The following is a 288,358-nucleotide window of genomic DNA, read 5'->3' on the forward strand; positions in this document are numbered from 1 at the left end:
ATCTTTTGTACTGGTGCAATCTTATACCACTACACAGGCTACAACCTGCAGAGGGCTACAACCCTCTCTCGTTTTCCAGACTCTCCTGGATGGGAGCTAGAACCCCCTTAGCTCTTGTACTAGCTGATCCATTTACTAGTACGTAGGTGCCTGCCTACTAAATGCTCCATCTTCACTTGATCTCCAGTTGCTACTGGAAGGGAGCTACTACCCCCTTAGCTCTTGTACTAGCTGATGTAATAGTACATAGGCACTAGCCTACAATCTCTGTTCATCCTCCAGGGACCACATTTCCTACATTTTCAGACTGGATACTCCTGAAGCACAACACTATAATCTAAAGGCCACGTTTCATCCAAATTTCATACTGGACCCATAAATATCATTAAAGCACAAAAACAATCAATACTAGCATCATCAATCTCTGAATCACCCAAGACTGAATCACTGAAGCCCTGTTAAGAAAAAGGAGTCACCAGAACACACAGAGTATAACACTGAACTTTGAAACAATATTCAAAACCAACTGTATCATCAAAATCATGCATGAGAGTGCATACCCTACTTGGAAGTGTAAAACATTCATGTATACGCAACTTCACCAAAGTGAACCAGCGTATATATCATCAATTACTTACTTATAACTTGATGCACTTCCTGACTTCAGACATATCCAGATTATTACATATACAAGGATAATATGTGTGTTAGCAACCAGATCTAGTCCATCAGATCACATAAATATGAGTCATTATGATCCTGATCCATTATTAGATCTCATCCATCAACACTGAGGCTAAACACAATCAATCAAACTGAATATGCAGAATACTGACACCATTAAACAGTCATCAGAACTCATCAACAACCAGAACCACCTGTAACTTCAAACATCATAGCTCAAATGGTATACGCTACTACAATGAACCAAACCCACGTACATACGCACTTTCACCAAAGCCAACCCGCGTACAGATCTATAAATATTCAACCATGAATTATAGCGATTTCAAACTTAAGTTATACCCAGTTCAGATCATTACATGCGTCAGTATATAGATCTAGAATAAACATAATCAATCATATAGAGATAGTTCATTTCAAACCATTTGATCCCGATCTTTCCTTAGATCTTGTTCTCCATCAACCGGTGAGATCCCTCCTTAGCTCAGATCAAGCAATTCTTCCTCAACCCATAACCTGCATAATGGATCTCATACTTCATCAGATATTCAAGACTTTCTCATTACCCTTGCCTAATGATCTTCTTCTCCTTTTATAGTCTTAGGCCTTTCTCAATACCATGGTCCAAAACCATAATAAAACAATACCATGGACCCAATACTTGGGATCAACACTTCTGACGAGATACCATGGCCCAAAACCATAGGTTCAAATACCAAGGACTAAATACCATGGACCAAGCATAAGTTCTCTGACATGTACGCGCTTTTCCTTGCGTGAAAGTGCATGTATATGCATATGCGTCTTTTCAACGACTAACCCGCGTGTATACGCGGCTCGGTCATGATGAATCTGCATATATATATTTTCTCTTCATTCTTGTAGTCTAATAATCAATTCCTTGTTGCTAACCTGCTTCACTATGGTCTGTCATCTGTGTGATTTGCCATCAAGGACAACACTTGTCTCATAATGCCAACAATCTCCCCCTTTGGACTTGATGGCAAAGCTAACTTGTCACACTTAGAACTATCATCTGATTCCTTTGAGTTGTCCTGCATTTGATATCTCTTCTGTAGATTCATCTAGTTATATGTAAGTGAGTTGTTCTTCTATGAGTGGGTTTCCATCAAGTACAACAAATGCATCATAATGCCAACATATATCCCATAGATTAGTATAAATAAAAATAATAATGATAAAAATAAAAAACAACATGTTTAAATAAAAGGTATAGAAATGGAACAACAATCCACAAGCTAAATAAAGGGACTACATGACATATATAACTTCAATGATCCTTACTAAAGAGGTGGTCCTTCCTACTTAGTAGGGAGCTGGAAATATCTATCTATCTACAACTTAACGTAAATCATAGATTGGACCATGAACTCCTTGTGCCTTTCATTAACATTTAGAAAAAAATACAAATGCATAGTTCACAGGAAAATAAGTTCCAACTGACCCCCTTTATGGAGAAAGGAGATCCATTTTAAAGGTTGCCTTGTACATATAATATCGATAACATAACACTCATGAATGACATTGAGAATGTTTCGATTATTAGGCTATTCAATAAACAATAAATGAAAATTTTTGACAACCAACTATAACAAACCAAATACAAGTAAAGTTTGTGCTAGAATAGGTTGCCTTAATGAGAAAAATGAACAAAAGTCTTGGAGTGATCATAACAACCATGACTAGAATAGCCATGTCATTATAGAAAATTCAAGTCCTTGTTGTCACAAGAGATTTTGTTGACCAAAAATTTTGATGAGTTATAGTGGAAGTAATAGTATGCTTTGATACACACCAAGACTATTGAAAGTAGCAACATGATAGGGTAATGACTTCTAAATATACCAAAGTAACAACATCATGGAGTAAAAACATCAAAGTAGCAATGATATGGAGTAAGAACATCATCATAACTATTAGAGTGACAACATCCTAAAAATGAAAAAATAACAACATCTTGGATCGAGAGTATCAAATTCTATATCAACTAATAGCCCTATAAGCATTTTTTAGCACATTATTAATACATACCCAAAAAAACTAGTAATCCCTTAAAATGAAATCAAAACTTGATAGGTTAGAGTGACATGCACACTTATCATAACTGAGGAAACAAGGTAAGCTATTTAATAATAATGGATGATGAGGATGTGAATATTAATGACAAAATGGGAAAAATAGTGGGATAACGGTGATATAATAATTCATTTTCTGTACCCAACATATTAGAGGAAATTGCAGACTAAAAGTGGCCTCCTAAGGAAAAATAATAAACTAATAAAATAAGAGTTATGAATTTTGGAGGGAAAAGAAGAAAACTATTTATTTAATTGTATTTTTTAATTATCTCCTTATATTTTTACTCAAATTTCAAGCGTAGACACTCGCTGGATGTGCAATTAAATTTCGCATTCAAAATGAGTACCCATTATGCATAAATTTGAGAAGACCCACATTGATAAAAATTGCAGATACATTAAACAAATGTTGAACAATTTTTTTTAATGTATCTGCAATTTTTTCCATGTGGTTATTCTCAAAAATATGCCTAATGGGTACTCATTGTATGCATAATTTGATTTTACATCCAACAAGTATCTACACTTGAAATTTGAGTAAGCCTATAACGAGATAAGCCAAAAATACAATTAAAAAAAGCGGTTTTTTTCTTTTCCCTCCAAAATATTTACATGTACCACTTTTTAAATTTAAAGGATTTTGACTGGTTTACATATCATGACACAAAAATTACGTGAAACTTTCATGGGCACTTTTAGGCTGAAATATCCTCTAATGTATTCCCCTAACAAAAGCAACCGCATGTCCTAATGTAGTTGATAATTAATAAATCATAATCCATATTGGAGTAGGAGTGTTGGGAATGAAATTGAATGAATTTATATGTATTCGAAGGTTAATCTAAAATACCCTTGTACCCATTGGAGATGATCAAATCCATCGACCAACTTTACTCATTCTTTGGCCTAAGTTGATAGAAATGTTGATGCTTAATCACAAGAAGCCAAATTAAGGGGAACCTAAATCTTAGACCAATCCAACTAGGTCCAAAATATCTAATACAATTGATATATCTAGGTATTCTTGAGAGGCCATGAATACATTTAAGGTAGTAGTATGGGTCCCTTTTATTTAATTCATTGTCAGAGGTTTCCCATATAAGATTGCTACCTTCCAAAGCATATTGCTTCTATTGGTCAAGATATCTAGTATAATAGTCCAATATTTTACGTCGAATAGCATATATAGTGGCAACTCATTCTGTCGAACCAAGAAAGTTATCATAAGTTATAACTAATACATTAGTAGGGCATGACTCCCCCTAATCTATATCATTCTCCTCTCTTGGTTTTCTTTTATATTATTGTGGGCTAGTTGAAGGTCCTCAAATGAATATCTCCAACATATGATGAAAGATTAGACTTTTTTTCTCCAAACCAAATCAACTTGAACTCATGTAGGTATAATTCACATAAAAAGTGTTGTTATGTAAAGTTTCTCTAGGAAAAGGTTTCAAAAAATGTTGTAGTAGAGACCTAATCTTACAAGCCTTACCCTCCTTGATAGTTACCAACTGAAAGAATATATATTTCTCTTAGAAGAATAGGGGGTAAGAATGGGAAGTTCCATAACGACTTAATAGTTCTTGTGCTAACTCATACATCTATCCCTTCTCTGCCAACAAAATATAAGTATGATCCTTAAGCTTCTTCAAGTGATTCCTCTCTTCCTTGAGCTCATTCTACCTAAGACTTTTAAATGCAATTTGTTTTTACCACCTTTCCCTTAGGTCATGAATGATCCTCTTAATATGCTCTCCAATTGAAATTGCATTTGGCTAGAATGAAAAGGTTGATTGTCTCCAATTATGAAACTCACTAGTTAAAACATCAACATTGGGATTAACAACCCGAACTTCTCACTCCCAATGCTAGACTACCTCAATTGTTGGTTCTTTTGTAATAAAAACATCATTGATAGGGTCCTATATATCAACTTAACCCTTTTCTTCCTCAATCCAGACTACCTTAATTGTTGGTTCTTATGTGTGAGATTAAATCTATTCTTCTTTAGGGTGGAATATCTCAATTGCCGGTTCTTGTTGAAAAACAACATCGTGAAGAGGTTCTTATGTGTTATCCTAAATATTTTCCATTTATTCCTCATTATTATGTTCAATAATATTTTTCTCCTTAGCTTGAATTTCTATGTCAAGCACCACTAGTTCTTATGTATCAATGGTGTCCCCTACCATATCTTGAATATCTATTTGAAATACAAATGTGACAAATTTTGACAAAAATATGTTTTCCTATGCATAGTCTGATTGGGAAAGAGACTCCTTACAAAATAAAAATAATTCCCCCTTAGACTCCTTCGCTTTTGATTTCTTAATTTTATATACAAAAGAGGAAGACAATACTCTAAGAATTTGGGAAGCCTCAACAAGGGCTCCCATTCCTATAGGTTTCTTCTTCCCTTGGAGCTTCTTCCTCAGAGTCTTAAGTTTATTTTTGAGCTTGGAATTTTCTTCTTTCAAATAATCATTTTGTTTATATAAGGATTCAAGATTTCACTTATGTGGTATAAATTGATTGATATTTGATTTGAGCTTCCTCTTCTTAGAAACAACTGATTCATTAGGTTCCTCAACAACGGTAGTTGGGACTTTAGACATTTTGGTTTCTACCACTAATATTAAATACCTATTATTTTTCTTGTCATACTAGCCGTAAGTACTCTCTTTATACCCTTCATTTGTTGAGGTGGTTCTTCCATAATGTGGCAAGGTTCAATTCCTACACTTGGGGACTATTCACTAATTACCACAATAATCATATCAACATGGAGAACTTCTTTCTCTATTCCACTCTCGTTCCCAAATTTTACCACTTTCAGTTTTTCTTCCTTAGCTAGAGAACTTTTTCCTAAGCCATTTCCTTCTCCTATATCCCTTTCTCCTTCTTCACCGGAGTCTTATCTATCACCACAGTGTACCAAACCCATAGTAGGTGTTACGAATTCATACCAAGATATTCCATGCTATTCAAGTGCATTGGAAACCACAAGTTTAATGATCCCATGGTTTGTAACAAAGTTATTAGTGTGCTTAGAATGTTGAACAACATTGGCCACAAGTTTTAAGGATTCTAGCAAAAAGTAAATATAAATAAACAACTTCCCCTGGAAAAGATGGGCTAGCAATATTAGGTGGTAATTAAAAACAACCATGAACCTCATTTACAAGTAACATATTTCTGTAGGAAGTAGGAAACATTCTACCAAGGGGGTGGGAGGAAAGTTACATCTATTCCTCTTCCATTGTCCTTCACCTTCTCTAAACCGCTTAGGAAATTAGCTTTTTTTGGGATTGATTCCTTCCTACTAAAATAATTCTTTCCTGGTCGTGGCAACCCACACCCCATTCATTGTTGAGATAAGTCCTTAGAATTCTAAGCAAATTCGAAAGGAATGACATCATCAAACCCCTATAATCTCTCAAGGTGAAGAAGCGATCCAACATCCTAGAATATTTGATAGAATTAAATATGGATACATAGCAATTTGCATGACTCTGGCTCATGACAAACAATAAATCCTCCCACGGGGTGTTTTCCAAGGTGTTGTTATTGATACAATTAGAGTGGCACGCAATCATAGCTACGAGAAAACTGAGTTTAGAAATTTGGAAGGTTGAAAATTTCAAAGCTTTTTCCATGGGTCGTAATAATGATGGGTGAATGGGGGGATCCATGGTGGATTATAGCAAGATGATGATAATATAGAAGGCGGTGTGATAGGTAAGAATGAAAGGAAAAGGGTGATTAATGTAATATGTTGTGGAATTATAAGGCATAAAGGGTAATAAATATTTGTATAATGGAGTGATGTGGCATAGAGAATCATGTTGTTTCCCCGTCAACTTAGGATAAAGACCATCCTTGGCGAATGTGGCAGGAGAATTAAAGAGCTAGTCCACAAGTCATCTCAAACTAAATTCATATAAGCAAATGAAAAGGACATACATGTTGCATAATTACCATGGGGCGATTCAACAATAGACATGACGTGGAAAGAGCATGATGTGGCCATATTCTAAGAAATTAATGATGATGGTGATCCCAACAAGGGCGGGCATGTTGGAAAAATTCATTGTGAAAGAAAGTTGTGGAAAGGCTCAATAACTTCTTCTAATTGAGAATGACATAGTTTCAACACGTGGTTGTAGAAGTAATAGTGGTAGAAATAAAAACAATGATAGTAACAACATAGAACAATAAATGATGATAGCAACCTGACAATAGTAGCATGGTAGTAGCACAATATTAGTAGCATGAAAGTAGCAGTATTGCAACGATAACAACAGGGGCTGAAGCATCTACGAAAGTTTAAAATTGAATTTGTTATTGTCATAAATTCATTGCAATCATTAGAGAAAAGAAATATATTAAAAAAAGAAAAGATTTTTCAACCACCAACATGCTGATTTTCAACTGACCTATGGTTAACTATGCGCCAAAATGGATTTTCACAGATAAATTATTATTTTTATTATTTATTTATTTTGAAAAAAAATTGGTAAATTATATGGTTGGTGGTATAGGGAGATCCTCCTCTACCTAAAAATTTCAAGATTTGAACATGAAACAATGTGAGAGAATGAATCCTTAAAAAGTGGTTGACGATATAACTAAAGAGATGTCCATTGGCAAACAAAGAAGTGTGCGACCTATCTATGGTTGTAAGTTTAATAGTCCCATTATAAAAAACCACGTCCACTTCATCGGGACCTATAAATATGATACAGAGCTTCCCCTTAAAGAATTTATGTCTGGAATCATACAATAATTCATAAACACATTTCTAAAACACTATCTTTTTGATAAACCTGCCATGCCACTTTCACCCCTTAAAGTATTTAAATACGGAATCATATAATAATTCCCAATCACCTTTATGAAACACCTTATTTTTAATAAATCTATCATTCCACTTGGCGCATTTTTGTTGAAGAATGGTAGTGTTGTATGACAGCCAATCACATTTCATTTAGCTCACTGAGCTGGTCCAAGTAGTGCTTTTGCATTGTCGTTAGATCCAAATTTACTTCTAAAGTAGTCCTTGTGTTTTAATATTGAACTCAATATGAAATATTAGATTCTTACCATACACAAGTTGATATGGGGAGAAACTTGTGGTGTTTTTCCGTGTAATTATATAAGCCTAAATTTCTTCTGGAAAATGCTTGGCTCAATCACGATGGTGATTATCCATAATTTTGGTAAGAACAACACCAAAAATTTTATTAGTGCTCTCTACTTTCCCATTAGATTATCTGTGGGAAGTTGAAGTAATCCTATGGCGAACCTTGTACTTTTGGTAATATTTTTAATCAGTTGAGAGGTAAATTTAGCACTCCATCTATAATTATCTCTCTCGACACTCCAAAAAAAAAAATGTCTTTAAACAAAAAATATTGAACAACTTGTTCAGTGGCTTTGTTGAGTTCTTTGGTTTCGACCCACTTGGTAACATAGTTTTCATAGAACAAAATGTAGGAATTTTAATGAGATGGGGGATTAATAGGCCCCACAAACTTAGCAGACCACTTCTCAAAGGTCTTGATAACTAATTGAGCTTGAAAATAAATTTCATCTGATTTGATGGGTTGGCCCATGCATTGGAAACTATCACACCCTTATACATATTTTTTGCATACTAGAATAATGTAGGCCAAAACTAGCCCATGAGAGGTGCTTTATACTATGTTCTTTTGTCGGAAAAGTGTACACCACAAGGATCATAATGAAAACCATTTATAATATTAGGAAATTCATATTCTCTTACACAATCCCAGGTCTCATGATTTAGTCTGGTATGGAAGAGGTCCTCTCTACCCAAGAATATTAGGAAATTTGCTGATTATTTTCATTTTTCCCCAAGAGAAATGTGGTGTAGAAGATTTCTTATAGAAATATAGTTAGTGATATCTACATACCATTGTGAGTGAGAGGATATTGCAAAAACATGCTTATATGGAAAAGAATTCTCAACATGCAAACTATTATTGTTGTTGGTAAGCCTAGAAAGGAAGTCTGCAATCACATTATCCTTCTAGGTTTATCCACAATAGTGATGTCAAACTCTTGTAATAAAAGAAACCACCTGTTAAATCTACTATTTGTAATAGTATTATTCATTAAAACTTTTATGGTAGATTAATTAGTATGTACAAAAGCCTGGTAGCTTGTAATATAATGCTAGACTTATTGATAACATGCACAACAAAAATGAACTATTTTTTAGTTACCATATAATTTAGCTCAATGGGGCTCAAGTTCTTGTGATGTAATAGATGGAATATTTCTTTCATTCCTAATTTTTTCCCAAAAAGAATCCAATAAAGGTGTGAGAGGTACCTATAGAAATGTGAAATGAAAATGTCCAAGCATGTCCTCATAAGATAGGAGATTTAGACACACACTATTTCAAATATGTAAAAGCAATTTGGAATTTATTAGTCCATATAAATTACTTATCCTTTAAAAGTATAAAAATGAAGGGGATGAAAGTTTAAAGTTTTTTCAATAAAATGAAGGTAATAACTAGCATTCCCTAGAAAAATACATAGCTCTTTTATTTCTTTTTGGAGAAGGAATTCTTAAAATTACCTTTATTTTCACAGGATCAACTTGTCTCCCTTCAGAAGAAAGATAATGACTAAGTTTAACTATTTCATTGGTCATCATATGACATTTCTCGATGCTCAAAGTGAGGTGAGCTTCTTTTCAACGTTTCAACAATTCTCAAAATTAGCCAAAGCTATGTCAAATATATTTCCATATGACATAAGATCATCCATATAAATCTCAACATAATCATAACCAAATATGAAAATATTCCTAGTGCAACGTGTTGGGAGGTAACATGTGTGTTACAAAGCCCAAAAGGAAGGATTTGGTATGCAAATTTACCATAGGGGCAAGTAAAGGTAGTTTTATCCTTGTCTTTATGGGTCATCTGGATTTGGTTGTATCCACTAAATCCATCAAGAAACAAAAATAATTTCTTTCCTAACAAAGTGTCAAGGACTTGGCCAGTAAAAAGAAATGGGAAGTGGCTTTTTTTGTGGCTTTATTTAGCTCTCTATAATTGACACACACTCTCCATTTGAAATTATTTTTGGGTACAATGATCAATGGGATACCCATTAATTATCATATATTGGATAGATGAAATTTACGTTTAGAAATTTTCATAGCTCTTCTTTAAAAACATCCTTCAATCTGGGTTCATTTAACGTTATAGTTGGCGAACAGGATGACAATCATCCTTTATATAAATATGGTGGGTTCATATATTAGGGGGGATAAAATTCATGTCTATGTAGTCCCACACAAAATCCTCTTTTTACTCTCACAACAACTGAACCAATCATTCTATTTTTGAGGGAGATGGATTTGGATAAATATTTAGAGTTTTTGTGGGCTCAATCTTAATTCGAACACTCTTATGGGTTGGAGTAGTTGGTATCAAATTGTCAACAAGATTATCTTGATTAGGTTTGTTCATCATAGCATTTAGCAATTGAAATGTTAGATGAATTACAAATGGGGGATTACTAATGAAACTAATAATGGCTTCGTCCTATATCTCATCCTTGAAATAGGGAGCTTTTCCAACTATGAGGAGTGACTATACACCATAATCTTTTGATTCAAATTCAACCCATAAAGGATTTTTCTACTCTATGCTTGATTTGGCAGGGGGTAGAGGACAAGATTCTTTTTAGTGTTTCCAATAGAATTTTTAAGAAACCTTAATCTACAATTGATAAATTTATCAATGGTGGCTAACTATGGTCTACCCACGATTATACGATACCCTCCTAGGTGATTTTTGGGCTGCAACATAGGGAAGTTAGTCAGGTACTCCCAAGTGTTTAAAAAGATGAAAACATCTTTATAATCCCTTCTAGTTCTATCTTATATCTATTATTTAGTTCTAAGATAGTGGGGTCGCTCTCAAATTAGTAAGTCCAAACAATTTTAAGGTTTCCCTAGTCATATCGTTTATTTATACACCCAAGTCCACCAATCTATTGGAATAGTTGTTTTTCCTATTTGAATAATTACTATTGGGTTCCCCATGTCATCATACTTAGTAAGTGTGGTTTTTCCCATCATTATTTTCGATAGTTTTACCACCACATGAACGACGGGAGGATTCCTAGGTTTCCTGCCAGGATTTTTAAAGCACAATTCCCTTACTATTTTAGTGTAAATTAGGATGCCTTTAATTGTTTGTGCTAGAATAATCTTGAAACATATATTCTTCAATTCCCTCAAATTGAGAGACTCGGGTTGTGAAATAGTTTCAGTTATGGTTAGTCGTGCAAGATAAGGAGAGTTTGTAATAGTTTCACTAGCAACACTAGTATCATCTTGTATCGGAGATTCAACTTGAGTTATAATGTTGTGTGGTTCCTCAAATAACTCTTGAATTGGGGCTGCTTCTTGGGTTGAATTCTCATATTTTTTCTTTCTGATAATAGGGGAAATTATTGAGTTTATTATTCTCCCTTATCTTAAATATTCGTCATTATATTTGACAGGGGAAATAAAATAGGTGGGGAAAATAGACGTTTCAACTCATTGCACCACTTTATTATTGGGATTTCGGTTAGGTTAGTTGGGGTCTAATGGGAAGATTTATTGTTGGCATATTAGAGGGTAGTGGAAAATACTACCATTGTGCAGGTAATTGAGTTTATATAGGGACCAACCCCCCTTGAAAAGGAGTTCCTCTCCATCCTTGGGGCCATGGAAATGTCAGATTTGGATTAGAAGGCCATTGTGTCCATGGTGTATGATACTGAACTGGGGAAGGATTAAAATATTGTAGGCTTCAACCCTATAAAAAAATTACCTACAAAAAAATTCTTAAAAAATAGAAAAATATACAATGGCGACAAAATAAAAATATACACAAATATATTCTCTTGGAACCCAAAACTGGGAAAACCAGATTGATTTTTCATTATGTTCCTTTGAATGTTATAATACATTATATACGTGCTTAAGAGTTCATAAACCCAAATCCATTAACCCTAGATTAGAACATAACCATAATTCCCTTCACCATATCTACAAAATACCGTGGAAAAAACCACCATGCCCAAAACCACGTGCAAAAAAACATGGACAAAACCATGGGTAGGTATGCTTGGTATCCTTGGGTCTACTCCTAATCCTTGGGTATGGAAAACCATTATTGGGTAAAAAAAATTCCCAAGGAGTTGCCTCAAACTCCATGTAGGGGGCTACCACTCCCTACAGGGGGGGCTGTCAACGCCCCTACAACTCCTTGCTATGCTCGACACAACATAAAAACATATGGGACTAATTGTGGAAAGAATGTAACACATACCCAACAAATACTTCCATGGGATTAGGGGGTACTAAATTGGTTATGGGACTTGCAAAAAAATATACATGTTATTCCAAGTATTAAAAGACAAGGATGAATCTTGAGCTATACTTTATGGGTGAGATTTCCAGGGATTTTTTGAGTTAATAAGATATGTTGGTTCAATCTCATAGTTTGATCCTTGAAATATTGTTTTAATATAGGATTCGATGGATATAGGTTCATTGATTGGCCCTGCTCACAAATTCCATATACTTATACACTGTTAAGAGGGAACTCGCTAGGGGTTGCTTCTTTCTATATTTGGAATAGAATACTAATAGTGCTTTCTCAACCTTGGGTTGCTTTTGGTTTTTTAGTAAAGAATTGAACTGTAAGACAAAGAACCAAGGATATCAATCTTAAAGTTTTGAAATAAATTACCAATTTATTCCTTCGTTACTCCACTATTGGTTGATCTATATATCTTGGAAGAGGCACCTCATGCTAGCCTTTTGTTCCTTGATAACCCTGTTGAACTCCTTAAGCATAGAGTGACTATGTTGTCATGAGGTTCCTTTGATATATACCGTTTCCCCATAACATTCAACATATCTACACAATCCGTTCATGCCTTGAATCAAGATTTTCTTTAAGATATCCTTTCCCAAGTCAATATGTTTAGACCTATGCAGGTTATATTGGAGGCCTTCAATACAATCATCTAGACCATCCTCCTTCTTTCGAGACATTATGAAAATGTCCTTCCTTTGGTTCTTGTCTTGCAACAGTATGTATATTTTCCCCAAAAAAAATTCTTCGTACGATTCTAACAGGAGATGAATTCACCACCGAGGCCCACAACCACCTTAGTGTGGCTACCTTCAAAGTAGTAGAGAAAATATTCAACTTATGCGAATTTTAAGTGTAGTCATAGCTTCAACATAGAACATTGAATTCGAAAAGGAAAGTGTCTGAATCTTCACAATTGGCCATGCTATTGAAATTTGGGAGAACTAAAATAAGAATATTCTTCATGGAAGTTTGTCTAGTAATGTTACCAATGGGGAATTTGAAGGTGGTAACTATATCATCTATGTTTTTATTTTCCATTTTTATTCTTCCATAAAATTTTCAATTTCTTCAAATTACCTTAGGAACTTCCTTTACACCAACCAGGTTTCCAAGTTGTGAAGGATATTCCGATGGGTGCTTAGGATGCCTTACAACACTTCTCACATTTGGGATGGAGTTATCAAGAGTTTGGTTGGCCTATAGACTTGGATCTTGATTGTTCGAGGTTTATTTTTATGTATCCCCTTGACCATCTCTCAAGTCTTGATATTCAAGCTCTACTACTAATATAAATGTTTCAACCTGGGTATGAGATTGTAGTATTTCTCTTGAAACAAATGCATCATAATATTATATCCCTAAAATGTTTTCTCCAATGAAAGATGATCCATAAGATCATGTTTTATAAGGATTTAGTCTTGAGGTATATGAATATTCTTTTGCTTTTGAAATCAAATCTTGTATGAATGCTACCCATCCCAAAGTTAGTATTTCTAGAGGCACCACATCTCTCTTCTTCTCCATTCATGCATCCTACGTATCTTGATTCTTTTTCATATTCTAATGTATCTACAAAAACAACGACAATTGTATTATTGTTCCTTTAATAACATCCCATACAGTGGCACCAAAATCTTGGGGAATTTATTTATCTTATTAAAAAAATTAATTATCAACCAGGATATGTCTTTTATTTTAAGTTTATCAAGAAAAATATATGCAATACAATTCTAATTCTAACATTGTCCACCTCCTATTATGTAATCTCAATAAGAACACAACCCTCTATCGAATTTTTTTTATCAAACACTAGCTATAACTTAAATCACACCTTGCTAGAAATGGAAATACCGTCACACATTCTAGAATTAAGATCATAGTACTAAAACCAAACTTTCATGAAAGAAAACAATCTTCTCACACAATGTTGGAATTAAAATCGCACTGCTAAAATGAAACTTGCATGAAAGAAAGCATTATTCTCACACAATGATAGAATTAGAATCATACTACTGAAACCATACTTGCATGAAAGAAGCATTCTTCACAACTAAACTTGCATGAAGGAAATAAATATTCTCAAAGGTGAAACCATTCAAACACCATAACCATTCTGAAATTGTTCATTGGATCTTACCACTAAAATTTCATTAGCAACATCCAATTGGAAATCACTCAAACATCACAACCAACCTAAAATAGTCATCAAATTTCACTGCTAGAAAATGCCTATTAAATATGGAAACCAATAACAAAAGCAACAATACGAACTAATAGAAATATACAATGTTCATGACTTAATAAGAGGAATATGTATTTCAAAGTTATCTCATAGATTAATGTAAGTAGCAACAATAGTGAGAAAAAATAAGTAACATCAAGTTTAAATTAAACATCCAGAAATGAAACAACAATACACAAGCTAAAAAAAAGGACTACACTACCTCTATAGCCTCAATGATCCCTACTAAAGAGGAATTCCCTTCCTCCTTAATAGGGAGATGGGAATAGCTCTTTGTATACAACTTAACACAAATTATATATTGGACCATGAACTTGCTTAGTCTTTCATTAATATTCACGAGAAAAATACAAATGCGTAGTTGAAAGGACAATAAGTGGCAACTTCTGAGAGAAGGGAGATCATTTTTAAAGGCTCCTTTGTACATCTAATCTTAGTAATATCACATTCTTGACCAACCTTGAGAATATTTCGATTATTAGGCTATTGAACAAAGTATAAATGAATATTTTTGGCAACTTGTTACAGAAAAAAGATACAAATAAAGTTTGTTCTAGAATAGGATATCTTAATGAGAAAAATGACTAAAAGTCTTGGAGTGATCATAATAGTCGTGCCTATAAAAACCACAAAATTAAAGAAAATTCTAGTTCTCGCTATCATAAGAGCCCATGTTGACCTACAATTTTTAAGAGTAACAAAATGAGTAACAACAACCTTTTATATGCACTAAGACTATTAGTAGTAGCACCATGAAAAAGTAATGACATTTGAATATACTAGAGTAATAACATAATGGAGTAAGAAAATTAGAGTAACAACAAGATGAAGTAATAATATTATAACTACTAGATTAACAAAATCTAGAAAATGACAAAGTAACACCATCCTAGATGGGGAGTATTAGTTGTTTAATGGTGGTGTCATTAATGCCAACGTCAATCCTTAAACACTCTTAATATTCATCTAGTTTTCATCAATGGAGGCTCCAATAATTAGGATGTTCTAAATCCAAAATTCTTGATCATATTACCTTTCTATTGTTGAATACTTTAAGGATAAAGAACAATTATATTTCTCCCATAACCATTGTCATTTGATTCTCCTCATCGTGTTGATTCCAATGGTATGTGGCATGCCTCGTGATTCATCTTGGTTCGAAAGACATGTTCATTTAAAGTTGAAGCTGCAAAAGTTGGTCAAGGAACCCCAAATTGAATGTTATATGGAAGCTTGATTTTTTGGTTTATTGGTGATATTTTTTGGTTAAAAAATTAAATTAAATTAATATGATCAAGGGAAAATAAATGGATAGGTTGGCTCCCTACTTTGACAAATTAGATGGCCTAAAAGCATCATTAATATAGTATTAATATAGTTGGTTGGGTACTCAGTCGATTAAGCTTGCGATAACATATTGAGATATCTTTGAGGTTTATTTGTGGCTTTGTGGAGTCATGTGAAGCCAAAGAAGGAGGCCGAGTATGAATATTTTTTGGTTTAAATGTTTGCTTGGTTATGGTTTTTTGTTGGGGTTTTTCTGCACCAATTTTCCCCTTTGAGACAGCCCACATCCACACAGTCTATTATCACTCAGATTTAACCCTTGCTATGAAAGGGAAAAACTAAGGTAACCTAAAACCACTTTAGATTCTAAAAGCTATCCTTTCTAAACTTAGAGGGGGATCTCTCATTAACAACTAAAGCAAAATGAAAGCTTGTGTTCTTAGGCTCAATGGTTAGATCAACAGTACATATGGATCTCTTTAGACAATGGAAACCTCAAGAATACTATTGGGAATGGGGTCAAGCTGAAAATGTCAGCTATAAGGATCAATGATTAGTGGACTAACAGTCAGGTAACTAACACAAGGTAACTAATATCTTTCAGTCACAAAATATCGTTGTAGGATGGTGGAAGAAATTAAGTTAACAATCCATAAACATAAACCATCAAACATGGATGAATTTCATGTTTACTTTAGGAGAAAATGTAGGAGCCTTTAGTTATTCTAACACAGAGCACCATGAGATGAATTATGGATTACATTTTCGAATTAGGTGCTGAATAAATTTGTATTGGAAATGATGAAATGAAACAAGAAAGCATAAACACAAGATAAAACAAAACTTCAAGATACTAACACATGAATCTCAGGTACTCGCAATTTTGTACTTCTATATTGATCCACTTCTGAATAGTCAAATTACAAGGACAATAGTTTTTTTTTCTCTAAGTCAAGACATCTTTCCCTATAAGAGAGATCTATTTATAAGAAAAATATACAACATAGATCATAGATACATATTACATTAGTGCTTTTAGGAAAGTACATAGTCAAAACTAATCGTTACAAAATAATGAGATAATACTGGATGTGGTAGGTTCTTCTCATGACAACTAGAAACACTGAGGTGCACTGCTCCTTGTAATCCTATTGAGAAACAAAGACAAAAATTGATTCCTTGAAGGCACTACGAAATCTAACACACATGCATATTTGAGCAAACAAACCCCTAGAATGATGGAGAAACTAATGCTACTAATCTGGGTCAGTGCCACATGTCTTATCCATCTCTAGCTGAGTGTGTACATTATCTTCTAAAAAATGAGAAAAATTTATGAAGACAAAATTGATTTTAGCTCTTTCATATTAGTAGTGTTTCTTCTACCAGTAGGGATAGATTATCTCTTTGACCTAGATTTGGTTTATTTCTTGCTCTGTTTATTACATGAATTCTTGGATGACCCTTGTTTAGAAGTTTTAGATGTACTATAGTTTCTGCTTCATCTGTGATAATTATAGGTTCCAATATTGAGAGATCTTATTGTGCTTTAAACCTCAACCTCAGTTTTTTTATAGACCTTGTATGTATTTTCCTCATTTATAATACCCTTTCCTTAGGTTCCTCATGACCTGCTTTAGATTTTCTCTGTTTCACAGCGCCATATTGGCTCTATTTTATAGCACCAAATTGGCTTTGTTTTGTAGCACTATGGCTAGGAACTTTTTTCGCAGCGCCATGAGCTATAATTTCTTTCATAGTGCCATGAGATACAATATGTTTTGTAGTTCCATGAGCTACCTCAGTGGTTTGAGTGGACACTGCTGGTTTCTTTTGTTGCATTTCTTCCCTCAAATTTGAAAATATTTGAACATAGACTATGGGCTCTTCCCCTTTGCTTTAGGCTCTGAAGGAGTGCAGGAAGAGGCTAGGGTTTCATATTTGCTTGTATCTTTAGCCCCTGATTACTGAACCTACTCTGCAATCATTTGTCTCTTATTCTTTGAGGGGAAAGGATGCTTTTTTCCCCTCATGGAGTGACAAGGAACTTGTGATTGTTTGATTAGGCATAAGAATATACATTTTTTATGAAACCCTAATGGTAGATAGATATGAAAGATAGATCTTTGGCCCTACCTCTTTTAACCATCTTACGAAGACTTTGATGAAAATAGAATGGTAGATTCATACAATTTTCACCAACATTATGAATTAAAAATTTCATGCCGTATAGGTGGACTTTGGAATACCTACCTTCACAAGTGAAGAAGGTTTGTACCACTCTGACTACATTTTTCCATTAATTTGTCAACATGTTCTTGTCCATATCTACACTCCATGCAAGGCCCTAACATTTAGGTTTAGGAAATAAATTTAAATCACATTTGACAACCTTATTCCTAAACCATTTTTCACTGGTGGTCAGAACTTGAATGGCTTCTGAAATCAAATCCTCTATAACAGGAAACCTAAGGTCTTCGATTTCTACATATTCACCATTAAATTTTTGAACGAATTGAAGAGTTTGGTTGACATTGTGTCCAAAAAAAGGTAAATTAATTGCTCCCAACCAACATCACGAAATATTTGTGACACACTAGGGTGGAATTGCATAATATTTTACCCCTTTGGCTCTATCTGTTAGGTCTCTATACTACTAGTGTAACCCCTTATTGTTATTATTACAACCCCCTTATTATATTATTGTGCCCATGTAGTCCCCAAATTGTTATTATTGTGCCCCATAGAAACCCACTATTGTTATTATTGTGCCCTTACATTATTATTGTTATGTTGGCTCTAATTATATTATGACCCTTTAGACTCCTATATATAGAAAGGAGGTCTTGTCATTTGTATCATCGAAGAATTGTTCATTTGTGTAATGTAAAGGAGGTTGCCCCCTCGAAAAGGCTTATTTCTAAGGCGTTGATCTATTTTTTTGTGAGCTAGTTTCATAACATTTCGTATCAAAGCTTTCGATTCTAGGGTTTCATTGGTCCAAACAGGTCATTGTGGAATTTTTGCTATTACTTATTTTCTATGACATTTCAGAAGCTAAACAAAATATCCATTTTAGCATAAATCGTTCTAAACTTTGGGTCCGAATTTCAGAGCTTGTCGCACTAGATTGTCGGAGATATGATCTATGGAAGTTAGGGTTTTTGCAAACTCCCAAATTACATTCGAAATAGGTGACCTAGGGAAAATTGTCATAACTTTCTCTCTGCGCATTCGATTGAAATTTCGTAAGAAGTTACAGAAAGAGGATGGAATGTACCTTATTTGGATGTAATTTCGAGAACCTAAGGTTGAAATAGTGACACGTGGAATGACATACAATTTAACTCTACTAAAGTAATCTATGTTTAGGTCATCGCAGGAGATTGGGAATAACTATTTTTTTGGGAATCCAATTGCGATCAGACTTGTGAAGTTAGAAAGAGGAATAAGAGGGCTATTGCAGGCTGAAATTTTAGAACTTAAAGATAAAAAATTACAGAGTTATAGTTGTTTCAAGTTCAAGCTCCAAAAATCAAGAAAAAGAAATATGAGGAAGTTTGATGGCAAGGATCCGGTAAATTGGATACTACATATGGATAAATATTTTGATCTAAATGGTGTACTACTATTACAAAAGGTAGGTATTGCATCTAATTATTTAGAACTGAATCAATTTTTATGGTATAAAGGGCTTTGTTCTCGTAAACCAGTTGTCATGTGGTCAATTTTCACGGAGGAAATGATAGCACATTAGGAGGATACAAAGAGAAACACCTTCTTTAGCCAATTGATAAATATCAAACAAAAGTGTTCAATGGAAGATCACATTGAGGAATTTTAAAAATTGAATATAAGGGAAAATGATATTCTAGAGAAGCATAGGATTGATGTCTCCATAGGGAATTTAAAGGATAACATTCAACATGAGGTTCATCATTGGGAACCTGATTCATTGGAGAAGGCATTCAGGTTGGTAAGAAAAGTGGAAAGCAAAATTATGGAAACAAGGAATTCTACCCATCACAACTATAAATATGGAAGTGTTTTTTCTCCTAGCCTTCCACGACCTACAAGGTTGACACCACAAAAATTAGAATAAAAAGATAAAAAGGGCTTTGTTGCAATTGTGATAGCAAATGTACTAAAGGTCATAAGTGTGCTGAGAAGAAATTATTTTACATAGATTATGAAGAGGAGGAAGAAAAGGATCAAGAAACATCAAAAGAAGAGGATATACACTAGGAACCAACCCTAGAGAAAGAAGAAATGAATCTGACCATATCTTGTAAAGCATTGGCAAGAATTACCACTCCTCAAACTCTCAAGATAGAAGGACATATCAAGAAGAAAAAGGTTCAAGAAGTGAAAGATCACGTCGAGAAAGAAGAAAACAATCCGACCATATCTTGTAATGCATTGGCTGAATTACAACTCCTCAAACTATTAATATAGAAGGTCATATCATGAAGAAAAATGTTCAAGAAGTGAAAGATCACATCGAGCATCAAGAAATGAATCTGACCATATCTTGTAATGCATTGGAAGAAATTACCACTCCTCAAACTATAAGATAGAAGGACACATCAAGAAGAAAAAGGTAATAGTGTTGAATGATTCGGGTAGTACCCATAATTTTATTCATTGCAAGATAGGAAAGGAATTGAATTGCTTCCTATATCCAGCACTAAAGTGTCAAATGAGGGTTGTAAGTGGAGGAACCATAAATTTCTCTAGAAAGTGCCATAATATCAAGATATCCATGGGATAATATGTATCGAATAGCCCAATGCTTTCCAATGGGTCGTGCTGATGTTGTACTAGGAGTCAAATGGCTACAATCCTTGGGTACAATAGCTTTTAATTTTCAAGAAAGTTTCATGAAATTTTCTTTGTAAGGAAAGGAAGTTGAATTAAGGGGTATCACAGGGAAACTAGGAAAGATAATCAGCTCTAATGGAATGACAAAGCTTATAAATAAAGAACAACGAGGCATAATTGCACAATTATGTTCACTAATGGTTCCCACATCGAAATCATCTATTTTTCTAGATCTCCAAAAAGTCTTAGATAATCATTCCAAGGTATTTGAGACTCCCGAAGGTCTCACACATATTTGTGATCATGATCATGTTATTCATTTGATTCCAGGAAGTGTTCCTCCAAACATCAAGCCTTATAGATACCAATATGCCCAAAGGAGTGAAATTGAACATATGGTTGCAGAAATGGTAGAGGTTGGTATAATTATACAACCAAATTCGATAGACAAAGAAAGGTATAAATGGAAGAATGGCGAAGCAAGGTGGGAACTCATTCAAAAGTTGCCAAAGATCTCAGTTCCAAAAATATTGCCAGAACTTAACAAGGAAGGAAAAATCATATTGGAACTTGAAGCATTCACAGAACTGAGAAGTTGACAACTACGAAATCAATCAATTTCAGAGTATCTTATCAAGTGGAAGAACTTACCCACTGAAGATTCCACATGGAAGGATGATAATTTTATACAGAAGCATCCAAAATTACTCAAGCATTGAGGACAACACTTTTTGAAGGAGAGGGGCATGTTGGGCCCCTATACTACTATTGTAACCCCTTATTGTTATTAATACAACCCCCTTATTATATTGTTGTGCCCGTGTAGTCCCCATATTGTTATTATTATGCCCCATATAAACCCACTATTGTTATTATTGTGCCCTTACATTATTATTGTTATGTTGGCACTGATTATATTATGACCCATTAGACTCCTATATATAGAAAGGTGGTCTTGTCATTTGTATCATCTAAGAATTGTTCATTTGTGTAATGTAAAGGAGGCTGCCCCCTCGAAGAGGCTTATTTCTAAGGTGTTGATCTATATTTTCTATCTTTTTGTGAGTTGGTTTCATAACACTATCCTCTTTGTGTGGCCACTCTTACTCATTTTGAGATATATCAGACACCAACATGAAATTTATCCTTGGAAATAAGGGTTTTCGACTGCCAACAAACTCAACAGACCTTTATCATGCTACCAAATAAGAAAAGAAAAATACATATCCATAGAAACAAGGGTTTTTCTGCCAACAAACTCAATGAACCTTGAGTGCAATACGAAACAAGAAAAACAAGATATGATAAGCCTTAATTTTAAATGATGCCTCCTCAAGTTGTCATAACATATTTTTATGAGAATAATAATTGTTGGAGAGGTGGTTGAACTCATCATTATCAATCATATTGTACTTTGAATGATTTTCATAGCGCACTGTACTTTGAATGACTCTCGTAGCACCAACAAAACATCCACTTAACTCACCTTATCTGGTTCTTTAAGATCTGACATATGACCATCATGTGTTCAAAATGTGAAGTCATGCTCACTTGCAAAGGGTAATACATAACATAAGACTTAAAAATTAGGCATTAGGGTTTATCATTTCGTAGTGCCCTTGTTGGTGTCCAGGTAGGGGTGATTTATCTACCTTATTCCAACATTAATCTTATCAATCCGGGTTCATATCCTTTCAAGGAAATGTGCAAGGTATATGTAAGGGAAAATGCGTGATCTTTCTCAACCAAGGGTTCGTGTTTAATATTCAAAGAATAGATGAAAAATCAACAACTTACAAAACTACAAAAATAATCATGAACAATAAAGAACTGTAACAACACACAAAAACTAATAAACCACACACATATAAAGATGCAACACCTTATCAGAAGAGTGGGCCCAGCTCTCTGATCAGGGCTACATTAGCCACGAAAAGAATTAGAGAAACAAAATGGATGATCTTTTATTAATCGATAACAGAAGTTTACAATGATAATGTGTGAACCCCCATTCACAGGATCAACCTGCATTTTATACACAGCGAGGGAGATGGATAGTTCTCTCGCAAACATAGCAATTGCAGATACAAAAATATGCATTGGTTGGAACGTATCAGCGTCTGATGCTTGGAATAGCAAGAAGGCCCAAGAATAGTTTAGGGCATTTATTCTACAAGCTGTGTGACCTCCTGTTGATCGCTTGTTGCCAGTTTTGTGGAAATACAACAAGTTGAGGGTTGTTGTTCTCAAGCTGTGGTCAAACACCAAGTTTAGTACCGCAAATAGATAGACTCATGCATTTTACTTCATTAATTAGAATATACCAATAGGACAGTAAAGGGGGGAATTTACCTTGTAACTTCAACATAATAGCATGGGTAAATGAGTGCAAATATAGCAAAACGGGTAATGGAAATAGGTGGAAAGATGGCCTGATTTGGTACCCAACATCTCCCCCCAACCAGCCTACTACATGTCCTCATGCAGTCCTCCACTTTCGCAAGTCCGGATTCCGTAGACTGTATGATAGATGAAGCTGGGAAAGATCATATTCTGTGGCCATTTCTGTCCCTGGAACTTTAAATCCGTCTGAGAGGACAACTTCCTTCCACCAATCCGTTGGGATGTCATAGGCTGGAGTATATTCATCAGTAGGCAACTAGAGAATAGGGAATTGGAACTGGAGCCCCATCCACTGGGACCCACATGTCTGGACACATGCCACATACCTGGGCACCCTATTAAGTACTCATGCAAAATTTGGTGCCCCAAAAGGTTCTCTTTCCCGGACAGCTATTGGTGACATCATCCATCTCCTCTAACAACAACTGAGGGCTTCTTTCTGAAACATGGTGAGTTGATTGACACAAAGATCAAGACACCATTTTTGTGTCCTCACCATTCTATCTCTGTTTTCCCCAATCCCTAGAAAAGTCCTGTGCTTATTAAACATAGTGTCTGACCTCTCATGCTCCACTCTTACTATAAATGGCTTGGTAACCTGATTGGATTCAAAGGTGTTACTAGCCTTTTGCCAATGAATCTGGTTAAAAGCATAAGAGGTGAGGGCCCTCAAATGAATGTCCCCCACATACAGGACCGGGTTGAAGTCTCTGTCCAGCCGTAGTAAGTACCCGTGCAAGTACAATTCACACATCAGATGTTGTGTGGGTACATCATGACTCCTCAAAATCTGGAGGAATTGCACACCGTCCTCCATCTCATAGCTGACCTCATTTTTAATACTTTCCATGTAGAATAAAAGAAAATGTTCATGCAGAAATAAGGAATAACAAGAAGCAGGGGGACGACATGCCATAACCTCTTGCACCAGCTCGAACATCTGCTCTTTGTCATCCTTCAGCTCTGCCTCTCTCTTCTCCAGCTGTTCTATCTTGAGTTGCTGTTTTGCCTGTCGCAACCTTAGCACATCCACACGCTCCATGTATCCAAAAAAATTTGTGGAGGCCCTTTCCTCAGTCCTTCTGATTTCATTTTTATATTGGGCCGCAGTAGACTTCCAGGACTGAATTTCAGCCGTCAGGGCATACTCCTGATCTTCAAATAATTGGTCGATCGGGTTTGTCTGAGTGTTGGCAGAGGACATGACTATCTGGTCTGTTTGGATTTCTACATCAACCCAGATAGTCTTGGCCTTTCTGGCTTGCTGTTTGTGCTTCCTTAACTGTTTCTGCATTTTATTCACCTTCTTCCTCAGCTTCCTCACTTCCATTTTAAGCCGCATCGTTTCCTTGAATTGCAGCTGGTACTTTTGTTTCATCGGAAGCCTTCGCTACTCACACAGCTCTATCCACTCTTGTTTAACCAATATCTCCTCAATCGGAGGCAGATCCCTCGAAACATCTTCTATTGTGTCGACTGGGGGGTTTTCCTGCCCTGCTTGCTCTTTGCGCTCAACAACCCCCTCGCCTAGTTGTATCGTTGGCTCAGTCATCGGGACCGTTTCACTTGGTCCCTCCTCTTCACCAACAACAATCTCCTCTTCGTGCACACGAACTGCGGCTAGTGATGTGCTGGCGAGATATTCTCCCAGTGTTGCTTTTTCCGGAATTTATCCTGGTTTTCCAACTTCTAGACTTTCTTTCCTCTGCTCCAGGGCACCCACCACCTGAGTGGCTTCCAATTTGTTAGTTTGTGGCCTCTATAACAAATTCAGAGCCACCAAGATTACAACATATTCCTTTTCTCCCCGATGAGGGGAACAAGTCACCCTTGCTCCTCTTGGAATCGAGGCGGAGAAAGGGGACTGGGGTGCATCTTCTACAAATGGCCCCGAAGCTGACACTGGTTCTTGTGGTACAGTGTCAACCTTGCGCTTTGGCTTCTCTGCTGCTTCCTCGATGAGTCCCATAGCTTCCTCAACTCCGGGCCCTTCTTGTCCTTGTCCTTCCTCCTCTCTGAATTCCATGGCGGCAGGGGATCCCTGTGGGGTTCCTTCATTCACCATCTCAACTGTTCCGCCCACGCTGGCCTACTGTGGGTCTACTGTTGTGACTGTTGTAGCATCCTCTTGCCCTACTAGTTCCACAGGTGAAGCTAGTTCTACATACTTTTTGCTTGGTCTTGGGGGGCTACCTCATCCCCCAATTCCTCTGTCTCCATTTCCATCTCCTTAGGTTCCTCCTGATCAACATAGTCATCTTCGACTGGATCTTCCTCCATGGCTCCAACTTCTTCTGCCCTAGCGGCCATGCCAGCTGATATCTATTCCTCTATGGAGTCCTAAAACACCTCCCACAAGATCAGAATCTGTCCAATGGCGTGCATTATCAGCAGCCGCACCAACTAATGATGCGTAGTGACCACTAGTACCTGTCGAGCTCCCTGAGCCGATTGTGCCATTAGATGAAGGCTCTTTAGCAGGAAGTAGGGAACATTCATGGAGAAAGCCTCTGCCTCTAGAAATCGTAGATGGGCTAATATGCGGAGGTGATATCTGAAAATTATGGAGTATCAACCCTCACATGTCATATATTTGATGACAAATTCTACTACTTCTCCCCATGGATATGGTAGTGAATTCCTGTCGTACCCCCTGCCTTTCTACGCTATCGTCTCTCTGGCTTGAAGGAAGGTCCTAGGGAATTACAGAAGGGGAGTTCTCCTTACAAACCATCATTCCCCAACTTGCGGAAGCCTAGTGACTTCTGCAACGATTTCTTCTGTTACAGGAATCACCACTCCACGAACCCGCGAGCCTTCTTCCCCCAAGTTCTGTGTGAATTCCACTGTCAATTCTTCATCAAATCCCCTTAGCCTGTCAAAATATACATCCCATCCTGCGTTCCGAAATACTTGCCATACCTCCTGATTACTCTGGACTTCCCTTGTGCTCTTTGGTTCATGTTGGATTGATCGGCCACCCATCGTTGCGAAGGCGGAAATAGCACGTCGATTGCAGTTGGTTGGTAGGGGAAAGTGACAGGTTTCCAAACAGTTAGAGGTTGAAATAATGTCATTGCTAATTTGTGAAATATGGGACAAATAGTACTGGTACAGGCGGGAGTAATGGCAGATCCAGTATTGGTACGTATGGGAGTAATGGCAAATCTAGTACTGGTACGTTCGGATATCATGGCGAGTTAGGGTGGTACAGAGGTGTATTTTGAAAATTAAATGTAGTGTGTAGGGAGGATAGCTGATATGACCTGGTGGTATGAATCCGCATCCCAATACTTTAAAAAAATTACAATTACGATGTAACACCATCATCATATTCGGTTAAGCAGGATTATTTGCACTAAATGGTCTTCATGGTACGCTGTCATTTCTTATGATGGTTCCCATCCAACTTTAATGACGGCTATCCTTGGCACGTTTATTTTTCCTTTTTGGAATATTTAATTAAATCCATAAAATGATAGAGACGTACCTACAGACTTACCTGACGGAGTGATAGCGCAGCATGTAACAAAAACTTGAGTGACAGCACAGTGAGCAACAACAACAGTGAGTAATGGTTGCTCTGAAATAGTAGAACATTGAGTAACAACAACAGTGAGTAATGGTAGTTTCGGAGTAACAACAATTACGACAGTTACGGAGTAACAACAGTTACGGTGTAACGACAGTTATGGTGTAATGGCAGATATGGAGTAACAACAACTACAGTGTAATGGTAGTTGCGGAGTAATAGCAGCTACAGTGTAATGACAATTGTGGAGTAACAACAACTATGGTGTAATGGCAGTTGTAGAGTAATGAAAGCTATGGTGTATCGACAGTTGCAGAGTAACAACAGCTATGGTGTAATGGTGGTTGTGGAGTAATGGAAGCTACGTTGTAACAGTAGTTGCGGAGTAACATTGCTACGGTGTAATGGTAGTTGCAGAGTAACAACAGCTATGGTGTAACGACAGTTGCGGAGTAACAGTAGCTACAATGTAACGACAGTTGCAGAATAACAACAGCTATGGTGTAACAATAGTTATGGAGTAACAGTAGCTATGGTGTAACAGTAATTATGGAGTAACAAGAATTAAAATGACAGTGCTGGTGTTACCTTTCTCCTCGCCATAATTCTTCATTGTTCATGCAAAAGATAAACAAGCAATATATATATATATCTATATATATATATATATATATATATATATATATATATATATATATATATATATATTAGAACATAGTGAGGTTGTCTTATTTTCCAATGACCATTAAATCAGATGAAGTAGAAAGATTTTTAACAAAAGCATATTTAGAGGCTGAATGGTGATATAATTTAAGACAGTGTCTATTTACTAGGAATGAAATATGGTTTTCATCTATTTTAATTAGTCTAACCATTCCATTTTCGAACACCACGTCCACTTGATATGGGCCCATCCAGTGAGTGTAGAGCTTGCTTTTGAAATCTTTAAATCTAGAGTCATACAACAACAACCAATCCCCCACCTGGAACACCTTAGTTTTTATGAATTTATCACGCCATTTCATTCTCTACTATTGAACGACAGTAGTTCTCTAGACAACCACTGCTCAGATCTCGTCCAATCATTTAGCTGTTCCAGTCAATGTTTTTGGGATTTTGATAAATCTAGGCCTACTTCCAGAGCTGTTCTAAGTGTACTGATCTCAAATTCCACCGAAACAAGGGGGATTTTCCATAGATTAATTCTTATGGAGAAAACTCTGTTGTATTTTGCCATGTCGTCCTATAGGCCCATAGAGCTTCTGGGAGTTTTTGTGCCCAATCCTGGTGATGTCTTGCTATTGTCTTTGTTAAGATATTTTCCAATACCTTATTTCGGCTTTCTACCTGTCCATTTGCTTGGGGATGATAGGGGGTTGTCATTCTATGTTTGACCCCATATTTTTGCATTAGATTACCTATCATATGGGAAGTAAACTGTGATCCACAGTTTGATACAATCTCTCTTGGAGTCCCAGAGCTGGAAAAAATTTCTTTAAAGGCGAATTTTTCCATCACTTTCTCTGTTGCTTTCCTGACTGCCTTGGCTTCCAACTATTTCGTTACATAATCGGTGTAGACCAAGATGTAAGCCTTCTGATGTGAAGGTGGGTTGAAGGGACCAACGAAATCGATGGCCCATTTCTCGAATGGTTCTAGGACTATCTGTGGCTACAGGGAATTTCATCTGCTTTTCTAAGTTGTCCCATCTGTTGACAGCTATCACACCTCTGCACATAATCCTGAGCATCACAGAAGATGGAGGGCCAGTAATATCCCATTTGCAGCGCTTTATGTCCTGTTCTTTTGTCTGCAAAGTGCCCCCCACAGGTTCCCCTGTGTGCAACTTTTAACATCTCGAAAGTATCATCTCTTGCTACAGACCGCCGAATCTGCTAATCTACTCTTGTATGGAAGAGATATCCTGCCATCCATGAATATCTAGTACTATGGTGAATGATATTCCTTTGCTCTTTATAGGATAGGTGACGAGGCACTTTACTTGTAGCCAAATAGTTAGCAATATCTGCATACCATAGAGTGTTAGTAGAAACTGCAAAAGGATGCTCATCTGGAAAATCATCTTCAATTGGTGTTTCCTTACCATCACATTCTATCCTAGATAAAAGGTCTGCAACCACATTGTATTTACTTGGTTTATCTATTATAGTGATATCAAATTCCCGTAGCAGTAACAACCGCCTTGTAATTCGACCAGGGATAATAGGTTTGTTCATTGAATACCTGATGGCCACATGATCATTATGCAAATTAGGATACCCAGTGACATAGTGACAGAACTTGTTAATGTCATAAACGACAACAAGAAATTCCTTCTCAATCACTATGTAGTTTAATTCAATAGGAGCCAAATTTTTACTAACATAGTAGACTACGTAAGGTACTTTGTTCTCTCGATGTCCCAACATTGCACCAATTGTTGTCTAAGAAGCATCTGTATGAATGTGGAACAATAAAGCCCAATTAGGTCCTCTAAGGAATGGAGCACTGCAAACTACCTCTTTAATTCTTGTAAACATTACATCACAGTCTTTAGTCCACACAAATTTTGAATCTTTCGTTAGTAATTGAAACAATGGGTGTGCTACTTTTGCAAAATTTTCTATGAAACGTCTATAATAACCAGCACAACCAATGAAACTGCGTACCTGTGTGACCGTTTTAGGTGTTGGAAAGTGCAGAATTACCTGTATCTTTGTTGGATCCATTCCGATTCCTTCAGCTGAAAGTAAATTTCCCAAAATGATTCCCTCTTCCATAATCATGTGACATTTCATTGTACTCAGAGAGACACGTGCTTGTATACACCTTGCAAGACCTTTTTCCAGATTTTCCAGTCCTACCATGAACGAGTCCCCATATGGAGTGAAGTTGTCCATATAGATCTCAACACTATCATTTATCAAATCAGAGAAGATTCCCAGAATTGCCCTATGGAATGTTGCAGGAGCATTACACAGGCAAAAAGGAAGGACCCTGTATGCAAATCTCCCCCAGGGGCATGTGGACATGGTCTTGTCCTGGTCCTCAGGAGAAATCTAGATTTTCTTATAGCCACTAAACCAATCTAGAAAAGAGAAATACTTCTTACCAGCCAATGTGTCCAACAATTGATCAATAAATGGCAAGGGGAAGTGGTCTTTCTGCATTGCCTTGTTTAACTCTTGATAATCTACGCAGATCCGCCATTTGCCATTATTTTTGGGGACCATTATCAGTGGTGAGACCCATTGGCTATCTGAAATTGGGTAAATGAAACCTACATCCAGTAACTTTTGAAGTTCTTCTTTTACCACATTCTTCAATGCCCGATTCATTCTCCTTTGTGGTTTCCTTATAGGATGACAATCCTCCTTGATGTATATATGATGGGTGCATAAGTTAGCTAGGATTGCCTTCATATTCGCATAATTCTAGGTGAAGGCCTCCTTATGTTTCCACAGAATGTCTATAAGCTGCTCCTTCTAAGATTCTGACAGGTTTGGATTAATGTTCAAGGTCTTTCCTGGTTCCAATTCCACTTGTACACTTTCATGAGGTGCATCAACAGGTGGTTCCTCTAATCCTTCTGCTGTTTCCATAGTTTCCTGAGTTTCACAGCTCAAGATAGATTCTAGGATCTACTGGTTTGATTCCGAAACAGAACAAGGATCGTCCATGAAAGAAGTGATCACATCATCTTCTGACTCCATTTTCAATTGCAAGGCCTGTCCGATAGTAAGGACGGGTCTCACTTCTTCCTCTTCCATTACATCCTCTACCGCAGACACAACCTTCTTTCTGCTTGCTGGCTTTATAGGTGAATTTGGTTCTGCAGGTGGATATAACACCAAATTCTTAGTGTTATGCCCATTAGAAATGACCATATTCCCTGAGCGGCACCCAATGTAAGCGTCTGTAGTGGCCAACCATGGCCTACCCAAAATTAGGGGATGGTCGCCCACTGAAGATTGTGTATGTAATACCAGGAAGTCTATGGGGTAATGCCATGAATCTACTGAAATTGTCACATCTTCCAGCTTTCCTATAGGTTTGACTGTAGATCTATCTGCTAATTCCAGTACTGTAGGTGTATGCTTTAGATTATGAAGTCCTAGCGCATGCATAGTTTCAGTAGTGATGACATTGATGGCAGCTCCCAGGTCTATCAACACATTTGGAATTTCTACCCCATTAATCTGTACTGTCAAGATCGGGTTCCCCGGATCTCCATATTTCATTGGCATTGATTTTCCCATCATAAAATTCGATAACTTTCCCATAAAATGTATAGTAAGGGGATCTTTAATTTTCTTAGTAGGTTTCTTGGAACAATATTCCCTAAGAGTCTTTGCATAGATTGGCACATCCTTCATAGCTTGTAATAAGGGAATTTTTTTTTTTAGAACAGAGTGAGGCTGTCTTGTTTTCCAATGACCATTAAATCAGATGAAGCAGAATTTTTTTTAACAAAAGCATATTTAGAGGCTGGAAAGTGATATAATTTAAGACAGTGTCCATTTACTAGGAATGAAATATGGTTTTCATCCATTGTACTTAGTCTAACCATTCCATTGTCGAACACCATGTCCACTTGATATGGGCCCATTCAGCGAGTGTAGATCTTGCCTTCGAAATATTTAAATCTGGAGTCATACAACAACGCCCAATGCCCCACCTAAAACACCTTAGTTTTGATGAATTTATCGTGCCATTTCATTCTCTGTGGTTGAATAGCAGTAGTTCTCTAGAAAGCCACTGCTTGGATCTCGTCCAATTCATTCAGCTATTCCAGTTGGTGTTTCTGGGCTTCTGATAAATCTAGGCCTACTTCCAGAGCTGTTCTGAGTGTACTAATCTCAAATTCCACTGGAAACAAGGGGGATTTTCCATAGACTAATTCATATGGAGGAAACCCTATGGTATTCCGCCATGTCGCCTTGTAGGCCCATAGATCTTTTGGGAGTTTCTGTGCCCAATCCCAACGATGGCTTTCTACTATCTTTGTCAAGATATTTTCCAATACCTTATTTGTGCTTTCTACCTGTCCATTCGCTTGGGGATGATAGGGGGTTGTCAATCTATGTTTGACCCCATATTTCTGAATTAGATTTTCTATCACATGGGAAGTAAATTGTGATCCACCGTCTGATACAATATCTCTTGGAGTCTCGTACCTGGAAAAAATTTCTTCAAAGAGGAAGTATGCCACCACTTGCTCTTCTACTCTTGTGACCGCCTTGGCTTCCACCCATTTCATTACATAATCAGTGCAGACCAAGATGTAAGCCTTCTGATGTGAAGGTGGGTTGAAGGGACCAACGAAATCGATGGCCCATTTCTTGAATGGTTCTAGGACTATCTGTGGTTGCAAGGGAATTTCATCTGCTTTCCCAGGTTGTCCTATTTGTTGACAGCTATCACACCTCTACACATAATCCCAAGCGTCACCGAAGATGGAGGGCCAGTAATATCCCATTTGTAGCACTTTATATCCTATTATTTTGTCTGCAAAGTGTCCCCCACAGGGTCCCCCGTGTGCAGCTTTTAATATCTCGAAAATATCATCTCCTGCTACACATCGCCGAATTTGTTGATCTACCCCAATATGGAAGAGATATCGTACCATCCATGAATATCTATTACTATGGTGAATGATCTTCCTTTGATCCTTATAGTATAGGTGATGAGGCACATTACCTGTAGCCAAATAGTTAGCAATATCTGCATACCACAGAGTGTTAGTAGAAACTGCAAAAAGATGCTCATTTGGAAAATCATCTTCAATTGGTGTTTCTTTACCATCACATTCTATCCTAGATAAAAATTTTGTGACCACATTGTCTTTACCTGGTTTATCTATTATAGTGATATCAAATTCCTGTAGCAGTAACAACCACCTTGTAATTCGACCAGGGGTAACAGGTTTATTCATTAAATACTTGATGGTCGCATGATTAGTGTGCATAAAAGTAGGATACCTGGTGATATAGTGTCGGAACTTGTTGATGGCATAAACAACAACAAGAAATTCCTTCTCAGTCACTGTGTAGTTGAATTCAGCAAGAGCCAATTTTTTGCTAACATAGTAGACTGCATAAGGTACTTTGTCCTCTTATTGTCCCAACACTGCACCAATTTCTGTCTGAGAAGCATCCGTATGAATGTGGAATAGTAAAGCCCAGTTAGGTCCTCTAAGGATTGGAGCACTGCAAACTAACTCTTTAATTCTTGTAAACACTACATCACAGTCTTTAGTCCACACAAATTCTGAATCTTTCGTTAGTAATTGAAGCAATGGGTGTGCTACTTTTGAAAACTTTTCTATGAAACATCTATAATAACCAGCACAATCAATGAAACTGCATACCTGTGTGATTGTTTTAGGTGTTGGAAAGTGTAGAATTACCTATATCTTTGCTGGATCCATTTTTATACCTTCAGCTGAAAGTAAATGTCCCAAAATGATTCCCTCTTCCATCATCATGTGACATTTCATTGTACTCAGAGAGACACATGCTTGTATACAACTTGAAAGAACTTTTTCTAGATTTTCTAGTCCTACCATGAACGAGTCCCCATATGGAGTGAATTTGTCCATATAGATCTCAACGCTCTGGTTTATCAAATCAAAGAAGATTCCCAGAGTTTCCCTCTGGAATGTTGCAGGAGCATTACACAGGCCAAAAGGAAGGACCCTGTATGCAAATGTCCCCCATGGGCATGTGAATGTGGTCTTATCCTGGTCCTTAGGAGCAATCTTGATCTAGTTATAGCCACTAAACCCATCCAGAAAAGAGGAATACTTCTTACCAGCCAATGTGTCCAGCACTTTATCAATAAATGGCAAGGGGAAGTGGTCTTTCTACATCGCCTTGTTTAACTCTTGATAATCTACGCAAATCTACCATTTTCCATTCTTTTTGGGGACCATTACCAGTGGTGAGACCCATTGGTTGTCTGAAATTGGGTAAATGAAACCCACATCCAGTAACTTCTGAAGTTCTTCTTTTACTACATTCTTCAATGCTGGGTTCATTCTCCTCTGTGGTTGCCTTATAAGATGACAATCCTCCTTGATGTATATATGATGGGTGCATAGGTTAGTCGGGATTCCCTTCATATCCGCATAATCCCAGGCGAAGGCCTCCTTATGTTTCCGCAGAACGTCTATAAGCTTCTCCTTCTGAGATTCTGACAGGTTCGGATTAATTCTCAAGGTCTTCCCCAGTTCCAATTCCACTTGTACACTTTCATGAGGTGCATCAACAGGTGGTTCCTCTAATCCTTCTCGTGTTTCCATAGTTTCTTGAGTTTCACAACTCAGGACAGATTCTATGATCTTCTCGTTCAATTCTGAAACGGAACAAGGATCGTCCATGAAAGGAGTGATCACATCATCTTCTGACTCCATTTTCAATTGCAAGGCTTGTCTGATAGTAAGGACGAGTTTCACTTCTTCCTCTTCTGTTACATCCTCTACCACAGATATAGCCTTCTTTCCGCCTGCTAGCTTTATAGCTGACTTTGGTTCTATAGGTGGATACAACACTAGATTCTTAGTGTTATTCCCATTAGAAAAGATCATATTCCCTGAGCGGCACCCAATGTAAGAATCTTCACTGGCTAGCCATGGCCTACCTAAAATTAGGGGATGGTCGCCCACTGAGGATTATGTAAGTAATACCAGTAAGTCTATGGGGTAATGCCATGAATCTACTGAAATTGTCACATCTTCCAGCTTTCCTACATGTTTTACTGTAGATCTATCTGCTAATTCCAGTATTGTAGGTGTATGCTTTAGATTACGAAGTCCTAGTGCATGCATAGTTTCAGTAGTGATGACATTGTTGGTAGCTCCCAGGTCTACCAACACATTTGGAATTTTTACCCCATTAATCTGTACTGTCAAGATTAGGTTCCCTAGATCTCCATATTTCAGTGGCATTGATTTTCCCATCATAAAATTTGATAACTTTCCCATAACATGTATAGTAAGGGGATCTTTAATTTTCTTGGCAGGTTTCTTGGAACAATATTCCCTAAGAGTCTTTGCATAGATTGGCACATCCTTCATAGCTTGCAATAAGGGAATTTTAAGAAATAAGTTCTGCAATTCTCCTAATAAATCAAATTTAGATTGAGGACCTGGTTTACTCATGGTTAATATCTCTGGGTAAGGTGGTTTAGATTGAGGCTTCTTGACAGGAGGCATCTGGGTTCTATTAGTTCGCTTTGGCTCTTTACTGATTGGTTTCGTCTTCTTACCTTCATTATCAAGCTGTTCAATGATAACTGGAGGAGGTTGGGCATTGACTGTTCGACCTGATCACAGATTCATTTCGTACAACTCCATAGTGGAGATACTATATGAAGGCAGGTTAAGAACATCAGCTTGATGAGCTCCCTTATTGTTAGGGTTAGGATTAGGCTGCATGGGGAGCTGAGGACAGGTAGGCTGGTTACCATGGCGTACACTGGAAGGCAGTTGGAGTTGCTGCTAGAGAATTTGCTATGGCATCTATTGTGACATCTGCAGAGGAAACTGAATAGGATTGGGTCCTCGCCAGTTTGGTGCCCATGAAGAGCCCGTACCGGTTTGGGGGTTCCACTGTTGCCAAGGTGGGTACTGATATTGCGGCCACATAGGAGGGTAAGGCATGGTCTAGAGATTCATATTACAATTATTAAAATACTGAGATGGATCCAGATACATAGCTTGATTGCCCTTTGGTGGTCGAGGTGGCCATGGCTTCTAAGACCCCATGAGGTACAGCTACACCGTGTCCTCCCCCATTCTCTGAAACAATGCTTTTAAGCGTGGTAAGGAAGGGCATGATCTTGTCGCATGATTGAGCTTGTAGATGGCACATTCCTCTATTGAATTTAGCGGACATTCCCGCTCCAGATGCTTCTTTTTGCACTTCGGGCATAACACTGCCATAGTCCTGTCTAGCTCTAACTACTTTTGTTTTACTTGCAAGGTATCCATCTGTGCTAACAGGGTACTGAGAATGTCTATTCTTAGGTTGTCTAGTAGATTTCCGATTTCTACTTTTGTCACACACTCGCCAGATCCTTTTCCTGAATGGAACCCCTGCTTGTTTCTCGCAAGCCCCCTTGAGAACTGAATACATAATTTGCAGATATCTTCAAACTTCTCCTTCGAGATATCTCCCTTTTTGACAATGTTCAATAGCTCCATCGAGTCTTCTCGAAGGGATCGAAGGAGGAGAATCTTTAATATTTCCTTATCCAGGTCAAAATGTCCTGACCTCTATAAGGTGTAGTTGAACCTCTCCACACAATCTTCCAAGCTTCATCTCCTTTTTGTGTGAATTTGAAGAGTTCCTCCTTAATGTTCCAGGATTTACAGCAATCCTGGTATTGCTCCAAGAAAGCCGTCTGCATATCTTCCCATGTAGAAATGGATTTTCCTCCAAGGCCCATGAACCATCGCAGAGTCGTCCCTTTTAGAGTGGAAGGGAAAAGTTTCAGCTTCTGGGCATATGTTGTGTAGTCATACCCCTGGCATACTATATCAAATGCAAATAGAAATGTGTCAGGGTCTTTAGAGATAAGCCCATGGAAAGTTGGTAAAGCTGCCAATGGAATAGGCTTTGTAGGCGCACCAGTTCCCAGGTCTCCAATTGGGAAATTAATGGTGGAGTTTGTAGGAACCATGAATATTTTCTAATAATCACTAGGGATCTCAACAGGTTCTGCAGAGGGTGGCTAAGGATTCTTTGTTATCGGGATTCGAGCTGCTTCGGTAGCACTTCCTTGGTCCCTTGGTGATGTAAATATTTCCTCAACTCATTCTCCTACGGCTTGATGGCTTGATCCTTCTGCTGCAACTCCCTTCCCTTTACTAGAATGGTCTGATTCTACCGATGCTTTGCTTGCAACTTCCTCCTCTGCTAACACCAGCTCAAGATTCTCTGAATCAAGTCCACTGCTAGATGCTTCTTCCATGGTCAGAGGGACCTGCTGTGTTGAGTCACCATAGAATGCCGTGGTCTATACTGGCTGTTCCATTGATTGTCCTTCTAACTTCACCCTTCTTGCTCCTGGTCTCACAACTATGTGAGAGGATGCTTCAGATTCAGCCTTTGCTATGATTGCTTGTATAGAATTTTTTCTTCCTAGGTCTGGTCTTCTGCCCCTTGGGGCTCCCCATCTGCCCCTTTTATTAGGTTCTTTGTTCATACAAAAGTTGGATTGATGGGGGGTTTCTGTATGAACCTACGATACTTCAACCCTGGAGTAAGGTGTCAAAAGACCGTTCCTTCCCCAAGATGAAAGAACTCACAAAAAGAAAGGCAGCTACAGCAAAACCTAGGGTTTCAAGCCTAGAGTAGGGCATCAAACGACTCCTCCCTCCCCAGGAAAAAGAACCAAAAACAATCAAAAACCACGTAAAACCCTAATTTTCCCAGATCTGAAGCAGGGAAAAAACGGTCCCTCCCTAGGGTAAAAGCTAGGGATTTCCAGAAAGAAAGCACACACAGGTTAAAGAAAAAAAATAGTTCTATCTCTAGGCCTAGAGCAGGGCATCAAAGGAATCCTCCCTCCCTAGGACAAGAGAATGGCCCAAAATAATCAAGAAAACAAAAATAAACAAACAGAAAAATACCTATGCTCAGGACCTGAAGTAGAGTGAGAAAACTCGTTCTCTCCCCAGGACGAGAGATTGACCCTTTGGTTGGTCTGGATCATTGATTGCACCTTGTTAGCCTCCCCGACAATGGCGCCAAAATGTTGGTGTCCAGGTAGGGGTGATTTATCTCCCTTATTCTGACATTAATCTTATCAATCCGGGTGTGTAACCTTTCAAGGCAGCGCGCAAGGTATATGCAGGGGCAAACGCGTGATCTTTCTTAACCAAGGGTTCATGTTTAAGATTCAAAGCATAGATGTAAAATAAACAACTTACAAAACTATAGAAATAATCATGAATAATAAAGAACTGTAACAGCACACAAAAACTAATAAACCACACACATATAAAGATGCAGCACCTAATCAGAAGAGCGGGTTCAGCTCTTTGATCAGGGCTACATTAGCCATGAAAAGAATTAGAGCAACAAAATGGATGATCTTTTATTAGTTGGTAATAGAAGTTTACAATGCTGATGCGTAAACCCCCATTCACAGGATCAACCTGCATTTTATACACAACGAGGGAGATTAACAGTTCTCCCACAAACATAGCAACTGCAGATACAAAAATATGCATTGGTTGGAACGGTATCAGCGTCTGATGCCTGGAATATCTGGCCCAAGAATAGTTCAGGGCATGTTTTCTACGAGCTATGCGACCTCCTGTTGATCGCCCATTGCCAGCTCTATTGCAATATGCCAAGTTGAGGCTTCATGTTCTCATGCCGCGTTCAAACACCAAGTTTAGTATTGCAAATAGATAGAATCATGTGTTTTACTTCATTAATTATAATATACCAATAGGACAGTAAAGGGGGCAATTTACCTTGTAACTTCAGCATAATACCATGGGTAAATGAGTGTAAATATAGCAAAAAGGGTAATGAAATTAGGTGGAAAGATGACCTGATTTGGTACCCAACAACACAAAATTAACCCTAGGAAGTATGAAATTATAACCATAATTAAATTTGAAACTAGAACTTTGCAACTTTTACTCAGACTTTGAAACTTTGAAACTTTGACTCTTAATGTAGGCTATCTAGGACTCATGTAGGAATTTTCAAAGTAATAACTATGTAGTTCGTATGAAAACACCAAGGCTAAAGAAATCAACCATTTTGACTAGAGTGATAATATTGGCTCCAATGGGGATGTTGTCCACCCTGTGAGGCAACAAAAAACTCACTGACCATGTGCCTGATCCATTGGGCTGAATATTTTCTTTTAAAAATTGCTTCAATAAGTTGGAATATGTTTGTTATTTTATTGAAAATATACATATTTTGAAATTAAACCTTTGAACTCAACTAAATGAGACTGAAATATTTCCAACTTTGACAACCACTTATCAGAATATTATGTCCTTCACCTCGGGCTTCAAATCCTTTAAAGTGTTGTAAAAATATGCAAACTCCTTAAAGAAAACAACTATATACAATGAATTGTGAGAACTACTTCCTTTTTAAGTCAAAAAATGTTTTAGGAAATGGCCATTTATTGGAGTTCCACTTATCAACTCCCCATTCAATTCCTCCAAAATAAAAGTATTCTTACCACGGAAAGTTGGAATTATGTAAGGTCCTTTCCACAAGCGATAAAACTTCCTATGTTTCCCCTTATCCTCAATTACGACATTCCATTTTAGTACCAAATCTTGTACCTTGAAATCATCCTCTTTCACTTTCCTATCATAAACCTATTTTAATTTCTCATGGAACAGATGATTCTGGTTGTATGCTTTCTCCCTTGGCTCTTGAACCTCAATGAGTTGATTGACCCTTCTTTGAAAATCATTAGCTTCTTCTTCATGCTCCTACAAAAGTATCATCACCGGTAAACTCAAAGAAACAGAAAAACATACCCTTGTACAATATACCCGCTGAAATGGTGAAGTGCCGATTGATTTTTTGGTGCTAATTTTGTCTGCCCATAAATAAAATTTTGGCTTTATATGCTAGGCCTTTTTATTGTCTTCCAACAACTTTTTAATGATTCTAAGCAAGCTTTATTGGATGATTCAACCAGTCCATTACCTTGAGGGTAATAATTTGTTGAATGGATAAAAGTAACATGATACTCCTAGAAAATTTTTACCATTTTATGAGATTTGAAAGCTTGAGCATTATTAGTAATGAACCTTCTAGGGCAACCAAACCTAGAAAAAATACTTTCTAAAAATTGAATAACCACATTATTAGTCACTTTCCTTGTTGGGATAGCTTCAATCCATTTAGTGAAGTATTTGGTGGCAGTTAGTATTCATCTATGTTGTCCTGAAGAATGTGGATGAATCTCACCCATAAAATCTAATCCCCATTGTTGAAAAGGGGTCTCTACTGAAATGGGCTTCAAGGGAAATTATAGTAGTTTTTTTTCCTTAAAAAATTTGGCATTTAAAAGAAGTTTCTACCTCCTTGTGAACATCAGAGAAAATAATGGGCAAATAGAAACCTACCCTGAGAGTTTTATTTGCGGTCGCCTTCCAATAATGGTGTCCTCCACACACACCTTGATGAAATTCATTTACTACACTCATGGCTTTCCCAGGAAAACAATTCATAAGAACTCCCAAGGGATCCTTCTAATATAAAAAACCATTAAGAAAACAATACTTGACTGCTTTTAATTTCAGTGATCTCACTCTAGTTTTTCTTATTCTTGGTGGAGCCTCCAAATTCTAAAACACATAAATTATGTCAGTATATCAATGGAAAGTTTTCATCTCATTAGATACCTCCAAATTTAACCTTTCATCCGAATCATTTTAGAATATTGATAAGAAATTCAGACCCAAAGGATCACATTTTTTTTAAGTCATCATCTTTTATAAACCCCGACCTTTAATTAAATTTGTAGATTTAATATCTAGGTCATATTCCAAGGGTTTTCTATCCATTTTCCCCTCTTTCCATCACTGTTCAGTTGACTTATAATATCCTTCACTATAGTATTTGGAACAAAAGATATTATATGAGAATGTAAAATGTAAACTTTGAAATCCTTTAGTGTTTTTACTAGTGCAAATGCTCATTTCTCCATGGTGTTATACTTTATATTTTCATCTCTTAATGACCTATTGAAAAAAGAAATGGGCTGCTCTAGATTGTCCTCATTTTTCTGTAGCAATACTCTTGAGATAGTATGATCAGATGAAAATTAAAAAACCATAAATTCCTTTGAGAAATATGGATTAATTAGGATAGGGACATTTTTTAATGCATATTTAATCCCATCAAATGACTATTTAGCCTTTTCTGTCCATTTAAATTCATTATCTTTTCTCGACATATGAGTCACTCTACAATTTCAATAAAGTTAGGGATAAATATTCGTAAGAAATTTACGTTACCCAAAAAAGACTATATTTATTTCTTACTCCTTGGACATTCAATTTTTTGTATGGTGGCAGCCTTGCTAGGATAAATTTGATTACCTTCTTTAGAAACTATGTGACCCAACAATTTTCCCTCTGTCGTAAATAAAATTAGATTTTGTTGGATTCAAAGAAATGCCAAACTTTCTACATTTTTGAATATTATCCTAAGACGTTGCAAATGATTTGGTTCATATTTGGAAAAGATTGTTATGTCATCCAAATATTCTGAAACAAACTTGTTATTTTCATCAATGAACGTTATGTCCATCGTTCTTTGGAATGTAGCTCCAACTTTCATAATTCTAAAAGGCATCTTTAAGTACATGAATGTGACCCACAGAGTAGTAAAGGCGACTTTGTCTTGATCTTTTAGATTTACCATTATTTGGTTATATCTGGAAAACTTGTCAAGCATAGAAATCCTCTCAGCTCCAACTACTTTCTATAATATATGTTCCATCTTCGGCAGTGGATAGTTGTCCTTCAAAGAAACCTTATTCAATTTTTTAAATCTACAAAGTCTGATTTCCTCTCTCTTTTTTCTAATTGGAACAAGATTGGAAATCCAATTAGAAAACCTCATTGGGACAATAATTTTAGCATAAATCAACTTTTTCACCTCTTTCTCAATTAATGGCAGCAACATGGGATTAATCCTCGTACATTTCTATTTGAAAGGATGCTCATCTTCTTTGACTAGAATATTATGTTGAATGATGGCTTTCTCATAAACCTTCAAGTCTTTTTAGCTCCAGGAAAAAACATCTGGAAACTCTCTCAATAATTTTTCATATTGTTGTTTATGTTCTATTTTCAAAGAATTGGAAACCTTAACTACCTTAGCTTATTCCTCTATTCCCAAATTGTAATCTTCCATTTCAACATCAATTAGCAAAATTATAAGTTTTATAGCCACATCATTGTTGTCGAAAAACCTTTCTAAGGGGAACAAACCTCTAGGAATAAAAATATTGCTCAGATGAATAATTTCTTGTGCGGCGATATCATTCAAAAAATCACTTGAATATGCATCCATATTTGGTTCTTCATCTTCATTATTATCAACATGGATGTTTATAAATTCATTCTTCATCTCTAAGAATCTCTTTATCTATTGATCATCCTCAAAAATATGCCAATGCTTGATGTTTTGTGGGATGGAGGGTCTATGCCTCACATTAATTTCATAATTTCTATTTGTATAAATAGGAGTTCTATAAGTACTAACAACGGTAGTTAAGGAGTCTTCTATACCATTTTCTTGTCTAGAAACATTAGAAATTTTATGTTCTGAAAAGAAATTATCAAACATGTCCCATACCTCATTTCGATAAGCCCTCATCCTCGTATGTTTAGTTTGATATGTACACTTGACCTTCTTCACAACCAACTTAGACTCTTTGAAGACATGAATCCTTTTTTATTTTTGTTCTCTCAGCAAATTCAATCCAATAATCAAAGCCTCATACTCTGCAATGTTGTTGGTGCATTCAAAATACAGTTTGAAGGAGTGTAACTGACTGCCACAATCTAGGGGAATGATGCAAACACCTACACTTGAACCATCCTTGGATGTTAAACCATCAAAACACATGTTCCATATCCCATTGTCTTCGACTACCTACACTTTTTCCTCCTAAACTTAATCTTTGATCTATTTTGTTTCTCTTCTTCAAAGTGCGAGTCATTGTAGAAAAATTGAGAACCAAGATCAGTGTCAACTGCATAAATAGGATGATTATCAAGCTAATTTCTACTACTAACCATATACACCATTTGAACTTATATGTACAAACTTCTCTGTTAATCGAAGACTGGAATGGATGCATAAGACATATCCATTTATAGCGGACCCCTCAATTTGGCTTCCCATGAATGTGATAACAACATCCCAAAAAGTGATAGAATATCAACCACTACCACATCAGTCACTGTACTCTTGGTAGGGATTTGGGTGAGTGTCACAACCATGTCCTTTAAAAGTCCCAAACACTTAACCTTTATTGAACCAAAAGAGAACAAATATTTGTAAGGCCTGGTGATATCAAGGCCTAAATTTTCCATGAATTGCTTAGGCATCAAGTTGTGTGATGCTCCATAGTCTAGCATTTCATATGAAGGATCATGTCATGGATATTAAAACTAACATAAAAAGCAGGAACATCATCATTGATTTCAATTACATGAGGACCAAATACAAACTCAGGAGCATCATCATGTATATTTAGAGAATCTTGAGCATTAATAATGGATGACTGACATTGCTCAAATCCCTTCATCATTTTAATGATTTGTTCTTTATATTGTTCATTCTTCAATAATTTAGAAAATGGGATTGGGATATTTATCTTACCGATTCCATTCTCTAATCTAAAAGACAGTTGAACCTTTTCTAATTCCTTTCCATCTCTCTTAATTTCATACACCTTTTTAGGTGGATCTTTCTTTGGATATACTTTTGACTATTCGACTGTAGGCTCCACTATAGGAGCTACTACAACCTTTGCTACAAGATTTTTTGTAGGATTTTCTATAGGAGGCCTAACAATGGAAATTCTCCCCCTAGGATTATATTGTTTTCATAAATTTACCTCATTATTATAACCTTGTTGATACCCTTCTGATTCAACCATTAATTGCAGATTATCCTATTCTTGGGAAGGTTGTATTGATTGGTCATGTTCCTCTTTAATGAAATATACCTCAGACTCGTCTTCATTAAAACCTTTTGTTTGTTCTTTATATTCCTCTACATTTTCTTCATCAACAAAATTCTGCGAGAAAGGCAGCCTCATAGTCTGCTAATCTTTAGGGCCTTTCTAATCTCTTTGATGAAGGTGAGGGCCTTGAGGTCTTCTAAAGTTGGGAATTCAAATTTAAGGTTGAGGATCTGCCCCAAGAGGAGTCAACCTATCAACCATTTTCTCCATTGTTTTTAACATTACATCAAACTTTGCATCCGAGGAAGAGGATGGTTCACATGAATATGCAATAAAAAATGATTAATAAATCCATAAGTTTAAGGAGAAATAAACCCACATGGTGTAGATTTTGGATTTTCTAATATATTTTAGTAGATTTGTTGTGGCGAATTGTCGAGTGAAATATCCACAATAACATACAGATCATATTGGTATAAAATAAGTTTTCTTTAGATATATTGTTTGTAGTTGCAACAAATCCATATTAGTTAAGAAGAAAGTCATAAAAACCTAATCATGGTCAACGTATCTATGAATTACCCTCAAAGGAGATGTTTGGGTAGCTAGAAGCACAAGTTGCATATATAAACTATTACATAAGCCTCCTCATGGTAACCTTGACCAATAAGCTCAAGCTATTAGGAGAAGATGGGGATTTTAATGCAAAGGTTAGATTAAAAGGGAGATCATGAGATCGAGAAGAAATAGAGGAGAATCCAAAGAAAGAACTCAAAAAAAAATTAACCCATTTTGATTGTCTCAAACCATTCACAATATCTATTCGAAATGAAGAGAAGGTTAAATTTAGCCTATATCAAGGTGAGATTGATGCTCTAAAGCTAAATTACTAGTTTTAACAATTAGAAGTTTGTTTTAGTGTCCATCATAAAGAAGACTAACAAAAACTTTTGATAGCTCGACTAAAATTAGAGGGCCATGCCCTGGATTGGTGCGAAATCCATATGGATACCTTGAGGTTAGAGAGATCCTCCAATGACTAAGTGGAAGGAATTAAAAACCACATAAAATCACAATATTACACTATTAGATATGTAAAAGACTAGTGTGAAATTTCCTTGAAATTGTAGCGAGTGGAAAATTATTCTTCTGAATGAAAAATAATGTAGTTTATTTGCTACAAAAAACAATGGATAAATCACACTGCAATTCTTCACAATAAAATTACGCTGTGAAAAATAAATTGGAATTGAGAAAATATATGCACACACAAAATAAAATGGAAACAATATTTTTGGACAAAATTCCTCAGAAAAACCCAACTGGGAAAGCCGACGCAAAAGATGAGGGTTTAGTTTATTATATGCAACAACAAAATCTAAGGACAATATCTAGATACCAATTTGGAAAACCTACAACAAGATAATCTAGCCAAAAATAAAAGTGAGACAATTTGTCTCACCTGACACTAATTCTGACTCAAATCTACCTATGTTTAGCTACTCGAAATGGCTTTACATGAGCCTCTATGCTGCCTCTGTGCAGACTCTACTTGCACTACTTGAGGAACTTCCTGGAAGATGTCATCATTATTTTCTTTTCCTCTGGAGATGATTTTCTTGACCTTCTAGAAATTTTCTTGGTCACTAGGAACTGAATCAACCTCCTCTCCAACTAAATTGATCTCCCTATGAAGTTGTCTACACTTATGTTGGGCACGGGATCCCCCAAGGATAGTTTTGGGGCTAAGAGCCCATATTTTGGTCCAGTTTTATGTAAAGACTCTGCATTTTGTGGGTGCGGAGCATGTAGATGTTAAAGAGTCATAGGATTGTTCACCCTTATTTTGATAATGTAATGTCAGTTGTAAGAAATGTACCCATGGTCTGCGGACAATGGATTGTATAAATAGAGCTAAGCTCTAAGTAGTTTGACGACATCGAAGAACTAATCAAGGATGAAGAATTGAGCCATATATTTGGAGCAGAAGTCTAGGTTGGGTCGTAGCATAGGTAGAGGTTCTGCAGTTGAGTGCATAGAGACCTAGAAGTCCACAGCTGAGTGTGTGGACCCCTGGAGCTGAGTGTGCTGGGAGAGTCAAGTCTGTAATTATCTAGAATAATCAATAATGAAGAGTATTCTATCAATTCTGCGTCTTTATTTCTTGTTTATGCATATGATATATTGGGCATGAATTTCATTTCTAATGCTTATATGATGTGCAAATGTGTATAACTATATTGATTAAGTGAACGCAAGTAAGAACATCTATTTACACGAAGCTAACTAAGATCTGTTAATAAGATAAGTAAGATACTTAGCTTAGTTTGGGAGATATCACAATTCACTTCCCTAGCAGCATGAAAGGACTTCAGCCCTTGGTTAGGGCTATGTGGAAGCCGATTACAATAGCTCGTGAAGGTACTGAGGGGTAGAGAAGACGGATAAGAAGCCTACGTGAACGTAGGAATAGTTGGAATAAACCGACATCACAACCATCTCAAGGGTGTGGAAACTTGGTTCCAGCATCCCCCCATACTGCTTTGGGTGAGACTTCAGTCCGCGCTCTGCGGGCTGATGCCAAAAGGGCCAGTAGTGTAGGGATTTGTTTGGCTAACTAGCATTGAACCTGGGTCAGGCCCCCTCAAGCCAACAAATGGTTTCATTTCCAGGACCGGAATATGCATAGATATGTGTGATGTTGTATCACTGGAATCCAACTAAGAAAGAAATCGAAGGCTGGTTGGACAAAAGAATTCACGAGTTTGTGGCACAAGAGAACAGAAACCTGCGACTATCAAAAGAATAGTGGCTAGACAACTACCTGTATATGGAGATCCACGAAGCCTTTTTCGTGTCCTTCCCTACTGAGCTATACGAGTGGATTGCAAAGCTAGTAGATAGCCAAGGAAGGTGGAAACCTGATAGCCCTATTGTGTGGACCCCAGAGCTAGTGTGAAGGTTGGGAGCCTCGGGGGATAGGATCGCGCGCACCATCAATCATTAGCTCAATCACATTATAGGAGGATTTATTACTGAGTTCATGGTTGACACCTCAGTCAGCTATAGTGAGGTAGAGCGATGCTTTTTGAAAGGATCACGAGGTAAGTACATAAAATCTTTGAATACTTGGATTTGAATGTTGTTATGTGAAAAGCAGGTTATGCATCTACCTTGATGTTCAGGTCTACGCGAAGCAAAAATTTTTACAAAAATGAAGGAAATAAGGGTCCAGAGCATAGCCCCTTGATTTCAACTCCATGAGGGGATGAAGAAGGGATCATGAAGGTCTCTCTGTGAAGTGATATTCATCTGATAAGACAAGTATTTCCATGAATTTCACCTCAACCCACACCACCAATGGCTTCACCTCCATCAGCTCCAACTTCAACCGTACCACCTCTACCACCTCTGTGATTTAGTATGGCGAACACAGTGAAGTTTCCTTTGTTCAAAGGCTAGGGAAATGAGGACCCAGACCAATTCTAGCTCGTTGTGAGGGCTGTATGGGACACTCAAGGTGTTACAAATGATAACATAAAGAAGGAAACACTGGTTAGTTCCCTGTAAGATCATGCGCTAACCTGGTATATTAAGTACTCCACCGATAACCCGAATGCTAGAGTAGCGGACATCTAAGCAACACTGAATAGGGAATTTAGCAGGCATACATATGAAGCACAATCGATCATTGGATTCAAAGCGATCATGATGCTACCAGGAAATATGCCTTGGGAACTAGATCAGAGGCTGAAATGTATGATCCACGAAGCTAACATGAATTTGACAGATGGATAGCATCGCGAGTGGTTTGTGGCTTCGGTACTACCACACCTAAGAAGTGTGTTGTTGCAACAGAAGGTAACAACTCAGGAAGAGGCCTTGAAGATTTCCATGAGACTACATGAGACCCTGACGCAAGATCCTAATTTAGGATTTTAGCATATCCATGTGTAGTTGAAGAATTTGTGCCTTGAGATGCAAATCTTGAAGCATGATAGAACGGTTCAGCCAGAGGTATGTGAAGAGGTATGGTGTGTGAAATGCAAGAATCAGAGTCATGACAAGGACCACTACCAGATCTTTACAAATTACCTTGCAGGAGGAGGACCGATGCCTTTAAGGCTAGAAGCAAAAGAAGGACCTAGCGCAACACCTACTTTGTGGTGTGCTATCTGTCAAATAGTCAGAAAGCATTCCACATATAACTACTACTTATTACAAAAGTATACACAAACTCCACAAAAGTTGTTCTGTAACTTTTGTAGGTCGGTGGGACATGATGAGCATACTCGCAGGAGATATGAATTGACTATGGATAGAACTCCCACCTACAGAGTTCATTCCAAAACACAACCCCTTGACCAGAATACAGAGATGGCGCGAACAAGATTTCAGGGGCATGGATGAGGCCAAGGTGGAGGAGGACTTGGTAGAGGTCACGGACAGTTGGTTTGCTACAATTGCGGAGGACCAAAAACTATGCCTGTGATTGCACTAATCCAACGCATCCGTCCTACACTGATAGCTAGGATACGTGACAAAGGAGCACTACCACCTCCCTTGACTTAGAACCTATAGATGATGAGGTATGAGCCACACGAGGAAGATCCAAATGTAAATATAGTGCTCCGAAGTGGAATCGCGATAGGAGAAGATAAGGGGAAATAGCCAAAAGAAAGTACCTGGGTTCACAAAGCCCTGATGAAAGATGGTGAGTTTGATTTGGAGCGTGCTTGGGAAACCTGCATGGAAGCTAAGAAGAGCCTTGCTGAGGCCTCCACTTCAGGAAGAAAAGATAAACCTGAACCGGAGATGGGCCCCTCCATCCTCACTACTTTCCTCGAAACCTGCATGAAGTTACTGTGCGACGGTAAAGCTGTGAAAGGATTATAGGAACTCATAAAAAAATATGCTGGGACCGCGCCACGAGAACTGCACGTATTCTGAAAGATCAGAAAGAATAAGACAAGGATGGGGCATGAAATGAGAATCACCAAGAAAATCAGAGAATACGAGATGTATCAAGCCATTCTGGATTTGGGATCAAATGTGAATGTTTTACCGAAATAGACATGGGAGTAAATGGGGTGACCTGCACTGCAATGGTATCCGATTCAACTGAGGATGGGGAATCATCAGAAAATCATACCCACGAGGTGACTGTAGGGAGTGTTAGTGTCAGTCTTTCCAGCCTTCCTCCAGTGATCAAATATGCTCTTACAAAGTGGTCTCAGAGTTTCCAAGTCAAATTTTGTCATTTCAAAGAGTTTTCAAGCAAAATTTGGTCACTAGGCATTAGGTCTAGGGTTTGCTTTCACTCCTTCTAAATTTGTCCAAATGTCGGTCCATGTCATCATTCTGTTGAGTCTATCATCATTCATAGGGTTTTCATTATCATGTCAGTGTCTAATGGGTCACTTTACACCTTGTTCATGCTTCAGTTGCGCCCAGGCAAGCTCATTTCCCTCTCCTAGGGTTTTGAAAGCTAATTTCTCTTGGACGGTCAAATCATCGGCAAAACTTGTATCCTGATGTTCATACACCTTCCCCTATCCTTAAAGTACCTTATCAAACACTTCCAATCCCTTAGATCCCACAAATTCCTCATTTTTGCACAAACCCTAGTTTCTAGCTACAACCTGGCAATTTTCTAGGTTTGGCCTGTGTTTTGCCCTTTTGGACCCCTTCCCCTCGCTCAATCTCTGAGATTCCACTTTCCCCTACTTCCTAACATCCCTCCCCACTCCCCAAAAATTCCCCAAGAATTTAGAAGCCCCCTATCCCCTTCATTTCGCTCCATTTCGACAAAATTCCTTGTTTCACACATCGGGACAAGTCGCACTCAAATGATGTTCCAGAGCAATAAAAGATGAATTTTGAAAACCTGAGAGAGATTTTTGTCCATAACATGCCAAAGAAGAAAATCCTCCTTCACTTTTTGCATAGGTGTCATCGTTTTAGAGAAATGTCAAAATTGCAATCGCCAGATCCAAGGAGGTTGGCCAAGGCACTAAAACGATGGAAAAGACCCGATCCACTCCAAATTTTGGCCAAAGACTCTTTGAATGAGCATGGTACTTTATTGGGGACTCCCAGCCCAAATTTCAAGAAATTTGGAGAAAATTTTGTCAATTGTGAATTTTTTGTGCCAAACACAGGTTTTCTTCAGCCGCGCGCGACCCTTTCGTTTGGCAACTCCATTTTGGAAAAACTCAGCATTTCTGGATTTGTCATGGAAATTTACACTTGCTCAGCCATTACCAAGAAATTTCACCAAGTTTTGGGCCTCCAGAAAGTCAAAAAACAAGCAAAAAATGACTTTCTGCCACATTTTTTACACACAGGAAGCAGTCTTGGGAGATTGCAATTTTGGAGGGGCAAATGACCACCAAAGTTAGCAATTCCACTTGGGTTGGAAAGTAGACATCCAGAATTTTCCACCAAGCCCACTTTTGCCTCATTTGGACACCTGGAAGTGCCCCAAAAGTGCCTCTAAAGGTGCGCGACCCATCCAGGAATTGCGCACGACCCATCAGGCAGTTTGCACAGGAATTCATCTACAGCTCAGGAATTCGCCCAGCTTTGACCAGTTTTGACTTGTGATGGGATTTTTCACCCTCTTTGATGTAATTAATGTATTTTCATGTTGACATGACACTTATTTACCTACTCTAGAAGACTCATTCATGAAATAGCAAACATTTAATGAATGAATTGGTTTCCTAGCTTATAGAGGCAAGTTGTTTTGACTGCCTAGATTTTAGTGCTCAGTTTAGAATTGGTTGAAACAGCTCCTAGAAGGATGAGCTCGACCCCTAGAGGCAATTAAAGATGTTATATTGCCTATATTATGTATTTTCTTAGTCATTTTCAGAGGTTGGAGAGGTTGGACTCTTGAGGGAGAAGCTCTTATTGTATTACTCACTGTATCTCTGCAATTTTTGGCAAAGGAAGACCAGGGTTTTGCAGTCCTTTTTGGGATTCTTGTGGTCACATGTATTGATGGTGTGTTTCTCTTTGTGCTTGTAAGTGTGTTATGTGAATCATTTCCTTACTTTTCTTTCTGAAAATTAGGCAAATGAAGTGTTAAAGTAGAATTCATGACTGTCATGCTCTGCTTTTAAGTTTGCTTAATATCAATGTTTTCAACTGTTTAAGGGGAATTCAAGGTTATTGCTTGCTCTCCTTAACTCCTCACCAGTAATTCTCATCCATCCACCTTTATCAAAGGCATCAATACTGTCTCCTACCTCGCCCCAAAGAACGCCCTGCAAAAACTGTGTCCAATCCCCGCACCTGAAATTGTCATTCCCCAATTTTCCACCAAAACATTAAAAATCCCAAATTAAACCTCTTGATCAGTTTACTAGCCTAAAATCAATGTTTCCCTATTGGTTATCTCGCCCATTGAAGATCTTTACCGAGATAAACCGGAGAGAGCCCTCTCCTGCCTCGTAGGGCTAGCTACAAGGCTAAGTGGTTTGATGTTGCCTTGGAGTTTACCTTTTTTAGCCTGAGGTGAAATTCCAAGCGCTAACATATTGGCGACCATACTGGGGAGAACAAACTTGTTTGTGGGTTGATGTGTTTGTCTTATAAGCTACAGAAGGATCCTGAAGTTATGCCAGGTATCCTTCGAGACGCTTTTGCTTTGCATAAGCGGAAGTATATAAACGCTGCTTCAGTCAATCTCCGGTCTAGCTTGTAAACGTGACATCTAACTTGTTAATTACCCCAGTACATGTATCAAGTTCATATCTGATTGTTGATAGTGGACAACGATCAGACACTGGCAAGGCTGAAATCATTCACTGGCGACTCCTTCACTGAAAACTCCAGAGATCAATGCTTCATGGTGACTTCACTGTAGAGAGATCAGTAGCTGTGAGATTTTCAAGATGGACCGAATCACAAGAAGATATGCCCCCTTGAGCCGAGATCACATCCCTGGTTTTCCAAATAAAATTCCAAAGGTAGATTGGTCAAGGAATCTGCCTATATTTAATGATGATGGTAAGAAGGATGTTGCTTTACATCTAGTTAGATTTCATATGCATATTCGCAAGTTGAAGGTGGATTTTCCTGAAGATTTCTTGATGAAGATATTCCTGGCCACTCTGGAAGGTAAAGCCCAATCATGGTATGAAAGTTTGCCGCCTGCTTGTATTTATTGTTTAAAGGATTTTCATTCTATGTTCATTGAAAGATATCAAGCATCTTATCCATCATTAAATTTGGTTCAAGACTGTTGCCAGCATGCATATAGTTTTATTGAAAGCCTTGAGAAGTTTTATGAAGATGATAATTTTATGGATGTTGAGATCATGGAGGCTCTGTATGAGAATCCATTTCAGCAGCACACAGAAAACTTAGAGGATACCCATCAAGATGATCAGAAAATTTTGCAGCAGAATCAAGATCAGCAGCTTGAAGATGGCCATATGGCTGAAAATGATGAAAGAGAGGGTTCTATTTCAGATCTGCCCACAGAAGAAGACAGCGTGTAGGGTAGTCAAGATTCATGTGATGCAATCAAGTCAACTACTTCAGAACTAGATTCAAATTATGATGACCAAGCATATCTTGTGCTGAAGCCCATCAAAGAGAGCTCTGTTGTTGAGATCATAGACAGAATTTTGGATTCAGATGTTCATGAACAGCAAGGTGAGACCTTTGTGCAAGTAAGTGATGAATCTCCTTTCAATAGCTCAGTAATAAATGATAGTTTGAGTGCCCTATCGTATGAAGATAATTACTGTTCAAGCAGAAGAAAACAAAAGGCATTGTCTCCTTTGTCTGAAGAGGAGATAGATCAGCTCTTGAAAGGTCTTGTTACAGCCCAAGCTACAACAGATTTTTAGTGCACACATAGTCAGGAAAGTGTTGGGAAAACTTCTTCCTCTGCTGAAAAAGATGACTGCCTTGTAGATCAACAAATAGATAATGTTTTCCTTCACAAAGATGATAATCTGGCTGTCATATCATTTGAATATGACCCACCATATTGTCAGACTACAGAAGATCATAGCATATAGGATTACCTTTCAGATTCTTCATATGTTTCATGTGTTGAAATGTTTTTCCAAGAAGATATCTGCTCATCCATTTGTTCGGAGTTTTTTGAAGCTTATGAAAATACTTTTACTGAAGCACATGATGAAGGCAGATCAGAATTTGAAACAAAAGATACCTTGTTCTTTTTGCAGGAGGTGGCAATGTCAAGTCTTCATGTTTTCCAGGATCCAATGGCAAATTTGTTGCAGTCAACAGTGAAGGTGATTATTGCAGTATTCGGTGATGAAGGAGAATATGGTCGACTATATTTTTGGATGCCCAGTTACTAGTATTCATTGTTGACCAGAAGATCTGATCAAGAGAACCAATCAAGAAGGCATCTGCTTGATTGGTTACATTGGCATTTTGATATAGTTTGATGTATATTGTATTGTAAGAAACATAGGTGGTTGTCATCATGATTTCAAATCTTGATGTACTGCTGCCCTTCAATAAGCTTTGTAAGTTTTTGTTTTAGTTAAGTCAGTCATGAGTCATTTGTGAGTCAGTTTTCAGTCATGTAGGTTTCATAATTATGTCGACTTGAGTCAGGTTTCAGTCAATAAATGAGTCAAGGTCTTGTATTGTTTGTCAAATAATGACTCCATTTCCCAATGATTGAAAGGCACTGCTCTGCTCTCCCAGAGGTCTACGGCTTTTGGCACCTCCAAGGAGATACCATCCCCATTGGAGCCAATGTTAGTGTCAGTCTTTCCAACCTTCCTCCAGTGATCAAATATGCTCTTACAAAGTGGTCTTAGAGTTTCCAAGTCAAATTTTGTCATTTCAAAGAGTTTTCAAGCAAAATTTGGTCACTAGGCATTAGGTCTAGGGTTTGCTTTCACTCCTTCTAAATTTCTCCAAATGTCGGTCCATGTCATCATTCTGTTGATTCTATCATCATTCATAGGGTTTTCATTATCATGTCAGTGTCTAATGAGTCATTTTACACCTTGTTCATGCTTCAGTTGCGCCTAGGCAAGCTCATTTCCCTCTCCTAGGGTTTTGAAACCTAATTTCTCTTGGACGGTCAAATCATCGGAAAAAATTGTATCCTAATGTTCATACACCTTCTCCTATCCTTAAAGTACCTTATCAAACACTTCCCATCCCTTAGATCCCTCAAATTCCTCATTTTTACACAAACCCTAGTTTCTAGCTACAACCTGGCAATTTTCTAGGTTTGGCCTGTGTTTTGCCCTTTTGGACCCCTTCCCCTCGCTCAATCTCTGAGATTCCACTTTTCCCTGCTTCCTAACATCCCTCCCCACTACCGAAAATTTCCCCAAGAATTTAGAAGCCCCCTATCCCCTTCATTTCGCTCCATTTCGACAAAATTCCTTGTTTCACACATCGGGACAAGTCGCACTCAAATGATGTTCCAGAGCAATAAAAGATGAATTTTACAAAACTGAGAGATTTTTTTGTCCATAACATGCCAAAGAAGAAAAACCTCCTTCACTTTTTGCACAGGTGTCATGGTTTTAGAGAAATGTCAAAATTGCAATCGCTAGATCCAAGGAGGTTGGCCAAGGCACTAAAACGACGGAAAAGGCCCGATCCACTCCAAATTTTGGCCAAAGCCTCTTTTAATGAGCATGGTACTTTATTGGGGACTCCCAGCCCAAATTTCAAGAAATTTGGAGAAAAGTTTATCAATTGTGAATTTTTTGTGCCAAACACAGGTTTTCTTCACCAATAGCGCGCGACCCTTTCGTTTGGCAACTCCATTTTGGAAAAACTCAACATTTCTGGATTTTTCATGGAAAGTTACACTTTCTCAGCCATTACCAAGAAATTTCACCAAGTTTTGGGCCTCCAGAAAGTCAGAAAACAAGCAAAAAATGACTTTCTGCCACATTTTTGACACACAGGAAGTAGTCTTGGGAGATTGCAATTTTGGAGGGGAAAATGACCACCAAATTCCGACATTCCACTTGGGTTGGAAATTAGACATCCAGAACTTTCCAACAAGCCCACTTTTGCCTCATTTGGACACTTGTAAGTGCCTCAAAAGTGCCTCCAAAGGCGTCGAACCATCCAGGAATTGCGCGCGACCCATCAGTCAGTTTGCACAGGAATTCATCTACAGCTCAGGAATTCGCCCAGCTTTGACCAGTTTTGACTTGTGATGAGATTTTTCACCCTCTTTGATGTAATTAATGTATTTCATGTTTACATGACACTTATTTACCTACTCTAGAAGATTCATTCATGAAATAGCAAACATTTAATGAATGAATTGGTTTCCTAGCTTATAGAGGCAAGTTGTTGTGACTGCCTAGATTTTAGTGCTCAGTTTAGAATTGGTTGAAACAGCTCCTAGAAGGATGAGCTCGACCCATAGAGGCAAGGAAAGATGTTAGATTTCCTATATTATGTATTTTCTTAGTCATTTTCATAGGTTGGAGAGGTTGGACTCTTGAGGGAGAAGCTCTTATTGTATTACTCGCTGTATCTCTGCAATTTTTGGAAAAGGAAGACCAGGGTTTTGCAGTCCTTTTTGGGATTCTTGTGGTCACATGTATTGATGGTGTGTTTCTCTTTGTGCTTGTAAGTGTGTTATGTGAATCATTTCCTTACTTTTCTTTCTGCAAATTAGGCAAATGAAGTGTTAAAGTAGAATTCATGACTGTCATGCTCTGCTTTTAAGTTTGCTTAATATCAATGTTTTCAACTATTTAAGGGGAATTCAATGTTATTGCTTGCTCTCCTTAACTCCTCACCGGTCATTCTCATCCATCCACCTTTATCAAAGGCATCAATACTGTCTCCTATCTCGCCCCAAAGAACCCCCTGCAAAAACTGTGTCCAATCCCCGCACCTGAAATTGTCATTCCCCAATTTTCCACCAAAACATTAAAAATCCCAAATTAAACCTCTTGATCAATTTACTAGCCTAAAATCAGTGTTTCCCTATTGGTTATCTTGCCCATTGAAGATCTTTACCGAGATAAACCGGAGAGAGTCCTCTCCTGCCCCGTAGGGCTAGCTACGAGGCTAAGTGGTTTGATGTTGCCTTGGAGTTTACCTTTTTCAGCCTGAGGTGAAATTCCAAGCGCTAACAGAGAGTAACCATGGATATTGAGGGAGTGAGAGCGCTGGAAAATTTTGAAGTAATAGAGATTATTGATGACATCAATCCCTACCTGATGCTCCTAGGAATTGACTGGGACACTGATGTGAATGGGGTAATCAATCTGAAGAAGAGAAGGATGATATTTGAGAAGAAATCACTGTGCATAATAATACCCCTGGATCCTGCTGAAGGCTCGCGCTATAGAGAACCATTACACAACTATGAGAGTGATGATGATGTGGAATGCATCTACAAGATAACAACATGAGACCAAGACTGGGTGAATCCCACCGCGAATGGGCGGATTACATGGGAGAGCGAAAGTTCTTGCACTTCAGATTCCAACAAAGAAATAGAACACTGGCAGTATCAGTTACATGAAGTAACTACCTTGAATTGAAATATGATGACCCGGTCGGTGTGTTGCGTGTTGACAAAAGTAAGAAATCTGCCTACTTATGATGGTATAAATTACGTAGATACCTTCTTGGATGCATTTGAAAGGGAGGTAATGGAAATGCAATGCTTGCAGGCCTTGGACTGGGTACTACGTGCTGTGCCTGCAAGATGGTGGGGTACGCACAAAGGAAGCATTGATGATTGGTGCGAATGTAGGAGAATGCTACGAGCGGGATTTGGGAAGTCTAAAATGTGACTAACATATAAGTATGCTAGGCAAGATGGTCCACGTGCGCATCTGGCCAAGTGGACATAAGCCTATGGAGAAAAGCCACAACCTGAGTGGGCGCACCTGTTCTGTCATACCCTGGATATTATCCCAATGAATTGGTATATAGAAATAGAGCTCCACCATGTGACAGGTGAATGGGATATCCTGTGTGAAGGGTTGATGATGACCTTCAGTTTTGAGGATGGGTTTGACAGTATTGATGAAGTGCTACAAGAGGTGAAAGCAGCGATCTTTAGGATACCACAAGATCATTTAGACCTGATTCAGCATGAATGGGATACTTAGCTCAGTCACACGCTGGAATGTTATAATGTAACTACTGAAGAGGAGGACGAGGATCTGTGGGATATTAACATTCCAAAAATAGAGGGCCACCACAAGGTTCAAGGACCATAGATTGAGAACCCTAATATGACCGCGCTGGTGAAAACTAAATAGGTGAAAATTGGTATAGAGGCAAAACCCAAATTCGTGAAGATTAGAGACTACTGGGATGATGTGATGGTGGATAAAGTCGCTGAATTTCTCTGCAAATACCAGGACTTATTCCCTACCAATTTTATGGATTTGAAAGGAATAATCGGAGATCTAGGAGTGATGAAGATCATGTTAAAACTCGACGTGAAGCCAGTTAAGCAGAGGCCTTATCACCTAAACCCGAAATACAAGGAGAAGGTTCGCTTAGATTTAGACAAAATGCTAGCGGCATGCATCATTGAGCCTGTGGAAGAGTTTGATTGGGTAAGCCTAATGGTGGTGCAAGAGAAGAAGTAGAAGGATGAGATAAGGATATGCGTGGATCTCAAAAAACTGAATGATGCTTGTGTGCATGATCCTTTCCCAACTCTGTTCACGGATGAAGTGTTGGACAATGTAGGTGGTCAGGAAGCATATTCTTTCACTGATAGGTTCTCGGGGTACCACCAAATCAAAATCATGCTGAAGGTAGGAGCAAGACAACCTTTGTGACTAAGTGGGGTTCCTTTTAATATATTGTCATGCCATTTGGATTAAATAATGTGCCTACTATCTTTTCACACGTGATTGTTGCGGCATTCAAGGAATATATTCATAAGTTCTTGGAGGTATATTTTGATGGCTGGACCGTATTTGGATTGGTTAAGTGCCATGTAGTGAGCATGCGCTTGATGTTGGATACCTACCATAGATAAAAGATCGGGCTCAACCTCAAGAAGTGTCTATTTTGCGTTCCTTTTGGGAACCTATTGGGGCATTGGGTTTGCAGACAAGGGTTGATATTAGACCCCATGAAGATCATGGTGATTATGAACTTGGAAGTGCCACGGAGTGTGAAACAGCTGCACGCTACTTGGGGACATATGGGATATTAAAAAAAGTTTATCAAAGGCTATGCCCAAATCACCATGCTGATTGAAAAATTGTTGAAGAAGGATGTCTCATTTTGCTGGAACAATGACTGCAAGAAGAGCTTGGATATATTAAAATAAGATGTGGTTACTGCATCGATTCTTTTCTTCCCGAACTGGAAGAAAGAGTTTCATGTACATGTAAATGCGTTGTGTATAGTGCTGGGAGAAGTACTAACACAAGATGGCAGAGACGAATTGGACCACCCTATCGCGTTCGCAAGTCGCCGATTATCCAAAGTAGAGAAGAACTATTCCAAAACTGAACACGAGGGATTGGCTATGGTGTATGCACTCTAGAAGTATCAGCACTACTTGCTAGGAGGCCACTTTAAGATGTATACGGATCAATCCGAACACAAGTACTTGGTCAATAAGCCTGTGTTGGGGGGGTGAATTTGCATATGGCTTTTATTGTTCCAGGAGTATGATTTTGAAGTTGTTGTAAAGCCTGGATGATTGAACGTGGGACTTGACCACCAGTCACGCATCTAGACAGGGGAGGAACCTACTAATTTGGATGAAGGATTACCTGACATGCAAATTTTTGTTGTGCGCATCACAGATGGACATTTCGAGGACATAATACACTTTCTAACAACTAGAACTATGCCAGAAGGATACTCTGTCCAGCATAAGAAGGAACTAGTGGTGCACATGGCAGATTTCTCTATCATTGTTGGGCATCTATACAAGATGGGGAATGATGAAATAGTGCAAAGGTATGTCCTTGAGTTTGAACGAAGCAACGTCCTTGTGGATGCTCATGGGGGCACCGCGGTAGGAAATTATGCAGGAAGAGCAACCGCACAAAAGATTCTACGCATTGGGTTGTGGTGGCCAACCCTTCATCAATATTCAAAAGCATATTGCAAGGCATGTGATGTATGTCAAAGAACAACCAGGCCATCGTGAAGGGATGAAATGCCTTTGAATCCACAAATGATGTTGCAACCTTTCGAAAAGTGGGCAATAGATTTTGTAGGACCCATTAAACCTCAAGGAAAGACAGGCGCAAGGTATATTATCACTGTGACAGAGTATTTGACTCGTTGGGTAGAAGTGCAGTTAGTGAAGGATTGCATGGGCATGACTACTGTGAAGTTTCTATTTGAACATGTACTAATGCAATTTGGCTATCTAAAGATCTTGATGAGCGATTGTGGTACGCACTTCCTGAATGAGATGATCAACGCACTAGTGAAGGAATTTCAGGTGTATCACTAGAAGAGCACACCTGATCACCCACAGACTAATGGGATAGTAGAAGCATTTAACAAAGTACTGGAGACCGCGCTGACCAAGGTATGCAATGCTTAGTGAAGTGATTGGGACCTACACCATACCTGCAGTGTTATGGACTTGTGAGATGACATGCAAGAAACTGATTGGACAGACACCTTTTAGGCTTGTCTATGGAGTGGAAGCCATAATGTCTATGGAATACATCGTGCCTAGTTTGCACATAGCAGCGCTCACATGTATGATAGATCACGGAGCTCTGGAAGAGAGGCTCACACAGTTGGATGAGCTGGAAGAAGAGATTTTTTGGCTGGATTTCACCAGTAGGTCCAAAAGCAGCGTGAAAAGATATGGCACGATCAGCACATCAAGCTACGCACATTCAAGGCAAACAATCTGGTTTTGTTGTACGATAGTAGGTTTTAATAAATTCCCAAAAAATTTCAAGATGCACTGGTTAGGGCTGTATATTATTAAGTAGATTATCGATGGAGGTGTGGTATAGCCGGTCAAGTTAAATGGAGAACCCTTCCCAAGAAAGGTGAATGGCAATCACTTGAAGCCATACACCGGTGTTGTTGGGAAAAGTATCCAATACGGAATGACCCTATCCCACTCTAAGGGTGATAGTACCTCAGCAACAACTGAATGCAAAGCTATTCAAGATTACTTCTTTATGAGATGAGAGAGAGAAGAGAAGGATGATCTACTAACCGTTATCTTGCGCTAAATAGTCGATCCAGTCTTCACTCCTTGCTGCTCGCTCCTAGCTCCTTGCTCTTTCACTGGCCCAGCTACACAAAGATCCTGTAAAAGCACAAGAAAAGGAAACTACAAGAAGCATACATCCATAATCGATTCAGGGATTAGCATAAATCAAATATACAAGCATCTATTCACCATAAAGACACATGCATATAGAAGAACCTCAAATACTTTATTAATGGAAGAAGTAAAGTTCTGAGAGGGTTACAACCATAAGAGGCCCAATCCAGCAACACCTCCCAGCAGAAAGAAATCTCCTCTTCACCTCCTTCAAGAAATCACCCAATAGTTCTATACACAAACCAACAACACTTCCTTACTTGTACAAAATTCAAGCCCCCTTAGACCTCATGAGAGAGCTCTATATATAGGAGATTTGGAGAAAGGATGAGTCAGCTTGAGGCTGGCATGAAGCTGACTAGTGTCCTCTCCCACTTTAGTTAATCTTCAGTTCTTGAGTCCACTTGGAGATTCTTGCTTCCACTTGGAGATCAAGACCCTCTTACTCATCACAAGGCGAATTCCTTGACCCAAGTGTTAGTTTGGAAGCTTCCTGGGCAGTTGACACCTTGCAGAATGACTGTGCCACTTGGCCAATCTCGCCCAGCGCAGGTAGCCTTCATTAGTTTTGACATTCAGCGCAGGTACAAAGTGGAGCAGTTGACATTCAGCGCAGATGCTCAGTGGAGCAACTGACATGATCCAGAAACTGCTTGTTTTTGAGTGTTTTCAGGTGGAGAACTGATTTTCAGTGCTGTGGTTTGCTGACCTTGTTCCTCTAGGGGTAAGAACAACATGTTTAGGGACTTTGGATCCCTCAGATTATTGACATTTCATGCTTCATGCTGTTAGGCACAAAAATGTCTATAACAGTTGCCCCCTAAAGTATGAGGTCGTTTATCGGGTGAAATGCTTTATCAGGAGGATCTGAAGTTCATTCGATCGCTGAGAGGTGCCCTGTAATAAGATACAATACAATACATTATTTTTCATTCTGCTTTCATGATCTAGTTGAGGCGGGCATTCCCATGCTCAGCTTTATAAATTCATTTTGGTACATAGAACAGACGATCGTCTGATGGTAGACTGATAATTCTCTGCTGAAATTATCATCCTTTGAGTAGGATGATCATCTGCTGCAATGATGTACATATCAAATGTCTTTATATCCTGAATATATATCGCAGCCCGGATGGATGAAACTAGATCCGGGGTCTTCAAAACTCGTTCGATCTTCACTCTAAGTACAAGTCGATCCATGTGAGAATTGCGCTGAAGTCGAACATGGAAAGACATCGCTTGATTACCAGTCAATAATGTAAACCGTTAACAAGCGCGAGAGGGATCACCAATAATGACAATGACCCTCAAGGTACTGCAGTACAATTCACGTGGTGTGAATAAAAGACTTGGCGTTGAACACCACGCAAAATCTTCTGGTCGAAGGTCATTGATGTATACCTGTCGCCGGAAGTGAGAAACTTGCCATTGAGGCATGCAAGCTTCAAAGTACTGGGGGTTTTGTTCCTAGATCAACTTCTTGGATAATGAGCTGAAGTCGACAAGAAGCGATCCATCAAAGGAGGGCCTTAATGAATCCCACATCAATGACACGGAACGGAGCTAATGATTTTAGTGGAGGTGAAAACAATCTGTGAAATATGATTCAGGGTGGCGATCATGGGTGGATGAAGGATAATGTATGGCAGTGGATGGGACACGGTTGATTCTTTCTGAACACATCTCTTGAACATATAACGACACTGATGTGATGGATCGGTAGCATTACCCCAGATGTGGATGGTTTGGCGAGGACCATGGTGATGAGACTGGTGAATGAAACAACCCAACCCGATGTGATACGGAGGACAAAGTGTCATGTTCAAGAGCGACTTGCTACCATTAAAGCTTCGAGGTTCTCCAAATTTTTCCCCAGTCATTTCTGACCAGTACCTCTTTATTTTTGTCAAGCTTGAGGAGGATAACATATGCTTGTTCTATAACCTGCCCTTCGGGCAAGCCCATCGCTATGTTTTAACGAGCCTAGCGATAGGGAAACTCGTTCTCGTCTAAAGACAAGTTTGTCGCTATTTAATCATTTTAACGAGTCTAACGACAAGGAAAACTCGGTCCTTTTCATTTTTAGAGAGTCTAAAAAGGTACAGAAAGTTAACTCCAAAATTCCTTTTTCGTCATCTAATCCCTTAAGTCCGAAAAAGTATAAAACAATACAGAAGGGATGAGTTTTCGATAATTTTAACGAGCCGAATAAAACAAGCGCTCGACCTTTTTGTGTAATAATCCCTCAGGTCCAAAAAGATTAAAATCTAGAGGAGGGATAGCTCTTCCGGTCACTTTAACGAGCTGGAAGGCCAAAACTCGGCAAACTTTTCATATTTTACGAGTCAGGAGAAAAGAGCTCAAAGAAGACTCGTCTTTTGAGGAACGAGTGATAAACAGGGATAGCAGCAGATTCCAGGTACAGGTTGGAATTTTCCAATCACGGCAGTGTCACAAGGATGGCTAAGTGAAATCACTCTTCGCAGCTGTTCCTCAAAATGGGTAAACAATCATATGGAAGTGAACGGTAGGCCAAATAGAATGGAGGTGGGTGCAAACACGACCAAGGCTTTTATGGCTAATAAATTTACGATCACAATGGTTATTTACCGGTACTGGGTTCATTTTTTAAAGAGCTTGAATGCGCCAAAACACTGCTCAAAAGCTTATGTTTATTTTTTAACGAGCATGAACTATGACGCTAAAACTGCTCGGATCTCGCTTTTCTATTTTTTAACGAGCATAAATTCCGCGGTAAAACTGCTCGATATACCAGTCATAAGATAAGAAATGTCTCTTGTGAGATAGCTATTTTTTATGGAGCTTTATCTCACGAAGCTATGTTCCTAATTTGGCAAATTTTGACCTTTGCCCCACATCCTTTCTTTATGTAAGTTAGGAAACGATCAATCCAAAAACCGGATAAATGACCGCTCTTTGTTTACACTCTAAAAGGTTTGCATGCCCCCAGGTATAAGGTACAATTTCAACGCTGCCCCTACTTATCCTTCAAAACATTTGTTTTGATGGGTGAGGCTTGCCTCTTTCAGGTTATCCAAAAAATGGTTTTATTCGCTACCGCAAATGAAACTCTTTCTTCGGCGATGTCTATCATTAGGTTACTCAAAGATGGTTACAATTTGTTGCAGCAAAGGAATCTCTTTCTTTGGAGGCTGCCCCTACTTATCCTTCAAAACATTAGTTTTAATGGGTGAGGCTTGCCTTTTACCCAAAGATGGTTACAATTTGCTGCCGCAAAGGAATCTCTTTGGTATTGCCTACCTGTTTAGACAACGGTGAATGACTAGAAATCATCAAACACATAACTTTGACAAAAGAATCCTGTTCCAGAACAACCCCTCTTCCTTCTTTCGGACGGGGTATGGACTAGTCATATTCTTTCGCGGAAATTCTACCTTACACCCAGGGTTTCCTCCGCCCAAAGCAGACCAGGATGCATGCCCCCTGGGTTCCAGTCCCATCTTTCCGAATCACTCGCACTCATCGGGAAGGAGGACTGGTGGTGGAGACATTTCTTGGGTGAATAGACCATTGAGGGTTGGTATTTGACTATTTGCGATGCGTGATCTCGGAAATGAAAGTTGGTCTACGAGCTTGACCATTCTTCCTTCGTGTGGAAAACACATTACTCTAAAGAGTGAGGAGACTATAGCTCCTATGCAATATATATAGTCTCGTCCAAGGAGTAGGTTATAATCCAAGGGTCCTTGAACGACCATCACGTTCATTTGAACGGTCTTCCCTTTCAATGTAACAGGCACATTGGGGAGGATCCCTAACGGTCGACTGGTTCCTTTATCAAAACCCGAGAGATTCCTCATCTCAGGCAAAAGCGCCGGGGAACCCAGTGCTTTCCAAGCAATAGAGGAAAGGATACTCACAGATGCCCATTCATCAATGATAGTTCCAGCCATTACCATTTTGTAAATTTGGACGATGATTCTGAATGGTATATTGGCTGGTAACCGGGGTTTGCCTAGTTGGTTCCAATCAAAGGACACAACCAGGTTGCTTGGTGGTGGGACCGAATACACGGCCGGATACGATCCTGACGATGTTCCTTCCTGCGATAAAGGAATGGGCACATTGCCCTGATGCTCATCAGAATCTGTGTTGATGAAAAGAATCTGGATGGTGTCATCCTTTTTCTCTTCAGTGAGGGTGTCACTTGAAGATGAATCTTCAGTGACGGTGTCATTTGAGGATGAAACCTCTGAAGGAAGAACCGGGTCAACTGCCGTATCGACCTTTAGACTTTCGTCTGGTCTGGATTCAGTAGGTTCATTTTCAATGACTGACGCTTCAGCTGACCACTTGAGCGGGCCAGCTATATTTTCAACCAACGAAGGACTTGGCACGAATTTTTTGTATCCAGGAGGAAGTATTACCGGTGAAACCGGGCGATCTTCCAAAACTCTCTTTGCTTCGTCTAAGAAGGGACAACGGTGGATGGCGTGACCGCCTTCACACAGTCTGCAGGGGGATCTTGCTCCCCCTCTTCGTCTTGAACCTTCACTTTCGCTGGTTGACGGTAAGCAATCAACATGGCTATCAGAGATTGATGCTCCCGAATTGTGCAAATGAGGTGACCAGTCCCTTAGTATCCGGGGAATACAGGGACAATCTCTATGGAAGTGGTCTCCTCTACATATGACACATGGCAATTTAGGCCCGGTCTGTGCTGTGTGTGGGTTTTTGTCAGATGTCTTTTGCTTGCCCCCAGTCGCCTTAGGCTCCTTCTTCTTCTTTTCTTTCTTCTTCTTTTCCTTCTTCTCCATGGGAGCTTGGCTTTTGCCAGCCCCACCTTGCGAAGATGGAGGATTAGAGGAAGAGTTATAAGAAGTGGAAGGTTGGTGGGCAGCTCTAGACTGATCTAACAGTTGACTCGAATGTTCAGGAACCATGGTGGTCTGAACTACATTAGTTGAGAATAGCCAAATAGGCAGGCCAATTGTCAGTCCTGGAAGCGACAATGTGGCCATGTGGGGTGCACCAACTTCTCCCCAAGAGGAGAATGGACTAGGATTTCCATCACGTGGAGTTCCTTGGTTGGGGCGTTCCATGTTCTCAACTTAAGATCAACGCGGGAATAGGAGGTGATTATGTTCCGTTTAAAATAAATTTTATAACGACGCTTAAACACAACTTGCTTTTTCACTTTTTAAGAGTCGAGAAAAAGCTAAAGATGATTCTAGTCTCCTTCGATGTTTTAACGAGCCCGAAGTGACAAATGCTCGGATGGACTTTTTCAGTTATAGAGTTTGAAAAAGGCCAAAAGAAACTGCTCTGGAGTTCTAGGCAGAGGGTGTGCCAAACTTTTCGCAAAACCACAGAATACGTTTTACGGTACGGGTGGTCGATCTTCGTGAATGCTGTGTTCACTGCATTGCGATCAGTAGGGCGGCCGACACGGTTTCCTATTGGATAAAGGCTTTGTTCCTATAGGGGTCTCCCAATATATACGCGATGGTACGTGGGAGCACAAGTCCGTATTGATACTTATCGCTTCACCGTGGAGGAATCACCCAACCACTCAACGCTAAGATATCACGTTTAACGACGCCGGAACATGTCTCTAGCTTAGACCTCTATGTGTTTGCATTATGTTTCAATGCGTTGTTATGTAAATTCAATTTATTTTAAGGTTGATCTTGTTTAGCAGTTTTCCTTTATGGATCACCACGAGATGTATAGTAACACTCCTAAATGCAGTCTAAGATGATAAGCAAGCTTTTCAATCTTTCAACTTTGAAAACCTTAACTACTGAGGGAAAAGAAAGATAACACCTTTTCACACAGATCATAGAGCACACACTAATGCACTTCTTTCCTAAATCGACATGCAAACTGTCATAATGCACATGCACAATGCAAGTATTTCTTTTCTCTTTCTTAATGTTGGTGAAATGCAAAAAGAAAGCTGTTGTATAATTTTGAATTCAATTTCAAGTGAAAGCAAACAAGCTTGTCCAAAATCAAAAGACACCTTAAGATTTACTTGTTTCGACACTAGAAATATATGAATTCAAACCATATGACGAAAGTAAAAGCTCAATCAGCTATGAACAACAAACAAACTAACTCTTAAGATCAAAACGACACTTTATCACAGGTCTAGATCTAAGAGGCCACAGCAAGACTAGTTCACTTTCGTTATGGGAAACTGTAAATGTACAAGAAATACACAAAGAACAAACACAGTTTCTTTATACAACCGAGGCGGAATAGTGACAAGGAAAGTTGGTTTCAGATAGGCCTACTGACTGGTAACAGACAACAAAAATAAGAGTGAAAACAAGGCAAGAAACAACAGGAAACTCCAGTAGCACAAGGCAGGACTGGTCCAGCGCAGGTGGAACACTGCCTGTTTGACCTTCAGCGCAGGTAGCCCCTTCGGGAACTGCGCTGAAATGCAAACAGCCTTTGTACAGCCTGCACTGAAGAACGAAACTTTCGTTTCTGGTGGTTTCCGGGTCACAGATTGCTCAAAAATTCACAGTTTTTGCTCAAATCAGAAGCTATCAGTCAAGGACACACTAAGGAATGATAAGGAGGATGAAAAGCTATCACTAAGAGCTTATTAGAGTCCTTGTGGATCAGCTCTTCAAATTATAAACTTGCCTAGAAACTGAGCTAGAGTAGCTGCCCTCTACTTTGTATTTGAAAGATTCAAATACAGTTCGATTCGGTACTCCCTTTGTTTATAAAATGAATAGCAAAAAATACAAGTAACCAACAAGATACGGTCCCCAGTGGAGTCGCCAATTTGTTGTTGGGAAAAGTATCCAATACGGAATGACCCTATCCCACTCTAAGGGTGATAGTACCTCAGCAACAACTGAATGCAAAGCTATTCAAGATTACTTCTTTATGAGATGAGAGAGAGAAGAGAAGGATGATCTACTAACCGTTATCTTGTGCTTAATAGTCGATCCAGTCTTCACTCCTTGCTGCTCGCTCCTAGCTCCTTGCTCTTTCACTGGCCCAGCTACACAAAGATCCTGTAAAAGCACAAGAAAAGGAAACTACAAGAAGCATACATCCATAATCGATTCAGGGATTAGCATAAATCAAATATACAAGCATCTATTCACCATAAAGACACATGCATATAGAAGAACCTCAAATACTTTATTAATGGAAGAAGTAAAGTTCTGAGAGGGTTACAACCATAAGAGGCCCAATCCAGCAACACCTCCCAGCAGAAAGAAATCTCCTCTTCACCTCCTTCAAGCAATCACCCAATAGTTCTATACACAAACCAACAGCACTTCCTTACTTGTACAAAATTCCAGCCCCCTTAGACCTCATGAGAGAGCTCTATATATAGGAGATTTGGAGAAAGGATGAGTCATCTTGAGGCTGGCATGAAGCTGACTAGTGTCCTCTCCCACTTTAGTTAATCTTCAGTTCTTGAGTCCACTTGGAGATTCTTGCTTCCACTTGGAGATCAAGACCCTCTTACTCATCACAAGGTGAATTCCTTGACCCAAGTGTCAGTTTGGAAGCTTCCTGGGTAGTTGACACCTTGCAGAATGACTGTGCCACTTGGCCAATCTCGCCCAGCGCAGGTAGCCTTCATTAGTTTTGACATTCAGTGCAGGTACAGAGTGGAGCAGTTGACATTCAACGCAGATGCTCAGTGGAGCAGCTGACATGATCCAGAAACTGCTTGTTTTTGAGTGTTTTCAGGTGGAGAACTGATTTTCAGTGTTGTGGTTTGCTGACCTTGTTCCTCTAGGGGTAAGAACAACATGTTTAGGGACTTTGGATCCCTCAGATTATTGACATTTCATGCTTCATGCTGTTAGGCACAAAAATGTCTATAACAACCGGCGATCCGAAGATGTGACTATATGAAAGTGGCACAGTATTAGCACCTCAGGTATCTGAAAGGAGGTGCAAGACTATAAACTACACTACCTGGTGTTAGGGCCTAAATCTACCTCAGGCTGAGAAAGGCAGGATGTAGGGTAACATCAAACCATGCTTAACCTGGTAACTAGCCCTACCAGGTCAGGAGAGGGCTCTCTCCTTGTCAATCTCAGAAATGATGGCCAATGAAGCTTGAGATGACTAATGTAATCACTGATTTTAGGCTAGTTATGTGTACAAAGGTGTTTGATTGAATTTAATATGGATTTGCTGGCTCATTTGTGAAAAGCAAATTTGGGTCCGGGGAATGGACAGAGTCTTGCAGAGATCTTTATGGGGAGTGGTAGGAAAATGGTTTAACACTTCAAATTGAGTGATATGGAGAGATTTTAGACTGGTGAGGAGTTAGAGAGGGCATGAAAGTCTCAAGGATCCTCTTCAAATAGCTGAAAAAATAGATAATTAAACAAACCCTAGGTAGAGCACTGCAATTTCAATGTATTCTACCTCTATCCTTGTTTGATTTAGTTAAGATGAAGCAAAGAGAGATAATGGCATACAAAAATCACATGTAAAACTTGCAATTATAGAAGAAAACAAAATACCAAATCAATATGCCACAAGAATCCCATAAAGTGCTACAAACCCTGGTCAATTCCTTTACCAAACTGCTGAAAATGAATGTACAATAATGCTCAAAGCATTCACAAGAGTCCAACCTTACCGATGATTGAAAAACTACTAGATATAGGAAAAAAGCAACTCATGCTAGGCTTTAGGGGTCGAGTTCATGAGTTTAGGATCTATTTCAACAAGATCTAAACTAAGAATTGAAAAGTAGGCAGTGGAACAACATGCCTCTAAAACCTAGGAAACTGATTCATTCAGTTGGAAACCACTTTTGCAAACTACTTTTTCATGAGTGAAAATTTAGCATAATTAAAAAAAATCCATCAAGTTACATTAAATTACATCATGAGTTTGACTATTAGAAAGAGAAAAGTCAAACTGTGAAGAAACTAGGCGAAAAACAGAGTTTTTTGGCCAAAATGAGCAAATTTCATCCTATGCGCCGCACTGATTTCCCTATGCATAAAACCTTTTTGGAGCTGATTTTAGAGGCCTTCCTGTGCACCAAACTTGCTCCAAGTGGGCTTGTTGGAAAGGTGTGTATATATACTTTCCTGAACTAGTCGAATTTTTGAATTTGGCCTCCATTTCCCCCTCCAAAATAGAGTTCTCCCAACACTGCTTCCTGTGTGTCCAAAAAAGGGCAAAAAGGTCATTTTTGAGGTATTTTTGACCTTTTTGGAAGCTCAAAACCTATCAAAATTTCTTGGCCATGTGAGGGAATTCATATTTTTCCATGAAAAATCCAAAAATGCTGAGTTTTCCTCAAAATCAGGCCTCTAGCAAAATCACGCGTCAAGTGGCGCGACTTATCAGGCAGAAAAACCTATTTCTTAGGCCAAAAATTTCAAAATTGCAAAATTTTTCCCAAATTTCTTGAAATTTGGGCTGAGTGTTCCTCATCAAGTGCTATTTTGGGCTAAGGAAGCCTCAGCCAAGATCTGGAGTCTACCTTGCTCTTTTCTCTTCCTCATGGCTTTCTTCAACATGGCCTTCAAATTCTTGATTCTTGCTTTGCACACCTTGTTTCTTGCCAAGTAGTGGTATGTCATGTTTCTCAACATGTTTCTCTCATTGTTGACCTTATCTAGCATCCTCTCCAAGTGAAAGTTTGTCCTCTCAAGCCAAGATTCACGATCAGCTTGAATTTCTTGCTCAAGTGTGGTCAATTTGATTTTCCCTCTTGGCAGCTTGCCGGTTTGCCCTTATGTTTTGGAGCTCGATGGATGAGTGGGACTAATGAGGGGAGGATTTGATGATAACTGTAGGGTTTTGGGGAATGAAAGCTTTTAGGGAATAACATTTATGGATTAGGGATATTTGATTAGGGTTTGGGATAGTGGGATTAGGGATTTAGGGTTGGTAGTTTAGGGATATGGGCAGTATGGAAAGGGTAAGTATAAATGAAAAGGGAAGGAAAAAATGAAGTGAGGGAGTGAGGGAATGAGTGAGAGAGAATGATGGGAGTGGGATTTAGTAGCAAAAAATGCAATTTATAAACCCTATGCAATGTTTTTTCATCAAACTTCAAGGGACTAGGATTTCAATATTTCCCTATTGAATCACCAAGAGGACTGAGACAAACTCATGCATTGCGCATATTGGAGTGTGAACTTACTTGGGAAAGGAGGAATTTACAATCTTGGGAGCTTCAAAGGAATATTTTGAATGATTTTAGGCCTTGAAGTCTTGTGCACCGCGCTGCCTCAATGCATCGTGCCCATTATAAAAATACATTGTAAATCATTGCCGAATGCGCCGCACTGGCTCAATGCGTTATGCCTTTTACAAGATACTTTTGGAGGTCTTCCCTATGTCAAAATTGGATGCAAGATAGATTGCTGGAAATATTATTGAGTCTACTTTCCAACACATCTTGAATTTTTCAATTTGGAGTTTATTTTCCCTATCAAAGGTCAAATCTCCCAAGACTGGTCAAAATGTGCAAAATGAGGCTGCCTTAAGGCAGAGTGCTGTTGCAGTCAACCTTTGAAGGTTTTTCTCAACCCCAAATTGAGCTCATGAGAGCTCATTGGAAATGTCTTTGTGTCTAATTATAGTTTGAGACATCAAGAAAGTCATTTGGCCAACCAAGCTAGGAGAAATATTGATTTTCCCAAGGTCATTTCAGAGGTGCATCAATTCTCCTGAGGCAACTGTATTTTTGAAATTTCTCTAAAACCATGACACCTGTGTAAAAAGTGAAGGAATTTTTTCTTCCTTGGCCTATTTTGGACAAATACCTCTCTCAGTCTTCCCAAATTCATCGTTTCTTGCTCAGAAACATCACTGGAGTAAAATCTATCCTGATGTGTGGAACATGGGATTTGTTGAAATAAAGTGAAATGAAGGGGATAAGGGGCTTCTAAATTCTTGAGAAAAATTTGAGAAGTAGGGAGGGATTTTAGGAAGCAGGGGAAAGTGGAATTTCAAAGATTGAGTGAGGGGAAGGGGTCCAAAAGGGAAAAACATAGGCCTAGCCTAAAAAATTGTCAAATTGTAGCAAGAAACTAGGGTTTGTGCGAAAACGAGGAATTTGAGGGATATTAGTGATGGGAAGTGTTTAATAAGGTACATTAAGGATAGGGGAAGGTGTATGAAAACCAGGATACAAGTTTTGCTGATGATTTGACCATCCAAGAGAAATTACCTTCAAAACCCTAGGAGAGAGAAATGAACCTTACCTAGGCACAACTGAAGCATGAACAAGGTGTAAAATGACCCATTGTAACGTGACATGATGATGGAAACCCTCTGAATGATGGTACACTTAGCTGAATGGTGACATGGACCGACATTTGGACAACTTTGACAGGAGTGAAAAGAAACCCTATACCTAATACCTAGTGAGCAAATTTTGCTTGAAGACTCACTAAAATGACAAAATTTGACCTTGACACCTTAAAATCACTTTGTAAGAGCATGTTTGATCAATGGAGGAAGGTTTCAAAGACTAAAACTAACATTGGCTCCAATGGGGATGGTAGCTCCTTGGAGGTGCCAAGAATCGTAGATCTTTGGGAGAGCAGACAAGTGCCTTCATCCATTGGGCAATGGAGTCAATAACTTCAAAACATCCAAAAACCAATTACTATGAAACTTTGACTCAAGACTCATAGTTGAACTGACTAATTCAAAACTAAAACAAGACTCTCAAAAGCTAAAACTGGACACTTAGCTGAAACTATCTTTAAACTGATTGAAACAAAAAATGACTCAACACTAAAACACAAATGACAAACTAGAAAATATGCTCAAAATGGAGCTTATTCAATACAACCTACTCTAATTGTTCCATTCATCACTTGATCAAGTGAAATGAAACAACCAATGAAACCAAGTAAGCATTCTGGCTACTATTTGAATTCTCTGCAAGTGCTTGCTTATGAACAACAAGAGAGAACTACTGAAAGGAAACTCCCATGAAAAATTGTGAACACATCCATTGAATACTATGGATTCTATATCCACCTCCAAAAACACTGCATAAGGATCTAGTAATTCATGCACACTGGGACCTAGCTCATCCAATGGATTACTTCTCTTCTGTTCATACCATGAATGCAAACTTTCATCTGAGCATTGTGACGAGACTCCTGCTAAAAATGACAAAGAAACCAGCTACCAGACCAATTTTATATCGGTACACGTTTCAATCTCACATGTAGTCAATGGAGAAGGACTTTGACTGTAGACATCATCCAACACATCAGCTATTGGATCGTGAAAAGCTTGAAAAGATTGCTGCAACCCATTTTCTATTGGTTCCGATGAGATTACATGATTTCCTACAGGCTGCTCATTTGAAGATATACTATGCAATTTACCCTTCAAAAACTGAAATGATTCAAAACAAAATGGTACGAAATCATCTTGTATCATTTGATCATATGTGCTAGCTTCCAAGTCTTCATCTGCAACTTGACAATCAATGGAATTCGGGGGCTGCAAATTTGGATATGAGAAGTCTTGAACAAGGATTTCATTGTCCTCAAGATGATCCAGATCAAAACTTGTTGACAATTGATTTCTGATTGCATGAAAGTTGTCTCTGATGAACTAAAATGAAGCAAAAAAAAAAAGGCAAAGATCCTTCACTTATTTCAAAATTTGCTGCACTTTCCTCATCATTTCCATAGCTGATATGCATCAGTTGATCAATGTATTTGAGCTGTTGAAAGTGAACTTCCTCCTTCCACAAACTAGTTGCTGATTTGTCTGCAAGATTAGCTTCTGTTTGGAGAACATAATCATCATCATACTGATCAAACTGAGGCAAATCATCAGTATAAAATACATCATCAAGCATACATGTCATATCAACAGATCTCTCTTCTCCAAGATGATCTATAAAACAATCATTATCAGATCTATGACAACTAGGATAAGAAAGAAGATGTTTTGGATCAGCAACTTGTTCTTCTTAATTCAGCGAGCCATGGGCTTGAACATTATACTCATTCCTTGTGGTGACCCTTTGCATCATCTCTTCCATTTCACTTACCAAAATGTCAAGCTTTACCTCTAGAGATGTGGATTCCTTCGGATCAGCAAATGAGCCTCTACATCTACTACACTGTTCTACATCTCTTCAAGTGTTGCAGGATTCCTTTCTCTCAACTGAAACTCCATTTCCGGATCAAAGGCTTCCAGGTAGTGCAAGAGAGCAGATCCAAGAGGAGGCCTTATATTAACTAGCATCGAAAAATATACTTTGTTAAACTTGGCAGAAAATTGTTGTACTCTCTCCCTTGGAAATCTTTTCAGCTGGTTATATTCTTCTATCATCAAGAAAGGGTTTTGTCTGACCACCCACCTGTCAAAGAAAACTTTGACGAACTATTGGAAATTTGAGATGCTTGCATCAGGCAGGGTTTTAAATCAAATTTTGGCTTTGCTTTGTAAAGAAAGAGCAAAAAGCCTAATACTTACATCTTCTTCATCTACTTCAAAAAGGTCAAGAAAGGACTCAAAATTCAATATATGTCTCTTAGCAGTGATATTGTCGCGTTCACCATCAATTCTTGGTAGATATAGATCATGATTTTTAGGGAAAGCATTAGATATAGGAGGTAAAATCAGAGGCTTGTATCGATCTGGAATTTTACAAGGTATAGGGGTATGTACAGAAAGTATAGAATCAGTCTTGGTCTCTTGAGGCTCATTAGTTTGAAGACGGTCATCACAAGATTCAGAAAAAGGGTCTTGATCAAGCTCAAAGGCATGAAAATATTTGGTATTCACAATCTTCAAAGGGAAGGAATCAAATGCTGGCCGAGGATATTTTATCAAATACAATATACTTTGCAAAGCCTTCTTGACATTCACGAGAAAAGAGAAGAAATAATTTATGACAAAGAACAAAATTTCTTGGATGAAATTCCAACTTGAATACTTGATCTCTCCATATTGTCCTTTCATGTTTTTGCTGGTCAGGTTCATCCTCCAGTAGAGTCCTTGGATATGATCTTGAAACTGATTTAGAGTCACTAGGTGAATGATTTCAGCCTTTTGGTGTTTGGTCGTTGTCCACCATCAACAGTCAGATCTGAACTTGATTATATTTTGTTGAGGAAACCAGATGTTCAGTTCATAAGCTAAACCAGAGTTTGACTGAAGCAGCATTCATCTACTATGCACTTGTAGAGCAAGAGTAGTTTGAAGGCTATCTGGATAACTTTAGGCTCCATCTGTAGTCTACAAAGTAAACAAAAAACTTTTTGTTTCCCCAGTAGAGTCACCAATATGTTAGGGCCTAAATCTACCTCAAGTTGAGAAAGGTGGGATCTAGGGTAACGTCAAACCATGCTTAACCTGGTAGCTAACCCTACCAGGTCGGGAGAGGGCTCTCTCCTTATCAATCTCAGAAAATATGGCCAATGAATCTTGAGATGATTGATGTCATGACTGATTTTAGGCTAGGTATGTGTACAGAGGTGCTCGATTGAATTTAAAATGGGTTTGCTGGCTCAGTTGTGAAAAGTAGCTTTAGGTCTGGGGAATGTACACAGTCTTGCAGAGATCTCTATGGGGATAGGTAGGAAAATGGTTTAGCACTTCAAATTGAGTGAGTTGGAGAGATTTTAGACTGGTGAGGAGTTGGATAGGGCATGAAAGTCTTAGGTATCATCTTCAAACAGCTGAAAACATAGATAACTAAACAAACCCTATGTAGAGCACTGTAATTTCAATGTATTCTACCTTTATCCTTGTTTGATTTAGTTAAGATGAAGCAAAGAGAGATAATAGCATACATAAATCACATGTAAAACTTGCAATTACAGAAGAAAATACAATACCAAATCAAGATGTCACAAGAATCCCATAAAGTGCTGCAAACCCTGGTCAATTCCTTTGCCAAACTACTGAAAATGAATGTACAATAATGCTCAAAGCATTCACAAGAGTCCAACCTTTACCAATGATTGAAAAACTACTAGATATAGGAAAAAAACAACTCATGCTAGGCTTTAGGGGTCAAGTTCATGATTTTAGGAGCTGTTTCAATGAGATCTAAACTAAGAACTGAAAAGTAGGCAGTGGAACAACATACCTCTAAAACCTAGGAAACCGATTCATTCAGTTGCAAACTACTTTTTCATGATGAATCTACCTCTATGAGTGAAAATTTAGCATAATTACATCAAAATCCATCAATTAACATTAAATTACATCATGATATTGACTATTAAAAAGAGAAAAGTCAAACTGTCAAGAAACTAGGCGAAAAACAGAGTTTTTTGGCCAAAATGAGCAAATTTCATCCTATGCGTCGCACTGATTTCCATATGCGTAGCACATTTTTACAACTGATTTTAGAGGCCTTTCCTTGCACCAAATTTTCTCCAAGTGGGCTTTTTGGAAAGGAATGTCTGTCTACTTTTCAGAACAAGTGGAATTTCTAAATTTGGCCTCCATTTGTTCCTCCAAAACTGAGTTCTCCCAACACTACTTCCTGTGTGTCCAAAAAGGGGCAGAAAGGTCATTTTTGAGGTATTTTTGACCTTTTTGGAAGCTCAAAACCTATCAAAATTTCTTGGCCATGTGAGGAAATTCATATTTTTCCATGAAAAATCCAAAAATTCTAAGTTTTCCTCAAAAGGAGGTCTCTGGCAAAAGCGCACGCCAAGTGGCGCGGCGCATCAGGCAAAATAACCTGTTTTTTAGGCCAACAATTTCAAAATTGCAAAAAGTTTCCAAAATTTCTTGAAATTTGGGCTGAGTGTTCCTCGTCGGGTGCTATGTTGGGCTAAGGAAGCCTCATCCAAGATCTGGAGTTTATCTTGCTCTTTTCTCTTCCTCATGGATTTCTTCAACTTGGCCTTCAAATTCCTGATTCTTGCTTTGCACACCTTGTTTCTTGCCGAGTAGTGGTATGTCATGTTTCTCAACATGTTTTTCTCATTGTTGGCCTTCTCCAGCATCCTCTCCAAGTGCAATTTTTTCCTCTCAAGCCAAGATTCATGATTAGCTTGAATTTCTTGCTCAAGTGTGGTCAATTTGATTTTCCCTCTTGGCAGCTTGCCGGTTTGCCCTTATGTTTTGGAGCTCCATGGATGAGTGGGACTGATGAGGGGAGGATTTGATGCTAACTATGGGGGTTTTGGGGAATGAAAAGGTTTGGCGAATAAGATTTATGGATTAGGGATATTTGATTAGGGTTTGGGATAGTGGGATTAGGGATTTAGAGTTGGTAGTTTAGGGATATGGGGAATATGGAAAGGGTAAATATAAATGAAAAGGGAGGGAGAAAATGAAGTGAGGGAATGAGTGAGTGAGAATTATGGGAGTGGGATTTAGCAGAAAAAAAATCCAATTTATGCACCCTATGGAATTTTTTTCATCAAACTGCAAGGAACTAGGGTTTCAATATTTCCCTATTAAATCACCAAGAGGACTAAGACAAACTCATGCATTGAGCTTATTGGAGTGTGAACTTACTTGGGCAATGAAGAATTTACAATTTTGGGAGCTTTGGAGGAAGATTTTGAGTGATTTCAAGCCTTGAAGTTCTGTGCGCCGCACTGCCTCAATGCGTCGCGCCTGTTATAAAAATACATTGTAAATCACTGCCCAATGCGTCACTCTGGCTCAACGCATCGCACATTTTATAGGAGACTTTTGGAGGAGTTACCGGTGTCAAAATTGGGCTTGGGATAGCTCTTTGGAAATATTATTGAGTCTAATTTCCAACAAAACTTGAATTTTTCAATTTGGAGTTTATTTTCCCTATCAAAAGTCAAATCTCCCAAGACTGGTCAAAATGTGCAAAATGAGGCTACCTAAAGGGAGAGTGATGTTGTAGTCAACTTTTGAACGTCTTTCTCAACCCCAAATTGAGCTCATGATATCTCATTAGAAGGAAAATTGTGTTTAGTTATCATTTGACTCATCAAGTAAGTCATTTGGCTGACAAAGCTAGGATAAATCTTGATTCTCCCAAAGTCACTTTAGAGGTGCATCAATTCTCCTTAGGCGACTGTATTTTTGAGATTTCTCTATAACCATGACACCTGTGTAAAAAGTGAAGGAGGTTTTTCTTCTTTGGCCTATTATGGAAAAAGAATCTCTCTCATTTTCCCAAATTCATCTTTTCTTGCTTAGAAACATCATTGGAGTAAAACCTATCCTGATGTGTGGAATAGGGGATTTGTCGAAATGAAGTGAAATGAAGGGGATAAGGGGCTTCTGAATTCTTGAGAAAATTTTAGGAAGTAGGGAGGGATGTTAGGAAGTAGGGGAAAGTAGAATTTCAAATATTGAGTGAGGGGAAGGGGTCCAAAAGGGAAAAACACAGGCCTAGCCTAGAAAATTGTCAAATTGTAGCAAGAAACTAGGGTTTGTGAGAAAATGGGGAATTTGAGGGATATCAGTGATGGGAAGTGTTTAATAAGCTACATTAAGGATAGGGGGAGGTGTATGAACCAGGGTAAATTTTAAGAACCCCCCCTAAATTTATAAATATAATAAATGGGCGAATCTCCATGGTATATAGGAAAAATGGAAGGCGATTTTATCAATAATATAATATGTATATATAATTTTTTGGCGAATCTCTCACCAGGCATGGCGAATATTTTACTCAATTATAAAATCTTGTAAGATCTTGGCGAGTCTTTCACTAAATAATTAAACTTTGTAAAGTCCTAGTGAATCTTAGCATAGGTTACATGCTGGTTTAATTCCCCCATTTAAATAGGCTACATTCCAGGTGAATACCATAGGTCAATACCATGTGCCATTTTGGTGAATACCATGGGTCAATACCATGTGCCATTTTTATTTTTATTAATTCTAATATTAGGGTTAATAATGGTTTTTTGCATGGTATTAATAACAATCTAGTCCATGGTATTTGTCCCATAGTATTTTGGCCATAGGTTTCACCTAAATATAACCCATTTTTTGAGTGTTCGTAAATATAAGGTGACTTATGGAGTAAATATAAAAAATGTTTTATTTGTTTACCATACCTCTCGTTTATTTATATTTTTATTAATTTACCATACCTCTTTTACAAATATGGTATTTGGCCCATAGGATTCACTTAAATAAAACCTCTTTCTTGAGCCTTCATAAATAGAATGAGGGTCATGGACTAAATATAAAAAGAGGTTTTATTTATTTACGATACGTCTAGTTTATTTATATTTTTATTTATTTACCATACCGTTTGAGTAAGTATAAAAAGACGTTTTATTTATTTACCATACCTCCACTTTACTTATATTTTATTTGTTTACACCGTTACATGTATATAAGGTGACTTATGGAGTAAATATAAAAAATGTTTTATTTATTTACCATACCTCTCATTTATTTATATTTTTATTAATTTACCATACCTCTTTTATAAATATGGTATTTGGCCCATAGGATTCACTTAAATAAAACCTATTCTTGAATATGGGCGAATGGAAGGTTGGAAGTTCTAATTTCAAGGGCTAAATTTACCTTTTTTACCCTCTCCCTTAAAATAAGGTGGGCTATTTGAGGTGATTTGTAAAAATGTACTATGATACAAAATATTCGCCCACTAAAAATTTAAAAACCCTTAATTTCGCCAAAGGGCGAACATTCGCCCCTAAAATTATCCTTGGTATGAACATCAAGATACAAGTTTTACTGATGATTTGACCATCCAAGAGAAATTACCTTGAAAACCCTAGGAGAGAGAAATGAACCTTACCTAGGCACAACTGAAGCATGAACAAGGTGTAAAATGACCCATTGGAACGTGACATGATGATGGAAACCCTCTGAATGATGGTACACTCAGCTGAATGGTGACATGGACCGACATTTGGACAAATTTGACAGGAGTGAAAACAAACCCTAGACCTAATACCTAGTGACCAAATTTTGCTTGAAGACTCACTGAAATGACAAAATTTGACCTTGACACCTTAAAATAACTTTGTAAGAGCATGTTTGATCACTGGAGGAAGGTTTGAAAGACTGACACTAACACCCAGGAGCTGCGTGATGTCAAGACTTCGCGAAGCAGCAAAGTGTCAAGGGTACACGATAGCGCGAAGACAGTTGTGCTGGTGCGTAGGTCTGCCGAAAAGTGATTGTTAAAGTCACTATTCACAATTTGATGGTTAGTTTCAGGCCAAATGGAGCGGCTGGTAGGAATTTAAGGTGAACTTTTTGGGTTAGATTCTTGGAAATATGCTGCCAATATAGCATTAATGAGTCGAATGAGGGGGGAATGGTCAAATTAAAATTCAAAAGGCCCTATAAATTACAAGTGGCTATCCAGCGAAAAACACTTGGCATTTTGAGAACTGAGTTGTTCCACTATCAAGTGTATATGGACCTTTCAAAATTTGAGGCTTTGAGAGCAAGTTCAGTGTTTGAAACATTTCCAAAGGAGATGTAGGACCTTCTAACTAGACTGATGTCGACACCCACAGAAGCTGTGCAGGAAATTGCGGAAGTAGAAGCCCCAGAGAGCATTGGAGCGATAGTTGAGGTCCCTAAATCACCCCGAACACTGAGACCTAAGAAGGATAAGCAGGCTATGATCCCAGTGCGCGTCTCGCCCAGAAACCCACAGAGGACTAAACTCACCTTGCAGGAAAAGGGGAAGGCCATTAACCTGGAGGCTGAAGAAGAGGAGGAATTTGAAGAAATCTTGGTGGATGAGGAGGATGTAGAGATGGAAGTTGAAACCTAGGGTGTGGACCCTATTACCCGGTTACCTGAATATGTTCCTTCGTGCAAGGGTAAAGCCAAGGTGCCGAAGGACATAGATGAGAGCAAGAGCTCTTTGCAAACTCCACTGCTCCCTGACGATATTATTTTTGAGGGACTGCACTTGGGACAGGTTCTTGTGTTGAATTTTAAATATTGGGATCTCATAAACCATGATAAGTTCCCGCATTTAGTAACTAAGAAGCTAATGCACCAGAGGATCGACGTGACTGGTAGAAATATTCAATTAGAGCCATGGACATGGCTCAGAGGTGTAGAGAAGGCCAGGTTTTTAAGCCTGCTCTAGGTGCCACATTACCACCATGCCCTAGTGACCGTCTTCGTCATCGGGCAGCTGCTCTTCTTGGTGCATGATGGGTACTTGTGGCTGGAGGAACCCATCCCCATCACATACCATCTGATTCACTAGATTACATGGCTACCTTACTCAGGAGAGGATCCAGCCAACATTTGAGAGGGAAAAGGTGGCGAATTGGCCCTTTCAGAAGCGATTAAGAATAAGTTTAAGTTGGAGAAGAAGAAGCGAGGGTATGCCATCTCCAGCATTAACAACCCTGCAGTCAAGGTTACGACACAAATATTAGGCGGGAAAGTGATGCGGAAGTGCCGCACGGATGAGGTGCTCGTACTAGTGGTTGCACTAGCAGCCCAATGTGCAGAAGGAGTTCAGTTCAATTGGGCAAACTATCTGTGCAGCGAGTTCCTTGTGAACTGTCGCAAGGCAGAGGAGCAGGAAAAGTGTTTCATTATGCGTGGCTTCTATTGTCAATAGTACTAGTGGCATGGGAGCTGCCCGAATATAGCCAATTCCTTTCGGTCGTGCCAGACCTTCTAGAGGCAGTGAAGTACGCTTCGCTGTGGGCGACCAAGGATGTGCAGCATATCAGAGAAAGAAAGATCTTTGGGTCATAATGGAGATGAATATCTGGATGGGGATCAATCGCAAGCCGCAGTTGTCGCCCATAGTATACAATAGTTTGCAGAGCTTTGTAGAGTTCAAAGCGGATTTCCACCATGTCTCCATCAGGGCGTGGAAGGACCCGACAAAGATATGGCATGATCTACCATATCTGGTGACTGACGATGTGATATTCATAGTCCTTGATTCTTGGCTGCCAGAGTGGCACACTCTAGCTAGATCCATGGTGGACATGGACAAGTCTGCCATGCAACGAAAGAAGGAAGAGACAAATCTTTGAATGGCACAACTGGCAGAAAAGCACAGAAAAGCAGAAGCAACAGGTAAGGTCTAGGTAGCGTGCAATGCTGCAAAGTTGGTAGAACAACAAAAAACAAGAGAAGAAGAGCGTGAAGGACATAAGTCACCTTCGCCCGAACCAGAGATAGACACAGAAGAAGGTGGCGGGGACCCACAAATGATCTCCACCCAGCTCAAGCATCCATGACCATGAGAGCAGATAGTGCCACGAAAGAAAACAAAGGCATCAAAGACTTATTTCGACCCAATCACCCTCACTGAGGGGGATTTGCATGATATCGGCAAAATGGTGAGGGATGTCACCGTGGAGGCCCTCCAAAAATTTGAAGAACATCAACAGCTAGTATTGGGGGCTCTTCAAATAGAGTTGTAGGAGTTGCAGGTTCACACTCCATAAGCTGGTACAGTGTCCCCTAGCCTCGCGATCGGCACTTCGGCTGCCGAGGAGATGTTACACACAAGGTTGACCAACATGATAGTGCTGCCAGATGGGGCAATCAATATAGAGAAGGATGCTGACAGGCCCATGGTGAATGGTTTGAAAGGGGTAGGGTTGAACATGGTTGTGCTCCCTTGGGAGATGCTCTACCTCTTACAGGATGGAGTCACTATAGAATTTCGGGCTAGGGAGAATCGTGCTCTATAGGTAATGAGTGAGCAATGCATCAACATTAAACAGTTGGGCCTACAGTGCAACGAGGCAGTGGAGTAGAACAAACAGATAATGCAGGTTGTGGAGGAAGCCTACTAGATGGTCTTAAAATTGGGCATTCAGGTAGAAGAACCGGTGGAGGCGCACATCTGTAAATTAGCTAGAGGGGTGTGCGACGTAAGAGTAGAGGTGGCTAGGGTTTAGCTGGAGCTGAACCTATAAATCGTAGAGTTGCAGGTGAGGACTCAACCTTCAACTCCGCTAGAGGTCAGAGAACAATGTACCACCACGGTCACAATAGAAATAGCGGTGATTGACAGTGCAATGGCAGACTGCATGCAGCTCTTCGAAAAGTCTTTTGAGGTCCTAACCACCCTACAGGAGGACCTGAATATAGAGCGCCTAGAAACAGAGGCGCATGAGCTACAACAAAGGTATGACGAGGTAAAAGGGACCATGCAGATGGTTTCCCTTACACAAAGGCTTGCATGGATGCAATAGGGAAAGGCGCTCAAGGAACAGGTGGATGTCGCTCAGCAAAAAGAAGAGGTCTTAAAGGCATGCCTACAACCATGGATCGATGAGGTTTATACAATTATAACCTCCATTAAACAAAAGCTTGCGCAATTGCAAGAAACTTAGTAGAGGACTCAAGGCAACAGTTCTGTAGTAGCAGTCGCCGAACAGCGCTTGGAGGAAGTCCAGCAGGAAGCCGCTCAATGTGCTACTAAAGTTGTAGTGATCCAAACAGAGCTGGGAGGTATTCATGCTAAGATATCCACAGCTACAGAGTGACTCAAGGGCGAGTCACGATGTTTGTGTTGGGGGTCTATTGGGCAGAGGATCCCCCAAGGGCAGTTTTGGGACTAAGAGCCCATAGTTTGGTCTAATTTTATGTAAAGACTTTGCATTTTATGGGCGCGAAGTGCATAGATGTTAAAGAGTCATAGGGTTTTCGGCCCTTATTTTGATAATGTAATGTCGCTTGTAAGAAATATACCCATGGTCCGTGGACCATGGATTGTATAAATAGATCTAAGCTCTAAGTAGTTTAAGGGCATAGAAGAACTAATCAAGGATGAAGAATTGAGTCATATCTTTAGAGCAGAAGTCTAGGTTGGGTCATCACATAGTTAGAGGCTCTACAGCTGAGTGCACAGAGGCCTAGAAGTTCGGAGCTGAGTGTGTAGACCCCTGGAGCTGAGTGCGCAGGGTGAGTCGAGTCTGTAATTATCTAGAATTATCAATAAAGAAGAGTATTCTATCAATTATGTGTCTTTATTTCCTGTTTATGCATCTGATATATTGGGTATGGATTTTAATTCTAATTCTTATATGATGCGTGGATGTGTAAAACTATATTGGTTAAGTGAATGCAAGTAAGAACATCTATTTACACGAAGCTAACTAAGATCTATTAATAAGATAAGTAATCTAATTAGCTTAGTTTGGGAGATATCACAATTCGCTACCCTAGCAGCGCGAAAGGACTTCAGCCCCTAGTTAGGGCTGTGCAAAATCTGATTGTAATAGCCTGCGAAGGTATTGAAGGGTAGAGAAGATGGATAAGAAACCTACCCAAAGGTAGGTATAGTTGGAATAAACCAACATCACAACCATCTCAAGGGTGTGGAAACTTGGTTCTAGCATCCCCCCATACTGCTTTGGGTGAGACTTCAGTGTGCACTCTGTGGGCTAATGCTGAAAGGGCCAATAGTGTAGTGATTTGTTTGACTAACTAACGCTGAACCTGGGTCAGGCCCCCTCAAGCCAACAACTTCCTCTGTGCAACTTCATTAAGGAAATATGCCTTCGTCCCGTTGCTAACTCTATGGCACTGAAACTTCACTAGAAATCCCTACTGTTTCTCCCTCTAACTTCTTTCCTTTTGTCACGAACTCTTCCTCCCCGCTCAACCTTTGTACTTGGATTGCTCGATCTGCCAAGGAACTCACTCTCCTTTCATGTGTTTGTCTCCATCTCCATCATGATCCTTTTGTTATAATATCTTGTTGTCTCACCAATGGTCATGATTAAATTATTATCAATCGCTAAGCTCATCACAAACTTAATCTCTGTGATTTTTAAGAGTTTCTCACCTTTCCTTAATTAATTACTATTAATTAACCAATTTTCCTAACTTAGACTTAGGAAAAACTTAAATGATGGAAAATTAATTTAATTGAGGCGTTTCGCAAGATTATCTAGCAAAACAATTTCTAGGTTTTGGAGATCTTGAGTTCCTTATTCTCTTAGACAGAAATTGAGACTAAAACACTTGTCTGATGCTACAAAAACTAACACTCCCTCTTAGCGAGGAAGGTGTTCTATATTTATCCCATAATATCTTCCCTCATGCTAGCAATGTCTAACACCTATAACATCTTGTCATTATCCATCAAGCCACTACACAGACTCTAATTCATTTTCTAACCTTGTAGCTGAACCACCCTGCATCTATACTGTTGATAACACTGCACTACACCATCCTACTCTTCTTCCAACTCTACTTTGTGTTTCATTTGTTCTTATGCTTTAACTTTTTCTACAACTACTACAACTGAGAACTAATATATGGATTGACTATTTCCCTAAAGTGGCTCTGCAACTATCTCCCATGTTTTTGACTTCAGCTATAATCTACACTGTCTATTGAGTAATTGTTTACGTCATGACTTAATTATGTGGACCTCAATAATTGACTGCAACTTGTCTCTGCAAATGACTCTCAAGAACTGGCTGCAACCTATGACACTGAGCCTCCTACTACTAAAATCTAAGGTCTCTTGTAGAGAGGGTAATGATTTATGAGGGAACGCTTTTATGATGCTATCCTCCTTGGACCCTAACCAAACATCTGCAACTTAGGGGAATAGAGTTCAAGGTCTCCCCACCTCTCTCCTAGAGTTATTGCTTCATATAAGGCAAATTTTTCCTCCAATATAGAGGAAAACTCATCTATATCTATCAAATTTGTTGTCTGTTGCTCCCCCTTTTGGTCCTTATTCTTCTTCAGACATTGGGTACTATAGTGATCAAACTCACCACACCTGAAGCATTTAATCTTCAACAAATATTTCTTCTTCTTCTCTCCTCCCTTTAAGCCTTGTCCCTGGATTGAGACTAGGACATTTCTTCACCTTCCTTTTGGTTTCAAGGGCCACATTTTTCTCATCCTTCTCTTATTTGGGTGTCTTACTACTTCTTCTACTGGTACCATTTACAAGAGTAAGTTGCACCTCCTCTTGAGTGAGGTCACTCCATAGACCATCCTATCTCAGTAGTTTATTTCGCCCAAAAATAACTTGTACAAAAGTATGCCACTCCTTGGTGAAACCATCAGGGAAAATTTTAAGAACCCCCTCTAAATTTATAAATATAATAAATGGGCGAATCTCCATGGTATATAGGAAAAATGGAAGGCGATTTTATCAATAATATAATATGTATATATAATTTTTTGGCGAATCTCTCACCAAGCATGGCGAATATTTTACTCAATTATAAAATCTTGTAAGATCTTGGCGAGTCTTTCACTAAATAATAAAACTTTGTAAAGTCCTAGTGAATCTTAGCATAGGCTACATGCTGGTTTAATTCCCCCATTTAAATAGGCTACATTCCAGGAGAATACCATAGGTCAATACCATGTGCCATTTTGGTGAATACCATGGGTCAATACCATGTGCCATTTTTATTTTTATTAATTCTAATATTAGGGTTAATAATGGTTTTTTGCATGGTATTAATAACAATCTAGTCCATGGTATTTGTCCCATAGTATTTTGGCCATAGGTTTCACCTAAATATAACCCATTTTTTGAGTGTTCCTAAATATAAGGTGACTTATGGAGTAAATATAAAAAAATGTTTTATTTGTTTACCATACCTCTCGTTTATTTATATTTTTATTAAATATAAAAAGAGGTTTTATTTATTTACGATACGTCTAGTTTATTTATATTTTTATTTATTTACCATACCGTTTGAGTAAGTATAAAAAGACGTTTTATTTATTTACCATACCTCCACTTTACTTATATTTTTATTTGTTTACACCGTTACATGTATATAAGGTGACTTATGGAGTAAATATACAAATTTTTTTATTTATTTACCATACCTCTAATTTATTTATATTTTTATTAATTTACCATACCTCTTTTATAAATATGGTATTTGGCCCATAGGATTCACATAAATAAAACCTATTCTTGAAAATGGGCGAATGGATTCACTTAAATAAAACCTATTCTTGAAAATGGGCGAATGGAAGGTTGTAAGTCCTAATTTCAAGGGCTAAATTTACCTTTTTTACCCTCTCCCTTAAAATAAGGTGGGCTATTTGAGGTGATTTGTAAAAATGTACTATGATACAAAATATTCGCCCACTAAAAATTTAAAACCCCTTAATTTCGCCAAAGGGCGAACATTCGCCCCTAAAATTATCCTTGGAAACCATTGAGAGTTTTTCTGACTAGCTCACTATCTACTAGCTTTTATCCAATGGTTGCAAGCTCATATTTGACACTCTAAATCCTAGAGAGATAGGATGTAACGCCTTCACCCTTGTGCATTTTTGCAGACCTCGTCTTCTCCCTCATAAATATATTTCGATTCTCAGAAGAATTTTGATAAAGCTTTGCAATGACATCCCAAATTTCCTTTGTCGTATTCTTTTTTGCAATATGTGGAACGATATGATCTTGAATCTCATTGAAAATCATCCTCTTAGCTTTAGCCATCTCCTTGTTATAATTTTCCAGCTGCTATTGATCTATAGGTATGACTACAATGTCTTCTGCATACGTCTTTAGACCATGCTCATCTTACAGGAAGGACATCTCAGCCTTCGATATTTCATAGTTAGAGGCTCCATAAAGCTTATCTTTTTCATAGAGTCCTGTTGTTGCCATCCCTGAAAAACTCAAAAATGGGGAAATAAATTTGGAAGCTCCCTCTCTTCCTTGCAACCCTACTGCTGCTATGTGCACTCCTTGAGGAATGCCCAAATTTTCTTCTGCTTTCCTCTAAATGTCCTTCTCTTGCCAGTGTACCACCTTCATGTGCTCGCTAAGACTACTCACTCAACATTCATGATGTCCTTCTCCGGTCACATGCACACAAACGACAATCTCGAAAACTCGAATGGGATACTCTAGTAAACTCGCATGACTTGTAGCTACTGAAATTTGTGGATTTCCTCCTAAATATGGATCTATAAACCCTCTTAGAAAACTATAACTTTCCTTTGTGTGTGCTTTTCTCTTCCACCCAACACTATTTTGATGCCCCGAAAATCGTTGTATCAACATTGGGGGATAACCACCCGGTCCAGACCTTAATACGACTCCTTTTCCGTTTGGAATGGTGGCTCCGACTGGATATAATGGGACCAGTTTCCCAATAATGAATAAAAGGGGATGGATGAGTGATTGATGTCTAATAAATGATAATGAATGGATGACTTAATCTATCAGCAAAAATATAAATAACTATTCTATCCCGGAGGCTTCTATTCTTTGAAGTGCAATGTTTGATGATCTCTATTCATCGACAGGCATATAGATGACTCTAAGCAATAAACATAGACATTACTTTACGTAATGATTACTTTGTTCAAATAGTTGAACAAAGTTATTAACACATTGTTACACCTATCCTTTTTATATTACCGATACATGTATGATTAAAAGGAAAGCATGTTGTAAACATCTAGTAGTGGAAAGTATAAAGAATGTTGTTAAAACACATGCATATATCTGATAATAGAAAGAGTGATCAAACAACAATTCACAAAAAAGGAATGAAATCAGACATAGATAGTAGTACCATATGAGCTGCAAATCACTCCTAATATCAATCGCTATTTGGATTCCTTCTTCCGACGCATAAACACTTTTAAACAAAGGCAGTAGTGCACATTCACATAAAAGTTTCGTTATCAAAATTGGAATAATTGGCCTAGTCTTTATAAAAGAATATGCCTGAAGTACAGTAGTTCAACTTCCGGTTTAAGTCATATACAAAAACTTACGACCCTTTCTAAATACATGAAAGGGTCTATAAATACTTGATTAAAACTAACTAACTATGAAACTAAAATCCTACTTAATTGGTACAACTTGATTCGGAATATCTTCCTCACGGCAATCTGGCAGTCGGCAGCATGATTCATCACTTAGGCTATTTGCTTTTATACCTAAGCTGGCATATTGCAAGCATTGGTTCCACTTCTGGTGGTCGGTTGAGACGAGAATTGAGTTGGGCAACATATGTGGCATCTTGTATATCGGGAATGATACACCCGATTGCATCTGTGAGGAACTTGAGGGCGGCTCTCTGGCTGTATGGTTTGACTAAGAACAACCAATAGGTGTTCCATGTCAAACTATTAATTCTTGCGATTAATCTCCCATTTTTCTCCAGCTCTTGATAACATGACTGCTCCAATGTTTTAGCCGATAGCAATTTACCTGGGGTACATTGAGAGATCATGTTAGATAAGTAGAGAGTATCATTAATAATTTTAACTAAATTACTTGTGGTTAATTTGCATCTGGAAACTACTCTCTCTGCTTTCATTAACTGGGACTGCCATTGCATAAATAATATCTCTTTATGCGATTCTAGGATTTTTGGCAAATTAGCTGCCTGTCCCTCATCAGTGTCTTGCCACTCAAGAAAATTAGTCAAGGTCTCATCGGCCTGCTCCAAGTCTGTTCTAGCATCAGCCAATTTATCACTTATCGATGCTGTTAAGTCACATAAAGGTTCTGCTTGGGCGATTTGTTGACATAATAGCCTTATCTGTGTCACCAATGCCTTGTTTATATATAATGCCTCTGCTCTGAATTCAGCTGGCTGTGGAAGATTCTTGGTTTTCTCTATTTGGGCTGATAGTTGAGAAATTTTCTCATCTTTCGACTTCACCATTTTTTCATTCATTGCTTTTAGTTTTGCCAATGCTTCCGACAACTCTTTCTGCTTTTGAACTGCACTCGAATCAATTCTCTGTTTCTCTTCCTGCAATTGTTTATTCAATTGATTATTTATTTGTTGTTGTGTAAACAATTGTTGTTCTGCTTGTTCTGCCTTCTGTTGTGCCTCCGATAGTTGTGCTTGTAGCAAAGTGATTTCCTGGTCCTTTCCTTTTAATATATTACTAACTTTTGATGCCTTTTCTATGGTGGCTGCCGAATAGGCTCTAGCATATTGGGACAGTTTCGGTAGATCATCAGAAGGATCAAACTCCTCCTTCCAAACCACGTTTCCCGTCACTGTTTGTTCAGGGAATAGGGAAGGTTGATCAGTCCTTCTCCTTTTCCGCTGCCATTTCACTACAGCCTTGTGCTTTGGGCTGTAAAAGACATCCAATGGAGGAATTTCTTCTACTTGCAAAACAATTTGATCGGAGGGATCCTTAGGAATTATTTCTATTCCTGTAGAACTGGGTAGGCCGCCGATTCCACTTGGAACCTGTTTAGATGTTGTCTCCTGTGTGTCAGTCGCTTTTGATGTTTTGGCTTCCCTCGAGCTCTCAGGATTACTTATGATTGAGTCGAATTGCTACCATTCCTGGAGCAATTTCGGGTCAATCTGGGCATCTACATTCACCTCTGTGCTGCTCTGTTCCTGCTCTTTTCCCTGGGTTTCCTCTTGCTCTTTTTTCTACACTTCTTCCTGCTCTTTTGCATGCACTTCCTCTTGCTCTTTTGATGTAGCAGGAGGTTCCTTAGTGAGTCACTGCTCAGGCTCGCTTGATTCTGTCATTGGAGTCGTTGCTAACAGATCTAGAGGCAGAGTTTGCAACCTCTGTTCTCTAAGTCTGTTAAATTCAACTAACCCGTCATCCTGATATTTCATTCTGGCCAGCGATTTAACTTGGATTATTGACTCGGATGAGGAGAACAGGTCATCAAACATATCTTCTTTATGATCAAATTTAGTTATTTTTTCCTGTTCAAGTGCATTTGTAGGCGACTTTGTTTGGATCAAATCGCCTATTAGGAAGAGTGGCTAGACTTAGTGCCTTGATTTTATCAGCTTCTTTCTCTACATGTTTAAAGTCATGCAGAGCGTAGACACCGCATCTTAGAGGAAAAGGAGGCCAAACCTACTTCTTTTTGCTCTTTAGAGTCTGTGTAACTCCTTCGGATGCAATCTGATAGGCTACCTCCCTGGCTAACAGTTTATCAGGTATGTACAAAGGAAGGACATGGGGCTTGTCTTGGCTGCCAAAAACTCTTACATAGGTGAATTTTTCTTCTCTGAACCATCTTCCTACGGATGTCAAGTCAACCCCCGCTTGGTAGGAAATATTAGGAGCAGGTTTATCAAAAATGGAATAGTGAATGGGTAACATAAAACCGTTGTAAACTTGATATAAATGGTGCTTATAATGAGCTTTCCATAACTTCTGATGGTATATATGAATGGGCATGTTGTCTTGTGGAGTCCATCTCCATCCAAGCACATGAAATTCAGAATTAAAACACACGGTGTCCAAGATATAGGCACCATAGTAGAATGGGGGAATGACCCTTTCAGTAATGAGGGATTTGTTTCTAAATTCAAGGATTGCAATTGCCAACTTATCAGACAATATAGTTGCCCAATCCATTATTTCACTATTACATGCTGCCTCCATCAAAGGAACCATTTCTATAGTGAAGTTTGCGGAATTATGTAACCCCCACAATCTACACATCATTATCCCGGCATAACTATAAGGAGAACACAAAGAATCGACAAAGTACTCACCCGAAGACTCATGCTTGTGTTTTGCTGGGTTTTGCCTCCAATCCCGAATGGGTTCAGATTCAATTTCGTTCTCATTTATGAATTTCTCCAAGAATGCCTTGTTGTACTTCTTCTCCGGTACAGGAAAATGGTACATTTGCCTCAAATCATCAGGTTGAAATGAACCGAAGACTCTCCCATCCATGGTGCAAAATGTTCTGTTTGTGATTGGGATTTCTTCAATTGCCCACTTCACCACATCAGTATATGGGAGAATTTGTTCCCGGGCTACTATTCGATGAAGGAAAGAGTCGGCTAAATTCTTTAGAGTAGCTTCATATTTCTGAGTCGTGTCTGCTGTGGCTTGCACTATTGTTACCTCAGCCTTTTTGGCCTCAATCAAATTATAGGTGCTTAGCCAAGTAGTTTTGCCGAGTCCTAGACATGTAGTGTCGGATATCAGTCCTTTTCTGTTTGTTCCTAGATCGGCAGTGGGTTGCCCTGTAGCCGGCGAAGCAGAAGGTGTTGCGGTCTTCTTAGATTTCTTCCCCATTCTGCTTGAATTTACTTCTTCGGAAGAGCTCTGCGCAGGAGTGAAAATGAACATAATGTGGAGAATTGATAGCACAAACCAAAGAAGAATGAGATATATCAATTAATGAATAATGGAGGATTTAAATTAAGGTGGCCACGAATGCAATCTCCGAAGAGATTTTAGACTTACTGTTTCATTAAATGGCCATTTAAACCTGTCAATCCTTTAAATGCTCATTATGTCGTTTATTGGCCAAATGATTCACTTAAGCGTGGCTCTGATGTTTTGGCGGTTGAGTGCAAGTGAATCGCTATCGGGAAAAGAAAGGCCATTAATACTAAATAACCATAAAATATCTCGGCTTTACCAATCCTTTTTGAAATCTGCGCTTTAGCTTTATCGAAATCAGCGATCGGGGGAAAGCTTAAGTTGTTATATTGGTTCCTTTCGGAATCCCCGATTGCCAGTAGCGATATCGCCAAGTCGCATCGGGAGTTTTAAATGAGGGCTTTGAAATGCATGCATGGTACATCCCCGATCACCGATAGCGATATCACATCGCATCGGAGCGAAAAGGGACTTTTGTTATGATAGCTTGCCATTGCCGATATTCGATAACCATTTGTGTATTGTCGCATCAGGGAAAAATTAATGGGCCTTTTGTTATGTATCCTTTGTTATTGCGATATGCGATCTTGCGATCGCTTTATCGCAATAATAAGGGATTATTCATTTTTTTATTATAAGACCGCTTATGTGATTTATCAAAAGGTTTATAATATTTTATTTATTTTCGGACCTTTTGAAAAATACTAAGTTGATACCAATTTAATTCTAAAAGGGACCCATTTCATATTGTAGTTATTAAAATAAAATTTGTATGAAATGAGGGGTTGTTGTAGAGCACAACACACTGATATGCTACTACAAAACCTCCTACCAACCAATTGTGCCTAGATCTACTCAACGAAATCACTCATCTATTCATCGAAACCCTCTATCTAGAAAATACACGTGTGAATCTCTGCAACTTAGGCTGATCAAATTTTTCTTCCCCCTACACTGGAAAATTGAACCCTCTATCTCTGCAATTCACACTTCCTAGTGCCCTGCACACATCTAGGAAGAAATTTGCTCAGAAGTCCCTTTGAATTGCAAAATTTATCCTTTTTCGCTACTAAGCTCTTGATCTGATCAAAATATCTTTGATACCACGTGAAAATTCCTTGAAATTGAAACAACTAAAAATTTATTATTCTAACTAATTAATTATGCAATTTTTTTGTTACTGAAAACAATGAATAAATTACATTACAAGTCTTCACAATAAAATTATGCTACCGAAAATAAATTGGAATTGAGAAAATAGATTCACAAACAAAATACAAATGACGTGAATATTTTTGGACAAAATTCCACTGAAAAACCCAACTAGGAAAATCAATGCAGTAGATGAGGGTTTATTTTACTATACCCAACAAAAAAATTTGAGTACAATATCTATATGTTAATATGGAAATCCTCCAACAAGATAATCTAGCCAAACAAAAAGTGAGAAAATTTGTCTCACTTGACACTGATCCTAGGTCAAATCTTCCTTTGCCTAGCTGCTTGAACCAGCTCTGCATGAGTCTTTGCATTGCCTTTGTGCAGAATCTACCCACACCAGTTGAGGAATTTCCTGGAAGATGTTGTTCTGCCTATCTCTGCCTCTAAAGATGATTCAATTTTCCTTCTGGAAATTTTCCTAGATATCAACAACTTAGTCAACCTACTCTCTAGCTAAATCGATCTCCCTATGAATTAGTATGCACTACCTCTGTGCAACCTAACTAAGGAAATATGTGACCCTCCTAATACTAACTCTTTTCCATTGAAACTTTAGTGAAAATCATTGTTGCTACTCCCTCTCACTTTTTCTTTCCTTTTGGCTTGAATACTTCTTCCCTGCTCTACCTCCACAGCTGGATAGCTCGATTTACCAATGAACTCACTCTCCTTTGATGTGTTTTTCACCATCCCCATCATATTGCTCTTACAATCTCTTGTTGGCTCACGAATTACGATGATTAAATTGATATCAATATCTAAGATCATCTCAAACTCAATCTGTGTGAGTTTCTAGAGCTTTCTCACCTTTCATCAATTTATTATTATTAATTAACCAATTTTCTTAAGTTGGACTTAGGAGAAATTTAAATGATGGCTACTTAAATTAACTAAGGTGTTTCACAAGATTATCTCATGCAAAATTTTCTAGGTTTTGGAGATTTCATGTTTCTTCGTCTCTAAGACATAAATCAAGACTAGAAAATCCATTTGATGATAGAAAAACTAACAACTAGTGGATTTGATGACATTACTTTATGTAGAAGTAAGGGCATAGTGTACACGAGTACACTACAGATTCTAGAAAGATGTAAATAATGTTAGGTATCTCCCCAAAAACCCATACATACTCTTCAAGTATTTGAGAGGTCTAGATAGCCATCTTTAGAACCAAGTAATGTTATATAAACTTAGATTGGTGGATAAAGCTTGTGTTTAGGAAAAATACCTAGAGAACATATGCTAGAAGAAAGGGAAATCTAGTGGCTTGAAGAAAAAGGATCACCATGATGTTTCTAAGGAGGAGAATAAGAAGTGGAAATGAGGAAAATATAAAAATATGGCAACCACAACACACATTTGAAAAATCTCAGCAACTGCTGCAACCACCATAACATTGATGATTATATAGAGGAGAAGTGCTATAAGTTGCATTCAAAGCTTAACCTAGAGAACAAAAAGAAAGGTAATAATAAGAAGAATCTCATGGTAAATGATTCAAGTAACCACATTGAAAATAGCTCAGACATGGATGAGAATATTGTTTTCACAATAGTGCATAAAGAGGTGAATTTGAGTAGCTTTTAGCAACAAGAAGAGAATGAAAAGACTAGACTCTTTCATATAAAGATATATGTCAAGAAGATAAATATTGATGTTATGTTTGACTCAGGATCATAGGGAAATCTCATTACAGTATAGCTAGTCAACAAATTGGGATTGGAATTTCTTGATTTTCAAGGCCATATCCATTGGGATGGGTAAATAAGTATGCATAAATAAAGGTAACAAAATAGTGCAAAATTAGATTTTCTATCAGTGTTGATTTTATTGATGAAGTAGAACTAGATGTAGCTCCCCTTTATGTATGTTTATTGGTGTTTGGAAATCCCTATATGTACATGCATGATGTAATCATCATGTAGAGATCCAACTAGTACAACCTCATCAAGGATGGAAAATACTTGACCATCAATGTGCACAAGCAGAAGTCCAAAATTTCACTAGTAAGTGCCAACCAACCAAGAAAATGATCAATTCTAGCAAGAAACATGTTTTACTATTTTTAGGAGAAAATTAGTCTATAGAAGACTGAATAAGGGCATGGTCATTCTGAGAGGGGTGTCCTAAGAAATAGAAGCAACAACTGGAAGAGTTGTGTTAGACTGAGGATCATGTGAAAAGCTCCAATGAACATTCATTAAGAAATGAAACAAATTTATTACATGAAGAGACAATCATCTATGTGTGGGCAGTCAATTTTCCCAACTAGCTATCCATTAGACAATTACCTTACCTAATTTACACCTAATTAATTTTAAATATAATCTTGAAGGATTATAATATCTAACATTCCCCCCTTAATTTGAAGGAGTGTTTGTGAGCCTAAGCATCATTCTGAACTTTTCAAAATTTTCTCTTTCAAGAGCTTAGGCGATGATGTTTACAATTTGCTTGGTTTTGGAACATTGTCTTAGATGAATATTTTTGGATTCTACATGATATCAAATCAAATGATATTTCATGTTGATATGCTTGGGTCGATCATGGAATCTATCATTTTTGGCTAACTTGATTGCAAAAGTATTGTCAACAAGTAAAGGAGTTGAGTTCACTTGTTTCTCCTACAAGTCTTCAAGTATTTTCCTAAGCCACATAATTTCCCTTGTCACTTTTGTAGCTGCCACATATTCTGCTTTTGTTGTTCAATCTACTGGAAATGAGTGTTTGTGTGATCTTCTGGAGACAACTATCGATCCTAGACACATGCAATATCCTAAAGTTGATACTTCATTTTCCTTGTACCCGTCAGTCTAAATATGAATGTGCAATAAGACTAAATTCATCCACCTTGGTGTACTTAAGTCCATAACATTGAGTTCTCTTTAAGTGTATCGAGACTTTTTTTGTAACATACCAATGTTACTCACATGGTTTATGCATAAATTTTGAAAGAATGCTCACAACATTAGAGGTATTTGGTCTGGTCATGGTTAGCTAGTTGGGACTTCCTACAATATGTATATACTTGTTTGAATCCTCAAATTCATTCCCTTATTTCGATGTAAGCTTCAAGTTTTGATCGATTGGAGTGGAGAGACCGCTGCAATCTTGCATGCCAAATCTGCTTAGTAGTCCTCTAACATACTTCTTTTGGGAATGAATATGTATTTTGGATTTGGATTGACTTCAATGCCCAAGTAGTAATAAAGATGTCCAAAATTTATCATTTCAAAACCTTTCTTCAAATATTTCTTCACGGATGCAATAGAAGTTTCATTATTTCCTTTTATAGACATATCATTTTATATACTACAAGATACACCATTGTTTTGCCAACATTTTTGACAAACAAAGTTGCATCATCAAGATTGTAATGTTTGAAATTTAGCTTCAGAAGATGCTTGGTTAGCTTTTCATACCATGATTGTGGTGCTTGTTTTAGACCATACAAGGATTTGATGAGTTTGCATACCTTTTGTTCTTGTCCCTTCACAAAAAAACCTTTAGGTTGAGACATAAAAACATTTTCTTTCAAATCCTCATTCAAGAAAGTTGTCTTCACATCCATCTGATGGATTTTCCATCCTTTTTGTGCTGCCAAAGAGAATATGGTCTAGATGGTCACCCATTTTTCTATGGGAGTGAAGGTTTCTTCATAGTCAACACCTTCCTTTTGTGGAAATCCTTTTTCCACGAGCCTTGCTTTGTGCTTGTCAAGTGATTCGTCTGCTTTATACTTGTTTTTGAAGACCCATTTGCAGCCAATTGGTTTGGTTCCATATGGAGGGTCCACTAACTTCCAAGTCCCATTTTTAATGAGATGAGAAACAACTTCTTTGAACAAAGTAGATTCAAAGTCAACAGAAAAATTCAATTCACAATCATATAAAGTATTTATGTCATTAGATAACCTGAATTTGCACCTCCATTGTCTTCTCTTGTAGAACTCCTAGTTCTAGTCTTTCTGATCTCATTAGGATGAACTCTTTCAAATTTTTTGATCAACCATTTTGGTTGTTTTGGAGAAGGACTAGATGTCTCCATTGAGGGTGTAGCATCATCAATATTCAACTTATCAATTCTTCTTATGACATCTTCCAAGTTTGATGAGATTTCTAGAACTTCTTGATGAGGAGAAGTTGGTTTGGGTTATGCAGGGGGAGATTCCAAAGATTGAACCAAAATTGGGTTCCCCCCTTTAAATTTTGGAATCTCAGTGTCAAATTCATGATAATTACTCATCAGAGAAATATTTTCTAGTCTATCAAGTTATTTTTCAATAGAGTCATCACGTTTGGTGGACTCAAGGAATATGACATCTCTGGAAAGTATGAATTCCTTATTTGCCTCATCGTAAAGACAACAGGCATTGGTGGTATTAGAGTACCCCAAGAAAATTCATTTATACTCTATGCATCAAATTTCTTTCTCTATTGTTTTGGAATCAAGGCATAGTAGGAGGCACTGAAATTCCTGAGATGCTTGAGGGAGAGGGTGTGGTAATACCACTTTTCACAAGGAGTATTATTTTTAATAGCATGCGATGGACACCTTTTCTTCACATAGACTACACATAAAACACCTCCAACCCAAAACATCAATTTCACATTCATAAAAAACATCATGGAACGAACCATATTCAACAATCTTCTATTCATCCTCTTAGCTACACCATTTTGTTGAGGATTATATGGAATTGATGTTTGATGTCGGATACCATGTTTTTTAATATAGGATTGAAAATCATTACTATTATACTCTTTGCCATTATAAGTGTGTAGGACACCAATCTTAGTTTGACGTTCATTTTCAATCAATACATGAAATATTTTAAATGCTTCAAATTCTTTAGACTTATTTTTTAAAAAATATACCCAATACATTCTCATGTGTTCATTAATAAATTTCATGATATATTTATTTCCATTTGTAGAAGGTACGTGCATAGGACCACACAAATCAGAGTGAATCAATCCAAGTCTTTTAGATGCTCTAGAATTGGAGCCATGGAATGGTTGTTTGCATAGTTTTCCAAGAATACAAGAAGAACATTGTTTTAAGTTTCGAGGAATAGTAGGAAGACCAAAAAAACCATTCTTATTCATCAAACAAAGACTATCATAGTTAACATGTCCAAATCTAGCATTCCATAGAAGACTTGGAAAAAAATGTAACTTCATTATGCTTCGTGACATGAGCTGAATGTTGTGCAGAAGATGCAGATGTCCCTTTTAGCTTTAAAAAATTGTCTTGTTCCTCTCCAATCATCACAACTTTGTTTTCAGAAGCCATCCTTATCTCCACCTTTCCATAAAAAATGTTGATGGAATGACCTTGTTGATGTACATGCATAAGGGATAACAGGTTTCTTCATAATTGAGAAAGATAGAGAACATCATGTCGAACAAAATCTAAAAGTTCGAGCAACTTCAGTCTTATTGTTTCAATCCTTCAAATCTTGAGACTAGACATGTCAATAAATTATACTATGCCATCGATGTTTTCATCAAAAATTTGAAAGCTTTTCTCTGAAATATCATGTGGTAGGTAGTACTTGTGTCAAGTAGCCATGTGTCTTTCAAAGAAGTAGATGCAACGTCAAATACATCTTCATGCAATCCAATATTATAATGAGCAATAACATAATGAAGATATTATGGTGCATTACCTTTCACTTGTTCTGGAGCTTTGTATTTGACTTTTTCTTCTTGTTCTTAGATTTTCTCCCATGGAATTCTCCATATTTTGGCTTCATGTCCTTTTTTTCCACAACAGACACAATGTAGATTTGGTCTCTCTGTTTGATTCCATTTACCCCTCCCCCTTCATATAAATTTCTTTCTTCCACATCCTCTTTTGTTATTGTATCGTCTAGCAGGATCTGTCTTTCCTTTATGGGAAACACATACAACTTCTTTGATGGAGTGTGATGCTTTCTTTTTCTTCGCAAATACTTTTTCTCTTTCTGCAACCTTCTTAACCAGGGTGCCAATTATCATGTTTTTTATTTGACCACTTTCTTGCAAAGATTGAAGGTAGTGAGAGTAGGTAAGATACAGGGCCTTTATGAAGGTTGTGAAAGGAATATTGATTTTTACTCTATTGGCATCAATGTTATGCATATAGCTTTGATTTATGAAGCTAGTGCCATGGCATCATCATCTTTCAATTCAAGATTAAAAAGATCTATAAGAAATTGTATGAGTTCTAATTCTGAATGAGAATTATATAATTTTTTTAACTTCTTAAGTGCACCATATGCAACAATAACTAAAACAATATGTATGCTTACCTCCTCACTTACAATAAAATCGATGAGGGAAAATTTTTTATTGTCTTTTCTTTTCCAAATCACAAGTTTTATAGTAGACGTGGGATAGACTGACACTTCTTCCGTTGGTTTCACTTCAGATTCATGATCATCATCTTATTTTGCAACTTCACCTTCACAAATTCCATCCTATAAATCATTAAAAATGAATGTGCTCTTTATCTTTCTGAACCACTCATACTTGTTGGTTAAAATTACACTAGATATGAAATTTAATGAATACATTTGGTATTCAACAATGCTCGAATAACTTTAATAATTTTACTAAACCTCCATATTTTCGTCACATGCTTTGAATTTCATCAATCTTTATATAATATTTTGATCTTTTTAACATTTTAAAAAATTATGAAATAAAAAATGTGTACTCCACCGCATCGCTGAGTAGCATTAACTCCCTTTTAATAAAAATATCTTCATGTAAATTGAAGGTTCTAACCAAGCAGAACCTTCCACAATTTTATTATTTGACTTAAAGTCACATAATTCAGATATTTATTTTTTATTTTAAATTCAATCCAAAGCCTTGCTTCCAAAATTAAAGATGATGAAATATAAGTAGTGATTTTACCTATAGATCAATACCTCGATATAATGACTATGACTCATCATGTTAGTGTAGGTAGTGTAGCGAGGATTGTATAACATAATACTTGTTCATCATAAGACTCGTGCCTATTTAGAATGCCTTTTTACTAGCTGTGAAATAGAATTATGTACTACCTACTAGCCTTTGAATGGGCATTCCCATCACACGTTGGTGCTACAATAAAATGTAATCACCTTCATTTTCTGAACATTTTTCAAACTATGTTCATTAAATTTTGGTGTTTAAGCAACGCAAATAACGGGAAAAATTATATCGATGGTAAACTACTCGATTTCCAACGGGATATGGGACTAGTTCAATGATCACAACTAACACTAGCAAAGCTGTTGAAACAAATCAGTGCATTCTGTTAGGGTCCTATAATAATAGGATTCATAATTTTGAATTGGCTATGGTTAATCTTGTAATATTGTACATACTTTTGCTTTCTGCAAAATGTTTTCCCATATTAAAATTAAAAACTGTAAAGAGGGTATGTCCTAAAAGAATAATCAAAGGGAACAAGAAAGAAAAAGATCATTAAAGTAAAAATATGAACCTCGAAAAGAGATAAAATAGATCATGAAAGTTTTCAAATTCAAATGCCATTACTTTTTACTTTAGTTTTCAAAATAAGATTATGTGCAACTTGTCAAAAATGCCACAATCCAAGATGGTCAAATAGTTTAATCTTGACTCATTCATGCTTTAAATTTCATGTTGATAGATAGAGAATAAAGACCTAGCAAAACTGCTTAATCTTGGCAGATTAGTAGTTAGGTAGAGAATAATAATGAGCTCATTAGTTTAATATGAGCCATTGGAAGTTATAAGGTTAGAATTAGATAATTTTCTCATCAAAATAAAAAGAAATAAAGGGTCAGCAAGTTAAATTTCACCCAATAAATGAAGAGAAAATGTTAGGGTAAATAAAGGGTAGGTAGAAGAAATGTTGCAAATGCACAAGGTTGCTAAGTCAAAAGCACATTCATCATGCTTAATCCTATGTTTCATGTGCAGGAGGAATTGTGAAAGAGAAAGGATATTCACCAAAGCTTGTTTACTAATTTCCCCTCATTTCACTAGACCCCCACATACTTAGTTTACTAATTTCCCCTCATTATCCCTTCATTACCTGTAAATACCCTTTCCCCTCATTTTGACCTTTTACCCCTTGGTTTCACACATATCCCTAGATATTACCCTTCAAAAAATCATTCCCCCTTCCCAAAACCCCTTTCCCTAGTGTGAAACCCATTCCCATTACAAATACTACATTCCCCCCTTATTAATTTCCCCTTTTCCCTTTAAAAACCCACTAAAACCCTTTATCCTAAGTTATTTCCTAAAGTCCCTCTTTATAATCCCTCGACAACCTTTAACTCACCAAACCTTGGTGCATTTAAAAACTCCGCCATATAATCCATGGTCCCACCTTGTATTAACCGTTACTTATATTTAAATCCTATCATTATTTGTTAATTAATTACAATTCATTGTAATTAAACCCTAGGCCGTGCCAACCACTTTATTGACTCTGTCCGTGCAACTTCACTACACGATATCCCTCCAATCTCCCACCCCCAAATACAACGACACACATCCATATCGTGCGGATTCATCTTCCGACAGTTAACGGCCCGAGAGCATGCGAGATTCACGGTTTTGGCCAAGCGCTATTTGGCTATGTGGTGGCACCATGTTATATCGAGTGCTTGCAAAAAATATCACCCTCCATCCAAAAGTGGTGCGATATGGCCCAAACCACCTCCCCGCCTAAACCAAAATTATCCACTGTTCATTCACCAATACTCACGCCAAAATCTAATTGTTATTGGTTAAAAGGCCGAAAAGGCCCCATTTTCCTCTTTCCGCTCATTTTCGCTGCCAACCTCTGTTAACCAATTCTGACACCCTAAACCTCTACGTGACCAATTTGACCACCTTTTACCACCTGAAGACGCTGTAGACACCATATTGAAGTAGAAAATTGATAGTTGAAGCTTCAGTACCCTCTGCAGCTACTAGAGAACCTTGTCTAGCACCAAACGATTAGATTTTTAGGTATTCTTGATATAACCAGACGACCCTATATTTAAAATTATACATAATAATTATCCAAGGTTAATTAATTAAATTAATTAAAAAACCATCCTGAACTAAAGAAAGGCCCACAGTGCAACCATACACCTTTTTACAGACTGTTATTACCCTCCCCACTGTTCCAGAGCTTCTAAACCTTACTCCTGAAGCCAAAGAAAGAGTAATTCAGTTCAATATACCAAATTATGGCTACCAAAAAATCTCTAGATGTAATACCTCTCCAAACCCCTCACCTGGATATTGACCACCTTCCATTAGCTGACAGAGAATTTCAAATCAAGGACACTACTTCCCCTGCCTAGTTACTGAAACTCCATTGTTGGAGTAAAGATAAGTTCCTGAACCAGAATGATGGCATTCACCTATGGGAGTCAAATTTTCCCAAGTACTTGTTAGCACAGGTACACCAATTCCCCAAAATCATCCAATTTTGCCAATCTTGCTATATCCTCAATGAAAGAGCCATAGTCACCCCTGACCAACAAGTTTTATTCACCATTATTGCATAATCAATAAATCAAATGCTGCAAATCCAACCAGGCCCAAATGAGACCCCACTTTCCATTGAAGGTTTACTTGAACTCTACACAAAGCTAGACCTTCCCAAGAAGGCTCAGATTTTTCAAACTTTCATCATAGAGGAGTCTCATACTCCTACAGATAGTCCTCCATATGCTACCACCATTTTCTCTGAGAGAGGAAAACAAATTATAACCATGCTCTCTTGCATTCTAGGGTGCACCTCTGATGAACATGTGGATGAGGTTTTTCTTGCTTTCATTTATATATTTTGCCCAGGCAAGCCTCCTGCTACAATTTACAACTATGCTCAGTTCATAGTAGACATAATCCATGAACAGTTTATCAGATTATCAAATGAGAGAGTGTTCAAGTATCCATCGGTATTATTTTATATTTTCTTATACTTTCAGTCAGACAAATTTCTAGTCAGCATTCAGAAGTTAGACACCAAGGGAAATATAAGATCCGTCATCTTTTGGACACCATTGATCCAAAGATATTCCATTGTTTTTGGTTATAAAGAATTCATTGATTCATTTGTTCATCCTGTTATAAACATGCTAACCAGTAGCTATCAACCTAGAATCAGTGAGGAGATTAAGAGAGTTTTATAGTTGGAAAAGAATAATAGAGTGGGAGACTGGTATCTATACCAGGACCACACAGAAATCAGGATATATGGATGCCAACTTACTCCCTACAAACTGCCCAAATACCTCCCCATGAGGATATTTGCATTAGAGTATTTCAGACAAATCATAAACTCTGATGAAGTTAATTTCCTGTCAGCTAGGAAGAAGACTCAGTTTAAAATAAAAAACCAATTGGGCCCTTTTATTTGTAATAATAGGGAATTTGGACCAGAGGCAGACAAAATCTTATAGCAAATGAACTTCAAGAGCAGTTTTATGTGGCAGTGTTAGAGTCATATAGTGGTAGGATTCATAATTTTGAATTGGCTATGGTTAAGCCTTGTAATATTGTTCATACCTTTGCTTTCTGCAAATGTTTTCCATATTAAAAATTAAAAAAATGTAAAGAGGGTATATCCTAAAAGAAATATCAAAGGACAAAAAGAATAAGAAAATATCAAAAAATGAAAATATATGAACCCCCCCCAAAAAACAAAAATAGATCATGAAAGTGTGCAAGTCTAAATGCCACTATTATTTTACTGCTTTACTGTCTTAAATAATGGTTGTGTGCAGCTTTTCATACATGCCACAACCCATGGTAGTCAAACTGCTTAATCTTGACTATTTCATGCTTTGAATTTTATGTTTATAGTTAGAGAATAAAATCTGACCAAACAACTTAATCTTGGTATATCATTAGATAGGTAGAGAAAATAAAAGGAGCTCATTAGTTTAATCTAAGCCCTTGGAAGATATAAGGTTAGAAGTAGATAGTTTGCTTTTCAAAAGAAAAATGAATGATAAGGGTTTGCTAGCCTAAATGCACCCAAATAAAATGAAGAAAAATGTTAGGGTAAGTAATGGGTAAGTAGAAGAAAGGTTGCTGAAGTATAAAGTTAATTGGATAAAAGCACATTTATCATGCTTAATTATATGTTTCAATGTGCATGAGCAGTTAAGAAAGCAAAAACAATGGTTTACAAGTTGATTTAATTAACTCCCCCTCATTCATTTCATCCATATACTTACTAATTTCCCCATCTACAAGTATGTTCTAGTACTAAAAATACTTCAAGTCATAAAGGCTCAAAGCATTTCTCTTACTATTGGTGGGACTGGACCCTCAACTTAATGAATTATGGACATCAAGCGTTAGAATTCCCTTCATAAAATTAATTTCCCTTCATTGCCCTAATAAAATCCCTTTTCTTAAGGTTAAAATCCATTTCCCTATGAAAAGAAAAGCAACCCCATGTTGAATTCCATTTCATTCAAAATACCCACAAAAAGATTTTATCCTAAGTATGAAGTGTATGTGAATAAAATGTGCAAATATTACATTTATGCTTAGGGGTATGTTCACTCCGCTCATTTCATTTCATATTAATTTTTAACATAATACTATAGCTCCCGATATACCTTTTCCTGTATATAGTTAAATCCCATATATAATACCCCAACCCTTAGTTTAGCTATAAACTATATTTTTACCCCATATCCCTGACAAAACCCACTTAATTCACCACTTCTCAGTAAAGCTAAAGTAATCCCATCATTAAGCCTCTCTCGATCATTTAATCCCAACATTAACTCGTAAATAATCCCAAACTGCCAAGGATTAAATCCCTGGGGCCCCCTGAAACCTTTTCCCATTTCATCCATGCACATCTAGCACTTGATTGTCATCTGATAATCAGCGCTCACATCCAATGGTCCACAGCCATATCGGGTTCACCCGATGTCCGACCTTTACCCGCCCGATAAAGTGGTTTTTCCTGGGCCCCCATCTGCTATGTGTCAAGTGCTAACATAGATCGGGTGACCCCTCCAAAATACCACCTCCTCCATAAAAGCGGTGCAATGGCTTGGGAAATCGCCTCCCTACTCAACCCGAAAAACCGCCCACTATTCATTTGTAATTTACCCACCAAAAAGTGACTGCTACTCATTAAAAAGGCCGAGAAGCCCTATTTTGACTTTTTTCACTCATTTTCTTTATAAACATTTGCAAACCATTGTGACACCTGCAAACACTAAATTCGCTAATTAACATTAATTTCACTCCTAAAGACATTGCAGAGAACCCAATCAAGCTCTCAAATCTGTACTAGAACCTATTCAACCATCTACAGTTGCCGAGAACACCAATTTTAATCTTATTCACCCGAATTCTAGGTATTTGAAGAGAAATTCCCAGACATCCCTTTCAATTTGAAAACATTCAGTCTTTAAAGTGTTTTAATTAAGTAAAATTAATTGAAATTACTTTAAATTTAAAGTGTGTTCCCAAACCCTTTTGAAAACTTCCAAGTTTCCTTCAAAACCTCTGATATAAACCAATATTGCCAAATTCAAATCCACAAGAGCTGAATTATGGATGCCCCCATCGCCATGGATGTCAGAACTATCATGGCCACCCATTTGGACCTTAACCACCTTCCCCTAGTAGATAGGGATTTTCAACTCAAAGACACAAGTGCCTATGAAGTCCTGCTCAAAATTCATTGTTTGAGTAAGGACATATATCTAAACCATACTGATGACATTGGCCTTTGGGAATCTATTTTTCCCAAATACCATTTTCCATAGGTACATATCTTTCCTGATATTGTCCATATGTGCGATGCCTGTTAGATTCCCAACCAGAGAGCTATAATGTCCCCTGACCAAAAGGACTTTTTTACTATCACAGCTGTATCAATCAATGAAATGTTGCAAGTCCAACCAGGTCCAAACCTAACCCCACTCTCCATTGGGGATTTGTTAAACCATTACACCAAACTGTGTCCATGTAGACTAGCCCAAATATTCCAAACTTTCATTATAGAAGAGCAACACATTCCTAAAGATGTCGCTCCATATTTTTCTGCCATTTTCTTTGAAAGGGGCAAGAAAATTGTGACTATAATATCATGTATTCTGGGATATACCACCGATGAATTTTTTGATTTGCTTATTCTAGCCTTCATGTCCATTTTCACCCTAGGAAAGCCTCTTTCTACTTTGTACAGTTATGCCCAGTTCATAGCTGAAAGTATGCATGAAAAATTTACCAGAATGCACAATGAGAGAGTATTCAAGTACTCATATGTACTTTACCACATGCTTTTGTATTATCAGTCAGATAGATCCCCCTTCACAATCTAGAAGCTGGATACTAGAGGCAAGGCCAGGTCTGTCATATTTTGGACACCATTATTCCCAAAGTATTCATCACCATACACCTACACAGACTTCATTGACTCTTTTTTCCATCCAGTCATGACCATAGTGACAAGAAGCCCTCCAACCAAGATAAGCCAAGAAATTAAAAGAGTGCTCCAATTGTCCAAGAAAAGTAAGGTGGGAGATTGGTACCTTTACCAAAATCACACTGAAATAAGAATCTATGGTTGCCAGCTTGCCCCATACAAACTACCCAAATACCTCCCCATGAGGTTATTTGCTCTAGAGTATTATAGGTAGATAATGAAATATGATAATTTCAACTTTGTCTCAGCCAAGAAAAGAACTCATTTCAAGGTAAAACCTCAGCTAGGCCCTTTCATTTTCAATTCCAGAGAAGCAGGAGAGGAAGCATATCAAATTTTGCAACAAATGAAGTTTCAGAATAATTTCATGTGGAGGTATGATCCTCAAGGGTTTATGACCAAACTAAGACAAAAGGTCAAATTAGGACCTTACATTCATCATCCCATACCAGAAATAGAGAGATATGGAAATAAATCTTAGTGGTCAGAAATCAATCTCATAGACATGTATAGTACAAAGGTAGATGTTGAAAATACCTTGTTTGATCTAGAGAGACAACTAGATGAAATCTCATTCCTGCAGGTACCAGAGAAAGAAGGAACCATGAGTATCCTTGTTGTTTTGCAGACTCCTCAGAATGAGGAAAGTAATCCCAAAAGGAACAGAGAGGGAGCCTCCAGTTTAGGTATGGACACTTCAAATGTGCAGTATTAAGCCATCTAGAGCAAAAGGCCAAGGCTCAATCTTGTTTTAGAACAGGAAGACACAAAAGAATCAATAGAAATAACTAATACTGAGTTAGAAATGAGCAAGGGCACAGCTCCATCTGGAGAAGCAAAGGAGCCATCGACATCACAAACTCAAATGTTAGAAAGGCAGCTCAGTGTAGAAGTCTCCTGATTTAATAAACCTGCTGATAGAGATAGAGACATTAAGGACACGTTCAAAGAAATCAAAATGGGAAATGAGAAACGAAAGGCACAATCCTATGCATAGTATCTCAAACTTACACCACCCAATCAAACTAGGTTGATGTCAGATTTTGACATCAAGGAAGGAAATATGCAAATGTCCTTCATAAAGCCAACTGTACAACAACCAAGGACATCGACAGATTTAAAGAAGATTAATTTTGAGGTATTGGAAATGGATATTCATCCCATTAACCAAATTGAATTTCACAAATAGGCTGGAGAAATGATTTACTCCACCCTTACAGGAAAAACCATAGTTGCCCATCAGTTGCAGAATTCATTGAATAACATCTCAACCCAGTATCAGTTGGAAAAGGCCTCCTCACAGGCCAAAGACACCAGAATCAAGTCTTTGGAAGACTTGGTAATTGAGTTGGGACATCATCCCAAAGACATCAAATATACTAAACCACTGATCAAAAAGAAGAATGATGACACTGCAACACTCAAGAAGCAGTTGAAGATACCTCATCTGCAGCATCCCCAAACATAGGAAAGCTAAACAAGATATGTAGAGTTGATAGACTTAGTACTTAAACTAAATGATCAGTTGAGGGAAACATAAAAGAATTGGACAACCTAATCCAATTAAAGCAAAATTATATTGGCACTAGCTCGGTGAATGTCATCCCAGCAGTCACCACGATTGTTCCTTCCACATTAGCAACCTCATTGGCTCCCACAACTCCAATGGCCACAACACACCCAGTTTCCACAGAATCTACATCAGCAGCAAGTGCATCAGGTGATGAAGTGGAAAAGTTGGTTAAAGCTATGGAATAAATGTCCATATAGACAACAGAGATGAATAAGCTCAAATAAAAGGTGACAAGCTTGGAAACTAATTATAAGCTTTCCAAAATCATGCACAAAGAAGCAGTGCAAAAAGCTTTCAGGATGAGTGAAAGATTGAAAGCCAAGGAAAAAGACTTGATACTGAAAGAACCCCTTGGGCAGGGTAATGAACTACTATGGGCCAATATCATTGACTCTGTCAATGATATTTGGCCATCTATTCAGGTGATTTTTGAGCAAATATATTTAATAAATATGGCTATAGAGGCCATCCAAAGAGTAAAAGAAGAATTAGGAGAAATGCCAGAAGAGACTTCTATAATTATCCAACTCCTTAACAGCAATAATAAGTATGAGATTCAGGAATTGGAAATAGAAGACAGAACAGAGACAATCTTGGAGGTTAGAAAGGTCCTCTTCAAGAGGAACTTAATGCAAAACTTAGAGGATAAGTGTCAAAATACACAACTAGTAGTAGACAGATTTATGGCTAAGTTCCAAATTTTGAGAGAGAAGGGACTACCCAATCCCTTAGTTATAAATGACAAGCTCATGACACAGGAGGACTACAATAAGAAAATCATAGAGGTAGCAAAGGATCAGGTGAATGCATCATCAATGAAGGCATTGCCAACAAGCAAAGTACTGTTCCAGAAATTAGAAAACTTGTTTTACCTCTAGCATGAGGTAAAACACTTGTTTATCAATAAGCCTACTTTTTCCAAATACACCGAGGCAAATGAAATATATAGGAGGATGATAAAAATCCAATTACCTGATGCTGAAACATGGGAGAAATTAACTAATTTACTATAGAAATATGCAGTAAAAAGGTTAATGTATAGTGAAAGTAAAACAACATGGTAAAAGGATGAAGACAGATTAGCAGAGTCAAAGTGTATCAGTGTCAAAGTGTATCAGATGAAAGCCTAAAGTAAATGAAGCTTCTAGTGTGAAAGATCAAACAACAAAGCAACATAAAGGGATAAAAATCAAACCATAAAAGCCAGCAATACCAAAATAAAAGGGACAACATGAAGCAGTTCAATAGTTGTCTCTATCTTCTTGCAAGAAGATATTTTTCTTTCCTAGATTAAATCTCAAATCAGTTTGAGATATTTTGTAATAAACTTTTGTATAAATACTTCACAATTCGAAGTATGTAGTGTGGATTCTATTAGACATTTCTATAGACTTTTTGATCAAGAAGACCCAGAAGGTTATTGTATCAGTTGATGAGCCAACAAGCTGGATTGATTAATAAAGATCAGACTTTTCCAAGGATTCATGTGTTGAGAAAATTTCAGACAAGTATTTTCATGTGTTATTGTCATTTTTCTCAAAGTTATTCATAATCTTATATGTGTTTCAATCTAAATGCTATAACTGGAATAATATTTCAGAACTTGTTTAAATCACACTCTGTTTTAACAGTTAAGCATTTGAATGTTTTCTTTTGATATTTAAATTAAAGAATTCTTAATTTCTCTTTGGTTTAGATTGATTTCATGAATAATCCAAGTTAAAGGATTCTTAACTACCCTTTGATTTCGATTACCCCTTCCTTCCTCATTCATTATCCGGGTCTAAGAACCCTTAACTTCTCTCTCACCCCGAGTGAAACCCTTTCACCCCTCTGTCTCAAACATCTGAAATACACTCTGCTATCTTTCCCTTGGAACATCCCCTTTAGTGAGTTAATCCAATTTTTCTTCCTTATTAGTTGACTCCATAGCCCAATGGTCTAAAGGACATCAATTTATCCATCTGTCTAAGCAAATCCCACCACCCAATCTCAAATACAAATCAAAACCCCTTGAACAATCATAGCTAGCCTAAAACATCTTAACTAAAAAAAAGTTAAATTTTAAAGAGAGAGCCCTCTCTGAGCATCAGGAAGGCTAGGTCCTGATCTCCAAAAGTGGATTGTGGTTACCTTTGGTTTTTCCTTCTTATTACTTCAAAGGAATTATTAGAGTGATAACATTTCTGGCGACCATACTAGGGACTTCGATCCTCAGTCTCATAAAACTTTAAGGAAACCTTAAATTAAATCTTGAGCCCCTTAAGGTCATTACTTGAAGTAAGTTTTCAGAAAATTTCATAAAAACAGTTTAAAAACTTAAAATTCTGGCTCCTAAAAAGATTCACTACACTAGGGCAAACCCAAATCCAAACTTGCAAACTATAGTGGATGACCCAGACAGAATTTTAAGGAAGCCAAAAAACCAAGAAACTCAAGCAAGTAGTAGCCAGATAGACAGAGCCAATTCACTTCCTGAGGAGTTTTCAACTTTAGAAGAAGTCTCTTTTGATTTGTCATTTGATCTCTCACTATTTAGAACTAAATCTGAGAATGATATACATGAAACAATTTTAGACCTTGAGTTTACTCCACTCATTGAATCAAAAAATGTTATTCATCCAGATTTGGATAAATTTGTCTTAGATTCTTTTGATAAGTTAGAAGCCTTAACCTCTACGTTGATTAGTAATATAGATAGTGCTTATCTTCAGCAATCTGTAGAGATAGCTGCCCTTACTACTGCTACCTCTCAAATTTCTTCACAGTCTTCACTCACTATAAATCCACCTTCTTTTACCACAACTTCATCAATTATATCTACCACAATTCAATCACCTAAATCACTTATTAATCAGTCATCTTCATCATCATCTAGTTCACCTCCATTAGTTTCAATCCCTTCTTCAACCACCACAACTTTACCCCAAAGTCAAACCAGAATCGTAGAAATGGCAAATTGATATGCTCCTCTTGTTTTACATTCCCAACTCCATCCTATGCCTGAAGATTATCAGAGTAAGATTTTCCTATTTGATGTTATTGGTCACTACACTGCCCAACAACATGTAAACAAGATGTTTGACTTTTTTGAATTACATGAAATAGATGAGGTAGATATCCAAATGAGATTGTTTTCCCAAACTTTAAGTGGTGATGTCAAGAAATGGTTCAAAGCCTTTCTTGCAAACCACATTGCAGACTTAGAAAATTTTCAAAGGCTATTCATTGATAGGTGAGAAAGAAAAAAGAACACATTGCAAATACTTTCTGAATATGGCAACATTAGGAGATCTCCCAACGAGTCAATTCAAGGCTATTGCACTAGGTTTAATAATATCTATAATTCAGTTCCAGTCAACATTAAGCCTCCTCCTGACCTAGCATTAATTAAGTTCCCTGATGATTTTTATGCTGACATGTCATACTAGCTAAGGGAGAGAAATCCTGAAACACTTGAAAAAATGCAAAGTATTGTTGTCAGTGTAGAGGCCAACCTGTTAGCTAAGAAGGCACGTATGAGGAATGAAAATAAAGTTGTATTTAAAGAATAAGCTTCAACTTCAGATGGAAAAGTAGATGTTTTATCTAAAAGTTTAGAAATAATCATGGATAGGTTAGATATCATGGATAGGAAAAATCAATGGGAGAATCAACAACAACAACCCCAATTAGAAACCCAAATTTTAGGAAGAACCCTAATACTACAACAAATGGTACACCAGACCAATAGATTAGGGCCCCCTTCCAAGAAAAATATTTTGAGGAATCACAAAACCAAGAAGCAGATGATGATACCTATATTAACTTACTGGAAACCATAGAGGAAGACATTGTTTTTCTTACTCAAGAAGAATAGGAGTTATATATGCTTCAGTAGTTACAACTAGAATCTGGTGAATATTTTGATTTTAAATAGGGATATGAATTAGCTATATATGAGGTACATAAACGATATATATTGAGAAGTAAGAAGAATAATGAGACTCCCATTAAAAGATCCATCCAAACCTAGACTAAGATAATAAAAGAAGCTACAGTTAAAAAGTATTGCAAAATCTCCCTAGGGGAACACCTGAAACTTCAACCCCCAGGATTGTAGATATAACCTTCACTGAAACCCAAACAGAGCCAATTACTAAAAACAATCAAGATAAATGAAAGCAAGGCAAAATAATAGAAACACAGATTGCAATGTCTACCACTAAGAAAAAGGATAAAGACACTCAAACTGCACACATTAAGGAAGATCTGAATCAAACAAACAAACCTCAGCTCCCTTTCAATATTAAAAATGAAATAGCTAAATTAAAAATATCAGTTCCTTTGACTGAAATGGTAAATAATGAAACTTATAGGTCACAGATAATTGAGACTTTGAGCATAGGAGAGGGAGAGGATTCTGTTAATTTGAATGATGACCAGCCTGAATTGTTGTTTGGCCCTGAGGCCAATGGAATTCATTAGCAAGGGGGAGTTCCTCCTTTTTACATCATCCTAGACATTCATGATAAAATTTTGCATAACACTATGTTGGACTCAGGAGCATCCCATAATCTCATGCCAAAGGCAATAATGGAAAGATTGAATTTAGACATTACCAAGCCTTATAAGGATCTATTTTATTTTGACTTCAGCCAGGTTAAATGCCTTGGTTTAATCAAAGACTTATGTGTGACTCTTGTCTAGTGCCTTGCAAAGAGCATTCTAATGAACATTGTAGTTGCAAATATCCCACCAAAATATGGAATGCTACTATCTCGCTCATGCAGAGCAAAGCTGTAGGAATCTTTGTAATCCGATATGTCTTATGCCACCATATTTGTTTTTGGCCAACCAAGAAAATTATATAGGGAGACCCTGATGAAGTACATGGTCAATAGTGAGGTAAAACCTTAAAACTTTCCCATATACTCCATGCATTTAGATATGGACTCTTTCATCTTATACAATGCAGAAACTGATAAAAAGGAAATCACAACCAAAGACCTTAAGTACAGAACAACTGACAGTGAGAACATATTCCATGAGTCACTTTGGAATTTAGACTTTGATGGGTCTATAAATAGGTTAGGGGCTGGTGTAGGAGTATGGATCCATAATATGGAAAATAACCATGCTGAGGGACATGCTTTTAGATTGAACTTCAAATGTACCAATAACATGGCCGAATATGAAGCCCTAATTCTAGGGTTACAATTGGTTAGGAAATTGGGAGCCAAAAGAGTTTCTATCATGGGAAACTCAAAGCTGATTATGAAACAGAATAGTGGTGAATATTCTGTAAACAACCCTAGGCTTGGTAGATATAGGGATACTGTTTTAGACTTGGTCAAGGACCTCCTGGAATCAAACTTTGTTTCCATTCCTAGAAAACAAAACATGTAGGTCCACAGTTAGGCAACCTTTGCTAGTACTTGTAGATTGCCATTTCAACCATACCACCAGTACACTGCAGAAGTTAGACATAGGCCCGTTATACCTAACAACCTTAAGTATTAGCATATTTTCTCCTAGGACTCTCAGATCTATGATTTCATGAACAATGAAGGAGAATTTTAGAATTGCAAGATAGGCACTGATAGTACAATAGATAATAACATAGAAAGTAGTTTAGATGTAAATATTTTTTATGTACATGAATGTTTCACATGAAAGAACCCTAGGGATTTGGGTTAGATCTTCAATAGAGAAGAAGTAAACTACAACAAGAAACACTCATATAGCTTAGGCAAAATGCTTATATAATCAAGCTACATAAGAGTGACCGTACCCAGATTTCTTTCGTTCGAGTAGGTCTCGCAGGGTTCAGACCCTCTACAACTACCGATGTTCTAGAAACTTGAAAATCATTCAATTTGAACATACATAGCAGTATAGAAGTAAAGAATATTCACGAAATTGAATTTATATCATATAAACAAGTGATTGATCATACATCAAAACATCATTCATATATGAATTAAAACATAATTTGATGCATAAACATAGTTAATTTCAGAAAACAAGACAACATTTTTTTTTATTGCAGTAAGCTATAAATAACATGGAGAGAATTCACCTAAGTCTTCTTCTTCCGGCTCCAAGCGAAATCGTCCTCCAGATTCGTCCTATCCCAAACTTCAACAATCTTCTTCCATAACCAACACCATGATATCTCAAGCAAAAGGAAGGATATCTATAATAAAGGAAGCAAGGGTTCGCTGAAGCTTGGGGAAGTGCATGAGGCACATGGATTCATCAGACTTAGCTAGCGTTAATCTCAGTATAATAACTCTATCTGTTCTCCTCCTCAAGGCCTTCCCATAGAAGTCTATTTGTACTTCTCCCAATTAGTCTTTTAGTTGGGAAATAGTTTGGGAAATAGTTGGGCCACGGGCAATAGGAGGTAATCAATAGGTAAAACTTGTGAACTCCAGCCATAATTGAGGAATTTTTTTTTTTTAAGTGTTTTAATACATATACGTGGGTTGGGTATTGAATAACCCGCATGTACATGCTTTTAGCTCAAGGAAAAGTAGCATATAGGGAATAAAACACTGTTTTTAATATATTTAAACCAAGTCTGGAAGGAGGGGTTGCCCTAGGCCATAAACCAAGCATCGCAAATACTAAGAGTGGTAAATGGTGCTATAACAGATGCCCCCTAATATATGAGGTCATAAGGGGTACATGATGGCCGAAATTTATTAAGTTTATGGAAAGAATCATGCCGAGACTCAGAAGGACTTCACTAGAATTCAGCCTGCCAAGCCATCAAAAGAGATCAGAAAGAAACTGTTGTCTGAGGCGGGCATACCCATGCTCAGAGAAAGTAAAGCATGTCCACATATCAAGTACAAGAGGATCCAATATGTATACAAGTATAAAGGAACTGAAAGTACATAATGGATCATCTGATTGTGATAAAAAAAGTACATGTCTGAATATCACATATAAGAAGACAACCAATGATGCTAAAGGATGAAGCTGATCACTGATGTCAAAAACGGATCCCAATAGTATGAAATGAACATGATGGAATAAAATGATACTACATCACAACTCAGATGCCAACATATAAGATGTCTCTATGAAGAACTGCAACATATAAGGTGGATGGTGTCAACTAGCAATAACAAGAGAAACTAACAAGTGAACCAAAAGATGGTGATGCAACCTGAGGTGTTCATCGACCACCGTGGTACATTTATACACAATGGGAATAAATGATCTAAGTTCGACCGTGTTAGAAATCATTTGATTACCGGTCATTAATGTATACCATTAACAAACACGAGACTACTCACCAATAATGATAATGAGAGTCAAGCTACCTAGTATAATCTAAAAGTGAAAATGAATGAGTTGAAGTCGAACACTTGAAAGAATCCATCAACTAGGAGACAATGATGGTTTCCCACTATCGATAGCGAAGGAATTTGCCACTGATGACTACAAACCCCAAGGTACTACAAAATGGATTCTAGATCTTTGTCTTAGAGCAAATTAGTTGTAGTCGATATGAAAAGATCCACTAGAAGGAAGGAATTAAGGCATCCTTCATCAATCTAGCATGAGTGTAACTTGTAGGACAATAATGTGGAAGGAATCGGGTGAAAATGATGTAGTAACCCAACCGAAGCATGTTTCCGGCATACACAAGATGTAGCTAGCACACGATAGAAACCCTCTGAACCAACCAATAATGAAAGCTGACACAGAGGTGAGGAATCCACCAATAGGATCAAATGGAAACCAAGGCACTGCACGAATCACAATGTGTTAGAATGAAAGCTGATGTCGAACACAAGGGAAACCACTCAGTCAAAGACCCATGATATTGATCGATGATGAGCACAAGGTGACCTATCAATAATGAAAATAGGGCTAGGGTGCGGCTATAGGCTTGCCCTCATAGCAACATGTCATAGTCGATAAGGACAAGACCTGCTAGCAAGAAGTCAATGGAGACCTTCTCAAACAGACATGAGCAAAGGACCAATATAATTGATGTGATGAAAAACATGACACAGACAAGTAGGGATGGCCGACTGAAAAATAGGTCAAGAGACATCGCAGAGAGGCTGACTTAGGTTTTACTTCCCTTTAACAAAAGCACCACTCAATGATGACTATATGGAAGCATGTGATAACTTTGTATAAGTTTGTCTTGCAAGAGGCATATGCAAACTCTCCATATGATTCGAAGAGGAGTATTGACTCAATAACAAGGTTAAGGCTCACCTAAGTCAAACTAAATCCCACCCAAATGGAGGAGAGACTTTCTTTTGAGTGCTTTGTTCAAGGGCGACATAACTGACTCTAGCTACCAACAAAATATAGAAATGTTGTCATGTTCTCGCTATTTTTGGAATATATAATTTTTTTGTCTTTTTATTTAAGCTGGAAAAAAAATAAAAGAATGCTATAGTACAGTGGAAAGAACGAGTGTCAGAGAAACAAATGATCTAGTTGATGGGAGGGGAACATTCCTATGCTCAATGCAAGGAGGAAAAATTGGTCAAGGACACTCAAAGGGATGCTCTTTCTATGGGTGAAAGGATGCGTCAAGCTGTAGAAGCTAAGTGATTTCATGGTTGATTTTTTCAGAATACATGGTTAGATAAGTGGCTTAAACACGAGTCCTAGTGAAGCTGGCTCAAGGCTAAAAGGTGCAAATACTCAAAATGTAATGCAACAATACAACTCAACACAAAGGAGCCTCTAGGGTATAAGGCTAGAAATTAACACAAAAGAAAGGAGAACGTGTCTTCAACGCATCAGTCATGGCGAGACTAAAGAGAACTACCGAGCCTACTCAGTATAGTAGCATGGGCAACCAATGTCAACGAGGTTCTAACTAAGATGGCCACATAAAGGATGGCTCTACCATCGCATCATGATTTAAAAATCGGTGAGTGAAAATAGTTTGCTAACCAAGATATGATGGGGTCGACCATATGGCTAATGTATCAAGAAATGGAGGCTAGTATGCAAGGTGCAGCGGAAAATGGTTTTCCCTAACCTAAATGTCAGTGAGTGAATGATACCTACCATGATGGGTTAGCGGTCATGGGACCAAAATAACATCTTGAAGAAGTGTCCAAAATTTCCTGAAAAAAAACCCACTCTCGACAATCCAAGCCCACAGGTCAAAAAATCCATGAGACAAAAATGAATTTTTGAACAAATATTTTGCAATTTAAAATTTATATAATGACTTTTGGACTCATAGTTTTTTCATTTATGTTTGGAGCAAAGAGCTGTTGAGCAAATTGAAGCAAGCTTTCCTCTAAACAATTGGACCATTCAAATCACCCCAAAGTCACCAGGTAATCCTCAAATCATACTTGTAATGTTTTATGATAGTTTTTAGAATTTTTCTCAAAGTTTTGATTGTGGGAAACTATGCCCAAAAATCCAACTTTGCATACACGTGGGTTGGATGTGATCAACCTGTGTATACGATGGCCCTACACACAACTATGTGTAAAGGGAACCAATGTTTACGTGAGTTAAAGTTTTAACATAAAAACTAATGGTTGAAACTTAATTTTTTTGCAGGATGACTATCACTTGGAGGGAAAGAGAGAAAACCACTATTGATAATGAGGTAGTGAACGACCAAAATTCACTAGACACTCTAAGAGGCTGCGGCTTATGGAAATTCTTCAAAATTCCAAATATGAAAGCCGATACCCGCTTGCTCGAACTTTTGATCCACTATTGGAGGGCAGAGGATGATGCCTTCATGATAGACCAGATGCCCCTACAGATTGAGATCGAAGATATCTATTTTATTATCAGTCTCTCCAACAAAGGGGAGGTCGTGAATTCAACAGGCAGGATGAGAGGTAGTCTTTCAGTGGAAGACTATGTCCATATATATTGTCCTAGACATCCAGAGAAGATTGGAAGTCAAATTCCAATCAAACATGTGGAAAGTTTATCTCGGAGGATTTTACTATTTACCATTGCACAGGTAAATGGGTCAGCTTCCCAGCATCAGGCATCACGAGTATCTATGAGCCTGGTAGTGGAATGTTTTACCGCGGTATTTGATTGGTGCACTCCTCTTTTGACTAACATGAAGAACCAATTGAACTCTATACAGAAGGGTTAGATGAATAATTTTGGATATGGAACCATCTTGTGTTCATTCTTCTTCAAGAAGGTACCTGGGCTATGTCCCAAAGTATCAGTGTCCATCAGCAGCCCTAGAGATCCACGAATGGGTATATGAGTGGACTTGATGAAACGCCTTGGAGGTGGGGACGTGCCTAGAATGACTTTTGATGATGAGTTTTTCACCTGGTGGGATCAACAGATCATCGTAGTAGAAGACTACCCATATACCGGTATGGATTTTCGAGGAGATCCAGACTTAGTGTACCACCAAATGCGGCGTGGGGAGACATAGGTAACAATTTTTTAAGTTTTTTGTGAATTTTTTAGATTTTTTGGATTTTTTAATATGAAATGAAATTATAAAATGTTTTTGATGAGACAAAATGACGATGTTCCAGATGTGGGTCCAGTGAGACCAAATGGATTTCTGAGGCACAAGTGTCGCGGAGGAGGGGCTGAAGAGGCAGCAACTGAGATAGAGAGAGTCGTTTATGTTGTTCAGAGAAACTTGGTGAGACTAACTCAACATGTACCTATGATATCCATAGAGGATCTACCTAAAGATATGCAGCACCATGTGGTAGGGGTACCACGAGACTGGGTCCAGATACTTTGGCGTGTAGCCAACAATGTGGTTAACTTTTTAGCTACTCATACTGAGCTGGGTTGATAGATAGATCTATGTATGACTAGACATGATTATGGGCATGAACCCAAATTTTGAGGGCATCTTGTCCCAACTTTGTATATTATTTTTTTGAACACTCTATCTATATATAGGCGATTTTATGATATATATATATATATATATATATATTCGAACTATTTTGATGTTATTTAATTTGATGAATGATTAATATGCCAATCTAATGCTTGATTAGCAATAGAGTCTGCTAATGAATTCTCATATCTTGGTATGTGAACATATGTAATATAAATAAATTATCGTTGCAACACTCTCACTCTAAAAAATTGACGATATAAATAAGGATCACGAACTTGATAAGCATTATTTAACTGCGACACTACTAGTTGTGAGTCTAGATAAACTACCAACAAATAAATCCCATAAGATATTGCTTTGGATAGTAAATTAAGAATGGCAGTATATTCAACAATGTTTTTCGAAGCAGGGCCAATACATACTCCCCTTGACACCATCAACTAGCCAGATGGATAATAAATCACCCAAGCCACGGAAGTAAGATTCCGAGTGTGCCAACTTGCACCATCAACAAATCAAAAATATATATCGAATCATCCATCAATACCTACCAAAGTAGATCAAAAAATGTTGATATCACAAAATTCCAGAAAAATATGTACAAAGATACAATATATACAAACAAGAAATTTCTCGGCCAAAACCTAAGCAAAATACTTCTTAAGGTAGAGCCCATTTCTGGGCTTCGCCAGCTTGTTCCCTTCAAAATCAATTAATTCATAAGCCCCTTTTCCCAAAAATCACTTGACTATAAAGGGACCATACCACCTAGATTTGAATTTGCCTGCCCCCACAGCATCTTTGTCTTTGTCATAGACTAAGATAAGGTCGCCTTTAGAAAAAACCCGAGGACAGACAACTTTATCATATTGAGTTTTAATCCTCTTCTTGTGGGCTTCGTTTATTATGGCTGCATCTCGATGCTGCTCATTAAGATGTTCCAAATGAACGAGGAATTCTTTGAGACTAGACGTCTCTGGAAGAAGTTGTACAACTAGCTTAAGGGATGGAATTTCACATTCGATAGGGAAAATAGGTTCCAACCCGTAAACTAGTTGAAAAGGAGTAAAAACGGTGGCAGTCTTAACTAAATTTCGATATGCCCAGAGCACCGAGTACAACATGATGTGCCAATTGGATTGATTTTTATCAATTTTCCTTTGCAGGATAGTCTTAAGGGACTTATTCACTGCTTCCACTTTCCCATTGGCCTAAGGATAATATGGAGACAAATGCTCCTACTAGAAGCCTAACTTGAGAGGCCATTCAGTCATCAGTTCATTTTGGAAGTGACTGCCATGGTTAGTGACAATCTCTCTTGGGATACCAAATCGTGAAATAACCTGGTTGAAGAGAAACAAGGTTGTTGTCTCACTATCATTTTTGTAAGTAGGCATGGCCTCAGCCCACTTGGTAAAGTAGTCTACGACCATAATGATGTACTTGTGATTCGCTACCAAAGGTGGATTACAAGTAGTAAAATCAATGCCTCACTTTGTAAATGGACCGATAGTGATAACATGAAAAGGTGGAGCTAGATGCACGCACATTTTCCGAGTATAAATTTGACAAGGATGGCAATGTTTGACTACTTCAATACAGTGTTTGAAAATTGAATGCCAAAAGTAGCCGGCTCGCAAAATTTTATGGGCTATTGCAAGCCCTGATAGATGATCACCACAAGCTCCACTATGGAAATCATTAAGTATAGACTCAGCTTCTTCCAAAGTTAAGCACCGCCTAAGGATTGAGTCAACCCCTTTGCGATATAATGTATCACCAATAATAACATAGCTTTTGGCAAGGTGACGTAACTTTCGATGCTCATATTTGGAGAAAGCAGGTGGAAAATTTGAAGTCTATAGATATACAATGATATCTCTGTACTATGGATCTTGTGAAGAAATGAGGAATAAATGTTCATCGGGAAAATTTTCCTCATAAACAATAGCTTCCTCATAAGGAAACTCTGAAATAAATTCCACAAAAAATAATGACTTCTTAGATTTAGTTGACAAGAATTTGAGATCGAACTCTTGCAAAATAACAGTCCATCGATTATACTTGCCCCCAATCACTCACCTACTGAGGACAATCTGAAAAGGATTAAAAGCTACTAAGACAAATGCTTTGTGAAGCAGAATGTAATGATGAAGCCACTAGACAACATGGACAGCCGCCAATGCCAATTTCTTGATGGGAGAATAGCGTAGCTCAGGTCCTACTAAGCCTCCACTCAAATAGTAGATTACATGCTCACTGAGAGCATCATCCTCCTGAACCAGAACCATACCGATGGTTGATTCTACTATGGAGATATACAAAAAGAAATCTCTGCCATAATCTGGTGGACTCAATAATGGAGCAGAGGTTGACTCTTTTTTCAAAGCATCAAAATATCATTGCACAAAATCATCCCATTAAAATGAAACGCCTTTCTTAAGAAAACACATAAATCCTTTGGTAATCTCAGCATAATTTGCTATAAATCTCCTCTAGAAATTTTCCTTTCCTTGGAGACTTTGAAGTTAATGAATGGAAGACAGGGGAGGCAACTGAATTATTTCCTCAACTTTGAAAGGATCACCACAAATCCCTTCAGTTGATACAATGAATCCTAATAGCCGACTGGATGTGACCACAAAAACACACTTATTTGGATTCAACTGGATTTTATAAAAACAACATCTCTCAAAAACTAGCCAAATGTGACTAGGATGATCAATTCTCTTGCGAGAACAAGCAGCTAAGTCATTCAAGTATGCTTCAATAACATGTTCATTGTCGTGGAAAGCATAAGACATGACCCATTGAAAAGTAGCTCCTGCATTTTTAAGACCAAAAGGCATCTTCTTGTATGCAAGCATCCCCCAGGGACAAATAAAGGTTGTCTTGTGCTGATCCTTTGGATGGATAGTAATTTGATTGTAACCAAAGAATCCATCCATGAAAAATTATTTTTTATTACCCGCACATTCATCAACAATTTGATTAATAAAAGGTGTGGGGTAATTGTCTTTTGGACAAGCTCTATTTAAATCCCTAAAGTCGATACATACTCGGAGCGTTCCTTGCTTCTTATCTATCGAGACTGGGTTGGAAACCCATTCAATTAGAGGAACAGGGTATATGAAACCCACCTTAAGCAACTTTTCAACTTCAGCTTTAATAGCTATTACTTTCTAAAGATTGACCGGTCGAAGTTTTTGATGAATCTGTTTGGAATTTTCGTATTCCTTGATCTCATGCTAGACTATAGATGGATCAATTCCAGGCATTTCCTCATAAGACCAAGCAAACACATCTTGAAACTCTTTAAAGAGAATGGAGTAGATTTGAATTTCTTCAGAGGAACAATCAGCTTCGATGAAGACATTTTATATTATGTTAGGATTCTTAGAGATGTTTATAGGTACAGTTCGTGAGATAACTGACATGTTATCTTCGATAGAAAATTGTGCTGGAGCCAAAGGGTTTGAAACTGTACAAACATCACTAGTAGACAGATTGGAAAAACTAGATTCAACTTCACGCAATGGAGGGAGAAAATATGAACGATGATGTAAATCCTCCCATGGTCAATCCACACCCATCATTGCCTCCAAAATTTCTTCTTCAGATGGTAAGACTGTATCCAAACAATCTAGAGCTGAAGTAGAATTGAGGGTCCAAACCAGAGCCACATCGCCATCTAAATCCTCTTGTGAAAAAGGAGTGGGATGGTTGTTTGCAGAGTTAACGATAAATTGATAACTAAGTTCTACTGCAGACATGGGAAATGCCATGCCACCTACCTGCCCTTCATCTAATGTGGTGGTAGATGAAGGTAAGGGCCAAGGGTCCGAAAAATAATGAGTTCGAAAGAACTCTTTCTGAGAAGGTCCCTTAGAGGATGAAATTTCATTAATTCTAGTTGTAGGAGGAGGAAGGTAAAAAATACCCATCAACGAAGAGTACATCCCAACCCCTAAATTATCAATAGGTTAACGGGGATTTTCCACCAATTGAATAGTAGAATCTGAATTTGCGTGGGAGTCACCTGGAGAATAGTCTAACTGATCAATTCTAACAATCCTATCCTCATGAGGAAAATAGAGGATGTAGAATAATGATGAAACAATGGAATCCATCTTGTAAATCCAATTCCTACCTAAGAGGAGGCTATAATCCAGGTTCACATCAACGCTTTCTACCTTAATATTTATGACCTTTCTCCCAACACAGATAGGAAAGGCTGGGATAATCCCATGTGACCTATGAGAATTTCCATCAAATGTCATCAAAAGAATGGGTGAAGGAACAACTGAAGGTGATCTAATGGCCTTCCAACATGACATAGACATCATGCATGTGGAAGCTCCCTCATCTATAACTGTCCAAAAAATATTGGTTTTTCGGTATGTGGACTTTAAACAATGTAAACTTTGAAACGAGAACTGATACTGTTACCCGTTTTGTAGAGGTGGCAAAAAAATGACCCGATTTTCAAAAGTGTTGATGCAGAATACACATGTTTTTTTAAGAACATGGTTTTTGGAACTTTAATTTTTTTCATGTGCATTAAGTTTTAGAATGGTAGTGATTTTCATCCTGATTTTAAAAAGTGAGTATTCTGCATCACACCCTTTTTTTAAAAGACCTATTTTTTGACTTTAAATTTTCTAGTGTGTGAAATGTAAAAAATTATTTTCTAAATTTGATAGTTTTTGAAGTCGTCATTGTATTCATATTTTCTTGTTCTCTATCTTATTTTTTTTTTTTTTTTAGTGGGGTTTTTATTGTTTTGCGTTTTTAAATTAGAAAGTCGATAGTTTTAATTTTAGATAATCTACATATTTAGACATCCTTAATTAATTTTTCAATCCACATGAAATAATTGTTTCTAAAAAACAACATTTTTTAACAATGGACATAAAAAATAACCATTTTTAACATAAATATAACAAAAAAACTAAACGTTTTGATAATTTTTTGCTAGAATTAACATGTCAAAATCACAATTTTTATACAAAAATATTAACTAAAAATGGTCAAATAATAGTTTTTTTTATGAATTTCATGTCAAAAAGATAATAATAACTACTTTTTTTTCAAAAAAAAATGATTAACTTAAAAATCAATGCAAAAATCACATATTACCAATATTGAACGTATAACAACCCTAATTGAGTGTTTATTCTTCTCATAAAATGTCAAATTCAAAACATTGCAAAGCTTGAGTTACAAGCATAACTTAAATTTAATCAAGAATGTCACGTAATCCAAACTCTTCGTCCTCTAGAGTTTCATCATTGTCCTCTTCCACAATATTTTCTGTTTCATTTTGCTCATTTTGCTCATTTTCCTCTTCTAATGGGTCTTTCATGTCTGCAAATCCCCCAATATGTGTCTTTCCATACATTCCATGTAATGGTGGTTGGGGTTCCTTTGCCTTTTTTGCCACACGTGATTCACTAAAGTCCCCTTTCTTCAACCCAATTTCTTGCATTGCATCCGGAAGAAATTGAAGAGCATTAATTCTTTGCTGAATGAAATTGCATTGTAATGGATCTTTCTCAATTGCAATGCAATTTCTTCCTTTTGAAAGGCAGCATGCTAGTGTTGTACCTAATTATCAAGCACAAAAAAATAATGAAGTAAATTAGTACAATGACATATTAATTAAAAAAAAGAACATATTGAAATTCAATTCCATGTGGCAAAACGTACCTGAGCTAGAAAATAAATCCAGAACCCAATCTCCTTCATTTGAACATATGTCTATAAGATAGTTAATCAATAATTGTGGTTTCTGATAAATGTTAACTATCTCTCCTTTCATTTCTTTGTCTTCATATGTTAGTTTTCTCACAACAGCATCATAAGTCAGTATTTGGCTATGACTCTTTTTGTCCACCCGATTAAAAAATCATAGACATATGGCTATCATCTTTTGCCCAACTATCAATATGAATGAACTCACAGTCATTTATAAATTATTGATCTTCATTGTCAAGAAGATTTGACTTTTGCCTGTAACATAAAATAGTAAAAGTTCAATTAACTTGTACATAAATTAATTTTTCAACATTAATCAAATATACCTTTAAACATCTTACCATGTAAGCTGCATCCTTGAATTTGTTTTCCCGTTGAAGCTTGAAAATAACATTGCCAATTGTGTGTCTGAATGAAATGTCACAAATCTCCATAATGGTGATGACGTCACTTCCTTAAATCCCGCCACCACTTTATTAAAAGCTTGATAAGTATAAGGGTCAATATCATAGCAAATGTTTGGAATATTGAAACCATGGGGAATATCTGCAATAACCAGGGCATAATCCCTTTTTGGTACGAGTTTCGCAATGTCTTCACAGTCGCCTTGTATTACTTGATATTGAATAGTGTCTAGCCCATTCCAAATGAAATGATTAAGAGTTGGATCAAGTTCAACATTCTTAATACGTTGCTTTCTCAGTCTTTCAATCTTTATTTTTTCAATAAAAGTCTTCAAACTGTCTGGTGCTCCATTATCTTCTTTCTTCATCTTTTACCAAACAAACAAATGTATGTGTAAGTTTTAAATTAAAAATAGTACACAGATGACTAAAACTGAATGTATAAATCAAGTTACGTTTTTAAATGCAAGATAAAAAGCTTTCAATGTTGATGTAGAACTTGAATCTGGATAGTTGCGTACAACATCATCCCAACTATCTTCATTCAACAATTTAACCATTTGTTCCTAAATTTTCATGTAAACTTTGTGACTGCATAGATAAAGTAAGAAAAAGTTAATATACTGATATGTATAACAAATACTACCGATAACAACATGTTTTAGTTAAAAGATAACTATAATCCTGGAAATAAGTAAAAATAATTCAGCAAACTTACTTTTGAAATTCTTCAGACATTTCTTCCAATGATAATTCCCCCGACTTCACACGAGATAATATTGTTTTGACAATTTTTTCATCTTTCACTCCTTGCATCACCCTCCAAGGCATGATGGTCATATCGTCTGGAAGTTGCTTCAGTTCAGGCGCTGATTTATTGTTGCTACATATCAATGGCTTAGACTTTCTGACCCTCTGGTTTTTAATGCGAATGTCTTCCCACATGCTAAAAATGTCATCAATCAAATTCCAAATATCTCCAGTTCTAAATGCCAATTGGAAAATGTTATCAACACCTCTGAATAAATCGCTAGATCTATTGTCTTTTCCATTTTTTGAATTGCCTTTATCTTCAATTTGATAGCCTATTTCCATACAACATTCCTTTCGGAAATCTGTAGTAATATTGATCTTATCCCCACCACATTTTTCTAGGAATTCACTATGAATAAATCTAACCTTTTGGATCAAAGTCATAGACATCCTATATTCATTATCTGAATTATGATCCCATGCCACTAACTTTGCTTCTGTTTCATTTAAACCAGCATAAATGATACATTTCATCGTTTCAAAACGTGGGTTATTAGGATATTCCTCCATCAATTGTCTTTGAGCTTCAACAGAATGGTTCCCCCCAAGCACATAATAATTTTATTCAAAACATTTTGACTTATCAAATGCTTCTTTGTTGGGAACTTGAAGTGGATCAACAAGAAGCACATAACTAACCACATGAGCATATGGATTGTACCTCATCAATGTCTTCAAGTTGTGAACATGCAGATGATGTGGCTTTCTGACTTGATATTGGCATTGTCCTTCACTTGCCTTATAGGTTTGTGTGACATTTAACTGAAATGTACGACCACCATCAACTAAGTTTCTCTTTGTCAAATTCTGTTGAATGGCATTTTGTTTTGTTTTGATAATGCCATCACCTAAATTAGCTCCTGGTGTAATGATTTCTCTGCTTTCTTTTGAAGTTTCACTAGGTTCTTGACTGCTGGTAATGACTACTTCAAGATCTTCAACTCTACTTTTTTTCGTCTTAACATTCTCAGGAGATCTATTCTTGGGCATTGTTACTTTTGGTCTTTTACGACCTTCCACAATTTCAATGTCATCTTCAGTAATGGCAACATATGCTTCATTGTCAATTTCAACTTCATCGTCCTCAAAAGTAACTTGTTTACCCTTGCTAGATTTATCCACCAGAGGCCTTTTTTTCTGATTCTTTGGATGTAGTTTTGTAGCATCATCAATTACTACATTTTCCATGTTTTGCATATCTTCTTCTGACACTGAGTAAAAATGGCTGACAACTTTCATGATATCATGCTCTATGTAATGAATGCCTCCCAACATAATTGAACAGTTTTCAACAAAATTCTGCCAAACAAAATATCATATGTTAATATAATAAAAGTTAAAAAATATAGTGAGACATTTTCAAAACGCAAAATAAAAATACAAATAACAATACTTACCGTGTTTTGTGTCATATCATTTACGATTTGTTTACACAACTTTGTAGATACCTCTCTCCTGTCATATAATGAATATGATAGTCGGTATTTAATCCTTTCATGTGACTTGGCAGCTTTTGTAAGTACGTAAACAACTTCAGTGTTTGGTACCGAACACATATCTATGACTTTTCCCATCACCTCCAAATTTTCATTATTATTGCGTGTATCAATGTATAGATATATATTCACAGTTGTGCTCTCTCTTTCTTTCACATACCAGGCTCTTGATGGAAATTTCACCTCTTTTGAACTTTTCCAATCTGAGATTAGCTTCTTATCACTTAAAGCAGTTGACATATTTGTAGGTATGAGCTCAGGTGGAGTTCGTTCACCAACGTTTTTTGAAGATACACCTTTAAGACTCCTTGCTCCAGAAAGATTCACAGAAATTTTCCTTGATGCCATTTTCCTAAAAAAAAACACATAAATTAGTAAATAAAAAAACATATTAACTTAAATTAACAACAAAAATATACCATAAATTTTTTATTTGTATAATAGAAATTGCCCTCCCCCTCCCCCGACCTGCCCACCAGCCCACCCCTAGGCCCCCCGCACCGGCCGCCCCACCCCCCTCCCCCTCCGGACCCCTGGTCCGCCCCGGCCCCCCCTCCTCTTGCCCGGGCCGCCCCCCCCTTGCCCCTTCGGCTCCCCGGGCCGCCCCATCCCCTCCCCCTCCCTGCCCCCCCGGGCCGCCCCCTCCCACCCCCCACCTCCACCCCCTTCCCCTCCCTCCCCCGGTCGGGCCGCCCCAACCCCCCCCAGCCACCCCCGCCCGGGCCGCCCCACCCCCTCCCCCTCCCTCCCCCGGCCGGGCTGGCCCCTCCACCCCCCGCCCGGGCTGCCCCACCCCCCTCCCCCTCCCCCTCCCTCCCCCGGCCGGGCCGACCCCCCCCCCCGCCCGGGCCGCCCCCGCCCACCTCTCCCCAGCCACCCCTGCCCAGGCCGCCCTGCCCCCCTCCCCCTCCCTCCCCCGCCGGGGCCACCCCCTCCACCCCCCGGCCCACCTCCCCCTCCCTTCCCCACCCCCGCCCGGGCCGCCCCCTCCCCCCTCCGGCACCCCCCCACCCGGGCCGCCACACCCCCCTCCGCCGCCCCCACCCCCCCCGGCCCGGGCCGCCCCACCCACCTCCCCCACCCCCTCCCTCCCCCGCCCGGGCCGCACCCCCCCGCCCCGCCCCCCCCGCCCGGGCCGCCCCACCGCACTCCCCCTCCCCCCTCCGGCCCCCCCCGCTCGGTCACCCCCGCCCGGGCCGCCCCCCGCCCCCCCGGCCCGGGCCGCCCCACCCGCCTCCCCCTCCCCCTCCCTCCCCCGCCCGGACCGCCCCCTCCCCCGCCCAGCCACCCCCGCCCGGGCCGCCCCCCGCCCCCTCCCGGCTCGGGCCGCCCCACCCGCCTCCCCCTCCCCCTGCCTCCCCCGCCCGGCCACCCCCGCCCGGGCCGCCCCCTCCCCCACCCCCGGCCGCCCCCGCCCGGGCTGCCCCACCCCCCTCCCCCTCCCCCGCAGGGCCACCCCCGGGTCGTCCCGCTCCGCCCTCCGGCCGGGCGGGGCGGCCCGGGGCTGGCGGTGCGCGGCATCGCCGCCGCGCAGCGCCACCCCCGCGCCACCCTGCCCCGCCCGAGGGCGGAGCGTCGATTCCGAGAATCGACGCTCTGCCCTTGGGCGGGGCGGGGCGGCCCGGGGGTGGCGCTGCGCGGGCGCGCCGCCTACGCAGCGCCACCCCCGGGCCACCCCGCCCCGCCGGAGGGCGGAGCGGGGTGGCCCGGGGGTGGCGCTGCACGGGCGCGCCGCCTGCGCAGCGCCACCCCCGGGCCGCCCGAGGGGAGGGGGTGCGGGAGGGGGAAGGGCTGGCGGGGTGGGCGGCGGGGCCGGGGAGGGGGCGCGGGAGGGGGAGGGGCGGGAGGGGTGGGCCAGCCCGGGCGGGGGAGGGAGGTGGGGCGGCCCGGGCGGGGGGGTGCCGGAGGGGGGAGGGGGCGGTCCGGGCCGGGGGGGGGCGGGAGGGGGAAGGCGGTGCGGGAGGGGGAAGGGGTTGCGGGGTGGGCGGCGGGGCCGGGGAGGGGGCGCGGGAGGGGGAGGGGCGGGAGGAGTGGGGCGGCTCGGGGGCGGGGGGGGGGGGCTGGCCCAGGGGAGGGGGAGGGGCCGAGGCCGGTGGGCGGCCCGGAGGGGGGGGGGAGGGGGGGTGGCCTGGGGGAGGGGGGGGCCGTGGCCGGGGAGGGGGTGCGGGAGGGGGAAGGGCTGGCGGGGTGGGCGGCGGGGCCGGGGAGGGGGCGCGGGAGGGGGAGGGGCGGGAGCGGTGGGGCGGCCCGGGCGGGAGTGGCCGGGCGGGGGAGGGAGGGGGAGGGGGGTGGGGCGACCGGGCGGGGGGGGGGGCCGGTGAGGGGGCGGCCCGGGCGGCGGTGGCCGGGCAGGGGAGGGAGGCGGAGGGGGAGGCGGGGGGCGGCCGGGGCGGGGGTGGCCGGGCGGGGGAGGGAGGGGGAGGGGGGTGGGACGGCCCGGGCGGGGGGGGGGGGGGGGGGCTGGAGGGGGGAGGGGGCGGCCCGGGCGGGGGTGGCCGGGCGAGGGAGGGAGGGGGAGGCGGGTGGGGCGGCCCGGGCAGGGGGGCGGGGGGGGGGGGCGGGGGCGGAGGTGGCCGGGTGAGGGAGGGAGGGGGAGGGGGAGGCGGGGGGGCGGCCCGGGCCGGGGGGCCGGGGGGGGGGAGGGTGCGGCCCGGGCGGGGGTGGCCGGGCGGGGGAGGGAGGCGGAGGGGGAGGCAGGGGGCGGCCCGGGCGGGGGTGGCCGGGCGGGGGAGGGAGGGGGAGGGGGGTGGGGCGGCCCGGGCGGGGGGGGGCTGGAGGGGGCTGCCCAGGCGGGGGTGGCCGGTTGGGGGAGGGAGGGGGAGGGGGAGGCGGGTGGGGCAGCCCGGGCAGGGGGGGCCGGGGGTGGGGGGAGGGGGCGGCCCGGGCGGGGGAGGGAGGTGGAGGGGGGTGGGACGGCCCGGGCGGGGGGGGGGGGGGGGAGGCAGCGGCCCGGGCGGGGGAGGGAGGGGGAGGGGGAGGGGGAGGTGGGTGGGGCGGCCCGGGCGGGGGTGGCCAGCCCAGCTGGGGGTGGGGGCTGGGGCGGCCCAGTGGGCCGGGGCGGCGGTGGGCGCCTGGTGGGGGCGGGGGTGCCGGGGAGGGGGAGGGCCGGGCGGGGTTGGGCCGTGCGCCGGGTGGGGGTGGGGTAGGCGGGGGTGCTGGGGAGGGAGGAGGGGCGGGTGGGATGGGCAGGGGGGCCGGGGTGGGGGCGGGTGCCGGGTGGGCCCGGGGTGGGGTGGGGTTGGAAAATTTTTTAATTTCAAAAAAAATATGGGGGGGGGGGAGGGAGTTAGGGGGCCAGGGTTTGGAGAAGGGGGGACGTGTGGCAGGTGGGGTGGGGTAAATAGCAAGATTAGGCTAGACAGTTACCGATTCACCATGTGGTATAAAAATAAAATAAAAAAAAATTGGCTTGGAAATTTTTTTAATTTAAAAAAAATATATATTTTTCATTAAAGTAATTTAATATGAAAATTTCGAAAAAATAATTGTACTTACCTTTCAATTGCGACAATTCTTCATTGTATATATTGTTGATAGCAATATCGTTGCTCCACAAATTCACGAGTCTTTCAAGGGACTTCAGAAAACCTAGATGTGAGGAGAGTAATAGTGATAGCGAAATTTATTATATAAGTGAAATTACGAAGATTTTTTTCCATACGATTAATGTGGGATAGTTTGTTTTACATTATTATAGAGAGAATATTGTAGAGTTGTTTTACAACGGATTGAATGTGAGATTAATTTGTTTGAGAATATATTATAAAAATTAGAAAAAAATAATTGTTAAGTAAATATTATATACTTTAACTATTAGAATAATTAATGTACAAGTTGTGATTTACAATTTGAATTTTAGTGATTTATTTCATAAAAATAAATTAGTTTACGTTTTTCAATCAATTGTAGAATAAAATAATAAAGGTAAATAAATCTAACAAACTTTTGGAGGGAAATATTTTCGCGAAAATTTTTGGAGGGAATAACTTTGGAGGGAATATTTCATTCTTTAAGCTATATAATATTCTTAGGAGACTCCATTTGTATCATTCAACATTTTCTATTTGAAAGTGATGGATTGCTCTGATGGTGAAGTTTCGGTTTATACACCATCAACATCTTCATCGCGTAACAACTCTATTCATATTGATGAATATAGCGGGAATTCTTCCACTAAACACATAATTCATTAAAATTGAATATATTTTATTACAAGGACACCACTAGAATTGAGCTTTTTGGTTATTTTGAAATTCTAGATCCACTATTTACTTCCAAATTTAATGAAATATGTGTTACTATGAATAGAAAGTCAATTCTTCCACTTAGTCCTGATTCTAAAGACTACGAGAGCAACACTGATGAAAGAGGGGATGGAGAATTTCAAATTAATAAAGAGTCACAGATTCCACTTAGTCCAAATTCTAAGGACTATGAAAGCAGCGGTGATGAGGAGCATGATGGTGAAGTTCAAAAGAATGGGGTGTCACAATGTCCACTTAGTCCTAATTCTGAGGACTATGAGAGTAGCAGTTTTGAAGAATGTGATGGTGAAGTTCAAGAGAATGGAGGGTCACGATGTCCACTTAGTCCTAATTCTGAAGACTATGAGAGCAGCAGTTTTGACGTGCATGATGGAAAATTTCAAAATAATGGAGTGTCAAAGTGTCCACTTAGTCCTAATTCTAAGGACTATGAGAGCAGCAGTGATGATGAATGTGATAATGAATTTCAAAAAAATGGAGTGTCAAAGTGTCCACTTAGTCCTAATTCTAAGGACTATGAGAGTAGCAGTCATGAAGAGCATGATGATGAATTTCAAAAGTATGGAGTGTCACAGTGTCCAGTTAGTCCTGATTCTAAGGACTATGAGAGCAGCGGTGATGAAGCACGGGATGATGATTTTCAAAAGATTGAGTATCACAATGTCCTCTTAGTCCTAATTCTAAGGACTATGAGAGCAACGGTGATGAAGCGCGGGATGATGATTTTCAAAAGATTGGAGTATCACAATGTCCTCTTAGTCCTGATTCTAAGGACTATGAGAGCAGCGGTGATGAAGCGCGGGATGATGATTTTCAAAAGATTGGAGTATCACAATGTCCTCTTAGTCCTAATTCTAAGGACTATGAGAGCAGCGGTGATGAAGCGCGGGATGATGATTTTCAAAAGATTGGAGTATCACAATGTCCTCTTAGTCCTAATTCTAAGGACTATGAGAGCAGGGGTGATGAAGCACGGGATGATGATTTTCAAAAGATTGGAGTATCACGATGTCCTCTTAGTCCTGATTCTAAGGACTATGAGAGCAGCGGTGATGAAGCGCGGGATGATGATTTTCAAAACATTGGAGTATCACAATGTCCTCTTAGTCCTGATTCTAAGGACTATGAGAGCAACAGTGATGAAGAACAGGATGATGCAGTTAGTCCTAATTCTAATAAGTATAAAGGTAGCAATGACAAAGGATAGGATGGAGCATCTTCAATAAGTAAACAGCCACATTTTCAACATAGTCCTAATTCTATGGACTATGAGAGTAGCACTGACAATGTACATGAGGAAGAATATCCATTAAACATCGAGTCAGATTTTCCATTTAGTTTGAATTCTAAGGACTACGATAGTAGCACTGAAGAAGGGGAAGATGAAGGGTATCCTCTCAGTCAAAATTTGAAAATCAGAGCAGATCATAGTGTGGATAACGTTCCTCTTAATGATGATGAAAGTCCTTATAAAAATGATGATCCAATGATGGAGATGTTGCCAAGAAATATTGTATCGAGGAGTAGGAGTAGACCTTTTCGTATCGATGCAAGCTATTCTAGTTATACAAGGGGTAGAGCAGAATATCTAACGAGAAGAAGTTCTATCAGCGCTCTCATTTCAAGTGAATGTTGCCAAAAAAATTGCTTGAAACGTATGGATTTCACATTTGCATTAGAAAGCAGGAAGAGATATTTGTCAATGAATAAAAGCATGCAAAACTCATATTTAGTTGGCTGCATGCAATCTACATTGTCAGGTTATGATTATCATATTAGGAATTTTTTATTGTGTAGAAAAGCTTTCAAAATGTTTCATTCAATTGGGAATTTTCGTCTCTCGAGAATTCAAGAAAATTTGGAAAAGGATCCCACATTTTATTGAGAAGTACGTTATAAAAGACAGTTTGGGCCATTATCAAACACTGTAATGTCATGGATGAAAGATTTCTTTTCAAAGCATGGAGAGTGTATGCCAAATAGAGAGACAATACATATTCCAGATATTTTTTCAAGACGAGAAATCTACAACTTATACAAAGAATATGCAGAAAGTGCTGAGGGACAGGGCCACTTTATTACATATCAATATTTTGTGAAGATATGGAAGAAAGAATTCAATAATGTTCATATTCCTAAGAAGACAAGGATGGGGATTTGCAGTACATGTGCTTCTCTTAAATCAAAAAGGTACAAATGTGAAGGCTCAGAAAGAGGTAAGTGTTCATAACTTTTACTTTTAAAATTGTATAGTCATCAACTATGAAAACATATTTCTTAATGAATTTATTTTATGTTGTGTAGATTTAATTGTCAAAGAACTTCAGGAGCATCGCGAACAACAAACAAATGAAAGGAAGAAGTTGTACAAGCATCGAAAGAAGTGTTATGATAATCCAAATAAATATTTGGGTTTGATAATTGATGGTATGGACCAGAGGAAAACACTTTTACCACATTTTGTTCACACACCCAAAAATCTACAAGAGGAAAATTTTATTCAGTTTCACTTGGTCGGTTGTATGGTCTTCAATGGGAAAATGTTGCCAAGGGTGTACTTCACAACTCCAAATATTCATAATGATGCAAATCTGACCATAACCATAATTCATGATGTGATTTCTCATTGGTCTGGTAATCTTCCTGAAGTTTTGTATCTACAATTGGACAACACTTGCCGTGAAAACAAAAATCAGATTGTTTTTGGGTATCTGAACATGCTTGTTGAATTGAGAATTTTTCAAAAGGTAAAGGTTGGTTTCCTTCTTGTTGGGCACACTCATGACCATATTGATCAGATGTTCAGTCGTTTTTCAGTCACATTGAGGAGGAAGGAAGTTGGGAGCTTTCCATCACTAATTGAATGTATTAAGAAATCATACATGCCAGAGCCTGATTTTGAAGTGTTGGAAGAAACTGTTGACATGCGAAGGTTTATTCTGGGATCATATGGTGAGGGGAAATGCATTGAACAACTTAATGACATTAGCTTCCAACATCAATTTCGTATCAAAAAAATTGATGGGAAAACACTAATATGGGGCAAGAAGTATTCAACTACTACAGAGTGGGCACCGTCATCAGGATTGCAATTTTTGAAGTTCATTCCAGATCATCCAATATTTGCATCAAAAATATTGTCATTACAATCAGTTGGTGAAGTTCAGAATGCACGTAGACAGAACAGGGCTATAAATTATTCTAATTGCCTGGAAGAAATTAAAAAATGTATTAGATATACATATGAGTACTTTGACATTGCTGATTCAGTTTGGTGGGAGTCGTTTTTCAATAATCAAAGTGATCTCATTTTGACAACAATAAATAAAGATATACCTTTGAAAAATCCATTTATTTGGCCACAAAATGTGTCGAATGAACATGAGGAAGTAAACATTGTTGAACAACAACAATCTCAAGGTATTATTAATTCTTCACAGGCAGAGGAAAGAGAGATGTATATAGGTTCCAGAAGATCTCGTGCACAACGTGAAGCCATGGAAGACCTTTATAGGGGTTCAGTACAGGATATTAAGGAGGGTTGCATGATTGCAGTTCTAGCAGATGGAGATCCCAATGGCTATCCATTTTGGGTTGCTAAAGTTTTAAAGGTCTTTACAGAAAATGAGGATGTTACAGGTGTTGAAGTACATTGGTATGCCATAAATACACACCCATTCAATGGTGTGTATAAGCCAGAGATGGTAGTTGACAAAAAAAATGGTGGAAAAAGAAAAAGAAAGGGTACAAATATAAATCGCCGCCGCACAGACATATTACAATTGAAGGATGTTGACATACTTGTTTATGACTTCAATTTAACAAAGAGAGGAACTCTTCGCTTCAAGACGACAGAGATTCTGAAAAGGTTGTTACCAGAAGGAATAGTGTTGACATGGGACTCTGCTGAAACCAGTCGTAGATCTAGAAGACTTTTGAAACCTGGAATCTTGGGCATGCATGTGGACTCAGATGGGGCACTAGTTGATGACAAAGAAGAATATGGAACATCTTTGTCAGCATCCAGTCACTCATCTGAAGATGTGAATTCTGATGGTGTGCAAGAAAATATGAGTGATTTTGAATAATTGTTTAAGACAGTTTATATAACTGATGTATGCATCGTATCTTCAAATAAAATTAATGTTTTCCATATTTTGTTAAATGAGAAGTTATGAAGCATTTTTATGTTCGATTATGTCTTAAGTATGATAAATTTTATTGTTTAAATATCTACAATGCAATATCAAATTAGAGATATAATGTCTCTTTTATTCAATGTACAAATAAAGACTTTTGAATTCATTCAGTGATATAATTTGTTCATAATGTCATGTTTTTTTAGTTTTGTGGTTGAAAACATGTTAAATTTATACTTAGGAAAGAAAAATTATATTCTACCAGAAACATTAATGTGTTTTTCCTTAAAAGTTATCTTTGTTTGAGACATAAAAAATTGGTTTTATTAGCATTGTTTAAAAAGTATAAAAATTGACCCTAAAAAAAAAAATCATTATTCCAATATCAACACTTTCGTTCTGAAGCTATATTTTGCAGGAAAATTTCGTAGTCGCTGCCATTTTTAAAACAACCGGAAAATTGACACCTAAAAAAAAAAACATCGTTCCAGTATACACACTTTTCGTTTTGAGCACTGTTTTTGTGGTTTTTTTGGGGTTTTTGGGCCAGAGTTCCTGTTTTGAATTTATAGTTCCCGTTTCAAAGTTTACATTGTTTTTATCTGGAAAGCCATATGGTGAGGAGGTCTCGTTTTGAAATTCATCATATCAAAAGTGAGCACTAAAGAATTCTTTGGATCTACTGTGCCAATGGCCGAAAGCAAAGCACTTCTCTAAGCAGGGCATGACTAGAGTACCTCCAATGTAGACATAGCACAAGGAATTTGAGCTAGATTTTCTACAATTGAGTAGTTATGGGATGCCCTAGCATTAGGGTTAATAGTCGAGCGTTTTGTGGAACCTTTCGGTATCTGAGGTATAGACTCAACAAAAGGTCACCCAATATGAAGTGGATATGTGGCTTCGGGAACAGATTTAGCCTTAGATGTGTTTGATTCACCATAACCGTGTGCTTGCGTAGTGACGTCGATATGAGAGCTCATCATATAAACATTTGAGGAATTTTTCTCTTCCTGGTTTCCCCTTGTAGAGATACCAATGTTTCATTTCGCACCAGCAAGTAATTGCTTCCCTTGGGGAAAAGGGTTAGCTAGAACAACTTGGGAGCTAGAGGACCATTGCTGCACTAATAAGCACTGAGCATCTTTCATCTTAGGGCAGAGGTGAGTCAGATGATGACCATTGCATAACTTGTATGGAAATTTTACCTTTTTCTTAGACTCTTTCCTACCCTCTCCGGCACCATTGCCAGGTTTATTTGCATTACATTTCCCTTCCTATTTTTTCTTCTTACCTCTTCCCTTCCTCTTCCCATTGGATTGTTGATTTCCTTTGGGGTTAGAGGTCTGAACGACATTTATAGTGGTAGTTTTGGAAGGTGTAGATGTAGACAGTGCTCCCTGGTTAGGAGAAGCAGTTTGTAGAGACAACTGCTGTAATTTATTCAAAAGGTTCACCATGTCAACATCAATCGATCTGAATATACCATTGATGTGTGGGCCTGGTTTTGGTTTGGCTAAATCAACCTTAGATCTAGGAGCATCAGGTAGAATTTTTTGAAGAGTCCCATACTAAGAATATATCAGTTCCAAATGCTGGGCTCGGAAAATAGCCTCCTCTTCCAAATAAACACCGGAAAGAGACATGTACTTTGAGATCTTAGGTTGTAATGATTTGAGAAACCATTTGAGAAGGAACTCTGGTGGGATTTCAGATTTGATAAGCCTTTTCATCCTCCTCTATTCCTGAATGTGATCCGAAATGTGAGTTGTGGTGTCTTGCTAAAAGTTATCCAGAAATTCAGTTCCGGCTTCATATCGAACACGCAACTGAAAATGGTTCAAAATTATATTAGCAAAATCACAGAAAGAAGTAAATGTGCCCCCTGACAACACTATATACCATTTGGTCACATTTCTGATTAGGGTGCACTGAAATAACCTCAACCTGATTGAATCATATATCATGGAGTTGGATGAGCACCATAAGTGAAATGTGGTTATGTGGTCTCCTGGATCTTCACAACTCTTTCCTTCGAATTTTGGGATATTTGAGGGAAGTTTAGTTGGGACCGGAGGCCAAGCTCGATTGTACTGAATCACATCGTTTGTCAATTTAGTTAAGTCTGGCAAGTTCAGCATGGCCAAGAAAGGAAGTTGTGGTGGACCTTGGGAATTCCATCTAGAACGGGCGAGGTTCCCAAAGGTCTAAAAAAAATGACCTATATTTTTAAAAACACTAGGTTGCCCGAAGTAACTCATAGAGCCTACTGAACCAAAAGGTGCTCCTTGTGGTCCAGCAAAATTTGGATTTTGACCAACTCCTGCCGAAAATCCTCCGTAACCAGTGAAGTTACCACCTAGCGACGTATTGAAAGGAGATGACAGCCCTTGATAAGGATTCCATGCATTAGAAAAGGGTGGAAAATTCTTAAGCAAATTAACTGAAGAATACAATACATTCCCTTGTTGTCTGAAAATTGATTCCCATTTCCTATCCCACTAACTGCAGGGTTTTTCCAACTCTGGAAGGGGTTACTACCTTGACTTGTAAAAGAAAAAGGCATTGACCCTACTGTTGGATTGGAATGTGGTATATGACCACTGCCAAAGGGGAAACCCTGAAAAGAAGCCAATCCACTCATAATGGATGTAGAGGCGGTCGATGGTATGTTCAAGGGAACTAAAGGAATCCCATGAGACGACATTCCATAAGGGAAAAATCCAAAATTGGATGCAGTGGCCTGAGAAATTCCACTCATTGATGGAATGGAAGTAGACCCAAATATAGCCGTGCTGGGAGTAATAGAAGGGATGGAAATAGTTCCTCCTCCTTGTACAGATATGGGAGTTTGCATGCTCACAACAATCATCGTAGATGCCATGCTTCCAGCAGTGGTCATTGAAGGAATATATGTATGTAAACCTGGGCTCGAAGGCCTATGAGTCAGAGTTCCGATGTACAGTAGAGCGTCCAGATTATCAGGAGGAATAGGAGAATTCGGAGCTGCAACTGACTCTGAAAGCTCTTCAACTTTGATATTATATTCCGACTAAAAAAGTACTTGAGAAAGAACTGGTTTATTCCTCTCTAACTCTCTACTTGTGCCAGGTCTATCTTGTGAATCAATGACCCCTAGCGGAGGATGAATCTCTGATGCACCTGCTACCACTGGTTGAAAACCACTGGCAGAATCGCTCCTACACCTTCTAGGAGAAGGCTTAGGACTCGTAGGTGATAGCCCACGAAGTTTCCTAGACCATCGAGATGGTCGGTCACCCACTTTGAATTATTTAAAATATGTACTTAAATACTCAAAAAATTATAGAGCTAGGCCAACTAGGAGCTAAGAAAACTCACTAAAAATTCCCTAAAAATATCAACAATCAAACAACTCGTGAGTATTTCTGCTCCAAGTTATTACGACTGGAGACTAAAACACAAGAAAGTTAATAATAAGGGCCTTCCGAAAATAGACTGGGGTAATTACACCCCAGGCATACTAGCAAAGGTATCAGAGGTAGTTATGTTGACCTCCAGACAATAGCCTTTGCCAGTGCAAGCCCCCAAGCTTTGCAAGGGTGCCCTCCAAAAGTACTACTGAACATGATACAACATCAACCTCAGGTGCCATAGAATTCCCCTCTGCAACCACCTGTGTGATCCTAGGATAGGAAGCTATGGTCACCAACTCGTATCAAAAGCCAGGCAGAACAATCGTGAGGTGGGATCCGACAAGTAAGAGAGGGGGTATCTCTTGTCCTTATCTTCACTCACCCTCGTGATTTACTCCCAGTTATGGAGCTTTCCCGATCTCCCTAACACTATTGGATTTCACTCATTAATCAAATTTCTATGTTTTGTAATTTTGAGTGGCCTTGGAGAGTTAACTCTCCTCTCACCTAATCCAAGGCCCTAATAAACCTAAACTTGTTGGTGTATTCTAATGACAATACAAAAGTTCTAGTTTATTTTAATTAATCACTTGAATTTAATGGTTTCTCTTTAGTTCAAGGGTATAGATGGGAGTGAAACTAATGATGTGTGTATGATGCAACAGAAATAAACGAAAGACTAACTACCTGAATGCAATCATTTTTTCTTCGATGAAAAGAGATCTCTATATGGGTTCTATGAAACTTCTAAAAGGCAAAGTACTTTTTCTCTTCTTTTCTTGAAACACACTTCACACACCCAAAAAATAAAAGACTATAAATGCTTTAACGATGCAAACTACCCTAATGCAAGATATAATGGAGATGCAAGATCCTAAATCACTCAAAAAGTAAAAGCAATTGTTTATGACTAACAATGAGCCAACTCAAGTATTGAAGAGGATAAAAATTTTGAACACAAAATTATTTCCAAACATGAAGGACAAATTGTAAAAGATCGCATTTCGCTTTCAACAACAAAAAGAAACCAAAAACCAAACTTGGCAAAAGAAAAACAAAAACAAAGTTTTTTGAGATCTTTTTTTTTTAAAAGAAGCAACCAAAACAACCTTTTGAAGTCACCCAAAATGCTACTAAAACTCAAAGATTGAAAAGAGAGAACAAGGAGTCTTTGCAGTTACAAACTTGAAAATGAATGAAAACTTCAGCAAAAAGGCTTCAACCTGTACTAAACAACCCAAACAACAGTAAAGAGCTTGACAAACTGACTAAGAAGATAGGAAATAAATACTTTCAGATTCGTCAAAAAGACATTCAAAAAGCAAGAAAAGCTATGAGGACACAAAACAAAGGAGAGAAAAGCACGTAGATTCGAAATCTGATCTTGACACTGAAACTGAAAACAATCTCATGTTCTAGAGGACCAGAACAATCAATAACTTCTGGACGAAGTCTTGTGTGCCAAAACACAAATCATAAACTCGGTAAAAAAGCAAACTTAGGCCAAATATTTTCAATGAGGAGGAGACTTCGAAACAGTAAGCTTGCAGAATAATCAAATTCTTCAAACATCAATTGACCACACAGAGACTGAAAAGACCAGGCAAGAATCTATATGGGCAGAGAGATTTGAAACAACAATGCAAAATTTTTCATACACAACTGTGTTTAAACACAGAAGCATGCAAATGTGTTTTGGACAAAGGAAACTCACATATAAGCGGGTTCACTTTACAGAACCATGCGTGTATACACTATTGTAAACAACGTGTACAAATATTTGCAAGAAAAAATAAAAAACAAAGTCTGATCCAAAAGATCAAACTTAAAGCCCGAGACTCTAGTAGACCAAATAAAATTGTAAAAGCAAACAAACCAAAGACTGAGCCTTGATTGATAATGAACAACCCAAACTAGGAACAACAAGATTTTTATCCCCAATGGAGCCGCCAATTCTGTTTTGGGTAGAAGCTCCTTAGGGCTTTGGGTTAGAACCCCAACAGAGCAGAAGCAAACTACAACAAGAAACACTCATACATCTCAGGAAAAATGTTTATATAATCAAACTACGTGAGAGCAACTCTACCTGGATTTCCTTCGTTCGAGTAGGTACCACAGGGTCCAGAGCCTCTGCAACTCCCGATGTTCTTCAATCCTGAAAATCATTCAATTCGAACATACGTAGCAGTATAGAAATAAAGCATATTCACGAAATTGACTTTATATCATATAAGCAAATGATTGATCATACATCAAAACGTCATTCATATATGAATTAAAACATAATTTGATGCATAAACATAGTTAATTTTAGAAACAAGATATCATTTCTTTTATTGCAGTAAGATAAAAATAACATGGAGAGAATTCACTTGGGTCTTCTTCTTCCATCTCCAAGAAAAACCATCCTTCAGATTCGTCCTATCCCAACCTTCAACAATCTTCTTCCATAACCAACACCATGATATCTCAAGCAAAAGGAAGGATATCTATAATAAAGGAAACAGGGGTTTCTTGAAGCTTGGGGAAGTGCATGAGGCACAGGGATTCATTAGACTCAGTCAGGGATAATCTCAATATAATAAGTCTATCTCTTCTCCTCCTCAAGGTCGTCCCATAGAAGTCTATTTATACTTCTCCCAATTAATTTTTTAGTTGGGAAACAATTAGGCCACGAGAAATAGGAGGTAATCAATAGGTAAAACCTGTGAACTCCACCCATAATTGAGGAACTTTAATTTTTTTTAAGTGTTTTAATACATATACGTGGGTTGGGTATTGACTGACCTGCATGTACACACTTTTAGCTCAGGGAAAACTAGCGTATAGGGAATAAAACATTGTTTTTAATATATTTAGACCAAGTTTGGAAGGAGGGGTTGCCCTAGGGCATAAACCAAGAATCACAAATACCAAGAGTGGTAAATGGTGCTATAACAATGAACGAACTAAATTTACTAAAGTAGAAATAGATAGCTTAGAAAATGTAGAGATAGATGAAATAATGGATGATGACCCAAAGATTATTAATTTGAAAAATAATTTTTTGCCTAAAGGATTAGTACCTTTAGAGGATTTGTTTGACTCTAATGATGTATCTAGGAAAGCTAAGAAGGAACCTTTAAGAGCTGACATAGAAGAGGTTAACATAGGAATTGAGGATAAGCTGAAACTCATCAAGATATCTAAATCCTTACCCCCAAAAGAAAAAGTCAAATATATAAATTTGTTTAAAGAGTTCCAGGATGTATTTTCTTGGAGTTATGAAGACTTAAAATCTTATGACACTAGCATAATCCAACACAAAATACCTCTAAAAGAAGATCATAAACCTTTCAAACATAAACTTAGGAGGATAAACCAAGTTCTTATGCCATCCATAGAAAAAGAGGTTAAATGAATGTTTGATTCCTAAATAATAGCACCCATTGGATACTCAAACTAGATTTCAAACTTAGTTACAACTAGGAAAAAGATAGGTGAAATTAGACTTTGTGTAGATTTTAGAAACTTGAACAAGGTATTTTTAGAAGACAACTACCCCCTACCAAAAATGGAACATATGTTGCAAAGGGTAGTGGGCTCATCTAGGATTTCACTGTTATATAGATTCTCTGGCTATAACGAGATATTAGTCCAACCTGAGGACCAACCAAAACTACGTTTACTACTCCTTGGGGTACCTTCATGTATTTGAAGATGCCCTTTGGATTAATGAATGTAGGTGCCACATTTCAAAGAGCTATGGATATAGCTTTTTCCAAGGAAATCCATGATTTCTTAGTAGTATACCAGGATGACATCACAGTATTCTCTAAATCTGACAATGAACACTTAGACCACCTTAGAAGAGTATTTATCAAATGCAGGAAATTTGGGATTTCTTTAAATCCTAAAAATACACTATTTGGTCTAGAAGAGGGAAAGTTGTTAGGACACATCATATCTAAATATGTGATTAGGATAGATGCTACTAGAATAGAAGCCATTTTGACCATTTCCCATCCCCGAAACATTAAAGAGCTACAATCATTTCTAGGTAAAATTAATTTTCTTAGGAGATTCATCTCAAATCTAGCAGAATTAATTAGGGAGTTAAATAACATGCTAATAAAGGACTCATAAATAAAATGGAAATTGGAGGCCAAACAATCCTTTGAAGCTATTAAGGAAGCATTAACCAAGACTCCAGTCTTGATTAGTCCTAACTTTAGCAAAGATTTTATTATTTTTTCTCTTGCTTCAGAACAGACCATTGCAACAGTCTTTCTACAAAAGAACAATCAAGGATATGAACAGCCAATAGCATTCTTTAGTAAATCCTTAAGAGATGCCACACTCAAATACAATATCATGGAAAAACAAGCATTAGCTTTGGTTAAGGCTATCAAATATTTTAGAGTATACATTCTGTACTATCACATAATTGCTTATGTTCCAAACTCTGTAGTTAAGGACATTTTGACTCAAAATAGGCTTGAAGGAAAAAGAGGCAAATGGATTTCCACAATATTGGAATATGACATAGAGATAAAACCCACCAAGCTCATCAAAGGCCAAGGTTTAGCCAAACTCATGGCCGAATCGAACTATCAGGTCCTTGATATCAACTTCATCAATGCCCTTGATGATCAGGAGGAGATGGCGACTCCACAGATCAGTGAACCTTTTACCGATTCACCATGGTATGTATATATTACATTTGTATTACTAAACTTACAAGCTCCTCCTGGACTGACAAGAAATAAAGCTAGATTCTTAAAAATGAAGTCATTGAGATATTTTGTTATAGATAATGCATTGTTTTGGAAGGACAGTAGTGGTATTCTCTTAACACGTTTATTAAAAGATGAAGCTGACAAGATTTTATAAGAGTTTCATGCAGGAGACTATGGAGGAAACTTGTACTGGTTTCTACTTGCCTTCTTTGTTTGCAGATGTCAAAAAACATGTGACCTTCTGTCATAGATGCCAGATTTTTGAGGGAAAGAGGAAACTATTACCCTTGCCTCTTAAACCAATTTCCACTGAGATGCCATTTCAACAATGGAGGTTAGACTTTAGCTCAACACAAGTGGATTCTAATAGCCACAGACTACTTTACCAAATGGATAAAGGCCATACCCTCTAGGCAAGTCGCAAACACTGTCATAATCTCCTTCCTAGAGAGTAATATCCTTTCAAGATTCAGATGTCCCCAGAAGCTCATTAGTGATAATGCAGTAGCCTTTAAGTCCAAAAGAATGATAGATTTTTGTAACAAATACCATATCACCCTTGGCCATTCCATAACCTATTACCCTCAAGGTAATGGACTAGCAGAGTCATCCAACAAAATCCTGGTCAATATTATTAAAAATTTACTAGAGGATAACAAAAAGACATGGCACAAGAAGTTAGTCAATGCCTTATGGGGAGATAGATTGACTACTAAGAAGTACGTTTGAACATCACCCTATCATCTAGTTTATGGGATGGATGCAAATTTCCTATCATCCTTGGGAGTGCCAGTCATGAAAATATGTTAGGAATTATAGGTGGAACTGAATGACATTAAAAGAAGAATAAACCAAACTATACACCTGCAGCAAACCAGGGAAGAAGTATATGTGAAATCATAGGTAATCCAATAAAAAATCAAGAAATTCTTTGATAAAAAGACTAAAGCGGATGCTTTCACATAGGAGAAAAATTCCTTAAGTGGGATTCAAGGAGAGAAGATAAAGGAAAGCATGGAAAATTTGATTTTCTATGGCAGGGGCCTTATGTCATTTTTGGTTATAGAGGCAACAATGGCTTTTTCTTAAGAAAGACAGATGGATCAGACCTACCAGGAGTTCCTGTTAATGGTACGATGTTGAAGCACTAATTTTCCACTAAGTTACAATAGTTCACTTTACTTTGCATCATTGTACATAACATTGCAGAGTGTAGATTGGATTGGATGGTAATCCTTTGAAGTTGAAGCCCAGAGAGAAGGCCCTAAGCTTTGAAAGATTTACTGTCATAAGTATCAATAATGCAGATTCACAGAAGGATATTTTGTAGGGTAACTGCAGCAACAATTCAAAGGCCATTGATCTTTAGAGTTCTTGACATTTCACTAGGAAATACCATCCCCATGTGGAGCCACTATTAGAGTCTTATAGTGATAGGATTCATAATTTTGAATTGGCTAAGGTTAAACCTTGTAATATTGTACATACCTTTGCTTATTGCAAATGTTTTCCATATTAAAAATTTAAAAATGTAAAGAGGGTATGTCCTAAAAGAAATATCAAAGGACAAAAAGAATAAGAACTATTTTACTGTTTTATTATCTTAAATAATGGTTGTGTGCAGCTTGTCATACATGCCACAACCCATGGTAGTCAAACTGATTAATCTTGACTATTTCAGGCTTTGAATTTTATGTTTATAGTTAGAGAATAAAATCTGACCAAATAACTTAATCGTGGCAAATCATTAGATAGGCAGAGAAAATAAAAGGAGCTCATTAGTTTAATCTGAGCTTTTGGAAGATATAAGGTTAGAAGTAGATAGTTTTCTTTTCAAAAGAAAAATGAATGATAAGGGTTTGCTAGCCTAAATGCAACCAAATAAAATGAAGAAAAAATGTTAGGGGTAAGTAATAGGTAAATAGAAGAAAGGTTGTTGAAGTATAAATTTAATTGGATAAAAGCACATTTGTCATGCTTAATTATATGTTTCAATGTGCACGAGCATTTAAGAAAGCAAAAACAATGGCTTACAAGTTGATTTAATTAACTCCCCCTCATTCATTCATTCCTATACTTACTAATTTCCCCATCTACAAGTATGTTCTAGTGCTAAAAATCCTTCAAGTCATAAAGGCTTAGAGCATTTCTCTGACTTTTGGTGGGACCAGACCCTCGACTTAATGACTTATGGACATCAAGTGTTAGAATTCCCTTCATAAAATTCATTTCCCTTCATTACCATAATAAAACCCCTTTTCCTAAGGTTAAAATCCATTTCCCTATGAAAAGTAAAGCAACCCCATGTTGAATTCCATTTCATTCAAAATACCCACAAAAATATTTTATCCTAAGTATGAAGTGTATGTGAATAAAATGCGCAAATATTACATTTATGCTTAGGGGTATGTTCACTCCGCTCATTTCATTTCATATTAATTTTTAACATAATACTATAGCTCCCGATATACCTTTTCCCGTATATAATTAAATCCTGTATATAATACCCCAACCCTTAGTTTAGCTATAAACTATACTTTTACCCCATATTCCCAACAAAACCCACTTAATTCACCACTTCTTGATAAAGCTAAAGTAATCCCATCATTAAGCCCTGCCCGATCATTTAATCCCATCATTAACTCGTAAATAATCCCAAACCACCAAGGATTAAAGCCCCCCCCCCGAAACCTTTGCCCATTTCATCCATGCACATCTGTCACCCGATTGCCATCTGATCATCAACGCCCACATCCAATGGTCCACATCCATATCGGGTTCACCTGATGTCCGACCTTTACCTACCCGATAAAGTGGTTTTTCTCGGGCCCCCATCTACTACGTGTCAAGCGCTAACATAGATCGGGTGACCCCTACAAAATAACGCCTCCTCCATCAAAGTGGTGTGATGGCTTGGGAAACCACCTCCCCGCTCAACATGAAAAACTGACCACTATTCATTTATAATTTACTCGCCAAAAAGTGACTGTTTCTCAATAAAAAGGCCGAAAATCGATATTTCACCTTTTTCACTCATTTTCTCTGTAAACCTCTACAAACCATTGCGACACCTGCAAACGCTGAATTCACCAATTAACCTCAATTTCACTCCTGAAGAAGCTACAGAGACCCCAATCAAGCTCTCAAATCTATACCAAAACCTATTCAACCTTCTGCAGTTGTCGATAACACCAATTTGAAGTTGATTCACCCGAATTCCAGGTATTTGAAGAGAAATTACCAGACAACCCTTTCAACTTGAAAATGTTCAGTCTTTAAAGTGTTTTAATTAAGTAAAATTAACTGAAATTACTTTAAATTTAAAGTTTGTGCCTACACCCTTATGAAAACTTCCAAGTTTCCTTCAAAACCTTTGATATAAAACAGTATTACCAAATTCAGATCCACAAGAATTGAATTATGGCTGCCCCTGTCGCCATGGATGTCAGACTTGTCATGACCCCCCATTTGGACATTAACCACCTTCCCCTGGCGGACAAGGATTTTCAAATCAAAGACACAAGTGCCTATTAAGTCCTGCTCAAAATTGATTGTTTGAGTAGGGACATAAATCTAAACCATACTGATGACATTGGCCTTTGGGACTCCAATTTTCCCAAATAACAGTTTCCACAAGTACAGATCTTTCCTGAGATTGTCCATCTGTGTCATGCCTGTTACATTCCCAGCTAGAGAGCCATAATGTCCCTTGACCAAAAATTCTTGTCTACTATCACAGCTAAATCAATCAATGAAATGTTGCAAGTCCAACTAGGTCAAAACCTGACCCCACTCTCCATTGGGTATTTGTTAGACCATTACACCAAACTAAGTCCATCTAGACTAGCCCAAATATTCCAAACTTTCATTGTAGAAGAGCAACACACTCCTAAAGATGCCCCTCCATATGTTTATGCCATTTTCTCTGAAAGGGGCAAGCAAATTGTGACTATGATATCATGTATTCTGGGGTATATCATAGATGAATTTGTTGATGAACTCATTCTGGCCTTCATTTCCATTTTCATCCCAGGAAAGCCTCTTGCTACTTTGTACAATTATGCCTAGTTCATAGCTAAAATGATGCATGAACAATTTACCATAATGCACAATGACAGAGTATTCAAGTACTCATCTGTACTTTACCACATGCTTTTGTATTATCAGTCAGATAGATTTCCCTTCACCATCCAGAAGCTGGATACTAGAGGCCATCCTAGGTCTATCATATTTTGGACACCATTATTCCATAAGTATTCATCACCATACACCTACACAGACTTCATTGACTCTTTTGTCCATCTAGTCATGAACATATTGACAGGAAGATATCCATGCAGGATAAGCCAAGAAATCAAAATAGTGCTTCAATTGGCTAAGCAAAGTAAGGTGGGATATTGGTACCTTTACCAAAATCACACTGAAATAAGAATCTATGGTTGCCATCTTGCCCCATACAAACTACCCAAATACCTCCCCATGAGGTTATTTTCTCTAGAGTATTATAGGTAGATAATGAACTCTGATAATGTCAACTTTGTCTCAGCCAAGAAAAGAACTCAGTTCTAGGTCAAAAATCAATTAGGTCGTTTTATTTGCAATTATAGATAAGCAGGAGAGGAAGCAGATCAAATTATGTAACAAATGAAGTTTCAGAATAGTTTCATATGGACATATGACCCTCAAGGGTTTATGACCAAACCATGACAAACGGTCAAATTGGGACCTTACATTCATCACCGCATACTAGAAATATAGAGGTATGCCAATCATTCTGAGTGGTTGGAAAACACTCTCATAGACAGGGATAGTACAAAGGTAGATGTTGAAAATATCTTGTTTGATCTAGAGAGACAGCTTGATGAAAGCTCATTCATGCAGGTACCAGAGAAAGAAGGAACCATGAGTACCCTTGTTGTTTTGCAGACTCCTCAGAATGGGGAAAAGAATCCCAAAAGGAATAGAGAGGGAGCCTCTAGTTCAGGTATGGACACTTCAAATGTGCAGTATGAAACCAACCAGAGAAAAAGGCCAAGACTCAATCATGTTTCAAAATAAGAAGACACAAAAGGCTCAATAGAAATAACTAATACTGAGTTATACATGAGCAAAGGCACAGATCCATCTAGAGAAACACAGGAGCCATCTACATCACAGACTCAAATGTTAGAAAGGCAGCTCAGTGTAGAAGTCTCCTCATTTAATAAACCTGCTGATAGAGATAGATACATTAAGGATAGGTTCAAAGAAATCAAAATGAGAAATGAGAAACTGAAGGCACAATCCTATGCATAGTTTCTCAAACTTACACCAACCAATCAAACTAGGTTGATGTCAACTTTTGACATCAAGGAAGGAAAGATGCAAATGTCCTTCATAAAGCCAACTATACAACAACCAAGGACATCAACAGATTTCAAGAAGATTGATTTTGAGGTATTGGCAAGGGATATTCATCCCATTGACCAAATTGAATTTCACAAATAGGATGGAGAAATGATTTATTCCACCCTTACAGGAAAATCCATAGCTCCCCATCAGTTGCAGAATTCATTGAATAACATCTCAACCCAATATCAGTTGGAAAAGGCCTCCTCACAGGCCAAAGACACGAGAATCAAGTCTTTGGAAGACTTGTTAATTGAGTTGGGACATGATCCCAAAGACATCAAAGCTACTGAACAACTGATCAAAAAGAAGAATGATGACATTGCAGCATCACTAGACACAAGGTATTGGAAAGACAAACAAGACATGAAGAGTTGATGGACTTAGTCCTTAAACTAAATGATCAGTTGAGGGAAATAGAAAAGGAATTGGAAAACCTAATCCAATTAAAGCAAACTGATATTGGCACTAGCTCGGTGAATGTCATCCCAACAGTCACCACGGTTGTTCCTTCCACATTAGCAGCCTCATTGGCTACCACAGCTCCAATGGCCACAACACAACCGGTTTCCACAGAATCTACATCAACAGCAGGTACATCAGGTGATGAAGTAGCAAAATTGGTTAAAGCTATGGAAGAAATGTCCATACAGACAACAGAGATGAATAAGCTCAAAGAAAAGGTGACAAGCTTGGAAACTGATTACAAGCTTGCCAAAATCATGCACAAAGAAGAAGTGCAAAAAGTTGCCAGGATGAGTGAAATATTGAAAGCCATGGAAAAAGACTTGACACTGAAAGAACCCCTTGGGAAGGCTAAGGAACTACTATGGGTCAATATCATTGAATCTGTCAATGATCCTTAGCCATCTATTCAGGTGATTTTTGATAAGATAGATTTAATAAAGATGGCTACAGAGGCCATCCAAAGAGTAAAAGAAGAATTAGGAGAAATGCTAGAAGAGGCTACCAGAATTATCCAGTTCCTTAACAATAAGAATAAGTATGAGTTTCAGGAATTGGAAATAGAAGACAAAATAGAGAAAATTTTGGAGGTTATAAAGGTCCTTTTCGAGAGGAACTTAATGCAAAACTTAGAGGATAAGTGTCAAAATATGCAGCTAGTAGTAGATAGATTTATGGCTAAGTTCCAAATTTTGAGAGAGAAGGGATTACATAATCCCTTATTGATAAATGAAAAGCTCATGACATGGGAGGATTACAACAAGAAAATCAGAGATGTAGCAAAGGATCAGGTGAATACATCATCAATGAAGGCATTGCCAATAGGAAAAGTACTCTACCAGACATTTGAAAACTTGTTTTACCTCCAGCATGAGGTAAAACACTTGTTTATCAATAAGCCTACTTTTGCTAAATACACTAAGGCAGATGAAATATATAGGAGGATGCTAAAAATCCAATTACCTGATGCTAAAACATGGGAGAAATTAACTGATTTACTATAGAAATATGCAATAAAAAGGTTAATGTACAGTGAAAGTAAAACATCATTGTAAAAGGATGAAGAAAGATCAGCAGAGTCAAAGTGTATTAGTGTCAACGTGTATCAGATGAAAGCCTAAAGTAAATCAAGCTTCCGGCGTGAAAGATCAAACAACAAAGCAACATAAAGGGCTAAAAATCAAACCATAAAAGCCAACAGTACCAAAATAAAAGGGATAGCATGAAGCATCTCAATAGCTATCTCTATCTTCTTTCAAGAAGATATTTTTCTTTCCTAGTTTAAATCTCAAATCAGTTTGAGATATTTTGTAATAAACATTTGTATAAATACTTCACAATTCAAAGTATGTAGTCTGGATTCTATTAGACATTTCTATAGACTTTTTTATCAAGAAGATCCAGAAGGTTATTATATTAGTTGATGAGCCAGCAATCTCATTTGATTAATAAAGATTAGACTTTTCCAAGGATTCATGTGTTGAGTGAATTTCAGGCCGGTATTTTCATGTGTTATTGTCATTTTTCTCAAAGTTATTCATAATATTATATGTGTTTCAATCTAAATGCTATAACTAGAGTAATATTTTAGAACTTGTTTAAAACACACTTTATTTTAATAGTTAAGCATTTGAATGTTTTCTTCTGATATTTAAATTAAAGAATTCTTAATTTCTCTTTGGTTTAGATTGATTTCATGAATAATCCAGGTTAAAGGATTCTTAACTGCCCTTTGATTCGATTACCCCTTCCTCATTCATTAGCTGGGTCTAAGAACCCTTAACTGCTCTCTCACCCTGAGTGAAACCCTTTCACCTCTCTATCTCAAGCATCTGAAATAAACTCTGCTATCTTTCCCTTGGAACATCCCCTTTAGTGAGTTAATCCAGTTTTGTTTCCTTATTAGTTGACTCCATAGCCCAATGGTCTAAAGGACATCAATTTATCCATCTGTCTAAGCAGATCCCACCACTCAATCTCAAATACAAATCAAAACCCCTTGAACAATCATAGCTAGCCTAAAACATCTTAACTAAAACAAAGTTAAATTTTAAAGAGATAGCCCTCTCTGAGCATCAGGAAGGCTAGGTCCTGATCTCCAAAAGTGGATTGTGGTTACCTTTGGTTTTTCCTTCTTATTACTTCAAAGGAATTATTAGAGTGATAACAGGTAGTATGACCCTCATGGAGTCATAAACAAACTAAGGCTCAAATTCAAATTGAGTCCTTTAATACATTATCCCAAGCTAGATATTGAGATATTTTCCAACCAGTCAGAATGGTTGGAAAACACTTTGATAGATGTGGACAATACTGTAGTAGATGTGGAGAATACTTTGATAAATGTGGAAAAGCAGATTGATACTAGTTTCTTTCTGCAGGTTCTAGCCCTAGAAGCACAGATGACTATTACTTGCAGTCTACAGACTCCAACAAATGAAGACAAAAATGTGAAAAGAACCAGGGAAGAGGGTTCTAGCTCAGCAACAAACACTACAGATGACAGGTTTGAGATTAGTTATAGGAAGAGGCCCAAGCTTAATCCTGTAACTGAACAAGAAGACACCATTGATACAGTGGAAATCACTGACACTAACACAATGGTTGGAATAAGTAAAGGCCCAAAAAATTCAGAAGAAACACACCAGCCTTCTACTTCAAACACTCAAATTATTGAGAAACAACACAACGTTGAAGTCTCTTCATCCAGCAAGCCTATGGATAAAGAGAAAGATATTAAATATAATTACAAGGAAATTAAGTTGATAAATGAGGCATTGAAGGCTGAGACTTATGCCCAATACTTAAAACAAACACCTGCCAATCAAAATAGGTTAATGTCAGCCTTTGACATTAAGACTGGTAAGATGAAAATGTCATTCATGCAACCTACAGTCCAACAACCCAAATCATCAGCAGACTATAGGAAGACTGGATTTGAAGTTTTGGCTAGGGATGTTCACCCTATTGACCAGATAGATTTCCATAAGCAGGTAGGTGAGATGATTTATTCCACCATGACAAATAAATCAATGACAACTCCAAAGTTCACTGGATAATATCACATCATAGTATAAGTTGGAAAAGGCATCCTCATAGGCCAAGGAAAACAGAATCAAGTCACTGGAAGACTTGGTGATTGAGCTTGGATATAATCCCAATGATGTCAAAGTTGCAGAGAAATTGATAAAGAAGAAGAATGAGGATATTGTTTCTTTGAAGAAGCAACTGAAGCTGCCTCATTCAGAGCATCCACAGACCAAGGAGGTCCTTGAAAGTCAAACTCAGTAGGAGAAGATGATGGATCTCATTCTCCAATTAAATGATCAATTGAAAGAAATGGAGAAGGAGTTGGACAACTTAATACAGCTCAAACAGGCCAGCCTTGAGACAGCCACTGCCACTGCCATTCCCACAGTCACAACAGTAGTTCCATCAACCTTGGAAGCTTCATTCACCCCCACAGCTCCACTGGCTACAACACTTCCAGTTGCAACAATAGCTACATCAGCAACAAGTTCAACAACAACAACAGGTCAACCAAGTGATGAGGCAAGCAAATTGGTAAAAGCTATGGAAGACATGTCCATTTAGACCACAGAAATAAATAGAATAAAATAAAAAATAACAAGTCTGGAGGATGAGAAGAAACTGGCACAGATTATGCACAAGAACGAAGTATAGAAATCAAACAGGTTAACTGAGAGAATGGAGAATTTGGAGAAAGAGTTAACATTAAAGGAGCCACTTGCCCAGGCTAAAGAAAAACTATGAGCAAATATCATTGACTCTGTCAATGATATTTAGCCATTTATTTAAGTCATCTTTGAACAAAATGATTTAGTCAAAGAGGCTACTGAAGAAATTTAGAGAGTTAAGGCCGAACTTGGAGACATGCCAGAAGAAGCCACCAGAATAATCTAATTCCTTAACTCTAAAAGCAAATATGAATTGTAGGAACTGGATATAGCTGACAGGACTGGAACCATAATAGAAGTGAAGAAAGTGCTCACCAATAGGAACCTAATGTTGAACCTTGAGGACAAATTACAAACCATGGAGCTAGCAATAGACAGGTTCATGGTTAATTTTGTTGCTTTAAGGGAGAAAGGTCTGCCAAATCCCTTGGTGATAAATGACAGATTGATGCCACAGGAAGACTACAACAGGAAAATCAGAGAAGTGGCAAGAGATCAAGCTAATAATTCTTCTATGAAGGGGATGCCTACAGGAAAGGTTCTGTACCAAACTTTTGAGAACCTATTTTACCTCCAACATGAGGTAAAACACCTTTTTGTGAACAGGACCACCTTTGCAAAGTACACAAAAGCAAATGAAATATACAGAAAAATGGTAAATATAAAATTACCAGATGGAAACACTTGGGAGAAATTAAATGACTTACTGTAAAATGCAAAGTAAAAGTAAATACAGATCAGTTAAAGAAAAGAAGAAGGCTAGCTCAGATGAAAGAGTAGTAGGTGAAGGAGTATCAGTTAAAATGGAAAATTAAAATGAATAGCCATCGTAGAAGACCAATAACAAAGGAGAATAAACAAAAAAATATCAAAGAATAAGCCAACAGAACCTAATAAATAGGGACAGATTGTAGCAGTTGAATATCTGTCTCTATCTTCTTGCATGAAGATATTTGTTTTTCCTAGATTAATTCCCAAGACAATTTGGGATATTTTGTAATAAGTTTTTGTATAAATACTTCATAATTTGAAGTGTAGAGGGTGGATTGCTAGGCATTTCTATAGTTGTATTGATCTAAAACCTAAGGGTTCACTGTACCATATTTCAAGTCAGCAGACTGGACTGAGTAATAAATAGATTGCATTACAGGATTCATGTGTTGAGCCACTTCAGTGAAGTATTTTATTTTTTCAAATTTTTATTTCTCAAGTGTTTCACAAACTTGCATGTTATCTAAATTGAATGAATTAACTGGAAATATATTAGAGAATTTTTTTAAGTACACTTTGTCTTGAACAATTAATCATTTTATTGTTTTCTTCTGATATGTAGATCTAAGAATCCTTAATTTCTCCCCCATCCTGGTTGACCTCTTTCACTTTCTTCATTATCTGGTTTGAGGAACCCTTAATTTCTCCTTGACCCCAATTGAAAACCACTTGACCATCTAGCCTTAAGATCTGAATTGACTCACCTTCCTTGCCCTGTAAACACTATCTTTATGCCTTGATACAGTCTTGTTGTCTTGACATCTAACCCCATAGCCCAATGGTAAAATACATCCCTCTATCCATCTAAGTTAGTGATTCCACCACCATATCAAAATCAAAACCCAAGTACAAGCATAACTAGCATAAAATCAATTAACAAAACAAATTTAAATCATAAAGAGAGAGCCCTCTTTGAGCATTAGGAAGGCTAGATCCTAATCTCCAAAGTAGGTTTGTGGTTACCTCTATCATTTCTTTCACAAACAACTCTAGAGAAATTTTGGAGTGAGAACACGTTCAACTATTCTCAACCTTTATTCACTGGTGGTTCGTTACAAATGATTACCTTTTACATCTTCTTCATCGTATATGATTAAAGCAATATTTTATCCTTTTTGTGCAAGATATTGAATAGGTGCAAGCTCTAATGGTTGCCACCAGTATCAGATGCCAGTAACTTCAAATCCGCTTTCTGGAAGATATGTTCCTTGCAACAACATCACTATTTTATTTTTAAGGATATGTTCCTTGTAACAATGGATTAATAAACAACTTTACAATAAAATGCGTTAAAAAAAGGCTGACTAACAGTCTTACAATCGATGCAGAATCAATTTATCAATATAAGAAAAACGATGAAAAAAAAAGGCAGTTGTGAACAAGTTTACCCCAAAAAATAGAAAATTTAACCTTCACCATTATTGCTTGGATCTTTACATGGAAGTACTAAGTACAATTATCCTCTCCTTTCTCTCCTACACATAGAGCACTCTACCATGTTAGACTGAGGATTGTGCGAAAAGCTCCAATGCACATTCATTAAGAAAATAAACAAATTTATTACATTAAGAGACAATCATCTACGCATGGGCAGTGAATTTTCCCAACAAACTATCCATTGGAAAGTTACCTCACATAATTTACACCTAATTGCTTTTAACTATAATCTCAAAGTATTAAAATATCTAACAAGTTGCTACATGAATATAGGTATATGTTCCAAGAACTTAACGATACAACCCAAGAGGGATGTGGAGCATGAGATCCAACTATTGTCAAACTCTCCATTGCCAAAACTTGATTTACACCTAATTACTTTTAACTATAATTCCAAAGTATTAAAATATCTAACAAGTTTCTACATGAATATAGGTATATGTTCCAAGAGCCTAAGGGATACAACCCAAGAGGGACGTGGAGTATGAGATCCAACTATTGTCAAACTCTCCATTTCCAAACATTAGGTTGTACAAGTAGTCTATTATAGAAGAAAATGAGGTGAAGAAGTAGTTGCAATACCTGCTGGAACAAAGAATCATCCAACTGAGTACACCACCATTTGGGTCACCCATCATAATTGTGCCAAAGATGGATAGGACTTAGTGGATGTGTATAAACTACAGGGTGTTAAACAAAATTATGCTCAAGAATATGTATCTCTTTCTAAAGATAGATGATTTGATGGATTAGTTGCAATAAGTGAAAAACTCCACTATGATAGACTTAAATTCTAGATATCACCATGTTTGAGTAAGAGAAGAAGATATTTGAAAGACCACCTTCAAAAGAAGGAAATTGTTATATGAGTGGCTAGTCATGTCATTTTTCCTATGTAATGCACTGCCTATGTTTATGAGGTTAATGAATGATATATTATGCCCTTTTATAGATTCATTTGTTATTTTCTATTTCGATGGTATACTGGTATACAATTCTTCCTAGAAGGAGCATATCTCACATTTAACACAGGCGCTAGAAACTTTAAAGAAGCACTAGTTGCTAGAAAATCTTAAGAAGTGTAAGTTTGCACAATAGTTGTTGGTGTATTTCGGGTATGTGACAGGTGGAGGAGAGTTGAAGATAGATCCTACCAAGATGGAGGTCATTATGAAGTGGTCAGTGCCTACTAATGTTTATGAGGATAGGAGTTTCATTGGGGTAGCACAGTGCTTGAGGAAATTCATATCCTCATTTTTAGTAGTAATATAACCTCTTCATGCAATAACAAGGAGTGGTAAGAGTTTCTAATGGGAAAAAGGGACAGTAGAAAACTTTTGAGAAGTTAAAGAAAAATATTAGTCAAGCACTGATTTAGAAATTACCAAACTTGCATTAGCCATTCAAAGTGGATATAGATGTGAGTGGGTATGCTATGGGAGCAATATTGATGCAAGGAGAAAGGCTTGTATGCTGCGATTCTGAAGTATTTCATGGGGTAATTTTCAACTACCCAACCTATGACAATGAGCTCTATTCCCTGGTGTAAGGTTTGAATAAGTGGACGCACTATTTGATGAGAAACACGAAAAATTTTAGGGGCTAATATTCGCAGTGGGTAATTTTCCATGGTTTTTCCAAAAAATTGATTTGCCAAATTTCCATTTTCTTTTGAATTTATTCACTCAAATTTGATAGGATAAAATTATTTTAACTTAGAAATCACTAAAATTTTGTAGATAACGATATGAAATCATTAGAAATTTGAATATTTTTAGAAAAATATGTCCAAACATTTTACACCTTGCATATTACAGACTAGTAAGATTTTCCAAAGGTTTCTAAACATTAAGAAAAATTTCATTCCTTAAAATTTTCATTTATGAGAAAGGGGGAAAAAGCATGAGGAGAGGGGGATATGCTGGAGAAGGTGGAGGAGGAGTAGTATCCTTACGTGTTTTATCATCTAAAGAAAAAGTAGTAGAAGAAGATGGAAGAGAATGTCTTATAGCTCCTTGCTCATTTTCTTTAACCCTTTGGTGTAGGAGGGAAATATTTACAATATGATGTGTCAATAATGTATATTTTAGGGAATGCTCACATATATTTGTATAATATTAGGGTCTGACATGATGGCACCACTTTGAAACTAGCCATTAATGTACACATTGCACAATTTATCCATGACATGTGGATGGTTTTTGTGGCATGCCAAGTCTACATGCCTAACATAATTCACTAATCTCAACTACCTCTACATCCATTTAGTAGAGGGGGGATGTTTGGGATAGGGGTTGTGTGGGTAAGGTGGGGGAGTGAGATCTCACCAACATATGAGCCAAAATTTATAAAATGATAACATTAGTAGCAAGATAATCTATGAATAATTTTTTATAACCAATTTCATGTATATTAAATAATACAAATAAATATGCAATTGAAATATTTAAAGATAATGACACTATTACCTCTTTCATTTGGTGGCCCTTCATTGGCATAAATAGGATATTCATATATCCTAGCACCCTCTAAGCTATATAGGTACTCTAACTAGCCCCTCTTAGCTAATATCTACCCCCACATGTGCATTTGTGTCATTGAACTAGGCGGGTAGTGGTCAAATAATAGTTAAGTTATTGAAAACATCTAAAAAATAGCTAAAAAAACTCTAAATAAGATGGGAAGATATGTCTTTCCTCAAAGATACCATAAAAATGATTGAAATTAATATAATTTTTCATAAAATAAGATTATACCACTTGAATAGTCTAGGCCCATATAATTTTTCATAAAATAAGATTATACCACTTGAATAGTCTAGACCCATGAAATGGGCTATTTACATAGATAGGGCATCTAATATGTTTGTCATTAGTTGTATGGTGTGTTAGTGCCATGATGATAAGAGACAAGTATTTAACCTTGTTTTATCAGGGAATGTCATCTCAACTATCACCTTAGTAATTTAGAAGTTAATAGGGTTAGTAATATTTGCACTAGAATATATGCTAGATGAATTTCTCTTATAACACTAGGTATTAGATCAAACAAATGGGGAAAATCCTCCTTGATAGCATAGTGATGAATTAAAAATATTCCTTTGGGAATTGTTACCACATATTGTGAATAATTTCAAAGCCTTACTTGCCATGTTCACAACAATAGATGACGTGCATAGGTTTGTGTTCTCTTGAAGGATTTAGCCTCTGAAAAATTGAGTCCAGAATATTTCAAAAAGAGATTCGTTTGAATTGTAGTGGGATGAAAGAACATTTACTTCTCCCTCTTTCAATCATCCTATATAGATATAAATATATAGGGGTCAACTTGTTGCTAGTCGTTATTATCCCTAATTCATATGCAAAATATTGAGGAGGCCCAAATCTTTTAATAATAGATTAGTTTGAAGCCTAGTATGATGAAAGAACATTTCTTTGCCCCTCTTTCGAGCATCCTATATAGATATAAAAATATACGGGTTAACTTGTTGTTAGTTGTGATTATCCCTAATTGATATGCAAATATAGTTAGATAGATATATCTATAAAATACAGGTCTATACTAAATTACTATTTGTAATATTCATTCAATATTAAACTTAAATTTTTTTGCATAAAACATGTGCAAAACCAATTGATTTGCTCATTTTAAATAAATGCAATATTGCGAATGAATTGCGATTTTACAAGTACACTAGTGATGGTGCTCTTGCTAAATTATTCATGCACTTGCTGGATAAGATTTAAAAATATTATGAGAATTCATGTGATGAATACCAATATGTCATATTAATGCCAATGCACTACTTATGACGTGTCACAATTAAAAAATGGTTTACATCAATGAATCATCTTTGTTGTTGCATATATTTTCTTAGGACATGAAAAATTACAATGCACTACAATTGAAATTGAATACCATTCTAGTGGACTTATAAATATGTATAATATCATTTCTCTAAATAGTTATTGAGGTTGTGCAGTGCATCTTATTGATGGTAGCACCATACACAATGCATCCATACATTCATTAGTGCATTCTAGAGTGTGCAATATTGACGCATGTCACATATATAACTTTCTTGTTCTCTTAAAATGACTTGGAGCACTACCAATTGTTATGGCATGTATAAGCACCAAAAATTTGCGTAGCTTAAAACCCATGGTTGGAATTTTCAATAAAATGGAAAAAATAAGTCGACTAATTTTAAATTGGTGAGAATTTAACTATGGGATAACGATTATTTACTTGTTCTCTTCTGCAATGAGGAGACATGGTTATCATGTAAATAAAATATTGAAATTTGATGTGATCTATAAAATTACAAAATGAAAGAAAATCTATAATAAAAGAGAAGGAATAAAGATAATTGGGGTTATCTTTGGTGGTTGGGTGGAATGATTATTATCCTCCCTACCCAATTTCAATTCCACGTTAATGACATGATGAGCTCTGATTCCTTGATAATTATTATTGTAATGGTTTCAAGTATGAGAAAAAAAATCATAAATGAGTATAACTATGGGCTAGCTTAGTACCATCAACCTCACTCTTTCCTTCCTTTGGGTTGAGAGTGCTAATGCTTATATGGATTTGAAACATTCAACAAAAATTGAAATAAAAATTAGTACCCTACGACAAGTACTACCATATATCTGAATGCACTAACGTGTATATATATAGGGTGCATCACCCTTTTATTTTTAAAAATGATATTTCATATAATAATCAGAATTATTTTAAAAAAAGATATTCGATAGTTTGGTGTTTATGGTATTGTAAGCATGGGTGCATCTATATGTTATCTAAGCAAGATTTCCTATTTTTTAAGATTGTTTTTAATGATAACTACTTTTTTTAATTTGAAACTAAAACCAATGTACCTTGTAATGAAACACATTAGAGTACTAGTTCCTAATATGCATGGGTTATTTTATATCTGTTTCCATACAGATATACATGATTTACAAAATTTACGTGTGCAGTTAGCGCATGTGATAATAAAAGACATAGGTGTGATAGAAAGGTTTAGGGACACTAACATAAAAGCATCTACTGAAACCTCCACCCACTTGGCCATGTTATAATGCTTTTCTAGTTCTTGTTTTTATTAGTGGATACTCGTTGATTCTCACTCATTCACTACAATCACGTAGTTTAGAGTTGCAAGTAGCTCAAACCTTTAGGTTTCGTAGGAGTTGAACCTTATTTAAATGTTGTTCACAAACGAATCATAAAAAAGAGACGGGGATGTTTTTGGGGAAAGGTAGAGCAATGCAAAATGAAGAAGTCTCTTTGACTTGTTCTATTTCACTTTTAGCATTTGAGAAAATAGTAAGATAGATATGCAAATAGTTCTTCATTCTTTAAAAAAAAATGATATCCCTAGTGTTGTGTGCATGGTATTTTAAGCATTGGTTTATCTATATGTTATGTAAGCATGAATTCTTATTTTATAAATATTTTTTTAATGATAACAAATTTTTTTAATTGAAAATTAAAAACAATGTGCCTTGTCAAAAAAATGCATTAGAGTGCTAGTTACTAATATGCATGGGTGCTTTTATATTTATTCTTTTTATACACATACAAGTGATTTAGAAAATTGAAGTGTGGAGTTAGTACATGAGATATTAAAAGGCATCGATGTGCTAGAAAGGTTTAGGGACACTAACATAAAAATATCTGCTAAAATCTCCACCCACTTTGCTTTAATGCTTTGCTAGTTGGTGTTTTTATTATCATAGGTGGTAAAAGACATTGGGTATATGTTTTAGGGGATATTTATTGATTCTCATTCGTTCACTACAATCAAGTATTTTAGAGTTGCATGTTTGGTGGGTTTTGAAGTCTATTTAAACGTGGTTAGAAAACGAATCACAAAAAAAAAATAGTGGAGAGGTTTTGGGAAAAAGGTAGAGCAATAAAAAATGAAGAAGTATTTTTGAGTTGTTCTATTTCAGTTTTGGGATTCTTCTCCTTACATTAGATTTGAGAATGAATATATATATATATATATATATAAACCTTTCTTCATTCTTTTTAAAAATTGATATTCTAATGTGATATGCATGGTATTATAAGCATTGGTGGATCTATATAAACAAGATTTCATATTTATGTATGTAAGCAAGATTTGACATTTTTTTAGAATGTTTTTAATGATAACTATTTTTTTAATTCAAAATTAAAACCAATGTGCTTTGTAAGAAAACACATTAAAGTGCTAGTTACTAATATACATGGGTTCTTTTATATATTTTTTTATAAATATATTTATGTGATTTTATAAAAGTGAGGGACATTAACAGGTGTTAACATAGATTTAGGTTACACTTTTTTGTAAAGGAAGGGTGAATTTTGGTTAAAAAAATGTTCAATCGAGCCTTGAAGCTCAATCAAGCCATAGACTTGATAGAGCTTTAGGGTTCAATCGAGCACTTTTTTTAACAAAAGTTGTTTCGCGGTCTGCACAAAACATTTTTTTACGTATGCCATAGACAAAAAGAGCTTGACCAAGGACTATGGAGCTCAACCTAGCGACCCCACAAACATGCCAGAACCTCAACTCAACTAGAATCTCGAAGCCAAGGTAGGTTTCCTATCAATTTTTTTTGAAAAAAATTAGAAACCTGCAAAAAGAAACCGTGAAAGCTCATAAAAAAAAACCTAGAAACACACACAAAAACCCAAGAAAAAAAATCCTAAAAAATCTATGAAGAAAAAAGACTAGAAAACTACAAAACCCTTTAAACCAGGTAAACTTATAAAATTTAGGTTTGAATTTGTTTTTTCCATTCCATGGTATTTACTTTCATTTCCTACCTTGTTAAATTTAAAATTTTAATTTGAATTTTATATAAATATATTTAATTTATTTTAAACTATTATATATAAACCTGTAATTATATAAGAAAACATAAACCTAGAAGAAAGAAAAAAAACCATGAAAAAACAATCTTTAAAAAAAATACCAAAAACCATTCCAAAAAAACCCTTAAAAACCATCTCCAACTACTATAATTTTGATTTTATTTTTGTTTTTATTTCTTTTTATATATATATATATATATGACATAAATTGCATATTTTATATATATATATATATAATTAATATTTGACTTGATAAAAAGTTCTATAATTATAATAGGTAAGGTATATATATATCATTTAAACATTTAATTATAAAATTTTATACATAGTGAATATGTGTAACATAACTATAATATAACATTTAAAACTATAATTATATATAATTATGTCATTTATATAACATAAAGTTATTTATTGAGAAGAGTCTTTAGCGAGAATCACATCATAATTCATTTGTCGAAGTGTCATGGTTGCTTGTTAAATAGAGAGAGAAAATCATAAAACGACTATATTTGACTAGGAGGCGGCTATATTTGACTGGGTAACTAGACTAGACCAATGACTAAATTTGACTAATAAACATATGTTTGACAGAGCAACAAGACCAAGAGATAGGGAAAGGAAAAATATAATTAGTTAATTAATTTTAAGTTACTTTAGTTATAATTATTACCATGCTAGTAATTATAAATTAATTAGCTAATAATAAGCCTTATTTTCTTATTAAAATTAAATAGACAAATAGTTAGTTAACTAATTAAAGAATTAGTTTTGTTGTATTTACTACCCTAAAAATAAATATTTGTATTTAATTACCAAGAATTAGATCCATTTATTATTATTAAAACAATCTAAACATATATCATTAAATTTAATATATAATAAAAAATAAAAATAAAAATGATTCACATAGATAACCTACTAAGTTAGTTAGATAATGACCTAATTAAACATATAGTAAAATTATCCTAATTAGAATAACATGGAAGTTAAATTAAAAATCATTAAATTATATTAAATTAATGTAATATTACTATTAGAATAACATGGAATATAATTTAAAATCATTAAATTATATTAGCTAATTTAATATCAAATCAACTAACCTATGAGGAAAGGCTATGTTATTTCTCCTTAGTTATTTAATGATTTTAATTTAATTTCTATGTTATTCTAATTAGGATAAATTTTTTATATATTTAATTAGGTCATTATTTAATTAACTTAGTAGGTTATTTATTTGAACAATTTAAAATAAAATAAAATTATTATATATTAAATTTAATGATATATATTTAGATTATTTTAATAATAATAGATGGATTTATTTCTCGGTAATTATATACAAATGTTTACTTTTTAGTATAGTAAATACAACAAAACTAATTCTCTAATTAATTAACTAACTATTTGTCTATTTAATTTTAATTAGAAAATAAGTCGTATTATTAACTAATTAATTCATACTCTTTATAAGTAATTACTAGCATGGTAATAATTATAACTAAACTAACTTACAAATTAATTAACTAATTATATTTTTCCTTTCCCTATCTCTTGGTCTTGTCGTCCGCTCAGACGTAGCCGTTTCTTAGTCAAATTTAGTCATTGATCCAATCTAGTTGCCCAGTCAAATATAATCATTTCCTAGTAAAAAATATAGCCATTTGATGATGTGTTCTCTCTATTTAACATGCAACCATGATTTGGTTTTTCTAAAGAAAACGTGTAATTATTAATATAGTGGTTATTTATTAATATTTGTTTTTAATAAATTAATAAACTAATATCACAGTTTAAATATTATTTTTCAAAAACTAGTGGTTTGATATAGTCATTACATATTAATATTTTAATAAATTAATAAACTAATATCATTATTTAAATATTATTTTTCAAGAACTAGTAATATTTGGTTTCCTTAAAATCTCTCGTAAACTTGATATGGATCACAGAAGCCTCAATTCTACAATAGCCCTTATCTATTAATATTTTTAATAAATTAATGAAATAATATCATTATTTAAATAATTTTTCAAAAACTAGCCGTTTAATACAGCTGTTACATATTAATATTTTAATAAATTATTAAACTAATATCATTATTTAAATATTTTTTCCAAGAACTAGCAATATTTGGTTTTAATAAATTAACTTAATTTTCAAAAACTGGCCATTTAATATAGTCCTGACCTATTAGTATTTTTAATAAATTAATGAAATAATGTCATTATTTAAATATATTTTTTTCAAAAACTAGCCATTTAATATAGTTGTTACTTAATAATATTTGTTTTTAATATATTAATAAATTAATATTATAATTTAAACATTATTGTTCAAATATAGTCGTTACTTGAAATTATGTCTCTACATTGCTCTCTTTTTAAGCCTTTGACATGGTCTACCTCTTCATGTCATCCTATGATGAACCACACTTGTTGGTTTGAAACGCGTGAGCCAAAAAATTCTCTCATGTGATTTGTACCAAAAGACTTTATTTAATATATATGACATATATTACATAAAATTTTAAACATTGGACTATAAAGTTCTATAAGTTCTATAACATATCATGTAACATAATAACATACTAGTAAGTTATATATATATATATATATATATATATATATATATATATATATATATATATATATATATATATATATATATATATATATAGAGAGAGAGAGAGAGAGAGAGAGAGAGAGAGAGAGAGAGTTCATAATATAACTATAAATATATCTATAGCATGACATGTAGTGCATAATATAACTTATCAAAAGGGACTTTAAAGTTTAGGACTTCAAGCTAGATTATAATTTTACTAGAATTTAGAGATGGTTAAATTATTGTCAACATTCTTTATAAGTCAACATTTTTTTCTTGGATAATTATTTATTATGTATTATATGTACAATATGCAGAGCCATCTCCCATAAGCTCCCCATCCACAGGGCGTAGGAGTGTGGGGTGTCTATTGTATAGGGTCGGCTCATGATAAATCACGTAGCCCACCCAGAGTGCAGGTGCCACTTATTGATCCTAGCTCTGACACCAGTTGGACTGTCAGAGATAGTTCTTATGTCTCTATTGAGGATCCACCTACAGAAAATGCACTAACTTCACATGTTGCAGGTACACTCCTACATTTTAAAGTCCTTTTTCAGCTTTATGTGTAACTTATGTCTTGAAAATATTGTATTTAATATTTAAATAATTTTCAATTGATGTATATGTATTTGAATTCCTTATGTATATTTTAATTAATATTACACTTATTTTTTTATATATGCGTGTTTAATTAAAAATGTAACATGATTTGCAGAGCCTTAGTAGAGTGAAGCCAATTTCATACTACGACGTCGATCCCTCTGTGGAACAACAAGCTAGCCATTATCATATTGTCTAATGTTAGGGCCAAACACACATGGATCACACGAGAGCTAGGTAGAACCCCTGCTAGGTCACCTACTAGGCATAGTTTGACATAGATGTTGGAGAGCATCAATAGATTTGTTGATGCATACTGTGTTGTTGGCCCATACGGCCACCTCCTACATTCCATACATAGGATTAGGAGGTAGGAGGTTAGAGGGAGAGATACTTGGGAGGCGGTGAAAAATGTCACCAAAGACATTAATGTTCATGGTGAGTTGTTTTACATCCCTCCGAACCGTTGTGCCAGACATGTTGGTCTGATTCCACTAATTTTTTTTAAGAATGTGGATGTTGCCTCATTTGTTTATGATAGATTTATTGTAGCTTGGGGCTAGTTTCTCCACCATGACGAAGTCCTCATTTACTTTGCAAAGCATATATATGGGGAGTGCATGGTACGTATGAGGCATGATTACACTAATATCAGATCTAAATTTTATGGATATGGGAAAGCACGTAGTTAAAATCATGATGGGGCTTGTAAGGACCCTGCACAGATACTACCACCTCCAAGATTGTTTCCACAACCGCCTCGGAGTGTCGTCTTGCCAACTAGGCAAGAGGAGCCATCGCTGCTCTTCATTGAGACCATACACGCCATTGTATATAACATGATTAATACTGTAACTAGTGCGTAGGTTTCATTGAGTGGAGAGATTACTAGACCACCACCATTTCCCATGACCCGCCAGTGCCATTATATGATGACTCAAATTTCGAGAGTCTATCCATCGAACAACTATTGTCTTATGTATGTAGCTGTTGAGGTGTCATCCATGACACTTGGAGGGTGAAAAATCTGCATGACACATCCCAGGTACATATATATGTTTCAAAATTTGACCTAAATTATCATCAAATTATACATTATGTATATTAATAAGTTTGTATTATATTTCATTCATATTAATAAGTTTGTATTATATTGCATTTATATTAATAAGTGTGTATTATATTTCATTTATATTAATAATTTCACATTCATCATAACATGTACAAAAGAAACCCAACTACACAGATGAGCATCTAAGGTCATCCAAGGGCACCATTAATTAGCCAGAGTAGCCTCAACAATCACATGTTTCCATGGATTGTCCTTGACCTCCACCTCCATCTCATAATGTGGAGGAGAGATAGTATGTTCAACGACATGGACCATTAGTTGAGGTAAACTTTATGATTCCTTTTTAATATTTCAAGTTTTTTTTTTTAAGTTAAATTCACATGATAATTAACTCATAGACTACTTATAATTTGTATTTTCCATTGTGTACATAGGATCAACTGCAGAGTGGTGTTGATGTTGCGGTTATATGGACAAATCAGTGGGATCCTAGGTATGGACATATTGATGATGCAGGTCCATCGACATCGGCAGGCGAGCTTCAATCCCAGATTGATCGAACCCCAACCCTACCTAAATTAGATTTGGTCTCGAATGAGGTTATTAGATTCATATATTGTAATTAAATGTGGCTCAAAATCATTTATTTACATATAATTTTTTATTTTGTACTTGTAAATAATGATCTAGTTAATTTTAATTTGAATATGTTATATTGTAGTACTAGATTATGGGCACTTACTTTTTAGAGTAGAAATCACATAGGAGTTCTACTCATACTTTCTAGAGTGGATCTAGATAGTTTTTATATTTTTGGGCCCATTTCATAGGACACATTTACATATGTATGATACAAAATTTATATATATTTTTGATATACATGGACAATTTTGGATGTACATGAGTTTGAACATTATTTTAGTTTATGGATGTATATGAGTTTGACATTATTTTAGTTCAAGGATGTTTATTAATCTTGTCTTGTGGATGTTCATTAAATTTTAGTTTATGGATCTGTTTAATTATCCAATGACTAGTTAAAAAAAAAAAAATCTATAACTTATTTAACTTTATTAAAAAATATTCTTTAACTTATTTAACTTATTTGATGAACTTGATAGGGAAAATATTCTTCCTCTAGTGGTTGATTAGCTTGATATGGCACATTTTGTTCCCCTAGTGACAATTAATTAACTTGATATGCCACATGTTACTCTAGTGGTTGATCAAATCCATAGGGAACATCTTGATCACTATCTAGTTGATCAACTTGATGGGACACATCTTCTTCCTCATGTAGCTGCTCAATTTCCATCACCGCATAGTGTAATTTAAAATATACTTTTATGTCAAGGAAATCATCATCATAAGCCCTGTGAATACTAGATATACAAATGTTTATTTAAGATATCACCATAGGTGGAAGGTCATGATATGATTTGATAGTAGGAAGCTAGGTATCATATGTTGACATGGAAGAATGGTTCTAAGTTGAAACATGAAAAGAAAAGGGATTCGAGATCAAGGAAAGATGGGTCAAAGAAGAGCGCACCAATAAAATTATCGGTCCCTATGTCAGCAAAAGGGGTGATTCAGAATATGATTTAAGGTAAAATCATTCCTCCTTAGTCAATAAAAATCAATTTGGAAACCCTACGTTTCTAGTCAGAAACCCTAGGGAAAAGTTAAATGAATTTTTTTTTGATACTTGGCAGCTAGGTAGTATAAGTTGACATGGACGAAGGGTTCTAATTTGAAAAATGAAAATAAAGGTTTTATTACTCAAAGAAATATGGGTCAAAGAAGAGAACACGTGTAAAAGCATTAGTCCTTGTGTGAACATGTATGAAAGGTAAAATAATTTTCATGATGATGTGAATTGTATGTAGGAGGCACTGAAGAGGATATAATCCTTATGAAACATGTAACTAATGACAAGTGTTCTATTATGAGAAATAAATTAGCTGGGAAGAAAGGAAAAAAATCAACAACACCTAAGATTGTTGCATTTGTAAGCACACTTGAACAAATACGTTTTCTTTAGGAAAACCAAATGAATCAAATACATAAGATAGAGAAAAAAACAAATGGTTAAGTTTCCCTTTAATTGTAATGTGTGAAACATTTAACAAAAAAGGTTTTGTGAAGTTTTGTGTATGATAAAAATTCCTAAAAATACCTAACGTCCTTCTTATCAAGATGTAATTTGGCCTTGTGAATATTTTAGAACAGGGTACTAGGGCCATGTCATAAATGTCGCCAGTGACGCTTCTAGTAGCCAAAAAACCAACCAAGCTATGGAGAGGGTTATAATGGCCAAAGGTACTAGGGCTACATCATGAAAGAGCTGGTGACGCTTCTAGTAACCTGATTAAGATCACCTCAAGACAAAGTTCTCTCGCACCTAAACCTATTAGGAAATTTTCCCTAAGGTTTGGCCACTAAGTTCCTTGCATCCAGAGGGAATGGAAGAGTCTCAGCTTCTGGTTGTCAATTTTGGACTGAGAACCCCTACCACGCTTTGGGAGACAACATGAAGGATCATGATAATCTAGCACCTAGGCCTTACCCCCTTCACTTGTTTCTATCCATTTATCAGATTTGTCACTAGATTATCCATGATTTTAAGATCCTTAAAAGACAACTTTATATGTTTCAATATGAAAAACAACCAAGACGTCTTATGTGCTGCCTATCGCCATGGTCCTAGCTTGAACTACAAATTATCTTATGGCCCCTATGGGGAATTTTCTGTGTTAGGTTAAGGTTGATTTTAGAAAGGCTTTTCTTCACTTAAGGTGTGTAAAAAAAATAAGCTCAAATAAATTCGTATAAATATTCTGGAAAGAGGATACCCTTTATACAAAGTTTAAGTGAGTTTAGTGTGTGGGGCGAATGTGTGTGCAAGTGAAATTGTGAGCATACAAAGTGTGAATTGATGTAGATATCCGGTGATCCTTTACAATTCCTTTAATTACACTATGTGATGTTTTTTCTTTGCAAGAAATGAAATGATGTGTGGATGATGGGCCACTTACTTTTTTCCTAATTATACTATGTGAACATATGTTTGTGTGAAAAATTTCAAAGTAAAATATAAGCAATCACTCTACTTGTAATGATTAGTAAACAAAATTGGTTAATAGTGATGGTGTGTGCAAGGTGAATCTAGTGCACATAAAAAGTGTTTGAATTGAAGGTATGTGCATAGATGGTTCAAGATCCTTTAATACAATTCCCCTAATTACACTATGTGATTTTGTTCCTTGCATGAAAAGAAATGACGTGTAGATGATGGACCACTTAATTCTTTCTTAATTATACTATGCGAGCATATGTTTGTGTCCAAAATTTCAAAGTAAAATATAAGTAATTACTCTACTTGTAATGGTTAGTAAAACAAATTGGCTAGTAGGGATGATGTGTGTAAGGTGAATCTAGTGCGCATACAAAGGTTTGAATTGCAAGTATGTGGATATGTGGTTCATGATCCTTTAATACAATTCCCTAATTACACAATGTGATGTTTGTTCCTTGCAAGAAAAGAAAGATATTGGATAATGGTTCAATTAATTTTCCAAATTATGCTATATGTGAGTATAATATAGGGAGATGAAAAATTAGTGCTCTCGGAAACATTATATTTCCATTATAAACTAAATTGAATTACACAACTTGATTTATTTAAATAAATAAACTTTTTTGCTTATGTACAAATAATGACCTAACTTCAAGGGATTCCACAGTTGAGAACATCCAATAGAGGAGCCCCCATGTAAAGGATAAGAAATTCAAACTAGTTCAAGGTATGCAATTTGTAAAATATTTGCATACTTAAAAATTTATATTTTGTGTTTTAAATATGATCCTATGTTAACAATGAAAAATTAATTAATTCATATTTAATGATAAAAATAAATTTATCTTTTATGTTAAATCATGAAGCTATGTTAGCAAACAATAATTAATTAATTATATATAAATTTCAATGATATATATTATAATTTAAGTGTTTAAAATTGTCATTTGAAATATGTATTATATAGTTACAATGTGTGGTTAAATACATTTCTATGGACTGTTAATAAAATACAATATTGTCAAATTTTTTAAAGTTTTATTTTTTATTTTTATTTTTATTTATTTTTATTTTTTTTAATTTTTCCAATATCATAATTCAAAATTGTTAATTTATATTTTAATCTTATTTATATAAAAGTATTGTATTTAATCAATTATTTCAAGAAAATATACTATACTACTAAATAAAATGGAATTTCTTTATTCATTTAATAATGTAAAAAAATAAAAATTAAATTAACAAATATATGTATTTTTAATATCTACCTCCATTTCACCAAGTGAAGCATTTGAAATTTCTCAAAATTAGTTCTTCTTAGCAACAATTTTTTGTTTATTCAAGAGACAATATAAATCCTAAACTAAAATTGATCTCTACAACAAAGATGGTGTCATATTTTTTTCATACATCTCATTCACCAAATATTGGAATTAAAATCCAATGCCAACTAAAAGGGATTGTGAGAACAGAAGGAAAGAGGAAAATGATTTAAAAAGTATAGTTGTTAAGAATAAAATTAAATAAATTGGAGAGTAAATTGTCAATATATACCTTTTCCAAGTAATCTGGTCTCACAAGCAATAATCTCTCTTCGCCCTCCCTCCAACACATGTTTAAGAAATGAAAAAGCTTAAAACCATTTGGGCATGGGATTGAAGTGTTTGTGATAAAGGTGATCTATTGTTAGATAACCCCAAAATTTTACTAGTGAATCTAGGTTTGAAGCTTTGTTTGGTTTCACAAGAAGTCACATTTACCTGTTGGGTTGTGTTATATTCTTCCCACGTAGTTAACAGGGGGTTTGAGGTGTACCCATAACCCCACTTTATGGGGTCTAGGGCAGCGCCCCGGAAAATTTTGATTTTGGACCCTATGTTAGGTTGGGCGGACCCACCTATGGTTTTGTGCATGATTTTCGCACATGTTTTTTGGACGCGATGGTTTTCAGTCCATGGTATTAGATGCTTCGGCATGTATAAATATGTATTATAACATTGAAAGGAACATAATGAAAAATCAAGTTGGTAGTCTCGGTTTTGGGATCCAGGGGAGAATCTCTGTGTATATGTGTTTTATGTGTTATGCTCTCGCATTGTTTATTTTATGTGTTTATAATTCGTATGCAGGTAATTTCTGTACGAGGTTAAAACCTACATTACCAAGTGAAGCCGTTCATGGTATTATATTTTTGTTCATATATCTCATTGACTAAACATTTCAATTATTTAAATCTAATGTCAAGTAAAAGAGATTGTGAGAACAAAATGAACTAGATTTAAGTTATTAAAAAAGAAAAGGTGTTAGGAATAAAATTAGAAGATTTGGAGAGTTTATTAAAGAAGCCTAAGAGGGTGGATCAAAAATGAGAAGAGAATGAAGATCTAGAAAAGTTGATGAAGAAGATATTATATAATAATTTGCAAGGTTGTTGAACTAAATACTAATAAAAATTAAGTTTAAATTCTTATATAGGAAGTCCAAATACATATTTTATAGGGAATTATTACTTAGAACTTAATGATATGGAAAAATTTTTGAATTTACGAGAATGAAATATTTTTAAAAAATCAAGCTAGTGATTACCAAATTGAATGATCAATATTATTTCATGAGAGAAAAAAAATCTATATCTATAAATTTATACAAATTTAACCAACTACAAAATAATTTGTGATTAAAAACCCATACAATACATAAATACACACTCCATGATACAATAAAAAAACATATTCAACTAGTTTTTAAGTATATTAATATTTAAAATCCTACCATGCAAAATCAAATTGTATTAAATTTGATTTATTTACATTTAAATTTTGAATTATACATTTAAAAATTCAAATTAAACATTCAACCATTCAAAATTTAAAATAATGTTTATATCACTTTCAATTATATATAGGTAAACAAAACATATATTTCATACTTAAAATATTTTATGTTATTTTCTAAACATATTTGTTTCTTACTTTGCATTTTATTTATTTTAGAAAAACCCCCAATCCCTTACACTTTTGATAAGAAAGCATAATCCACCCCTCATTGTATCATATATCATGGATTAGACTCATATAGATCTTGGAAAACACATTAAAGTGAGAAATTGAAACAATATAAATTACATGGTTTCATTAGAACCATATAAACTATTTGGAAACCTTGAAGCCATGCGGTATAGCAATGTCGTGAAAAATTTCATTAATTGGAACCATATAAGTATATGGTTTCATGATGCAGGAAAAACTGCCTAAAGGCAATTTCCTTGACTTTAATAATCACCTCATGTAAACCTATGGGTTATTGCCCACCTATAGAAATCAGAAACCTTTACATTGTGGGTTTAAACAAAAAAACCCCACCAATCACCAAACAACGCTTTAACATATAATCCACCAACGAACGTCGATCCCACCTGAATACTCAAAACTAGACTCCAAATAAAATAAACTTGCATCCATACACTTCTTGGGTCTGCTCAGCAATTGGACAACAATTGAATAGAAATTGAACAACAATTGAACATCAATTAAACAACAATTGAACAATAATTTAACAACAATTGAATAGTGACTGGTCCCACGTTGACTTCCCACACCGACTTTCCCTTTTTACACAAGTGCTTCACTCTATGTCATTGATTTCATCATCTAATCCAATGGTTGATAGTCACTTGATCATCGCACATCGCATATCGCAATTTCTCCTGGCCAAGGTTCATCCACTCATGAATGATGCGATGCGATATTAATCCAACGGTTTGCGTCCCTTCAACTAACACACGGGTTAAAAATAACTTAACCCTCGCAATTGAATGTGACACAAGCAGTTGAAAATGTGATCGATGGTTAGTATTGAGTTCGGTGCTTCAATCCGATCAAGACACCCATAGACTCCTAATCTTCGCAGCTACACATTTCACTTTGGCTTATTTCACTTTTCCACCAACTTTGCGCTTCCATTAAATTTCCTTCTTATCTCCAGATCGACTTGTTACCAAGTTCAACTCTGCCAACTCCTTTCTCCCCTTAGAAATAGTGTGCCGAGATTTTTTTGATTTCTTTACTCTACCTTGCAGCTATAACTTTGTTTCTTTAATACCACTTCGAACTGGAATACATAATACTCTTTGTATTATTTCCCTTCTTTGAGATTTCGTAATTCGTTCTTTACTTGATTTGTATATACATCTATTGAATCCAAACTAGAATCACATGGATTCTACCTAGATGGTAAGTCTTTTTTCACTCAAAAATACTTTCAGAAATTCAAATTGAATTCATTCATCATGGTTTATCACACAGAAACCATAAATTCACAATTACGGATCACTCAACACATAAAAGGAATGAAACACACAATCATAATGAATTCAATTTCCTCATTCATTAAATAAATGTACAGATACAAATAAAAACCTATTACAATCTAGTTTTGGCTTGATCTGCCTTTACATGGTCTGTATCAATGGCCCTTTCTCATTTCAATGCACGTAGGCTCATAATCCAACCTTGATGTCTTCTAACTCTATCACTAACTCTTATTTTAAGCCTTTGAGGGTTATAAATTATACACAAAAGGATTATATTAACGAATTTTGGTTCATATCCTCAATCTTCTCAACTAAATATGATTAGGTGATCATGTCCTAAGTGGAAAAAATGCTCAAATTTTGAATTGCTCAGAATTGGTTGAAACTAGAATGACAGGATAGGCCTCATCAATACGATCCTATAGCCGTGAATGGCAGTCAAATCCAAAACTGTATGTGAAATTTATTCAAGTTTGAAAATTCACAATTTCATGCAAAAGTCCAGTTTGACTTGGGTTGACTTTGAATATAAAAAAAATTAAAAAAAAGAATATTTTGAGAATATTCTAGGAATATTCCTTACTGGCCAATGAATGGATTCCATGTGCCTTTCCCAGAGGCCACCACGTGGCCCCAAGACTGAAGGTTTATGGTGCAAAATGTTTGTGTCTCCACAGGCTTCAATCACAAATCTCCATGCTACCAACCCACGGGCTCGACAAGCCCACCCACACAGTAGTTCTTAACCATATCAGCTTGCGGTTTATACTTATTATGTTACAGGTTATGGTGGGGGGGATAGACCACCAATGGTCTTAACTGCCAGCGGTCCCAGGAGACGAGTTCACATGCCACCATTTGTGCCACAGTTAATTGCCAACCTGTCAGCCTTAACACGTTAACCACCCATGAATCGCGGTCACATGCATGCAGTTTAGCTAGAGGTTATGATTAGCTAACCACTGACCTTAACCACCATTGATACACTGGTCAGATGTGCACCAACTCCACCGACGGTTATGGTCAGTCGACGGTCAGCTTGGTGGAGTGCACTATTCTAGGCGGAGTTGGCCAAATTTGCGGGCCTAACTCCAGTTACTCCAAGTTTAGTGGAGTTTCTTTAGGGCAGATAGGACAAAAACTTCTGGAGGTCATAACTTTAACTAGGGAGATCTTTTGGAGCGATTTTTTGTTTTGATTTTGGGTAATCTAAGCATTCCAAAGCCAATGGTATAGGTTTAAGAGCCAACAGAGCTCATCTTTGGGCACATTTCCAGCAAAGAAGATTGGAGAGCCATCAGGGCCTAGGGAGTGTTGGAGCTATATTGGGCTATGGTCAACCATTGGAGGTGAAGAAAAATCCATTCTTTACTGTTCTCTATGTTCTGAACTCGTTTTCATAGCTTATTTTACCTGTTTAAGCTTTCTTATCATTGTATAACCAATTTGAGCATCTAATAAGAGCAAGGACATGCCCATTTGGGGGCCTGGACCTCACAGATGTAGCCCAAGAGGGGTGAATTACCTTACCAGCTACTTTGTTATATTATGTGATTTTATATTGGTGTGTTTTTTCAAATTTGATATGCTAAACAGTAAAATGAAATAATACTCCTTCACAAATAAGACTCAAAAATTTACCAAAAAACACTTTGTTTCAATTACAGGACATGAGTAACAGTTTGCACATACAATTTAATGGAAATGAATACCTTGAACAATAAATACAAGTAGTTTGATTTTCAGATTAGTTGGTATCAGAGCTCAAGTTTTGAGTATTAGTTTTGTGCAAAGATATTTTTGACTATTTTTCAAGTTTTAATGCTTACCAGGCTTAAACTTCAAAGAGGGAAAGGACAATTAGTTAGAGCACAAGATAATCCTCAACTAAGGAGGGCCAGGGTGCCATTATCTCCACCTTCTAATTCACCCTCAATAGCCTTAGAAGAACCTTCAAGTATGTTTGAAAGGGAAGGAGAAGTTCCTGAAGACATGGATCGAAAAGAAGAAGAACGGGTATTCAGAAAAGCTTTTTTGGACATGACTGAGATGGTAAGAATATTATACCAGGAAAGGAATGATAGGTTGGTTGGAGAAGGGTCTAAACATCAGAAAGAAGGAGAGGGCTCTTCAGGAGGAATGAAAGGTGATGATAATTCAAAGAAAGGAAATGGAGGAAATGGTGATCCACCATCTCCATCGTCATCATCTTCCTCTACATCCTCATCCTCTACCTTGGTAAATCAACCTCATAAGCTTAAATATTCTAGAAAAAGTCCATTTTTAAAGCTAGATGTTAAATTTGAATTATCCATGTGTAACGATGAAGTCAATGCAGAGAAACTTGACAATTGGATAAGACAGTTGGAATTTTATTTAAGGATACAAAACTTATAGGATGACGACACCAAGATTCAGTTAGCCTCTTTAAGAATGGAAGGAGCAGCATTGGTATGGTGGGAAGCCAAGACCAAGGATGAAATTAAGAAACATGGTAAGATTACTTTAACATGGGCTAAATTTATTTCCGCAATTAATAAGCAATTTTATCCTCTTGTTCATTTACAAAAGGCTATAATGAACTGGAAAAACTTTAGACAACTAAAGGGACAAAATGTTCAAGACTACATCCAAGAGTTTAGGAGAAGAGCACTCTTATTAGGGGTAGACTTACAAAGTCAAGACACTTTGCTAAAATATATAGGTGGTTTGCGCAGCTACCTTAAACATACTATCCTTATGTTCAATCCCACTAGTTTAGACGAAGTTTGGTACAAGATACACTTTTGATGAGGGTAGAAACAAGCCTTTTAAGGGGAAAAACAAAGAGAAAACCTTTAAGGGAAAAGGCAAAAAGAATGCATCTATAAAAAAGGAGGGTGAGAAAGTGATATGTAAACACTGTTCCAAAGAAAGACATGAAGAGAAAAAATGTTGGAAACTTTATCCTAAGAAAAGAAATCAGTTTAACAAAAACAAAGGAAAGAATAAAACTACAACTACTACAACTACACCTCAAGATTTAGGTGATGATTCAGGGGTTGAAACCAAAATTGTAGCCATGGGTTTGAAAAGTATGAAGGGAAAGGAAACTAAAACTAATGCAAGCACTATTACTTCAAACTATCATGTACAAGCTCCTAATGGGGAAGAAAGAATTGAATTGTTCCATGTGAGGGTAGTCTCAAAACATACAAAAATTGACACACTGTTTGACAGTGGGTCACAAGAAAACCTCATATCAGAAGACTTGGTCAAACAACCTAAAATTGAGACCATTCCACATCCAAAGCCTTATCCACTTGGGGGGATATGTAAGGATGCAAACTTACAATTCTCACGAAAGTGCATATTGCACTTTGCAATCACTGCACACTTTATTGACATAGTTGAACTTGATGTAGTACCACTTGATATATCCGAAATTGTTTTGGTAAGTCTTTACTTTGTAGGTTTTAACCCTGTACAAAAATTACCTGCATACGAATTCTTAAACAAAGAAAATAAACAATATGAGAGCATAACCCATAAAACACATATGCACAGAGATTTTTCCCTGGATCCCAAAACCGGGACTACCACCTTGATTTTTCATTATGTTCCTTTCAATGTTACAATACATATTTATACATGCCGAAGCATCCAATACCATGGACCGAAAACCATCGCGTCCAATACCATGGACTGAAAACCATCGCGTCCAAAAAACATGTGCGAAAATCATGCACAAAACTATAGGTGGGTCCGCCCAACCTAACATATGGTCCAAAACCAAAATTTTCTGGGGCGCTGCCCCGGACCCCATAAAGTGGGGTTACGGGTGCCCTTCAAACCCCCTATTAACTACGTGGAAAGAATATAACACAACCCAACAATCTCCCACTTGTTGTTTTCTTTCCACAGGGGGGCACAGGAGAGCTTAGCCATTTTTTCAGCCCTGAGATTCCCATTGCTTCTCTACACCAAGAGAACTTCTCAGAGCTCATAGATTTTGTCAATGCATCTACAGTATTCTTCAAAGTGTCTAACTTTACTAGCAACACCTTTCTGTCTTCTATCATATCCCTCACAAAGTGATTCTGAACATCAATGTGCTTTGTCTTTGAATGATAAGAAGGGTTCTTTGCCAAGAAAATTGCACTTTGGCTGTCACAGTCTATTCTTATAGCTCCCTGTACTAACCCCATACTTGAACACAATCTCTGCAACCAAACTGCTTCCTTTCTTGCATGAGTGGCTGCCATGTATTCTGCCTCTGTAGTTGATAGTGCCACTATAGATTGTTTCTTACTCATCCAACTGACTGCACCTCCAAATAGGTTAAACACATACCCACTTGTAGATCTTCTTTGATCCAAATCTCCAGCCCAGTCTCCATCAACAAATCTATGAATATCCAACACTCTTTCCAATCCTGGACTTCCTTGGTAGCACAAACCATAATCACTAGTGCCACGCAAATACCTAAAAACCCGCTTCACTGCTGTCCAGTGCTCCTTCCCAGGTTTTGACATAAACCTGCTCAATACTCCCACTGCATGTGCAATGTCTGGTCTAGTACATACCATTGCATACATCAGGCTACCCACTGCACTTGCATATGGAACACGGGACATGTCCTCTTCCTCTTCTTGTGTCTTGGGACACTGTTCAGCAGATAACCTCACACCTATAGGAATAGGAACCTTCACCGGTTTACTATCTTGCATATTAAACCTCTGGAGTATTGTCTCGACATACTTCCTCTGGTTTAACCAAATCTTCCTCTTTGATCGATCTCTTTTAATTTCCATGCCCAAAATATAGTTTGCAGCACCAAGATCTTTCATGTCGAATTTGGAGGAGAATTGGGTCTTCAAATCCTGGATAATTTCTTTGTCATTTCCAACCAGCAACATATCATCCACATACAAGACCAGATAAATAATACGGTCACCAATTAATTTAAAATACACACAATGATTTGCTTTGCTTCTGGTGAAGCCAAGTCCCCATATAAATGTATCAAATTTCTGATACCACATCCTTGGTGACTGTTTTAACCCATACAGAGACTTATTTAACTTGCATACCAGTTCTTTCTTACCCTTCACTGCAAAGCCTTCAGGTTGCTTCATGTAGATTTCCTCTTCCAAATCCCCGTGAAGAAATGTTGTCTTCACATCCATTTGTTCTACCTCAAAATCAAAAGCAGCAGCAATAGATAAAAGTAATCTAATAGAAGTTACCTTGGCAACAGGAGAAAAAATATCACCAAAATCAATTCCCGGCACCTGCGAATAACATTTTGCTACCAACCGAGCTTTGTATTTCTCCACCTTTCCTTCTGCATTTGTCTTCTTCTTGAACACCCATTTGCTGCCAATGGGTTTCCTTCCAGCAGGCAACTCCACCAGATCCCAAGCCTCATTTTTGTGCAAAGATGCCATTTCATCGACCATGGCCTCTTTCTAGAGTTTTCCATCCTCTGAATCCACTGCTTCCTTCACAGTTCTAGGATCATTATCAGTAACAGACAAAGAAAAATTTGAACTGAAAGCAGATGGACTATACCTTCTGGCTGCCTTCTTTCTCGAACTGATCTTCTCACAGCCGGAGTTTGTTGCTCTTCATCTTCTGATTCCTCCTCCGATGCAGAGTCTGATTCTTCCTCCTTTGGCTCAAACTCTATCTTCTCAGCTTCCTTTGGTTGAACTTCATGTTGAATAACATCTTTTACCTCTCTGAACAACACATCTCGGCTGTACACAACCTTCCGTGTGACTGGGTTCCAAAGCTTATAACCCTTTAAACCATCCTTGTACCCAATAAAGATGCACTTTTCAGATTTAGTATCCAACTTGGTTCGTTTCTCCTTTGGAACATGTACATATGCATCACATCTAAATACCCTTAGATGTGAAAGAGAGGGTTTCTTACCAGTCCATACTTCTTGTGGAGTCTTATCCTCCAACGCTGATGAAGGTGATCTGTTGATCAGGTAACATGCAGTATCCACCACCTCTGCCCAGAATTCCTGTCCTAACCCGACACCACTGAGCATGCTTCTTGCCCTTTCCATCAACGTCTTGTTCATTCTTTCTGCGACTCCATTTTTTTGAGGTGTATATGGAGTAGTCTTCTGCCATGCTATACCACACTTCTTAAAAACTTCTTCAAATTCCTTGCTGCAAAATTCTCCGCCATTATCTATCCTCAGCACCTTTATCTTCTTCTCTGTCTAATTTTCCACCAGAGCCTTAAATTCTTTAAACCTGTCAAAGACTTCAGATTTCTTCTTAAGAAAATATATCCATGTATTACTTGAGAAATCATCTATGAATGATACATAGTACACAAACTTACCCAGTGATGGAACCTTCACAGGTCCAAACACATCACTGTGCACAAGCTCTAATATCTGTTTCGTCCTCTTACCACCAGAGGGGAAACTCACCCGATTCTGCTTCCCATATACACAATTTTCACAGAAATCAAAATCCAGAGAGCTATTATTCATACCTTCTACCATACCTTTACCATGAAGTATTCGAAGGCCCTTCTCTCCAATATGTCCAAGCCTTCGATGCCACAACATGGTCTTCTCTCCAGAGACCACTAGATTCTCTACTCCATTTTCAGGAACCATAGAACTATTGCACCCATCAACAACAGTGCTACCTTGCAGCTTGTACAAAGTTCCAATCCGAACTGCCCGCATTAATATTGTACATGATTCTATTGTACATGAGAGCTACATAAAACAATATGCATCAGATGTTGATTTTGAGGATGTGTATGCTAACTTGAGTGAAGGGAATCATGTTGAGGAGAATGATTATCATTTTCATAATAATTTGTTGTTTCATATGGGTAAGTTATGTATACCACAAGGAGAGAGACTAAGTATCATGAGAGTAGCTCATTCTTCTCTTATTGCTGGACAATTTGGGGTAAGAAAAACGGTGGCACATTTACAGAGGTATTATTATTGGCCTCACATGGTAGATAGTTTCACCTTTCATTAGAGGTTGTTCATTATGTGCTACAAGCAAGCCTAGCAATAGGAAGATTGGATTATATATGCCATTGCCGGTACCTTCTAGACCATGGGAAAGTGTTTCTATGGATTTTGTAGGAGGTCTAACATTATCTAGAAAGAAACATGATTATCTTTATGTAGTAGTTGATAGATTCAGAAAGATGTATATTCTTATGCCATGTAAGAAAGCTATAACTGCTAAAACAACTACTGATTTATATTTTCAACATGTATGGGTTCATCATGGCTTGCCTACTTCTATTGTTAGTGACATGGATTCCAGTTTTGTTGGCAATTTTTGGTCCAATCTATAGAAGATGATGGACACTAAGTTGAAGAAGAGTACTACTTTCCACCCACAAACAGATGGCCAAATAGAGGTAGTGAATAGAACGATTGTACATCTTCTGATAGGTTATTGCGGTAAGCATCCCAAGCTTTGGAATGAGCACTTGCATTACATTCAGCATGCTTACAACTGGGCCTAGCACTCTTCTTCAAATACTTCACCTTTTGAAGCTTGTTTTGGGGTATTTGTCTAAGTCACCTTTAGATTTCATTATTGAGAAGGATGTTTCCATTAATGGGCATAGTGACATTGAAAGAATTCAGCTCATACATCAACAAGTTCAAGAACAGCTTGAAAAAAGTCAAGGAAAGTACGAGGAAAGACATGATAAACATAGAGTTGATCATAAGTTTCAAGAAGGAGATGAGGTATGGCTGTATATCAGTAAGGAAAGAATGCAAGGAGAAAGTAAAAATTTGAAGCCTATTCGTTATGGTCCATTCAAGATCCTTAAACAAGTTGGAAATAATGCTTTTCAACTAGATTTTCCTTCATATATGCAAATGTATTCCATTGTGAATGTGGAAAATTTACATTTGTATGAACGTCCTCTAATTGCTCATCATGAAAGTGACATTCAACTTCCATCCATAGATGATTTCAAGCCAGAATTTTTGGATGAGCTGAAAGAGGATGTTATCCTTGACAAAAGAACACACACTTCGAGGAGGGTAAATGTTGATTATGTTCGAGTTGGTCTTAAAGGTATCAAACCGAGTAAGGAAACGTGGATGGAGGTGGAAAAGGTGAGGGAGTTGTACCCTCACCTTCTTAACAGGTAATTGAAGGCTTTTGGGGTCCAAAATTTTCCCATTTGGGAGGTGTGATTAGGTGATCATGTCTTAAGTGGAAAAAATGCTCAAAGAATTGCTCAGAATTGGTTGAAACCAGAACAAAAGGATAGGCCTCGTCAATATGATCCTATAGCCATAAACAACACTCAAATCCGACACTATATGTGAAAGTTATTTAAGTTTGAAAATTCACAATTTCATGCAAAAGTCTAGTTTGACTTGGGTTGACTTTGAATATAAACAAAAAATATTAAAAAAAGAATATTCTGGGAATATTTCTCAAAATATTTTAGGAATATTCCTTGCTGGCCAATGAATGGATGTCACGTGGCCTACCTGGAGGCTGCCACGTGGCCCCAAGACTACAGGTTTATCCTGCAAAATTTTTGTGTCTCCGCAGGATTTGATCACGGGTCTCTGCGCTACCAGCCCATAGGCCCAACCGGCCTGCCCACGTAGCAGTTCTTAACCATATCACCTAGTGGTTTACACTTATTATGTTATAGGTTATGATTGAGGGGATAGACCTTCAATGGTCTCGGGAGATGAGTTCACATGCGAACATTTGCGCCACAGTTAACTATCGACCCACTAGCCTTAACACATTAACCACCCCCGAATCATGGTCACATGCACACAGTTTAGTCGGAGGTTACAATTATCTAACCACCGACCTTAACCACCGCCGATACACTGGTCACATGCGCGCCGACTCTACCGACGGTTATGCTCAGCCGGCGGTCAGCTTGGCGGAGTGCATTATTCTAGGTGGAGTTGGACAAATTGGTGGGCCTAACTCTAGTTACTCCAAGTTTACAGGAGTTTCTTTAGGGCAGATTGGACAAAAGCTTTTGGAGGTCATAACTTTCACTAGGGAGATCCTTTTGGAGCAATTTTTTTTTGTTTTTTTTTGGGTATTCTAAGCATTCCAGAGCCAATGGTACAGGTTTCAGAGACAACAGAGCTAATATTCACGTAATTTTTTAGAAAAGAAGTTTGGAGAGCCATTAGGGCCTAAGGAGTGTTAGAGTTGTATTGGGCTATGGTTAACCATTGGAGGTGAAACAAAAGCAATTTTTTATTGTTCTATGTGTTATGAACTCATTTTCACAGCTTATTTTGCTTGTTTAGGCTTTCTTATCACTATATAACCAATTTGAGCATCTAATAAGAGCAAGGACATGTCCATTTAGGGGCATTGGACCCCACAGATGTAGCCCATGAGGGGTGAACTGCCTTATTAATTGTAGTGTTATATTATGTGATTTTATCTTGACGCGTTTTTTCAAATTTGATATGCTAAACAGTAAAATAAAATAATACTTCTTCACAAATAAGACTCAGAAATTTACCAAAAAACACTTTGTTTCAATTGCAAGACATGAGTAATAGTCTGCACATATAATTTAATGGAAATGAATACTTTTAACAACAAATACAAGTAATTTCATTTTAGGTAAAAATCCTAAGAATCCTCTAAGTCCTCAATTAGTTCCTAAAATATCTTCTTTATCCCTTCAGGATCTCAACTTTCAACTAATCCTAAGGATCCTCCAGAAATCATGAACCACTTTCTAATATTTACAGTATCTCAATCCATACTAATTACTAATCATCACTCATGTTCTCCTACATTTGAGAACATTTACAAATATCCTAACAATATTTAACTAACTCCTATTATAAATGTCTCACCTAAATCACTCAAAATATTTAAAATTACATTAATTAAATACTTAGGAAAACCACTCTTTTGAAAACACAACACCACCTAGATTCTACTAAATTTGCACATTTTCAGAACCATGATTCTCCTGCATCAGACTCCCCAGGTAAGAAAATTTATGACCTCCTGGTCATAAGTCTGAATAATTGATTCCTCCTGGATCCCAGACTTTATTTTGTAATATGTCTTCGCTTGTCAACTGTTGTCCAGGTCTCCATACCTTATGCTGCAATGCTCTACTTGCCATGCTTTCATAGTCTGTCGTTGTCTTCCTCTTACTGTTGATTCTTTGCTTTCCGGCTGTTGTATTCTTCCGAGACACCTTTATCATTATCCTTCTTATCAGTTAAATCTCTCTGTCCAGTATATCTTCTAACTGCTAATTTCCTTTGACTCTTGATTGCTAAACTCTCATTCTTGCTACCACCCATACATCCTTACCCTCTTGTTCACTATTGTCTTCTATAGAATTTCACACCTTTTTAGTTGTTGCCACATTGTCTTCCAACACCATTTTCTGCTTCCGTTCATTGCAACTAATAACTTCCTCTTCCTGATTGTCATTCATGACAATTTCTTTGTCTTCCTTCATCAACAATTATCCTGAATGTTTATCCTCTGCTTTTCCAACTTTCTTCTTTGAAGGTGTAACTTTCTATGTAACTCAATAATTTTAATTGGAATAGAATTTTGAAATTTTACACAATCTCTCATTTCTTCATTTTCTATTGAGCAACCATCAGATGGTCCTTCTTCCTCTGCTAAATATTCCTTCACATCTTTCAGTAGATGTTCTTTCTCTTCTTCTTTCATTTGGTTGTCCACCCATGCCTAATATGTTCTAGTTTCTAGGACAAAATCTACAATCGTAAGACAATTATCAAAATAAAAAATATAAGGCCTTTGTACCTCTTCTTCCTCTGGCAACCTTTCAGTACGTTTCTCTGATCTTTCCTTTAACTCCTCTGTTAGCACATTAGTATGTTGATTCAAGCTCAAAGAATGCTTGAGACTATTGACAAGTCTCTTTTCCACACCATCTGTTTTTAATGATTCCTCTCTGCACTTGTTCACTGTAGTGAACTGTTTCCTCTCCAGTCTGATTGTCATACTGTGCTTCAAAACTTTCATCTTCTAGAAGGTATTCTTTCCTATTTTTGATAGCTTTAAAAGACTACCTATCTTCTTCCAAACCTACAACCATACACAAATTATCAGTTTTAAAAACACAAGACCTTATGGTCTCATTTGATGCTTCAGTCATCAAGTCTTCTAGCTGCTCTGAATCATTCATGTGATTCAACTCCTCTGTCTCTTCATTACTTCCAAAAGTAATGGTCCATGTTCTCCTTCACATACCAAAACTTCAACACATTCTCCAACATTTTCCTTTTGTTGTAGCTCAACTTTTTCAACTTTCTCAAAATCCAATTTAACATCTATAATCTATTCAATTTCACTCAACTCCTTTACTAACTGCATATTTTCTTGCTGATTCCTCTTCTCTTGTAGCCTCTGCCACTTCACTTTCTTCCTCATGACATGACCATATTTCTGGTCCTTCTCATTTCTCTGCAACATCTCCATTAATACTTCAAGCTAAACTGCTATCTTAGCGAGTTCGCTATCATATTTTTCATCACTGATTCTCATGCCATTTTCCTTGACACCTTTCTTCTTTTGTCCTCTGTTGTGATCTCTTTCAAAACCTCTACTTGAATATCACTAGTCATCATCTTTTCTATCTCTATGAGTTCCTCACTCACTTTCCTATGAGTTGCACTAGCCTCTGCAAGAACAAATTTTCCCTGTTGTCACTTACCTCACCAAGCTCTCCTATAAACTTGGTATCTTGGCAAGTACCTTTCCTCTGTCTAGAGCATAACCCATAAAACACATATGCACAGAGATTTTTCCCTGGATCCCAAAACCGGGACTACCAGCTTGATTTTTCATTATGTTCCTTTCAATGTTACAATACATATTTATACATGCCGAAGCATCTAATACCATGGACCGAAAACCATCGCGTCCAATACCATGGACCGAAAACCATCGCATCCAAAAAACATGTCAAAAATCATGCACAAAACCATAGGTGGGTCCGCCCAACCTAACATATGGTCCAAAACGAAAATTTTTCGGGGCGTTGCCCCGGACCCCATAAAGTGGGGTTACAGGTGCCCTTCAAACCCCCTATTAACTACGTGGAAAGAATATAACACAACACAACATACTTATTTCATAGGAAAACGATCTTCCATCGCCATGAAAATAAATATCATATTTTCAAAGATGGAAAGGAGTACATTGTCAGAGCACATTGCAAGAAGGAAAATATAGCAATGGTAAATGCGGGACAGGTAAAAAGGCTAGTTAATTCAAGTAAGAGTTTTGTACTTACTATGATCAAGCCTAAGGTTGATGTGAATCATGAGTCATTTGAAAATTGTGGTTCGAAGCTTAAATCAGATTTATATGATGTAGTTGATTCACATCATGAGATGTTTTAGGAACTAACAGGTTTGCCTCCTAAAAGGGAGATTCAACATGAAATCCATTTACATCTAGATTGTCCTCTTCCTGACATAGGCATGTACTGCATGTCTATCATGGAGAATGCTGAAATAAAGAAGAAAATTAAAGACTTGTTGGACAAAGGTTTCATAAGACCAAGCACTTCACCATGTGGGTCACCGATAGTGTTGATTCCAAAGAAAGATGGAACTTGGCGCATGTGTGTTGGCTTCAGGGCATTGAACAAAATAATGGTAAAGAATCGTTACCCACTCCCAAGGATAGATGATTTGTTAGATCAGCTGAAAGATGATAAATATTTCACTAAGTTAGACTTACGTAGTGGTTATCATCAAGTTAGAATTGAAGAAAGTGACGTTTGGAAGACAACTTTTAAAACCAAACAAGGACTCTTTAAGTGGTTTGTTATGCCGTTTGGTTTATGCAATGCACCTGCAACTTTCATGCGGGTAATGGATGATGTCTTACGTCCTTTTCTTGATGATTTCGTTATTGTCTGATTAGATGACATATTAATTTTCAGCAATACTAGAGAAGAGCATGTCATGCATGTTAAAAAAGTACTTGATATTTTGAAGAAAAATCAGTTATTTCTTAATATGTCAAGGTGTGAATTTGGAAAGACTTCTTTGGTTTATTTGGGACACATAGTAGGAGGAGGTGACTTGAGAATTGATCGTTCTAAGGTAGAAGCTATTGTGAATTGGCCTACTCCCAAATCCATTATAGAGGTAAGAAGTTTTTTGGGTGCAACTCAATATTGGAGGAATTTTATTTCTAACTTCTCTACCATAGCAACTCCTATGCATGTAGTGACAAGTGTGAAGCGTGATTTCCAATGGGGAGGCAAGAAACAAAAGTCTTTGAAAGAAAAGATACGTTCAGCTCCAGTTCTTGCATTACCGCACTTGAGATAGCCATTCGAGATTCAGACCGATACTAGTGATTATGCCATGGGTGCAATTATCTTACAACATGGTAAGCCTGTCACATTTCAATCTGAGACATTTAATTGTGTTGTTGTGAAATATCCTATATATGATAAGGATTTGTATGCGTTGGTACAAAGTGTAAAAAAGTAGAAACACTATTTGATGGGCAAAGAAACAGTTGTTCATACCGACCATCATACTTTATAGTACTTGTAGTCGTAAAGTAAATTGCAACAGCCACGACATTTCAGATGGATGGGCTTCTTACAACAATTTCACTTGCTAATTAGGTACAAGAAAGGTATTTTAAATAATGTTGCTGATATGCTTTCAAGGCCTATTATTAGTGCTACTACTTTACTTAAGAATGATTCTATTGTACATGAGAGCTACATAAAACAATATGCATCAGATGTTGATTTTGAGGATGTGTATGCTAACTTGAGTGAAGGGAATCATGTTGAGGAGAATGATTATCATTTTCATAATAATTTGTTGTTTCATATGGGCAAGTTATGTATACCACAAGGAGAGAGACTAAGTATCATGAGAGAAGCTCATTCTTCTCTTATTGCTGGACAATTTGGGGTAAGAAAAACGGTGGCACATTTACAGAGGTATTATTATTGGCCTCACATGGTAGATAGTTTCACCTTTCATTAGAGGTTGTTCATTATGTGCTACAAGCAAGCCTAGCAATAGGAAGATTGGATTATATATGCCATTGCCGGTACCTTCTAGACCATGGGAAAGTGTTTCTATGGATTTTGTAGGAGGTCTAACATTATCTAGAAAGAAACATGATTATCTTTATGTAGTAGTTGATAGATTCAGAAAGATGTATATTCTTATGCCATGTAAGAAAGCTATAACTGCTAAAACAACTACTGATTTATATTTTCAACATGTATGGGTTCATCATGGCTTGCCTACTTCTATTGTTAGTGACAGGCATTCCAGTTTTGTTGGCAATTTTTGGTCCAATCTATAGAAGATGATGGACACTAAGTTGAAGAAGAGTACTACTTTCCACCCACAAACAGATGGCCAAATAGAGGTAGTGAATAGAACGATTGTACATCTTCTGATAGGTTATTGCGGTAAGCATCCCAAGCTTTGGAATGAGCACTTTCATTACATTCAGCATGCTTACAACTGGGCCTAGCACTCTTCTTCAAATACTTCACCTTTTGAAGCTTGTTTTGGGGTATTTGTCTAAGTCACCTTTAGATTTCATTATTGAGAAGGATGTTGCCATTAATGGGCATAGTGACATTGAAAGAATTCAGCTCATACATCAACAAGTTCAAGAACAGCTTGAAAAAAGTCAAGGAAAGTACGAGGAAACACATGATAAACATAAAGTTGATCATAAGTTTCAAGAAGGAGATGAGGTATGGCTGTATATCAGTAAGGAAAGAATGCAAGGAGAAAGTAAAAATTTGAAGCCTATTCGTTATGGTCCATTCAAGATCCTTAAACAAGTTGGAAATAATGCTTTTCAACTAGATTTTCCTTCATATATGCAAATGTATTCCATTGTGAATGTGGAAAATTTACATTTGTATGAACGTCCTCTAATTGCTGATCATGAAAGTGACATTCAACTTCCATCCATAGATGATTTCAAGCCAGAATTTTTGGATGAGCTCAAAGAGGATGTTATCCTTGACAAAAGAACACACACTTCGAGGAGGGTAAATGTTGATTATGTTCGAGTTGGTCTTAAAGGTATCAAACCGAGTAAGGAAACGTGGATGGAGGTGGAAAAGGTGAGGGAGTTGTACCCTCACCTTCTTAACAGGTAATTGAAGGCTTTTGGGGTCCAAAATTTTCCCATTTGGGAGGTGTGATTAGGTGATCATGTCTTAAGTGGAAAAAATGCTCAAAGAATTGCTCAGAATTGGTTGAAACCAGAACAAAAGGATAGGCCTCGTCAATATGATCCTATAGCCATAAACAACACTCAAATCCGACACTATATGTGAAAGTGATTTAAGTTTGAAAATTCACAATTTCATGCAAAAGTCTAGTTTGACTTGGGTTGACTTTGAATATAAACAAAAAATATTAAAAAAAGAATATTCTGGGAATATTTCTCAAAATATTTTAGGAATTTTCCTTGCTGGCCAATGAATGGATGTCACGTGGCCTACCTGGAGGCTGCCACGTGGCCCCAAGACTACAGGTTTATCCTGCAAAATTTTTGTGTCTCCGCAGGATTTGATCACGGGTCTCTGCGCTACCAGCCCATAGGCCCAACCGGCCTGCCCACGTAGCAGTTCTTAACCATATCACCTAGTGGTTTACACTTATTATGTTACAGGTTATGATTGAGGGGATAGACCTTCAATGGTCTCGGGAGATGAGTTCACATGCCAACATTTCCGCCACAGTTAACTATCGACCCACTAGCCTTAACACATTAACCACCCCCGAATCATGGTCACATGCACACAGTTTAGTCAGAGGTTACAATTATCTAACCACCGACCTTAACCACCGCCGATACACTGGTCACATGCGCGCCGACTCTACCGACGGTTATGCTCAGCCGGCGGTCAGCTTGGCGGAGTGCATTATTCTTGGTGGAGTTGGACAAATTGGCGGGCCTAACTCTAGTTACTCCAAGTTTACAGGAGTTTCTTTAGGGCAGATTGGACAAAAGCTTTTGGAGGTCCTAACTTTCACTAGGGAGATCCTTTTGGAGCAATTTTTTTTTGTTTTTTTTTGGGTATTCTAAGCATTCCAGAGCCAATGGTACAGGTTTCAGAGACAACAGAGCTAATATTCACGTAATTTTTTAGAAAAGAAGTTTGGAGAGCCATTAGGGCCTAAGGAGTGTTAGAGTTGTATTGGGCTTTGGTTAACCATTGGAGGTGAAACAAAAGCAATTTTTTATTGTTCTATGTGTTATGAACTCATTTTCACAGCTTATTTTTCCTGTTTAGGCTTTCTTATCACTATATAACCAATTTGAGCATCTAATAAGAGCAAGGGCATGTCCATTTAGGGGCATTGGACCCCACAGATGTAGCCCAGGAGGGGTGAACTGCCTTATTAATTGTAGTGTTATATTATGTGATTTTATCTTGACGCGTTTTTTCAAATTTGATATGCTAAACAGTAAAATAAAATAATACTTCTTCACAAATAAGACTCAGAAATTTACCAAAAAACACTTTGTTTCAATTGCAAGACATGAGTAATAGTCTGCACATATAATTTAATGGAAATGAATACTTTTAACAACAAATACAAGTAATTTCATTTTAGGTAAAAATCCTAAGAATCCTCTAAGTCCTCAATTAGTTCCTAAAATATCTTCTTTATCCCTTCAGGATCTCAACTTTCAACTAATCCTAAGGATCCTCCAGAAATCATGAACCACTTTCTAATATTTACAGTATCTCAATCCATACTAATTACTAATCATCACTCATGTTCTCCTACATTTGAGAACATTTACAAATATCCTAACAATATTTAACTAACTCCTATTATAAATGTCTCACCTAAATCACTCAAAATATTTAAAATTACATTAATTAAATACTTAGGAAAACCACTCTTTTGAAAACACAACACCACCTAGATTCTACTAAATTTGCACATTTTCAGAACCATGATTCTCCTGCATCAGACTCCCCAGGTAAGAAAATTTATGACCTCCTGGTCAGAAGTCTGAATAATTGATTCCTCCTGGATCCCAGACTTTATTTTGTAATATGTCTTCGATTGTCAACTGTTGTCCAGGTCTCCATACCTTATGCTGCAATGCTCTACTTGCCATGCTTTCATAGTCTGTCGTTGTCTTCCTCTTACTGTTGATTCTTTGCTTTCCGGCTGTTGTATTCTTCCGAGACACCTTTATCATTATCCTTCTTATCAGTTAAATCTCTCTGTCCAATATATCTTCTAACTGCTAATTTCCTTTGACTCTTGATTGCTAAACTCTCATTCTTGCTACCACCCATACATCCTTACCCTCTTGTTCACTATTGTCTTCTATAGAATTTCACACCTTTTTAGTTGCTGCCACATTGTCTTCCAACACCATTTTCTGCTTCCGTTCATTGCAACTAATAACTTCCTCTTCCTGATTGTCATTCATGACAATTTCTTTGTCTTCCTTCATCAACAATTATCCTGAATGTTTATCCTCTGCTTTTCCAACTTTCTTCTTTGAAGGTGTAACTTTCTATGTAACTCAATAATTTTAATTGGAATAGAATTTTGAAATTTTACACAATCTCCCATTTCTTCATTTTCTATTGAGCAACCATCAGATGGTCCTTCTTCCTCTGCTAAATATTCCTTCACATCTTTCAGTAGATGTTCTTTCTCTTCTTCTTTCATTTGGTTGTCCACCCATGCCTAATATGTTCTAGTTTCTACGACAAAATCTACAATCGTAAGACAATTATCAAAATAAAAAATATAAGGCCTTTGTACCTCTTCTTCCTCTGGCAACCTTTCAGTACGTTTCTCTGATCTTTCCTTTAACTCCTCTGTTAGCACATTAGTATGTTGATTCAAGCTCAAAGAATGCTTGAGACTATTGACAAGTCTCTTTTCCACACCATCTGTTTTTAATGATTCCTCTCTGCACTTGTTCACTGTAGTGAACTGTTTCCTCTCCAGTCTGATTGTCATACTTTGCTTCAAAACTTGCATCTTCTAGAAGGTATTCTTTCCTATTTTTGATAGCTTTAAAAGACTACCTATCTTCTTCCAAACCTACAACCATACACAAATTATCAGTTTTAAAAACACAAGACCTTATGGTCTCATTTGATGCTTCAGTCATCAAGTCTTCTAGCTGCTCTGAATCATTCATGTGATTCAACTCCTCTGTCTTTTCATTACTTCCAAAAGTAATGGTCCATGTTCTCCTTCACATACCAAAACTTCAACACATTCTCCACCATTTTCCTTTTGTTGTAGCTCAACTTTTTCAACTTTCTCAAAATCCAATTTAACATCTATAATCTATTCAATTTCACTCAACTCCTTTACTAACTGCATATTTTCTTGCTGATTCCTCTTCTCTTGTAGCCTCTACCACTTCACTTTCTTCCTCATGACATGACCATATTTCTGGTCCTTCTCATTTCTCTGCAACATCTCCATTAATACTTCAAGCTAAACTGCTATCTTAGCGAGTTCGCTATCATATTTTTCATCACTGATTCTCATGCCATTTTCCTTGACATCTTTCTTCTTTTGTCCTCTGTTGTGATCTCTTTCAAAACCTCTACTTGAATATCACTAGTCATCATCTTTTCTATCTCTATGAGTTCCTCACTCACTTTCCTATGAGTTGCACTAGCCTCTGCAAGAACAAATTTTCCCTGTTGTCACTTACCTCACCAAGCTCTCCTATAAACTTGGTATCTTGGCAAGTACCTTTCCTCTGTCTAGAGCATAACCCATAAAACACATATGCACAGAGATTTTTCCCTGGATCCCAAAACCGGGACTACCAGCTTGATTTTTCATTATGTTCCTTTCAATGTTACAATACATATTTATACATGCCGAAGCATCTAATACCATGGACCGAAAACCATCGCATCCAATACCATGGACCGAAAACCATCGCGTCCAAAAAACATGTCAAAAATCATGCACAAAACCATAGGTGGGTCCGCCCAACCTAACATATGGTCCAAAACGAAAATTTTCAGGGGCGTTGCCCCGGACCCCATAAAGTGGGGTTACAGGTGCCCTTCAAACCCCCTATTAACTACGTGGAAAGAATATAACACAACACAACATACTTATTTCATAGGAAAACGATCTTCCATCGCCATGAAAATAAATATCATATTTTCAAAGATGGAAAGGAGTACATTGTCAGAGCACATTGCAAGAAGGAAAATATAGCAATGTTAAATGCGGGACAGGTAAAAAGGCTAGTTAATTCAAGTAAGAGTTTTGTACTTACTATGATCAAGCCTAAGGTTGATGTGAAACATGAGTCATTTGAAAATTGTGGTTCGAAGCTTAAATCAGATTTATATGATGTAGTTGATTCACATCATGAGATGTTTTAGGAACTAACAGGTTTGCCTCCTAAAAGGGAGATTCAACATGAAATCCATTTACATCTAGATTGTCCTCTTCCTGACATAGGCATGTACTGCATGTCTATCATGGAGAATGCTGAAATAAAGAAGCAAATTAAAGACTTGTTGGACAAAGGTTTCATAAGACCAAGCACTTCACCATGTGGGTCACCGATAGTGTTGATTCCAAAGAAAGATGGAACTTGGCACATGTGTGTTGGCTTCAGGGCATTGAACAAAATAATGGTAAAGAATAGTTACCCACTCCCAAGGATAGATGATTTGTTAGATCAGCTGAAAGATGATAAATATTTCACTAAGTTAGACTTACGTAGTGGTTATCATCAAGTTAGAATTGAAGAAAGTGACGTTTGGAAGACAACTTTTAAAACCAAACAAGGACTCTTTAAGTGGCTTGTTATGCCGTTTGGTTTATGCAATGCACCTGCAACTTTGATGCGGGTAATGGATGATGTCTTACGTCCTTTTCTTGATGATTTCGTTATTGTCTAATTAGATGACATATTAATTTTCAGCAGTACTAGAGAAGAGCATGTCATGCATGTTAAAAAAGTACTTGATATTTTGAAGAAAAATCAGTTATTTCTTAATATGTCAAGGTGTGAATTTGGAAAGACTTCTTTGGTTTATTTGGGACACATAGTAGGAGGAGGTGACTTGAGAATTGATCGTTCTAAGGTAGAAGCTATTGTGAATTGGCCTACTCCCAAATCCATTATAGAGGTAAGAAGTTTTTTGGGTGCAACTCAGTATTGGAGGAATTTTATTTCTAACTTCTCTACCATAGCAACTCCTATGCATGTAGTGACAAGTGTGAAGCGTGATTTCCAATGGGGAGGCAAGAAACAAAATTATTTTGAGCCTTTGAAAGAAAAGATACGTTCAGCTCCAGTTCTTGCATTACCGCACTTGAGATAGCCATTCGAGATTCAGACCGATACTAGTGATTATGCCATGGGTGCAATTATCTTACAACATGGTAAGCCTGTCACATTTCAATCTGAGACATTTAATTGTGTTGTTGTGAAATATCCTATATATGATAAGGATTTGTATGCGTTGGTACAAAGTGTAAAAAAGTAGAAACACTATTTGATGGGCAAAGAAACAGTTGTTCATACCGACCATCATACTTTATAGTACTTGTAGTCGTAAAGTAAATTGCAACAGCCACGACATTTCAGATGGATGGGCTTCTTACAACAATTTCACTTGCTAATTAGGTACAAGAAAGGTATTTTAAATAATGTTGCTGATATGCTTTCAAGGCCTATTATTAGTGCTACTACTTTACTTAAGAATGATTCTATTGTACATGAGAGCTACATAAAACAATATGCATCAGATGTTGATTTTGAGGATGTGTATGCTAACTTGAGTGAAGGGAATCATGTTGAGGAGAATGATTATCATTTTCATAATAATTTGTTGTTTCATATGGGCAAGTTATGTATACCACAAGGAGAGAGACTAAGTATCATGAGAGAAGCTCATTCTTCTCTTATTGTTGGACAATTTGGGGTAAGAAAAACGGTGGCACATTTACAGAGGTATTATTATTGGCCTCACATGGTAGATAGTTTCACCTTTCATTAGAGGTTGTTCATTATGTGCTACAAGCAAGCCTAGCAATAGGAAGATTGGATTATATATGCCATTGCCGGTACCTTCTAGACCATGGGAAAGTGTTTCTATGGATTTTGTAGGAGGTCTAACATTATCTAGAAAGAAACATGATTATCTTTATGTAGTAGTTGATAGATTCAGAAAGATGTATATTCTTATGCCATGTAAGAAAGCTATAACTACTAAAACAACTACTGATTTATATTTTCAACATGTATGGGTTCATCATGGCTTGCCTACTTCTATTGTTAGTGACAGGGATTCCAGTTTTGTTGGCAATTTTTGGTCCAATCTATAGAAGATGATGGACACTAAGTTGAAGAAGAGTACTACTTTCCACCCACAAACAGATGGCCAAATAGAGGTAGTGAATAGAACGATTGTACATCTTCTGATAGGTTATTGCGGTAAGCATCCCAAGCTTTGGAATGAGCACTTGCATTACATTCAGCATGCTTACAACTGGGCCTAGCACTCTTCTTCAAATACTTCACCTTTTGAAGCTTGTTTTGGGGTATTTGTCTAAGTCACCTTTAGATTTCATTATTGAGAAGGATGTTGCCATTAATGGGCATAGTGACATTGAAAGAATTCAGCTCATACATCAACAAGTTCAAGAACAGCTTGAAAAAAGTCAAGGAAAGTACGAGGAAAGACATGATAAACATAGAGTTGATCATAAGTTTCAAGAAGGAGATGAGGTATGGCTGTATATCAGTAAGGAAAGAATGCAAGGAGAAAGTAAAAATTTGAAGCCTATTCGTTATGGTCCATTCAAGATCCTTAAACAAGTTGGAAATAATGCTTTTCAACTAGATTTTCCTTCATATATGCAAATGTATTCCATTGTGAATGTGGAAAATTTACATTTGGATGAACGTCCTCTAATTGCTGATCATGAAAGTGACATTCAACTTCCATCCATAGATGATTTCAAGCCAGAATTTTTGGATGAGCTGAAAGAGGATGTTATCCTTGACAAAAGAACACACACTTCGAGGAGGGTAAATGTTGATTATGTTCGAGTTGGTCTTAAAGGTATCAAACCGAGTAAGGAAACGTGGATGGAGGTGGAAAAGGTGAGGGAGTTGTACCCTCACCTTCTTAACAGGTAATTGAAGGCTTTTGGGGTCCAAAATTTTCCCATTTGGGAGGTGTGATTAGGTGATCATGTCTTAAGTGGAAAAAATGCTCAAAGAATTGCTCAGAATTGGTTGAAACCAGAACAAAAGGATAGGCCTCGTCAATATGATCCTATAGCCATAAACAACACTCAAATCCGACACTATATGTGAAAGTTATTCAAGTTTGAAAATTCACAATTTCATGCAAAAGTCCAGTTTGACTTGGGTTGACTTTGAATATAAACAAAAAATATTGAAAAAAGAATATTCTGGGAATATTCCTCAAAATATTTTAGGAATATTCCACAAAATATTCCTTGCTGGCCAATGAATGGATGCCACGTGGCCTACCTGGAGGCTGCCACGTGGCCCCAAGACTACAGGTTTATCGTGCAAAATTTTTGTGTCTCCGCAGGATTTGATCACGGGTCTCTGCGCTACCAGCCCATAGGCCCAACCGGCCTGCCCACGTAGCAGTTCTTAACCATATCACCTCGTGGTTTATACTTATTATGTTACAGGTTATGATTGAGGGGATAGACCTTCAATGGTCTCGGGAGATGAGTTCACATGCCAACATTTGCGCCACAGTTAACTATCGACCCACTAGCCTTAACACATTAACCACCCCCGAATCATGGTCACATGCACACAGTTTAGTCGGAGGTTACAATTATCTAACCACCGACCTTAACCACCGCCGATACACTGGTCACATGCGCGCCGACTCTACCGACGGTTATGCTCAGCCGGCGGTCAGCTTGGCGGAGTGCATTATTCTTGGTGGAGTTGGACAAATTGGCGGGCCTAACTCTAGTTACTCCAAGTTTACAGGAGTTTCTTTAGGGCAGATTGGACAAAAGCTTTTGGAGGTCCTAACTTTCACTAGGGAGATCCTTTTGGAGCAATTTTTTTTTGTTTTTTTTTGGGTATTCTAAGCATTCCAGAGCCAATGGTACAGGTTTCAGAGACAACAGAGCTAATATTCACGTAATTTTTTAGAAAAGAAGTTTGGAGAGCCATTAGGGCCTAAGGAGTGTTAGAGTTGTATTGGGCTTTGGTTAACCATTGGAGGTGAAACAAAAGCAATTTTTTATTGTTCTATGTGTTATGAACTCATTTTCACAGCTTATTTTTCCTGTTTAGGCTTTCTTATCACTATATAACCAATTTGAGCATCTAATAAGAGCAAGGGCATGTCCATTTAGGGGCATTGGACCCCACAGATGTAGCCCAGGAGGGGTGAACTGCCTTATTAATTGTAGTGTTATATTATGTGATTTTATCTTGACGCGTTTTTTCAAATTTGATATGCTAAACAGTAAAATAAAATAATACTTCTTCACAAATAAGACTCAGAAATTTACCAAAAAACACTTTGTTTCAATTGCAAGACATGAGTAATAGTCTGCACATATAATTTAATGGAAATGAATACTTTTAACAACAAATACAAGTAATTTCATTTTAGGTAAAAATCCTAAGAATCCTCTAAGTCCTCAATTAGTTCCTAAAATATCTTCTTTATCCCTTCAGGATCTCAACTTTCAACTAATCCTAAGGATCCTCCAGAAATCATGAACCACTTTCTAATATTTACAGTATCTCAATCCATACTAATTACTAATCATCACTCATGTTCTCCTACATTTGAGAACATTTACAAATATCCTAACAATATTTAACTAACTCCTATTATAAATGTCTCACCTAAATCACTCAAAATATTTAAAATTACATTAATTAAATACTTAGGAAAACCACTCTTTTGAAAACACAACACCACCTAGATTCTACTAAATTTGCACATTTTCAGAACCATGATTCTCCTGCATCAGACTCACCAGGTAAGAAAATTTATGACCTCCTGGTCAGAAGTCTGAATAATTGATTCCTCCTGGATCCCAGACTTTATTTTGTAATATGTCTTCGATTGTCAACTGTTGTCCAGGTCTCCATACCTTATGCTGCAATGCTCTACTTGCCATGCTTTCATAGTCTGTCGTTGTCTTCCTCTTACTGTTGATTCTTTGCTTTCCGGCTGTTGTATTCTTCCGAGACACCTTTATCATTATCCTTCTTATCAGTTAAATCTCTCTGTCCAATATATCTTCTAACTGCTAATTTCCTTTGACTCTTGATTGCTAAACTCTCATTCTTGCTACCACCCATACATCCTTACCCTCTTGTTCACTATTGTCTTCTATAGAATTTCACACCTTTTTAGTTGCTGCCACATTGTCTTCCAACACCATTTTCTGCTTCCGTTCATTGCAACTAATAACTTCCTCTTCCTGATTGTCATTCATGACAATTTCTTTGTCTTCCTTCATCAACAATTATCCTGAATGTTTATCCTCTGCTTTTCCAACTTTCTTCTTTGAAGGTGTAACTTTCTATGTAACTCAATAATTTTAATTGGAATAGAATTTTGAAATTTTACACAATCTCCCATTTCTTCATTTTCTATTGAGCAACCATCAGATGGTCCTTCTTCCTCTGCTAAATATTCCTTCACATCTTTCAGTAGATGTTCTTTCTCTTCTTCTTTCATTTGGTTGTCCACCCATGCCTAATATGTTCTAGTTTCTACGACAAAATCTACAATCGTAAGACAATTATCAAAATAAAAAATATAAGGCCTTTGTACCTCTTCTTCCTCTGGCAACCTTTCAGTACGTTTCTCTGATCTTTCCTTTAACTCCTCTGTTAGCACATTAGTATGTTGATTCAAGCTCAAAGAATGCTTGAGACTATTGACAAGTCTCTTTTCCACACCATCTGTTTTTAATGATTCCTCTCTGCACTTGTTCACTGTAGTGAACTGTTTCCTCTCCAGTCTGATTGTCATACTTTGCTTCAAAACTTGCATCTTCTAGAAGGTATTCTTTCCTATTTTTGATAGCTTTAAAAGACTACCTATCTTCTTCCAAACCTACAACCATACACAAATTATCAGTTTTAAAAACACAAGACCTTATGGTCTCATTTGATGCTTCAGTCATCAAGTCTTCTAGCTGCTCTGAATCATTCATGTGATTCAACTCCTCTGTCTTTTCATTACTTCCAAAAGTAATGGTCCATGTTCTCCTTCACATACCAAAACTTCAACACATTCTCCACCATTTTCCTTTTGTTGTAGCTCAACTTTTTCAACTTTCTCAAAATCCAATTTAACATCTATAATCTATTCAATTTCACTCAACTCCTTTACTAACTGCATATTTTCTTGCTGATTCCTCTTCTCTTGTAGCCTCTGCCACTTCACTTTCTTCCTCATGACATGACCATATTTCTGGTCCTTCTCATTTCTCTGCAACATCTCCATTAATACTTCAAGCTAAACTGCTATCTTAGCGAGTTCGCTATCATATTTTTCATCACTGATTCTCATGCCATTTTCCTTGACATCTTTCTTCTTTTGTCCTCTGTTGTGATCTCTTTCAAAACCTCTACTTGAATATCACTAGTCATCATCTTTTCTATCTCTATGAGTTCCTCACTCACTTTCCTATGAGTTGCACTAGCCTCTGCAAGAACAAATTTTCCCTGTTGTCACTTACCTCACCAAGCTCTCCTATAAACTTGGTATCTTGGCAAGTACCTTTCCTCTATCTGGAACCTCCTTAAGCATTTTCCTATGCTCCTTCTAGGCTTCAACCCATCTGCACTTTAAGGACACAACTGTCCTCTCACAATGAAATACTAGGTTTTGACCACCTCTTCTTTCATTTAGAAACTCTTACCAGCTTCCTTTATCCCTGATAAATTCTACCCACATCCGCTATGGAATTGCCTTCATGAGCTGCAAAAATACCTCTGCAGTAACAAGTCTCCTTCTTGCTACATATGCCTCACTAAGATTCTCTCCTCTGAGCTTAGTCTGTTACAATTTCTCTGGTTCATTCCTCTGGAACCAATTGAGCATTCCTTGCTCTAGGTTGCTGCAATCTTCTCACCTTCTTATGCTACTACTTGTGCATCAATATAAAAACCACAAACTCTCCAATATTCAAATCAAATTAAAATAAAAACATATCATCTCACATTCAAGTTCTCTATCTGATCTTGTCCCCCCATTCACCTGCACTTTGAATGGACTATTCTTTTATTAAGCCTTCAGCTGTATCTTCAAAATCTGCTACTCTTTAAGAACTTTCAAAAGTCCCTCTCACAGTTTAAGTACTGTAATCCTGCTCTAAAATTTCACTCTTTCAATTTCTGCTAATCATTAAATAAACTTGCATACCATCACCTGTCTTCAGGATCTCACCACTCCTGTAAATCTTGTTTCAACAGATCTCCATATTTCCACTTCACAAATTTTCAACATTTAGCTACTGTCAATCAGATTTAGAATCTGATTCTTTCTTTCAATCTCCTAGCCTTATCTTGGTGAAACTCTAACTGTCAGCAACAATTACTCCTTCGTTGAGTTTTCTTTCACTATTTCTTTTTTTCTCTGAGTTCTTCAAAAACATTTACCTGTTCGTTTTGCACACAAATTCTTCTTTCTACTCGCAGGAAACCTTTCCCTGCTTTAACCACTTTGACGTAGGAAAGACCGCCTAAAGGCAATTTCCCTGACTTTAATAATCACCTCAGATAAACCTGTGGGTTATGTCCCACCTATACAAATCGGAAGCCTTTACATTGTGGGTTTAAACAACAATTGAACAAAAATTGAACATCAATAGAATAGGAGTTGAATAGTGACCAGTCCCATGTTGACTTTCCCTTTTTACACACGTGCTTCACTCTACGCCATTGATTTCATCATCTAATATGATGGTTGATAGTCACCCAATCATCGCACATCGCATATCGCAATTTCTCCCGGCCAAGGTTCATTCACTCACGAATGATGCGATGTGATATTAATCCAATGGTTAGCTTCATCAGTGATCCAATAGTCTGCGGCCCTTCAACTAACACATGAATTAAAAATAACTTAACCCGCGTAGTTGATTGTGATGTAAGCTATTGAAAATGCGATTGATGGTTAGGATTGAGTGCAGCGCTTCGACCCGATCAAGACACTCGTAGACTCCTAACCTCCGCAACTACACATTTCACTTTGGCTTGTTTCACTTTTCCACCAACTTGGCACTTCCACTAAATTTCCTTCTCATCTCGAGATCGGCTTGTTACCAAGTTCAAATCTGCCAACTCCTTTCTTCTCTTAGAAATAGTGTGCTGAGATTTCTCTGATTTATTTACTCTCCCTTGCATCTATACCTACGTTTCTTTAACACCACTTCGAACTGGAATACATAATACACTCTGTATTATTTCCCTTCTAGATTTCGTAATTCGTTCTTTACTTGATCTGTACATACATCTATTGAATACAAACTGGAATCACATGGATTCTACCCAGATGGTAAGTCTTTTGTCACTCATAAAGACTTTCAGAAATTCAACTTGAATGCATTCATCATAGTTTATCACACAGAAACCATAAATTCACAATTACAGCTCACTCAGCACATAAAAGGAATGATACACATAGTCACAATGAATTCAATTTCCTCATTCATTAAACAAATGTATAGATACAAATAAAAACCTGTTTACAATCTAGTTTTGGCCTAATCTGCCTTTACATGGTCTGTATCAATGGCCCTTTCTCATTTCAATGCCCATAGGATCACAATCCAACCTTCATGTCTTCTAACTCTATCACTGACTCTTCTTTTAAGCCTTTAAGGCTTATAAATTATACACAAAAGCATTATATTAACCAATTTTGGTTCAGATCCTCAATTCTCAACTAAATCCTCTAAGTCCTAAATTAGTTCCTAAAATATCTTCTTTATCCCTTGAGGATCTCAAATTTCAACTAATCCTAAGGATCCTCCATAAATCATGAACTACATTATAACATTTACAATATCTCAATCCATACTAATTACTCATCATCACTCATGTTCTCCTACATTCAAGAACATTTACAAATATCCTCACAATATTTAATTAACCCCTATTCTAAATGTCTCAACAAAATCACCCAAAATATTTAAAATTACATTAATTAAATACTTAAGAAAACCACTCTTTTGAAAACACAACACCACCTAGATTCTACTAAATGTACACATTTTCGGAACCATGATTCTCCTACATCAAACTCCCCAGGTAAGAAAATTTATGACCTCCTGGACATAAATCTGAATAATTGATTCCTCCTAGATCACAGGCTTTATATTGCAATTTGTCTTCGCTTGTCAGATGTTCTCCAAGTCTCCATATCTTATCTTGCAATGCTCCACTTGCCATGCTTTCATAGTCTGTTGTTGTCTTTGTCTTATTGCTGCATCTTTGCTTTCTTGTTGCTGTCTTATTCTAAGACACCTTTATCATTATATTTCTTATCAGTTCAATCTCTCTGTCCAATATATCTTCTGACTGTTGATTGCCTTCAACTCTTGACCATTTTCTTCCAAGACCATTTTCTGCTTCTGTTCATTGCAACTGATAACTTCCTCTTCTTGATTTTCATTCATGACAATTTCTTTGTCTTCCTTCATCAAGAATTTATCATGAACGTTTATCCTCTAATTTTCCAACTTTCTTCTTTGAAGGTTTAACTTTCTATATAACTCAATAATTTTAATTGGAATAGAATTTGGAAATTTTACACAATCTCCCATTTCATCATTTTTTATTGACCAATCATCATATGGCCCTTCTTCCTCTGCTAAATCTTCCTTAACATCTTTCAGTAGATGTTCTTTCTCTTATTCTTTCATTTGGCTATCCACCTGTGCCAAATATGTTCTAGTTTCTGCAACAAAATCTGCAATCATAAGACAATTATCAAAATAAAAAAATATAAGGCCTTTGTACCTCTTCTTCATTTGGCAACCTTTCAGTACGTTGCTCTGATCTTTCCTTTAACTCCTTTGTTAGCTCATTAGTATTCTGATTCAAACTCAAAGAATCCTTGAGACTATCGACAAGTCTTTTTTCCACACCATCTATTTTAATGATGCCTCTCTGCGCTTGTTCACTGTAGTGAACTGTTTCTTCTTTGGTCTCATTGTCGTACTTTGCTTCAAAACTTTCATCTTCTAGAAGATGTTCTTTCATATTTTTGACAGCTTTAAAAGACTGCCTATCTTCTTCGAAACCTGCAACCATACACAAGTTATCAGTTTTAAAAACACATGACCTTATGGTCTCATTTAATTCTTTAGTCATCAAGTCTTTTGGATGCTCTGAATCATTCATATGATTCAACTCCTATGTCTCTTCATTACTTCCAAAAAGTAATGGTCCATGTTCTATTTCACATCAAAACTTCAACACCTTCTCCAGTATTTTCCTTTTGTTGTAGATCAACTCTTTCGAGCTTCTCTGTCTCCAACTTATCATCTATAATATGTTCAAGTTCCCTCGGCTCCTTTATTAACTACATATTTTCTTGTTGATTCCTCTTCTCTTTTAGCCTCTTCCACTTCACTTTCTTGCTCATGACATAACCATATTTTGTTATAGATCCAACCCAGAATATAAGACAAATAACAAATATACCCAGAAATGATATGAAATGATTCTTTATTGATATCAAACCCTTAAGGTAGGGCAACACCATACATTCACTCCTTAAGGAAGGAGAACACTCCACAAGCCATATGTTGTTCATACAAGAATAATTCTCTTCACATCTCTCCATGTGGAGTCTCTAGCCTCTATATAGACCTCATACATACAATACCATGCATCATTACCATGGTTTCCTCATACCGTCAACTAATACCATGAGCCCATTACATTATTATTAACTACTTGTGGTCCCTTACATGACATGGGTTAACCACCTTATTTATTACTATGGCCCATCCCATTATTACATTATTACCTTGGGTACCACCCTTGGTACCCCATATGATCCCCCCTAGGTATATAACATTCCACCCCCCTAAGCATGTTTCGTCCCCAAAACATGGGAAGAACACAAATAATAAGATCTACTCAAAAGAGTAGTCCACTGATACCATGCACGTGCATCTAGCCATCCAAGAGAAAGGTGAACCCTCGATCTCGCTGGTGCCTCGCTCGCTTGAGATGGAAGTTGACCATGGCCGCTCTTCTGTGTTGATGTGTAGTAGGTGGATCGTCTCTCCTTTCTATCCATCATGTGACTACTTGGTTTCCATGATGGTTGTCTTGCGGGGTGATGTGGGTGATGATATGTTGAAGTTTTAACCCACGATTGCTTTTGCTTGACTTCACCCTGCTGTGGTGCCTGTTGTGGTGTCTTCTTTTTCAATATGACTTCAACCACTGAGCCCTCCTCTGATGTATCATCACCTGTAACCTTTTCTTCTGCAGCCTCTGTTTGTGTTTGATTGTCGATCATCAAAGGCTCATCATCTGATATGTCAGTCCCTGTAACATCTTCTCCTTCAACCTCCTTGGACTCCACCTGCTTATTAATGGACATATCCTGTAATGTAATTTTCTTCTTTTTATACCAGAGCTTCAGGAATTTCTTCTGCACATTAATGTTGATAGTACCTACTGATTCCATCCAAGGGTATCCCAAAACAACATCCATATTATCCATTTCTGAAGCATAAAAATCACCATGCAACACATATTTATCCATAGAAACCTTCAAATCCTTGTACACTTGAACATCCTCATTATCAACTTGTAAAGTTTCAATGTGTTTTGCTGGAACTTGCAATCTTTTTGCCAAATTAACACTTATAAGATTTTGCTTCCAACTAGGATTTATAGACACAATGATTTTCTCCTTCTGAATCAATCCATGAACCTGCAATAAGGAGACACCCGTAGCAATTAAACCCTTATGTGTCTCATTCTCCTTTTTTCTAGCCCGAGACCATTTGTCCAAAAAGACTTTTTCAAATTCTGCATCTGAAAGTTTGATCAACTGCTGGTAGTCAAGTGAAGAATACCATCTGTCAGCCTCTTCAGTCAAATTAAACCATACTACAGTTTTCCAACATATCCCATATTTGGACTTTATTCTTTGTATGAATTCTACAATAGTAGGGCCACCATCTCTTCCTGTAAACTTTTCCATGAAGAGGGTTTGAGAAAGATTCACTAACTTGGCGAAAATTTGAAATGGCCACAAATCTGTCAATATTTCTCAAAATCTCTATTATAACCTGTTTTTGGAAATGGAACAACCATTCTGCATCTACCCATGTGATAGAAATCTTGATCTAGGCACTTGAAATTCCAGATCTGCGCTGCTACTCTCCCGCCGTCACCCAAAATTTCTGCAAAAAGAGCTGATTTTAAATTAGCGATATCTCCCTCATCCGGACTCCGATTCGACTGATTTTTATTTTTGAAATTAGGTGTTTTTTCACAAGGATTCCAGATCTACAATTAGATCTTGCAGATCTTGCACCAAGACTTCTAGATCTGCGCCGCAAACTCACTGCCCTGAAAATTGTCTGCAACCCCACTGATTTTTAAATCAGCGATATCTCCTTCATCCGGACTCCGATTCGACCGATTTTTTTTTTGAAATCGGGTGTTTTTTCCCAGAGAATACAGATATACAATTAGATTCTGCAGATCTAGCACCAAGAATAATTCTCTTCACATCTCTCCATGTGGAGTCTCTAGCCTCTATATAGGCCTCATACATACAATACCATGCATCATTACCATGGTTTCCTCATACCGTCAACTAATACCATGAGCCCATTACATTATTATTAACTACTTGTGGTCCCTTACATGACATGGGTTAACCACCTTATTTATTACTATGGCCCATCCCATTATTACATTATTACCTTGGGTACCACCCTTGGTACCCCATATGATCCCCCCTAGGTATATAACATAGTTTTGGTCCTTTTTATTTCTCTGCAACATATCCATTAATACTTCAAGCTGAACTACTATCTCAGCCAGTTCTTTATCATAATTTTTATCACTCATTCTGATGTCATTTGCCTTGACATTGTTCTTTTTTTGTCCACTGTTGTGATCTCTTTCAGAACCTCTGTTATGAATGTCACTAGTCATCATCCTTTCCATCTCTATGAGCTCCTCACTCACTTTACTATGAGTTGTGCTAGCCTCTGCAACAACAAATTTTCCCTGTTGTCAGTTACCTCACCAAGCTCTGCTCTGGACTTGGTCTTTTGGCAAGTACTTGTCCTCTGTCTGGAACCTCCTTGAGAATTTTCCTCTTCTCCTTATAGGCTTCAACTCATCTGCACTTTAAGGACACAACTGTTGTCTCACAATGAAATACTAGGTTCTGACCACCTCTTCTTTCACTTAGAAACTCTTACCAGCTTCCTTCATCCCTTAGGATTTTTACCTACATGCTCTGTGGAATTTCCTTCGTGAGGTGCAACAATACCTCTGCAGTAATAAGTCTCCTTCTTGCTACATATGCCTCACTAAGATTCTCTCCTCTGAGCTCAATCTGTTAGCATTTCTCTGGTTCTTTCCCCTAGAACCAATTGAGCATTCGATTTTTTAGGTTGCTATAATCTTCTCACCTTCTTATGCTACTACTTGTGCAACAATATAAAAACCACAAACTCTCCAATCTTAAAATCAAATTAAAATAAAAACATATCATCTCACCTTTAAAGATCTCTATTTGATCTTGTCCCCCCATTCACCTGCACTTTGAATGGACTGTTCTTTTGTTCAGCCTTCAGTTGTATCTTCAAACTCTGCTACTCTTCAAGAACTTTCAAAAGTCCCTCTTACAGTTTAACTACTGTAATCCTGCTCTAAAATTTCACTCATTCAATTTATGCTAATCATTAAACAAACTTGCCAACTATCACCTGTCTTCAGGATCTCACCACTTTTGCAAATCTTGTTTCAACAGATCTCCATATTTCCATGACACAAATTTTCAACATTCAGCTACTGCCTATCGAATTTAGAATCTGATTCTTGCTTTCAATCTCCCAGCTTTATCTTGGTAAAGCTCTAACTGTTAGCAACAATTACTCCTTTGCTGAGTTTTCTTTCAGTATTTCATTTTTGCTCTGAGTTCTTCAAAATCATTTACCTATTCCTTTTGCACACAAAGTCTTCTTTCTACTTGCAGGAAACCTTTCCCAACTCGAATACCACTTTGACGCAGGAAAAAGCACCTAAAGCAAATTTCCCTGACTTGAATGATCACCTCATGTAAACCTATGGGTTATGGCCCACCTATAAAAATCGGAAGCCTTTACAATGTGGGTTTAAATAAAAAAGCCCCACCATTCACCAAACAATGCTTTAACATATAATATACCAACGAATCTCGGTCCCACCTGAATGGTCAAAACTGGACTCCAAATAAAATAAAATCATGTCCATACACTTCTTGGGTGCGCTCAACAATTGTACAACAATTCAACAACAATTGAATAATAATTGAATAGCAATTGAAAAACAATTGAACAAAAGTTAAACATCAATTGAACAGGAATTGAAAAATGATCGGTCCCGCATTGACTTTCCCTTTTTACACAGGCACTTCACTCTACACTGTTGAATTCGTCATCTAATATGATAGTTGATAATCACCCGATCATCGCACATCACATATCGCAATTTCTCCCAACCAATGTTCATTCACTCACAAATGATGCGATGTGATATTAATCCAATGGTTAGCTTCGTCAGTGATCCAATAGTCTGCGGCCCTTCAACTAACACATTAATTAAAAACAACTTAACCCTCGTAGTTTATTGTGACGTAAGCTGTTGAAAATGTGATTGATGGTTAGGATTGAGTGCAGCGCTTCGACCCGATCAAGACACTCGTAGAATCCTAACCTCCGCAGCTACACATTTCACTTTGGCTTGTTTCACTTTTCGACCAACTTGGAACTTCCACTAAATTTCCTTCTCATCTCCAAATCGGTTTGTTACTAAGTTCAACTCTGCCATCTACTTTCTTCTCTTAGAAACAATGTGCTGAGATTTCTATGATTTCTTTACTCTACCTTGCAGCTATACCTATGTTTCCTTAACACCACTTCAAACTGGAATACATAATACTCTCTGTATTATTTCCCTTCTTCCAGATTTCATAATTTGTCCTTTACTAGATCTATATATACATTTATTGAATCCAAACTGGAATCACACAGATTCTACCCACATGGTAAGTCTTTTGTCACTCAGAAAGACTTTCAGAAATTAAACTTGAATTCATTCATCATGGTTTATCACATAGAAACCATAAATTCAAAATTACGTATCACTCAGCACATAAAGGAATGACACACACAGTCACAATGAATTCGATTTCCTCATTCATTAAACAAATGTACAGATAAAAATAAAAACCTTTTTACAATCTAGTTTTGGCCTGATCTACCTTTACATGGTCAATATAAATGGCCCTTTCTCATTTCAATTCCTGTAGGCTCTCAATCCAACCTTCATGTCTTCTAACTCTATCACTAACTCTTCTTTTAAGCCTTTGAGGCTTATAAATTATACACAAAAGATTCTATTCACCAATTTTGGTTCAGATCCTCAATCTTCGTAACTAAATCCTAAGAATCCTCTAAGTCTTCAATTAGTTCCTAAAATATCTTCTTTATCCCTTGAGGATCTCAACTTTCAACTAATCCCAAGGATCCTCCATAAATCATGAACTACTTTATAAGATTTACAATATCTCAATTGATACTAATTACTCATCATCACTCATGTTCTCCTACATTCGAGAACATTTACAAATATCCTCACAATATTTTTTTTACTCCTATTCTAAATGTCTCACCTAAATCACTCAAAATATTTAAAATTACATTAATTAAATACTTATGAAAACCACTCTTTCGTAAACATAACACCACCTAGATTCTACTAAATGTACACATTTTCAGAACCATGATTCTCCTGCATCAGACTCCCCATGTAAGAAAATTTAGGACCTCGTGGTCATAACTCTGAATAATTGATTCCTCCTAGATCCCAAAATTTATTTTGTAATCCATCTTCGCTTGTCAGTTGTTCTCTAGGTCTCCATACCTTATGCTGCAATTCTCCACTTGCCATGCTTTCATAGTTTGTTATTGTCTTCCTCTTATTGCTGCTTCTTTGCTTTCTTGTTGTTGTCTTCTTCTAAGACACCTTGATCATTATCTTTCTTATCAGTTCAATCTCTCTATCCAATATATCTTCTGACTGTTGATTGCCTTCAACTCTTGATTGCTGAACTCTCATTCTTGGTGCCACCCTTACATCCTTACCCTCTTCTTCACTATTGTCTTCTATAGAATTTTACACCTTTTTAGTTGCTGCCACATTGTCTTCCAAGACCATTTTCTGCTTCTGTTCATTGCAACTAATAACTTCCTCTTCCTGGCTTTCATTCATGACAATTTCTTTGTCTTCCTTCATCAGCAATTTATCCTAAATTTTTATCCTCTGGTTTTCCAACTTTCTTCTTTGAAGGTTTAACTTTCTATATAACTCAATAATTTTAATTGGAATAGAATTTGGAAATTTTACATAATCTCCCATTTCTTCATTTTCTATTGACCAATCATCAGATGGTCCTTCTTCCTCTACTAAATCTTCCTTAACATCTTTCGGTAGATGTTCTTTCTCTTCTTCTTTCAGTACGTTGCTCTAATATTTCCTTTAACTCCTCTGTCAGCACATTAGTATGCTGATTCAAACTCAAAGAATCCTTGAGACTATCGACAAGTCTCTTTTCCACACCATCTATTTTAATGATGCCTCTCGACACTTGTTCACTGTAGTGAACTGTTTCTTCTCTTGTCTCATTGACATACTCTGCTTCAAAACTTTCATCTTCTAGAAGGTATTGTTCCATATTTTTAACATCTTTAAAAGACTATCTATCTTCTTCCAAACCTTCAACCATACACAAATTATCAGTTTTAAAAACACACGACCTTATGATCTCCTTCTGGCTACTCTGAATCATTCATATGATTCAACTCCTCTATCTCTTCATTAGTTCCAAAAAGTAATGGTCCATGTTCTACTTCACATACCAAAACTTCAAGACCTTCTCCAACATTTTCCTTTTGTTGTAACTCAACTCTTTCGAGCTTCTCTGTCTCCAATTTAACATCTATAATCTATTCAAGTTCCCTTAGATCCTTTATTAACTGCATATTTTCTTTTTGATTCCTCTTCTCTTGTAGCCTCTGCCACTTCACTTTCTTCCTCATGACATAACCATATTTCTGGTCCTTCTCATTTCTCTACAACATATCCATCAATAATTCAAACTGAACTGCTATCTTAGCTAGTCCTATATCATATTTTTCATCACTCATTCTCATGCCATTTTCCTTGACATCGTTCTTCTTTTGTCCTCTGCTGTGATCTCTTTCAGAACCTCTGCTATGGCTGTCACTAGTCATCATCCTTTCCATCTCTATGAGTTCCTCACTCACATTATTATGAGTTGTGCTAGCCTCTGCAATAACAAATTTTCCCTGTTGTCACTTACCTCACCAAGCTCTCCTCTGGACTTGGTCTTTTGGCAAGTACTTGTCCTCTGTTTGGAACCTCCTTTAGCATTTTCCTCTTCTCCTTCTAGGATTCAACTCGTTTGCACTTTAAGGACACAACTTTCCTCTCACAATGAAATACTAGGTTCTGACCACCTCTTCTTTCACTTATAAACTCTTACCAGCTTCCTTCATCCTTTAGAAATTCTACCTACATCCTCTGTGGAATTGCCTTCGTGAGATGCAACAATACCTCTGCAGTAACAAGTCTCCTTCTTGCTACACATGCCTCACTAAGATTCTCTCCTTTGAGATCAGTCTGTTAGCATTTATCTGGTTCTTTCCTTTGGAACCAATTGAGCATTCCTTGCTCTAGGTTGCTACAATATTCTCACCTTATTATGCTACTACTTGTGCATCAATATAAAAACCACAAACTCTCCAATCTTCAAATCAAATTAAAATAAAAACATATCATCTCACCTTCAAGATCTCTGTCTGATCTTGTCCCCCCATTCACCTGCACTTTGAATGGATTATTCTTTTATCCAGCCTTCAGCTGTATCTTCAAACTCTGCTACTCTTCAAGAACTTGCAAAAGTCCCTCTTACAGTTTAACTACTGTAATCCTGCTCTAAAATTTCACTCATTCAATTTCTGCTAATCATTAAACAAACTTGCATACCATCACCTGTCTTCAGGATCTCACCACTCCTGCAAATCTTGTTTCAACAGATCTCCATATTTCCATGACACAAATTTTCAACATCAGCTACTGTCAATCAAATTTAGAATCTGATTCTTTCTTTCAATCTCCCAGCTTTATCTTGGTGAAGCTCTAACTATCAACACCAATTACTTGTTCGCTGAGTTTTCTTTCACTATTTCGTTTTTGCTCTAAGTTCTCCAAAATCATTTACCTGTTCCTTTTGCATGCACAGACTTCTTTCTACTCGCAGGAAACATTTCCCTCTTTTGATACCACTTTGATGTAGGAAAAACTTCCTAAAGCAATTTCCCTTACTTTAATAATCACCTCACGTAAACCTATGGGTTATGGCGCACCTATTCAAATCATAAGCCTTTACATTGTGGGTTTAAACAAAAAAACCCACCAATCACCAAACAATGCTTTAACATATAATCTGCCAACGAATGTTAGTCCCACCTGAATGCTCAAAACTAGACTCCAAATAAAATAAACTCGCGTCCATACACTTCTTAGGTGCGCTCAACAATTGTACAACAATTGAACAACAATTGAACAACAATTGAACAGCAATTGAACAACAATTGAACTATAATTGAGCATCAATTGAACAAAAATTGAACAGTGACTGGTCCCACATTGACTTCCCACATTTACTTTCCCTTTTTACATAGGTCCTTCAGTCTACACCGTTGATTTCGTCATCTAATCCGATGGTTGATAGTCACCCGATCATCACACATCGCATATCACAATTTCTCCCGGCTAAGGTTCATTCGCTCATGAATGATGTGATGCGATATTAATCCAATGGTCAGCTTAATTAGTGATCCAACTGTCTGCAACCCTTCAACTAACACACGGGTTAAAAACAACTTAACCCCCGCAGTTGACTGTGACATAAGTGGTTGAAAATGCGATCGATGGTTAGGATTGATTGCTGCAATTCAACCTGATCAAGACACCCGTAGACTCCTAACCTCCGCAATTAGGCATTTCACTTTGGCTTGTTTCACTTTTCCACCAACTTGGTGCTTCCACTAAATTTACTTCTCATCTCCAGATCGGCTTGTTACCAAGTTCAACTCTACCAACTCCTTTCTTCACTTAGAAACAATGTGCCGAGATTTCTCTGATTTATTTACTCTGGCTTGCCGCTATACCTATATTTCTTTAACACCACTTCAAACTGGAATACATAATATTCTCTGTATTATTTCCCTTCTTCCATATTTCGTAATTCATTCTTTACTTGATCCGTAGATACATCTATTAAATCCAAATTGGAATCACATGGATTCTACCTAGATAGTAAATCTTTTGTCACCTAGAAAAAGTTTCAGAAATTCAACTTGAATTCATTCACCATGGTTTATCACACAGAAACCATAAATTCACAATTACATATCACTCAGCACACAAAAGGAACAAAACACACAGTCACAATGAATTCAATTTCCTCATTCATTAAATAAATGTACAGACACAAATAAAAACCTATTTACAATCTAGTTTTAGCTTGATTTTCCTTTACATGGTTTGTATCAATGGCCCTTTCTCATTTAAATGACTGTAGGCTCACAATCTAACCTTCCTGTCTTCTAACTCTATCACTAACTCTTCTTTTAGGCCTTTGAGGCTTATAAATTATACACAAAACAATTCTATTAGCCAATTTTGCTTCAGATCTTCAATCTTCTCAACTAAATCCTAAGAATATTCTAGGTCCTCAATTAGGTCCTAAAATATCTTCTTTATCCCTTGAGGATCTCAACTTTCAACTAATCCTAAGGATCCTCCATAAATCATGAACTACTTTATAATATTTACAATATCTCAATCCATACTAATTACTTATCATCACTCATGTTCTCCTACATTCGAGAAGATTTACAAATATCCTCACAATATTTAATTAACTCCTATTCTAAATGTCTCACCTGAATCACTCAAAATATTTAAAATTACATTAATTAAATACTTAGAAAAAACCACTTGTTTTAAAACACAAGACCACCTAGATTCTTCTAAATTTACACATTTTCGGAACCATGATGCTCCAACATCATTTCAATATAATAAAATTAAAGTTAAAAGTGATAAGTAACTATGTAAATTATAACAAAATAACTATAATTTTGTTAGGTATTATAATTTTTTGTTTGCCGTAATATAATTATAGTTTATCATTTGAAAATTTTTATGGCGAAAATTTATCTATGCAGGGATGGGGATTCAATTTATTTTGACTAAAAAATAATTATAAAAGTATTAAGATGAAAAAAATTAATGTTTAGAAAGTTATAAGAATTATGAAGATTTATAAATGGGTTGTTTTATAAGTTCATATATTAAAAATAATGGGAATATCAACAATCTTTCAATAAGACACTTTTTTCTCACCATCACCCAGAGGAAAAACACATGTGTGACTATTGCTTAAATTAATTTATTAATGCGAGTGTTATCAAACTAGAAGTTGAAGAAGTAAATATTGGTTAGGTAATGGTGAAACTAAGTTTATTTTGTTTTGTTGGAAGTGGAATAGGAAGCAATATCCAAGATATTTGAATCACTAGTTGAACCTTCATACTAGAAAACATGTAACTTTCATAACTTGATTTCTTGAAAATGATGTACATGTTGCAATAGAAGTATGTTTTTGTCTCGAAGTTTACACATATTAAAAACATGATCTAACTTTCATAACTTGATTTCTTGAAAATGATGTACATGTTGCAATAGAAGTATGTGTTTGTCTCGAAGTTTACACTTATTAAAAATATGATTACAAGTTTTGTAATGATACTTTGTAATTTGTATGTAGAAAGATTCAATTCATATAAAAAACAATCCACTATTTTTTCCTTGTTTTCAATCATATTTCCTAATGCATGCTACAATATCGAGTGCAAATAATATAAGTGAGACAGATACGAGAAGTGAGAGAACACCAATTACTTGTATTTGCATAATCTTGTTGTTCTTTCAATGATTGTTTCCTTTTTTTCCTCCTTTCTCTAGCTTTTTCTTGCACTTCTTTTGTGGCCGGCATCTTCTCTCCTTTACGAGTTCAAAATCTCCAATTTCTCATTTTTGTTGTAAATTCTTAAGTAATTTCCACCTGTTATTTAGGAATGAATGAATGTTTGTTGTTAATTTTTTATGCATGCATATTTAATTATATTTCTATTCCGATTATTCAACATAACTATACTATTTTTAGTGAAAACAAGAGCTCAACCGAGGTATAAGCTCTATTAAGCCCCTATTCCATAACTTTTTAATAAATGCATTTAATAAAATCTATTTCATAACATTTTAATATATGCATTTAATAAAATTAGTGGCGTGTTGGTGGGTATTTGATTAACTTTGGTTAAAGTCTTGATTAAGCAATTTAAATTTCAAATTTAAGTGTTATATCTAGCGTTTCAAGTGCTCGATCCAGGTGTGACAAATTTAGCACATTTTTTGCAGATTTTTCTACAACAGCATTTTGGACCCTAGAAAACTTAATGCAGAACTTGTCCTTAAGTGAGGGAGTTGACCATGTTGGATTCACGAAGAAATCCTCTATCCAATGGCATATGATTTTGACATTTTCAAATTCATATGATATTTTTTTATCTAATTTCTTTTAAACATAGTCCTTGTATTTCTTTTCTTTTTTGTCTTTGTTTACAAGTCCTCTTCAAAATGGTACTCTTGATTTTATTTTATTTTATTTAAATAGTAGAAAAAAATTATGTGAACACATGTCTGGAAAATGCAATTGAAATATTCATTCACCAACTTCCAAAATTAATACAAATATATAATTTTGCGTGAAAAATAAAATTCTAATATGAATAACTTAGTTATCTCTGTGTAGATCATGCTCATACATATATATTTATAAAATCACACATTTTAGACAAAGTATGCTAAGTGAACATACACATGAAAATTTAAAAGGAAAAACATTTCATTTAATGGAAAATTGACAGACACTCAATTTTTTGCAAAATATCATTAGGACAACAACATAATTATCTACAAATTGTCTTTTTACTCCCAATCAAAATTCACGAGGCTTATATGAATTTTGAAGACTCCAATTCTATAAAAGAGTAAACACTTGAAACATTATCACCACATTTGGCCCAAAAATGTAACCCCGCTTCATACATTCACCCTAACATAAAATCATGTGCTAAAAACTCCACCCACTTGGTTGTGTTATAATGCATTGCTAGTTGTTTTTTTATTATCACGGATGGTACAAAACATTGGGTGGATTTTTTAGTCGATACTCATTGATTATCACACATTCGCTACAATCAAGTAGTGAAGGGTTGCAAGTACTTCGCCCTTTAGTTTTGGTAGGAGTTGTATCTTATTTCAATGTTGTTCACAAATGAATCATAAAAAAGTGGTGGTGAGGCTTTGGGGAAAGGTAGAGTAATGCAAAATGAAAAAATATCTTTGAGTTGTTCTAGTTCAGTTTTAAGATTCTTCTCCTTACAGAAAATAGTTAGATATATATACAAACGTTTTCTCATTTTCCTTCTTAAAAAAACTTAAAGAAAAAACAAAATCTCTTCTTCTCTTCCTATAGAAATATATGACAAGCGTCATTCCTACGCACTAAATTTACTTATCTAATAATTATAGTATAAGATGATCCATTAGAATTCATCGTACCTTTAAAAATATTTTGTGTAGATCTTTTTGAGAAGGTTAGTGACAAAATAACTATTAACATGAAGATTATTTAAGGTAACCCATTAAAATTTTAAAATTATATTTACATTTGTGTGAATTAGTGAATTAGAAATTTAAAAAGTATAGATTTATAACTAACTTAATAACAATAATCTTAAAGTGATTTCTATTGAGAATAAAAGTTGATATGTTGTGAATTGACTATACTTGTTAATCTTTCTCTTTCTTTTTCTATGGAACATCTTTTCTTTTTTATGAAACATCTTTTTTAAATGACATACATAAAATAAAATAACAATTAGATATATCTATCTTATAATATCTTGAAATTAACAAGTCCTAAGGGCTAGATTAGTTGGTCAAAATTAGTGCCTCATTGTTCGGGAGGTCACAGTGTCCATTTTGCCTGAAGCTCTTGGGGTTAGGCCTTGCTAGTGGGCCACACGGTTAGATTCCCTTCGGGGTCGATCAGCCTAAATTTTTCTGTGGACGTAGCGACTACCCGTTGACCCAAGTGTCCGTGAACCACAGCCAAAAAAAAAAACAAAACAAAAAACATCTTGAAATCACTTAATCTTTTCATGCGGATAGTACTTGATCTTTATTGTTTTAAAATATTAAAAAGAAAGTCAATGTGATGTGCATATATTTAATATGTATTATATGTTTTAAAATATTAAAAAAAGTAATTACTAAAAATTTTGGAACTTTTGCAGAAGTTGTTTTTAGTATGATTTTTTAGGTTTTCTAGTGTTGGAATTGAGTGGAAAATTTTGAGGTGAAATTTTGATTTGTGTTATTTAAACTAGTTTTTTTTATTGTATATATGGATTCAACACCGTCAAAAAGCCTAGGGCATTTCGATTGTGTAGGGGTTACTTATCAAATTTGTGATTTCAATAAATTCCCATAAAATTTTAGAGAAATTAAAGAAAAAATTCATAAAAAAAACTTCCAAAAAATTACACTAAAAACAATTCTTTTTTAAATTGATGTTGATTTGATAAAATTACCAGAATTAGAATTCGTTAAATTAGAAAATAGTAAATAATAATTAACGATTAATGTGCACTGACTAATTTGACGTTAATATATATATATAAACAAACACACATACACGGGTCACAAAAGTTACAGATCACATTAGCTCTCTTGCTTCTAATAATAATGGTTTAAAAATGATTTAGTTTAATGGCCAAGCAACAAGCAAATGTGTGATCTTTTCTCGTCCTCAGTTAGAGGTGATGGAAGAATATTTTGTGACGTACATAAAATCAATTTGGACCAAAAACGACAATCACAATACATGTCGAACATTAATTTTTCTGATGACACATATCCATGTCGATCAAAATTGACATTCTTCGCACTGCTTCAGGAAAACGAAAGGCACCCTATGTAGATACTATGGAATGTATATCTTAAAAGTTGATAAATATTTTTATATAATTTGATAGACATTTTTATATAATTTAATGATGTTATTAGTATAAATGTATATAAGTTGAGTGAGTTTATTGGTTAAAAGTATGTGTTTTTTTAAGAGGTTACACGTTAAAAAATAGTTAAATCATTGAGGAGTAGTTAAATCATTGAGGAGTAGAGTATGTCTATCTTTTTAGACTTAGCATCCCTACAAAGATGGTCCCATGTTTGACAAATAGGGGGGCCTCACACAACAACACAAATTTGATGTTTGGCTTGGTCGTGATCTTATAATTGGATATTAACCAGCATAGATCCATTTTAAGTAAGAATCTAACATGAGCAGCGAGGGATCAAATTTCTTCACTTGTCTCACAAATAAGGGGGTCTCATACACCAACACTAATTTGATGTTTGGCTTGGTTGTGATGTTATAATTCAATAATAATCAGCATAGATCTATTTTAAATAAGGATCTAACATGAACCAAAAAGGATCAAATTTCTTCACGTTCAAACATTTTTAGAGTGCAAAATACAATGTGTTATATTTCATTGTTTAGATGGTATTTTTGAATACTAAATAAAATATATATAGGACCAATTAAAAATTTTAACCATATTTTTTTTCTATATATATAGTTATATATGAAGTTGATATGGACATAATTTAGTTAATATAGATCTTCAAATAGTTTATTTAAAACTCTTGTTAAAATATTATTAAAAAGTATAAGATTTAAACATCTAATTTGCACATTTTTTTTACTTCTAAATACTTTACATAATACTCATTTTTTAAATTATAACACACATTATTTTTCTACTTAGAACATAATTTTCAGGCACATAAGGACTGACAAACTTACAAATTACCTCATACTAAACTGTAAAATAAGCCTCTAGGCTCAGTGATTACATCTAAATTATATATATATATATATATATATATATATATATATATATATATAAAACATTTTATAGTTTACTGGTAAAAATCCTCATTTTATATCAGATTTAGAAAATACTTTAGCCCTTGCTATTCTTGCTAGAAGATTTCCTTTGTGAGGAATCGGGTAAGTATCATCTGAGAGTACAATGTTCAGAGGTTTATAGTTTATGACCAGTTTTGGGATACCTCTTAACTGTTCTGAATGTTTATTAACATAAAAACCATAACAGTTCAAAGGACTATTAGATTCTCTAACATTTTATAGTTTACTGGTAAAAATCCTCATTTTATATCAGATTTAGAAAATACTTTAGCCCTTGCTATTCTTGCTAGAAGATATCCTTTGTGAGGAATCGGGTAAGTATCATCTGAGAGTACAATGTTCATAGGTTTATAGTTTATGACCAGTTTTGGGATACCTCTTAACTGTTCTGAATGTTTATTAACATAAAAACCATAACAGTTCAAAGGACTATTAGATTCTCTAATCAATCTTCTTTCCAGGAGGCTTTCTATCTCTTTTTGATAGAGATCTCTATATTCTTTGTTCATAGGGATTCCTCTTCTCTTGTAGGATTTCCCTTCATACTCATCTTTGTAGGGAAATTCTACACTGTGCTCTTTTCTATGCCAAAACGCATTTTGTTCTTCAGCACAACATTCTTTTTCTTTTTGTGATCTCAGCCTTGAGATCCTTTGTTTAATTATAGGAGTGTGAACATGGTATTAGATTTTTGTTGGATTCTTTGGAAAGACCTTGTATTTCTTTGAAATGAGGCATTGATGAATAATGCCTTTGGTTTAGATTTAGAGGTAGTGTTGCTACTGCTCCCCTGATTTTTGTGCATTGTGTTTAGAAAGGTTTCTAGTAACTTTTCCTTTATCTCTCCTTCAACTAATGTTCTGATCTGGGCAAGTAGCTTTGTTTCTGCATTGTCCATGGTTTTTTCCATGAGAACTTTCTCCTTTGGCTGAGAAACATGGTCTTCATGAGATGAGATTTCTGATTCAATGCTTGATTCACACTGGCAGTTGTCTAAATCAGTACAGTCACATTCATTCATGTGCATGTTTAATTCTTCATTAGAGCATTCTGAAGAAGAAATTTCAAAGGATTAAGATGTTGAACAGAGTTGTCGTTGTTGTATCTATTCTTTAAATGAGATGCTTGGATAATTTTCAAATTTGTGATTCTTAGAACCACATTTATAACACAAGATTGGCACCATGCCTTCTATTTTTACTGTCCTTTTCTTCTTTGCAGCTTGAAAGGATTTCTTTCCTGTGTTTCTCTTAGATTCTTCTGATAAATGACTACAATTGGAGGTATGTACAAGCTAGCCACAGAGCTAACAAATAAATTTATTCCACTGATCTTTCTTATGTTTCTGCAATGAATATCCTTGGGTTCATAGTAATGTGTTTTTGGCACATACTTATAGTATCCTTTCTTGGTCCCTTTTCTTTTCCTCTGGGAATATTTTATGTATTCTTGTCTTTTTTCTTTCTTGGCCTTCTTTTTAGCTTTTCTTTTTTTTACTATGGGGTCATGTATAGCAAGACCATACTTGTTACAGATGGATTTTTTGTATGGTAATATTGACATCTTCTATAGAGATTTATTAACTTTCATACTAGTGCATAAATTTACGAAATTTTTTCTTATGATGTTGTATATTTCTCCCCAAGTAAAGGATTCAAAAGGTAATTGAAAAGCATCTTGTTGTCTTATATAATCTACAAATTTTGAAGGCAATGCTGCTAAGTAGATTTGTTTCCACAAGAGATTTTTTCTATCTTTAACCTCATATATTCGTTGAATCCAGTCTCTATGAAAATATTCATAACGAGACATTTTATTACATTTAATATTCATGAGAATTATATCATTCTTATTGGCAAGTTCAAGTTCTCCTACACAACAATGTTCTAAAATAAATGAAGTTAGTGCCCCAATCATATTGCTTTGTGGAGATCCATCAGAATTATGAATGATATCTCACGCTTCATCTTCCAACATCTCATTTTCCATTTTTGCCACTATTGTTGGTGATGACTCTGTTTCCCACTATCTCAACAAAGTTCTAGTAAAGCACTGAACAATAGATTTACAAGCTTCTATTTCATTTTTTCCCCTTAGGCACATGAGATTATATTCTGTAAACATAAGATCTATCATTTATCGAATCTGAGCAACACTCAGATTGTCAATATTCCACTCTCTGTGTGATTCAGGATGGAAGTTATGTTTCTGGATGTTTCCCTTTTCCACTGAGATCGGGTGCTGGATACCTAGTATATTGTCTTTAGAGAGGATCATAGATAGGGAACAGATGTGGTTTTGAGATTTCGGGTTGCTCTACTTCTTTAAACAGTGAGGAGATAGTCATTGGCTCAGATTTTTCTTTGGCCATTTCTTTAGGAAAAAGAGAAGGAAATATATCAACAAGTTTAACAGAATGTTGTATATTTACAGATTTCTTGAATAGAGAAGAAACAAGAATCGGTTTGTCTTTTGGGGCTATATGAAGTTTATCAAATTTTTTAGACAGTTCTTCAATAGATTCCTGAGTAGATTGTTTTCCCATATCTACTTTCCTTTCCACATCTTCTATCCTTGTTAAGGATTCTTTAACAAAACCTTTCAATATAGTAGTGGAATAGTTCACATCATTCAGAGTTCTGTTAATACTATTTACAGAGACTTGTATATTGTGAAAACCTTTTTTAACTTCAATAGACTTTTCACAATTCATTTCTAGCCCTTTAACTGTTGTATTTGTCTAGTTTATCTGTTCACTAGATTTCTGCATCCTACCATCAATGCCAAGGGAACTGTCATCTTTTATGACCAATAGAATGGCTTTAGCACTGTTCTATGTGTCTCCTAATACAATTCCTTTCTAAGGAGAGAAGGTCGTAGGAGTTTCAATTTTAATTCCATCTATGGCACTCCAAGAATGTTTTGCTGAGGATGATTCAACATCTACCATTTGTACATCTCTATTTTCTTGCTTCCTCTTCCATTCATAAAAAGACAACCAAACATTGTTCTTTTGCATGTATATTTTCCATTCATGGGATAATCTGACTTTTTCTGGGTATGGAGTGGTAAGGTCAAAACTTTCAGCATCGGGATGAGTGTATAAATCCCAATTAAGCATATTTTTCATCCATTGATGATCAATTGTATGCTTCCTACATACTTCCATAACTGAAAATAACTTTTGCATTTCTAGTTTTGACGGATTCTTACAACTAGAAGACACAAAGTTATCAAATCTGGATTGAGGGATTATGTCATCAAGTTGTTCCAGATATCCTAGACCATAGTGAGGCATACCAGCAGGACGCATTTTGCTAAACATGTCTTTGAGGCGGGGGTCTTCATTTTCCAAAGATGGAAGCTCATGAATCATTAATACATGACCAATATCATGAGGGAACAGTATTTTAGAAGACTTAGGATTTGGACACGGAGTGACAAAAGTTGTAGGAGGAGATACTCCTGTCCTTGGATGGTGGTTTTGATGTATGACGAAATCAGCAAGGCTACTGAGATTTATCTTTTTATTGCAGCTTGGGAAAATGACTTGTAGGGATGAAATATTTACAAAATGGGCATATTCAAATAGATATATATGTGGGCAATTTATAGATGGTGCAGAAGACCTATCATTATCTACTACTTGTGGATCAATATACATGGATGACATTTTAGAAGCTAAATCGATTCTTTTATGATATATAGTAGATCTTCTAGGAAAGGACACTATAATAGATGATGGCCCTTCTTGTATATCAGCCAAAGTAATACTTTGCATTGTTGGAGGTTTTGGGTTATCAAAAACCCAATGTTTAGGGAAACTTAGGTCTTCCCATTTAATAATCTGATGTTTTAACTTTTGATTCTTGGTATCTATTAGAGCAACCACACTAGATTTGGATTCTTTGCTGGGAGCATGGAGAAATGCAGGATAGAGGGTATTTGTGTGTCTAAAACAACCATGAGTTTGAATGGAAATATTATTTCTCATTTTCTTCATATCAAACCCTGTTGTTTGAGTATGTAGTTGTAAAATATCCTTGTTGTGCTCATCCAATGTATATATAGAAAAGTTGGGATAGCAATCAAAGTATACTGGTCCATTTAATAATGGAGCAACCATTCTTCCTATCAATGAATCTGAATACTTGCTATGTGTCAGATCTCTGACTGTGGCAAGAACAAAAGTATTCAGTCCTTTATGCGCTAAGGGATTGATACCTACCCTTATGCACCCTAGATGCAAATATTTGGTTCCTAGTATTTTAGCTTCAGCCTAAAGTTTCTTAGTGTCAAGAAGAGAAGGTGTTTGTACAGAATCTGAGTTCTCTAGTATTTGACTAACACTTTAATTGATAGATATTCTAGTTACAACTTTAATATGGAACATAGATAAGTCAACATATAGTTCTGATGAGGATATACTGGGTAGACACCACTTAGGTGCAGGCTGACTTTCAAAATATTCAAGTTTTGCAGAATTTATAACCCTTTTAGATGATGAAGCAAACATTTCTCTTAACGGGTTTTCTTCAACTTGTTCTTCAGCTTCAAGCTCTCTAAAAGAGACTTATATTCTAGAATTATCCATTTTAGAGACTTATAGATTTTGAGTAATAACTGTAATGAACCAGACGTTACCAGTTCTAATACCAATTTTCGGCAGTGGCTTCAAATGAAAAGCTTGCTCTCGTTGACTGTCTTCTCAGTGATCAATACGAATTTGTTGCAGTGGCTTCAGATGCAAATCTTGCTCTCATTGAGTGTCCTCTCTGTGATCAATACACGAACCTTTACACGAACCCGTACACAAACCTTTGGACCTTCACACTCCAGCGTCCTTGACATGGCCTCCTGCCTTTAATGGACTGGTGTTCCTCAGACCTCGGTGAACCTCAAGCGAGCCTCTTATCTCATAGATACTACCTCAATACATAGTTTTAACACACACGGAAATGAAACATGTATTCAGGCGGAATGTATCATCCTCAAAAAATGGATACTCATATATTTATGTAGAAGTTTCTTTACAAATTCAGAGAGAAATTTTGAAGCTCTTTTCCATAGATAGATTGTTTAGGAATTTATCAGATGTTGCAACTTTTCAAGAAAGAGGATATCTGAAGGCTTCCTGACCTTTCACAGACTTTGTCTTAGAACTTGAATTCTTATGAAAACACACAAACTTAAAAAACCTAAGAATATTGGAACTTTAGGTTCTCACCAGAGCTCTCACTCTGATGCGTAGGCTTCTTAGATCCGACTCTAAAGAGATGGAAGCAAGAACTTCCTCCTCGGACTCAAAAACCCAAAAAATTACCAAAAGCACACTCATACTCTGAATGCCCCAAAATGAGCCTTGCTTCTTCATTATATAGGAAAATGAGGGGACAAACATCTAACAGCTAGGCAGATAGATTCAGTACTATATTTCATCAATCGAAGAGATGTGGCTCAAAGCTCACCAAAAATGAGAGAACTGCTCCAAGTCTCGTGACTGAAGATTCTTCGTAAAACAAATCCCATGGAAAACATTGTATTGTAAATAACTTTTACATAGTGGATGCTTTTAAACCGAAAGGCCCACGAGAAAACTGGTCACATTTAGTCTTGTGACTAGACATCATCATTACGCTATGGAAGCTTTAAGGACAAGCACATGAGAACCATTAGTCCCCGAAGGGTGTGGCCCCTGGAAATATTATATGAGAATATCTACAAGAATCCCAAGCCTTTGTATAAATTCTTCATACAAAAGTAGGCTTTCTTAAGATGATTTGGTGTTTAATCTTAGTCATGACTAACCACTCATGGTGTATTTTCATAAAGTAACCAAGAATTTGACAATCTTGATAATTATTGACATCTCCAACAATTTTACATGGAGAATTCCAACATTCAGTTAAAAATCCACAAGTCTCACATTCATATTGAAAGTCACGCTGGAAGAAAAGAGGATCCATAGTAGTCTTGTTGAGGCTGAAATCGTTCCACCATTATTGAAGCCATTCAGTCATTGTGTTTGTGTGGTCCCTGTGGCCCCGAATTTTACTCTTGTGTAGTGAGTTTCGTTTTTTCCATCTACATTCATGATGTCCCACGACAATGTTTTGTAGTCTGAAAAGTTGTAAATGGTATCTGGGAAGATAATGCTTAGATTTCCCTGTGGACAGATTTCTGGCATGTCGTACCATCTCAACCATCTAGTTCGATTTATGGCAAGATATTTGTTGAAGATTCTCCTTTGGTTGCTTCCTTCTAACTACATCATAATGATATCTCTAAAATTTTGGCTTAGGGATTCTTCAGCCAAATGTGAGGCCATCATACTCCTCTAATACACCATGTCGTGTATCCATTTTATACCTTTGGGGTAGACTTTCCTTTCAGGTACTAAGTGTTGAATATCTGAATGAGGTTGCAAATTTGCATTGAGCACTTTTTTGTTTCTTAGCTGCCATGTTGGTTTACGTTTGGAATAGTATTCTTCCTAGTTCTACATTTCAAAAATACTTCTCAGAGTCTTTGTATGTTGGGAAGCATCCCATTCTATTACTATCACCATGGCAATGTCTTTTTGATTTAAATATTCTCTGCTTAGGAAGTAAGGCGGACAATTCTTTTCGCCTTTGATGTGTTTGACTTCAAAGTCAAAATTTTCAAATAAAGCCTACCACCTTGCAAACTTAGCGTCTTCTGCTTTCTTTATAGATTTACCAAGGACTTTCTTTAGTGCAAAGGCATATGTTCTTAAGAGAAACTTTTTGTGTATCGGGTGAATATCAAATTTATCAATGCAGTTCCATGTTGCTTTGACCTCTTTTTCTATAGTAGAATAGCTTTTCTTAGATGGGCTCCAAGTCCCTGAGACAAACTGAAATATTTTTTCTTCTCCTTCTTTATTTTGCTTCAAAATTCCTCCCCATTGTTCATTGATAACATCTATTTCAACAATTTTGAAAGATTCTTCATCAGTGATATGAAGAATAGGAAGAGTTTTTACCTTCATTTTAATTCTTCTGATAGCTTTAGTGTGGGCCTCATACCAAGGTTCTGGATGTTTTTGTAGTCTTCTGTTGAGTAATTATCTATCTTTGGTGCAATATTTGTAAAAGCTGTTTACATAGTTTAAACATCCCAAGAATCTTTGTAATTGAGTTTTGTGAGTGATAATATTTGAAAATTTGTTAGCAAATTCGAGAGCATGTTTTTGGAGAGTGACTTGCCCATCTTTAATTGTATGGCCAAGAAACTTGATACTTTTTCGAAATAATTCAATCTTTTTCTTGCTAAGAACCAATCCATTGGTTTTGACAAGTTGTACAAATTTCTGGATATGTTTAAAGTGATCATGGATGTTTTTAGAAAATATAAGTATATCATCAATGTATACTAGTAACCAATCAAAATATGGCTTGAAAATATTATCCATAACCTTCCGGAATTTGGAGGGGGCATGCTTTAGTCAGAAAGGCATGACTTTCCATTCATAGTGTCTTACTGGGACATTGAAAGATGTCTTAAATTTATCATCTTCATTGATTTCCACCTAGCAAAATCCTAATTTCATATCAAATTTAGAAAATACTTTAGCCCCTGCTATTCTTGCTAGAAGATTTCCTTTGTGAAGAATGGGGTAAGTATCATATGAGAGTACACTCTTAAGAGGTTTATAGTTTATGACCGGTCTTGGGATACCTCTTAACTATTCTGAATGTTTATTAACATAAAAACCATAACATTTCCGAGGACTATTGGATTCTCTAATCAATCTTCTTTCCAAGAGGATTTTTATCTCTTTTTGACAGAGATCTCTATATTATTTGTTCATAGGGATTGCTCTGCTCTTTCAGGGTTTACCTTCATGCTCATCTCTATAGGGAAATTCTACACAGTGCTATTTTCTATGTCAAAACGCATTTGGTTCTTCTGCAAAACATTCTTTTTCTATTTGTGATCTTAGACTTGAGATCCTTTGTTTAATTATAGGAGTCTGAATATAGTTGGAGCACTTTTGTTCTTTCTTCAACACACCATCCTTTTTTTATTTATGATCTAAAGACTTGAGATCATTTTTTTAATTATAGGAGTCTGATTTATGGCACTTTTGGTTTCCCAGCAACCACACCAGAGGAATGGGATAAATATCATCTGAGAGTAAAATATTCATAGGTTTATAGTTTATGACCAGTCTTGGGATACCTCTTAATTGTTCTGAATGTTTATTAACATAAAAACCATAGCAGTTGGAAGGACTGCTAAATTCTATAATCAATCTTCTTTCTAGGAGGATTTCTATCTCTTTTTGACAAAGATCTATATATTCTTTGTTCATATGGATTTCTCTGCTCTTGCAGGGTTTCACTTCATACTCATATTTGTAGGGAAATTCTACACAATGTTGTTTTTTATGCCAAAACGCATTTGGTTCTTCAAAACACCATTATTTTTCTATCTTTGATCTCAGACTTGAGATCCTTTGTTTAATTATAGGATTCTGAAGATAGTCTCCTATCTTTATGATGGTCTTTAGCTCCTTGAGCTCTTCAATTTTATTTTTTTCTTTTTTGATCTGGTACATTGCTTGTACCATAGTAGACACTCTGGGAGTAGAGACAAAGGGTAACTTAATTGTTTGTAATTTTCCATCTGAGCTTGGTATAGATATAAAATAACTATCCTTGCCATTTTTCAATCTGGCTGATCCATGTGGCTTTATATCTACTAAAAATACATTCCCCAAAATACAATCAATAGGAATGTCTATGACAACAAATTTTAACTTGATGGAATGATCTTTAAAGCAAATAGAGGCCAAAGGGACTTCATACAGTAGATATTTGTTTCCTAACCCAATCACTTGTCTAAATTATTTTACCTGATACTTTGCAGGTACTATTTTTGAGTTCAAAATATTGACATCTACCCCAGAGTCAATAAGTGTTCTTAGGGAAAAAAATTCACCATTTATATAGATATCTAGCATAACATGATGTTGCTAATATTGGAAAGCCATTACTCTCATGTCGGCGAAACCTATAGTATCATCCTTTTTTCCTTCAAATATTTCAGTATTTGGGTTAGTGTAGTATTCATCATATGTATCCTCAGTTTTCTTCCCTTTTTCTAACTCAGGGACCTATGATTTTAGAGAGACAATCTATTTCTTGAGATGATGAATCTCTTACCTAACTTCTCCTAATGTGAGGGCTCTAGTCTTATATTGTTGTTGGATTCTTTGGAAAGACCTTGTATTTCTTTCGAATGAGGCAACGATGAATAATGCCTTTGGTTCAGTTTTAGATGCAGTATTTCTACTGCTCCCCTGATTTTTGTGCATTGTGCTTAGAAAGGTTTCTAGTAACTTTTCCTTAATCTCTCCTTCTCCTAATGTTCTGATTTAGGGAAGTAGCTTTATTTCTGCATCGTCCATGGTTTGTGCCATGAGAACTTTCTCCTTTGGCTGAGAAACATGGTCTTCATCAGATGAGATTTCTGATTCAATGCTTGATTCACACTGGCAGTTGTCTGAATCAGTGTGGTCACATTCATTCATGTGCATGTTTAATTCTTCATCAGAGCATTCTAAAGAAGAACTTTCAAAGGATTTAGATGTTGAAAAGATTTTTCATTGTTCTATATGTTCTTTAAATGAGATGTTTGGACAATTTTCAGATTTGTGATTCCTAGGACCACATTTATAACACGGGATTGTCAACATGACTTCTGTTTTTAGTCATTTTCTTCTTTGCAGCTTCAAAGGATTTCTTTCCTTTGTTTCTCTCAGACTCTTCTGATAAAGGACAACGATTGGAGGTATGTCCAGGTTGGCCACAGAGCCAACAAATCAATTTATTCCACTGATCTTTCTTATGTTTCTCCAGATGAATATTCTTGGTTTCATAGTAATGTGTTTTTGGCACATATTTGTAGTATCCTTTCTTGGTCCCTTTTCTTTTCCTCTATGAATATTTTCTATATTCTTGTCTTTTTTCTTTCTTGGCCTTATTTTTAGCTTTTCTTCTTTTTACTATGGGGTCATCTATAGCAAGACCATACTTGTTACAGATGGATTTGTTGTCTGGTAATCTTGACATCTTCTGCAGAGATTTATTAACTTTCATACTAGTGCATAAATTTATGAGAACTTTTGTTATGATTTTGTATATTTCTCCTCAAGTAAAGGATTCATAAGGTAATTCAAACACATCTTGTTCTCTTAGATAGTCTACAAATTTTGAAGGCAATGTTGCTAAGTAGATTTGTTTCCACAAGAGATTTTTGCTATCTTAAATCTCATATATTCTTTGAATCCAGTCCCTATGAAAATATTCATAATGAGACATTTTATTACATTTAATATTCACAAGAATTATCTCATTCTTATTAGCAAGTTCAAGTTCTCCTCCACACCAATGTTCTAAAATCAATGAAGTTAGCGCCCCAATCATATTGCCTTGTGGATCTCCATCAGAATTATGAATGATATCTCCCACTTCATCTTTCAACATCTCATTTTCCATTTTTTCCACTATTGTTGGTGATGAATATGTTTCCCACTATGTCAACAAAGTTCAAATAAAGCACTGAAAAATATATTTACAAGCTTCTATTTCATTTTTTCCCCTTAGGCACATGAGCTTATATTCTGTAAACATAAGATTTATCATTTTTCGAATCTGAGCAACACTTAGAATGTCAATATTCCATTCTCTATGTGATTCAGGATGGAAGTTATGTGTTTCTTGAAGTTTCCCTCTTCCACTGAGATCGGGTGTTGAATACCTGGTATATTGACTTTGGAGAGGCTTATAGATAGGGAATAGATGTGGTTCTGAGATTTTAGGTTTCTCTACTTGTTTAAACAGTGAGGAGATATTCATTGTCTCAAATTTTACTTCGGCCATTTCTTTAGGGAAAAGAGAAGGAAATATATCAACAGGCTTAATAGGATGTTGTATATTGACATATCTCTTGAATAGAGAAGAAGCATGAATCAGTTTATCTTTGGGGGCTATATGAAGTTTATCAAATTTTTCTAAATAATAAATTTTCTCTCCAATGCCAAGTTAAGAAGCCAAGAATTGCTATCCAAATCTTAATCCTTCAAAAGCCCCCAACTTGAGTTATAGGGTTTATTTATAATAAGGAGAATGACCTTTCATATCCTCATGACTCCTTAATTACCCTCATGAATTTTGAACTTCTAATGTGTCCTTTGGAATTCTAAACAACTCATGAACTTCAAGATAAATTTTGGACTTCTATACAATCTTTGTCCATATATGAATAAGTGGCTTTTCATATTCCACATATGACTCTTAGACTTCCAATATCTTTTGGATTTCTCTATATGACTTTTGGACTTCTCCTAAAGACATTTTTTCCAGATATGACTAAGTGACTTTCCATATTCCACATATGACTCTTGGACTTTCACACATTACATTTTGTCCTTTTCTTTTAATATACATAATTACATTTCACATGATGGTGTGGCATGACACATGGAAACACTTTGACCATTGTGATGACATATGTACAAGTTACAACTCAACATTAGTGACATACTTCATGAGGTGGAAATGCTAAGTTGTCTCACTTGCTTCTTCTTGCATCTTGTTGATAGATCTAATCTATGGTTCATATTCATGAAATATATACTTTATTTTTCATCTTCATCCTCCAAAGGGTCTTTGATCAATATCATAATCCTCTGAGTCATCATGCAGTGTCTTGTTTATGTCTGGGTCCATGATCTACTTTAGGTTCTCATGATACCTCTCTTAGTGCTTCTCCTCTACAGGTGTTTTTTCATGCCTTTCCCTTGCCATTTTATCTTAAATATAACTTTGTCATTTTTGGAAGGTACTCTTGCCAATGTAAATCATTCATTATGGGGTAATATCAATCTTAAAAAATCTATTCTATCGCTACCTAGCTCATGGAATGATTTTCTCATAATAGGCCTACGAGAGGGTTAAAAGAACTACACTTTATTAGGAGGGCATAATCAAACTCATTAGTGGCTTAGGAGTGCTCTACCGTTCATTTTACTATGCCAAGCACTATGAGGAAGATCTCCCCTTAGTCCAACGTAGTGGGCGAAGATAAAAGGACAAGGTGGAAAGCTTCAAGCATCAAGAATGTACCATGTGCTCCAAAGAAAAGAGAGGAAAGTTAAAAAGTGTAGTTTGACCAGTCAAGGGTGAGGGGAGGCATCCTTCAGCCTTCCCTATTATTCCATGCACTCAAAGGAGAGGTCAATGGAATGCTTAGGTCACATGAGCACATTGGCAGGGGGGGAAGGTGAAAGGTTCAACCTTTGAGACTACGCTATGCACTCAAAGGGGAAAGAAGATTCCAAGGAGGGCATAGTTTGACTAGTCAAAGGTAGGATGATGCTTCCTTTAGCCTTCCTTACTAGGCCATGCACTTAAAGGATGGGTCAAAGGAAAGCTTAGGGCACATGAGCATACTGGGAAGTAGAGAAGGTGAAAGGTTTAACCTTCAGGATTGCGCTATGTGCTCAAGGGGAAAGGAGTCATCAAGGAGGGCGCAATTTGACTAGTCAAAGGCAGGAGGAGGCTTCCTTAAGCCTTCCCTACTGAGCCATGCACTATATAGGATGAATTTAGGCCAAGATTGGGCACATAGCACATTGGGGAAGGGGGGATGGTGAAGCTTCATCCTTCGGGAGTGCATCATGTTCTCAAAGGAAGAGGAGGCTTGAGAGAGAGTGCCATTTTCTTCAAAAAATCCTATTTTTGTGAAATTTTACCCAACAGTGGGTGATTAACCATTTGAAGTGCGCTTTTCATTGAGTGAGACCATAGGGATGAAGCCAATTTTCCTAGGAGGCTTTTCACTGCATTAGGAGGATAGGAGGATCTTTGCATTGCATGTTTTGCCTTTGAAGAAAGGGCAGAAGAGGTCCATGATGCTATATATGAGTGATATATCGGTCATGTAAGGCATAGGTGACCAAAACTTTGTGAAGTGAGTCAGTATGAGCAAGAAGGGTCATGTGACTACTGTTGGGAGGATCATAATGTGCAACAGATTTGGGGTAATCCTGAGAGGGGATTATTGCACCAAACTTTGGGAGTAAGATTCCATCATTTAGGCCATATGGATAGGTTGATATCTACACTTGATAAGAGGGGAAAAGGATTCGCAAATTTCACTAGTCTAAAATACCAAAAAGGGCTCTAAAATGGCTAAGTGTCGGATCGGTAGAGTAAAAGAGGAAAATGCCTTCAAATATGACTTAAAATTGGATCACACACATAAAACCATAAATAAAATCTAGAATAATACATAGCACTCATGAATGAGAATCACACCTCGAAACGAAAACAGAGCGACACTTATGTCTAGGGACGATAATTGAAACGACACATTACAACACTTAGAACACAAGTTACGACAACTATGACGGCTGTGACCAAACTATGTGCTAAGTTGTAGGAATGTGTTTGGAACATAATCTAATGATATTTAAAACTATCTAATGTAGAAGAGTGCGCTAGAGATAAATTTGGTGCTGTGCAAAAGTGTGACACATGAAGGAGTGAAAACTAAAAACATCACATGCGACATAAGGAAAACATAAGATGACACTTGCAAAATAAAAATGAAATTGAAAATGACACATGCTATAATGAAGATAACATGAAAACACCACTTGTCAAAGTGAAAAAGAGCAAAAATGATACCTATGAGTGTGAAAGTGACACTTGTGAAAGAAAAAATGCACAAATGAGGACACTTGAGAAATCTCACCAAAATAGAAGTATAAATGCAGCAAAGTGAGGGGGGTTATCAATAAAAGTGTGACTTGAATATCAACATGAGATGAAAATTGCATAGGGACTATCTTGGTGGGAAGTGTTATGTCTATTCAAGCTTTCATAAAGAACGTTTTCTCATGAAATCATCGAATAATGTGCTTGTGAATGCAAGTGACTCGGTAGTTCAAAACTAGAAGAAGACTTGAATGCATTGCAAAAAATCAAATGATCATGGGTTAACCATAGAGTGACTGATCATAAGATACTTAGTAGCCTCCAAAATTCAAGTGTGAGAAATTTTTTAGAGGATATTTATCACAACGACAACACTTGGAGACACACTGGTAGAACTCTAGCTTCTCTGTTTAGGTTTAATTCTCTGAGTGGAAGGCCTCAATATTTCAGGAAGTATTGATTCATCTTGAAGATTACCTTGGTTTCCCTACTTAACCTAATTAGAGATATAGTCCCCGCTATCCTCTTACACGGTTAAACACATATCAAGTCTTTCTAAATCAAAAGTATTTTGGTATATGAAAGAGTAATATGCGCGACGAGTTTAAGATATTCAAAGTATGAGTTTCATCTCTAGTGTTTCTCCAATGCCATAAGGCTTGGATAGTAACCCATTGGAATCACTATAGGAGAAAAAGAGTTTCCTCTCTTCCAGTGAGCCTAGACAATACCCGGACAAAGTCACTTGCTTCACCTCCCTGTGCAAGAATCCTTTCTCTTCTTTCACCCTTTATTTATTTATTTAATAGGACTATGCTTCGACACTTATTATTTTCAATGGGTGGAAGAGGGATCCCAACTTATTGAGAGCGGAGGAGGTTTCCCCTTCAAAGAAGTATCTATAGAACCTCTGATATTGGTTTGCTTGCTTTAGTTTTTTCCCTTATCCTTTCTCTACTAGACTTGATCAGCAAGTCAAACACTATTCATTTACAATACCGAGTTGAGGAACAAGGATTATAGAATAGATACAAGATTTATAGTTTGACCAAAGGATTTCCATTCGAGTGGATCATATTTTCCATTTAGAAATCATTGAATTTAAAGATATGTAAACCCAAGATAGAGGAGAGTTACAAATTAGTCAAGCATTGTTCATCATGACAATTGCCCTTTTCAAGTTTTTCCACTTTGTATTTGGAGCCAAAGAGGAGCATATTTCATGCAAAGCCTTATTAAAAAAAACAAAAGGAAAATACACTACAAGACGTTAAAACAAAACCAAAAGAGCCAAGAAAATGGAGGTGGATCATGAAACAACATAAAATAAGAAAACAAACAAAAGAAGACACTCGATGGAGAGCATAATAACGGGTGGATGCAATGCAAGGGAAACTAAGTGAAACTAGACCTACTCCTAACCTAACAAGCTAGAATGTCAAGGCTAGGTGTAGTGATATTTCCAATGTAACCATCATCATTCTCAACCTGCAGCCATAAAGATATGAAAAATTAAAAGCAATATAATACAAAGTGTAATAGAAAAGATAATAACTTCAAAAACTTGCACAACTAATTGAAGGTCTGGTTTATTACTAAAGGAATTTACCATACCAAATGGTTCAAGCCAATTCCGAACTTTACCTTGTTTCTTAAAATGTCGGTCATACAAACCTTGCATGCTACTTGTGAATACACATTCATATGCTCTTTCAGTTCTTGCAAACATTAAAAAGGATCGAAACTTGTTATTTTCATAGGATATTTCCACTTAATATTTCTTTAACCGTTCATGGATTGGATCTTGATATTTAATACAATAAATTTGAAAACCCAGGGACTTATAGGAAAATGATTTTCAGTTAATGTATTTGAATCACAATGAAAATTGTTGGTATTAAGATCAGATTGTTTGATTAACATACAATATTATCGATTATTTATTGGTTCCTTTGTATCCATTTGCATGCAAAGTAAACAATAAGAAATCTTAAGACATTCAAGACAATATTGATATTATAGAACTAGGAAACCAATCACGATATTGAGTTGAGAAAAGGTTAGAAACATATGTCAAATCAAACTCTGTACTAACACAAGGGTTTTGGTTGGATGAATGATTGAAGCAATTACAATTGTTCCATAAGAGAAAATGTGCCATGGATATTGTTATCTTCATGATATGCACCAAAGAGATAATAAGATGATCAAACTCAAAAGAGTTTAATAGTGAAAAATCCTTCAACCCAAAATTTCCTTCATCTTGATCATCAAAATATCAGGTTATAAAGTTATAAAGATCCAAGAAATATGGGCTTCCCAACCCTCAGAATAAACCAAAGGATTCACATGAAAAGGAACTAACCAAACAACAACCTTTCATTTGATAAAAAATTACATCTTGGACATGAGGAAGATCAGCTTGAAAATACCAAGAGTACTTTAATAATGAGCTCATAACCAGTGGATGAATATTAAGGAAATAATTATGCATGAAAATATTGATCCAATTTAGTTCATAAATCTCAACATGATACCAAGGATGTGACATAACCATCAATAGGATTTGAAGTGCCTCAACTTCCTGATAGGTCTCAGAACTTTCTGATGGTGGATCATCAAATTTGGGTGGGATATAACCATCAATAGGTAGACGTCCATTACTATCAATAGATGTCTCAATGAAAACACTGCTAATACAACTAGTTTAATTACATTCTTGATGGATAGAAACTTGAGATACATCAATTGGAAAAATCCCTTGATCATTCAAAGTTAGAACATCCTCCTCTAGACTTATGAAAGATTTACAATTAAATAAATCACGAATAATAGATTCAAACTTTTCTTCTTTTGATCATAGTATCACACCATCTTCTACCTGAGTGAAACCATGATTAACTAGATAAATATTGAAAGGATTTAGGGGGGTTGTTGGGGTGACAAACTTATCAAACATATCTAAGTACAATGAATAGTGTTCTAAAGATGAATAAAGATTGAAGGATTCAAGAGGAGGAGCATCATTTGTACTCAAAGAAACTTGAACTTGAAAGAATAACGAGTTAGATTCATTGTCATCAATATAATGGTCAAAGATAGGCATACAAATATGACACTCATATCGACCAAGATCTCCCAAAGATTCAAGAGCCTGACAACTTTCCACTTCATATTTTTCATCCAAAGATATATGAATGAAAGAAAAATTAGTATCATTCATAATTAAAAGAGAATTCCAATTCACAAAGGAATATTGTAAACTATGAGAAACCAATTCTAAATTGACATGTTCTAAATCCAAGCCGTCAGAAGAGAGGATATCATCTGATACACTTCAATTTTCACCACCATATGTGTTAGTGGAAATAGGGATGTCATGGTGATGGTTATCCAAAATCTCAAGTTGGATGCAACTTTCAGAGTCATTTGCTAGGTTATCAATAATAAGAGATAGGAAATCACCCAGAAAGGAAAGGTCATCATCTTAAAAAAGGAAGGAAAGATAAGACATATTCTTGACATTTTTCTCCTCTACATGTGAAATACAACCAACTCATTCTTAATTACCGCTTGAAAAAAGAGATTGATCATTATTATGAGTTGAAGTAGGTGAAACTAGCATATCATGAAACATATGTGGTAGAGGTTTTAGGGTATCCCTAGAGAAAATCAAGTTTTCATTTGGATCAACTCAAGATTGTACTTATGTGCATTAATATGATCTTGAAAACCTGAGGAACCAGCTTTCATTTTAAGCTCCATGAAATTACTAAACCATTCCAAGTTTTCCACAGTAGGATGTGGAGCATAAGAGTTAGATGGAGGTTGAACGGACAGATAAACAATTTGATTTTAAAAATTTCCAGCTTTAACATCATCATCATGGGGCACCCAAATTGGTAGTAGAAAAGGTGGACAACAAGGAACAAAATAAATAATAGGTTCCTGCTCGAAAGATTTAAGTATCCCATGGTTTGCAAAAGCTAGGGGAATAGAAACATCTCGGGGTTCAGTTCCAAAAGATCTCAAAGATAGTAGAATCAAATTATAGATTTTTTCCATAATGAAATTTGAATCAATAACTACCTCAAGTAATTCACAGAAAAGTTGAAGAAACTGATTAATAAATTCCTCTGAATATTCACCAGGTTCCATTATAATAAAATAAATTTTATCACATACATCTTAATAATCGTAGTTGTCAAAAGCTTCACAAAGATCCTTAACAACGTGTTCAAATGAATGGATAGAAGCAAAAGGTAATTTATGACACCATCTCTTTACTCGACCTTCAAAGTGAAGGTGAACAAACTGGTCATGACATATTTACTATGTATTCCATTAGAGAGGAAAAAATGCATAAATTGAGAAAAGTATTCAAGGACAATTACTTCACCCTCTCCATCAAACTTAAATTGAGACAAGTGATGAGCGATTTTTGTAGGGATGTTAAAATCAACCTCTTTATTAAAACATTCCGGGATTATGATATGGGAAAGAGTCATTTTAGATAAGAGATTAAGAACGGACTCAATGGGCACAACTTGTCATCTATCCCTCCTTCTAGAGCCAAAATGTTGATAGTTCTGGATACTGTCAACATACAGGGGGTCTCCCTAATGTGAAATCCCAATTAGATCTAACACCATTTGGATTAGGATCCCCATTCAGAGTATTGGTCTGATCACCATAAAAAGGGGTTCGTCTTGATTTCAAAGGATAACATAAGATATTATATACATAAAAAAATGAATAAGAAAGTAAGATGACATTGTGAAGCACCAATTGCATGATCTAAAAGGAAACCTTCATGAGGGGAGACAAAGAGTGAGTCTCTAAGAGGAAAGTAATAGTACTATCCTAGAAGAGGCACATGAGATCATGGAAAGATTCATTAGCGAAATAGTCCACACAACAATATTAGAGAAAATACAACAAAAGTTCAATAAGATGAGTATCAAAGCCACTGAAATAGTTCAATTTATCCAGTACATATGAACATGACATATACCATAAATATCCCAAGAATAGTCCTAAAAAATTTGCAATACATGCATGAAATTGCGTTGGCTCATACAAATTCAACTATAGGATGAAATATCCAAGTACATCAATTACAATGGTGAATGATAGTTCCAATAGTGGAAAATTAAGTCACTCCTTTCTTATCCAAAGTGTTAGTTCCAGTCTTCGCAGCTTGTCACCAGGTATCAACATGAGCTCTTACTATGTCTGGTTTTGTTAGATGTTTTGCACATGATGTTCAGCACAAAAAATGTCACAAGTGTGTCCATCAGAAGAAGCTCGGAAAAATATTTCCAACGGTATATCACACTCCCATAACTGGCTCCCAGATTAGAAGATATGATAGAAATGAATGAGTGATTCTTGGTTATGCATGTTTGAGGTTAGTTGTTGCACACAATGAAAAGTTTAGTACAAAATCAGTTTGTGAAATAATGGTAAGGAATTTTTCAAAAGTGAAAGAGATTTTTGGTCATCACATAACAAGTAAAAAAACCTCCTTTAGTTTATGCACGTGTGCTACTATTTGGGAGATATACAGTGCTATTTGGAGCTTACATTAAAACAAAGCAAATTTTTCATATTTTTTACTGTTTTAGTCATTTTAGTGCGGGGCCATTTCACAACATATGGAAACCAGTTTTGAAAAAGCCAAGGAATTTTTTGTTAATCACGATCCATATAACAAAAACCATTTTCATTTTATTCAAAGGTGTCACGAATTGGGATATTTGAATAGATCTTTATGGCTCATTTTCACAGATTTAAATTTTTAATGATTTTCTGTTCTAGAGATGATTTTGTGGAATAGATTGCGAGCAACTGGAAATGAATTTCCCCAATTTGAGAGATTTGTTCTCTAAAATTATGTTATCTACAAAAACCTTTTTCATTTTTGTAACAAGTGCTGTGGTTTAGGAGATACGAGTTCATCTTCAAAACCTATTTTCAGAAATTCGGCCCAATTTTAATGTAACTGATTCTATTTTGAAGAAAATGGTTGAGCTCAATCCCTTAGTACAAGGATGAGAAAATGTATATATTTTATGAATTTCATAGTGTAGGAGTTGTATTTTGGCAGAAGGTTGGACTCTTGAGAAAGTAAGGAGCTTCATTGTACACTCATATCAACATTTTGGCTAAGGAATTGAGACCAGGGTTTGCAACACTCTTTGGGATCCCTATGGCATTTTGTTTTGGTACAGTTCTTTCCTTTGTAATTGTGAATTTACTTATGTGTTATGTATGACATCATCTATCTTGCTTCTTCCTAACTAAATCAAACAAGAGTGAAAGTAGAATCCATTGAAATTACAGTGCTCTACTTGAGGTTTCCTTTAGTTTCTTGATGTTTTTAGTTGTTTGGAGAGGATCCATGGCTTCTCTTGCCCTCTTCAATCCTCAGCTATATAATCCCACCACCTCATTCAATTTGAAGTTCCAAAATCAGTTGCCTACCTTGTCCCATTGAGATCTCTGCAAGACTGAGCCTCATTCCCTGCACCCAAAATCTGCCGTTCCATTTGAGCCAACAAACATATTATTTTATTCAATCAAAACCTTTGCACATATACCTAGATTTATCAGTAGTTATATCAGTCATCTCAAGCCTTTAGCTTTTGCTGAGATTGACCCGGAGAGAGCCCTCTCCCGACCTGGTAGCGCTAGCTACCAGGTTAAGCGTGGTTTGATGTTGGCCCTGGATCTTACCTTTCTCAGCCTGAGGTAGATTTAGGCACTAACACAAAGAATAGTTTTTCTCTTCCATTCCAAGTAGAGAAGCCAAGACTAGATATCCAAAGCTTACACCTCCAAAATACCCTAGCTTGAGTTATGAGGTTTCTTTTATAATAAGGGGAATGACCTTTCATATCCCCATGACTCCTTAATTACCCTCATGACTCTTGAACTTCTAATGTGTCCTTTGGACTTCTAAACAATGTTTCAACTTCAAGATGAATTTTGGACTTCTATGCAATCTTTGTCCATATATGAATAAGTGCCTTTCGATATTCCACATATGACTCTTACACTTCCAATTTCTTTTGGACTTGTCTATATGAATTTTAGACTTCTCATAAAGGAATTTTGTCCATATATGACTAAGTGCTTTCCATATTCAACATATTACTCTTAGACTTCAACACATTACATTTTGTCCTTTTTTTTTAATATACATCATTACATTCCACATGATGGTGTGGCATCACACATGAACACAATTTGACCATTATGATGAAATCTATACAAGCTATAACTCGACATTAGTGACATGGATTTTATTATGAGTTTGCAACGCTAAGTTGTCTTGCTTGCTACTTCTTCTTGCATCTTGTTGATAGATCTAATATATGGTTCATCTTCACAAAATGTCTTCTTGTTTCTCATCTTTACCTTCCAAAGGGTATTTGAACAATATTAGAATCCTCTGAGTCATCATGCAGTCTCTTCTTTCCGTCTGGGTCTGTGATTTGCTTCAGTTTCTCATGCTAGCTCTCCTAGTGCTTCTCCCCTGAAGGTGTTTCTTCACACTTCTCCCTTGCTATTTTCTCTTAAATATCACCTTGTCATGCTTAGAAGGTACTATTTCCAATGTAAATAATTCATGATAGGGAAACATTAATCTTAAAAACATCTATTCTATCACAACCTAGCTCATGGAATAATATTCTCATGATAGGCCTATGAGAGGGTTAAAAGAATTAGCCTTCATTAAGAGGGCATAGTCAAACTCATATGTGGCTTAGGAGGGCTCCACTATTCTTTTTTACTACGCTATGCACTATGAGGAAGAGCTCTCCTTGGTCCAATGCAATGGGGGAAGCCAAAGGGATAAGGTGGAAAGCTTCAAGCTTCAAGGGTGTGCCATGCACTCCAAAGAGAGATGAAAGACAAAAAGAACAGTTTGAATAGTCTAGCCTTCCCTACTGTGCCATGTGATCAAAGGAGAGGTCAATGGAAGGCTTAGGGCACATGAGTGCATTGGGAAGGAAGAAGTTGAATAGTTAAACCTTCAAGACTACAGTATGTGCTTAAAGGGGAAAGAAGATTCCAAGGAGGACATAGTTTGAATGGTCAAATGCATGATGAGGCTTCCTTCAACCCTCCCTACTACACCATGTTCTTAAAGTAGGGGCCAAAGGAAAGTTGAGGGCACATGAGTGCATTGGGAAGGAGGGAAGGTGAAAGGTTCAACCTTCATGACTTCACTATGCACTCAAGGGGAAATGAGTCATCAATGAGGGCATAAATTGACTGGTAAAAGGAAAGAGGATGCTGCCTTTAGCCTTCCATACTATGATATGTACTCTATAGGATTAATTTAGGCAAATTTGGGCACATAGTAGATTAGAGAAGGGGAAAGGGTGAAACTTCAACCTTTTAGAGTGTTTTATGCGCTCAAAGGAAGAGGAGGCTTGAGAGAGAGAGAAATTTTATTCAACAAAGATTCGTTGTTTATTTTTAGTGTGCTTTTCATCCTATGTTAGAAACATTTTACCCAACTGTGCGTTATTGACCATTTGGTGTTCACTTTTCATTGAGGAAGACCATAGGGATGAAGCCACTTTGCCAAGGAGCGTTTTCATTGCACTGGGAGGATAAGAGGATCTTTGCATTGCATGTTTTTCCTCTAAAAAAGGGTGGAAGAGGTCCATGCTACTAGCTAGGAGTGCCCTATGTATCATGTAAGGCAGGGGTGACCAAGACTCTGTGAAGTGAGTCGGAATGAGAAATAACGGTCATGTGACTACCCTTGGTAGGATCATAATGTACAAACAATTCGAGGTAACCTTGAGAGGGACTTATAGAACCAACCTTTTCGAGTAGGATTGCATCACTGAGGCCATATGGATAGGTTTATATCCACACTTGATAAGAGGGAAAAAGGCTTCACAAATTTCATTGGTATAAAGGACCAAGAAGGGCTTTGAAATGGTTAAGTGTGGGAACGGTAGAGTAAAAGAGGAAAATGCATCTAGATATGACTCAAACTTGGATCACACAGATAAAACCATAAATACAAGCTAGAATAATACATAAGACTCATGAATGACAAACACACCTTGAAGCGACAGAAAAGCAACACTTGTGCCTAAGTGTGACATTTGAAATGACACATTACAACACTTAGAACACAAGTTACGACAACTATGACGAATGTGAGAAAATAATGCGCTAAGTTGTAGGAATGCATATGGTTTATAATCTAATGATATGAAATATAATCTAATGTGCAAGATTTCATAGAAATTTGGTGAGGTGCAAAGGTGTGACACACACAGGAGCGAAAACACAAAACATCAAGTGCGACATAAGGAAAACATAAGATAACACTTGAAAAATGTGAATGAACTTGAAAGCGACACATAAAAGAATGAAGATAACGTAAAAACACTACCTATAAAAGTGAAAAAAAGAAAAATAAATGACTACGAGTGTGAAAGTGACACTTGTGAAAGTGAAAATGCATAATTGACGATAATTAAGAAATCTCAACAAAATAAAAGTATAAATGCAACAAAGTGAGGGGGACTGTCAATAAAAGTATGCAATGACTATCGACATGAGTTGAATATCAAACATGAACTACCTTGATGGGTATTTTTATGCTTGTTGAAACTTGCATAAAGAAGGTGTTCACACAAACTCTCAAAGATTGTGCGTGTGAGTGCAAGCGACTAGTACTTTGAAACTAGAAGAAGACTTGAAAGCATTGAAAAAAATCAAATGATCATGGGGAAACCATAGAGATACAGGCCGTAAAAGCCTCAGTAGGCTGCAAAATTCGAGTGTGAGAAATTTTTTGAGGGTGTTTATTGGAACAACAATAAAGTGAAATTTGTTTCACTTTTTTCCATAATGTTGATATATTGTGTTGCATTTCTTGCTCTTCTTCATGCATCATAATAGAGATTTCTGGGAGCTTCATTGGTGTAGAACTTTTTGGTTTGGGAGGAATTTTGGAAAAAAATAATTATATATATGCTTCACTATGCCCTTTTAATCACATCAAACTATTTTTTTTTGGCAAAAGTTATGTAATTTTAAAAATACATGGTTTTTTTGTTTTTAGGAGCTTGATTTTGATCTTATTGATCTAGTTAGAGAAAGATTTCGGCGAAAATCACATGGAATGTCATTTGTCGACGCGTTTCGAACCAACCAGTGTGGTTCATCGTCAGACAAGTTGAAGAACCAGATCCAGCTTAGCATGTTATATAGACCGAGCAGAGCCTCTAACGACTAGTTTGACCAACCGTTAAAATTGACTAATGGACCAGGATCAAAATAGTTTATTAATAAATATTTAAAAATTTTAGGTCAATTATTTTTAAATATTAAAAATTAAAGGTCAATTATTTTTTTAAAGACAATTAGTTACAACGGACCGCTTCTATGAAAAAATTAGTGAATAAAATAACTAAGTGAATAAAAATAAAATAATAATAACAAATTAAATAAATAAATAAATACAAAAACATGAAATAAATAAAAATAATAAAAATAAAATAAATAAAAATAAATAAATAAATAAAAAATAAAAATAAAATAATAATAATTAAAATAATTAAAAATTAAATAAGAGTAAAATGTGAATAAACATAACTAAATAAATAAAAATAAAATAACAATAAAATAAATAAATAAATAAATGCATAAAATAAAAATAATAAAAATGAAATAAGAAAAAAAAAAAAACATAATATAAATAAATTAAAAATAAGAAAAAATAATAAATAAATAAATAAACATAAAAATAAAAATAAATAAAAAATAATAACTAAATCAATAATAATAATAATAATAATAATAATAATAATAATAATAATAATAATAATAATAATAATAATAATAATAATAATAATAATAATAATAATAATAAAAAAAAAAAAATCAAAAATTAAAATGAAAAGATAAAAACTAAATAAAATAAAGATAAAAGGAAAATTAGATGTATAGAGTAACGTATAAAGTTAAAAAATATTTTAAAAATTGTGTGTTAAATAAGGTAATAAAGAAAAATAAAGGATGATAGATTCGAAATATAAGCAGAAAGGAAATTAGTTACACGGAGGCCCCTGAATAAAATAATCAATAAAAATAATAGGAGAGGCGATTAGAAAATATAAATAAATAAACAAATAAATAAAATAATAATAACAATAATAAAATAAATAAATAAGTGAAAATAACAATAAAAGAAACCAAAAACCAAAGAGGGCGAAAAAACGATTAGGAGGAGAGGGCTGGGACCCAACACCTACTGACTTTCCAACCATCATCTCTATTGAGATTGCTTGGTCTCTTTTCGATCTCAAGCGCTTCCCTAAATTTTCGATGATGGAAATGCGGAACCTTAGCAATAACACTGGCTTCTTCGATACAAACATGATGATTGGTTTACTCAGCATGTTTAGCCAAAGTGGAGGACTTGAATCTCCTATGCTTCAGATCCGCAGCGTGCTCACTAATCCTTTGATTGATGGAACGACCAGTCTCCCCAATATAGGGGGTCCCACAAGAACAAGGGATCATATAAACACCCTTCATATCTTTAGGGTCGATGGGATCCTTCACCGATTTGAGAGACGAACGAATGGTGTTCAGGGGCCTGAAGGACACCGGGATAATATGTCTCCTGAGAATCCTACCAATTCTATCAGTGGTCCGTTGAACATAAGGAAGAAGGACACTAGGAACATGATCTTTAGGCTCTCTTTTCACCAGAGAATTCTTGGAAGCTTTAAGGAAAGCCCTATGACCCATGTATCTACTGTAACCATTCTCCACAAAGACATCCAGAAGATGGGATTTTTCCTTTTTGAAGCTCTTCTTGTCCGAGATCCTCAGGGCCCGAGTAGCAAGGGTACTAAGAACCCCCATCTTCTGAGCTGGGAAATGGTGGGAACTGGCATGAAGATACTGCTCCGTATGAGTTTTCTTTCGAAAAACTTGATGAGCGAGGGAACCATCATCATTCCTAGAAATAAGAATATCAAGGAAAGGAAGGCATCCCTCAACTTCTTGCTCTTTAGTGAACTTAATGGCTGAGGACTACCTGTTAAGATGATCAAAGAAGAGATCAAGCTCATCCTGGCCATGAGACCATATGACATTGGTGTCATCCACATACCTCTTCCATAGTTTAGGAAGGAGCCAGGACGAGTTCAGAGCTTTGGACTCAAAATCTTCCATGAACAGATTAGCAACAACAGGGGAAAGGGGGGATCCCATTGCAACCCCACATGTTTGCTCGAAGAACTCCCCTTTAATTTGTTATTATTATTTTATTTTTATTCACTTAGTTATTTTATTCACTAATTTTTTCATAGAAGCGGTCCGTTATAACTAATTGTCTTTAAAAAATAATTGACCTTTAATTTTTAATATTTAAAAATAATTGACCTAAAATTTTTAAATATTTATTAATAAACTATTTTGATCCTGGTCCATTAGTCAATTTTAACGGTTGGTCAAACTAGTCGTTAGAGGCTCTGCTCGGTCTATATAACATGCTAAGCTGGATCTGGTTCTTCAACTTGTCCTGACGATGAACCACACTGGTTGTTTCGAAACGCGTCGACAAATGACATTCCATGTGATTTTCACTGAAATCTTTCTCTAACTTGATATGGATCACAGAAGCCTAAACTCTCTTATTGATCTAGTTGACCTTTAAACTATTGTATTTATGTGATTTTGGATTCCCAAGGTCTGAAAATTTGTCTTGTGGTAGCATTCTATGTATTATTTCCAACCTCACAAGCTAGACCAAGATTGGACTCCTAAAGATAAAGTTATGTCAAATCTCCCACGATGACCTGATTATGGACTAGTTCCATATAACAAAATTTTATAGGCTTCCACGTGTCACTAGTTAAACCTTCATCCCTACAAATAATATCATAAAATCTAAATTCTATTCAATTTCATTATTTTTTTATGGAATTCAAATTAGATGCTTGAAGAGGAAGTTATATTGACTTTCCCTATGACACCTGCTTAAGATTGAATTTAGGGTTTGTAAAAAACCTAACTTGCATTGGTCATAACTTGCATTAATCATAAAATCTAAACCACAAAGAATGTTTTAATGAAACTTGAATCCAATGTAATTCAACATGTAATATTCATACTTTAAAATTTTTAAACCGTCATCCCAGGCCAAAAAGAAGTTGTAGAAAAATTTCCAAGATGACTAGTTTTGAGGAAGACAATCCTAAGATTCGTCTACTATGACACCAAATGTTATCTACCTAGATGAAGATAACACAAAAACATGAGAATATATAGATACATTCCTTTATAATAAGCCGCTTCAAGGGGGGAACTCCTTTTACATCACATAAATGAATATTTCTTAGATGACAAATGACAATACCTCCTTCGTATATATAGAAGTCAAAACAGTAAATGTTATTCAACCAGCTCACAAAATAGAATAAGAGATAGATCAACGACTTCAAAATTTTCTCTTCAAGGGGGAATCCTACTTTACATTACACAAATTAACAATTATTGGATTATACAAATGAGAAGACCTCCTTTCTATATATAGGAGTCTAAGGGGTCACAATATAATTAAAGTCGGCATAACAATAATAATGTAAGGGTATAACAACAACAATAACGGGCTTCTATGGGGCACAATAATAACAATATGGGGACTACATGGGCACAAAAATATAATAAGGGGGTTTCAATAATAACAATAAGGGGCTAAACTAGTAGTATAGGGACCTAACATCAGAATGAAATTTGTTTGACTTGTTCCCATAGTGTTGATATATCGTGTTGCATTTCTTCCTCATCTTCGTGCATCATAGTAGAGATTTCTAGGGGCTTCATGGGTGTATAATTTATTTTTTTTGGGAGTAATTTTGGAAAACGTAATTATATATATGATTCAATATGCCTTGTTAATCACTTCAAACTATTTTTTCAAGCAACACTTATGGAATTTTAAAAATACACGTTTTTTGTTTTTTGTTTTTAGGAGCTTGATTTTGATCTTATTGATCTTTAAACTTTTGTATTTCTGTGATTTTGTATTCCCAAGGTCTGAAAATTTATCTTGAGGTAGATTTATATGTATTATGTACAAATACCGCAAGTTAGACCAAGATTGGATTCCTAAAGATAAAGTTATGTCAAATCTCCCACAATTCCCACGATGATCTGATTATGGACTACTTCCATATAACAAAATTTTAAAGGCTTGCACGTGTCACTATTTAAGCCTTCATCCCTAAAAATAGTATAATAAAATTTAAATTCTATCCACCTTCATTAATTTTTTATGGAATTCAAATTGGATGCTCGAAGAGGAAGTTATGTTGACTTTCCCCAAGACACCTGCTTAAGACTAAGTTTAGGGTTTGTAAAAAACCCTAACTTGCATTGATCATAAAATATAAACCACCAAGAATATTTTAATGACACTTGAATCCAAGGTAATTCAACATGTAATATTCATACTTTAAAAGTTTTAAACCCTTATCCCAGGCCAAAAATAAGTTGTACCAAAATTTCCAGGATGACTAGTTTTGAGGAAGACAATCCCGAGATTTGTTTACTATGATACCAAATGTTATCTACCCAAATGAAAAAAAAAAACATGAGAATATATTGATAAATTTCTTTATAATAAGCCACTTCAAGGGGGGAACTCCTTTTAGATGACATATATGAATATTTCTTAGATGACAAATGACAATACCTCCTTGGTATATATAGAAGTCTAAAGAGTAAAACTATAATTAGGACCTACACAAAAATAATAATATAAGAGAACACCAATAAAAATAATGGGATTCTATGGGGCACAAAAATAGCAATATAAGGGATACACTAGTATTATAGGGACTTAACGGGGTTTTTCACTATAAGTCTAGTTTCAATTCTCATGAGGTATTCTTACCCTACAAGATATTATATTCATGGTCATTCAACTCATGCACATGTAAGTGGATCGAATCCCATCCCTATTTTCTTCTTTAAAAAGAGCCCTTGGGGTGTAAATCAATTGACATTATGGTGCACTATTAAGGCAATCTTTGTGATGTCTTTGGTTCAAAACTTGGCTAGCCATATGTGTTATTTGTGGGGTAATCTGGGGACTCCTAGAGTTTATAGTGGTGGCGGTCGTACTTAACCTTGTGTCACCTTAGTATAATCAACCTAATTGATTATTTTTCTAGTAATGAAACAAATAAACATTATAAATAGATAAGAATATTTAGTGCTTCATGGTATCACAAATTATGAATTACACTTGTGTGTTATCATATGGCTCTTCCATTGGTTGTGTTGTATTTCCTACATATGGAAAAAAGGGTAATTCCTATCCGAGGTGGGGAATCCCACATCATTATATATATGAATAACAAAGTTAGAAAAGTATGACACTAATTTATGGAGGGCCAATTCCATATCCATGATGTGGGTAATGGATGTTTCCATCTCATTCCCCTCTACCCCAATGACCTATATCTTCCCATCCTATTCATACTTGTGTGCCCCATAGTTTTCATATAGTTTATCTAGACATACCTCTAATTAAGATGTCTAGTGTACTATTTAGAGAGTAGTGCATGAGAGTTCATTGTGTGTATTCCATAGGCCTCTAATATTATGGGAGGGGTTATTCTTGTTGAAAATAGCAACAGGAAATGCTAAAAATAGAAATGATAAAAATAGCATTGCTATGAATAACATTTCAGGATATATTCCAACTTTGTTGGAAATAGCAAAAAATAGAAATTCTAAAAATAGCATTTCTATAAATAGCATTTTGGGATATATTCCAGTTTTAATTTGTCCTTGAATTAAAATTCGAATTTAGTCTCACTAGCTGTTTGAAAAATAATTAATTAATTCATCTTGAGTTAATTAGTTGGAGAAAATCAAACATGAAGTCTTTGTGAAGACGTGCAACAATTATCCCTTTGATTGAGGAAGTTATCCCTTAATTAAGGAGATAAGGATGAGTTGTAATTAGTTAGCTCAGTTAACTGAGTTAAGTCAAGTTAAATTAGTTCCAAACAGTTGGAGGAACTAATTGTGAGTTCAGTCAGTTAATGCATGCATCATGCAACTAGTGTACTCCAGATAACTAAATATTCTCTCATAAATAACCAATGCATGTTAGTTCAGAGAAAGGCCCAGTTGAGATTAAATACAGGGATATTGTACTATCAGTTAGAGTAATTTTCCTATAAAGGAAACTCATCCATGCAGAAGGAATTAAATCCTTTAGAATTGCGCAGTTATTTCATAGGTCAGTGTTGTGTGTGAGGTGAGAATCACACAGGTTGCATCTAGAGGACCCACGTGAAACTGCGCGAGGAAATAGGAGGTTTGGAGGACTAAAGAAAGGCATATGTGTTGTTTATTTTGTCTATGAGCAATACTGAGGGATTGTACTGAGAGCTGTACAGCTTGAGAGCTAAAGCTTTGTGTAATCCTGAGATATTTCGACTTGTATGATAATATAGATAGTGGGGTTTTTAGCTGAGGCTTTCCCCAGAGTATTCTTATGTGTTTCACATGTATGATTTATTCTTCTCTATTATATGTGTTCCAATTGATCTTACTCAAATTGATTAAGCTTCCACAAAGTTTGATAGTAGAAGTATATCAAGTATTTTGCTTTAGTTACATTACATTATCAGGTGATCTACAGTGAGAATTTCTACATGGTATCAGAGGTAGCTGATCCATAGAGAAATTATATAGCCTAGAAGGATCACATGGAAGCGATATTAGAGGACAACAGCTTGAAGGATTTCATTGATCAAGAAGTCCTCAAGCTAGCAGCAGCTAATGCCCAAGAATTGGCGGAATGGAAGACATGTGTGGCGAGAGCGAGGATGATTCTTCTGTAGGGAGTTTGAGAGCATATTGTCTCGAGTCTCCATGGGAAGGAGACTCCATTTTCAATGTGGAAGACATTGAAGGATCTATATCAGAACAAAAGTGACTAGAGGATGCTGGTGCTAAAGGACAAGCTTTAGAAATTTAAGTGTGAGAAGGGTGACACGATCTCTACATATTTGACCAAGCTCACCACCTACAGAGATGAGTCTGGAAGTGTACGAATCACGACAGCCAGTGATGACATGGTGAGTGTTGCTCTCCTCGGTCTTCCTAAGAGCTGGCATAGCTACCAGGACTCAATGAATGGATGAGAGAAACTACCACATTGGCAACGACTGTGGTCAGATCTGATGTAGGAGGAGATCAGGAGGAGCACCAGAGATGGTTCTTCATCCAGGGATGATGAAGAAAATCTAGCCTTAGCTGGTAAGGTAAGGAAAGGGAAGGAGAAGGATTCTCATTCCAAATCGAGTTCTTCCCATGGAGGGAAGAAGATTGACAAATGTAAATTGAGATGCTTTAATTGTAATGAGGTGGGCCATTATGCAATTAATTGTGAATTGAATAAGTCCAAGAAGAGATGCTTGGAAGGATCCGAAGGTGAGGCAATGGCCTCTCTATTCAAATTATATTTTACCCTCATCGCATGCATGGCTTCATTGATGATGGGTTGTGGTTGGTTTCTTTACATTGGAGCCTCATTCCACATGACTGGCGATAAGAATTTATTCAGTACCTTGGAGGAGAAAGACCTCAAGATAGTCATAGAGATGGGTGACAATGAAAGGTACCATGTTTCAGGTGAAGGTACGGTTTCTTTTCAGAGGGATCATGGAGCTCGCATCACCTTGACAGATGTAAAATGTGTACCTAGACTAAAGAAGAGGTTGGTATCAATCACGATGGTGGAGGACAAAGGCTACACTATTGTCTTCAATAATGGAAAGGTTTTCCTTAGACACATCACCATGAGACATGTGAAGCAGATCAGTTCACAAGTCAATAACCTATATGCTCTTGAGGTTCAAGATGCATGCAAGGCCTTGAGGAGAAAGGCAACTATTGGAAACTTGGTGGTTAAGAGGGAGATTACATTACCTCTCAACATGCAATTCCAGAAGAAGTCTCAGACAATTGTGGAGGAGCCAAAATTGGTGAAGCAGCTTCAGGAGGTTGTGGATTAGCCACAACTAAAGAAGTCGAGAGGAGATCGAGTGGATGTATCCACTCATGCAGATACCTCCAGTAGGGGTCAATTTCGAGCCAAGTCAGCAGAGAGATCACATGTAGCCATACCTCCAGATGTGAGGTGGGGAAATGTGAAGTGATAGTCCCATGAAGACTAAAATAGGGGTAGGATCCTTGAGGTACCCAACCTCTTTGATTAGACCTTGCTATGGGAGCCTCGAAGAGGAGTAGCAGGACTGGCTAAGTGGGTAGAGATAGATGCGGATGAAGTTACAAAGGGAGCTTCAACATCAGAGGGTGTTTCTAGCCAACAGGGAGGTTAGTTGGGAGATCAGTTACTTACTTCTCAGTAACTAAGTTGCAGTGCAGCATTGGGTAGCACAATGAAACATGATGAGAGGAGGTGTCGTGCAGATGCAGTGCTGGGAGATAGGACCAGTAGCAGCATGGATGCAGCAGGATGAATTAGTGTGATTTATGTAGTCAGAGATCAAAGGGACAGAGGCTAGAGCAGTCAAATACTGAAGAGAATAGAGGTGCAGAGTTTTCAGTCGACAGAGGCAATAACAGTCAAAGACTTTGATTACAGAGGCATCATTCTAATTCAGGTTAGATACTTTTTGTGTTTCTAGAGTTGCTGGAGCAACAACACTTAAGAGAGGTGTTGCATGAAGTGTTAGGGTCCAACCCTAACCCCCTTATTTATCTAATAGGGTCGAGTCATAGTTATAGTTAAGTAAAGAGTCAATAAAGCCCATATTAGTAATTGTAAGTGGTTGACCCGCATTTAAAGAAGGGACCACAGTTAGTTGCAAATGGGCCATGATATTGACCCATGGTATTGCATGTATGAATCCTATATAAAGGATAGAGACTCCCCTTGAGGAGCTTCATGTATTATTTTGTAATTGAGCCCAGCTCTATTGGAGGTTTCCCCATCGAAGAGGTAAGTGAACATTGCTTTCCTTTCTGAATAATAAAATACATGTTGTTATTTCTTATTGTTCTATGCTTTGGGTATATTTGTTTTCATATTTGGTATTTTGGTATCTTCTCATAGGTCAAGAGCATAACAAGTGGTATCAGAGCACTTTCTAAGGTTGGTGGGATCTCCATTTTTAGCAAAAAAAAAAAATTGGCTAGAGACGTGTTTCAACGTCTTTAAACCATGGGATTTGTCATTAAGAACATAAACCTGTGGATTTGGGGAGGCATGCACGCAGGAAATACAAGAGGTGGTCACACTTGTTGGACTCCCTTGTAACCCTTGTGGTTACCCCTTCGAGTAGTAGCACATTAGACAGAACTGCGCACGGACTATCTTCCAAGTACCTCTGGGTATATCGGAAGTCCCCTAGGCTTTTCTAAAACCTCGCTATAGATGAACCTTTGGTCGTCTTTCTGTTATAGTACACCGAGAATAGCATTTGGGGAGATTACTTGTGCATACAATAGGGTAGTCGGGTTGTACGACTAAGGGTACGGTTGATCCTCCTTGGTTAGTGCCATGAAAGATTGGGATGAGTACTACTGTCAGACCCTTATGTATATTGCGATCTGTAGCACCTAACACTCCTTGAGACCATAGTTCCCTTGTCTCTCTCTAGATCACGCATCATCTTTGCCAGATCAGATCTAGTAGGTGGGGTTCTTTCACATCCGCAACAATCAGTTCCACCATTCAGATCTAGTAGATTTGCCATTCAGATCTTTCAGATCCGCCAATCATATCTATCATATCCGCCATTCAGATCTAGCCATTTTGGTTTTATAGTAGTCACCATAATCAGATTTGCCATTCAGATCTAGCAGCAGGGGTTCGATCATTGCTACATTCCTACTCATGCTCTATAGTTGAGGGTTAGCCGATAGATTTGACTATTTATGTGTGCCCTTATACCTGGGTGTGATTCTCGCAGGAAATTGGGTAGAATTTAATTTTTTGGGATTCAGCTACTTCAGTACTCCTAAGCGAGGAGTAAAACTCCTTTCGGAGTAAAAAAAAAAAAAAATCAGGTCGATGGGCTGAGCAAGGTGGTACCATTCATTTGTTAGCATCAAAATTTTGGGTGGTCCCAAATTTTATTTTTTTCTCAGTAACAACAAGTTCACCGGATCGGTGCATGGTACAAACCAGAGCTAAAGCTATGGCCAATGAAAATATCGACACCCTTGAAAAAAAGTTGGACGCATCACTGAAGACGATCCAGACCTTAGTTGACACAATGAAAAAGGGCAAGTCGGGGGAACAATCAGAGGCATATGATTTTAATGAAAACATTAAGGGCGAGTCTAGCCATTCTCTTCACCTGTTTGGAGACCACCAACAGTCCCATGTGCAACCACCCAAATTGTACGTGTATAAATTTGATGGCTCTCATCCGGCCACATGGCTAGCACAAACGGTGCAATATTTTACGTTGAATCATCTCAGAGATGATGCGACTCAACTAAGTGTGGGTAGCATGTACTTGGACAACGAAAGATGGCAATGGTGGCAATGGCATCAACATTGCTATGGAAGGCCCGTGACTTGGCAGGTATTCGCAAAAGCCCTTATGGATCGCTTCAACCATGAATCTAATTTTTTGGGTCATCTTATTAAGCTCCCACAAACAAGAACAGTGAAAGAATATATTATAGCATTAGAAGCCTTAGCCTTCCGCACAGGAGGTCTACGAGATGAGTTCTACTCGGAATATTTTGTGAGTGGTCTCAAAGAAGCCATACAAGCCCACGTCTGACTGCAACACCCAATCTCATGGCTAGATGCTTGCAAGATAGCTCGTGAAGTAGAACATGCGTTAGCGGCCCAGTCAACTCATCCAAATTTCATAGCCAAGGGTCACCCCACCCAGGCTCCAAGCACCACCCAAACAATTAAAGTTCAAAAGGTGTCACCAGCAGAAATGGTGGAAAGAAGAAAGAAAGGGTTGTGTTACTACTGTGATGAGAAATACTCCCCGAGGCATAAATTCAAGGAACCTAAATTCTTTCAAATTGATGCTACTGATCACAGTTCATCGGAGGAAGCCCCACCATTTGAGGAACTAGAGGAGGAAGATGAGGACAACCAGCCGAACAATGCACTCCCAGCTACACCTGACGACCAATTATCTCACTACATGCTTTGGCAAGGATTTCTTCTGCCCAAACTCACAAAATTAAAGGTTTTATTAAGCATCACATGGTAGTAGTCTTAATTAATAGTGGAAGTATGCATAGCTTTATCCGTCAAAAAGTCGCTGAATTAGTGCATTTTTTTGTTAGAGTAGTCTATAACTTCTAGGTCCAAATTGCTGATTGGGGGACAATGAAATGTGAAGGGCATTGTGAAAATGTCAAACTTCAAATGGGGGATTATCAGCTAAAGACCCACATGTTTTCCATACACATGGGAGGGTGTGACATTGTTTTGGGTGTTGAATGGCTCCACACACTCGGCCCAATCACAATGGATTTCCAGGAGTTATATATGAGATTTAAGTAGAACAACCACACACATACTCTCTGCAGACTCCAGGCGGGTGCTCCCTCTATCATCAGCTCGCATAGGATCGAAAAATTGTTAAAAAAGGGCCACCATGGAGTTATAGCCCAATTTAATGCCATCCAGACCTTCGAACCCACTTCTCTTCATATACATCCTGATATGCAACAAATCTTAAACAACCATCTGCCGCTCTTTCACAAGCCTCATGAGCTTCCACCCTCGAGAGGGGAACATGATCATAGCATTACTTTGGTCCTAGGGGTCCAACCACCAAATGTGCACCCATATAGATGTCCATTTGCCCAAAAGAATGAAGTTGAAAAAATCATCAAGGAACTACGGGAAGTAGTCGTCATTCGTCCTAACATTAGTCCTTATTCATCGCCTGTGGTCATGGTGCTTACGAAAGATAGGGAGTGGCGTGTGTGTCCAAAATTTAGGGCCCTCAACAAGCTGACGGTCAAATATAAATTTCCCGTCCCGATTGTCGATGATTTGCTGGAGGAACTAAATGGGGCTCAATTCTTTACTAAGCTCAACCTTCTCTCGGGCTATCACCAAAGAATTAGACATTCCAAACACTGCTTTTCAAACTCATGGAGGCCATTATGAATTCCTGGTCATGCCATTCGGTCTTTGTAATGCCCCATCCACTTTTTAGAGCCTCATGAACCATCTTCTCAAACCATATCTCAAAACATTTGTCTTTGTTTTCTTTGAGACATCTTCATCTACAGCCGCACCTGGGCCACAAATCTTCAACATGTAGATTTGCTCTTGCAACTACTCCAGAAGCATAAATTATTTGTCAATATGTCCAAGTTCTATTTTGGCATGGAAGAAGTTGAGTATTTGGGCCACATTGTGGGGCGTGAAGGTGTCAGGGTGGACCCCAAAAAGATCTAGGGAATGCAGGATTGGCCTCAACCAAAGACCTTGAAGAGCTCGAAAATATTTTTGGGTCTCACGGGTTACTATCACAAATTTATCTACAATTATGGTCGCATTGCTAGACCCCTCACTCACATTGTCAAGAAAAATTCATTTCTCTGGAGTGATGAAGAACAACAGGAATTTATAGCTCCCAAACATGCCATGTGTTCCAGTCCTGTATTAGCACTACTCAACTTCACCAAATATTTTGTGATTGAATGTGATGCTTCAGGTACGTGCATTGGGGCGGTCTTAATGCAGGAAGGTCGACCCTTGGCCTTAACTAGCCAACAACTAAGTGGGACAAATATGGTAAAATCTACCTATGAGAAGGAGATGATGCCCATCTTACATGCAGTAGATACTTAGTGACCATACTTATCGGGGCGGTGTTTCCAAATCCGCACAGACCATCAAAGCCTTAAATATTTTTTGGAGCAACACCTATCCTAGCCACAACAAAATAAATGGCTCGCCAAAATGTTGGGATATGATTATGAGATAATTTACAAGAAAGTGCGTTAAAATGTCGTAGTAGATGCTTTATCACGAAAGCACCCTACTTGAAATCGCCCTTCCCATTCCAGAATGGATTGAAGAGGCTTGGAAGGAATGGTATTCACATCCTTTTCTCTCCCAACTCATTAATAATTGCAGGTATATCCAAATTCCACAACATGCTACTATTGGTAGGATGAGATTCTTTGCTACAAGGATAGAGTCATGATATCACCAACATCCACCCTCAAAAGTTTCATTTTGGTGGAGTTGCACTTATCTCCCACTGCAGGTCATTCACAACTTTCGGGAAAAATTATGCTTGCACTCGACATTCATTCTTTTGGATAGGCATGAAAAAGGACATTCTTACTTTTGTAGCTGAGTGTGGCATATGTTAGTGTCGCAAAGGAGAAACAGTCAAATCCCCAGGAACATTACAGCCATTACCCATCCTAGCCTCAATCTGGACAGAGGTTTCTATGGACTTCATTATAGGTCTTCCGAAGTCAGGCAACAGGTCAGTCATTATGGTGGTTGTGGACAGACTTTCTAAGTATTCTCATTTTTGCACCCTACCCTACCCTTTTACACCGGCTTTGGTGGCTCAATCTTTCATGGACCAGATCTTCAAATTACATGGCATGCCCACTTCCATTGTGTCTGATCGTGACCTAATCGTCACAAGTAACTTTTAGCAGGAACTCTTCAAGCTACAAGGTACCCAACTACAACTCAGTACTTCCTATCATCCCCAAACTGATGATCAAACTGAAGTAGTCAAAAAATGTCTGGAGACCTACCTTAGGTGTTTCACTTCAGAAAAGCAACATCTATGGGTATAGTGGTTACCTCTAACCGATAACACTAACTATTGTGCCACCGCCAAAATGACTCCATATGAAGTCGTTTATGTTCAACTCCCTCCTTCACCTACTTCTTATATCCAGGGATTCTCGAAGGTACAAGTAGTGGATCAACTCCTACAAAACCGCACAACCATGTTGGCCCAACTTAGAGAGAATCTCCATAAAGCTCAAAACCGCATGAAGCAACAAGCAGATCAACATTGTTCAAAACACAAATTTCAAGAAGGGGATCAGGTATTTTTGAGGCTGCAACCATAGAAGCAAACATCACTCAAAGACAAGGGTTGTCAGAAATTATCTCCAAAATTCTATTTACCATATCAAGTACTTCAGTGCATCGGAGAAGTAGCGTACAAGCTAGCTTTGCCACCCACGGAGAAAATCCATCCAGTCTTCCATGTCTCATGCCTCAAGAAAGTGACTGGGAACCATTTCCAAACTCAAACTAGTGTACCAGAATTGGATGAAGAAGGTTCAATCTGGCTCCAACCTAAAAAGGTTCTTGACACATAAGAATGGCACCTATGCGGCCGCACGATCAAGGAAGTCCTCATCAAGTGGAAAGACACCTCTCTAGAAGATGTGACCTGGGAACCAACCACTGTCCTTCAACAATTTCCATAGGTTTAGCCTTGAGGACAAGGCTATTTTTATGGGGGAGGGCATGTTAGGGTCCAACCCTAACCCCCTTATTTATGTAATAGGGTCAAGTCATAGTTATAGTTAAGTAAAGAGTCAATAAGGCCCATATTAATAATTGTAAGTGGTTGACCCACATTTAAAGAAGGGACCAAAGTTAGTTGCAAATAGGCCATGGAATTAGATAGCTGGTATTAATAAGAACCATGGTATTGACCCATGGTATTGCATATATGAATCCTATATAAAGGATAAAGACTCACCTCGACGAGCATCGTGTCTTATTTTGTAATTGAGCCCAGCTCTATTAGAGGTTTCCCCGTCGAAGAGGCAAGTGAACATTGCTTTCCTTTCTAAATAATAAAATACATGTTGTTATTTCTTATTGTTCTATGTTCTGGGTATATTTCTTCACATATTTGGTATTATGGTATCTTCTTGTAGGTCAAGAGCATAACATGCAAAAAATTCTAAAGGTTTAGGATCGGGTTCGAGTTGAATGCCTTTCTCATTGAGAGGGAGTGTTGAAAATAGAAACAAGAAATGCTAAAAATAGCATTGTTATAAATAACATTTCAGGATATACTCCAACTCTATTGGAAAGATCAAAAAATAGAAATGCTAAAAATAGCATTGCTATTTATAGCATTTCAGGATATATTCCAATTTTAATTTGTCCTTGAATTAAAATTGAGAATTAAAATTCGAATTTAGTCTCACTAGCTGTTTGAAAAATAATTAATTAATTCCACTTGAGTTAATTAGTTGGAGAAAATCAAACATGAAGTCTTTGTGAAGACATGCAACAGTTTCCCTTTGATTGAGGAAGTTATCCCTTAATTAAGGAGATAATGGTGAGTTATATTTGATTTGTAATTAGTTAGCTTAGTTAACTGAGTTAAGTCCAGTTAAATTAGTTCCAAACAGTTGGAGGAACTAATTGTGAGTTCATTCAGTTAATGCATGCATGCATGCAACTAGTGTACTCTAGATAACTGAATATTCTCTCATAAATAACCAATGCATGTCAGTTCAGAGAAAGACCCAGTTGAGATTAAAGACATGGACATTGTACTATTAGTTGGAGGAATTTTCCTATAAAGGAAACTCTTCCATGCAGAAGGAATTAACTCCTTCAGGATTGCGCAGTTATTTTATAGGTTGGTGTTGTGTGTGAGGTGAGAATTACACAGGTTGTAGCTAGAGGACCCAGGAGAAACTGCGCAAGGAAATAGGAGGCTTGGGGACTGAAGGAAGGCATATGTATTGTTTATTCTATCTATGAGAAATAGTGAGGGATTGTATTGAGAGTTGGATAGCTTGAGAGCTAAAGCTTTGTGTAATCCTGAGATATTTCCACTTGTATGATAATACAGATAGCGAGGTTTTTAGCTGAGGCTTTCCCCAGAGTATTCTTCTGTGTTTCATGTGTATGATTTCTTCTTCTCTGTTATATGTGTTCTGATTGATCTTGCTCAAATTGATTAAGCTTCCACAAAGTTTGATAGTAGAAGTAGATCAAGTATTTTGCTTTAGTTACATTGCATTATCAGGTGATCTACAGTGAGAATTTCTACATGGTATCAGAGGTAGCTGATCCATAGAGAAATTTCTATATTTCTAGAGGGATAAAACATCCTTAGAAAGTGAATATTAGTTGTATTTTCATCATGTATTCACCATGGAGACTAGTAAGGGGAGGGTACATGGCCTATAAATATAAAGGCTCAAGAGAGTTCATGGGTTGAATGATAGAGAAGTGTGAAAAGAAGAAGGGAGCTAGTGCTAATAATGTTCACATAGATGGTGACAAGTGAAGGATGGAAATGATGGTGTGCGAGAGGTGTAATATACCCCCTACTAGACGTAACCCAAACTAAGTGTAGAAGGAGGAAGTCACTTTGTTGATGACCTCAAAGGTCCTGTTGGGTGCGGGATCCCCCAAGGCAAGTGTTGGGGCTTATAGCCCAAGTTTTGACTAAGTCCAATGTAAAGACTCTACGATTTATGGGCGCGGAGCGCAAATATTGTAATTGAGTCATATGGTTGTCTGCCCTTACCATTTTAATGTAATGTCGGGTTGACAGATCTACCCATGGTCTGCGGACCATGGGATTTTATACATAGAGCAAGGATCTAAGTTGTAAGGGATATCTAATCTAAGTGGAAAAAGATGAAGAATTGAGTCTGGGTTGGAGTGTAAAGTCATGCCTTTGGGTCATAGATTAGGAGAAGGCTCTGTAGCTAAATGTGGAGAGGCCTAGTAGTTCACAGTTGAGTGCGCGGACCCCTGTAGTTGAGTCTGTAGTGTGAGTCGAGTCTATAACCGATTGGAGAATTAATAAAGAGAAGTTTCTTATCATTCTGTGTATCATTTCTTGTTTTGTGCATTAATGTATATTGGGTATGAATATCAAGTTTACTATTTATATTTTGCGCGAACCTATATGAATGTGTTGAATAAGTGAACATAAGATAAGTATCTATTTGTGCGAATTCAACTAACTCTTATAAGGAAGGTAAGTAAGATCCACGGTATAAATTAGCGAATTAGCACCAATCGTTGCCTTAGCAGTGCGAAAGCATCGCAGTCCCTAGCTAGGGCTATGCAAAGATAATTGTAACCAACCACGAAGATAGCATAGGTCAAGAGAGAGCATGAAGGGACCTGCGTGAAGCTGATTCGCAGTTGGATTAAAGTGACACCTCAAACATCTCAAGGGTGTGGAAACTTGGTTCCAGTATCCCCCCATACTGCTTCGGGTGAGACCTCAGTCCATGCTCCACGGGCTATTGGCGAAAGGGCCAGTAGTACAAGGATTTGTTTGGCTAATTAACTGTAAACTTGGGTCAGGCCCCATCAAGCCAACAAATGGTTCTGTTGTCGGGACTAGAATCTTCATAGAGATGTCTGATGTTGCATCATTGGAATCCAACTAAGAAGGATATTGAAGGGTGGTTGGATAGGAAAATTCACAAATTCGTAGTGCAGGAGAATAGGAATCCGTGACTATCGAAGGAAAAATGGTTAGACTACTACCTGTACACAGAGATCCACTAAATTTTCTTCGTGTCGTTCCCTACTGAGGTGTATGAGTGGATCGCAAAGCTAGTAGATAGTCAAGGAAGGTGGAAGCTCGATGGACCTATTTTGTGGACCCCAAAGCTGGTGCATAGATTGGAAGCATCAGAAGATAAGATTGCGCACGTTGTTGATCACTGGCTTGATTGGATTATAGGAGGATTCATTATTGAGTTCGCGCTAGATATGTCGGTTAGCTATAGCAAGGCATAGCGACACTTTCTCAAATGACAGTGAGGTAAATATGTAAAGTCTCTGAACACTTGGATTAAAATGCTATTGTGCAAAAAATGGATTATGCAGTTACGTTGATGTTCAGGGTTACGCGAAGTGGGAGAATTTATAGAAACAAAGGAAGTACGGAACTAGAGACTAGCCGCTTGATTTCACCTTCGCAAGGGGACGAGGAAGAGCTCGTGAAGGTATGTCCGCGAAGTGTGTTCCATTTGATAAGTAGATGATTCCACGCATACCACCCCCACCCACACCACAACCAGTTTCATCGTCATGACCTCTATCTTCGCTCGTACCACCTCCGCCACCACCGAGTTTTAATATGGCAAGCTCAATAAAGTTCCCTGTGTTCAAGGGAGTGGGAAATGAAGATCCAGACCAGTTTTGGTTCATTGTAAAAGTTGTATGGGAAGCGTAGGGATATATAGATGATGACGTTGGTTAGCGCTCTGTAGGATCATGCTCTGACCTGGTACATCAAGCACTCAAGTGATAATATAAACGTAGGAATCGAAGTTATCCAAGCTGCACTAACTAGGGAGTTTAGCAGGCTGAAGTCAGAAGCGCAGTTGATCATTGGGCTCAAAGAGATCATGATGCTACCAGGTGAGACTCCCTGGGAGTTGGATCAGAGGCTGAAGTGATGATTTGCGAAGCTAACATGACTCTAATGGATGTACAACACCTTGAATGGTTTGTAGCATCACTATCACCACATTTGAGGAATGCACTATTGCAGCAAAGGTTGACAACTCAGGCATAAGCTTTAGAGATCACGATGAGGCTGCATGAGACCCTAATACAGGATCCTAACCTGGGAGTTCAAAAATCCACGTGTAGTTGAAAAACTTATGCCTAGAGATGTAGAGTCTAAAATAGGATAGAATAGTTCGACCTGACGTGCGCGAAGAGGTGTGGTGTGTGAAATCAAAAGGTCAGGATCATGATAAATACCACTGACCGATATTCATGAATTACCTTGTGGGAAGAGGACCATTGCCGTTAATACCGAAATCACAAGTAGGACCAAGCACGGTGCCTACTCTGTGGTGAATGATTTGTCAAATAGGAGGAAAGAATGCTACGAACAACTGTCATCTATTGGAGAAGTACGCACAGAATTCATAACAGTTGTTCTGTAATTTTTGTAGATCGGTGGGACATGACGAGTGCACATGTAGAAGTTATGAGCTAATGATGGATAGAAATCCTACCTATAGGGTTCAGGCTGAAACGTGGCCCCTAGACCAGGGTGTAGTGATGGCATGAACCAAATTCCAGGAACGCAGATGAGGTCGAGGTGGAGGAGGACGTGGGAGAGGTCGCAAACAACTGATATGTTACAATTGCATAGTGTTAGGGAATTATGCCCATGATTGTACGAATATGACTTCCATCATGTTTTTACTACACCTTATTTGATCATGAGATGGAAGATTGTCCTACGTTGATAAGTAGGATACATGACAAAGGAGGGCTACAACCTCCCCTGACTCAAAACCTACAAATGATGAGGTCTGAGCTGTGCGAGGAAGAACCGAATGTGAATATTGTGCTCCAAAGTGGAATCATGATGGGATATGATAAAGGGAAACAACCCAAAGAAAGTACTTGGGTTTGCAAGGCTCCGGTGAAGGAAGCAGAGTTTGATTTGGAGCGTGCTTGAGAAACCTTTATGGAAGCTAAGAAGAGTTTCCCTGATGCCTCCACTTCAAGAAGAAAAGATAGACTAGAGCCAAAAATGGACCCATCAATGCTCAAGATGTTCCTGGAAACATGTATGAAGCTATTGCGTGACCGTAAGGCGGTAAAGGGATTATAGGAACTCGTTAACAGATGCATTAGGATTGCCACAAGAGAACTGCGTGTAGTTCGGAAGATTGGAAAGCATAAGACCAGAACAGGAAGGGAAATGAGGTTAACCACACAGATTGGGGAATGCAAGATGGACCAAGTAATTTTGGATTTAGGATCGGATGCGAATGTCCTGCCGAAGCAGACATGGAAGTGCATGGGGAGGCCGACACTGTAATGGTATCCTATCTAGTTGCACATGGCGAACCAACAAAAGATAATACCCCTAAGGCGATTTCCTGGAATCACAGTGGATATTGAAGGAGTGAGTGCACTAGCCGACTTTGATGTGATATAGATTGTTGATGACAACAATCCCTACCTTTCACTCTTAGGAATCGATTGGGCCACTAACATGAATGGGGTGATTAACCTGAAGAAGTGCAAGATGATTTTTGAAAAGAAGTCTCTGCACGTAGTGATACCTTTGGACCCTACTGAGGGATCGTGCTACACTGAGCCAGTGCGTGACTATGAAAGCAACGATGACTTAGATTGTATCTACAAGATAACTACGTGAGAAGAAGACTGGGTAAATTCCACTGCAGATGGATGAATCTCATGGGATCATGAAAGCTCCTGTACTTTAGATTGGAATGAGGAGATAGAGCGATGGCAGAACAGGTTGCATGAGGTAACCACACTTAACTATAATATGATGACAAGATCATTGCGATGCTTATCAATGGAAATGAGAGATTTGTCTACTTATGATGGATTGGGTGAGGTAGATGCTTTTTTGGGCAGATTTTAGGGAGAAGTACCGAAGAAGTAGCATTTCGAAGCCTTGAATTGGGTGCTACATGCTATGTCCACAAGATGGTGGGTAACGCACAAAGGAAACTTTGATGACTGGCGTGCATGTAGAAGGATGATGCACACATGATTTGGGAAATGTATAAGGTAGTCGGCTGATAAATACCATGACCAGGATGGTCCACACGTGCATATGTCAAGGTGGGTACAGGCATATGGTAAGAAACCTACGCAGATGTACATGAACTTCGCGAGGGGAAATATGGTCAATAAATATGTGCTGGGGGGGCAACTGCATGACCGGCTCCTCAAGTTGGAATAACAGAGTGTGGAAAGAACAAGTGCACAGACAGGTATTAATGTGGAAACCTTTAACAAAGTATGCAAAGCACTGAACATGGTATGTAATGGGATTATAGGGAGACATGTAAGAAATTGATGGGACAAATGCCTTCTAGGCTAGTTTATGAAGCAAACGATGACTTACCAATGAATTATATCATGCCTAGTCCACGCATAGTAACGCCCACAGATAGGACGGATCGCGAAGCCTTGAAAGGAGGGGTTGCATGGTTGGAGCAAGAAGAATTCTTGGGACCTAATGGAGAGATCTAGCAGGGTAGTCTTAGGCTCCAAGGAATCATGAATGAAAAACTCATTTAAGGGAGAAAAGCACCATTGTGGAAGAAGAACTCAAGAAGCTGGAGGAAGGGATGAGAAAGGATTTTTTCGATAAGAATATTGTGGTGATAAAACAAGATGCACATGATTGTGTTGATAGATTTAGAGACTACCACCAAGAATTGATAAGTTTGATGCCTTGGATTGGACTGCATATTACTAAGAGAATCATGGAAGATGGCACGATGCAGATGAAAAAATGCACGATTCGGGTAGTGAAGTTAAAAGACGAACTCTTTCTAGAAAGAGTAAATGATATTCAGTCAAAGTGATATACCGGTGGCACGGCCACCTAACTAGTCATGGGAATCATAGTCTTAGCACTCTAGGTAGTTGAAGGGAGGCATAGGACTATAAACTACTCTGCCCAGTAGTTGCGCGAAGTGTCACAGGGTTTGTGACAGCACAACTACTGGGTTGGCTGGAAAGTGACCATTATAGTCACTATTCACGATGTGATGCTTGGTTTGAGACCAAATGGATTAGGTGGCAATAATTTAAGGCGAGCTTTATGGGTAAGATTTGGGAAAACCTGCTTCCAAGGGAGCATTAATGGACTGGATTTGGGGGGAACGTTTGAATTCAAATTCAAAAGGGGCTATAAATTAAAAAGGGATGCCTAGCAAAAAAAAAACTTGGTCATTTGAGAATTGCGCTGTCGAGTATTCTGAGCTGAGACCTGTTTAACTTGTTGTGAGCATTATTTGAGCACCCAGTCAAGAAGTTGAGATAATTCCAGACAAACATAATGGCAGTGTCTGAAGAAATCAGGGAAATCGCAGAAATAACTACCGAAGAAGCCGCGCAGGCCATAACAATAATAGATGCCCCTTAAAGTGTTGGGATAACTCTGGAGATCCCTAAATCACCCTGCATGCTGAGACTAAAGAAAGATAAATAGCCCATGATTCCAGTGCATGTGTCCCCTCAAAACCCGCTACGAACTCAATTGAACATGGAATAAAAAGAGAAAGTGGTTAACCTGGAAATCGATGAGGAGGAAGAAGACCTTGAGGACATCATAATAGAAGAGGATGAAGATGAGGGCATGTAGGAAGAAACCAAGGGCAAGGCCACTCTAACTAGGTTGCTTGCTTATGTCCCTCTGTGGAAAGGGAAGGAAAAGGTGCCCAAGTACTTGGATGATAATAAAATCCCTCTACAGAATCCGCTGTTACCTCACGATATCATTTTCGAAGGAGCGCACTTGGGAAGGGTGCCAAGTTTAAAATTCGAAGACTGGGATCTCACTAACCATGAGAAATTCCCGCACTTGGCAACTGCACACCTCATGAATCCAAATAAACACACCATGACAGGAGTCATAGAGTTAGAGCCATGTAAGTGGTTGCGTGGAGTCGAAAAGGCAATGTTGTTGAAACTGCTCTGGGTGCAGCACTACCATCGCATCCCAGTGACTATCTTAGTCATCAGGAAACTGCTCTTCCTAGTGCATGATGGGTTTTTGTAGCTGTATGAGCCCATCCCCATCATGGACCACTTGATCCATAGAATTACCTAGCTCCCTTGTAAAGGAGAAGACCCAATAAACATTTTGGAAGGAAAAGCAGTGATTTGGCCATCATGGAGGCCATGAAAAAGAAGTACAAAGTGGAGAAGAAAAAGAGGGGCCGCGCGATCTCCAGTATCAACAAAAATGAATTCAAAGTTGTGACTCAGATACTGGCAGGTAAGGTCATGTGGAAGTGCCACACGGATGAGGTGTCCGCGCCAGTGGTTGTAGTTGTTGAGTAGTGCGCCGAGAGAGTTCAGTTTAACTGGTCCAAATACTTGTGCAATGAGTTCTTGGAGAATTTTCGCGAGGCACAGGAACAGGGGAAAACCTTCCACTATGCATGGCTTTTGCTATCCATAGTGCTGGTGACGGGAGAATTGTCAGAGGATAGCCAGTTTCCCACAATTGTGCGGGATCTCCCAAAGGTCAGGAAGTACGATTTGCTGTGGGCCACTAAAGACATGCACAGGATCTGGGACAGTAAAATATTCTGGGTGTTCATGAAGATGAACCTGAAAATGGGGATTAACCACAAGCGCGACTATCACCCACTTTCTATAATAGCTTACAAAGCTTCGTGGAGTTCAAGGTGAACTTCCATCACATCTACATTAGGGCGCGCAAGGACCCTGCGAAGAAGTGGAATGAACTATTGTACATAGCCATGGATGATGTTATCTTTGATGTACTTGAAGCGTGGCTGCCGAAATGGTGCGTTCCAGACATCTCCGTGGTGGACACAGACAAGTCTACTACACAGAAAAAGAAGGAGGAAGCCAAACTGTGAGTGGCACAGTTGGCAGAGAAAATAAGGAAAGAGGTAGCAACAACAAAGGCGCATGAAGCATGGGACACTATGAAGACAGCAAAAGAATAGCAGAAGGTCGTAGTAGAAGTGAAAATGGCAGTAGAAAAGGAGCACGAGGGCCAGAAGTCGCCTTTGCCTGAGTAGGAACAGGAGATGGAAACAAAGACAGAGGAGGGTGGCACGGACCCACAAGCAACATCAACACAGTTAAAGCGCTAGTTCCTGAGAGAGCAGGTAGGGCCACCAAAGAAGTCAAAAGCATCTAAGACTTCTTTCGACCTGATCACCCTCACTAAGGGAGATCTGCATGAAACAGTGCACGATGTCACTACAAAGGCCCTCTAGTAGTTCACAGAGGAGAATCAAATTGTGTTGGGGGTCCTCCGAGCGCAGATTCAAGAGTTGCAGGTGCATGCTCCTAAGGCTGGCACTCTCTTGACCAGCCTCGAAGTAGGAACCACCGCAGTAGAGGAGATGTGGCGCGCTCACATGACCAACACAATAGTGTTGTCGAAGGGGGCACTGGTTATAGCAAAGGATGTTGATTGACCCATGATTAGTGCGTTGAAGGGAATATGTATCAACATGGCTGCACTCCATCAGAAGACGCTCTATGTTCTGTAGGATGAGATTATTGCAGAACTACGGGCTAGGGAGAGCAACGCACTGCAGGTGTTGAGCGAACAAAGGATCAACATGGAGCAGTTGAGCTTGTAGCGTGACAAGGTCATGTTACAGAATAGGAAGATGGTGCAAGTACTTGAAGAAGCCTACCAAATGGTCCCTGAGTTGGCCATCCCAGCTGAGGCACCAGCAGAGGCACGCATCCAAAGGTTAGCAGTGGGGGTGTGCGAAGTGCGAGAAGAGATAGCCAAGGTTCAACTAGAGCCGAACCTCCAGATAGTTGAGCTACGTTTGGAGGTGCAACCTTCAACTCCTCTAGAGGTGAGGGAACAACGTACCAGAGCCATCATAGTGGGAATCGAAGAGATCAACAATGTAGTGAAGGACTGCACCAACATGTTGGAAGAGTCGTTTGAGGTTATCACCACTCCGCAGGATGACCCAAACATACAACGCTTGGAGATAGAGGCGTGTGAGCTGCAGCAACAGTATGACGACATAAAAGGGACCACATAGATGGTGGCCCTTACACAAAGGCTCGCACGGATGCAACAGGCGAAGGCACTTAAGGAGCAGGTAGACGTGGTGTGGCACAAAGAAGCTGTTTTGAAGGCGCGCGTCTAACCATGGATTTATGAGGCCTTCATCATCACAACAACAATTGAAGGCAAGCTTGCATAGATGTAGGGGACGCACGTGAAAATGCAGGAAAGTAGTTCTCCAATTTCCAAACAGCGCATCCAGGAGATGCAACAGGCAGTTTCTCAGTGCGTTGCCAACCTTGTAGCGGTCTGAGCAGAATTGGGAGGTCTTCGCGTGAAGATCTTCACACCGACTGAGTGAATTGAGGGTGAGTCACTATGTTTGTGTTGAGGGCCTATTGGGTGTGGGATCCCCCAAGGAAGGTGTTGGGGCTTAGAGCCCAAGTTTTGACTAAGTCCAATGTAAAGACTCCACGATTATGGGCACGGAGCCCGAAGATTGTAATTGAGTAATAGGGTTGCCTGCCCTTACTTTTGTAATATAATTTTGGCTTGAGAGATCTCCCCATGGTCCATGGACCATGGGATTGTATAAATAGAGTGAAGCTCTAAGTTGTAAGGTATATCTAATCTAAGTGGAAAAAGATGAAGCATTGAGTTTGGGTCAGAGTGTAAAGTCATGTCTTTCAGTCGTAAGGTAGGAGAAGGCTCTGCAGTTGAGTGTGCAAAGGCCTAGTAGTCCGCAGCTGAGTGCGCAAAGGCCTAGTAGTCCGCAGCTGAGTGCGCAGGGTGAGTCGAGTCTATAACCAATTGGAGAATTAATAAAGAGGAGTTTCTTATCATTTTGTGTATCTTTTCGTATTTTGTGCATTAATTTATATTGGGTATGAATTGCAAGTTTACTGTTTATATGTTGCACGAACCTATATGAATGTGTTCAATAAGTGAACATAAGATAAGTATCTGTTTGTGCGAAGTTAACTAACTCTTATAAGGAAGGTAAGTAAGATCCATGGTATAACTTAGGGAAGTAGCACCAATCGTTGCCTTAGCAGCACCGTCCCTAGCTAGGGTTCCACAAAGATACTTATAATCAACCGCAAAGATACTACAGGTCAGGAGAGAGCACGAAGGGACCTGCACGAAGGTGATTCACAGTTGGACTAAAGTGACACCTCAAACATCTCAAGGGTGCGGAAACTTGGTTCCAACATCCCCCCATACTGCTTTGGGTGAGACCTCAATCCGTGCTCTGCGGGCTGTTGCCGGAAGGGCCAATAGTACAGGGATTTGTTTGGCTAATTAACTCCGAACCTTGGTTAAGCCCCATCAAGCCAACAGGTCCAATTATCGAAGTGGGCTATAATTCTTTTATCTTAGTCCACTACCTCAAAACTTCAAAAGGATAGCATCACTACATTCATCTCATTGAGACCTTTCCAACGACATAAAATTCATCACAATATGACACCCATATCAAAATATATGACCAATCAAAGATAGACATACTAGATAGTACCATGTCATCTTGAATTTCCATGTGGCACCTACATGGCTATCCAATTCATCACCCACATAACAACTTCCGAGCCATTCATGATTGGTTGCCACATCCAAGGGTTGGGTGTAAATGCATATGTGTCCACCAAAATATAGTTGAGCCCCATATGTTTATATATTTGTAGACACACACACACACACACACACACATAGTGCATATAACCATTTTGTGGGCCCTCAACATCACATCACCCTAGTCAAATTGTCCTGATGCTTCCCATTGCAATTCTCCTTTGAATATCTTTGGGGTTACATGGAGCTTATAATTATATATGACAAGGGTACTCCACAGAACTTTGTGTATGATACATGTGTTGTAGATCTGATCCAAAAATATATGAGAATACAAATATACTCAATAAATAACAAGATCAAAATAGATAGAAATGATTCTTTATTATCAAAACCCTTAAGGTAGGGCAACACCATACATTCACTCCTTAAGGAAGGAGAACACTCCACAAGCCATATGCTTGTTCGTACAATAATCCTCTACTATATCTCCACATGGAATCTCTAGCCTCTATATAGGCCTCATACATACAATACCATGGGTTATTACCATGGTTCCCTCATACCATCAACTAATACCATGGGCCCATTACATTATTATTAACTACTGTGGTCCCTTGCATGACATGGGTTAACCACCTTATTTATTACTATGGCCCATCCCATTATTACATTATTACCTTGGGTACCTCCCTTGGTACCCCATATTATCCCCCCTAGGTATATAACAGCATGCAACTTAAGACAAATCTCAACTGAAGGGCTCGCGGATTCCATGTCATCTAAGGAGAAACACCTTGGGGATTTCATATTGTGCCCCACATGAATGCTATAAGGTTACATGGGCTATGTGACAAGTCCCTCCCACTCTAACATTATGCACCCATTACACAAAAAAAGAAGTTGGTTTCATTTCAACAATCCCATAACTCCCACATCACATGGAACTCACCCACCTGAATGAGCTCCATGTGCCATGTCACCCTGGGACCTTTAACCATGCCTCCTTTCAAAATATTTGGGGTTTGGGGTGACATCACCAGTTGTAAGCACCGAGGTGACATTGTTCCTTATCACATCCTCCACATCATGTGCCCCATATCTATGGGTTCTGTCAAGCATTGACAATGGCCCCACTTCAACATCATCTCAAGGATTTTATCCTGATAGTTTCCTTTGGTGCTCCCCTTAAGAATTGTGGGGACAAAGTGCCAGGGTCATCCAACATCCATGAATTTACACCCTTCGACAATCCAAATTTCTCCTACCTTTGAGCTTGGATTTGGCTCCTAGAAATAGAACAGTTAAGCTCAAGTCACTTTTCCCCTCTAGGCCCTAGAATTTCAACCCCATTGCACTTAATTAAGGTCTGGGCTCATCTGCGCTTGGTGCTTGGTCATAGCGCCCATGTACATGGGCATGGACCAAGCCCCTTAACAACTTGAACTCAACCCCTACTCATTTCTGTATGATTTTATGCATATATTTATGGAGCTTATAAGGGCTTCAACCCAACCAATGTGTATATACTTATTTACACCATCTCTCGTGATATTTTCGCAAGGCTTAACCTACCATTTAGCATATATATATATATATATATATATATATATATATATATATATATATATATATATATATAGATATATATATATATATATTACTCATACAAATGATGTTGCCCTTCCTACACTAAATAAACACCAACCACATATACATGCTAGTTATGCAAATAATTAAACACAGGAAGAGCACTTTTATAGCAAGGATTTTCCCTTCCTTCATGCTCAAATAATTAGATTGATTTCAAGCTCAAATTAAACACATTAGCTCGATTCATTCCTTCAACAACTTAATAAAACAATAAATATTACATAGACTTACCCATCTCTTGACACTCAAGAAACTTGGAAAATATCCCATACTGAGAAAATAATATATTCTCATATACATGCATGCCATTAAATTGGAATCTAAGCTCAAAATAACATAAGGAACCATATCATTCCCAAACCATGCAAGAAAATAGAATTTCCTAATCACACAAGGAACTCCATTGCACAACATGGACAAGCCAATCTTAACCAACACATAATAAATCTATAAGCATCCACACATTCATATAGGGATCAAAATCCCTCAGCACTAGCATAGTTATTGAAATGACATATCAAACATGAGCATAATATTAAAAGGCATTTAAAGTGCACCATAAACATTCATATATCATTTAATGACACATGCAACTCATATATCTTAAGTCGATTGATACGGGAATTAAGAGTTGGGATTCAAGTCTCCACACATCCATAGACAAGCTACAACCAAGTCTTTCTTACAGTTGTCACCCCCGAGCGAGATTCCAAATTTTGAGGTAGAATGCTTCCAAAGGAGTTTAAAACTGATAATATCAGCGAAAACAAGGTGTCTAGATGTTTCCTCACTTCCACCTACCAACTATCAAAATCAAATAAACATAGTGAACCACTTCATTGACATACAACCATCTTCTAATCGGGGAATTAAACCAATATCATCAGCTGAAACAAGGTGTCTCAAGGCCACACTTCCTTCACCCACCAACTATTCAACTATTTCACCTCAGACAGGGAACACTTTCCTTTAGATAGAGGTATTTTCAATGCAACGTCCAAACATCTCTACGTATTTGGACACAAAGAGTCTCAATATATATATATATATATATATATATATATATATATATATATATATATATATATATATATATATATATATATATAATGGCATTGATGATTTATCATCTATGTTACCTTTGAAGGAATAAGAGTGCACTTTCTAGAAACTTAGTAGAATCTTCCACCTATGTTCGTATCCCAAATCCCTTGAACTTCCCTTGGGTGTTATCATCCCACTAGTCTTGGGTGCCTCCACCTTTCAAAGGTTATCAACCAATATAGATTATAGTGTAATTATCAACCCTGTAAGGCATAACCACTACTCTGTGATTATCAGTTAGCAAGCCTCATGGGTTTCTCAACTAGTTATCATCAAAGCTTCTATCTAAATTCTCTTAGTCCTCATCTCTTTTCTTTCCCTCTCAACAATTCATCTTACTCATTAGGAGCCTCTCAAACTCCTATTTTCCATGTTCTCTTCACTGCATATGAACATGAATTATTTATGATTTCATAGATCTTGACAACCTCCTTCCTCTATTTAGCAAGAGCCTCTTGACATCCTTTTTTTTCAGCAAGAGTACCGGGGATTCACTCATTGAACCTCTGACCTATCACGTGCATTCGTGGCATATTAAACGATGCCCTTAGTTTTATTACATATTGGAAAATACCCATAAAAATAACATTATTCAACCCCCTACCAATATGAACCCAATACACCTTCCCAAATTAAAAAAACTCTACTTCCACTAGATATTGTAGGCATCCATTTTTTCATTAAAAATAAAAAAACTAGTTTACCCCGTATGTAACCCCTAATATATTATGCCATTTTCTTCTCAATATATATCCCCTAATATGAACCCACGTGGTATGGTATTGCTCCGCAGTGAAGCCCTCATGACTAAGAGCCTCTCAGCCTCCCTTGCTCGTCTTTCATAGGAGACTCCTTGGTATCATGTTCTCATGGTTGTTCTTTCTCAATGTGCATAGGGTCTCTTCCTTCAACGCATAAAATAATGACCCTCTGCTCCACATGTTTTTGTGCTCGCCTGGTAGACCAACCATCTATCATTTTCCAAATCTTTACATGATCAACCCATTTAGACAACGCAACCCATGTCGCCTTTAAATTTTTGTCCTCTTCTTACTTACAATTGGGGCTATAGGACACCTAAGCTTGTCCACTTCTTTTTCAGTTAATTTTATTTCCTATTCATCCCATTTAAAACCAATTAGGCCAACAAGGAATGATATTTAAAACAACCCATTCCTAAGGCAATCTCTTTACCTAAGAAATTGGAATCTATGCCCCCCTTCTCTCAACCTTATAAATTATAATTACATGATTATAAGGTCCTCGGCAGGTCTTATGTTGGCCTCTATTAAGATCCTCTGCTAAGTTTCACGTTTTACTAGGTAAAATCTCACTAGTTCTTCCATTTGCATGTTTTCCAATAAACTTTAGAGGAATTTTATTAGTCGTTAGCAGGGATTAAACTTTCTTCAAAATTATGAATAGCATGTAATATATTTATTTGGTAAAAACTCATGCTTAGAATTTCTTTTTTTGATATAAGAGAAATTTATGAATGTCAATGATTATATAAATATAAACATTCTTATATACATATTGTATTAAAGGAAGTTTCACTTATGGAAAGGACTATGACTAGAATTCATTACATTTACTTAAGTAAAACAGGTTCTTGCTAGCATTTACTAACTCTAAAATTTATGCAACCATTGCTTCATACATATAAGAACTTATATAGTTGAAGTTTCAAATTCAATCATATTTACTAGGGGTTACTAAACACCACACTTTATGTATTCCTTAGCAAAAATAATAGTATCCTTAACATGTAAATGTGCATACGTATGAGAGGTTACTACCCACCAAAATTTAGCAGCCTCTACCCCTAAATATGACAAAATGATTTCCATAAGCTTTGGTAAACTCAAGTTAATATTAATTCATGTTGAACTATATCAAATTGAAACATTACTTTAGATATTTGCATGAATATGTATATCTATGCCATAATCATATCACAAAACAATACAAATGTGGATGGACAATAACAACACTTTGTTCAAAATCCCAAGCCAGAAACCAATTTTGGAATGAGAATTTTCCACCCAACCATAGGCTCAGCTACACATCATATTTCTATAGCTAGCCACCCCTTAACCAAACCATGATACCATAAGGGGAAAACTAATAGCTAATTGGTAAATATGATAAGTGAAGAAAGCTCTCCTTGACATACATGATTAAATAAGAGATATTCACTTTCAATTGAGTCGGGGCCTTTATCATCACCAGATTCCTCTTTTCTAGATTAATGAATTTAATAATGGAATCCATTCATTGGTCCATCAATGATTTTCCCACTTCTTTCTTGGCTTTCTCAACCAACTCATATCAGATCACAACCCACTCTTCCTCGCTAGAGTCTAAATCTTTTCTACATGGGTTTGATACATAGAAAGTATTTTGTATATAGCCTAGAACACATCAAAATCATTTTAATCCATGATTGGAATTTTTCTAGCCATGTTTGGGCACCTAAAATGTAGTTTAATCTCCAAAAAAAATTCAACAATCATTCAACTAATTAGGATTGATAACATTATATTTGTGAATTTCACTGCTCAGGAACCCATGTGTTTTTGCTCTCTATGGGTATCTCTCTCTATGCATGAATGAATGAAATTCATATTTGAATGAATGTCTCACTCTTTTTCCTTCATGGGTCTCTACCCCCTTCGAAAACTTTCATAATCAGTGCATTTTTTTTTATACAATCCCTTATTTTCCTCAGTATCCTAGGAAATCTATATGTCAACTTCAAAATACAAGGAATGTACTCAACTCATTCATTTGATTAAATTATGAACCATTGTTGTAGCTACCACTCCAACTTCCATTTTTATGAAGATGATTGTACTAACTACTAGTTCATTCACAATGAAATGGTTCTTAGGTAAGAGGGAAAATGATTAAACTTAAATTCAAGTTTCATGGCAATGATTTGGTTGATAACTACCACAATACTCTCATATTTTAAATAATAGCCCATCTCGGTGCTTTTATGTTTACAATTAGTGGCGAAAACATATTTATTAATCCAACATTTATATTACATGTATAATGTTCCTAGATTCATCGAGTTCATTTTTGTTGCAATAGTGGCACATCCATGCTGACGCAGGAAACACAATTCCAAATTAATTACAAATTAAATGAGGGGTCAAGATAGGAATGTTATGATAATTCATAAAGAGAAGACCTTCCATGGGAAAAATAATTGATTTGAGGTAGTTCACAGTTGGCAAATATACTAATCTTAGTAAGGAAGTAGTTAGGCATATTTCAAGTCATAAAAGAGGGACTTGTGCAAGAGCGAAATGACTATTGAATATGTGATAGAGTAATGCAAACTAGTTTTGAAAGTGACAAGGAACATATGGAAAGGAGTCCATGAATAAATTTTGTTCTGTGGGAGTCTAATGCAAGAGCATTGAGAGCATGGGTATGGGTAAGCTAGAAAAATAAGATGGAGATTATGATTGATGATGAGATAGGAGTAATATTACAAGTATAAATACACAAATGTGTGGTGGAAATTTTTTGATGAACCATGTATGACAAGGAATTTCATAGAGAACTAATGGATATAGTGGCAGTTGACCCATGTATTATAGTGGACAGTGATTCTTTTATATGAGATTCAACAATGTTTATGATTTGTAAGTGAAAATGAAGAATGTCAAATAAGAAAGAAGGCCACAAATGAACACAAAGAATAAAGAACATAGAAGAGAGAGGAAGCGAACAATTTAATGAATATTTCTCATTTGTAATGCTTAATGAAATAATATGATGATGTAGACTAATTCTATATGTCTAGATAGAAATGAGAGATCTTAGGGATGAAGATCTCTGGATAGATCAATGGAAACATTTTGGGAGGGATTTTAGAAGGTATTATAGGCATAGTTATGGAGGTGATTATGCATACAATAAAAGATAGATGGGAATGATTGAGTTTTTATAATTCCCCCTTAGGGGACTTTGGAGTAAACTTCTTATTGTCCCTTGCTTTTCTTCATATTGAACTATTTTATGTGTATGTAGGTATCATTGCTTTACATCCTCTCTCTTCCCCCAACTCTCTTTCCACCCTTCACTCTCCCCTCTATCACTCACTCACTCTCTTTATCTCTACCCCCTCCTTCCTCCTTCTATCTTTCCACTCACAACAACCCCCTCCAACTCTCTCTCTGTCTTTCTCTCTCTCCCCCTTAATACCACTCACTCTCTCTTTCTCTTCCCCTCTCACTTTTGCAATCTCCACCCCCCCTGTTCGCTCTCTCCCTCTCTCTCTCTCTCTTTCTCTCTATGCCACCCTCCTACACCTCATTCCTTCCCCTAATTCCTATCTCTAGAAACATGTGTGTATTATTGGAGCTAAAAATGCATATGTTTTCCTCAAGATAGAAATTTGTGCACATTCTTAGAGCAAGGAATATGCAACATCTTCCTAGCTTTAAGCATGCACACATGCTTTTTTGAATTCAAAATTTTCCTAGGTGGGAAGCATATGTGCGTGATGATTTGGTTGCTTCGGATATAGGTTCAAGATCAAATAATTTTTTTGGAAAAATAGTTATCCATAAGAACAATATATCTTTACAATTCAATAAATATTTTTAGTAAAATTCCATCATTTAGGTACTCAAAATTAATATTAACAAAAACATATGCATTATATTTTGCATGACAAATAACATACTCTTAAAAAATCTCAAAATTCACATAATTTTACGAAATTTCTATAAACCATATTCAAATATATTATGTAAGTACTTCCAATCATCACTCCATACTAATAGATAATTTTACATTACCAAAACATATTATGATAAAGTGTCATTAACTTACACCATTCCATTCTTTATATACATATATAATCATCTTAATTAAAAAAATTATTACAATAAATTTCTCTTCTACATAACCAATCTTTTATATACTTACTAATAAATCAAATAATCCCATAAAACGACATATTAATATGATAAAATTACAAAGATAGATGGCCCTAACCATTCCTAATTTAAGTTTCAGGCTTGGGCGTAGCCCAAATAACCTTGATCAATTACCGACTTACGAAGGTAGGCTTCTGCTTTTATTCGAACTGGCGGGTGGCTGCTACCAGCTCCTCCTTATTATTAGTTTAATTTTTTTGATTTTATGTCCGTAGGAAATAGGAAATGGAAATTATTTAGATTTGTTAATTGATTATTATGTTTTTACATTTTCATTGGATTTGAGAAACAAGATAAATATTAAGTACTATAATGATGAAGTAGAATACTATGCCATAAGTGAATAATGAGTTGCAAATAGTTTAAAACATATTATCTATTGAATATCATTACATGCCCATCCCACTAACAAAATCTAAAATTATTAATTTTCTGCATGTTAATATTTTCCTCAGAAGCAAAATGTTATATATGATAAAATTAGAATTGGAGAATGTGTGTTGTGGCTAAATTAATCATTGCCAATGAACCTATTCACTTCTTCACTTTATAGGACTGTTCCCACTTGGACATAGAAAATCGAGTTGAGTAAACAAGGGGGAATTTTCTCTAACACCGCGCGCGGCTTAATTTGTATTTTTCTTTTTGTTTATTTATTTTTAGGAGCGGATTACCCTTATTTAAAGGCCTACCGGGCTTGTATTTCTTTGCTTTGCATTATTTCTTCTCCAACTGGTCCCGCGCGCTACAGGTCAAACCGAGCGGAGATTTTAAAGGTCCCTCTATCATGTAACAATCCATTGGAGTTAGGGTTTGCAATACAGCCATACCATCGTTCCAGGCAAAGTTCAGGTTAGGGTTTCATCTTGGTTTTGTTTTATTTTTAGCATGCTTTGCATTATTTCTTCTCTAACTGGTCCTGTTACAGGTCAAATTGCTTTGCATTATTTCTTTGCTTTGCGTTATTTCTACTCCAACTGGTCCCGCTACAGGTCAAACTGCGCAGAGATTTTAAAGGTTCCTCTATCCTGTAACAACCCATTGGAGTTAGGGTTTGCATTACAGCCATACCATCGTTCCAGGCAAAGTTCAGGTTAGGGTTTCATCTTGGTTTTGTTTTATTTTAGCATGATTTGCATTATTTTCTTCTCTAACTGGTCCTGCTACAGGTCAAACTGCGATGAGTTAGCGCAGAGCTTTTAAAGGTCCCCTCTATCTTGTAACGATCCATTGGAGTTAGGGTTTGCAATACAGCCGTACCATCGTTCCAAGGCAAAGATCAGGTTAGGGTTCATCTTGGTTTTGTTTTATTTTTATCATGGAGAACTCCAGGAAAAGAATTAGAGATCTGAGACGCGACAACGGCCATGCGGAATCATTGAGGTATGAATTTGGGGAATTTGGGCGCCGTAATAGCGGCGATGAGGATCAGACACCTGAAAATGCGAGGCTTCAGGAGTTTGGTGTGGAGGATGTCGTTTGGGTGAAGTCTAAGAGGAGAAAGGACATACCTGTTTGGCCCGCTAAAGTTATCGACCCGGTGAAAGATGCCCCAGAATCTGTGGAGAGCGTTTGTGTTCCTGGAAGATTTTGTGTTAAGTTTTTCCACATTAAAAATAACTCTGACTGCGCATATAGATGGGTTAAAGAAAAAAGGGTATTCCATTTTTGGGAATACTTCAAGACATTAGCATACAAGAGTCGGAGATTCTTGAAAAGCTCTTCTAAGGACGTAAAGGATAAGTTTTTTGAGGCGATTGATGAAGCCACTGTATCAGACTTCTTTTCTGGATACAGGGTTTTGCAAGATCAAGAAGAAGAAACAACCTGCAGTAGCTGTAACGAGAAGTTTCCAGCTTCAGGATTATTACCATCTGCTCAGCTGAAGCAACTGCGTAATTCATCTGAGAAGGGTTCGTCGATCTGTCGACGTTGCTACAAGTTGTACAAGTTCAATCAGTACTGTGGCATTTGCATGAAGGTATGGAGTCCTACCCCCAAAAGAGGTTGGCTTCAATGTAAAAAATGCAAGATTTGGGTTCATTATGATTGTGATAAGGTAAGGAGTGAGCACCCACAAGGCCTTACCGAGTATTCATGTCCTCAATGCACGCCGAAGCAACGGGCCCTTGCAACCTCTCTCATTAAAGAGAAAAACAATAATCCTTTCACTGCTCCAGAACTCATTACAGTTGTTTGTAATGACAAGGAGGCGAATTATGTGACTAATAGCCATTTGATCCTCTGTGAATGTAACGGATGTGAAAATGGTAAGTCCATGAGCCTGTCGCAATGGGAAAAGCACGTAGGCTGTAAGAGGAAGAAATGGAAGCAAAGTATTAGAGTCAGCGATTCCAAACAGTATCTCATTGATTGGCTTAACGAGGCCTATGGAGCTGGGGTTCGCGGCCTTGGATTCTTCAACCCTGAAGGACAGACACCAGTCAAAATTAGGGAGAAAGAATTAATAGGGTGGCTGCTAGAACCATTCGAGCCAATCAAAGAAACCTGGATAGCAGAAAGGTGTGCAATATGCCGTGGAGCTGATGATTGGTATCACAATAAAATCTTCATCTGCAATGGATGCAATATTGGAGTTCATGAAAATTGTTATGGTGCAATTGAATCGCTGGACGACTGGCTTTGCGCAGCTTGCGTGAGTGCAAAGACAGAGACTACTCCTCAACGCTGCTGCCTCTGCCCTGTAATGGGCGGTGCCCTGAAACCTACCACAACCTGTGGATTTTGGGTGCATGTTACCTGTGCTTGTTTTACTAATGAAGTAACGTTTGTGAATGACAAAACTATGGAACCTGTAGAAGGGATATTGAAAATCAATCCAGAGTCTTTTGGGAAGTCATGTGTAGTCTGTAACAAAATGCAGGGATCTTGTATCAAGTGTGAGGAATGTGAAACTTTTTACCATCCCACTTGTGCATTAATTGAAGGGTATCACATGGAGCGGTCGTACTGGAATAAGGAAGGAAAGGATGTATGCACCTACATTTCCTATTGCGCCTCTCATAGGGTTCCAGATCCGAACGTGGGTGTAAGAATCCCTGATCTAAATTCTATACATATGGGAATCCAAAAGGAAGCAGCTGCAGTAACACATTCAGAAGATTCATCAGATGAGAGTTCATCTTCAAGCAATGATAATAATCTAGAAGAAGTTGCACTCCGCAAAATAGAAGAACAATATGCATCTAGAAGCTCTGTGCATAATACTCTGAAAGCAAAATCCGGCATAACTTCCATAATTCAACGACCTGTGGGATATTCCCACCATTCCAGAGAAGCTATAAACAAGAGATTAAAAACAAAAGGAGAAGCAGATCCACCACAGTTCTCTTCATATAGAGAGCGTCTTGATTACTGCCAGAAAAATGAAAAAAAGCGATTTCGCTTTGGGAAATCTGGAGTTCATGGATATGGTCTTTTTACTATCAAACCCATTCGAAGAGGGGACCTGGTGATAGAATATCGGGGCGAAATAATAAGAAATAGTGTTGTCAATTTAAGAGAAAAGAGATATCAGTCAGAGGGTAGACATTCCACGTACTTCTTCACAATCAACAAAGAAACTGTGATTGATGCCACAAAACAGGGAAATGTAGCGCGTCTGATCAATCATTCGTGCGCACCCAATTGCTTTTCGAGGATATTGCCAGTCGGTGTTGAGAGCCGAATTGCATTGTTTGCGAAGAAAGACATTGAGGCTGAGGAAGAGATAACGTTCGATTACCAATTAAATAAGGAGGGAATTAGAGAACGATGCTTTTGCGGAGCAGCAACATGTCGTAAAGTTATGTAGGAATTTTCATGATTCCATTCAAAATGACTCCCCATCTTTCTTTGAATTCAAGAGTTATTATTTACGAATGCTGTATTTACATACAGCATTCAAATATAACTCTCTGATTTTAATTTCTTTTCTCTAAGTGTTTGTCAATTTTTCCAGTCAAGGTAACTTTATTCTAGTGCTTCTCGTGAAGGTAATTTGAGAATGATTTGTGCATCATGGAGAAATCGAACGCTCCAGCCTGAAATGGTTAGAAGTTTACTTTTGCAAAATTGATTTTATTAAAAATATCATTAAATGAAAGGTTAATATTATGGATGAGTTTTATTTTAAAATTATATATATATATATATATATATATATATATAGATTAATTGTTAAATTTAAAAATATATAAATGTATAATGTAAATTAATGTAAGATGTAATCTAACATAAAGTATAAAGTAAAAATAGTCTATCTATAATGTAAATTGTGTTTTTTAACCAGTTATTCTTTTATCTTTCTTTCACTTCAAAGGTTCTTATTTATGAATGATCCAAGATTTATATTTAATGATTAATGTATTTACACACCGCATTCAAATATAACTCTGTGATTTTGATTTCTATGGATTATATAATTTCTGTGAGTGTTTGTCAATCTTTCAGTGAAGGTAACTCTATTCTAGTGTGTGAAGGTAATTTGAGAATGATTTATGCATCATCGAGAAATCGAACACTCCAGCATGAAATGGTATGAAGTTTATTTTTGGAAATTTGATTTTATTAAAAATCTCATTAAATGAAAAGATAATATTATAGATGAATTTCCTTATATATTATTATTGGTATAATAATCAATAATATTGATTATTGTTATTCTAATATATTATAATAATAATCATTTCCATGGTAAGTATTATTATAATAAACCTCACATATATCATTAATTAAACAAAGTGATAATTCTAGATCATATGGATGGAGAGAGAGAGTGTGTGTGAGTGTGATGGGGATAAAAAGAGAGGGAGATGGAAGAGAGACAAAGAGAGAGAGCGATGAGGGGAGAGGGGGGTGAGAAAGTTGGAGTTGGAGGGGAGGGCAAGGGGTGGAGATAGGGAGTGACAAGGGAGAGATGGATAGAGAGTAATGGAGAGAGGATATGAGTAGGTAAGAGAGAGAGGAGACGAGAAAGAAAGGGAGAGAAAGGAAAGAGAGAGAGATATGGAGTGATAAGGGAGAGATGGATATATAGAGAGTGATGGAGAGAGGAGATAGGAGGGAAGGGAGAGAGGATAGGAGAAAGAGGGGGGGAAGGGAAGAGAAAGAGGGAGACAAAAAAATAGAGAGAGTGTGTGTGAGCGATGGAGGGGGAAGACAAAGGGAGGTGGGAGAGAAAGGGGGAGATAGGGAGGAAGAGAGAGAGGACTTCAAAGAGATAAGGAGACAGAGATGGAATTGGAGGGGGAGAGGCAGGGAGAGATGAAGAAAGACATAGAGAGAGAAAGGTGGAGAGATAGATAGAGGGAGAGTGAGTGATAATGGAGAGTTGGAGAGAATATGATGGAGAGAGAGAGAGAGAGAGAGAGAGAGAGAGAGAATATGAGGGAGATAGAGATATATATGAGGGGGCGAGAGGGAAGAAGAGAGAGACATAGAGAGGGAGGGAGATGTGTAGAGGGGCGGGGGTGAAGGAGGAAAGAAGAAAGAGATAGACAAAGACAAATATAGATATTATATTGTATTGTATAATATTGAACATTATTAACCATAGAGGAAGAGAAATTAATGCTTTTACGAAAGGTAATAGAAGTTGGACTCAAAAAGCCATAAATATTTTGGTTTTCCACTCAAAAAATGCATTGATTTAAGTGTATATGTTTATTTTTAATCCTATTTGACTTATTGGACTCGATACATTGATTTAGTGCAGATGTTGATTCCTTATTCTATTTGATTTCATATACTAGATACATTGATTCCACTGTAGATGTCGATTTCTAATCATATTTGATTTCTTGTAGTAGATGCATTGATTTTAGTGTAGATGTTGATTTTTAATTCTATTTGACTGCTTGCACCAAATGCATTGATTTCAATGTAGATGTTGATTTCTGATTTGATGTAACTAGACATATGTTGTACATTAATTTCAGACAAATTAGACTAATAGTGTCCATTCATTTTATTGTAAGAAAAAAAAATTATTAACGACATGCATTGATTTTTATGTTATGCTAATTCAACCATAAATAGAATATTGGAATTGTATCTTAAATAAAATTTTTGCTTACCTGAAATGTTTGCATCTTGAAATTGTAAATTATTTGTAATTGAGGACATTCTTAGTATTACTATTTTCCATCATGCAACATTGTTAGTCACTTTGTATTCAAATGAGGTAATAGAAAACGACTAGCATTGAAACTTACTTGGGGTGTAACACTTCATAAGCCACAATGACTAACTTTGGAGAAAGGTATTGTTAATATTGGAGAGCAAGAGACAGAAGGTATGATGTTTACTACAATAGCTTGAGATAAAGATTTGGATGGTATACGATTTCAACCACCTTTTTCATATGATGAATATGAAAATATGGAAAAACTAATAGGTGCGACAATAAGAATAGTAGAAGAAGATAGTTTGTGACTAATCACAATGAAGTCTATTTGTAGTTGACTACATTCTTATTATACACATTTTCTATCATTCAACACTCTTACATTCTCACATTACATTCAAAACTTTTATTTCATCATATTTCATCATTCAATTTATTAACAGTCTATATCATCTCAACAAACTAAGGTAACCAAGAAAATTTAAAATTATGACTAGATTAATCTTAGACATATTTAACATATTTAAAATGGTCAGAATAATTAGATGTTCTACAAATTTTGTGTGACCGTGCATGATTGAAACTAGCTTAGATCCAACTTAATCCCAAATCTATCAAGTGCTAAGAGAGATCAAATTTCTCAAAGTGTAAACATTTCCTCAATTTTTGCACTAAAAAAGATGTTTTGCACCTTGAGAAATTTGATTCCTCTAGGTGTTTCATAAACTGAGGTTAAAATGGATCTAGGATGGTATATTTTTGAAATGTTCAAAAAATTAAAAAAAGAGTCTATGGTAAACGAAATATATGGGTACATGAATGGTGTTAATGTCTAGGCTTGAAGAGTTACATAAAACTTCAAGAAATTAAGGATATAAAAGGCTTGTAAATGTCTAAGTTACATAAAAGTTCATGAAATTAAGTATGTAAAAGGTTGGTAGGAGTAAAACTCAATATGATTTTTTTTTTTTATTTAAATGAAATATATGGGTACATGAGTGGTGTTAATGTCTAGGCTTGAAGAGTTACATAAAACTTCAAGAAATTAAGGATGTACAAGGTTTGTAAATGTCTGAGTTACATAAAAGTGCATGAAATTAAGGATGTAAAAGGTTGGTAGGAGTAAAACTCAAGATGAATTTTTTTACTTTAAACCATTGAGTCAATTTAGTGTCAAAGGAAATTTAAAGTTTGACAAAAGAAAGGAAATCTTTCAATTGTAAAATTGGTCAAAACAAAAAAAGAAGAAGTAGATGGACTCCTAGACATGATTAATAGAAATAAAAGACAAGGATGGTGAAGGAACAAACGAAGGGCATAGAAAGTGAAAGATAAAGGTGTAAGGAAAATGGAAAAAAATAAAGGATAAAGCAGAAATGGAGAAATGACAAAGATAAAGAAGGAATTTATGCCACAAATATAAGAAGCAAGAAAAGCAAAGTGAAAAATATAAAAGTATATTGTGCAGATATAAAAAATCCATGAAACTAACATCTGTTAAGGAATGGTCGTTGAATAATGTTTTCATGATGGAATGAAAATGGTCTTGGTTATATGTAAATGCAAAGGCCAAGGCTAGAAAAAAGGTTAGAAAAATGAAAGTTGAAATTATGTGTACCTATGTTAATGAATATGTAAGCCTAATGAGGTAAAGTGTATCCCCATAAAGTTCATGGGAATCTAAGAACCACTTTGTATTGAAGTTTCATGGTTAGCAAGAAACAACATTTCATCATATATTATTTATAGTAAGAAGAAACCACATGAAGAGGTAGATACCTTGTAACATATCCAATCCCCTCTAGACTATATTGATGGTGTGGGTATCAAAAATTTCATCTTTCCTATCCATATCAAAACTTTATTTTGATATCACCATCACCTTTTACTAATAGTAAGAGCTTTCTGAGAATATAAACTTTACTAAAATGTGATCCTAAATCATCAATATATGTTCATTTCAATATTTTCATGCTTGGTTTCATGTCAACACTACTAAAAATTTTCCTCATGGAAAATGATGTGGCAGTCATAGTGGTCCTCACTATGGCCATCCACCCCCACAATGTCATAAGGTAGTTCCAAATAATTAGAGGCCTAAGACACGAGAGGGGTGATGCAGAATCATTGGGGTGTGAATTATAGTGCCGTAATAACGGCGATGAGGATCAGGCACCAGAAAATGAGAGGCTTCAGGCACTGTTTTGCGACATTATAGATGAATCAGGAAAATTCAAGAATAAACCAACTAAGCCAGTGAAAAGTATGAACACTAATGTAGCCATAAAATTGAAGGACAAAATGGTACAGTGGAGGTTGTAGTAATGATCTATGCTAACGAACCCAAAAAGGAGGAGGTGATGGAGGCAAATTAGAAGGATAGTATGATGATTTTAGGGTTTCCAAGCCATCATCTCTGCAGAATATGGTGGCTTTTGAATGTTCAGAGGGTTGGCGTCTTGAACAATTTGGTGTGGGTTATATCTTTTGGGTGATATCTAAGAGGATAAAGGACATACCTGTTTGGCTTGCTAAAGTTATCAACCTGATGAAAGATGCCCCAGAATCTATGAAGAGCGTCTGTGTTCCTGGAAGATTTTGTGTTAAGTTTTTCCACATTAAAAATAACTCTGACTACGCATATAGATGGGTTAAAGAAAAAAGGGTATTTGCTTTTTGGGAATACTTCAAGACATTAGAATACAAGAGTCGGAAATTCTTGAAAATTTCTTCTAAGTACCTAAAGGATGAATTTTTTGAGGTGATTGAGGAAGCCAAAATAGTAGATTTCTTTTCTGGATGTAGGGTTTTGCAAGATCAAGAAGAAGAAATAACCTGCATCAACTGTAATTAGAAGTTTCCAACTTTAGGATTATTACCATTTGTTCAGGTGAAGCAACTGCGTAATTCATCTAATAAGGGCTTGTTGATTTGTTGACATTGCTACAAGTTATACAAGTTTAGTCAGTACTGTGGCATTTGCATGAAGGTATGGAGTCCCACGTCCAAAAGAGGTTGGCTTCAATGTAAAAAATGCAAGATTTGGGACCATTATGATTGTGATAAGGTAAGCAGTGAGCACCCAAAAGTCCTTACTAAGTATTCTTGTCCTCAATGCAACCCTAAGCAACCTGCCCTGGCAATCTCTTTAATTAAGGACAAAAACAATAATCCTTACACTGTTCTAGAACGTATTACAATTGTTTGAATGGTAAGGAGGCGAATTATGTGACTAATAGCCACTTGATCCTCTGTGAACGCAATGAATGTGAAAAGGGTAAGTCCATGAGCCTATCACAATGGAAAAAGAACGTAGTCTCTAAGAGGAAGAAGTGGAAGCAAAGTATTAGTGTCAACGGTTCCAATCAGTATCTCATTGGTTGGCTTAACAAGGCCTATGAAGCTGGGGTTTGTGGCCTTGGATTCTTTAACCTTGAAGGGTAGACACCACTCGACATTAGGGAGAAAGAATTAATAAGTTGGCTGCTAGAACCATTCGAGCCAATCAAAGAAACTTGTATAGTAGAAAGGTTTGCAATATGTCATCGAGCTACATTGGAATTATAATAAAATCTTCATCTGCAATGGATGCAATATTGGAATTCATGGAAATTGTTATGGTGCAATTGAATCGCTAGAAGAATGACTTTACACAACTTGCAAGAGTGCAAAGACAGATACTACTCCACAACGCTGCTACCTCTACCCTGTAATGGGTGGTGCCCTGAAACCAACCAAAACATGTGGATTTTGGGTGCATGTTACCTGTTCTTCTTTTACTAATTGATGTAGGAGCATCTGGACTTAGCCAGCCATGTGAACGTCTGTTCACATGCTGTGGCTAAATAAGTTGAATTTCACTGAATTGAGTGGTTAAAAGTCAATTTTTACTGAGAGGGTTGGATCTCTCAAGAAATGAGTTTTATTTCATTGTTGTAATAAGTAGAAATTGTCTTATTTTAGATTGAAAGATAATTTGTTAGCATAGTTGTTTGATAGAGCTGGAAAATAGAGATAGACTGTTAGATTGTTTAGAAATAGAGATTGAGTTGTTAGGCAGGACTAGATTGATAAAAAGAGGAAAAATGTAATGTAGAAAGATTTGCAGGAATGAGAGAGGATTGAGGAAGCACGATTCACGTAATAGAGCGAGCATTTCATATTGAATAGAGGTCTTTTAAATTGTTGAAATCAAGCTGAAAGGTGAGACTCTATAACCATTCATATAATGAATAATTGATGTGTGTGTGTGAATATATATCAAATTTGTGTGAACGTTTATTTTGGCCTTTGTGTATTCGCATTCTGGATAAAATCGGGTATTTTCCCTATTCTGCACTTTATATTGTTAATCGCTCTGTTTATTTGTATTCGGGACTGAATGAATATTTCTATGTTTTATGATTTATGTTATAAAACCTCGAGTTCAATGGAATCACAATTTTAGTTTTATTATCATTTTCGATGCCTACTTAAATCTCGACCGTTGGATCACCCCGCATTGCATCACAAAAGATTTGTTTACAAGGGTAGGCCTTAAGCCTTGAAAAATTGTGATATGTGATCACCGCAATATCACATCACAAACAGACAGTGGAGTGTGGTCGGACCATGGCCTTAACATGTTGTGAAGTGCTATCATGAAATATTGCATTGCACGAAGGCTTGTGTGTTATCGAAACCCTAGATGTGGAAACAATGTGATATGCAATTGCAATCCATCACATCACAACATTTCAATTGTAAAGGAATGGGCCCTAAACCTAGGGAAACTGTGTTTTGTGTTTGGCAATGCAGTCATTGAAGTAAATCGCATCGCAACAATACAAAAGGGAAAGATCTAGAACCAAAACCTTTGTGACTTGCGATAGTGATAAAACGTGGGCTGTTGGATCGATGTGTTGCGATCTATGGAGAATCCCAAGCAGTTCTATTATAAAGGAGAAATGCCAGTGTTGGGCTATTAAAAGAGGGAAATCAGAGTAAGCGCAGTAAAGAGGAACTGTAAGGGAAATAATAAACATGGGGGCCGATTGTTGATATTTCTTGGAACAATTGATTCCTGCGTCATTTGTGGTATCAGAACAGAGATTAAAGATTGATTAAAGTAAACATGCCTCCAAGGAGAGGAGCTGACATTAGTTGAGGAAGACTGAAAGGAAATACAGTTCTGTTGGAGGAGATCTGAAGTTTGCACATGAGAATGGAAACAATTGAGACTGCTCAGATAAGAACACCTTATGAAGGGGAAGATAGTGCTAAAGAAGAATCTTCTAAGGAAGAAGAAGAGGAGGAAAATGAAACTACTAGAATTATTAAGATGTTGGCGAAAGTAGGAGGAAAACCAAAGGTGGAAATTCCTACATATGAAGGGAGTCTCAATGCAGAAGAGCTAATGGATTGGATCAGATCATTAGATAAATATTTTGATTATGAAGAGGAAGTTGGTGATAAGAAAAAGGTGAAATTTGCAGTTACCAAATTGAAGGGTCGTGCAACTATTTGGTGGGATGAGCTATAGACATCCAAAATGAGGAAAGGAAAGTCCAAGATCAAGCAATGGGACAAAATGGTAAGTAAGATGAAAGCCAAATTATGCCTAAAGATTATCTGTTGAATCTTTTTAAACAGTTGCAAAATTTAAGGCAAAAGGGAATGTCTGTTAAAGAATACACAAAAGAGTTTTATAGATTGAGTATTAGAGTAGGACATGCAGAAGATGACATGGAGAAGGTAGCCAGATATATCAATGGCTTAAGATATGACATACAAGACGAGATCAGCTTGTTAAGTCTGAAGACTATTGAGGATGCCTATCAAGCAGGTTTGAAGGCAGAAGAGAAGATGTTGAGAAAACAAAATCATAGGAATAGAGGATTAAGCTCAGTAAGAGGTAGAGGAACTATCAAACCAAGGGGACAAAAACATCACCATGAAGTAGGTAGTTCAAGTAGTAGAACACCATAGAGAGGGGATTTTAATAGAGGAAGATCTGTGCCCAGAGGAAGCGGTTGAGGAAGAGATTTTCGGTGTTACACATGTGGATAATGGGGACATGTGTCATGGGACTATCGTCATAATAAACCAGTAGGTCAGAGGAATGCGAATGTGGTTGAGGCAAAGACAGAAACACTTCGACTTATGGAAAAGGAAAAATCTCCTGAAGTAGGAAAATCCCTGTTGTTGAGAAGGACATTTCTTAAGACCAAGAAAAAGATTGAAGAACCAGCGCAGAGGAAGAGTTTATTTAGAACTACTTGTAAATCCAAAGGTAAGTGTTGTAAAGTAATAATTGACAGTGGAAGCACTGATAACCTTGTTTATACAGAGATGGTGAACAAGCTCAGATTAGTGAAGAAAATGCACCCTACTCCTTACAAAGTGTCGTGGTTGTAGAAAGGGCATCAGATCATTGTGACAGAATAATGCAAGGTTTAAATACAAATTGGTACGTATAATGATGTAATATTATGTGATGTAATGCCAATGGATGTATGCCATGTATTGTTGGGAAGACCATGGCAATTTGATCAGAAAGTTATTCATGATGGGAGGAGAAACACTTATACTCTATAGAAGGATAGAACTAAACATACATTGTTGCCATTGAAGGATGACACTGACAAAGGAGCACTTGGAAGTAATGTTATGCTGATGAGTAGCAAGGAGTTGTTGCAAGAGATTGGAAAAGGTGAAGAAACACATTTTTCTGTCATAGGGAGATCGAAGGTAATTTTAACTTCCACGAACTTGGATGATTTTCCTGAAGAAGTTAAAATTTTGTTAGATGATTTTGCTGACATTGTTTTGGATGAGTTGCCGAACATGTTACCACCTGTTCAGAGTATCAGTCATCACATTGACTTGATACCGGGAGGGAGTTTGCCAAATAAAGAAGCATACAGATTGACACCTCAAGGGAATGCATAAGTTGGAAGACAAGTGCAAGAACTGATGGATAAGGGACTAATCAGAGAAAGTCTTAGTCCATGTGTTGTACCAACAGTACTCAGCCCAAAGAAAGGAGGTGAATGGCATATGTGCATAGATTCTAGAGCCATAAATAAGATCACAATTAGGTATAGATTTCCTTTGCTATGCATGGATGATTTAATGGACTATTTGAGTGGGTCGAACTATTTTACTAAAATATATTCGAAGAGTTGATATCATCAAATAAGAATTCGAGAAGGAGATGAATGGAAGACTACCTTTAAAACAAACAGTGGGTTATATGAGTGGTTATGATGCCTTTTGGACTCACTAATGCACCTAGTATGTTCATGAGATTT

General features: G+C 37.1%; 1 protein-coding gene across 1 annotated transcript; it reads left to right on the forward strand.

Annotated features, from left to right (window-relative positions):
- The first annotated feature begins 276,257 nt into the window (after window positions 1–276,257).
- On the forward strand, window positions 276,258–278,753 carry LOC149248271 (histone-lysine N-methyltransferase ATX3-like). Its single transcript, XM_089448643.1, has one exon. The coding sequence runs from the start codon at window positions 276,258–276,260 to the stop codon at window positions 278,751–278,753; it is 2,496 nt and encodes an 831-aa protein (XP_089304769.1).
- Window positions 278,754–288,358: the final 9,605 nt, after the last annotated feature.

The sequence above is a fragment of the Pinus tabuliformis genome, chromosome 7 (assembly GCF_031772625.1).
Source record: "Pinus tabuliformis cultivar Carrire ecotype Pingquan chromosome 7, CPIR1, whole genome shotgun sequence".
NCBI lineage: Eukaryota > Viridiplantae > Streptophyta > Pinopsida > Pinales > Pinaceae > Pinus > Pinus tabuliformis.

Excerpts from the sequence above, each read along its gene's own strand:
- LOC149248271 (XM_089448643.1), top strand. The coding sequence starts at position 276,258 with ATGGAGAACTCCAGGAAAAGAATTAGAGATCTGAGACGCGACAACGGC.